At 41.4% G+C, this 228717-nt stretch overlaps 1 protein-coding gene across 10 annotated transcripts; it reads left to right on the top strand.

The window, feature by feature from the left end:
* Positions 1-295: 295 nt before the first annotated feature.
* On the top strand, positions 296-212268 carry anks1b (ankyrin repeat and sterile alpha motif domain containing 1B). Of its 10 annotated transcripts, none has more exons than XM_071502472.1 (29): positions 296-968; positions 56303-56383; positions 58795-58951; positions 71609-71761; positions 74023-74166; positions 80771-80846; positions 83337-83438; positions 87422-87544; positions 88602-88789; positions 93673-93804; positions 110237-110393; positions 120388-120524; positions 132953-133139; positions 150157-150794; positions 151484-151606; positions 153632-153701; positions 156015-156121; positions 165741-165839; positions 167346-167498; positions 190760-190867; positions 192440-192643; positions 195096-195221; positions 199667-199738; positions 201655-201738; positions 203709-203846; positions 203954-204121; positions 207246-207368; positions 209682-209773; positions 210928-212268. In XM_071502472.1, exons 1-29 carry the CDS (start codon positions 838-840, stop codon positions 210974-210976), a joined length of 4122 nt encoding a protein of 1373 aa, XP_071358573.1. In that variant the 5' UTR covers positions 296-837; the 3' UTR covers positions 210977-212268. The 10 variants fall into 10 exon arrangements, with proteins under 10 accessions (XP_071358573.1, XP_071358572.1, XP_071358575.1 ...); XM_071502471.1 differs by having other exon boundaries at positions 201652-201738; XM_071502474.1 differs by lacking the exon at positions 207246-207368.
* The last annotated feature ends 16449 nt before the right edge of the window (positions 212269-228717 follow it).

Genomic DNA, 228717 nt, shown 5'->3' with positions numbered 1-228717 from the left:
AATTATCTATTGTCTCTCATGTTTTAAATATATAGCAACTTTTTTGACTGTGTTTATTTGCTTGTTCGATTTGCAAACATGTTGTGTTTTTACCTGCCTAGCCTTTTCTAACAAGTAGAACAAAGGAAAATAAAGCCTTGCTTCATTGTATTTTCATCCTCAAACATATCTATCTTTTTGAGGTGCTGTATGTAATAGATCCGGAAAAGGACACGTTTATTTTGAAAGTTGTAACCGGAACTGCGCTGTTTAATCCCGGGTAACTCGACAGCTTGGTCTCACAGATGAGGCACCGGGCAGTGCGGTAGCTTCTGGGGAGAGAGGCGGCGAGTAGAGCTGCTTGTGGAGGCAGACAGGGTTTCACCTCCCGCCTGTTACCCGCTGGAGCTTCAGACCAGACTTGAAGCTCTGTTCGGACAAAGAAGGAGTTGTGTTTTTGTGTTTTTTTTTGTTTTTTTTTTTTTACTACTCTTCACTTCACACTTGCGTTCAGGGAGTCGCTTCGGAGCCTCCGGTTCCCCCCAGCTGCGCTTCTGAGGTTACGCCGGGGAGCAGCGCACGTCGGCGGACGAGTCGTAGAGGAGATCACGGAGCCGTGCATGTGAATGGACTGAGGTGATAAGGCACCAGGGGAGCCGTGCACGTCAAACCTGCTCTGCAGCATCAGTAACACCTATATCACCGAGCAGCAGCAGCAGCATGCAGTGAGAGCAATCCTTTCTGATGCTTCCCTACACCAGGCAGTGAAAGAAGGGGTCGGAGGGGAGGAGGACAGGAGGGATTTATGGGAGATTTGCTGGATTTTCATCACCCCGTCGTTGCAAACTTGTGTCCGGGATGGGGAAGGAGCAGGAGCTGCTGGAAGCTGCCCGGACGGGGAATGTCGCCCTGGTGGAGAAATTGTTGAGTGGGAAGAAGGGGATACTGGGGTCAGGCTCCGGCTCCATCCCTCTGCCCAACCTCCTCAGGTAAGACACCTTGAATATGCTTCTCATGACCGCTACAGTGTCCAGGGGAACCTCGGGGGTTGCTGGAGGGGATTCCTGGTGGGAGGAGGAGGAGGAGGAGGAGGAGGAGGAGGAGGGGGGGGGGGGGGGGGGGGGGGGGGGTTTCCCATGCTGCAAAATTAGGCATAATTGAGCTTCATCATAGATCAATGCGCCAGAAATGAACCAAGGAACTACAACTCCAATCATTATTTCATCCTTCCCAGTTGCAGTATAGACTGGGTGCAGCAGGGTGTCAGCAGGAGAGTCTCTCCTCTTGGTGTCCCTGAGATCAAACCTGGGGTGTTGGAAGAGGTTCGTGCACGGTTGCAACATGCTGCATGACAAAGGAGAGGAAGAGAAAGGAGAGGAAGTCTGTTATGCAAAGTCAACAGAGTTGCGTGAGGCAAAGTGTTTTTTTTTTTGTTTTTTTTTAAAGATAGACAGAAAAGCTGCAGTTCCACAGGCCAACACATACACAAAGCACATATCTCAGACGTTCAGACTTTGTCATAATGGGACAATGTAAAAGGTTAGTCATCCCCTGTTCTCTCTGGGTGCCAGGTTTGGTTGGAGCGTAGTGGCAGCCACAAAAGAACAGACAGTACTTTCAGCTTCAGCGCTCTGACAGCTGTCATAATGTTGATTTCTTGTACGTGAGGATGAAGCAGTGTGATGCTCGGATGATGGGAGCACTTGTAACAAGTCCACGCCGTCTTTTTCACTTATTTGTTGTGCAGCAAAGATCTGTTTCACGATAAAACCTCCATGTATTTGTTTTCTTTCGTGGTAACGTGGAGTTTTATCCCCTTTCTGGCATTTGTTGTGCGCTTTCACTAGCTTGCTCCCATAGGGACATAACTGTGTGTTGGTAAAGGTGATCTGGCTTTGGCTCAGACTGACTCCTTCTCGAATGTGAAAGTGACTTGTGTCATTGTTTATGATTTCCTAATGAGAACAGGGATGCAAGCAAGGTCAGGACATGTTTGCTTATGTCATCAGGTGAACAGGTGGAACAGTGTTTGGTGACTTTAGAGTTCACCTTATCACCTCGAAGCCCTGACCCTTGTTCACAAAATCTAACCATACTTTCTCCAGACCAGCAAACATTAGAAATCATCTCAGGAATTTGAAAAAGGTAAAAAAAGGTTAATATTGGAGTTCAGCAACCTACTTGAAGCCTCTTTTTATTCTGAGCTCCAACCACAAAGGCTTTAATCTCGCTGCGAGAACTGCTGGGGATATTATTGTCCCGGCCCCTCCCGCCCCTGCAGCCGCTCCCTCTCTCTCTCTTTTTGCAGAGGCCGTGGCTGAGCCAGGTCATTAGGAGATCAAAGGCGAGGGGGCATCCAGGAGGAGTACCGCCTCGGGCCCTTGAGCAGAGCGTCTCATGACCAGACTGAGGTCACACACTGGCAGGGAGAATGCCAACCGCTCGCACACTAAGCCAGGGGGTTCATGGAGTGGGGAGGCCACGGGGGGTCCCTGGGGGGGACTCCTGCAAGGGGCCTTAAAGGGCGAGAACTGAACTTATTTAAAAAATAAACTCAGTTTGATTTAAACATTGCAAATGAGTGTCTCCCCTTTAGTGTCTTCCCTCTTCCAACAGAGGAAGCGACAGGAGACTGCAGTGTTTTCAGCACACACCTGCAAGAGCCAGAAACAGTACAGCAGCGATGAGAAATACACTCTGTGGTCTGGCTCCGGAGATGCTGATGCTAATTTGTTTTTTGGCTTCTTCCATTAAGAAAGTAACTAACCGATGCTTTTCCCTTGTGCGGCTCTACTTTACTGATGACACCTGTGGTTTGTGCTGTTTGTTGTAATTGTTTTCCTTGTGTGTTTCTGTTTTCTGCACATTAATTTCCCCCGCATAATCTTTGATAAAAGCAGAAGTAGGTTTGTCACATAATCGATGTGTCCCAATTTCAAGCTGTACACTAACTGTATACAGCACGTGCTGTGTAATAATATTCTCAGTGTTGCTGCTGTTTACTGCTGCTGGCGTGGCCCTTGGGATGGCAGTGCATCACTGTAATTCAACATGAAGTTCGTCAAAAACAGTTGCATGGATTGCTGTGAAGGTTTGTACAGAAAGTCATTGCGCTCAGAGGAGGAATCCCACGGATTCTGGTGACCCTGTGACGTTTCCTTTAGTGCCACCATGAGATTCACATTTTTGGTTTTGAGTGAAATGCTTCAGCAGCTATTTGGATAGATTGCTGTGACGGCACCCTAAGGGCCACGGCAGAGCCAGAGGGCCGACGCATTGCCCCAAAGTTTGGCACCGACATTCATTTTCCCCTCAGGATGACTCGTAATCATTTTGGTGATGTTATGACTTTTTCTTTTTTCTTTTTTTTTTAAGCTCTGATGACATTCCCATCAGCCTTGGCTGCACTTTGTGTTTTGTGCTAAATAGCAATGAAACATTCACGAGCTTCCGGCCCCGTCTCGCAGCCTTCATTGGGGGATGGAGTCTGTTCAGTTGTCATGTCTGTAGTTCGGTTGTTGGTGTGCTTCAGAAGTCTGCATACTGATCGCTCTGAGTACCTCATTTTGTCCCTTCCCAGTGTGAACACATGACATAACTTAACACCTGATTAACATGAGTGTGTGCTACAGACTGGGGGTCGCGCTTAAACTCTCCTCTGATAATGTTTGTTTGTCCTTCACGCCGTGAATTTGGACTTAACCAAATATGATAAACCCAGCTCGTTGCTCTATGTATCTCATCTCCCACGTCCGGAAACTGTAAACACTGTTACGTGCTGTGTTTGTGTTAGGAATTAGGACTGGATTGAATTATTATTATTACTGAAGGACAGTGATTATTTACAGAACATTGAATTTAATGTGGAGATGAGAGAAGATGCCGGGGGGAGACCGTTAAAGTGCAGCGGCCGCAGCTTTTTAGGAACAAAAACACCAAAGCCAGATATGGAGGGTAAAGTTGAGGTTAGCCAGATGCATTATGGGTGGAAATGTCTCTGTCGGTTTTTGGCTTTGTGTTATTGTCAGTGAGTTATGTCTACTGTGTTACACACGCACTTAACTTTTACTGGGTCAAGACACTGGCCTGAGGAGACGTCTGTAAAACACTGGGTGGGCCAAACACGCAATCTGTCCATCTGGTTAGAAGCATGTGTGTGTGTGTGTGTGACCAGTTGTGTGACCCACCTTCTAATACAGAGCTGTTTGTCCTTTAGCAGATGAGTGAGTCAACAGAGAGGTCAGAGTGGAGGAGTGTGTGCAGGCTAATGTTATGGGAATGATCTCCGGGAATCAATGCATAGTTTCCCATCTTAAGGCCTCTGAGCCATTCATAGCATTCCTAAGTCATGAGGTTCCTCTTTTCGCTGAAGGAATCACACTAAACCGCCAAGTGGGACATGAGCGTGGACACACACACACACACACACACACACACACACGCGCACACACGCGTAAGCACAGCGTGTGTGGAGAAGAAGCTCCTCCGACTGTAATGCTGCAGTTCTGTGGAGCGGAGCATTGCACAGGAACACACGCGCACAGTGGAAAATCAATACTGGATGATCTCATCGCTGTTTAATGGGTCATATCCTCTCGTAGATGACCTGGACCGTACATGGTGACTGGATGTTTGTAGGTCTCTGTGCTGTAAAGAAATCATCACGCAGTCAGCCAAACATCCAGCTATTAGTCTGATGACACAGCACCGCGCTGGGAAGGATCCAGTAGCTTCCATCACATGGGAACAAGTGGAAAGATTCCTGTATTATACACATGACATCAGTGCAAATGTTTGCATCAATCTCTCTGAGTTCAATAGCAAAGGCTTCTCCCCAGAGTGTGTGCATTGCAGTCGTCATCTTAGAAGAGTAATAGGATACAAATTGCTTCACAAACAGCAGCTTTAATAGACCAGAATGCACTGCAACCAGAAAAACAAGCAGTGCTTTGACTAATTAGTTACAGTGTATTTGTATTTAGAGAGTGTGTAGTGCATTTTTCCATCAACTACAGTTACGCAGACTCTGGTACATCATGACATTTCATCTGTACTTCAGCTTTAAGATGGATTTTTATGCACTTTATCATTTTTGTTTAAGGGCTGCACTAGTTTCTGCACCTTTTTCCCTCCTCGTACCATTTCTGTTATCTTCATGTAATCTGCTGTTACAGAGCACCAATCCAGTGCCAGTGCTCCCTTTCCCCAAATTCAAGACCTTGCTGTGGGTTTCATCTGTATGTAAGGTGACACGAGATCAGCGATTTCTGAGGTGCTTTAACTCTCAGTGACTGAACGGACGTAATTTATAAACAATGGATTTTGTACAGAAGCAGCTGTATTTAATATGAGCTGGTCACATCTGGCTGGTAACCGATCTGCTTAATCAGATTAGTGCTGCCGCCGATACCAACCGGGTGAGTCAGCGTTTATCGCATCCCCTGTTTATGTGTCCACATTTCCACCTGAGGCAGCTTCACTTCTCTGTAATATTCCAGCTTTTGGGTTCCTCTCCTTTTGTTTAAATCTGGGCTTTAAAATCAGGTGGATGGTGAAAGCAGCTGGTCTGTTTTGAAGACGGAGAGACACTTTATTTTCAGTCGTATCCCGTGTGTTGATTGGCGTTCTTCTTCAGAACGACCAGAATGACGAGAGTCTAATCTGTCTGTTTCCTTTTAAGCGGCTTTACGCACAAACTCATATAAACAGTGACGACGAGTTTGTGATGATGGTCTGTCGCTGCACGTGTCACAGTATGTGTGGCGTCTCGTAGAGGAGATGAGGATGTACGCATGTATGACGACACGCTGCTGGAGACAGAGTGGCGGTGAGTGAAAGCTGATGCGCCCAAAGACAGTGACTCATGATTCAGTAGGTGGCGGCTCGTCCCTCCTCTCCCTCTCGCTCGATAATGTTCAGGAGAAAGTCCATCTTGTTTTTGTTTGTGTGTGTGTGTGTGTGTGTGCAGCTAGGTGTGTTCACCTCCCCCATCCTTAACAAACAAACACCCTTTAAGTGGAATGAAGTGACTCCCAGAGGAGACACACACACACACACACACACACAAACACACACACACACACACACACACACACACACACACACACACACACACACACACACACTCCTATTTGGATGCTGTGTTTTAATTGGCGTCCTCACAGGCGCTCTCCCTGGCGTTTATTTTTCTGAAGTCTTCTTGGAGTCTTCAAGCAGCTCTAGATCTTTGTAGCTCACAGTATGGGGCTGTGTGTGTGTGTGTGTGTGTGTGTGTGTGTGTGTGGAGTGACTGGTTTCTGTGGCGTCCAATGAGGATAAACAGTGAGAAGAGGAACCCGCAGAACTCTCTTTATTTATCTCAAGTTGTTTCACGGCCGCAACACTTAAGCTCTCTGTTTAAGGAGACAGCGAATCAGATGACTGAAAACCAAACCTTGCGAGCATCCTCTTTGTGTATTATTTCCAATAAATGACAAATAGGAATAATTTCCTCCATTTTTCAAGCAAAAATGCCAAAACTTTATTGATTCCAGCCTCTCAGATGTGAGGATTTGATGCTTCTCTCTCTCTCTACGACAGTAAACTGAGTCATCATATCAGCTCAGATTTTTTCCACAGTTTTCTTTTATTTTACATATAGAACAAATAATTAATTGATGCTTCAGGAAACACCTTCTAATGTGAACATGAAGCCAAACAAGCGGAAAGATTAGAAAACGCATTAGTGGTGAGATGAACTAAATGCGAGGCTCATTTAGTAACTTTTTTCCAGAGCTGTGTTCTGTATTCCCAAGGTCCAGAATGCATCTCCAGGCTCAGGCTCAGAGACGCTCATCACTTACAGAACATTTAAAGGGTAACTGAACACCGGGCAGAAAGGCAGCGTTTCACTGGTTTAAAGTTTCAGCTCAGCTCCACCTTTGATGCTCGGCGTCCTCCCAGCGTCCCAGCCTCTGTGGTGGGTGTGGTTTCACAGGGCTCAGGAGTGCCCCTGCACATTAACGGCAAGGTGAGAAGTTAAACCAGTGAAAACAAGCTCCATCATTAACATGTATCTTGATATTACAATAACCAAATCCCAGATAATGAATATTTTATGATGTTACTGATATTATCTTAATTAACTGCCCAGCTTCCTAGTGTCCCTTTTTTTGTTTCTACTTAACTTTTTTGGAGGGACCAAATGCATTTTACATCCCAGTGCATTCAAAGGTTGTCATGTTTTCTGCTGCAGTGAGAAACTTTTTGTGGTAGTTGACAGTAAACATTATCCTGAGTGCAGAACTTCCACCGTTAAAACTGTGATTTTTGCACAAAAAAAACCTCCCAACTGTTAATCTACACAGTGTTCATTCTACTAATTGTATTTTTTTTTATTTTCACCTAGATTTGTATATTCTTTGAGTAAGAAATCTGTTTTTTTTATGTAATTATTAAAGCCTGAAAGAATCCAGGAACAGTGTGGCTGTCTGTGTAGGTGTGTGACGTGCAGCACATGATTCATTCCCTGAACTTTAGCCATCGTTTTTCCTTTGGTTTGGGTTTAACAGTGGCGTCAGTGCATTGAGTTTGTCTGGAGCCAGGCTGATCAAGAGGGGATGAAGGTGTGAAAGTGTGTGTGTGTGTGTGCGTGTGTGTGTGTGTGTGATCAAACTCAGGGGCTTCTTACATCTCCATTAGGGTCTGGGCCAAGCTCTGCTGCAGCATCTTGCCAAGAAACCGAGACCTCTGTACTCGCCAAGACACACACACACACACACACACACACACACACACACACACACACAGAGCTCTCTCTCACACTCTAAGCCTCTGTCTCTCTTTGTTCCTCCCTCAATCTAAATCTTTGTTTTTTGTCTGAGTCTCAAATCTCTCTTTCTTTCCCTCTCCGTCTCTGTCCATCTGGTGCCCTGGATTCTCCGTCGATTCCTCTCTGGCTTCGTCTCCATCACTCACTTCACTCCACAGTCTCTCTCCTCCCTCTCCTCCTCTCCAAGAGACGAATGATCCAGACTCCCCACTGTCGCTCTTTATCGTTTTCTCCTCCCTCTGCTCCCCTGCTTCCCTCTATCTCTCTCTCTGTGTCTCTCTATGTCAGTCTCTCTCACTCACATCTCATGGCGCACTACATCTGTTATCACCACGTGGGAGCATCTTTTACCCATCATGCCTCTCGGCGCGACATCGCTGTGAGTTGACAATGGCAAATGGGGAATTCGGGGAATCCACAGCTCTTCTGAGAACTGCTCTCCCCCCTACAACCACAACCTGAGATTTATTAGTGTTGCCCAGGTCGTGTGTTCTGCTGGGAGAGGAATATAACAGTGGTGGTGTCCCAGGAAAGTGTCTGTATATTTGTCAGCAGGATTATGCAAAAGTACTGAGCCGGTTTGCACCATACTTGGTGGAGGGATGGGATGTGGTTCACGGAAGAAGCCTCTAAATTTTGGGACAGATCCGGATCATTTGCTATGAATATGTTTTTTTTCCTCTGAAGTCTGGTGTATGTTGTTTGCCAGTGGCCTCGGTGGAGGTCTGAAATCTCCTGGGTGCATTTTCTTCTTAACTTAGTGTCTGTGTGATCAAATAGCATCAACAAAGACAGATTAATACTTGTCAGTAGCCCACGGTGTTTCACGAGTGCTTATTATGTTGTAATTTATAATCACAATCTTTAGTAACAGTGGCACTGTCAGCTTTACAGCGTGTACAATGTGGCATATAACCACAGACTGCTAAAACAAGTAATGACGTGAAGTTTACATGAATAAAGTGAGGCAGAAAATCGCTTTGTGCTCCGTCTGAGCACACCTGTAGAGTGTGCTGATGTTATCCAGAGATCCTGATGACATCACAAACGCTCCCATGAGTTTTTCTGACACTGTGCAAGTAGCTAAAATAATGCTGTTCAGCCCAAGTTGGGCCGACTTGGTTGCCAGATTTGTGGAGGATTTGTCTGTGTGGACTTGCACTGATACCGACTGAGATTTAGAGCTTGGCCCAGCTTTGGGCCAGTGTCACTGCTTGAAGTTTTGGTTTGTTATTAATCTGGCACGAATGTAGCGACAGGATGTGCTAGATTTAGTCTGGTTTGGCGCAGCAGTACTGGCTGCCTGGGAAAACTTTTTTGGCTGAATTTCGCCACAGAAGACTTCCCGACGCTCATGAAGGAGAATAAAATCTATATGCGTTTAATCTACCATTTAAGTAGCCATATTGTTCATTGTTAACTTTCATTGTACATTGTACTGGTCATTGTACACTGTTACAAACAAAAAATTCTGCATACTCATTCTAAACATTTGAAATAGGTTCATACAGTGGTTTTAGAGCGACTCAGACAGTCATAAGCCTCAGCTGGGGTAAAGTCTGTCGATCACTGCTGTCGCAGCTTGTTGTGTAAATACATAATGAAAGACGTAATTCATGCCGCTAATGTGCTAAACCCATTACCAGGAGAGTGCTGCTGAGAACTTGTTAATTCAGTTCTCTCGTGCCTTTCCCCTTTGTTAGCTTCAGCACAGTGTGAGTGGATTTTACACACTTCCTGTTCTGGTCATGTCGTGTTTAGTGTCGAGGAGGCAAACACGTTGATACTGAGTGGAGGAGACACGGAGACAACGTGCAGCCACAGGACGGAGGAGAGGTGTGACGTCCAGTCTGTCACACTAATCTGCAAGTCTGTGACCCCACATGATGGTGCAAGTGTTGTAGACACACACACACACACACACACACACACATTCCACCAGGCTCCCTGCTCTCTGATAGATGGCTGTAGTTAATGAAGCGCTGCTTTTGAAGTAGATAAGATGTGGAGAGAAGAGGGCTAGAAATGCTAATGTCATTATGTGGTTGGGGCGAGGGCGACGCTGGAAGCCAGTAGAGAGAAGTTATGCGTGTAAGTGTGTGTGTGTTTTGGTGGTTTGGACTCTTTTGAAGTCCGATCCTGATATTTTTTTGGAACGAAACTAACAAGACAGGGTTTAGTGCCTGCAGTCAGTATCTCCCACTTACACTTTTTGGCCAAATTCTTCCTGTTATTTAGGCCATAATCTCACAGCATAATGGCCACTACTGCATCGACCACTGCTGCTTCTGCTGCTAATAACAAAAAGTCTTGATTTCGCATTGAAATCAATCAATGTAATAGATTATTCTTTTAATCTGGGCCTTATTTATTTCCTATAGGTTATGGTCATGACCATCTGAATCACTTTAGTTGTGGACACACATCGGTAATTAAAGGTCAGAGTTCGGTAGTTTGAGCAGCTCAAGCAAATCAGATGGACAGGTGTAGTTGTGTTATCTAAACAGTAAAATCACAGGTGCTATTCTGCTTCTAGGTTTAAGTTTGACCTTGCTGTATTTATGTGTAGCCTTTCATGACTAAATAGACCCAGAATATTCAGAAGTCCAGGAATAAAACACAGTAAGTTTTGGACTTTCCATGCCAGTAAAGTTTGATGCTGGTTGACAAAGTAGTGATGATCTGTGGCAAGTGTTTTATTTTTTTGGTTACTGCCAGGCCAACTGTTAAACTAAGATGGTTGCAACATCGAGAAATTGACATTCCCAAATAAAAAAAAGAAAAAAAAAGAAAAAGAAACCAGTGCTCATTTTCAGTCTTGAGCCTTTTGACCAATTAGTCTCAGAAACCATGTTCCTGTGGTCAGAAAGCAATTCCTTAGTTCTTCTCTTACTTTAATGTGTCTACTCTCGTCTCCCTCTCACTTTATGGCCAAAAGTATATGGACACCCTGTCCTCATAGGGCTGTTTTCATGGTTTTGGGCTTGGTCCCACAGTTGCAGCTAAGGAAAATCTAAATGCAACAGAATATGAAGACATTTTTCGACAACAGTGTTTGGGAAGATCCTCGACTGTTTCAACATGACACTGCCTGTTTGCTTGTAGGTTCTGGAATGAGATGTACAGCAGTCAAGTTATAATGTTTGGGTGTCCACATACTTTTGTCGAGTCAGGTCACCATTGTTCCCTTCTCCACAACTGGTGCAGTATCTCCTCTTAAGCTGCCAGCTGCCGTGACAAATGTGTGTAGAAACATTAAAGAGACACGGACGTGCATGGCGACTACACACCGGCAGTTCGCACAAACACACACTAAAACCCACGCATGAAATATACATGTGAAAATGTCAGGCAGTGAGACACAGCCTGTGAAGAGGGAGCAATTTCAAACGTATTGCACGTTCATTGATGGGAAAACTCTTTCATCTTTGGTCTGTGCAAACAGGGAGTTTTCCCAATTATGCAGCATTCCCTCAGTCTCTTTGTGACACACACACACACACACACACACACGCATAGACACACACAACTAATCACCTCAGATTAGTGTGTGACGAACACCTCCCCAGTTTGTGACGAAGAGACTCCATATGAATATTAAACACAAATTCAGACTGTGTGTGTGTGTGTGTGTGTGTGTGTGTGTGTGTGTGTGTGTGTGTGTGTTCTCCTGACATATGGCTGCATACAGGTGTCTTATGTAATTTGTCACCAGGTGTGTGGATAACAATGGCCTCTACCTGTATGAATGATGGAGCTGAAGGCAGAGTTTGCAGAGTGTGTGTGTGTGTGTGTGTGTGTGTGTGTGTGTGTGTGTGTGTGTGTGTGTGTGTGTGTGTGTGTGTGTGTGTGTGTGTGTGTGTGTGTGTGGCTGGGCTGTGATGGCCTCTGTGATTCCCTTTGTGATTGATTCCCCACTTGTCTTCTCCTCCTCTCCGCTGACAGCGAGGGAGCGCGTGCAGAGCAACCAGGAAGTGAATTACCTTGAGCTGACAGCCTCCTGTGGGATACACATTTCCCAGCAGGCTTTGCTATCGCCAATATATTGCCTCTTGTTGTCTCTTTCTCTCATGATCTCTGTCGAGGCGATGCATTCAGGCCTGTAGATGCAGCTTCGTGATGTATGGATATAATGTATTCAGAGACTCGTATACACTCCATGTCCGCCCACACAGAGCTAACACAACTCATACATATATGATTTAGCGAGCCTGCAGCTACTCAGGCGTCCTTATTTACACTTCAAGTCATGATGTCTCTCCTCTCCAGAGCTTCATTTGTCCACAAATGCATGAAAGAATGGTTATGTAACAGTCCTTCCTAAAATCACCTTTTTACTGCTAAAACCTGCAGGAATCGAGCTTATTGTCATAATCACACTGCTTTTTAAATAATAATAATCTACAACCTTTCCCACCTGCTCTTTTTAAGTAGTGCACTGTATTAATGTTATGTTGGATTTAATTGGATGTAACCAGGGATCAAACTAGGATTTGTTATGTGGAGGGCTCTGTGGTTTCAGGGTTGCATGTGTGTGTGTGTAGGCAGGTAAATAAAAAAAAAATTTAAAGTCATCGTAGGTACTGTTGGCAGAAATACAGCTGATGACAATACAATCTTAATGTAAATGCCCCCCTCTGTGAATCTGTATCAAATATAGGACTTTCCACCAAAGAAGAGAATTAAAATACAAAGTAATATGAATAGAACAGTCTTTTTTAATAGTTACATCAAACTGGAATTCATTTATACCTTAAAACATTACAATGTACACATGATGCCAACACGTTTTCAAATTTCCAGACCGTTCCTTGGCTTTTCCATAAAATTTCAATCACCTTTTCCTCGCTTGGATAAGCAACTTCATGTGTACTCACTGATGACACATCATCTCGACTAGGTAAATAATTATTATTATGATAATTATATTACATAAGATAATAAAATAACATTTTAACCTCCACATCAATGTTGATGCAGTAGGCTAAATCCTAAGTTATACAGACTTGCAATCATGAATGTGGACAGTGGTGGACACCATTTTATTTATACTTGGTTTGGAATCTGCTGCACACGTCCACACCGGAGTCTAATTTATGTTGCTTTGACCCCAGAGGACCCTTGTATCTTCGCAGATGCAGAATGTTTAACACACATTTATAATATATAATTCCACCACAGAGAGCTCAGTCAAATTCCATGTCTTTAAAAGTATGGTCAAAGTATCAGTCAGACCAGTTGGGTCATCAGATTTCAGATGGGCTGATATGGGGAAGCCTATGTGGTGGTGGTCTGTAGACCCTCTAGTAGCTCCATATTCAGCAGCTTCCCAAGAGGTAAGAGGAGGTCCAACCAATTTAATGAACATCAGAGCAGAGACATTTTCAATTTTCAGTTGCGAGCGCATCAGTGTTGCAAATACATGCACTTCTGAGAAACCTGCCTCCCACTCTGAACTGATCACAGCAGTGGTTTCCATCACCACCAACTTCTCTCGACATCAGAGGATGCTCTTTTCGAAAGATTGCACAGCTCTCTTACTTCATATTCTCCATACATTAATGGCAGAGGACTTGACCGCATGTTTTTATGCAACACACTGACTCTGTGAAGGATTCTTCTTCACTTAGGGCTTCATATAATATTCTGTCTGGGTTCCTGCTCTCAGAATTGAAAACATCTAGCTGCCTTTTTATCAGATGGACTGATTGAGGCAGACTCATGTCTCTTAGACTGCAGAGCCTCAGACGGGTGTTAAAGCTCCTCAAGTGTGTTCATCAGGCCAAGGTTTTGAATCAAAGCAATGAACCTCAACTTTGTTGTTGGCCCCTCGTACATACAGTGGGGTCCAGAAGTTTAAGACCATGAATTTCATGGCAAACATCAACAGTATTTCTGCCTAATGTGTATGCTCGACATTTGTATTTTCATCCTTTAAGAGGGATCATTGTCTGTTGCTCTAACTGAGGTTTCTCCCTTTTGTTTTCATCCTGTCTGTTTTTTTTTCTATTCTTCTTCTATTCCTTGTCTGCACTGTGGGTCTAGGGATAGTGGGCTTTGGATGTTGTACAGATTGTGAAAAAAAAAAAATGACTTGAGGTTACTTCACAGTTATTTTGCACAAAACCAAAAATGTCAACATCAAATTATTGTTGGATGAAGACGTGATGAGGGGATCGCCAAGGTCATTACAGTTCATGAAGAGGGGCACATCATTATGGGAATGTAAATTTGATGGCAATTCAGCCAATAGTTGTGGAGACTCCTGAAAAAAACCCCCACTGTGGTAACGCTAAAGGAAAAGTCAGGGGTCACCAAAGTCAGTATGTTTTATCAGCGCGGGAACATGAATGTCTGTGCAAAATTTTATACTTTAGTCTGGACCAAAAGCAAGTTGGGACGGTTTTTGAAGTTGTAAGTTGAGCCAGTTTCAGTTATTTGTATAACCTGGCTTTACCTTCATCCATTACAGGTGAGCGGAGGTTACGTTTTGCAGTTTATTGAAGAGACTGACCTCCAAATTCAAAAACTTCTATTAGTTTCTGGATGGGAAAAACTTTAAAGCTCAATGTCTCCCTCTTAAACTACTCTGAATGCAGAAGGAGCCTCATCCAGCGCCGCAATTCACCCCTCTCCTCCAGTACGCGTCTTACTCCATCACCAGTGTACTCTGTCTTCTTGGTAATGAGCCTCAATAACTGGGCGCCCTCCATAAGTTGGTCTCGCCTTAACCTCATCCTTCGTTTTCCAGTGTTCCCCTGGCCAACGCGAACTACGTGATGAATGAGTCTTTTTTTTAAAAAAAAAGGTATCAAATATTCATCTGCCCCCAAAACTCCTGAATGAAAAATTGAGAATATGTCATTCACAGAGTGCTCATTTCACTCCCCCCCTCCTTCCAAATTCAGAAATCACTTATCTTCAACAAGCAGCGAGGCTCCGAAAGCAGCTGGGTTTGAATTATCCTACAGGTTGTTTTATGCAGGATGGTTAAGTGAGAGATTCCTGTGATTGATGAGAAGGCAAATCAGTATCCATAAAGGCTTTTTTGACATGATTAGACTTGCCTGTGGTGTATTATTTTGGGCGATGAAGAGATGAGGAGAAAACAGAGGGAGTTAAAAAAAAAAAAAAAGTGGGGGGTGGGGTCTTATTTTTTATTTTCTTTTTTTGCCCCAGCCCTTTGAACCCTTTGTTCCAGACTGTGTTTTCCAAAGAGGGAGTGGTAGACTTCCTCTGCCTGGAAAAAAAAGGATTCAATTAAAAAAATGGGGTGGAAGCAGAAAAAGACATTTGGGGAAAGACTTCTGGAGGAATAAAGAGAGAGAGAGTGTGTGTGTGTGTGTGTGTGTGTGTGTGTGTGTGTGTGTGTGTGTGTGTGTGTGTGTGTGTGTGTGTGTGTGTGTGTTGGGGGAGGAGAAGCAGTGATAGAAAAGGTCCGAAGGTGAGTGTGAGGGTGTTGTGTGTCTGTGGCTTCAGGCTGTGTGTGATGCACATTCACACACCTGACAACCCCGAGGGACAGGTCTGCAAATTAGAAATCTAACCTCCACACAACCTTTCTCTCACCCCTGCGCTCTCCGTCTCCTCTTTTTCTTTCCAGCCTTAAAAACTTTTAATTGTTGCCCATATCATCCATGATTACACATCAGTGTCGTCTCCTGGCAGCTCAGGCAGGTTTACATTTTTATGGCTAAGTCAAAGCACATGTTAAAGTGAAGTGTTTAGCAGCCCGAAGAGTTTAGTAGCTTTGCCACATCCAATGGCAGAAGTGTCTATAGCTGTTCTGAAGGTGAGGCCAGAAGCCTGCCGTCACAGCCTCCCTTATCTCTCTCCAAGAAAGCACTCTGTCTTTGCTTGTTGGGATTCAGTGAGAAGTGCAAATGGGGATAACGGCCCACGCTTTTGAATGTCTCTCTGTGAAGATATTCATGGTATTTTGCTCGTTTGTGCGCATGAAAAGTGTGGAAAGTAGTTCTGTGAAGAAGATGAAGGAGAAGAAGAAGTTCATATCCCGCCTGTTTTCTCATCTCTGCAGACTTGGCATCGCCGCGTGAAGTGGGTGTGGTGTTGGTTTTTCCGAAAGCTAAAAAAATTAGTCAGATGCAGCCTGGATATGATGTTGGAAAGGTGTGGGAGGAGGGGGTTTTAAGATGCTGCTGCACAATCCAACAAGCACTTTTCTCTGAAGCATACTGAGGCCCAAAACCTCATAGGATTGGATGTAGGCATCCACTTCCAGCTTCCAGTCGCCTCTAGATAAACTGAACTCAGGGATGTTTTTCTTAATATTCTCAGCAGATATTTGTCTCTTTCATCGACCGTGTCTCTTGGAATCCTCCTCAAAAGTACAAAACTAGTGTTAACACATGTCCAACCCTCCCTCCCTCCCTCCTCACCCCTCGTCCCTCCTTCCCTGCTTCTGACTCACTCTCAATATAATGGGGAGACAGTGGAGCCTCTGCTGAGTAAGCACTCTTGAATCTTGAACTAGTGAATACAGCAGACCCCCTGCAGACTTCGACCTATACACCAACCTTTTGTGTGTATGATTTTATGTGTGTGTGTGTGTGTGTGTGTGTGTGTGGCTTTCTCTCTAAGCCCGCCTGTCTTTTCTCATGTCCTCCAGTGTCATTCCGTCTTTCTTTCTTTCTTTCTTTCTTTCTTTTTTCTTCTTGTGTCTTGTTTTCCCCCCTTTGCCTGTCTGCTTCCTTGTATTCCTTTATTCTTGGTCCGTGCATTCTTCCTCTTTGCCTCTTTGTCTGTATCTGGCAGCCTGTGTGTGTGTGTGTGTGTCTGTCTGCTGCCTGTCTGTCTTTCTGGCATCTCCACACAGCCAAAATGATTTTTATAGCTTCTCCCCTGTGTTTCCACCCCCTCAGCCCCTTTTTTTCTGCCTTCTTTTTTTTTTTTTTTTTTTTTTTTTTGAAGTGGATGAGTAAATGAATCTCTTTGTCTTGCACTGTAGTGTAACCCGATAATCAGGCCATTCACTGATTATGCGCTTCATGCTAATCATGTATGCGTGTGTCTGACTGTGTGCATGTGTGGCGCCTTTGTGACAGTGTACATGTTCGCGTGTGTGTGTCATTGTGTCTGGTTTAACAGCAAGGGGCATTTGTTGACACTAAGCCTTCTCTGCGGTATCGTCAGCTCATTGTTCATTGACACATTCAGGTGCAAAAAAATTCAAATTGTGACACACCGAATCTGGAAAATGATGTAGGCCGTTTACTGCAAGTTCCTGCAGCGCTTTTTGTTACCTGCCCAGCTTTGTCTGGGAACTCGTGTATATGTGTGTGTGGTTTGCGTGCGGGGAGGAAGAGAGATGGCGGGGTGGAGGAGAGAGATGGTAGTAGCAGGCGTGGTTGGAGGGAGGGATGAAGAGGAGGAGGAAGAGGAAAGGATGCGGGGGGGGGGGGGGGGGCATAGTGGGGGGGAAACCAATTATCATCCAGATAACAGGCAGGCTATGGATTTTCTACCAGGCCACTTCTGCAGCTCTTTCATTCTGTTTCTTTCTCTCTGTCTATTTCTGTCTCTCCGTCCCTGTACCAAATATAAATTCCAATTCAGGGGAGCTTTATTGACATGATAGAAGGCCCCATGGTATAGATCCTGTAATATATTGTCTTGTTTTTGGTTCAGTGTCTGTGTGGTTAGATTAACTTCAGAAAATGGCCTGTTGAAACGTGTCAGACAACAGGGACTGACATTTTGTCAATATGCCCCCTGCCTGTTTATGTGTGTGTGTGAGTGTGCGTCACTGTGACCGGCAGGCAGTCACATTATCTAATCTGCATTGTCACGTTGCCCTTCTGCATTAAGGGGTTTTGTGTCCTTGACGGCATGAATTGCAGTTTACACCCTCAGATTTCAGAGCAGTTTTAGAGAAGATGAGATTGTCCTATTTTTCCTTTTTTTTGTCTAATATTGTCAATCAGAAATGTTGCTGCCTGTTTTTATAAGTCATTGATGAACTGTTGGCAGCTGCGGCACTGTGGGCTGTTTACAAATATCGGCTAACGCTAAACGCTAAATAGAAAATGGGTGAATAGTTTATAAATTAAATTTGACATTGGAAAATGGTTTTCCTCTACACAAAGTTGTACCTTAACGATTAGCTGCAGAACTATGCTAACAAGCTAGTCGGCTAACTAGCAAGGAAGAAGCAAAGTTTGATCTCAAGGTTAAAAGTAGACTTTTAAAGTACTATTTGCTGTTTATTTATTCTTTACAATGTAGAAGAATCAATAGCACTAATGTTTTGGCTTTAGATGAACCAGCTTGAACCAGTTTGCTTTGCTAGTTGGACATAACTGTTTCAGTGTGAACAAACTACCATATAGTTCCCTGAATATACTTGCAACCTGTTAAAGACCTCACATAAAGCAGTTAATTGAGCCTATTCATGAAGGCAGTGAAAGTTCAGTTTTTGATTAACATAAATATGCTTGACAACATTTCATCTCATCAACATCGCTGTCACTGATGTGACATTTGCTTTCGAATGAGGCCGGCGATGTGCTGCACTCATTTTATCTGAAAGCATCTCAGCAGTCACACAACATCTGGAGCAAGTGGGAGCGCTCAGTGTTTGACATTTACGCATGCAAAACCCGTCGGACGAGGAGAGAGGAGACAAACTGGAGACCGGCACTGAAACCAGCGCCTACAAGAAATCAAGTTGTTATTGTGAGTTTCCCACGGCAAGACGTGTTCATTTAGCACGAGGCTTAAATCGGTGAAATTAAGTGTTTGTTCACCGAAATTACAAAAAAAATGGTTGATTATCTATGCACGTAGTTTTGGTTTATTTACTCAGGTTTTGAAATATGCTTTTCTGAGGCTTCTGCAGGCAACATAACACAATGGACAAAAAGGATGTAATTTAATCTGTGGTGCACATATAATTGAAAAATTGACATTTGTTACACTTCCACAAATAATGTCCACACTCCTTTCTACCAGAGAAACACGAAAACTGTCGACTAAGACAGATTGATTAGATTTTTTTTTAAATCTCATTTTCAATGCTGTGAGCAACACAAACAAATTTCAATTTAACTAAGCTTGCTGTTGTAATTGTAGATATGTAGCCTACCCTCATTAATAAAAAAGGGTTAGACATATCAAATATTAGACTCTCAGTGCAATACAACAGTTCAAGAGCACCACAAAAATAACTGGAAAGATGAAGGACAGTCACACTTTAAAAAAAAACTTTCAACAAAAACTGAGCATTACAACCTTCATGAAGGTAGACATTTTTGCAAGGCTGTTATATTAGACTGCATATGTGCAGATTGGTGTACCTAATAAACTGACAACTAGTGTAATTTTTTTTTGTAATTTAGGTGAACCAACTTTTTAAGGCAACAACTGATGGTTATTTGCAGGTTAGTGCTGCTACATTGTAGTTTTATTGCTATTTTTCAGCAATAGTTGCACAGTATGAGGACTAGAGTAAAATAATAAGGAGAGGTGTATTTGGCGCCTGTGAGAAATAGCATGTTTTCCTGTTGTGATGTTCATTACACTGTTGGGCTGGAAAGGTGTATGTGCATGTGTGTTTATGGCTGTCATCACAGATTTACAACAGACTGAACCGTGACTCATCGTCCTCACTGTTGCCTCTCTCATTAGCGTTAATCTTTTCTCCTCCATTATTCCCTTTTTCTCCTCTTCTGTCTTTCTTGGCTGTTCTCTCCTCATTACTCTATCAGTCCATCTTTACAGCTGAGTCACTGTCCTCTCTCTCTCTCTCTCTCTCTCTATCGCTCTCCCTACTCTGCATCTCTCTCACTCCATCTGTCCCCTGGGTCGGCTGTTTTTAGACTTTTATAAACTCTTTAAAAACCGAAGTCTTAAACATTCACTTGACCTCACTGTTCTCTGATGGTCTATCCTGTTTTGGACCTTCTACTTTCTACACACACACACACACACACACACACACACACACACACACACACACACACACACATATTTGACTCAGCCATGTTCACACACTTCATTTGAAGCAGCCAATAATGCGACAGGGTTAGTTAAATGTATCTGGGTGAATGTCAGTGATATTTCAGACTGTTGAGCAGAGAGAGAGACAGAGAGAGAGAGAGAGAGAGAGAGAGAGAGAGAGAGAGAGAGATCTGTCGGCCCTCTCATCCGTTTCAAAATGTTATCGCACTGCTCTTCATACCTTCATCTAGCTGTCTGTCTGCCATCCCACTCTGTAATAAACTAATAATAATAAAACAAATAACAAGTAGTATAGCAGCTGAGTTTTGAATCTCACAGTTGAGCACACTTGATATTTTAGGTTGTAGACAGGATAATGTGGGATTCATTAGTCCACAGACATGAAACATGCATTGGTTTTTTTGTTTGTTCATGTACAGACAGACAAGGAATGAAGGAATACAAAAATAAAGTGTCTTTGTAAGGTGTTGGGGAAAAGCTTTGGTGCTCTTCGTTTTCGTGATGGTGGTGGAAAGCAGCGTCGAACACGTTGGTTCAAAATCTTTCACTGGCGCTCAGTGAAGCTGAGACCTGGAAACTGTAAAGACTACTAAAGGCTAACTGTTAATGTTGTGGCTTTTACTGTTGTACGTAGTCTTTGAAATATCTTGGAAATTAAGGTTATTTTTTAAGTAACTTCAGTAATTTTTTAAAATTGAGATATTTCTATGCTTTGTACACAGGTGTATTTCACTTTGATTGAGTGCTAAAGAGGATGTGAGCTGGTTTCCTGCCTGAAATTCCACTTTACAATTACACATTTTACAGATTTTGGTAAATTATGTATTTCATCTGACCACAATGCTATAAATCATTAATTGCAGGTCTAATGATTTAATTATAAGCTAGCAAATAACACCTGTAGGGGTTTGGGTGGCAGAAGTGGTCTGTAAATGTTGTTTTTTAAGCCATTTCACACCAGCGTTTTAAAGTTAATTAACTTTCATACTCACAGAGGGTAATTTCATGTGCCGGAGGAGGTGATTGGTGACTAAACACAAATCAGATGTGATTTACATCATTTTCATACTTGTTAAACCATGCAGTGTCCTCTTGTTCCCTTGTACGGAAGAATCTGCATTTGTTATGTTTCTCCACCCACTTCACCTGCTTTTCCCTTTTATTTGTCCCCATCTGCATCTGTGTTTGTGTGATTCATCAGAACGATTCCCAAACCTTGGTGCCGTGGATTAAAGTAATCCTTCCATATGTGTTGATTGGATTAGAAATTCTTTGTCACGTCCTGCAGGATATTGGAAATATATTGGAAATGTTTCTGATAAATTTTTGACTAAACCCACAAATTCTTTGTTTTTTTTGTTTTTTTTTTCAGTTTTGTCTTCATCTTCCACGCTACATATACCGTCACATGTAGAAATGTACCATACACCACTATGTACTGCTCTTGACAGTGCACTTTTGCTCTGTAATTATAGTTTTGCACTAACAGGAAATGACAGAAGCCACTGACAGACGTCAATCAAACTGCACCTCTGGAGCACAACTGCCAGTTTCAAGTCATCAGTGAAAGTGTTTTCCACATTTAGAAATTCATTTATTTTTAGCGACGCTGGAATGACTTGGCAGCTTTTGAAATTCGCCCCAGTAATGCAACTAGTGCTCATGAAATAACTGTGCATTACTTGAACTGCATTTCAGTTGTATTTCACTGAAGCAAAAAGGTTACTCCCGTTGATGCACCGGTGTGTGGTTTTATTTTATTTTATTTTTAAGGTCTGAGAGAGAGAGAGATGATATTTTTGTATGAATGAGACTGTGTGTTTGTATATTTTTATTGTAGATATTTTTGATTTGTGTGTTGTTTGGATGCCTGAGGAGGAGATGCTTCTCGGAGTGTGTACTACTCCAGACAGTCCCCAGTGTCTGACTGAGCTGTAAATAGCCATGGGAAAGCCAGAGAGGAACACACACACACACACACACACACACACACACACACACACACACACACACACACACACACACTCCTTTTGGATGTTTTTTCTTTTCAGCATCATTTTGAGTTACATTCTCTTTCTCCTCATCCCTTTCTCCTCTCCCATACCAGGTCTTTCCTCCTTTCCTCCCTTCTCTACAGTCCCTCCCTCCTTCTCTCTCTCTCTCTCTCTCTCTCTCTCTGGTAATGAAGTAGCTCTACTTTCACTGTGTCTGACGAGGTTTTGATGCAAATCCAAAAATCACACAGAGATTTAGTTTCTAACAGGGGTGGTGGGGTAATAGATGAAGCTTTTTCATGCAAAACTGCTGCTCTCTCTCTCTCTCTCTCTCTCTCTGTTTTCCTGGATCGCTTTGCTAGTCTTTGCTTGTGTGTGTGTGTCTGTGTGTGTGTTTCTGCTGACTTTGTGATACTACGAATTTTCACTGGTATGACATCTTTTTATTGATCGCGTGTACATGGGTACTGGTGCTTCAGTTTCCAACGTAGCGCTGCAGCAACCTTGTTTATTCCCATTGTTTACTGTGCTTTTCAATAATGTTTGAAATGTTAAAGTTTATGCAAAAACAAAACATTGAATATTAAAGTCACTATTTTAAGGTCGAGATGCAGATATCCTGCTGCTAAAACTGGTAACATGACAGCCATAAAAAATAATTTAGAGATGAAAAACAGCTCTGTCAGCTGCAGAGTTAATGATGCTGGAGTGTTGGCAATAAAGGGAGGAGATTTAAAAGCTCCTTAATAATATCAAACAGTTGTGGGTCAGTTTTTTCCTGTACTTCTTTTACTACCCACCTGCCAATGTCTGCATTAGAGCATTCCCCAAAACTTTCCAGCTTTTCCTTTAAGGAATTGTGTATTAGTGTGTATCACCCTCTAAAAGTGAAGTGCTGATCCAACATGGTGAGCTGGACCTGCTTGTGTCCAATTTAACTTAGTCCTAAAATGTTCAAGAGTCATAGTCAGCGTCTTGAGATTCAGCAGAATAAGCTCTCTGCGTATCAAACTAACACTTCTTACAGGCAAATTCTTTCACTAAGTTGATGTGAAATGGAAACAGTTGAACTTATCTCAGCCCCACTGGGAGTTTAAGACTCAATATGAGATGAAATGACTTGTTAGGGTGAATATTTTTGGTGCTGCAGAAGCAGCTGATATCCGTAGATGAGGGTGAAGAACAGAGGCGGAGAGTGTAGAGAGAGAGATGTGTGGCCGCTGATAGAGGGATGGAGCAATGACAGAATCATTATGGTAATGCTCTCTCAGTTGCTCTTTCTTTCTCTCATTCCTGAACTACAATCTGAGGTGCAGATTGCTGTTTCCCAGGCTGCCCAGACGGCCGGCGCAGACATGCTGATAGTGACTGGCATCCTGGCCATTTTCACAAATGAATGGAGCTTTCACAAATGATCTGTCACTCCCTCTCTCTTTCTCTGTCTGTGCTCCTCTTGGTATGATGGCGTGTCTCTGCGACAGCCTCGTACACAAACGCATTTAGAAACGCACACCAGTAACTACACACGTTCCAACCGTCATCTGCCTCCTCCTCTCAGCGGGAGCAGTCAGCTCAGATCTCCGTGCTCTGCTTCCTGAGGTGTGTTAGCTGGATGAGGGGGGCATGTGACCGTCTGTTGCTGGCACGGAGGGCATCGGCACGGGCAGGACAGGGCACCAGCAGGTCCCAGCGGGCGTCGCCCTGCCTGCCCCTGAGCAGAGACTCACTGCAGGGACGCTCACGTGCCGCACACAGGCCTGTTTGGTACATGGTCACTGTTGACCACATGCCCAAGGCACTGTCTGTCCCTTTCACATACTGTACACTGATATTCTGGTGATGCCAGTGACACAGAGGCTGATGATGAACATCAAAGTTTTAATCCAAAATTCACATCAGTTTCTGCTTACTGTTTAACATATCAATAGCCCTGCTTGTCATGCTTGCTTGTAAACATAGATGATACATAGATGGATACTTTATTGATCCCTTGGAAAATTCAAATAGTAGTCCAGCAACTCAATAATGTATGCAGTTTAGATTTTAGTTATATTCAATACAATATAACAGAATGCACTATAGTCTAGAAAACTTCAATGACATCTGTAGTATACGAGCTGTAGAATAACAAAAAAGAGAAAACCTTTTGAGGTTCATTTTGAATCTAATTTGGCATCATTAATAATTTTTATAGACTTTGGAACGACTTACCTGAATCAGTTGGGGTCACTAATGTAGTGCAAGATCTTAAATGTCTTGCTCCAGCTTGGTTTTATAGACTGTTATCTTTATGAATTGGCTTTGACCTGCCTCTGTTAAAGGCTGTGTTTCACATTGCTTTTATGTTTTGCTGAACCTAATGCACCATGTAAATAAAGATGGTGTTTTTATTGTTGCAATCATTTTGTATTCAGCAAAATCCAGCGTATAAGCCTTACGCATTTATGGCATTTATGGTACCAAATCAATGCAAAGAAAAAATCTGAAAACATGATGGTATCTGTTTTTCTGCAGTACATTAGGTACCAAATGTACCGTGGACGTCGTAGGTGCTGGAGACGCGGTTCTTTAAGGGCTGATGGGGGCAGCATAATAACCCTACGAGTGTTGTAAATCGACATAAAATGCAAAGGGAAGAAGAAGGAAGGCGCACACAGAAACAATAACAAGTGAAACTGCAAGTGCTGCAGCAGTGACTTGACATCATGTTGTCCAAATGTTCATATCCTGAAACGTTAGCATTGTTGCTCGTGAATTGCAAACAGCCGGCGTCTGATGTAGCAATGCTCCACACGCAGCATTCACAAAGGCACAAAGTCATCGCTGTGTTCACAAGACAAGGAGTTATAATAGGCCCTCTGAAAGTGACAGGGGCTAGCTGGTTAGCATGCTAACTTCAGAAATAAAGCAAAACAAGAGGGTTGCTTTCCACCAGCTCTTGGCGAGTAAAGGAGTAAAATTTGATGCTAAACTCAATGTTTCTTCTAGACTGGTAAGTAAATAGCTGTTAATGCCAACTTTGGCTATGTAGCAATAGCAAAACTTACAAATAGCTGCTTTAAATATTCTCTCATTACTGGTTTGTCAGGATGTTAGTCAGTTTAAACTACTGCTTGCACACTGACTGAGGTCTTATATTAGTCAGACCTTTGTTGTGTGCACGCTTGTCAACTTTAAATTCAGCTTGAATGCTAAATCCAGAGAGAGGCTCTGTGGCATTCAAAAGAAAAAGCCAGTAATTGACATAGGGTGACTTTAAATGTCGCATATTTAAGTTGAAGTTGGGGAAGGGGGGATTGTCTTGGCGAGCACAGTCTGAGCCGAAAAAATGTTCTTTCATCCACCCAGATTGTTTTCCTTGAATCCAAGATTTAGGTGTAACTCTGTAGACAAAAGCCTCTGATGGAAAAAAAAAAAACAAAACAAAACACTGTGATAGAGCAAAACTGAATGCCAGCAACCCTTCAGAGTTCTCCCACAATCCAACGGGCTCTAGCTCTTCTCCTCCTCCTGTGGCGATGGCCATGTGGGAGTTAAGTCACTGCTCAGCCCAGGATTTTATCGATCCATTATGGAGGAGTCCTCTCTGGCAGCTTCCCTTGCTGCCTATGAATCATCTGGTTAACTGTGGTGCATTGGCCTGCCTGACACTGTGATTCGGGGGAAAAAAAATGGATGTACAGGAAAGGGTGTTGATGGTACGTGGCATTTCCTTCAAATAACCTCCTGCCCTCTCAAGTTCTTTCCTCTTTTAAGGCCTTACTGTAATGCTGAGCATGAATAATTGCTCTGCTGGCTGGCATGATAGCAACGCAACGCTCTTATTAATTTGAGTGACAAAAGAATTGATTACAACTGTAATTTCCCTATTCACACCAGCAATATTTTACTTTGTGGAAGACTTGAACAGGCAATTCAGGCGCCGCAGATAGAACGAATAGGGTCTTGAATGAATTAGAATTTGACTAATTACACAAAAGAAAGAACAATGACTGCGAAACAAAGAGAGATTTTTTTTAAAGGATAGAAAAGTCAGTAAGATTTTGTCCCTCCCCCATCTCTATTAGTGGTTGATGTTAGCAGAGTTTCACTCCTCACAAAAGATAAGTCCAATTTTATGCTGCGAAGCAGAAAATGTGGCATCATCTGGAAGCCAGTATGAACACACTGTCTACTATTTAATCCAACCAATATTTAGGACTAACACAGTATTAATAAGAATATATCAGCTGATATTTGTTTCATTTTATATTTATACATAAATACATTTTTACAAGGATGCCTCAATATATGTATGTATGTAGAAGTATATTTCAATTTGTAATTTGAACAATTTATTAATATTCATCCAATTTACTGGTAGGGGTCTAATGAAAACAGTTAATTTATATATTTTAATACAAATATTTGGTGATAAAATGGGTATTCTTTTGCAGAATATTTTATTTATAGTGTTCTCTTAACCTCTTATCCTTTAGTACAATGTTTGCTCTTCATTCTTTTCTTTTTATCTTTCCTTGTGAAATATACATATTTTTATCTCTATAACTGTAAAACATCTTCAAAACAACAATCTGAGGGGGTTAAAGTGACTTTGTGCAACAAGTGGCCATGGCTCATGAAAATATAGAATCTTTGTCTTATAATCTTTTTAAGGGTTACAAGCCAAAGAGGTTGTGAACTACTGCTTTAAAGTCTTTAGTGTTTTCCTTCATGTTTCTCCTATAGTTAAGCAAGATAAGCCAAGTTCAGTTGGATAGCAGTGCTGCAGTTTGACAGCATCACATATTCAGTCTGTGTGTACTGAACTATTAGTAGGAACCACTATTAAATATTATCTGGATTATGTTTTGTGTTCAGTCAAATAATTGTAAGAAAATTGTGAAAAATGTCCCTCACAGGCCTGTGAATATTCTCATTTGTCCAGGTCATAGTATCTCAAAGGAGTTTTAAATCGAAAGCAAACCAAGTCCAGTTGCTTTCGATTTAAAACTCCTTTGAGATGTCCCTCACAGGTTCCCCTCAGTCTGAGGCGATGCCTTCCAGTCACTTGTTTTGGCTGAAGAACTGTTTCAAATCCAAAGGAATTTGGTTTAAAATCCAATAAAACTGAGAAAAGCAGCAAATCCTCTCGTGTGAGAAGCTGCAGGAACCAGTGAAATATTTGACATTTTTTTTTGATAAATGATTCAAACGATCCATTAATTATCTAAAGTGGTGTTGATACATTTTTTTTTTCAAATGTACATGTCATGTTTGGACTTAATTACCTGGACTAGAACATAAAATACATTTGTTTGTGTCTGATAAATGCTCAGCCACTAAACCTGCCACTGTAAGAATGACCCACCAGAAGGACAAAGTGCAAATCTACAGGTAAAATAAATGAGCATCAGTGAGTTATTAGATATCCTGGTTCTCCATGAATATCAGCCGTTGGTCCAGGCAAAAGAAATTCAAATCTGTTTCTGTCTCTCTCTCACTCTCTCAGCTCGTTGCTCTGTGCTGCATTACACTCCATCTCTCCCGCCTTCTCGCTGCCTGTCACTTTGTCATCCGTGGCCCTCACACATCTGCCCGGTTGTGATAATAGCTACCCCTGTCAACAAGAAGCAGGGGAGGGCAGCAGAACGCCAAGGGGCCTATACAGCTATACACACGGATGCACGTGCGCACACACACACACTTATATACACACACACTGCACAAGCCACACAGCCTCAATTAAATTACAAAACGTGTTCCCCGGCCTGATGATTGCGGGATCGGTAAATGTTTGCCTGCTCAATGAACGCTTGGTTGCTGCCCGGAGCCGGCAAGTTAGTTAGCATGCAGGGTGTTCATGCAAGGCTGAACAGGCAAGTGGGAAAAGGAAAGGAAGAGGAGGATGAGAGGAGGAAAGACAGAATAGAGAGAGGACAGTGCAGAGTGAGGTACCAGTCTGTAAAATCACAGCCAACCTTCACCAACCATCCTCAGTGTTTTTCTTTCTCCCTTATTCTCAACACAGGGACAGTTTGTCCAAACAAAAACACTCATGTCAGGAACCAGAGCTGCTGGAACTGGAAGACTATTTTCTCTACACACTCACTGCAGACCACTTAAACTAAAATCATAGTAAAAGCTAACTCGTGATTTCTGTGTGGGCTCCAAGGTAAAAATTTGTCATCTGTTTACGCCCGTGTGTACCCAAACATTTCAGCAACCCGTGTCCATCAGAGGGAAAGTGGAAACCAACCATGAACTGGCCTTAACGCTCTGCAAAAAATATCCATTTTAACAATTCACCAACCTGTTCATTCAGTTTCAGTTAGCCACACTAGCAGCAGGGCTCCAAGGTGAGAGGTGTAGGTCTGTTGGTCAGTCCACCGCTTTGGTCTTCACAGAAATATCTCGACATACTGGGAAAATTGTCATGACACACTCATGTCCCCCTCAGGATGAACTGTAATAACTTTGGTCAGCCCTGAACTTCCCATGTTGCACCATAAGTCAGATTTTTAGTTTGTACAATATTTTGGTGTCTTGACCAAAACTAACAATATTCCCATCAGCCCCAGCTGTAGCATACTAATATACTAAAGAAAGATGGTGAACATTATACCTGCATTGTCATTGTTAGCAAATGAGTGCACTATGCATCAGTAATGACCATGAATTTTCAAGATAGAAGCGTCACTGTTTGTGGGTAAAATAATGTCGACATTTGAGTAAAAGCAGACGCACAAAAAAAGCTTATCTTAAATTTAATGACTGATGTTATTTAATCTGTTCTGCAGATGAGTCTTTTTTGATTTTAACTTTATGTTTGAATTCTTTTCACGTGCTTGTATGTATGCTGAAAGCAGGGAAACGGAAACACAAATGGTGATTTAGTACTAGAGAGATCATCCCTTTGGAAGACACCAATGTAGTTCGGCTAACTAAGACTAAGACTTTTTTTTTACAGGACACATGAGGACTGTGGGGTTTGACCTCCACTTCTTACAGTGGAAATACAAATTCATAGCCTGTATGGAAAAGAAGGAGCGTTTAGAGTCACCAGTAACTATTAACGTACAAATGATGCAAATTTTGTGTTAAGATGAACTTGAAAAGAAAAATCCACACTTGTCCTTTTCAAAGATTTTAAGAGCCTATGTCACATTGAGCCATTCAGGACAGATCTTTTTTGCAGTGTGCAAAATTTGTAAGTGATATCATCCATCTTCGCTGCTTACTGTCCCTGTGGGTCTTGCTGAGTCACATATTCCAGGACATCTGAGTGTGTGTGTGTGTGTGTGAGAGAGAGAGAGAGTGCATGTGATTGGTGAGTGAGCAGGCATTCCTACCTTTGCGGTTGCGTGTGTGCGTCTGTTTGTGTGTATCTCATTCTTCTTAGTGGAAAGGTCTTTGGCATCAGCTGCCACTTCCTGGCTCGTTCCAAACCGGGCGAGCTAGACAGGCTGTACCGTCTCCTCTGTGTCTCCCAGACAACCGCTGGGGGTGAAACTGAGGGGTCAGAGGGACACAGTGAGTATGTGTGTGTGTGAGAGAGAGAGAGAGCAGAAGAGGAGTGTGTGTGTGTGTGTGTGTGTGTTGCTGTCCTGAGGATGTTTGGCTGCTGATTCAGAGGCTTGATATAGAACAGAACATGCTTTTTGTATGAGTTGCTGCATGTGTGCTGTGTTTGTGCTCTGTTTTTCGGGGATGGCAAGAGTCAATGGTTTGGTCTGTTGGTAGAAAACTTTTGAGAACAACTATGAAACAAAGATGAAATTCGGTAAAAGATGTTCATGGTCCCTTGAGGAAGAATCCTAATGACTGTGGTGATCCCCTCACTTTGCTATCTAGAGCTACAAAGAGGAATAAGATATATCAGCATGATGATGCACTGATTGCACTGTTACAGGACGATTAGCACTGTAAACATGTTATCAAGCTAATGTTAGGATTCATTACAAAGCTGAGTCTAAGTGCAGCTGAGGCTTACATTTCAAATATGATGGTGTAGAGCAAGTTTAAGATTTCTAATCAAGCGGTAACATTGCCTTTGCTTTGGCACCATACTTTTACAAAGTTTTCCTCATAGATTACAGCAGGGATGACGTATTTTTGTATGCTAACCTGGATGTTAGTGTCACCCTGGTTCCCTCGACAAAAAGCCAATGGGATTTTTACACGGGCTTTTGGATTAGTGCAGAAAATAAGCTCTGTGACAAACAAAAGTTTATACTTACACATTTTGTTCAACAGGATAATCTTGACACATGAATTCCACTTTTATGATTTTTAAAGCCTAGATACAATCGGCAGAAGTAAAAAGCTTATGTTGGGCTATAAACCAACTACAACACCGTCACACATCTTTAACGTCACCACTGCTTAAACTTGCAACTCGTAGTTTGATTGACCTCTGAACCCTTCGACAAAAGCCTTAAGGTAGTAACAGTTTGCAAAAGCCTGAGTATAAACACAGCGAGTCTGTTAAGGTGGACTGGTGAGTAGATCAGTTTTCATATATGACTTGATGACGTTTAACGTCCCTGACAACCTCTGTAGTCTCATTTAGACACTTGTTAGCAACATCCTTTTTTATCAGGAGGAAAAGAATCACGACTTGGGTATTTATGGATGTATTTTATGTCGTAGATAAAATGTGAAAATGTCTTTAGCTTGTGTTACCCACACACCTTATTTCAGCCATCTAACCAAAAACCCATTCAAAAAAACCATAGACTGCGGGGCAAGGGAAGCGTAAGTGCTAAAATCCTAACTAATTTAACAGGATTTAGGACTCATTCCTGCGGCACTCTCTAGTGATAGGGATACAATATTAGCAAAGTTGTGTTTCCATTTTTCAGCCATCCAACAGTTTAGTTTCCTGCTGTGTAATCAACTTTACAGCCGCACAGACCTTCCTGCCTGGCTATAGACTTGCCAAGCAGATTAAGTTAGGAGATCCTCACTTACCGCTGAAAAATGTCTTTAAAATGAATGAGCTGGAGCTGCTGAAAGAGACACATTGTGTTTTAGGAGAATATAATGAACCACGTAAATTTTGTTACTGAGAAATTTGATAAAAGGAGGTAAGACGAGATAACTGATGAGTGTTTTCCTCTTTGTGTTCGAGTTCATGGGTGCACGCTTTTTACTGCTGCCAGCTGTTTAATTATATGAGACTGTTTGCCTGAGATGGTGACACAGCAGTTTTCTGAATGTGTGTGTGTGTGTGTGTGAACTGGTAACATTATGTAGCCTAAAGCTGTAAAGCTGAACCGTGCAAACCTTTTCTCTTTCTCTAACACACAGTGACATTTTCCTCAGACATCCCTGCGCCCGCTCACATTCTCTCAGTGCAGCACATTCCACATTTCTGTCCCCTCTTACTTTATACTGTAGGTCAAGAGGAATCCGACACATGTCTGCAGAAGTCTGCCAGCCGAGCCATGTGCGGCACATGGGAGCATATCGTATGATATCAAGAATGCTTTCCTACCACACAGACCTTCCCTCCACGTGACGCGGTGATGAGGGTTTGTCTAGGTCAGAGCCAAATTGCACTGAGCTGTTAACACACTCAGGTCAGAGCTGCTTTGTACAGCGTCTGCAAGTTTTGACTCAGCATATGTCTCAACTCCCAAAACGGTCATGTTCATCTCGTCAGAGGTGGATGTGCCACTACAGCTGCTGTTCTGCGTGTCCTCGCCATTTCCAAAACAATTACACGCTGGCTCAACGTTTGATCTAGTGGCCCGTGGTGTAAATTGCTTTAAAAATTTGCCTTGCTACTTGAGGTATTTATTATAATTGAGATTTAAGATGCTATAAAATTGTCGCTGGCTGTGTCTGTCAAACACACACGGCCAGGAGGTAAGCAGTTGGAAATCGGTGAGAAAAATAAATTCAGCGGCAGATAAGATTATAAAAACACCACTTACGGCACAAATATACTGAAGTTTCAGTTTGAATTTTTTAAGGAACTTAAAGAAACTCTGGTTAATGTTACAATGAAATGTTACATAACCACAAACCTTTGTTTTCTCAAGCATGCTGTCAGCCGCCTTCTCCATGAGAGGACCCTGTTTATACTGTAAACTGCTGTGATATGTGTCTTCCTGCAGCAGCAGCAGCAGAGCAACATTGCGATCACTGCAGCCCCAGCGCCAGAAAAACGTGTTGATATTGGACGGCCAGTAACAGTGTTTTTAAAATTCCTGCTGTTAGGGACAGAAAAGATTATTGAGACAGTGATTATGGCAAATAAAGCAATACCGGTTGGGGTTAGGGAAATAAAAACACTTGGAGTATGTGTGGGTATGGTTAAAGGAATAGTTAGACATTTTGGTAAATACACGTGTGCTACATGAGAAGATTGATAGTATATGTGCGGTAAATATGAAGGCAGAATGCTGGTTGGTTAGCATAAAGACTGGAAACTGCTAGCCTGACTCTATGCAACGTGTTTTTTACATTACGTTTTTCTATGGATTAAACAAATCAGATATAGCGCATTAGACATCTTGTGGTTATAGCTTCATAGTTAATGGACAGGCATACATGTGGTATCGAAACTTGGGTATTCTTCTTAAAATATCAGACCTTTAAGGTTTGGCAACAAAAGCACGTGGTTAAGGTTAGGAAAGACTGAGGTACAGCAGATAAATTGGCAAACGTTAATTGCAGGTCTGTGAAAAGATGCAAACTTTGGGCTCCCCCATTTAATTCTGATGTGCTACACATCCATCCACCAGGTGACCTTTCCACCCCGCTAAAAAAATAGATCAATTACAAGTGCTGTAGTTTATAAAAGACAAAAACGATGAGACGTGACTTTTAAGTGCCTGTGACTTTCTCTAGACGCCAAAATCCTGTTAGCTTTCCAGAAACGTGTTACACAATTTCAGCACCTCTCAATGTTGCTGCATCACGCTGCAGACACAAAGACGTGGGTTATAGCGGCCATTCAGTCATTCTGTTATCTTAATTTACACCACCGCTGTTCAACTGATAGTGACCCGTGATCCGAGATAGTGAACTGAGGCAGTACACCCAGGCTAGCCAGTCCTAATATTAACAACTGTCACGGTGTCGGAGGGAGGGGGTGAGTGAGGAGAGTGCTGCTCGCAGATGATCTGCAGCCAAGACTGTGATTGATTATGTTTGTTGCTTAGGTGTGTTTGGCTAAACTGTCCCACATCAATCATTAATATGGATCTTATGGACTTAAGCTATGCAAGCAACTGCTCTGAAGTCATCAATCTGTGCTTTTCACCAATATGTTATATATGTTTTCCTTCAAAATAAAGCTCAGTCCACTGCAAAAACTCAGTATTTTCCAGCCTGGTGTGCTCCTGTGCTGCATATGGAGTAGGTCATACTGTATCTGCCCTGTAAAGTACAGTATGGAGCTTTCCATGTGTGTATGCATTTTTCATGAGCCTTGCAGTGCGTGTGTGTGTGTGGGGAGGTTTGTGTGCCTCCATGTGTGTGCTGCCGCTGTCTTTGAGCTAAGCAGGGATGCCTTCCCTGGAAATCTCTCTCGAAGTTTCTGTTCCTCTGTCGTTAATTAGAAAGGCCAGCGAGAGAAGAGAGTGAATGGAGGAGCGCTGGAGAGCCTGCAGGGTGCTACAGTAAACCGAAAGAAGGAGGATGATGGTGGGAGTTAAATGAGAAGGGAAGTGAGAAGAGAGTTGGGGGGGGGGGTAGAAAGAGAGGAAGGATCACAGAGAAAAGAGGGAAATCCCCATACGAAGAAGAAACACACCGAAAGACAACCTGTGTGGCTTCATTCTTTGAGACGTAGCTGTGCATTTTAATCTCCAGCTCAGCACTCGCTGCTGCTGCTGCTGCTGCTGCTGCTGCTGCTGAACACCTTGTCCTTCTGACAAGAACACTGAAAAAAAAAAATCTGAATTTTGACCGATTAGAGAAACAGATTCTTCATGTGAAAAAAATCTCAGTTTGACAAATTAGTATGAGATGAAAATTGAATGATCGTATCTCTATGTCACTCAGAGAATGACACAGAGATATGAGCAGAATTTATAACTATTATTGGGAATGATAAATAATGAAAGCAGATAATGTGAGTATTTCAACAGAGAATAAAATTATGGATAAAATAATACATAAAATATTTTTGAATACAATGGCTGAACAACCTCACCATAAGGGCCATTCAGTGGCTGTTCTGGAGCCTCTGTCCTCACTTTGCATGTAGAGCTGTTAGCTGTTTAGCTAAACCTTCCAATAAAGGCTGAAGACAGCAGTTTGCTTGTTTTTAAGTGTTTTTAATAAATCACAAATGAGAAAAGATCCCATTAACAAGAGTTCAATAAAGGTTTTGCAAAACTGAGTCATTAACAAGGAGCTGGATTCACAAAAGTACAAACGAGCAGCCACATTAGCCACATTATCCCTCATATCAAGGAGAAAGATTAGTGAAAAATCAGTTTTAGTTTTTTTAGTTTCACTTGCACCATTAAAACTTAAGGAACGTCTTAGCTAGTACGCTTCAGTCATGTGTACATCTGTTGCTAAATCACACCTGAAACTCTGTCCACTTTAAAGCTAGCAGCTGTGTAAACAGGAAGTCACAATTTAGCATCACAACCTCCAACATAACTTCCAAAAGTACCAGTTTCAGGTCCATTTTACTTAGTTTCATTCTTGTATGCACACACGTATTTGAAATTTGGGGTATATCGTGTTGTTTACGTTTCACATTATTATTATTATTAAGCAGCATTTTGATCAAGTGTCAGGTCATGTGTTTTTTTTTTTTTTTTTTGCTTTTTACTGTAGCTAAATGTGTCACATATTTGCACGCCATCATGAGCTTGGTCGGGTGGTGAAGTTACACCTGGCAGCGAGCAGATGTAAATATTGAGTGGCAGCGCATCCTCTTCTCAGTAACCACATTTGCTATGAGTAGGCTGAGTTTGAATATGAACAGCTGGTGCAGCTGGCTGCAGAGCACAGCTACTACTGTAAAAGGACCTTGTGGTAAGAATATTTTCTCAACTGCTGTGTCCAAGGTCAAGAATGAACTTTAAAAGTAGGTATTTAGAGACGCAATTTGTACAAAAAAAAAAAAAAAAAGGTTTTGGATTTGCAGACAACATTAATCTGAAATACATTTTCAGTGCTTACAGTTGATAAATGCAGGACACATGAAGGAGAATTCTTCCAGGGTTTGCATAGATTTAAAACTCCTTGTGAATGTACAGTTAGTTATCGGAACAGACTCTGAAACATACAGTGGCCAGCACTAGGATTGCATGTTGCAATCCAGAGGGGAAGCAGGGGGAAGAGCGGGGTCAGAGGAAGGGGAAAGGGGGGTGACTCAAATGGATCTTTGTCTGTGGGCACATTAAGGCTAAAATTAGCTTGTTTACGTGATTTGTGGCGTTCCTACAGGCATAAACACAACCACATGACAGGACTCAGGGTCTCAGTTCAGTGATGTGAGGCGAAACTAATCAGAGCAACTGCAAACAACTTTCTGCAGATTCATGATTTATTGTGCTTCATTCAGTGTCAGGCTTTCCACACATCTTTGCCAACACTGTGTGAAGCAGAATAAAATGAAGAAGAATAGTCATATAATCATCCTGTAAGACTCATAATGTGTCTTCTATTTAATAGTGAGTTTATATCAACCGTATCAAACACTGCATTCATTGTGATCTCCTACTACAATCAAGTGGTGGTGCCTTACTCAAATATTTCTAGTAGTTTTATTTATTACAGACTTATAAATGTAAATAATTTGATAATTAAGAAGAGGATAATAGTACTCACATATTATTAAATCAAAATATTAAGTGAACATTAGAAATTGAACATTGGACGATTTTTTCTATCTTTCTTACAGGTTGGTGTTTGAGGTTGTTTCTGCTTTTCTTAACTACAATCCGTTGCTTGGTCACTTGACTTGTAGACCACCACGGATACAAGTTATACAAAACACTGTTGCCATCAATACTGTTTACAAAAATACAATGTTTACTCTTGGTGGAAACAGAAATTTACAAGACGTTTCACCAAATTTGCCACATGAGATCATTTCCTCTCCCTCACTGCCGTTTCACTTGTGATGACAAACGCTGTACTTTTTTACTGAACACGGACTCATGAGGACCAGTGGTGAAGGACAGCATGACTCTCCTAACAACCTGTGACATATCATTCTTAACCTGTGCTACTATATTCTGCTGTGCCCTGCTATCTCATATTTATTATATAAAATTATGTACATTAAAGAAACATGAAAGAAAGAAACACACTATATCATATACTTTTATGCCTATATTGTTTATTTTATATTTGTATTATTTTTCACATAATTATCAGTTCCATTATACTCTTTTTATTTATTATGCATACATATTAATCTATATATAGTTGCTAATCTGTATACTAATTTCCCTCTCAGATATATGGTCTATACTCTGCCATTTAATGTTGATTTTCACCACGTCAGCAACACATCTCTCACATCAGAAAGAAGTGCACGTACGTCAAACAGATGCAGGGAAGTTGTACAGTGATAAACAAGTGAACTGATCATGAACATGATCAGGAAGCTTGATCATGGGGGGATAGAGTCAGACAAGATGTTTTCAAGAGTGTAAAGATCAGGAGAGGAAGTAACAAGCGCTGCAGTCAGACCAGTTCCTGTACATCAAGAATTGTTCACTGTAGAGATCAGTGTCTTACAGCTTGTGATCGAGTCGGTGTCGTCGCGGTAACAGTGAAAGCGCATCATTTCAGTATGAGTATCAGTATGGGAGTTTCCCACGCTGCCCTCCTTCTTTCTACCCTCCTCTAACCCGAGCCAAGTGGGCAATTCCCACGATGTGGTCGCGTCTGTGTTTGTGCGTGAGAGAGATTAAAAAAAAAACACAGGAGGAGAGAGAGAGCAATGCATGCAAATTGGTGAAAAAATGTGTATTTAATTCCCAAAAGTGAGTCAAAAGTTTCTTTGGGGTTTTCTTTACACACATGGTTGATTTTCACTGTTTGAGCCTGTGTTTGGCTGCTTTGCAGTCTCCTTAAGAGAGTTTAAAAGTCTCTTAACCACAAGAGCACATTAAACACAGCAACAGCCGGCTCTCTTTGATTCAGAGTGCTTCGTAAATACCTTTTAGGCCTGTACACCTCTCCTCTTACCAAGGTTTACTGAAGCATGGGAACTGATAATGGTTTAATTCATCGAGTAATATGACCCTCCTCGCTTTCTCTCCTCGTCTCCACTTCTTTCTTATGTAACCGTCTGCTGCCTGTGCAGACACACACAGTCTCGATGTATAATGTGAGTTTTGTGTGTTACTCCAGGCTTCAAACCAACGGGTGCTTTGGTTTTTATGCACACTGCTGTAAGCACTCAATCTTGTTGTGTCCTTAATAACTGCAGGAATGGCCCAGTCATTGTAGGTAGCAGAGTCTGTCGTTAACGAGCTCTGGGTGATCAGTGTTTTACTGGATACATTTAAATGCCTCTACAGTTGCCTTTATGGTCTTGCCCTGCCACGTATTTATAGTATGTGTAAAAACTGTGCTGCTGTTTGCATATATAATAACACAGCATGCTCACACTCTATGTGTGCTCAGCATGACTGCCTCCACTCTGCCTCGATGTGGCTGAGCGTAGATTTATATATTGCTCTGTAATTGGCCCTTGTTTGTCTGCACCTTTTTTTCAGAGGCGTCTTTTTCCCTGCAAGTGTGGGGATTTGTAATGACGGAGCATGTGTGTGTGCACTAACTGACTCGTGCGTGTTTGCGTGAGACTGGAGAAGTGATCATTATGACTGGGCTGTGTCCTTGTTTTTCTCTTTAAACGACCCTGCACACTCTAAATTACACTGCGCTCTGTTCCACCATTGTGCCGGCGAGAGCGGCTGTGGGATTACAAGTAGCTCTGTGTGAATCAGGGCAGAGCCATTTGTTTCCTCTGTGTGCACTGTGTCCTGCGTCTGCAGGTGTGGTGTACCTAAGGAAAGTGCAACTCTATGTAACAAGACTGCAGAAAACTGCTTATTAGAGTCATTCAGTCACAAAATAAATGTGTCCTACAGCACACCTGTGGCTCCTGATTCACTGTATCTCACCTATTTTCCTCTTGTGTTGTGAGTTTGGTGAAAAACCTCTGCTCTTTGGTTACCTGGCACCATTCACATGATTCGCTTTAGCTGTCATGGTGAAAAGCAGCCTCTTTAAGCAGCGCTAGAGTAATCAACTGTAATCATTCGTGCTGCAGTGCTAATAATAATAAGAGCAGTAATAAAATTTGACTCATGTAGCACCTTTATAAAATGCAAGTGGTAGAACAGAAGTAACGAAGGACATGATGAAGCAATTTAAATCTAATAAATTATCATGAAGCTATACTCTGGTATAAGCATCCTGTTAAGTCCCCAGTTTGAATCCAATTTGACCTTGTTGCATGTCACCCCCTTATCTCTCTCCTCATGTTCCCTGTATGTCTTCATTAAAAAAAACTAACAGGAGTCAGAAGGATCAGAATAAGGCTACAGGCAGACCAATCAGAACATGGCTATAAACCGACCAATCAGAACATGGCTAAAAATCGACGAATCAGAACGTGGCTACAAACCAACCATTTAGAACAAACCAACTAATTAGAAGGCAGCTACAAATGACCAATCACAATGCGGGTATAAATCGACCAATCATAACGCGTCAACAAACTGACCAATCAGAACAAGGCTCTAAATCCATCCCACCTTCTGTTCCATTCTTGTGATATCTCAGGGACCTCTTGAGGGAATTTCTTTAGATGTGGCCCAAACATTCGTTTAGACTGAAGGATGAACTGAGTAGATTTCTTGGTTCTTGTTGACTTTTGCTTGCTGTCCTTATAATACAAAAAATGTTTATAAAAAGTTGATTTAAAAAAAAAAAAAAAAAAGGAATAAAGAGCATGTCAATAATCTGGGTGTGAATGCATGGATAACTGGCTACCAGATCATGAAAACACATGAAATGTCTTCATCTCAGCCTTGAATCGCTGTTACACTGTGCCGGTCATCTTGTTGCATGTGAGGATTATTTGTACTCTCAGCTCTGCTTTTCACCTGGGAAATAGCCTGAGGTGCAGTGGAAATTCAAAGATTAGTCTCCCTTTGTGTTGTGTGGTTGTTTTTTTTTTGTGTGTGTGTGTGTGTGTGTGTGTGTGTGTGTGTGTGTATATGTGTGTGTGTGTGTGTGTCTGTGTGTCTGTGTTTTCAAGGACAAAGTGGAGAGAGCAGCACGTTTGATCAAATAGGTGCAAAAAAAAAAAAAAATCACAATACACCTCCATCATGTTCCTGTATATGTTAAATGATGCAGCAGTAAAGACTTGCTTTTCAGATGATTTGTTTGGGTAGCTAACTACAAACAGCCTCTGAGCTCCAGAGGATGAAAGCTCAGGTCCTGAAAGACGCTGGATGTTTGTTTCTGTTGGCATAATTGGGGTAAATTAATTGCCTCTTATGCAATAACCTTTTAGATTGAATGAGCTTCTTGCCTTCCAGTGCTGTTGGGAGCTCTGATTTCGAAAGCAGTTTTTAACGCAACCAGTGCAGATGATTGAATGAATTGAAGGGTTCTATATTTCTCCTTGTTTTATGGATGTTATTTAAAAAACATCTGACCTAACTGAACAGAAAGCGCCTAAGAATAGTTAATATGTTAAATTTGATATTTTTAATAATTCAAAAAAGTGCATCTAGTTCCCAGAGCTCAGTTTGGGTGTACATTACAGTCAAACACAGTTGAAAAGTGAGTATGCTTCTGCCTTAGTATGTGTGTTTATATGTCCTGAATGATATAAAACAAGTGCAGCCCACACATTTGCAGCTGGAGGTGCGTCTGGGATGCCAAAATCTTAGAAAAATCCGGGACAGACGGAGGCCATGAGAGGAGGGAGATTGATGTCGACGAGAGAGGAAACAAGCTGTTCTTTTCTTTTGAGACAGTTTTCAGCCTTTGGTGCAGCGGGATGCCACTCGCTGCATGTATGTACACACACTCGCAGACACACACTTGGCAGGTTCATAGACATTCATGAATGAGCTATTTTGATAGATCTGATAAATAGCACGGGCCAGAGAGTCTCATGGTTTAAATACCTTCTTGTGGCGGGTAATTGCATGCAGCTGTGTGTGAACACAACTTGGCAGCGCATGTATGTATGTGTGTGCTCTTTTTTTTGGTGTGTGTGTGTGTGTGTGTGTGTGTGTGTGATTGGCAAGGAGGAGAAGAATAGCAACTGAGATGAAAAAAAAAGGAAAGTTGTGAAAGAGAATGTATAATTTTGTTTAAAGTTAGAGAGCAACAGATGGAGGGGGAAGAAAGTGAGCGTGATGGAAGCAGACAGAGAGTGAAAGATGCATTAACAGTATCAGTATCCGCGGGACACGCAGGTATTTATATGGAAATAAGGATCAAGTAATGAGCTGCTGCAATCACTGAAGCCACCGGAGTGATGGATGTCTCCCCAACTATAGCCTGAATATGCACCTACTCCGTGGGACTTCACGTCTTATAACTGACATGGACACAAACAGATGAGTCAACATGTTTTCAGACACTGAATATGAGACAAAAAAAAAAAACAACCAAGTCCATATGTAGCTGTTGTGTGTTTAGTTCTCCAGTCTGAGGGATTGTTGTGGTTTGTCAAAGCATTTCTTGAGCATTAGCCACTGTCTCTTCCTCTTATTCTTCATAGCAAGTAAAAGAAATAGGTCCACAACCTGGGAAATATCCTTTTTTCTTTTTTTGGCTTTCTTGCTGAGAGACTGGAAACAAGGGGAAACGGCTACAAATGCTCTGTCATACTGTAACAAACAACGCAACACATTTTATCTTGTTTGTATGATTAGTGAGTTTTAGTGGCACTGGTATGTGGATTTTCTATCCTTGGACAGAGCCAGGCTAGCTGCCTCCCCTTGCTTCCAGTCTTTATGCTAAGCTAAGCTAACCATCAAAAGTAATTTCCTAAAATGTTAATCTATTCCTTTATAGACAACACTGGCATGTCCTAAACTGATATTTAGGTTTTGTTTCACACATGCTGATGACCCACTGACCTACAGATGTAGCTGTGCAGTGCCACTCAGCTATTGATCCTCCAGTTTCCCCTTGGGGATCATCAAGTTTCATTTCACCTCATTACAGGGCAGCAGCGGCAGAGAATAATGGTAATACTAAAATTCAATAGCCCTGTTTTTGTGCCCTTTTACACTGAGAGAAAAACACTTCTTATAAAACACTCACTGCAACAGTCAATGCATACTGTTATTTGTGCATAAGGTTTTTATTCTCCCATAGCACAAAGAAAACACTGTTTACAGGGTGTAAATGGGGTTGTTGATCAATACCAGTGAACGAGGAATAAGTCAATAGTAGTATCTCCATATAATGATTTATTTCCTTTTAAAGGTCAATTTCTGACCCCAAATCTGTACCACCTCTCTCATTTTTTAGCTATTTGACAGAATAGCATGAAGTTTAGGGACATTTGTTTGGCTTTCTTATATCTGTGACTGAATATGAAGCTGAAGCCAAGAGAAACAGCTAACCCGGCTCTGTCCACTGGTATATAACCCCTTGTGAAACCACAATGTGCTCTTTTGAGTGCGAGCTGTGAGCACAAACTTTTTACTGCTGTTGCAATTTCTCAGTTGTTGATAGACGGTGATAAAAAGCCACAGTTTAGGTTAATGCTCCTTCAAAGCTCTTTGCTCTTGAGCGTTTCTCACAGAGGAGGGATTATTTTTCACGTTTCTTGGGCGAAAGTCAAAACAATATCCATCCTGGCAAACGGGCCCAACACTTCAAACAGTTTTCTACGAACTCACATCACAATAGCGGGATCGGCGCCCGGGATGTTATCTGAGGAGCCGCCCAGTTACTGTACCAGCACAGAGACACACGCTGTCCATACTGTAGAGCCTACAAAAAAACACTTTTTATTTTTAGTTTGTTTTCATGTTTTTAACACCACCATCACCACACCATTAACAGCAACACCAACAGCTACATGGAGGCTTGTAGAACTTATACAGTAAGTACCAGTTTATCCTCAAGTTTACAAATTGGTCAATTGAACATTTATTTCTGTGCTGAAAATGTGCTTCAAAGTAACGAAGACAGAATATTTATCAACTGATATTGCTAATATTCATTTGGAGTACATATATTGTAAGGAGATTTTATGTCATACCTATAAACACATTCTGTGGTTTAAGGTATTTTTAACATGTCATTGCTGTGAAAATTATTTGACTCCAACAATTTCTTTGAGCTAAGGGAGCAGCCCTGTTTTCAGCTTTGTGACAGTGCATTTTTCAGATAGCCCGCTGGATTTTTGAATGGTATCATAAGAAGAAGGGGGGATTTATTTCCCTCAAAGCATCATTTAATTCTGCAGTTTACCCAAAGTTTCCACAAGAACGACACATGGACTGCGATGATGTGCGTCTGCGATTATCCCAGTTTTCCTGAAATAACGTCTCCCACCCTGGTGCTCCATGTGGGTGAGAACAAATGCCCGGGATATTCTGACAAATCCGCTCTGACGCCAGCAATGCTTGGTGTGCGTTTCAGTGTCTGCTTGAATTGTGTTTACCTGCATGGTCCTGCAGCAGCAGATGTGTGATCCTCCGGTCTGAGCAGTTAAATGGGATGCGGCAGTCCTGCTGACAGGCCCATTACACTCTCAGAGGGGGAAAGAAGAGGCATGTACACGCATGCCATGAGGGGACGCAGCTGTCCAGCACACGAACACACCGCATTTGTCGGATGTGAAAAATCGCTTTTCTTGTAAAAATACAAAAAATATGTTAAAAAAAAAAACAAAAAACCAGATCAGCTGTTTAAGTACCGAACATGCATGGCCCTCAGTAGCAGCTGTCATGACTTCATCCCAGGACAGTTGTATGGCAGATTGGTTACCATGGTGAAACACACCATGGACAGATGTGCAGATGTGGTACTTTGCCTGCCTGTTCCATTACCGGCTTTTTGAATGGTCTTTATCCATTTAGGTGACTGTGTATGGATGAGGCTACTATGTTTTTTGTTTCATAGTTTATTTTTTGAATCCCCCTTTTCCTTCCTCTGGAATTTTTACAATTCATAAAGCCGTGGAGATTAAGTTAATGGTACATAGACACTTTACAGTCTGAGCAGTAACTAACTACCGTATACTGTGCCTCAGGAAAACAGATCAAAAACTAGAAAAAAACTGTCAACATTTTAAAAATCTGCTCAATGTTTTGTATTTTGTGACTCAGTTTCTCCACAAATTGCACTTATTTTTTCCAAATAATTAAATCTGGAAGTGCAGTATTTTTCCATTTATTTGTAAATTGCTTCAGTTCTGAAAGATTCTTGATAAATATTTCTCATCTTCAGTAAATGTGACTGGAATTTTCCCCGACACGACACCACTGATTTTTTTTTTGCAGTCGCTGATTGTTTAGAAATATGAAGAACTGAGTGAGAGAGACAGAAACATGGAGAGGTCTCTGGATAAGCCAAAGCCTTCTGTCGGACCATATATGGCCATGGCTCCCTGCTACTGCCCTGATGCTGTACACACACACACACACACACACACACAAACACGGGCAAACACACCACCTTCACAGGATAGATGCTTCGTCACACAGCAGCACTCTAATCAGCGCATGCACAGTTTAGAAATGTTTGCGAGTTTAACACGGACACTGAGCAGTAAATGTAAATGTTTAGTTTGCAACCAAGCTGAGCTGTTTCTTTGTTTCTGTAGTGCGCCTCTGAGAGCCGTGCTGAATTAAACACTTTACTTTCAGCGCCTGCCCTGCTTTTCATCATAACAACTCGCACTCCGATATCGTTTTATCATGATTTCCATTGCGCCTGCATGGCTAATTTCCTCGTGGCAGGGTGGATAATGAAGATGGACTTGGTGTGGCTGTAACTAACCTGATGAGTTGCCAGATGATATTTAGCCTGAACTGACTCACAGGATCACTGCGCTCCATGTTCTGTGGTTTGAAGAAAATCAACCTGGCGTAAAATGCATTTGCCAAATTGATCTGACCTCAGAACTACGACTGAATTATCATGAACAGAGGAAATATTTCACACGGTGAACAAATGCAGGCAGCTGGCCTCGTAGATTTCAGAGTAATTGTTGTTGCCCGTACTTTCAGAGCGAGCTTAGGTCAGGAGGGAATGAAGATGAGGAAGCTGGGGTGCGATGAAGGTTGCTGGTTCAAATCCTCGGACTGCTCAGGGAAATCTGAAAATAAGAAAGAGCAAGAAATGCATCTGTTCCTCCATTACCTGAGACATGGCTGCCCTTTGTAGAAGAGCTGAAGCGATTACTTGATTGTCAGAAGAGAGTTTTAATGATTAATTCATCATTTAATTAATTTCTTAAGCATAAATGTCAAACATTACCTGTTCCCAGCCCCTCAGCTGTAAAGATATGCTGCTTTTCTTTGTTATAAAGTTGAATATATTGGGACTGGGCTTTGGACAAAGCTAGCAATTTTCAGGATGACATGTTGGGTTCCTCATTTTCTGACAGTTCTCTGACCAAACAGTTGATTGAGTGATTGGTTGATGTAGGTAAGTAAGTAAGTAACACTTTAGTTTTATATAATTTGTTATTTGTATGGTTGATAAAATGTGAAAAATGACCACAATTCTTTGAGCTCAAGGTGACAAATTGCTCATTTTGTCCAACCAGCACTCAAACACCAAAGCAATCAGTCAAGACTTATGCAAATCTTCACATTTGAGAGGCTGGAACCTGCAAATATTTGGTTTGGCTTGATACTTGACTTGAGCAGGGTGAACAGTTTTTAACAAAATAGTTTGTTATTTATCGTGTCTTTCATGCAGTATAGCTCTTGAAAGCGCCGGCTCCGTTTGCAACATGTCAGCTTTACTCACTTTGAAAATAGGATACGGTTTATTTTCCAGTACCAAGGGTAAAGAGCGCATGGGTTTGAAGACCTTCTCTGGAGTTCTTCTCACTAGATCTACAGTAGAAATGCATTGACTCTCACCGTCCTCTCTATAGATTAGTTATCCCATTTAGATAGAGACCTGGAGCTGACATTTCCCATCCCTGGTGCTACAGATCTGGACTGAATCGATGCTCGGCCAGATGGATTTGTGGCTGGCTGTTGTTAAGTGGAGATCTAAAGCTTTCTGTCACTTACTTACTGTGAGGAGAATTGCCTTAGGAAGACACACATGCAGCTTATACACACACTTAACGGATTGTTTGGAGCTCTGCAGATTGGGACTGATTGGAAAGGCTGCAGTGTAAATCAATAGCAGCAGCGGTGAAGCAGACCGCGGCCATTTCTCCACCTCTGCTTCTCCCTGTTTGATTAAAGAGAGGAGGAAATGTCGTCTCCCTCCATCACTATCGTCCTGTCTCTCTGTCTGTCTCTTTTGTTGCGTCCACCGGTTCGCATTGTGTTTTAAACGGAGCGTGCTTGGTTTGCTGACCTTCATGCTTCTGTCTCCTCTATCTCTCTCTATGGTCTTTATCTCTTCAATAAAAACGTTGGGTCTAAACAATTTGACTAATCTCCCAGTTGTGATTTAAAGCAGCAATTATTTTCTCTAGATTGAACCTGCAGGCCTGATAAGTTTGTACCAAGCATAATTACAAATTTCTATCTTTCTATCTTTTTGGATGAAAAGAGTCAGATAAAATGATTTAAATGGTCTCTCATGATTCAGTTGTAAAATAGTTAACATCTAAATAACTGTAGCTAGTATTAAATAGAAGAAGAAGAAAATGGCAGATTTAGCTCCTGTATAGAAAGCTATTACATTAGCAATACACTTGACATTACTCGGTAATTAAAAAATTAATGGTGACATTTAAAAATGGCTTTGTCTTCCTTGTTAATAGCTGCATTTGTCCATTTATGCTAATAGTGACAGTACCTGACAGCTCTGCACTTTAGCTGCTAACTTTAGCATCACAGCCTGACTGAACCAGCTGCTGCACAGTCCTGATTCCTGTAAACCCTGGTTCAGAGCTTTTAAAACCTGTTAAGCTTAATGCAGTGATATGATTAGTTTAAAGGTTTAACTGGGAAGCTGTGAAAACAGTGAGATCCTTAAATTGTCGTATGCGGCTGTTTGCTGCCACGCAAGCTGCTAGTTAGCCTTCTGAAAATGACATGATGCTATCAGGAAGATTGTTTATCTAAAGATTGACTCACTAAGCACAGTGACTTCACACATCAAAGGAAAGCATCTTTGACTAAGTGTTAATAGTTCAGACAGTGGAAAGTACAGAGAATATTAACCATGTAAGAGCAAACGGTTTTATTTTGAAGTTGCAGAATCACTGTCAGTTGCACTGATGCAACATTTGTTGGTGATAGTTGTCACTTCAACCAAGCAGAGCTGGTCACCAAACTGAACCTTTGAGCTCTACAGTATTAAAATATGATGTTATAACTTAAATTGAAGCTTAGAATTTGAAAATTATACCGACTTAAATTGTTATTTTGGGTTAAAATAATGACCAGTACTGGATTTTTGAGGCCGATACTAACGTATTGTTAGAGAGTTTAAAAGATCTGATAAAGATAAATTAGCCAGTATTGTTTTTCTCATAACAGAAACATTTTTGTTAAGGATCCCTTAAATGTATATATATATTTTTTTTTTAATTATTGTGACCAAAATATGTCCTGAGCTGGACATTTTGTAATGGCATCACTGTTTCTAAGCTATTGTGGTTATTTCTTGCAGCAGTGTCTTGTTATTTATCAGCTGACATATACACCAATACTGATATATCTGCTAGTATGGGACGATTTATCAGTCGGGCTGTAGCCCTAATACATGCATTTTTTTACTGGAGAAATTTTCCTTTGCAGATTTCCTGCTTGCGTCTAGGGAAATGTATCATTTTGTGATAAAGCGATCAAATAGACACTTAGCAAAGGTAACTAACTTTGGCAATAAAAAAGCAGTTCCCATGCTGTTTTGCTGTGATGGCAGTTTTTATTCAAGTGGAAAAAAAGAGCTTCAACTTTAGCAGCTATTCACATGAGGGTGCTCATACCAGGACTCCTTTTACAGTGTTTCATCAGAAGTTGACTTTGGTAAAAGGTTGGAAATTTAGTGGAACTCTTGGGTTTCAGTTCGTTTTCTAGCTGTGGTCCTGTTAAAAAATAAAATAAAAAAAAAAATTCTAGAGAGGTCACAGGGGTGTTTTTCTTGTAAAATCACTGCAAAACTTTGTGCTGCTTGAGAGAGAAACCTGCCAGTTTGATGTGGAGCCTGTATCCCGATGGGCTGAGTGTGAGGAGTCAGCTCAGGACAGAGGAGGGATGTTTCCATCTCTATTTAAGGAGGTGGCCTGAGAGACAAACTGCCAGATTGTTTAAGACTTGGAAATAGACAAACTGTTCTGATGAAGCTTCGTGTGCTTAAGTAGAAAGTGTACTCGGCCGTCTTCAGATGTTGGTATCATCTGGTTGTCCAACCCTGTAACTTTATCTTTTAATTTTGTTTTTTCCTCCTTCTTGCGTGATAAGAGTTTTGTGGCACGAGATTTATTTTCTCTTGCTGCCTCTCATCTTTCTTCCTTCCTACCCCACACCCTTCATCCTGATCAAGTGACACATTGGCTTATGAGTGAGGTCAAAGGTCAGGGGCATTTGGGTTGCTGTGTACCATGTTTCCCACAGAAAGAGGGGACATTTGAGTTTCTTTATTATATTATTATAGTCTGAGTTGATGCAGTGATAAATGAGTTGAGCTCCACTTGTGCATCCTCTCTCTATCTGAATCAGTTTATTGTGTAACTAGCCCTCAGGACAACCAGATGATCAATGATCAAACTTCATCAATAGACTCCCTAAATCCCAACGGGGGAGTTGTGCACCTATCGATTGCATGTGTCTTGTTTTAATTATTGGTGAGTGTGCCTGAAAAGAGTGGGGTCAGTCTCACTTTCAACCACTATACATGTGTGTGTGTTTAACCCTCTGCCCCCCACAGAAAGACCCCCGTGCTCTGCTGTGCACCAGAGGTCAGTTTGACCTGAAGATTAATTACTTCCTGTGATGAGCGTAGTGGCCCCTTCACCTATTGAACGTGTCAGCTGATGTTTGTTCCTTTAAGGGCGTTTGTCACTGACAGACCGGCCTCCGTGCATATTCATTCATTTGCACTCTGCATATTCATTTTTATACATTTATACGGTGAGCAGCCTCTCTGCATATTTAAGCTGAGTCAGATCTATGACTTTCAACTTGGTCTTGTGAAGCGGTGCTTCCAAAACTTTTTAAAACTCACACACCTTCACACCAGCTAAAAATGACACTATTAATATCTATTAAAATTATTTTAACAATCTAATGTACTGTCATCATTGTGTAGTTTATGTACTATCATCAAAATTAAGTTAAATAATATATTATAGGCCTGTTCTCAGTTATGCAGGAAAAAAATATAGTATTAGATTAGCTGATAATTACTGAACATAAGGAGAAAGCTCTGTGGTGGAGAGATAAAGGGTTAAGAAGGGTTGAGAAGGTTACTCCGACTCTCTTTACAGCCGGTAGCTCATTAGCTTATACATACAAAGACTGGGAACAGTCAGACTATTCCTTTCAATATAGTTCAATATAATCAACAATTGCTGCATCTGCTGCGTCTCTTCTCTGCAGATGAGCTGTTTGGCATATTCAACAGGGTTCTTACAACCGTGACTGTGATGATCTTTTGTTTTGAGATGTTTGAAATGTAATCACTGTAAATGTCGCCTCAATTTTTCATGTAGTAAAACAACGTAGAGAAAAACTGAAATTACCAAATCTTGCAGCACCCTTGGGTTTGTCCTTCAGGGGCTCACTTTGGGAACCACCGTTCTAAAGATACGTGTACGGACTTAAGTTTCACAGAAACACCTGTTTTCGGTTTGTTCAGACATCTGCCACTGACGCGTCCCCGTGAAGGCTTCAACAGTTCCTGCTGAATCCGGTGTAGCATTTCCAGATACAGTTTTCCACTTTCACCTAGAATTGCAACAATATTTTGAGGATCGTTAGCTGGAATGAACACTGACCTAATGGAGACACCCAGAAAAGGAAGCTCTGTTTAGCTGTTTATGTTTTTTCAGCAGCAATAGACCTGATTTGCATGTTGGATGGAGGCTCATGATGGGGGATACCACCGTACAGCGCATTCAAATGAGGAAAATTGCTAACGAGGAGTTTTGTAGAGGGGAGCTGCAAAAAACATACAAAGCAATTTTAGAAGGATGATTTTAGCAAATTAGAGATGAGGAAGCTGATGAGGAGGGTGAGATCACATAATAGCTGGGACTCCATCCTGTCATATTCTGAATTGTTGTGAGTTGCAAAATTGAAAAAAAAAAAAATCTGTAGTTCATTATAATTGCAATCTTCATTTCCTCTGTAAATATTAGTATAAGTGTGGTAATAGTGGCTGTTTTATGGACAGAAGTTGAGTAAGAGACTATTTATTCTGACAAACTGGGAGTTCATGTGATATTTTTTTCCCTGTAACAACCATACTGTGGATTCACTCGTCGCTGTAATTGGTGCAGAAATAGAGCAGTGGAGAGTGACAGATCTGTGAGGAAAGTGAGAGGGGGAGAGAGGGAAACACCTCTCCTTGTGAAAGCAGTGCAAGATTGCTTGTTGAACTGCGTGGGTGTGAATGGGATTTTCTTCATGACGTCATGGGAATAAGAAGTGCAAATGAGATTGCTGTCAACGAGTTCATAATAAAGCCTGACTAATACATTAAAGGTTGATATAATCAGACGATATCGGCTTATTACAGATTAAAAACATAATTATATGCATATTTGACCTTTTTTCCTTAATTCAATTCAATATATTAATATTTTAAGATATTTGAATATTTTTAATTATTTGCATATTTTACTCATTCTTATTTATTTAGAAAAAGGCTACTCAAGGACAAGTCTTAGAGATGTTTCTATGTACACATAGTCTTTAAACAGGCACTCCACTGATTTTACACATAAACATCACAGTTATTTTTGATTGGGCTTGAAATTTTTCACAGTTTACATTACGAACGTGGGATGCGGAGCATCAGGGATGTGGGCACCTAACAGGCAGCGGGGGCTAAAGAAGAGATGCTATGAAGTTGCATTATGCAAGCCAGTGATTTTGAGTTATCCTTGCCAAAAATATTTATTTGCACTGTGTGCTTTTGTAAAAACAAACAAAAAAAAAATCAATCATTCAAATGTGTTTTTTTAAAACAAATACCAGTATCAATATTGGCCAAAATCGACTAATGTTCAGCCTCCTCTCAGACCACATAGTTTGTACATGTAGGGAAAAGTGTGCATGTGTGTGTGTGTGTGTGTGTGTGTGTGTGTGTGTGTGTGTGTGCCAAAGGCACATTCATTGCTCGAACGTCCTTTGAAGTGCCTGGATTGTCATTCATGAGCATACATATCAGTTGTTTCTGCTCCCTCTGCCCCCCCCTTCTGTATTTGCAAATATATTTGATATATTTTGTCCTTTTTGCAGATTATATGGTAGAAGCTGAGAAAGAAAAGAGGGAGAAAGTGAAAGAGAGAAACAGAGAGAAGGCTGATTCTCACTTCTCTCTGCAGAAATTTAATTGGTCTTTTGAGAGTTTCCACACCTTGCACTATAATTTTCTCTGTGGCTGAGCTGATCTCATCTATGACACACACACACATACACACACACACACACACACACACACACACACACATACATATACACTCACTCACAATTACATACATTTATCCATACCTGTACACCTGCTCAAGACATTAGCATGCACAGCAGAATACGCATGCCCTAAAGCATCATGGGGGATGGACTGTCTCCGTGTGAGTCAGGGTTTAAACATCAAAGGCCAGCTCCAAAGAAAAGTATATGCGTGTGTGTGTGCGTGTGTGTGTGTTTGTTTGTTGTTGTCATTCTATAGGTCATATCAGTGTGTGCTCTTGCAACACTGCTCTTAATCAGCAGGTATCTCTTCTGGTTCTTGCTCACAACAGGTTATGAAGCAAGTCCACTTCCTGTCTGATGTTATCTGCTCTTATGGTAAATACACCTCACCTCATATTGGTACCCTTTTTGATTTCCTGTCAAGTTTATTGCTGTTGTTTAGTCCTCCGTTTTGGTCCAAAAAAAAAAAAAAAAAAAAAAAATTCAACAGGGACTCCTGTCCCTCAAAAAAGAAAAACATTTCTCTCTCAAAAAGAATCCCGGACTACAAAGGTTTTCCCAGTTCCATCACTTCTTTTCCTTTGAAGACAATGCTCTGCTTTGATGTGGCCTGAACTTGCTGCAACTTGATGCCAGCTTTAATATCCATGATGAGAACAAGCAAATGAGGGCTTTCATTCTGAAATGCTGAATGAAAAGTTTGCATCCAAAATGAGATTTTTTTTTTTTTACCACTTTAAAGACATTACGACTCTCCTTTTGAAATGATGAAAAAAATGACTCCTTTTAGCTCTTGTTTAATGTGCAGCAACATTTTTAAATTGCTTGAGGTAATGTTTTTGCAAATGGGTTATGTAGAACTTTGGTATCAAGCTCCTATCATCTGAGCATGAATCTTATCTTCAGCCTCTTAATTGTCAGTGACAACCAGTCTTCTGTTTGTAGGTTTAGAGCCATTTTGCTTCCCACTATATTGACATGCAGTGTAAAGAAATGATCTATACCTTCTACATAAACATAAATTCATTATTTTATTGCAAGTATTAGTGATAAAAGGCTGCAGCTTACTGTGAAACACACTTCTATTTTACCTCAGAAAGACCTTTGCTGTTAGGTACGACCACAAAAGGTTGTTTTTTTGGTGTTGCAGCATTAGATCATATCAGTGTAGTCTTCAGTGTGCTGTGCTGTAGTAAAGTGAGGTAAAGGCGAGGAGAAGGTGTCAGACTGTAAGTGAAGAAGGGTTCAAACAGAGGGCAGCGCTGCTGTGCCTGCTGGGAGGCCTTTCATGACGTTTGACCTCTTTACTTTTCAGTGCTTTAATAATAAAGTGTGAGTGTTTTGACCTCAGCAAGGGAGAAGGAGAGTCGGACGCAGAGGGGGAGAGAAACTAGCTGTTAAAAACTGAGTCACACATCTCGCTGCAAAATAACAAAATATGCAAAATGCGCAAAATAACACTTGATTGTTGTTGCTTGATGCCCAAAGAGAGGCAAAGTCAATGAATGGCCCAGAAAACAAACCATTAAACTTTAATATAAATGTGAGGTAGTTCATGCACACGCGTACACAGAGTTGAAGACGGCTTTGCTAACCAGAGCTTTCCTTCACGTTGCTGCAGCTCCCGAGGTTAATTAGGTAGGACATTCTCTGCATATTTGACTAATCCGCCAAGAGTCTGCATTCCTGCAGCAGCACCTCTCCTCCATTATCTAATCTCAAGTCGCCTACTAATTCTATTTAAACTCTGCTGGCTGGCTTTATGCTCTTAGTGAGAGCGCAGGAACACAATGGAGATGCGATATGGCACCGAGCTGAACTTATAGGTGGAACATTGTAGAGCAGAACAGGACAGCTGAGATAAGAGGACGGGTCCTGTTAGGGAGATTCCATAGCTCTCCATAGGCATTTAGTTTTTTGTTTTGTTTTTTTTTCAATGAGGAAAATTGCTAATGAGGAGGTACAGTCTCAAAAATGTAAATTTAGGAGTTTAAAGCTGCAATAGACACAATTTACTTGTCTTGGTGACCGTGCAATGGTTAATAAAAACCCATCATTAAGCACAACAGACCACTGTAATTCTCTGTGGTGATATTCAAGGACAACTGTGGAAATCTCGCTGCTGTATAACACAAGCTCATCTCATTGATATATTTCTAAAGGTGGCGTCTTGAAATGTAGATGATAAAACTTGCATTTCATGTGGAAATGGTTCCTGAAACATTTTGTATTGAAAAGATGGTCTGTACCAACATGGAAATAGTTAGGACTTAAACCTGCATAAATGACTTAGTTGGGAGCAAAAGAAACGGACACACAGCACAGCCTGCTGCCTTGTTAAGATCCTATGGCTAAGTCGTTACTATTCCTTTGCTCTGTTCTGGTCTGGTGTTTACTGGCTAATTGCTAACTTTGGCTATCCATAGTTTGGGTTTATCAAAACTTTTTTTCTAAATAAAGCCTCTCATGCTGCTGCAGATGTGGTGAGACTGACCCATACACGACAGCAAATGTGACCCAAGAGCAAAGTATGAGCTACAAGAGGCGAAGGAGCAGCGTTAGTGATTCTCTGTCGCTGTGGGGAATCATTTAATTCAATGCTAAGGTGAATTACAGTTGTTTTGTTTTAAATTTCTGCTCCTGAAAGTAACGCTTGCGGGACAAAGTGTTAAAGCACCTATGAGTTACACCCACTGTCGGTGTCACTACAGACACGTACGTAAGCGCGTACTCTACGACACGGCAGGGTGTTGTAAACACAACACCTTGTTCAACTCTGGCCTTCACAGTCAAGCTCACACACACTGCGAACAGCGCTTACACAGTCCCCCACAAAGTGGCCTCATGTGTTTGTCAGTGCAGGCTTTCATGAAGGTGATGTGACTCAGGGTTTTGACTGCTGTGGCTGTGCATTCATACGGCGCGTTTGTGGATGTGTGGGAGAGGTGGATTGTGTTTGGGGCTAGTGCAGACCGCTGCTCACATGAAAGACGCTTTGTACAGCAAGTTTTAATGAATTGGTGTGCAGATGTTTGAAGGTAACAGCGCTGGTGCATATACGTGTGGGTGTGTGTGTGTGTGCGTGTGTGTGTGTTCAAGCGTGGGTTTGTTCAGTAAACAACTATTAGATAACAGCTTAGGGGAGCGTATGGAACAAGCTGTGTAGTTTTATGAGATTAATGAGGTATTTAATTTGAAACACAGCAGAATTGCAACATTTTGATAAAACTCACTCACATATTAAAAATGGCAGCTCAATGCTCGTTTCAAGGTGGGAATGTTTATTGTTCATTCAAAGAAATATGTGATAAAAAGCAGAGGAAATGTGTGTGTTGATTAAACAATCTGGGTGATTTAAGTGACTGAGATTACACGGTTTGTAAAAGTTGCACCAGGTATGTACAGAATTAGGTGAAGAATAAAGAAATTGCCGAAAAGAATATTAAATATGATGTATACAGGTGAGACAGCAGTTACAGTAACTACTGCACTAAAAACCAACACTTTTTAGTTCTTCTCAGATTCAGACTTTTCTTTTTCTCAAAGTTGTAATCTATGACATCTTGTTGATGCCTCCGTGGTTGTGCAATGAACATATCTATCAAAAGCTAAATAAGTTCTTTAGTGAAGTTGGGGGGTCCGACCAGGCTAACTGCTAGCTGAAAACAAGTAAGTGTATTTCCCATAATGATGAACTGTTGCTTACTCAAACAAATTCTGCCAATAATGAGATAATTCTCCATATTTAAAGTACAGTTTTCCTTGTATGTCTCGTAAATGAGTGCTAATATCTTGAAACAAGTCAGGAAACGCATGAAATATTCCTTTGTTTTAGCAGACGAAAGTATTTATTAAAAGGAGATTTCTTGCAGTTGTCTTAGTTTTTATCCTTATCTGTCAGCAAAAGACAGCAGACATTTCTTGAGAAACACTTTTCATTTTTATAGTGGATTTTGGTGAATCTTGGGAAATCAAACCCGTCCACATTTGCTCGACCGCCGAGTAGAAACTGGCATGAATTTCTGCCTCCGTCACATTTTCCTGCAGTCTGTTATTTTCTCTCCGCCCTCACCCTCTGTGTCAGTCTGCTCTTCTTAACAACCCGTCCCACTGGTTGTAGGGGTCAGCGCTGGAGGGGGTCAGCAGACCAGTGCGATCGATATGGACACACACATACACACACACACACACACACACACATATACTCACAGTGTGTAGAGATCAGATGACCCAGTAGAAACAAGCTTGTGCTGTGTATTTCTGTCTGTGTTCTCCTGCCCTCTGACCTTTGTCTATTACATTCTGTGTGTGTGTGTGTGTGTACGTACTTTTTTCTCTGTTGTTGCTCATTTGTGGTTGATTTGTTGAGTGAATTGTACAATTTCGCTTGTTGGTTTTTGTTCTCATTATACTTTTTTTTTAATGTAAGAATGCAGCTTTGTGGACATGTTGTGTACCTGAATTGACTGAAGGCTTGTAATTGTGTGGCAGTCATCATTTATTTCAGCATCGATTTCAACAAAATGAAACATTCTTCATCCGTTGCCTCACCAGATGTGTTCTATTGATTAGTGTACACTGCGTCCTCTGTGTGTGTGTATGCATGGCCACCCTTTAGTACCACACTTAATTCAGGTTTAATTGTTTATGTGTGTGTGTAACACCACAGATCTTGACCACTGTGGTCTGCCGCCTCCACAACTCCAGTTTCTCAAAACCTGAAGACACAGAATTAATTCAGTTGAAGGGGAAAGTTGCACTTCTTCGGTTGCAATGCATAAATCAATCGAGTTAAAATAATTCTTTTAAATTTTGTCAGGGAGAACACTTCCTTGATGTTCTTAAGATATTCAGGATTATACCGTTTGTGACTAGACACATATTTTTGGGAATTAAATAGATTCTGGTGCAATTTAGAGACTTCAGCGCCTAAAATAGAAAGAAATGCACAGGAAAAAAATGTAATAACCTCTGTGAAAAACTCTCTTACCTCAGCAACAAAAAAAAAAATTCTATATTCTGCAGCCCTACATAATGTGTTTCAGTAGCAGATACAGCTAGACACAATGTCAAAAGCTACAGTGTTCAGTCATCTTTAAGAAAAAAAAAGGTAATTCAGTTGCTCGTAAAAGTTATGTGATTCAGCTTTTCAGCCCAGAGCTGCTCAGACTGGAATTCAGCTAATTAGTACTTCTCTCTGATGCGCTCAGAGGAGTTCATGTGAAAAAGAGAGGTCATATAATTACAGCCCTGGAAAAACCCTGGGCTGTATATGTGTGTAATATGTATGAGTGTGTTCGAATGTGTCTGTTACGCCCCCAGGCTGCGAGTATCCGGTGATCCATATGAGAATTCTGTTTTGTGTGGCTTTATTTGCATGCTCAGCCTTTTGTGAGTACAAGGCTTGACCTCACTCATTTTCTCTGTTTGCCAATATGATGAAATAAGACTTAAACACTTGTGGCTATGTGAGACATTACACTTCTCGCCTCAGGACCCAATTACAATACAGCGAAATTCTTCTGCGTGAAGACACGGCTTAATTGGCTGAGTGTAGTTTGTCATTTTCCTGGTCTAAAACAGAGCAGGTACAGCAGAATTCAAACAAATTGATAGAATAAAATGTAGAATACCAATATTTGTGTGCGACGCTGTACCAGAAATGCCTCACAAACAACACTTCAGCAGGCCTGGGACAGAGTATCAGTCAAACACGAGGCACTTCGGTGCTGAGAGATGATGTAAAAGTTTCATTGTGCCTGGCTCTGACCTCTGATGTATCTGTTTCTTCACAGCATGTGGAAGGGCCTGAATGTCAACTGCACAGACAGCTCAGGATACACACCTTTACACCATGCATCACTCAACGGACACAGGTAAGACCGCACACAAGCGTTAGTAAGAGATATGAACCAGGTAGATTGGATGCGAGTGTTTATTGTTTTAGGATGGTATCTAATTTATGCTTTCAGTGTTGAGCAGAAGTACTGAGCCCTGCTACGCTCGGAGGCAACAGCTTCTCAGCTCCCCTACAGGACTGGACTGCTAGTGCTATGTTTTCTGTTGCTGCCTTCTTGCTTAATTTCCTCAGTAAAATGTCCAAGTGCCTTGAATTCTTCCAGAGGGTAAATATTAGGCCTGTGTGTGTGAAGGCAGCTGAGCACTTTGGGTTTTGGTTTGCTAGGGCTCCTGTGTTTTCTTTAGCTTTAAAAAAGTCTTAATGGAACCAAAGTGACAAAGTAATCCAACTCAAGATCGTCAAGAAATGGACGTGTGTGTGTGCAATCGAGACTCATGAAGTCTGACCATTAATTAGGATCTAATCCTTTGTGACACAGAATGATTCGCATTGGTTTCATGTTGTCATTTGATATGCTGTTAGGATAAAAAGAAGTGGATTACAGCCTCTTTAAATAAAGATTGAATGAATAAATCGAAAAGGGCTCCAAAATGGCAACTTTTCAGATAGAAATCTAATTTCCTTGCATCTAGACTAGTGACAGTGCATTTCTGAGTTAATCTAATGAGTTTTAACCATGTTTCATCAGATAAAAACTCACAGAATTTAGAAATAATGTGATTTTCAAATTAGGTTAAATCATTTTAAAACTGGCTGGCACTGTCCCTGGTGTTACGACAGTGTTGTGTACTTTGGCAACAAAATCAACTGTCAAGACTGCTCAGAAACAAAAAAAAAAATTCAAACATAGTAATCCTGCTGATTGAATGTCTTTCGAGTGTCTGCATCTGTATGGGACTGCAATGCAGCTGCCTGTCTGCACTCGGGCCTGCTGAGAAATCCGTTACACAGTGTGGATTAGCTGCAAGCCTGACTGCTATCACAGTTTGACGGAACTGAAGGATTAGTGCTGTGTTTTGGGGGCAATTATGTGGATTTCCTCCTTCAGATCAACTGGAGAGGAGAAAAATGCAACCTCAGAGAGAAAATCAGGCCACCGACAAGATTTCGCAGAGGAGCGATTTAACATTTAGGTGGGAAAATAAAAAGAGAACTGGCAATTAAGACAAAGGCAGAAGTCACTTAGCAACAGGTGGTTCTGTATCCAGAGATTTGTGATGCAAGATGAGTTTGAATTGTTTTGTTTTTTTAACAAATTAAAAGCTTTTTGTTGATGCACAGGTGCTGAATCCATTCACCAAGAAGTTGAATATTCTCATGACCCTCAGATCCTCCCAGTGTGATTCTACTGCTGAACTGCCACTTTAGCTTGAGTGAATTCTATGAAAATATAATAGATTATTGAAATTAACAAAGCAGTTCATTAAGGCTCCGCAGTGCTGCTTCCAACCCTGCTCCTGGGAGAGGTTCTGCCCTTCTCTCTCCTCTGTTTCTCCCCCTGACATTTCGAATGCAAATGAAGCACTTCACCTTTTCTCTTCAGACAGAGGTGACAACTTGAGCTGAAGGCTTTGCTAATATGACACAGTATCACTGACATTACTACTGAGCAGCAGCTAAATGGATTTCCAGCACAAACCCCAGCTCTGTGATTTGTCACTTTATTTATTTGTGTAATGGGAATTACTTAATTAGAGGGAAAGTATTCTGCAGTTTCCCTTTGGGATTGATAAAGCACTCTGCCTGCCTGCCTATCTGTCTATGAATAACATGGAGGCAGTTGCATCCTGTCAATTCTTGATTATTTCCAGTTGAACTCCTTATCTCCTCTGCCTCATGGCCTAGAAGGTATTCTGATCACTCACCCACAGGCTACTGTAAATCCCCCAATGACCAAAGCCTGGCTTAAGTAGGGTCTCTGAGGAGGTGCCAGCACGTTTCCGGTCAGGTCACACCGCCAAAAGTCAAAAGAGCAATCATCAATCACAGAAAATCATTCACTCACCTCCGAAGAATGAAAGGTTTCCTAACATTTCAACCATCAGATGACTGCAAAAACAAGTGCAGTTCAGTTCAGTTGTCTAAGTACAAACAAACAGACACTGAATTGATTATGAGACAAAACACAACCAATTTGTTTAACCAGATGAGGCCATGGGAACAAAAGTTCTTGCATCATCGAGTTGTGATTTTGTTATGTTTGAGTTCCTTCTATAAGCAAGTCAGGCAAATATGGTAAAATATGTTGCATAGGGCTTTACACTCTCAGTGTTTTAGAAAGTTTTGATTTGCTGAATCCTCAATGGAAATGTGACAATATTCCATAATATGGAATTTCTCTTTCTCTCTCTCTCTCTCTCCATCCCTCCACACTCAATCTGTTGATCTATTGATCTGTCTATATCTGCCTCCCTCCTTCCCTCTCAGGGACGTGGTGCTGAAGCTGCTTCAGTTTGAGGCGTCCACAAACGTGGCAGACAGCAAAGGTTGCTTCCCGCTGCACCTGGCTGCCTGGAGGGGAGACGTGGACATCGTCCGTATCCTCATCCACCACGGACCCTCGCACTGCCGGGTCAACCAACAGGTAAACGCCATCATCCTCTTAAAAACTCTCATCCTCAACACCACCTTAAACATACATTTTATTAGAAGGACATAGTGTCTCTCCTCAGTCCCACTTAAGGCCATAATTCCCATTCTGAGATGATCTTTACGAAGAAATACTCTAGACGTGCAGGGATATAGGGAGGCTGGGGAAGTGCTGTCAATCAAATATTGGTGAAATCCACCCTGCTCAGGTGACCTTCTGCAGGGCAGTAAGGCTTGGCCAGTGGTACTTCTCTGGTACCAACACACACAGCCAAAAGACGCTTCAATTTTGAGCTCTTGGTCATACAGTTTGCATCATTTGACACCAAAAAGCTATCTGCTCTGTCCTCATGTGTCCACTCTGATCTGAGGAACCAAGACCTGACATTGGAACTCAGTTGAACTGGGTTTCAATTACACTAATACCTGAAACAGATGATATAACAGATAATCCATCAGTTGTGGCTAAAAGAAGACTTTTCCAGAACAAGAAATGTCTCATCCACTAAATTGAAGTTGACGTCCTCCGTTGTACTTCTCAGGGCATTTACACCAGCGTTCCCACAGGTTGACTTTTTCTTGGCTCCTGTCCAAAAGAGCCGATGCTTTACAGTTTCCACTGATCTCTCTCTGATGGGCGTATGAGCGTTTGTAGCTCTGGGAGCGTTGAGCCTGCCACTGCTGTCATTCCTCATCAGCGAAAATGACCTCCCTGTCCTCCCTCACTCTTTCTCCGTCCATCTCTGCTTGCAGCATATTGATGATGTCACGGCTCGACGATGGTGCTGCTTTGTAAAATGAGCACGAGGTGTTTAATCCAAAGCGCTGGCTAAAATGTTAATGACTAAGATGTCTTTTTTAATATTCCTGCTCCTGATGGCGGTGGAGTAATGGACCCCCCAGGTTATTGGAGCGTTATTTACTCTGCCTAATAAGCGCATTTTGCTCTGTCACCATTAGCCAAATCATTTCCCTCTGAGAGTTGTTAGAGCCTAATTGTTTGCCGTGATAAACGGTGTCCCTTGCCCTTGAAATGAAGGTTTGTTAGCAAGTGAACATGAGTAATTTTCGTTTTTTGTTTTTTTTTTTAACCCTGTCAATGATTTGTAGCGCTGAGCAGGCTGCTGTGCAGGCAGAGTGAACACACACAGTGGAAGCTGCTGATTGAGAAGATGTACATAGATGCTGACTTCAGTGAAGTCGCTGTGTGTGTGTGTGTGTGTGTGTGTGTGTGTGTGTGTGTGTGTGTATATTTTGTCAGTGAAGCCCATATGAAGATCAGCTGTCACAGACAGACTGTGCAAAACATTCAATCCATGTTTTCCGGATCTATTTTATTGAATGATTTGTTACATGTCCTAGATTAACTTCAGCAAACCCTGGAGGAGCAGCTCCTCTCTCTGCTGTTTGTGTGTAGGAGGTGAGACGTGTTAGCTATAAGGCATCATTTCCCAGTCAAAGAAAGTTAACAGTAGTCTAATGCTGCTCTGTCAGTATTTGGTGGGGTGTACAAAGAAGAACCCAGCAGAGAGGATGTGTTTTATAGTCTGCCAGCATCTGCATAGATAGAAGCTGTGGCTCCATCACAGTTTGGTCTAATGAGTAACAGTCTTTCTTGATTTTTAATAGTGTGGAAACTAAGCCAAAGTAGTTTTACAAAGATGTTGTTGCTGTTCTCCAGTGTTTTAGGAAAGATTGTGTTATAATGCCAAGTTTGAGAAAATGTGTTTAAGGAATGAATATGATGTATAAATGGTTGTGCCAGGTTTGGAACTGTATCATTTCTATCCTGCTCATTTATTTTTCTTTCTTTCTTTTTTTTCATTCTCTTTGTCATGGTTCATTTGTTCATTTGTTCATTTTTTCCCATCCCTCTTTTTCCCCCAAGATACAAGAATTCTATTTATACAGCATGAACAGTTCATTTCTGGAATACAGTGAACAAGTCAGGAAACTGATTCACTTTATTTTTTATTCATTTGATCTGCATGATATACTATAAATGTGCTATATTGTCTTACTTTGCCCTTTTCTGTCTTTTCCAACAAAATAGTTTCTGTCAAAAAACATCTGTGCGTATGTATGTAAATGTATATTTACCCAGTTATTGAGAAAGTCTGCAATCATTATATTACACTGAAAATTAAGCCTTTGCAAACAGTAAATACCTTTGGGAGATTAAAAAAAATGTTGTTTGTAAAATATAAATTGGTAGAACATAATAAATGAATATAAATATAAGGATTCAGGCTTTAAAGTTAGTTCATATTCATGTGCATCTGTGAAGTGAAAGTGGAAAAAGACCTTTTGAAGGTAAAGCACATTATTTTGAATAATGTAATTACACTGATCACCTTTCTTGCATGTCTCTTTCTTATATGTCATTTTGAGCCTTGTTTATCAACAAGTTGGCAATGACTGGTTTTATCTGACATGTCATCAACAGTTTCCGTCTCCCCGTAAGTAAAAACAAACACTGGTGAAAATGCTAAGCTAACAGAGCTCACATTTGCAAGCCTTGGTTGTCTGTCACAGACCAGGCTCCAGTGAGCCTGCTCTTAAACATTCTCAAAGGTGCAGTGTTTATTTTCCCTGAAGCATTGAATTCTGCAAAACACTGGTTTAGCACAAACTGGAGATTATGGCACTTGTGCATTTTTATGATGCTGTATGTTGCATATTTGCACATTAGAGTTTGCTTTGTTGTCAGTGTGAGGGTTCGGTTGTTCTCGGGTTGCAGGCATAAATCTGAGAGGGAGATTTATGGAGGGTTTGTGTGTTTATGAGGCCTAAGCTCTATGTTTTCCCACTGTCTTGTCTGCAGCTGAAAGCAGCGCCTGCATACATTAGTCAGCGTGATATACTGAGTCCCGCACATGCTCACACCCATCATCGAGACCTACAGCAGCAGGCCAGTGGCTGCACATTACCCCATTCTCAATGATATTACTCTGCCCACGCACGCCATTACCCGTGTCGGAGGTTGAGTGCGTGTGTGTGTGTGTACATTTGTGAATGTGTGTGCGCAGCTTAGTTTCATTGGGTGACCCCGGAGGAGTCTTTGTCTTTAACGTGTTGTATTTTCTTGCTTATTTGGTGACAAATGGCGACATGAGAGTGTGGAAAAGGACGTACAGTAGGAGTGAGCAGCAGCGAGTGCGAAAGGTCGCGAGAGTGTAAAGGAAAGGGGACGAGATGGACGGAAAAGAGAGGGAGTGGAAGTGTGTAGGTGGGCCACTTCCACGCTGCAGCCAGCAGAGTGTTACTTGAGATGAGTGGATGTTATTAGCTGGCGGTAAACCAGCTCCAGCCCACTGTTTGCTGCCTAATTGGTCCCAGCAGTTTGCATTCACAGCTGTTTTTGTTTATTGCGGGAGCATGCGAGTGTTGGAGAGGAGCGGAGACGATGATTATAGAAACTGTGTGTGTGCGTGTTTGTGTGTGCGAGACAGTGAGACAGTGATTGATATTGAAAGATTGCTTGTTTACGCGAGGCTTGCTCTCTGCTCGCAGGGCCAAACGCATGTTTTGACGTCTGAGGCGCTGAGTGTTGTGATCTCTCTTTCTCCCACTCAGGCTGACTGATAAACTGATGCTTCACTTTTGGTCTGTACCTAAAGATAGCAGATTATTTTAAAAATCACCTTGAAACGATCTTTTAAAATAAGTGAAATCAATTTGAAGTTCATATCATCTTCAACCATAAGAAGTTGTAAGGGCAGTTTTTGTTAATTCTAGCCTTTACAACAGAGGAGATACAAGTAGACTTAAGCCATCTCTCAGATACAAAGGAGAAGTTTTCCCCTTGACCTGTTTTCGCAGACAGCTGGGATCATCATGTTGCGAGTCCCATGGTGTTTGTCACCTGTACTGAACTGAAATGAACTGGAAATGATGAGAGAGATTTGAGTGGCTTAAGCCTTCCTCCAGGTTGTGGAGCAGCCTAATCATTTTCCATCCTTAAAACATTAAGTCGAGGGTTTGTCTGGATCTTAGAAAAAAAAAAATTGAGTAAGCTGCCCCTGGGGCAGCAGAGGCAACAGGTGCAGTCATTATTTATACCATATACTTACTAAACAGAATAGTAAGATAACTTTTTTTTTTTTAAATCCATTCCTCCTTTTGGCCTTCATGCAGGTAAACTGAGTGGAAATCATTTCCGAAAAACTCTTCCTGGTGGTACTTTCAAGGATGTGTTGACCTCTCTTTGGTTGAGGCAGACATACAAAACCACCTCCATGGTCTTGTGAAATATTTTTTTGATTCTACAGTATTGCAATGTTGCATTTAGATGTCTGACTGTGGCTTTGCAAGGGACAGTTGCATGATGAAGCTTGTTGTTCCCACTGACGTAGAGCAGATGTGGTGTGTGTGTGTGTGTATGTGTGGGAACCAGCACATAACCTCTGGGCTTCTTCTGCATGGGGCCTCTGGTCTAGTCAATTTAAGGGTTTTTTTTTTGTGTGTGTGTGTGTGTGTGTGGGTGGGTGGCTGAATAGGTCACGTATGTCCCCCTGTGCTGCAGATACATCCCAGGAATGTTTTCCTCCAACAGAAGGATGGAGGGTTACACTATTCCTTTCTCTTGCTCCCCTCTTGGCCTCCTCCCTTTTTAACTCCCCTTCGTTCTCCCAGAGGAGATGGAAGGAGATCAGCAGCACAAAATCAAGAGAGATAAGGGAAACTGGAGGATTGATTGACATCGGGACTGTACTATCTCTGCTTTAAATGTGTTACAGTATATTTTTGTTTGCGCACATATGTGGACACAGGCATGTGTTGGAATATTCCTGCTGGCCCCGGTCCAGGTGCAGCAAGGCTGTGGGAACTTGTAAACTGTGTGAACTAAGGCGAAGGTAAAAGGTCAGGAGGCCGCCCGCCTGCTCTGTGCGTTTCCACAAATGTCTTTCTGTGTTTCTGCAAGTGTGTATTCATCTGACATCGGTAGTTCCATGTATACATGTTGCTACCACGCTTAGAAACGAAACCATATGTTTCCTGATGATCAGCGTGTGAACACGGCCTCTCTGAGAACACGCGCTACTACGAGAAACTGCTCCGAGAAAGTCTGCTGAAGCATCGCCCGCCGCGATGCCTGCTGCTGCCAAAACACACACTGAGCCATAGGATGTTTCCTTATGAGTAATCTGAAAAAAAAAAAAAAAAAAAAAAAAGTTATGTTACATGTTTTCCACAGCCTGACGCTCTGTCAGCAGTGGGCTTCTTAATTAAAGCTCAGTAAAAGAAAACTGATTAATCTCTCTATGAATCAACAAACTACAGCACTGGGTGATTATTGCAAGCTGAGAGCAGATTGTGTGTTAATTGAGCTGTCGGAGACACAGAAAAACCTCTTTTTAAATTTACCCCACAAAAATTGTGTAAATGTCCACCGTCCATTGGTAGCGTTGGAGCTGCGGGGGATTTTGTGTCTTGCTCAAGGGTACTGCAGCAGTAGGAGTACTTTTCAGGATTGGACCCAGGTCATCATCAGGTTTAATTCAACACTTCGTCCACAACATCAGATTCTTCAGTGTGTGTAGGGCTAAAAGCAGTCCTCTTTCATAAAAGTTCAAATTGTTTGTTTTTTTTTTCTCAAATTTCATGAACTTCATAATATTCTGGATTTTCAAAACACTGGTCAAGGTTAAATGATGTTTTAGAATAAAAACCAGTTCATTTGTAATGCACTGAGTGGAGTTAGTGCCTGTGCAAAAAGGTAAAATGCTTTGAGTTTGAAATGAAATTTGATCAGTGAATACATTATTGACTTGTCCATAAAAATGTAGATCCAATAAAAGGTAAGGGATTGTAATTATGCTTGAAGGATATCATTTTAATATTTTTATATAATCAATAAAATGACTCTGGAAACATTAACAAACAACACTGTGGTGGACAGTCAGAATTACTGTGTTAAAATCAAGAGCTACACTGTTTAAAAACATTGTGATGATAGTAGATCTGAAATATCAATTTCAATCAATTCAAATTCAGCCAAAATTATCAAGCAAAAAAACCAAACAGTCTGTGGCCTCAGCTTTTAAAGTGTGAGGAATTGCTGCTGCCGCCGTAGCCCCAGTTTTTCTTTTTCTTTATTTCCTCTCATCTCTTCGATCTCTTCTCATCTCTCTTTTGCATTCACTCCTCTGGGCCTTGGGTTCTTCATTCGCTTTCCATGTTCACACTCTTATTAACTGCTCTTTTTTTTCCCTTTTCCATCTCTTCCTTGTGGCTTTCCATCCCCCTCTACTTCTCTACTTTTTTCCTTTTTCCCAGCTTGTGCCTTTTAACCCTGAAAAGTGCTAAACGTTCAGTCATCAGCATGATACAAACAGATAAAATGTGATGTTATCATTGTGGTATTTAAGGGAATAGTTGGACACTTTGGGAAATACACCGAAGATTGATACTCATGTCTCTGTTGTAGATATTAAGCTACAGCAAGTAACCGGTTATCTTAGCTTAGCATAAAGACTGCAAACGGGGGAGTTAAGATAAGATAAGATAAGATAAGATAAGATATATATATTTTTTTATCTCTAAAGGGAAATTCAAAATTGTAATTAAAATTAGTTTGCCTGCATCTGTTCAAAGGTAACAATATTTTCCAACCAACACCTCTGTATCTGAGCAAATAACACGTTGCGTCTTGTTTGTTTAATCTGTACAAAAGCTAACATGTAAAAATGACACACAACAATTTCCTGTTGAGACATGAGTGGTATTGATGTGACTCTGGGCGGGAAAACAGACAAGCATATTTCTGAAAATGTGAAAGTATTCCTTCGCTGTACTGTATATCACACTGTACACTTTATATATATATATATATATATAGAGAGAGAGAGAGAGATGGGCCTAAATTCACATGCACAATAGAAGAGAAGAGCGAGAAGGAAAAAAAAAGGGTTTCACCTTGTGTGTCTTCTCTTTCTCATTCTCTCTTTATTTACCCAGCTCTCCCCAGGCAGCCGGCTGAGCTGCGGGGATTATGAAATGCTGTAACATAGACGGAGTTCATCCTGCATATCAGCCCATCAGCATTAACACGGTGTATGTTCAAATAAATACCTGGGTGCTTCACCCGCTCTGGTTTCATTTCAGGCCCGGCCTGTCTGATAAGGCTCGCTTATTTGCATGGGTGTAGCCGTTTGTTTGGTCCCATACGGACAGACTGAGACAGCACTGATAGAGTTTACCATGGGAAATGTGTGTGTGTGTGTGCAGGTAAATGCATTGTAGTGCTGTGATCTTGAATAGATGCTGTGTCTGTCCTTCACTTTAGAGAGATAATGAAGGAGATGCTGCACTTATAACAAAGATATATGATAAAGAGTGATAGTGAATTCCTCCTTAGCAGTAATAAACCCCGGTGGCTGTCTTGATGAAAGGAGCAAGGACAAGCTGATGCTTTTCATTACCAGCCTCTTTGTATTTGTGACCATTAACTGTGCATCGCCGTCATACGCTGCTGAAAGAAAAGCCCTGACATCCATTTGTATGGGCATGTCAATAATGTGCTGCCATGCTTGTTGATGTGGCATTAGTAGATGGCTGTTGCTCAGAGCCCAATCAGCAACAATACACTGAGCGCTAGATGATATCGGAAAGCTGTCAGAGCGAGCGTAATGGAAATATATAGCCGGCTCCGAGCACACGGACGGAGGGTTTTCTCTCCTTTTTCCGCTCTCTCTCGTTCCCTCGTCCTGTCAGTCTGTGTCTCCGTTCACCTCTTTGTCACTCTCCTCTCTGTCAGGGAATTGCGTTTCCCTGTCTTGAGCGGCGTGTGTGAGGCGCAGAGGATTGGACTGACAAAGCTTTATTCATCATTTAAGGCTGCAGAGACAGAATGGATCAACAGCTGCGCCAACAATGGCAGCAATCCTTGTCCCACTGCTTATCATATCCATGATTTATGTCTGTGCGATTTGTTTGCTTGGCTACTTTTGCATAGCTGTTTTGTGTTGAATCTGAAAATGTAGTAATTATATGCATGCACAGTTTCATAGACTTGTAGTTCTCCAATCCTCCGTCACCTAAACGGCCTCTTGTTGAGTTTTAAAATTTTTACCTTGACCTTGGAAACGGCACTTGACAAAATAATGTCACTGGTAGCTGTTCTGGAGCCTTTGATCGGATCACATGTTCTTCCACACACTTATATACAACAACCGAAATTTTACAAGACGGGAATGAAAACTGCCAGCACTCCTGCACTGATAGACAGGCTCTTAAATGCAGTGGTTCCCAGCCTCAGGGTTGGGATGCTAACAAGGGGTCAGCAGACAAATCTCAGGGATTGTGAGATTGTGAACATGATAGAAAATTACAGGATAATTTCACCTTCTCAGGTTACAATGAATTGTTCAAATACCTTAATTTTTGACTGTGGTTTCACACTAAACATGCAGGAGTGCATAGTCTGAGAATGGTGGCAGCAAAGTATGATTTTCTAACCTGGTGTCCCCGTCCTCTGATTCGCTCTGCCGTGTTTGAGATTTTTTTTTTTTTACCCACTGCTCAGTGAAACCGGAGAGTAGACTTACAGAGACACACAAGATTAACCTTTCCTCAGTTTTTCTCTACAGTAAAATGTAAAAGTGAACCTGTCAGTGACAGCAGGTTGGTATAATTGGGTTCAAAATCCAGTTCAGTTGAATATTGGCTGCAAAACCTTTGCAAAACCAGGGTAGTGTGTGCCACTATAGTTCACGCAGCTGTCTGGGAGAATGCACCATCTGCATAATGTGGAGCTCATGTACTTGGCGTGAAAGTCCAGAGGGAGGGAAAACATTTGCAACTTGTAATATGGGGCTGCAAATGGACACTGTTTGATTTTAAGAAGTCACAAGGTATTGAAGCTTTGCTTTAATACAGCGACTCTAGATCAGACTGTAGCTCTTAATGTTTTGAACGGTGTTAAAAGTTCATTTAGTTCAGATTTTAGTCTGTAAAAAACAAATTAAAATAGGCTTGTATTTTTTACTGTATTTCTGTATAAATATTTTTTTTTTGTCTTCATCTATAGTCAAACTCTTCAATAACCATGACCATACAAAATACTCATATTTTGTATAGTCATAGTTATACTACTAGTTTGTGTCAAAGGTTTTTTTAGATTAGTGGGCTTACGTATAATATCGACTAGTAACCATGGCAACCACAATTCCCCGGTCTTCATATTATATGATCGGCTTTCACCCTCCCTTTCTTTTTCCTCAGCAAGTGTAACGGGTCGGCTACAAGTGTGATAATACGCTCTGAATTGTCCAGAAATAATGGGCCCTGTGGTGGAAAATGCCACCGGTTCTTCTTACTTCCAGCTTGTTTGAAATCATCAGGAGACTTTTTTAACGTTCACAGGAGTGCGAGTAATTGATTTGGCTGAACTATATTACAGACTGGGTCTTAAACGTATCTTTTTTCAGGCGCTGTTGCATGTAACCTTGATAACCTTGATGATAGATAAATGAATGACCTATTCTCCAGACGCTGTGGTGCTATTCTACACTGAATCCTGTCGGTAGCAAATGATGACTGATTGCTCTGCAGTTCTAGTGGCTTGGGTCTAGGCAGGAGTATGTGACTCTGATGAAGACAGTGTATACATTAGATTAGAGAAGATGAAACTTAAGTGATCCCTCGGGAAATTGAATCACTCCAGTGGAAAATAGTAATATAGTCGAGTTATTAAACATAATGCAACCAACAATTACACCAGTAAACTGTGCTGAATGTGAATTGTAGTGTGTGTGAGTGTGTGATTACAGTACAGTGGACCTGCAATCAGACCTGCTCTGGAAGGTTCCACTCCACTGTGAATGGAGGGGTGTGCAGTCCGGGGGGGGGGGGGGGGGGCAGAGGGATCTGATTGGCTGAGAAGGGGAAAGCTCTCAAGCACGCTGTGGTGTTTTTGCAGCTTGGTCACGTGTGTGTGTGTGTGTGTGTGTGTGTGTGTGTCTTCATATAGGGGATCCTTCTGTTACTCGCACATAAAGTATCTCTTCATCTCGCTCGCTCGCCGCTTAGAGGGGTAAATGGAAAGTAGGGAGAGAAGTGGGATGGGGAGGGTTGTGGCTCTGGGGAGGAGGAGAGTAAGAAAAGGCACGAGATGAGATATGAGCAGTGGAGTGTGGTCGCGGTGTATTAGAATTTTATCATGGACGTTTGAGAGGTGCATTCAAGGCCCGGAAATGTGAGGGAATTTGACAAGGGGATGGAAATATCAAGGAATTTTACCAACGGGTCACTCTGTGATAACATGTCTGTAGTTTGAAGCGTGAAACATTATTTTGAAATGTTATTACATAAAAATACAAGCCACAAGTTTCGAAAGCAACCTCACACTAATAATTGTTTTGTTCCGTAATGTTAAATTCTGTTCAGTCAGGCTGATATTGTGTTCACGCCACCCAATTTCTTGTTGGGACTGGGGGATTATTTTGTTTTATACTAACCACCAACACCAGTTAATGAGCTCGCTGTCCCACTGACGTCACTTCCAGTCAATACTGAAGCTGTGCAGCCGGTGGAAACCGATTGCTTGCTACTAAGAACTGAGACTACAGCTGTGTTAACGCCACTCAGGCAATTCATCCGGTGACTATGATGGAGGATAATGTCAGAAATTTTCATCCTGCTTAATAAAATCCTGCACAGAAATGGACCCTTACTGTAAACAACAAGGACACTATTACATCTTGATAAATCTCAGGACAAGAGGGACATGAAGACAGACAAACCAAGAAATGTTTTTTTTTGCTTTTTTTGATGTTTGTTTATGGCACAAAAATATATTTAAATTGTCACAAAATTGACAAAAACCCCTTAAAAATGGGATTGGAATTCATGGATAATATAATTAAGTCTTTGACTATAGTCTGGGCAGGTAAAACTGGGAGAGACGGTCTCTGATTTGTCAAAGTTGGATTTTGTGGGACCGTTTCCTACTCACTCAGTTTCTAAATAATGTCTTTAGTTTCCCTCTCCTCTCCTACTGTCTACTCCTGCTTCTGCTCATCCTCTCTCAGTGTCACATAACATACTGTTAAACTTCATCCACTTAGTTATAAATGTAGGTTTTGCCCCTGGACAAACACCAGCACCAACACACACACACACACACCTTTGATTATATTCACATAAGCCTACAATATATGGTTGTGAGATTATCCATCTATCAAGTACATAGCAACATTCACACATTTAATCCCTGTAGTGCTCTTTCTTTCTCATCTCTCTTCTTCTCTGTGTGGCTATTTATCATGTCTTTCTCTCCCTTCATGTGTGCCCACTTTTTTTTTTCACCTTTACTGGCCTGTTTTCACCCTGAGCTGCAGGACTTCAGGGACCATCAATAGTGTTCTTGTCCTGACGGGGGCCCCTGGAGAGCCAGAGAATGGCCACAGCTCCTCTGTACATGAGAGCCTCCTAGGTTCAGAATAACCTTTACAGCACACAGGCGTCTCTCACAGACATTTCAGGCCAAAGTGTGGCCAGGACATTATGTAGCGTGAATTAAACTGCGCCTCATATCATTGCAGAGGTCTGGCTGACTTTGATAAAAATGTGTTGTGGTTGTTAAAGTTGTGCGAAAGCACTGCTCGTTTTTTGTGACACAGGGCATGACAGGTAAAATGTTCCTTGTAATTTTAAATGTCTCAAATCTGGATTTAATTCAGATGCGATTTAATGCACTTTCAGTTGCATTTACCCAAATACACGTATCTCCATTGGCCAGATCACAAATCTGATTGCACACGCTAATCAGGGTAAGCCCCACTCCAGCCGCACTTCTGAGAAGCATTCGCTCTCGACCTTTTTGATAAGCCCCTGAACAGCTATCCAATCTGCTCAAGATGCATGGAGTGGCAATGTCTTAATGGGAAATATGTACAAAGAAAGAGAACAAATCAATCAGCAGTTTTAGTAAAATAAAGGGGAGGGAGACACAATGCATGTGGTATACACCTTTGGAATATAAATTGATATTTAGCATGTACCAAGCAACATTACTTACAGTGAGATGTTGTAAAAAGAAGGTATTACATAAGTGCTTCTGAAAATGCAAATTGTCCTGTTGAATTGAAACTTGGACCAAAAAGGCCCAGAGAGTTAGAGAAAAAACACATTGTGGTTTCAGCCAGTGCGTCTGTTCCACAGACGGGAGCCTATAGCTTTCACCTGACAGCTCCCACACACCTGACACGCTTTTGGAATTTATAATAGCAATGATATACTGACCGAGATGTGTGTTTCATATGTGTAGCACACATCGCAACACAATTCTTCTTCTTCTTCTTCATCTTCTTCTTCTTCCCACATATTTGCCCTGCTTTTAAATCACCACATTCTTACATCTTATACAATTATCCTTCTTCTCAAACCCTCTTCCATCACCTTTTTTTCAATCCTTTGCCCCTCCCATCCCATCGCCTGCCTTTCTTCCTTACTTTTGACCTCCTCTGCTGCCTCCATCCATCCTTCTCGTCATGTTTTTTCATCTCTTGCTCTCTTCACTTCATGTCTCCCCGCCCACTCTTCATCATTCCCATGATTCGTACACCCACTCCTACCACATCTGTCATCCCTCTTTCTCTTCCTTGCACCCTGTCCGCCGTCAATCATTTTTCCTTTCATTGTTCCACAGAACCACGAGAGGGAAACGGCGCTCCACTGTGCGGCTCAGTACGGACACTCTGAGGTGGTTTCGGTGCTGCTTCAGGAGCTGACCGACCCCACGATGAGAAACAGCCGACAGGAGACGCCCCTGGACCTGGCGGCGCTCTATGGACGGCTACTGGTCAGTGACACTGACATATCATATTAGTTTTGTGAAAAGACTTGTGAGCTGAAGGTGGAAATTCACCCCTTTTGTGATACAAACGCAACTTCGCCTTTGCAGCTTTAACTTTATTGTGACTGAAGGGAAAATATCTTGAAGTGAGGAGAGACATAAAGTGCAAACGGTCTTAAAAATAAGTTAAATGCATAAATATATGATATAAATATGTGAAATGTTTGCTATAACCTCATAATCTCACCTGAAACACTGTGTACATAAACATCAACGCCTGAAACATGTGTCCTCGAGTGGCTCATGAGCATGTAACAGTTTGATTTGACCCTGTTAAACTTGACCTTTTACTATGTTCAGAGGGGAGAAGCTCAAAGCTCCATGTAGAGGATGGAAAGGACACTCCTGAATGATTCAAGCCTTTAAAATTCATGAGAACACCATGGTCAGCACAAGGGCAGCGCACCCCTAATAACATTTGATTTGCAATGAAAATTTAATTGTAACTCTAGCAAAATTAATGAAAAAGTCAAAGCCAGGAATAAAAAGACTTAGCAGTGGTTATCAGTTGACTCCCTCAAAGTAAAGTGGCTGTGTTGACAGGGTGGGAAGTGGGCGAGGGATCGTGTTTTTGTAGCTGCAACAGCTACTTATATTATACTGGTTGGGAAGGTGGGATCTTGGGGTGGGGGGTATAAGGGAACCTCTGCATGCTTTTTATATCCTGGTGAGGATCCTTGCTGGCAGGCGAAAAGAAGCAGCTTACTTCATCTGCATTTTCCCCAGGACAGCAGTGGGTGTACGCAGTGACAAGGCCCACAGTGCGTGGCAATCAGTTGTTTCAAAGTGGGAGATGCAGTTGATTATTTGTGAACGTGGTGGAAATATGATGAAAAGAAACCCTCCTCAATTTCTTCCTGTGCTAGGCAGGTACACATTTTTCAGAGGTGCAACTTTACTCTTTTGTCAAAAACGTGACGAGGGCGACACACTCACAGACACACACTCACACAGAGCGGCGCATGCTGAAAAAAGCCCAAGCCGATGTTCGAAAGCAATCACACATTTTCTCGGCTAAGGTAGTGAGTAATTGCAGCCAAGCCATACAGGTTTGTCTGAGTGTAAATGAATAATTTATAAAGGCAGCACATTATTTCTGCCTCTCACTCTGCATAATAATGAAGGGAAATCCCTATGGTGAAAACTGCTGCTGCATGGAGATGTAACTAAAACAGGGCAAAAGTTTAGTATATACACACGTACAGCACACACACACACACACACACTAAGGAGCTTTGGAGTAAACTTCCTGTTGTTGAGCTGAGTTATTAAAAGCATCATACATGATCAGACAGAAAGGGTTCCTCCTTGACTGACAGGTCTTTCGATACAAAGCAAGTAATTTTATAGTATATTTTCGTTATGGCTGAGCGTGAAAAAACTAAATGCTGATTTTTCATCTTCAGCTGACCTTTCTCTGAGCGCCAGCCGCCTTAGTAACTGTTGCTAAGCTTTTCAAGCTTTTTCTTTTAGGAATTTAGGCGTCTAATTAACCACAAATTTTGTTGGCTGAAAAGGCAACTGTCGTTTTTATCAGCTGTTGACTTTTTAATGGTTGTAGTGGACTTGTTTTTATAGCAAGAACTGTGTAAGTCCGGCCTAAATGCGCACATGATTGATACACACATGATATAATGCTAAAAAGGCTAAAGCTACATGTCCCAGGAAAAGTTCTCCCGAGATGCTGATCCATATAAAAGACACGGAAAGGAGAAGGATGACTCTTGTATTGCAGGGTAGAGCGAGTTAGCCCTTGTTTTACTGTACAGTATGGTCAATAAAAATACAGTTAGTGTGTTATTTGTCTTTCTGTATCCAAAAATCAAAAAGTCAAAGAATTACAGGACTGCCCCGCTCACATATGGTTGCTAAGCTGTGATTTGACAAGATTACAGTGCATATGGTCAAAACGTACCTATTTGTCCTTGACAGTGATGTGAACATTACACAGCGGTGCAGCACTTCTACAGGATGTCTTCCATAAACGAGTGTGATTATATAACGCTGCTGCAAAATTGAAGAGGCCTTCCCTCTTTGATTCCGATGACCTGCCAACAAAACCTTCACTGTCTCTCTTTTCTGCTAAAAAACATCAAACCCGATGTTTACAGTGACTTTTCTTCTTTCAGGGGTACAAAAGGTGACCGAGTTTCCTCTGAAGTTTGCTGCTTTGTCGGTGACATGTCGCTTTTATTCTTTGTGCGCAGGTGGTGCGCATGCTGGTGAGTGCTCACCCCAACCTCATGACCAGCCACGCTCGCCGACACACTCCGCTTCACCTGGCTGCGCGCAACGGACACCACAGCACCGTCCAGACCCTGCTCGAGGCCGGCATGGATGTCAACTGTGTGGTAAGAAAAAAAGTCATTAACTATTTTCAGCTGTTGGTGTCCTCTACCAGCATCCAAAGGACTCTACACATTATGGGCACATATTAAATTATAGTGGCCTGTTATGGACAATAATAATAATATAATAACAAAATATAACTTTAAACTACCTTCCTTTTACAATATTGTATTTGAAAAAGTCTTAGTAATATCTTTGTACAACCAGAATGACATGGTTACTCAAGCTAGCTGCCTTTTTTCATGGAGATAAACAGCAGGTGATTTGTGGATTATGGTGAATAGCCTTGTCATTACATGTAGAAAGACATTAATGAAACAAATATTATTTTGTGTTGTGGTATGGTAAGTTAGCATTTCCTTTTTTTTCTTTTTTTCATAAAGAAATTGTGAAAAAAATTGTTCCTCACAACTTTGCAGAGCAGAAGGCGACTTTTTCAAATGTTTTGTTTTGTCGAACAAATAGTTCAAACCCCAAAGATGTTTCAGTTTATTGATACATTATTATAAAAGCAGGAATTCATCTCATTTCAGAAGCTTGAATGAACATTTTTTGGCTTTTTTTTTTGCCAGCTTTGCCTAAACAATGACTGAAACTATGAATCGATTGTGAAGCGTTTCAGTTCTTCTTATATTAACTTAAATAAGGTATCTGATACACCCAGACACCTTATTTGTCATGAGCTACTTCATTCGAATACTAAAACATCGTGGTTCAAAATTATTACTTATATTTAAGCTTAAAATATTGATATAATATGAAGGAAAAATTTAACTTGGGTAATGCAACTCCAGAAATTGTCATGAAACATTCAGCTAGAGAGAAGCTGTATCACTCTGTTGAGCTGTATGATTTTACTGCAGTTAAAAGAGAAAAATGTTCAGTGCTGTGTTTAGGGGAACTTGTGTCTTTTTAAAAGAGACACATTTGTACATATTTCCACACACATAAACAAGTTAAACAAACACTGTATGTATGGCTGGTTGGTGCCAGCTCTGAAACAGAATTGAGTTATAAAGTAGGACTTGACTTTGACATTTTCTTCGGATTATCTGATCTAGCTGCGAGTGGAGAAGGTGACTAAAAAGAAATGTCTTTGTTCTTTTTGTCTGAGTAAATCTTTCAACATCTCCGTGTCTCTGAATCTCCTTCCTCCTCTCATCTCTGCTGCATGTGAACATTTTCAAGGCTGCTGCCTTGTGTTTTTAATGAAACACAGTGCAGCTCTGTGTTTTGTGTATATAATCCACCACAGGCATAAATGCTTGGCAGATTCCCTTTTTGAAAATGTGTATCAGAGAGCATGTATATATGGTGTATGCCTCCCGTGGTGTGGTGGTGGTGGTGGTGGTGGTGGAGATGGATGAATAATTGATTTGGAGAAAAGACTGAGAGTGCACCAGGAGGGGGAAGAAGAGGAGGAGGAAGAGGAGGACAGGGTGTTCCTGAGAGGTCCTGAGAGTTCACCGCCTCTTTTCCCCCTTTACATGTGCTACATCGTCAGTCAAGAAAAAAAGAAATGCAGAGTCACTTACAGTATGTGGTGCTTTCGTTGCTGTTTGGACTCCGCTTCTCTTCGTTCATTTACATTTTGTCTTGTTGTGTATTCTGGGTTGCGTGAACCGTTCAAACGCAGCTTTGTCCCGAACCTTTCTGGGCCATTTGTTTTTTTGTGAAGCCCTGTCAGACTGCAGCCACGCTTTGCTGCTTCACTCAGCGCCGCCTTCCTTCTCCTGAGACGATTTCCTCCGACGAACTAAAATATTTGACTCGCTCGTCTTAACCCCCGGAGACAAAACAACCATTCGCTGCGCTAATCAGTCTCTGGAGATCGTTTCTGATTATGTGATCAGAACAACTGCACTGTTCACACTACAAGACTTTTCTTATGTCAAAGACAAACAACACAACATGATCTTGATCAAGGTGCACTGATTTAGAGACTGATCTGCAACATATCGCTATATTTGCCCATCGTTAATTAGCAGCATCGTGTCATTCATTTGCACTTTGAACACATCATATTAATTATCATATTATATTAATTCTGATGCACTGAAATTGTTGAGGCTTTATTGGGAAGCTTTGCCATTATTGATAGTGACAGTGGAGAGATTGTCAGGAAAGGCAGGGGAGAGAGAGAGAGAGAGAGAGGGGATGACATGCAGCAAAGGGCCTGGGCAGGATTCAAACCCGCACTGCTGCGGCAAGGACACAGCCTGGACACTCTCTCAGATTCTTTAATTGAGTCTGTGCTGATCGGAGATGATGAAGGATTGAAGGTAAACCAGCTTAAAGGGGTTTCGGGGCTCAGTCGGTCTCAAAGCCTCCAGAAGCTGCTGAATCTGAATTAAGAATGGAGACAGCCGAGATGCTGAGGAGGCACCGAGGCCGGGAGGAATCGATATCAGGGTTTGCTCGACAAACATGAGAATAAACAAATCCTGCAATATCTTTATAAAGAAAACTGAAAGAAAGAAAGAATTCGTTAAGAAGAAAACTGAAAGGTTGACACTGACACTTTCATTATTATGCAGTCTGAGATACATTTGATAAATCTGAGACTATAGATTCTCTTCAGCTGTTGCCAAAATATGAGCTGGCTCGATATTAATTTGCTACAGTAACATATGGTGTAACAGATGCTACAGCCGACCATGTAAGCACAGTTTACAAGCAGTATGTAAAACAAGTGAAATATCTTTCTTAGTCCAGTCAAAGGCTGAGGAGGGTCTGAGACTGCAAGACAACAGGTCTGTCCGTCACGCTCTGCCCCTTCCCTCCAGAACACAGCATGTTCAAGTCTGTCATAAACATATTGCAGCTGCAGTTTTGCGGATGAGGACCTGAGTGTGGATTTCATCCGTGGAAAGACAGAAGCAACTTGACCTGTTAGATATGGGAGCTGATCCGGTGCTCTCGCACTGAGGGGATGCATGACTCAGCGGCATTGTGCCATCCTCTCCGCCTTCTGTCCTTGTGTGTGTGTGTGTGTGTGTGTGTGTGTGTGTGTGTGTGTGTGCACTCGTGTGCATATGTGCTCTGATCTGAAGAGGAGGACTGTGTTTCTCTGCAGGGATTTGGCCTCAGGCTCCATGTGTCTAGTGAAGATGAACACTACACGCTTTGATTTGCCTCATCTTCTGCACCATACACGCTACTGCAAATCTCTCTCTCTCTCTCTCTGTCTCTGTCTCTCTCCCTCCCTCTACCAAGTGATGATGGGCATTGCAAGCCTTTGATACCTTAAATTGTCTCTGCAATTTCCCCCTCGCTCTTATTTTCACCCTCCTTTTGGCTGAAGATAATGTGTAGAAACCAGACCATCGTTCTCTTCTTCTCTGAGACTGACACAGAAAGGACCAACGCACATTACATGATGATTGATTTGTAATAGTTTCTGCTATTACACCTGCTGAGTGGATTTGCCCTCTGGGTGGGATAAACTGCCCGGTCAATTGAAGTGAAGTGAACAGAGGTTTCTGATAGACTGGTATTGTCGTTTAATCAGATTTAGTGCGCTCCAGTAACTCAGTTATGATCGAGTGTCAAAGTCAGGTGTAATACATGTACTCATCATACCCTGGTTTCAGGTACCTAGAGAAAGCCTTTCCTCTGGTTTTAAGAATCACACAGTTCACATACAGCTACATTACATTAGCTCCAGTGTAGGAACAGGCAGGGTTAATGATTTTCTTAAAGAGAAAAGGCTTCGTCTGTGATTGGATATAGGTGAGAGTTTAGGCTTTATTGTTTCATATGCTGATTCTGGGATTCAGTTTTTAGAAAAATGTCGAGATATGTTTTAGGAGGGACACATTTTTGTATCATGTATCATGTGAGAAGTCGGACAAATTCACAACTGCAACTATATTTTTACTGTCTTATAACTCCGTGTATCCTGGGCACTTATGTGTGATACAGTAAATTATACACCCAATGAACTGCCTACTGGCAGGATTGCTCTGAGAGAAAATCTTCACCTCCGGTTATGTAGTAGGTAATCAATAAAACCGAATATATGATGCAGGGCCATGTGTCATGGTCTACAGGCTAAAATAACAGTCTGCTGGCAGATAAGAGGAGAAGTTGTTCTGCGTCTCTTGTCCTTGGTTACTGTCGATGAGATGCTGCCGTCTTGCACATCCACCAGGTAACACCACTAACCTGTGACAGCAGCGTCATGTGACTAGAGCAAAATCCATCCTGGGCTTCAGTCGATCAGTACACCCAGGTCTTCTGCTCTCTCTGGGATAAACACTTCTGGTCTTTGGATTTGTCCTCTTTTCCGCCACTTCCCTCCTGTCTTTCTTTCCCTCTCCTCTTCCTGCCTTTTCCCCTTTCTCTTCCTCTCCGTGGCGTTTTCTGCAAGGCCGCAGCGTCAGGGCTGTGCAGTTGAAAGTACAGAGTGGATGGTGTGGGCGACTCACAGATGGCCACCTTGTAAATTGTCATGAGTTGAAAATAGTTTGTGTGTGTGTGTGTGTGTGAGAGAGTGAGAATGATAGTACAGGTCAGTAATTGGAGTCAAGCCATATAGGTCTGTCTGAGTGTGAATGAATAATTTATAGAAACGGCACAGTCACTCTCTCTCTTTTCACTCTGTGTCTTTCTATGTGTCTCTCTCTTTCTCCTTTGCTGACTGAGAGGAAATCCCTATGGAAGACCCTGCTGGTGGGTGGGCAGGTAGCCAGAAGTATAAACACACACTCACACAATACGCACATAAACACACTAAACGGCCTTTTCGAAGTGGACTTGAGAAATTACATTCATCCCGTCATCCCGATGGCAGCGAGCGACCGCTACGTTTCTGCCAGCGGCTCTGAAACAGAAAGTCGTCTGCCTTTCAATACCCGGAAACTCTTAGAGAGCGAGAATCGCCTTCCTCGCTTCCCTGTGACATCACTGCATAATCGCCATGGGAAACAGGACGGGAAGTGGTATAGAGAGGGAAGGTTAGGAGGGCAAGTAGTGTGCGTGTGTATGTGTGTGTGTGTGTGTGTGTGTGTGTGTGTGAGGAAAAGGGGGTGGCTCATTTCCTGCGCTCCCACCTCCTCCTCTCACTTGTGGGTAGAGGATCAGCTCCACAGACGAGACATCCACAGTTTGATTCACTGATTGACGCTGCAAATGTGACCACTCACCTCTCTTTTTTAACTTGGGATTTACCCCTGAAATATTCTCTTAAACTGACCGGACCGTTGACCTTTGACCTCTCAAGGGCGTTGCTGCATCTGGCATATTACCTCCTTTCTCCGTCAACCCCTCCTCTGTGGTGATGACACTTTTGTTGTAGAGGAAACAGGACGGCTAAAGTAAGTTTAGAGCTCCCTGCAGTGGGTGTTGATGTGGTGCGTCGCTGCGTTGAGCTTGAATTTCCCGGCTGTGTGTGTAACAGCAGACCTGGCTGCCGTCCAAATAATTTGTCTTGATTAAGCCCAGGAGTTTGTTTCAGTCCACATTTTCATCTGTGTTATCAGAAAGCCAACTGTGAAGGATGCAGTGGATTCAACATATTATGTATGTTGCTGCTTGTGTGTGTGTTTTTTTTTCATCTATCATCTATGCATGAGTGTGGGTTCAAGTTCAAGTCTTCAGTGTCCCTGACGGCTGTTTTTGCCTCCAGCGAGGTGTGCGGGGCAGTATTTCAATATATCCAAGGTGTAATTGAGACACGGAAATATAATGTCCCCAAAGCTTTAGAGCGATAACTACAAGACCATAATCATTTTGTATGTTAAATATTGTTAATGTCATTTTGAAATAAATTATCTATTCATAACCTTTGAGATAGAAAGCACAGAAACTCTGTTTGTCTGAATGTCTAGTGAGAACTATTATCTCTTATGTAGTTGACCCACAGTAAACAGCCCAGAGCAAACTACCACCACATTGTGCAAAAAGGGAAGAAAAGAGTGAGTCTTATACACACCCCTGCAATTCATTCATACGGTTAGAAGGTTCATTTTTTAATGAAACTGTTCGGAGTGGTGTTGATTTCAGGCTGCTTGTGGTTTCTAATATTTTGTCCAGCAAAGTTTAGGGGTTTAGGTCGTTTCTGGTCTCATCCCCTCCATGCAGGCGGATTTAACAGCTGTTTTGTATTGTGGCTCCTGAGTGTTGCTCTGTTCAAAGTGGCCATGTCAGAGTAATCGTGTCTCTCATCGCTGCTGATCCAAGATGAGGCACTTAGCGGTGCCCTCCCCTCCGTAGTTTCCATGTGTTGCATCATATCTGTAATATCCCCATCAGTAGCGCTGCAGGCTGATAACGGGCCGGCGTACGGCGAGGGGAAATTGGGAGGTTCACGCGCAGGCTCCCTCTGTTTGTGTAATGGTTTGAATCATTGGGGCCTGGCGCTGTTTGCAGGCGAGGAAATGTGACTTTTTAAAATCTCACTGAATCTCTTTTGTTTAAGCGCCGGAGTGAAAGAGCGATTGTATCAAATCAAAGTATTGTCTTCTTCCTCCCTTTAATTCCTACGCCTTTTATGCTCTTAGTCCATCTCTGTTTTGATGTGTATTCTTGTCCATGTTTTGAATTGTTAAAATGATGGAATATTATCTCTCTCTCTCTTTCTCTCTCTCTCTCTCTCTCTCTCAGACGGAGCATGGCAGTGCCCTCCATGAGGCGGCTCTCTTTGGGAAGATGGATGTAGTTCGCCTTCTGCTTGACTCAGGTGGGTCTAAAAATGTATCCCGGCAAAACAAAAACTCTGAGTGTGTTTGCTTGTTCTGTGTGTGTGTGTGTGTGTGTATGCCTTGTTTTACTCTTCCTATTTTAACCTGCAGCTAGATGCTGCACATGTTGTTTTTCGTCCAGGTTGTGGGATGAAATTGCCGCCAGGTGATCTGCAGGCATCTGTCTGCTGCGTTCTTTCACGCTGTTAGAAAATCCTGGACTTTCAATTTTATTATTGTTTCGGGCATTTGGCCCCATCAGTCCAATCAGCAGGATATGTTATCTGGTGTCAGCACATAAAATCGTGCAGGCGCAGGTCACGAGCTGCAGTTGATGTTGACATCTAACATCAGATTGCCTCCTGCGATTTTCACAGTCTTTCAGGTTTACTCAGAATGGAGCCAAAAGCTAAAAACGTCCAGTGAGCAGCAGTTCTTTGGACAGAAACACCTTGTTGATGAGAGAGGTCAGAGGAGAACGGCCAGACTGGTTGGAGCTGACGGCTACAGTAACTCAGATAACGACTCTTTACAACTGGGATGAGGAGAAAAGCTTCTCAGAAAGCACCTCGCAGCTTGAGGTGGATGGACCACACAGACTTCCACTCCTGTCAGCCAAGAGCAGAAATCTGAGGCTGCAGAGGGCACAGACTCAGGCAGGTAACGACTGGGAAAAACGTAACCTGGTCTGATGAATCTGGATTCCTGCTGAGGCATACAGATGGTGGGGCTGGAATTAGACGTTAACAGGACGACTTCATGGACCAAACCTGCCTTGCTCAACAGTCCAGGCTGGTGCTGGCGGTGTAATGGTGTGGGGAATGTTTCCCTGGCACATTTTGGGCCCCTTAATACCAGTTTGAATGCCACAGCCTGTCTGACTGTTGCTGATCATGTGCGTCCCTTTTATGGGCACTGCAGACCCACCTTCTAATGCAGGTTGAGGTCCAAAAAAATGCTTTATTTGCATTTCACATCTGACCATTTTTTTTTTTATAATAAACAGTCTCAACACATCTTTAACACCTCATTTTCTGTTTCATTCCCTCTAATATTCTTATACATCACCTTTTTAGCATTAGCATCACATGACCAGTGCTAATAGTCCATGATTATACAAAAAAAAAAAAAAAATTTAAAACTTAACATAACATTTTATACATTTGCACTCCTTACACTAAAAGCGGATAGAGTCTGGACACTGTTGTTCTTTGATACCACCGCCACCCCCTACCCACTTTCCTTCAGCACTTCCTGTTTCCTGCAGGACTTCCTTTGGGTGGCCATGTTCGTTTGGCCTTGATTTTATTAACCTCAACACAGGGCTGTGTTGGCCTGAACTTTAACTCATGAAGCTGTGTATATCTGTGCAGAATGGGGGGGGAGGGGGGGGGGGGGGGGGGGGGGGGGTGCTTCTCATTGTCAGTCATGGACTGTGCAGGGAAACAGCTGAGGATGCTGAAATAAACATTCAGTACGCCAAAAATATCTTCATGTGATGTTTTGGATTTAGTGGTGAGAACTGATACTCCACTAAACCAATTCTCTAAGTTAGCATCAAAGTTCATCATCTCGACTGTGGAATTAAGAACCTTTCAAACATTTTTTTTTAATCAGCAGTTGGAATTTGCTTAATTATCGTGGAGATTGATCATTTGATGTGCAAGCTCAGCAGCTGTTGTGATTTATTCTGAAGCACTTTTACAAATTCTGTCTTGGCTTAAAGGAATAGTTTGACTTTTAGGGAAAATGCATTTATTTGCTTTCTGGCTGCGAGTTAGATGAAAAGGTCGATGCCACGATCACATCTGTAGGCTAAATATGACGCTGGAGTCGGCAGACAGTTAGCGTAGCTTAGCTTAAAGGGCAGGTATCTAACGCACTTATAAAAGGGCAAACGTCATAAGGCTGCAACATGAAAAAATGTGAAAAAAATTGAAGGGATGTGACCACTTTCCAAATGCACTGTGTAGTGGGAGGAAACCTTAGAAAGTCTTATTTTATGAGCTTGTTTGTGTGATCCTGTGTATTTTGAGTTTGTAGCTGTGTCTGAGTTTGTTTTGTGAGTGTGAGTTTGCACATCAGCCTTGTCTTTGTCTCTGTGTTTTGTGCTTTCTTGAATGTGTCACCGTCTGCGTTGCAATTCAGCAGGTGTGAGAGTGAGTGTGTTTTCCTCTGTCCACAAAAAAACGCCCAGAAAAACCCCACGTTAGCTGTTAATTCTTTGTGGATGAATAAATCCACCGCTGCAAGTCACTCATCTTTTGCTGTCAGCAGATCTTGTGTCTAAGTCTGTGTGTGCACATGGGTGTGTTGTATTATGTGTGTAGTTCAGTGTGTCTTTGTTGTAGTTGAATTTGGCTTTTAGCACGTAGCAACATGAATGTTGTGGTTTTACCTTTATGCTGCTGTTTATCAGTATCGATGCTCTTACTGTACTTTGTGTGTGTGTGTCTGTGTGTGTGTGTGTGTGTGTGTGTGTGTTTCAGGGATCGACACCAATCTGACAGATAGTCAGGGTAGAACAGCTCTGGAGATCCTGAGGGAACACCCTGCACCGAAATCCCAGCAGATCACTGCTCTTATCCAAGGTAAGACGCACACACAAACACACCCATAGTTACTTTTAGCTTTAGACGAATTTCACTTGATAAATTGGGTCATTGCAGAAGTAAAAACGATAGAATACTCACATAGAGTAAATGTAGTTCAACCTAATATACAGACTCGCTGTTTTTTCATATATAGTACAGTGTGGAAACTTCAGAGCACCAGAGCATTTCGATTGGCATTTTACAGTGAACTTCATTTTTCATTTTCAGATGTTTTTACCGTGCACATGTAGAATATAACATTGTGACTGTTGCTGCAAGCGGATGTGATTCAATTGAGAGATTTTGTTTTTCAGGAAGTTTATTTTCCAATAGGAAACAATGGAAGCTCTTGCATGTGTTTAGCTGCGACAGAGGGAGAGCGCACAGTTGCACATCTCAAGCCCTGTAAATGTTGTTCTTGAGACAGGCAATGCAGGGTTGTTTCAAATCCTCTGCCTTTGTCTCACAGGCCGAGCTGAATATATTTATTAACCCTCTCCTGGAATGTGTGACAGAATGACTGGCTGCTGAGCATTTTATCAAATCATTTAATTTAATAGACAATTATACTGATTTGAGATGAGGCGTTTTTTGCACGTACTGCTTGCCTACCTAAATACACCCACATTGTACAGTATATACTGTTTCTTACATTGAATTTCACCCCCTTGTTATTTAATGTTTCAACTTTAAGTTTAAAACCACAACCTATGATTGGTTTACAGCACTATTTACATCCAATCAAAACACAGCACATTCAAATGGATTCAGTAGGTTCCATTACGTCTGCTGCAGTTTGAACGTGGACATGTTTAGCGAACATGGAACATGAGCTTATTGCCAGTAGCAGTTTAGGGCTTTAAAGTCACAAAGGTTTCTAAGGTTTTTCCTGTAACGACAGGAGGCTGGGACGAGGAAGGAGAGTTCAAAGGTGTTTAAATGTTCATGAATGCTTTGTAAATTAACGTGTTCGGAAGAGCTGATAAAATCATCTCTGTTGGAAAAATGCCTTTGTGTCTTATGAAGGTAAAACAAGTGGTTGTGCTTTTAAACAAGGCTACAACTAACACTTTTTTTTTTTGTTTTAATCACTGATTAATTTGCTAGTTAATTTTTTCTATCAATTGATTGGTCTGTTTAGTGGAGTCTACTTAAACCCAGAGGTCATGAATTTACTATATATGACAGAAAAGGGTTTCAGAAGCTGAAATGTTTGGTGGTTTTGAAAAATAACTGCAATGATTAATCAATAATCAAAATAGTTTGCTCTTACAGTCACAATTTCATAACAGCACCTTTCTACCACAGATACCCCTGATCAGTCTTTTTCAGCAAATTAGAAATCAGTATAATCTAAACTTCTTCCCTCAGTGCTCCTCATCTTGGTTTTTCAGCTGCCATTAAAGGGTCTGTCTTCACCCTCATGTTTACTGCAGAGTGTTTTGTGGGTGACCAGTGATTGTTAGTGTGAGTTTGTTGTGCAGTCCCTGGGGACCCAAAGATTCTCCACATTGTACCTTTTTAAAGACGTGATGATGAGGCTCAGCATGAACGCTGTAATCTGTGGCTTGGAGGCCTTCACTATCTGTCCTTGTGTAATCTGTGGGTTTATGTAAGGCACATGGTTACAGATGATTTAAAGAGCATGAGATAAAGGCAGATGGGAAAGTGGGGCTAGAGGGATGAGGAGAATATGTCAGAGCTAAAAAAAAAACTGTGAATCTGTCTTAAAAAGGAGGCAAAGATGGAAAGGGGAACATCGACTCGATCTCAGGAATGTTACTGTTACGACGCAGCTCGTTAGGGGAAAGGGAAGCGACATAAAACCAGGTGTGTTTGGTAAAGTCATGTATTCATGAGGAGCTTCAATAACTGACACAAAAAAATATGTTTTTCTGGATACTATTCAAATCAAACAAATGAAGATGAGAGCTGCAGAAACCAAAAACCTCACGATCTGACCTTCCTTAGAAAAATCAAAAGAACAATTAAAACTAGTGTCTCTTATGAAGGGATGAATTCTGCATGTTCACAATCAGTAACTGAAGCTGTACCTGGTCCAGTGCCTCACTACTAGTTTCACAGTTCAGTCAGCATCAACAAGAGGCACGTTGGTGAGCTGAGAGTCCCAGCTGCACGACTGTCAAGCTGGCCAAGCTTTTGTAAAGTCTCCGTCCCCAATTGCATCCTCTGGATTAGAGAGTCGGACCGGGCGCCGCTCCAATCAGGATCCTCGGCTCATCAGACAGGAAGCGGGAAGTGGGGATGGGCAACGCCTCGGCAGCTGGAACCAATCTCCTACAGGGAACCACATATTCCTACATATCAAAACACTACGAGGAGAGGTTAGACGCATAGGGAGGGCGGTGACTGCGGCTTTAACAGTCGCAAGTTGGCCACAGCTAGAAAATAACAGACATGAAGCCGACGTGAAACCAGGGAAAACACAGTGATGCAACAGGCAACGGAAATTTGTTGTAATTGGTGATTCCAGTTTCCCGTTTGATGTTTAGTGGTGACAGAATCTGGTATATTGTCATCCCAAAAAAAACTGAGGGAAAACCATCTGAATGCGCCTTATGTTTTAATGCCACTGCCACTTAAAGCTTCAGTGTGATTCTGCTGCTCAAATCCTGAGCAGGGTCATAAAATAAAATCTTATCTATCACTCATAATATACAAAAATATGCACTTAACACTGCACTGTAAGATATCCAGAATCAATGAAAATACCTTTATGGACTCAAATAGCCTTTTAAATGTCAAAAACCACGTGATGGTAGATGTCGGTCAGGAATCGCAGCCATCAAAGTCTCAGAGCTGGAAACAGAGATTTGGACTTGAAAAGGTGAGAGAGAGAGAGAGAGAGAGAGAGAGAGGGAGAGAGAGGGAGAGATGGAGAAAAAGGACACAGCTGTGACTTGGTGAAAAGATCAGCTGCATGCCATTTCCTGTTGGAGAGGAGATGGAAAACACACACATACACACACACACACACACACACACACAAAGAGCAAAAGACCTGTCATTTACTCAATTGTACCAGCTGAGGGGCTTTGTGCTTGCCACAGGCACCTCGTTATGAATAGATCCTCATTTGATTTACAGCGCATGATTCATCCCACTGTTCGGATTCGTTAACAGTTCACTTTTTACTGCCCAGCAGCAACTGGTTATGTAGCGCGGAGCTGAGCAGTTGTTTAGCTGTAATGTAACCGGGCTGAATGTCCTCTGTTTATGAGGGATCTGCTGATCCTTCCTATCTGATTCTCACATTCTCATACTCAGTATAATTGTATGCAAATGTGGTTGTGTATCATAATTACTGAGCTGAATATCAGGATTCAGAGAAGTAGAAACACACACACACACACACTCACACACACACACTTTCCTGACATTAACAGGGTTTCTCATTAGGACTGCAGGAAAGCTGTCACATGATTTCATTATGTAAGCAGCGTGTTTGTGTGTTTTCAGCTCCTAATGCCTCACTTAAGCAAGTTTATTATCCACTCTTCGACTTAGTTTCTGCCCCCAAACCTGAACCTGCTTTCTCTCTTCCTCTCCGTCCTTTCCTCCTCCTCCTCCTCCTACTCCTCTTCTCCTTTTCCCACGTAATTCTTGTCTTTTGCTTTTATGAAGAGCAGAGTGCTCTATTAGCAGAAGCTGTGGAGTGAATTTGTGGTGCGGTGAAAAGTGCGAATTGAATGCAGCGCAATCTGTTCACCATGCTGATGGCCGTGCTATTTTATCGATCCAGTAAAATGCCTCTGAAATGCTTTTCCTCCCCCTCCCCCTCCCCCTGCCTCCCACTGCCATCATTTCCTCTGGACTTTTCTTCTGGCCTGTGTCTCTTTCTCCACTTTCTTCCTGTTTTCTCGACACATTTCCCACTCTTCCTTGTCTTCTGTCACATCTCATCTCCCATCTCCCCTCCCAACAACCCCCCCAATCCCCTTGTCTTTATGTCTCTGTAGAGTATATGATGGATGAGATGGAGAAGAGGAGTATCGTGGAGGAGCCTGTTCGCAAGTGTCCCATCCCAGCACCTCGAACCTCTGTCCCCTCGCCCTCTGCCTCCCCCTCCCTCAGACACAAAAGTGAGTACACACACATACACAATGATGTAACAATCACAACGTGACCAAATGGTTTCATGCTGCAATTCATGGTTATTAAACAGACATTTTATTGTGTTCTGACCAGAGGAAAAAAAAAGAGGTCAAAATCAGACTTTGGGACAGAAGGGACAGAAACCAGCAGCACAGATGTGAAATAACAACCTCTACAGGAGAAAATACATTTTGCATGAGGTTCAGAATATGCTTTGAAATATTCCTCAACATCTCTGAAAGAATCAGCATAAAAAATTCATTCACATCAGTCAAGGAAAACCCAGCAGGCCGCAGGGAGAATTTGTCTTACAACCAAAATATATTTCAGGCTGATTTTTGTGTCCAAACCTGATTGTGTCCAAATCTGATTTTCACTATTATTTACTTTTTTTTGCAATGTGGGCAAACAGAGCAAAAATTAATGCAGCCACGGAGAGCAGCTCCTTCAGTGGAGAAAACCATTACTGCCTTTCCCAGCAGCCGTGCGTTTAGCCTGTCCAGCGCTGCCCCCTGTGTTATAAACATGACATTGCAACAAGCTGAGTCCCAGCTGATCCGATATCCTCTCTCACTGACTGTCAGCAGATACCATAATTACCTTGATTACCTTGGAGACTCTCGGAGGGGGAGACGAGAGAAAGTGATTAGCACGGTTTGCTCCTCAGACTTTGCCTGAATGCGACTTTGAATGCATTAGCAATGCAGAAGGGAGATGGATGAAGTGTTTGGCAGCCATTAGTTCTGTCTCTGCTTTTAACCAAAGGTTGATTCTAGTGTTAAATCAGGAAAAACAGGAAAGAGGAATCTTATATATTTTAATCTCCGTAATATCCTCCTTTATAGTCTGTTTTTTTTTTGGTTTAGAACTCAAATAAATACACTTCACAATATATGAGGAACAACATGTGCTTTTGTCAGTTATATAAGTTTAATTTATCACTTTTGTAACAGCAATAATAGGAATTGGCTTCATAGTGATGCTGCAAGGGACCATAGCAAGTAAACTGTACATTTCCCTTCTTCCTCCTGCTCCTTCCCCCAGATGATGCTGTGACAAGCGAGCTGTCCAAACTGCTCCACGAGATCAAAAAGTGCCGGGACAGGGACTACTCATTCGAGGAGCTCTGCCACACCATCTCCTCCCACTCCATGGACAGCTTTGGGAGCGGGCGGCTCTCCGACGAGGACCGTCCAGATCGGCCCAACGGCAGCCTGACTCGAGTCAGCAAGGTACAGCAAACAGTCATGACGGAGGACCGGTGCGTTAGAAAGTGTTTGAAGTTTGAAGTCTGCTGGAGAAATGTCTTCGCCAAGAAAACACTTAAACGTAGTCTAAAAGTCATTATTGGACGCATTTTCAAATGTACGTTTTTTTTTTTATGTTAAATAACAAAATGAACGGACAACAATAGAAAGGTTTTAATCATATTGTAGAAGTCAGGTGGCACAGAGGGACTTCATACTGAAGCAGCTCTAAATATTCCAACTCAGCACTGCATCACTTCAAACTGTAGTTACAAATTACATACATACATATAAATACATATAAATCATATAAATAAATATAAATTATATAAAAAATAATAATTATAATAAAATAATCAAAATTAATGTTAATGTCAGTTGAACCCCGAGGTTCAACTGACATTAACATTAATTAAGTAAAAAACATTAATTGAGTGACATTAATTAAGTAAAAAAGCCAAACATTCACTGGTTCTAGCTTCTCAAATGTAAAGATTTGCTGCCTTTCTCAGTTTTACATCATTATACATTCAACACCTTTGGGTTCCGAACTATTGATTGGAGAAAACAAGCAAACTGATTGATCTTTTACAGTTTAGTGACATTTTATACAGTCTCTTCACTCATCCAAAAATAATCTATAAAAATAATTATCTCAAATTAAAACTTGGTTGAATCGTTCATGTGTTCAAGAAAGTGCCAGTACACTGCTTCAGTATAGGTTACCTAGAAAAGGAGGTGCAAGTGTTTAGATATATTGCACTTGCACATATTTACTTGGACTGAAGTTTAAATGTGGGATTTCATCTAAATACTGCATAAACTTGTCTCGCCCTAACGGCCCCGGGGCCAAGGTGCTGACCATGAATAGCAATGTCCTTGAATCTCGCCCAGCGGGAGAGCTTTGTTTCATGCTATTCCTTCTCTTTGTCCCTTAATTTCCTGTCAACTCTTTGTTGTTGGCTGTGAAATAAATGCAAAAAAAAACCCAGGAAATAATCACTGTTTAAAAAGCACATAGATCAATCCACACTACATTTTTTTGATGTTTGGTTTGTAGACAAACGCACAAATGATGTGTTTCTATTATGTGAGGTTTAAACCTCAGTGTCTCCTTTACACGTGTATTTTTTAGAAGTGTTATCACATTGCGAAGGGTCCCAGTGTTTTACAGTAGTGTTGACGTGAGAGGGAATGTTCTTTACTTTGGTAAATGCTGTACTTTGTCCATCTTGACAACAGAGGGCAGTGTCAGACAGCCAGTGAGCTGGCTGGTCCAATTCAGTATTCACTTGTTCATGAAACACAATGGTTGTGTTTGCTGATTGTTGTTTGCATGGATATGTTTAAAATTGTGATTATTATTTGTGCTCAAACAGCCTTTCACTGCCTGCAGACCTTTTTTTTTTTTTTTTTACCTTGCTTCTGCCAATTTGCTTCTTCCAATTTGAAATATTGTTGGTGGCTCATACTTCACTCATTCACACACTCACTTCATCTTTCTCCATTCCCTCACAGAGAGAGAGAGAGAGAGAGAGAGAGAGAGAGAGGAGGAAACTGATCAGATCTTATTCTTTGAGGTCCATTCTGGTGGAAATAGCTGACTTTTATCAGTGTTAGCTGACCAGAGAATCACAGCTGCGGTTCATTTCTGACAGGCAGTGCAGCATGGCGCCGAGGCTCTGGGCTTTTTTCAGATCCACTGTGCAGGGAGTCTGATGCAGGTCATCTATCACGCTGACCTCCCACCTGAGCGTTTAGACAGAGAAGCATCCAAAGAAAGGCGATTGTCTCCGTCTGTTTCGCCCTCTTTTATCACGGCATGTCTGTTTCTGTTCACATACACCTTACACCCCTCACACCTCACCGAAGAATATTGTGACCCTGATCAATAGTGCATTATCTTTTCCATTTCTGTAATAAGCTCAATATGAATGCAAGCTGAAGTATGTTGTGCATGTACACTGAGCACACACAGCTTTGTTCGGTTAAGGTGTAATTATCTCAATCCATCTTGTGCCTGCCCCCCCTCTCTAAACACCAATTTGTATTCTATTACTGACATTCACAGTGTCTGTGAATGTGGCCGGAGCCATTAGTCTGTGATTCAATGTGTCTATTACACATGAATAAAACATGTAAAAAGCCAGGACAGCACACACACACACACGTACACACACGTACACACACAGAGACACACACATGAAGAATGCAGGCTTCTCACTTTGCCTCCGTAGCCACTGTGTGTAAACCATGAAATAATGGAAATGCACGTTTGTGTGTGTGTGCGTGTCAGATATTCAAATGACTACATACAGTATGTGTACTCATGAGGGTTAGACCAAACGTGTTTCTGAATGCCAGTGCAGCTGGTTTACTGACACTGGTAATACTTTCTGCTGTATACGGCAAGCATGGCTGCAACTAAAGATTATTTTCATTTTCAATTTTTCTGTCAACTGTTTCTTCTGATTTAATTTATCATTTGCATCAAATGTTTAGTAAAATGTCAGGAAATAGTGACAAATACAAATTACAGTTTCCCGGCGCTTAATTCACAGCAGCACATAAAAGAGGAAGGTGAAAATCCTTATATTTGAAAATCTGTAACCAATGAATATTTGCCATTTTTGCTTATCAATCAATATTGTTAGTGTCTCCGAGGCAGCATTTACACTGAAATACATATGCATACATTCAGTTAAAATATGTCAAACTCATTATTTTCAGTGAAATTGAATTGAATTTATTCAAATTATTATGATTTTTTTGTTTTTTAAATATTAAAAAATGTAGTTAAGTTGTGATGTTATTAGGCAAAGCTTTAACTGCTCTACATGTTACCACTGGCATGCTAACTTGCTCACAGGGACTATATAAAAAGATTATTAACACAAAAATCTTATCAGCACAAACACTCTTGTATAACCATGTGTAACCATTTATTGCTCTTTCAAAAATGAATTCTGACAGACTCTGGTGCTTCCTCAGCTGCTCATTGACATTTTCTCTCCATTCACCTTTTCCCTTTTCTACAACTGGAAATTGAGCTGGGTTGTCATGTTTACAGTAATCTGTGGTCAGCGGTGTCTTCCGGCAGCAGGGGACATAAATCTGGGTGAAGATTAGTTTAAATCGATCTACTTTAAAGAATGAAGGTATTTTTCTCACTAAAATGTAAGATAAGGAGCCTTAAATTGCAATAGAGTCAGTTCAGGTTCACCGAACTGATGAGAGTTTCAGTTTCCTCCATCATCATGTTAACAAGCCTTCAAAATGCACACACAACAATAAAAAAATAGATATATCTTAATGTAGTTAAGCCGAGGAAATTCCCAAAGTAGTAATCTCACCCTTTAAGGGTTTCCCATAGACAGCTAATGTAATATTGATCAGTTATGCAGTCTTCAGGAATGAATAATTAATGTTGTGTTCGTTCTATTGAACTGATATCTGGTTTTTACTGTAATGAAAGGACGTATCTGTCTATTGTTCATGCATACAGAGCAGGATGTGTGTGTGTGTGTGTGTGTGTGTGTGTGTGTGTGTGTGTGTGTGTGAGAAGACTGCAGTCTGTCTCACATCAATCATTATTCCAGTGTTGTAGAGGCCGCTTTGCAATCTGGAACGATTGGTGACCTTTTGGTTTCAGCCTCATTTTGTGCCTCAGTTTCCAGTCTCGCTGCTGTTCTTCCGCTCCTCCCATCTGCCCCCCCCTCCTCCCTCTGGAACATCTCTCAGCTTTATTTCCTAGTTTTCTTCCTGTTTAAGCCTTTTCTTTAAGCATGTCCTCCTGTCTTTAACATGTCCTCCAAATTCCTTCCTTTCTTAATCCTCTCCCTCTTTACATCCGACCTCCCTCAGCTCCCTGGCAGCTCCCTTGCCATGGTGTCTCTGCTCCTCCCATTGCTACATATCAGACACCCTGGTGGTATTGCTCTGTCTATGTAATCTGCTGTGACCTGTGTCCTCTCCTGCATTATATGGTTCACCAAGATATCAGGTGGGCTGAATCTGCCCTCTGACATTAATGGCACAAAGCTCATCCACACACCTGCCTCCTGGGAGCCAAAGTGCCCCAGGAAAGGACACAGTGTGCGTGTGTGTGTGCGTAACAAGTTGTTTTGCTGTTTCTGCAACTTCTGTCTTTCGGGTTAACCCTTTTCTGTTTGGCCCTCCGAGATATTTTTACTTGTATTAAATGTTAAAAAGAAATCTGAAAAAAAGGGAGATTCATACTAAAAGTTAAATGTTTTTGTCTTTGCATTTGGAACAAGTTCAAGATCAAATGAATCAATGGCAGTATTCACTAACATATTTTGTTCTGCACCAACTCCTAAAACACTCTTTAGCTGCCACATCCTCGGCCGTATCCACCTGCTCCTATGGCTAACTTAGTCTGTTTATAGGTTTGATGCTCAGCAGGTTGTGTACAGTAGGTTTTTAGAGCTTTTCCACAGAAAGCAAAGAAAACTCTGTTGAGACTCAAGCAAAAAAATGTTGTCGTAAAGACCAAAACAGTCGATTTACCGATGCTAAAAGGCTCTGTAGAGTGCCTGGATCATAATTCTTCACGAGCGGCCACTTTCACATTACATATAGTAATCTAATCCATTGTTAATGTAACAATATTGATTATAGCAACCTGAGAAAGAATTTCACTTTGCCTCCTGTCCTCTTAAATCTCTCCTCTCCTCAATCTGCATACATAAACTTAGGATCTCTCCTTTTAAGCTCTTTTTAATAATGCAAATGCAGATTAAGCTTGGAAGGCACATATATCCTCTGACCCTTGACCTCCTCACTGTTACTCGATTGCTCTGTTGGAGTTCTGGGAATCGACTTGTTTTCTGCATTTGAACTGACAGCGGCCGACCCCGCCTCTTGCTCCTGCGCTGGAGGAAGATGAGGCAGAAAAAAGTTGTGGCCCCACTGGATTCTGGGAGGCCCTGACACCCTGCAATGGCTGCCGCAACCTGGGCTTCTCCAGCCTCTCACAGGTAAGCGCAGACTCACACACATGCATGAATGAACCTATTGTAATTGGGCACAGAATATTTCCACTGCTTATTTGCATTGTAATGCATTTTCAGTGTGCACATAATGAAATGTATATAACATAATAATCACATCACTTCATAGTCAATATATACAGTGTCTTTGGAAAGTATTCAGATCCCTTCACATTTTTTCACATTTTGATGTTTAAATTCATTTTTTCCTCGTCAAGCTACACTCAATTCCCCGTGACGACGCTTGAAATTTAGCTCAGCTGCCTCTGATTTCTCTTGATTGTTGTCGAGCTGTTTCTACACCTTGATTCCACCTGTGATGAACTGAATTGATTGGGCGTGATTGATTGATATGCACGGCTCAGAGACAGGGTTGTGTAGAGGTACAGGTCTCGGGGAAGGCTGCAAAAAGAATTCTGCTGTATTGAAGCACAGTGGCCTCTATAATTCTTCAATGGAAGAAGTTTTGACGAACCAGCCGGCCACCTGGGCAGACTGTACAATCGGGGGGAGACAGGCTTTCAGAAGGACAAGCATCAGTGCAGCACTCCACCAGCAGAGTGGACAGACAGAGGCCTCTCCTCGGTGAAAGACACATGAAAGCTGCTTTGAGTTTGCAAAACAGCACCATAGGGACTCCGACTGTGAGAAACAAGATCTCTGGTCTGATGAAACCAAGATTGAAATGTTTGGCCTCAATTTAAGTGTCATGTCTGCAGGAAACCAGCCACTATTCATCAGCTGCCCAATAACATCCTAACAGTGATGCATGGTGAAGCAGGGTGGTGGCAGCATCATGCTGTGGGGGTGTTTTTCAGCAGCAGTGACAGGGTGACTGGACAGAGACATTCTTAATGAGAACCTGGTCCAGAGCGCTCAGGACCTCACACTGGGCCCAGGGTTCACCTTCCAACAAGAAAATGACCCTAAGCGCACAGCCAAGTCAGCACCAACCAGAGCCCTGACTTGAACCCAATCCAGCATCTCTGGAGTGACTTGAAAATGGCACAGACGGTCCTCATCCAACCTGACAGAGCTTGAGAGGATCTGCAGAGAGAAATGGCAGAAAATCCCCAAATCCAGGTGTGCAAAGCTTATTGGGTCGTACCCAAGAAGACTTGAGGCTGCAATCGCTGCCAAAAGTGCTTCAACTAATTACTGAGTGAAGGGTCGTAAGTCAGTTTTTCCTTTTTCATAAATTTCCAAAAATATAAAATTGTGTTTGTTTCATTATGGGATATTAAGTGTAGACTGAAGGACAAAATGTGGATAAGGTCTGAATGCACTCTGATTACACAATAAATTTGTCACATGGTGTAGAGAGTAGTGCAGCACACATACATGCACGCACGGTTATTCACTACAGTGAAATTACAGGCTAGTGATACCGCCATTGTTCTGAGTGAATACTTTCACTGGTTACCGTGGGAACGCAGTGAATGAGCCGTCACCAGAGAGACTGGCTCTCCTGGCCGCTCTACATACTGTGAATCTGTTCAGTATCCGTCTCTTTCTATCTTTCCGTCCATCTCTTAAAAGGACCAACATTGATTGCTCAGCCAGAAAACTCCTGTGATGCAGTTGCACGCTCAAACGACACAGAGAGAGTCGATATCTGGTGTCTGAGCTCTGGTGTCAACAGTTCATGTGAGCACGCTGTTTTCCTTACAGCGCCGCACGTCTGCAGCACAGACGGAGCATTTGACAGCTGAAACAGACAAGTTAATTACAATGGGTGTAAGAGTGCAGGCGTTCTTCATGTTGATATGACCATAGTTCTGTTACTGCGTCTACTGTTTGCACATTATTCAATAATTACAAAGTATCATGTGCATCTACCAATGTAAAACCAGAGAAATAAATACAAATATACACATGAAACAAGTGTATGAGAAGGCTTGGATTACTTTACAGAATTACAAGGGTGTACAAAAAAAAAAAGATATATAGAAAATTGCATTATCTTCAACAAATTATAATACATGAGCTTTCGGCCCACAGCTGTAAACTGCACTTAAAACAATCAAATCTACCCATTTTACGAACCTAAATTAAATTGAGGCTGCAGCGTGAGTGTCCCATGCTCATTCTTTGTAGCTCTGTTTATTTGCCGTCTTTGCCCAAATGAAAAAATTGTGTTAGCTATGCTCATTTCTCCACCCACAGAGAGAGAAACTGAAGTCCTGTTACACACCGCTTGTGTAGCAGCAATGTGTATGTACACATTTTGTGCATCTGTTGTTTTTGCTTTTACCATATGAATCATAACTATTTCTGCAGTCTTTGTCAGTCATTATTGTGTTTTTATTTTATATATTTAAATGTTGTTCTTATTTCAGTTCTCATAGGCTTCTATGGGGCCAATCTGATGTTACAAACTAAGCCACACAGGAGAATGAGAAGCAATGCAATACTGCGTTTAAACATGACCAGCGTGTAATATTATGTGTATTTTCTTCATCAGCACACATTCAAAGATGGCTTCCAGCTGGCTAAATAGTCATGATAAAGGAGGAGGGCACATAGATTTAAAATCAGTAAAAACAAATTATTTATTAACCAAAAAAAAAAAGAAAAAACAAATCTTGCCATGGTCAGATCTGTCTCCTTGGTACACTAGACTTTCCCGATTGGTACATATGACCATGTAGCTTCCTGAGGTCGTGTTATATTGATATTGATGTGGACTATATGACTAGAAATCCTCACCTGTTCCCAGATGTGTGCAGTTTCCTGTTGCATTTTTCACCAAAACCCAAGAAAAGCAAACTTCATCCAAACTCTGCTCTACTTCCTGTTAACCCTTCTCCGTCTTTCCCTCTTCCTTCCTGCCCCCTGTGCCCTTCCTGCTGTGAATATAAGTGTGGTTAATGTGCAGATGAGTGTTTAGTGGTGAGATGCGTGTTGGCTCAAACACCGGGACATCTGACATTTACAACACAACAGACCCTCTGTCTTGTATGCTGGCAGCCTGCCTGCCTGCCTGACTGGCACATTGCCTGGAGAGGTTTGCACCTGGATGAGTGCGAGTGTGTGTGTTTGTTTGTGTGAATTAAGTTGTCGGTGCATAGAAAAAAAAAAGAAGACCCTTTGTGTATTTTAAGTATGCCAGTAAGCTTGTTGGTATACACGGCATATTTGGTGGCGTGTTTCTATACAAACGTGTGTCTGAATTTGGCGTTTCATCGTGAGTTCGTGTGGGTGGGTTAGTGTGTGTGTTTGTTTTGTGGAAGAGGATACGAGAAGGAAGGAACAGGATGGGGGAGGAAAGAGAAATGGAGTTGTTATTGCATAATTAAGTTAGCTCCATGCTAATTTGTCCTCTGTAATTGTGAATAAACAGAGTTAACATAAAGACAGACGCCTGTGCTTCCTCTCTGAGGATGAATGGACCAAGTGAAACATTTGTGTGCTGCAGTCGTTCGCATCACGTCCATCTCCTCCTTTCTTCTTATCGTCCCGCAGGAGCTCTGTCAACCCCGTTCTTCTGCAGCTTGTTTTATATCGCCCGCCTCTGCCCCATGTTCATCTGGCTCTCTGCCTCATTTTTCTTTCACATTATATTTCTGCAGAATAGTGTTAACCTTTGTATCGTTTGTCTGAATGCTGAGTTTGTCCAGCTGTCACTCAAGACTGTCAGTCACAAAACTGGGCTGACTGACAAGTCACAGAGAAAAGATTGTGATACCAAAACCTGCAGATTTTCCTTAAGCAGCAGCTCAGATTGAGTTTAATTTTTTTAACTTCAGGTGAGAGGGTCTAATATTAGAATAAAACATTGATAATAGCATCTTTAATATTTGAAACCAGATTCTCAGGTGTTTTAAAATACCATAGGGTTTGTTGTTGAAATGAAGCAGGTTGAGGCTGAGGAAGCTTCTGTATTTGTTTTTTGTGTGTGTCTGTGTGAGTGGGCACATGCCTGAGCAGGTGCATGCACAAATTACATGAATGTGATTATTAGTGACGTTATTGTGTGTGTGTGTGTGTGTGTGTGTGTGTGTGTGTGTGTGTGTGTGTGTGTGTGTGTGACAGCACATGTGATTGAGGCTGTAGTTTGTGTTACATAATCCAGAAAAACAGAAGTGGTGCACTCTGTTTCAAGCTAATGAAATTAGCACATCACATGTTTATGTTTATGTGTGTGTGTGTGTGTGTGTGTGCGCATATGCATACGGGCATACATTATGAAGCGTCCCCTGTTTTGAATTTTCGTCACCAGCCACGGGTTTCCTCCCACCATTGCCATGTGAACACCGACTGACGCTAAAGTGTGTGTGGAGGAGGTTTCCTCCGCCACGTTAAACTTTAAAAAAGAAGTTTCCAGAGTCAAGGTTTCACCGGAGGAAACCTTGAAAGCATAAAAAGAGAGAATGAAAGGGGAGAAAGATAATGAACGAATGCAAGAGAAAAGATACAGATGAAGAGAGGTCGGTAGGGTTGCCAGGCAACACAGGAATTCATGAGATGTCAGGCGTGGGATGTCCACCATTGACAAATCTCAGTTACCATCAGCTCAGGTGCGTCACAGCGCCGCGCACACACACACACACACACACAATCGCACACATCAGCATCACCTGACTGTGTCTCCGAGCTTCTCCTCATTTCACCGCCTTTACTTCTTCCTTCCTGTTGTTCCTTCATCTTTCTCTTCCCTCACTCTCTCTCAGACTCACTTATAAGTTTCCTTTCTTTCTCCAGCTCTGTTTCCCGCTCTCGAGCAGGTGGCTGCTGACCTTTAATGTTCTCAGCCCCGGCAGTTCTAAGGTGTTCGGTGGGGAGCAGGTCTGTGTCGTGCTGGCACAGGGTAAGAGCAGAAAGCCATGAGGGCTCTTGCAGATGTTAAGGAACATCAAAGGCAGGTGTGTCTGAGAGGGCAGGGACTCCGTGGAGAGCTTTATAAGCCTGTAAATGAAGGACTGAATGTGCTCTGTGGGAGAATGGGTGAGGACCAGAAGTCTGAGCCCCCACTGTATATTAAACGGTTTGGGATTGATCACAAGTTTCTGTAAAAAAAAATTTTGTGTAATGTTTCATTTGCATAGTTGTCGAGAGTTGGGCTGTAACAATGCCATGATATATTTAAAGGAATAGTTTAAACAGCTGTTTGTAGTCATTAAGATAAGTGAAAATAAATGGCTGCTGGCTGTAGCTTCTTATTTACCCAGCAGACATTGACCTAGTGTCTGACTGTTCGCCACAAAACCCATATCTGTGCCTCAGGACAAGGAGATGGCAGGAAAACTAGCAACTTTTTCAAATACCAGGTGAGACTAGGGTCAATTATTGATTATTTGTCGATCAATGAAAAATTGAATAGCAAGTATTTGGATAACTGATTATTTATTTTCAGTCATTTTTCAAGCAACGATGCCAAACATTGACTGGTGCCCACTTCTCGTACTGTATGTGAGGATTTGATGCTTTTTCTTTGTCATGTTTTGTAGCAAATTGAATATATTTGGACTGATGATTGGATAAAACAAGCGATTTAGGCTCTGGGAAATTACAGTGGCCCTTTATTCACGATATTTCATCAACCAAACAAGAAAATAATCAGCAGATATTCAAAAGAACACTTACTCGCAGGCTTGGTTGAGTAGAATTGAACAAATGTGTTTTTTATTTGAATTTATTGAAAGTCAAGTATGTTTCTGTCTTTTTGCTCTTTGAGTTTTAATTACATCTTTCAGTTAATTATTCATTTCATTAGCTTAAAATACAAATTAATGTAAAAGAAAAACCCAACAATTTTTTATCCTACTCTGACTTTCTACTTAGACACACACACACACACACACACACACACACACACACACACACACACACACCTATATCTACTGTCAGATACTTTCTACTGAAATGGATTGGCACACACACATATGCTGCCCTTGAGTACATGCAGATATTCTGTTGGTGTAGTTTGACTTCCCGCTGGAGGTCAGATATCTCCTCATCCCTGAGGTAAACAGGAAAAGGGAGAAAAGATTAAAGAATGAGGAATAGGAGCTACAATACAGAGAGAGCACAAACAAGAAAACGCACATCCTATTTCACTCGTACTGTATCATAATAGACCGTCCCTGCCGCTGGTGTTGGGCTGCAATTTAGCAAGACATTCAATCCGAAAATGTTTCAGAAAAGCCATTAGAGTGGTGGAATATGTGCAATTATTTGGTGCTGCTGTGAGTCCAAACCAAGCTAACATCCCAGGGATTAACACACAAAACACACAAGTTCACACACGCAGGTGACAGAGAGAGATAAGGGGAACATTTGCTTTGTCTCTGTTCATCTGTTAATCGACTTAAGATATGGTAACTGGGCTTTTCATATTTAAACAGGACAAACAGTTTGTCTGCTCACATACAGATATATCCTTGTCTTGCGTGAGTCTTGATTTAAATATAGAGTTTTTATATGAAACACTGTATTATGGTCCTGAAAGGACTCATAGATATTCAGAGCTGAAGTTGTTTGCACAAAGCTTCTGTTTGTCCTCCTCATTTTCCTCCTGGCAACACATTCATGGAAAGATTGATTTGAAAAAGAAGCTTAGTGTTACAGGTTTTTGTCATCTTTAATGATTTTTTATATTTCTATCATAGGTAATGGACTTTTTTGAAAGAGACTGAGCAGAAGCAGTTTGATTTAGTGTTATTGTACAGGGATCAATACATTTAATTTGATCTGTAGTTTCGACTCTGAATAACAGAAACAAAGCGGATCTCTGTTAAAGCAGCTGAAATGTTTTGTATATCTTGGGACATATGCTTATTTGCTTTCCCGCTGAGGGTTAGATGAGATGATTGGTACCACTCTCATGTTTGTAAGGTTAATATAAAGCTATACCCAGTAGCTAGTTAGCTTAGCATAAAGACTAGAAGCAGCTTGTTTATGTCTGCACTGAAATGCTTTATTCTTAGTGTTTAGCAGGTATAGTGTTTCCTATATTCACCATCTCACTTTAGCATGTTAGCATGTTAATGTTCACTAAGTAGAGCTTAATAGCAAAGTGATGGACTGACTGATTGTATTGTGTTTGATCTGCTTTGCTTAATAATTAACATGTTATATATCAGTTGTTTAATTCAAATGAGATGTAACATCTGTATCAGTCTCAATGCTAAGATAACTCTTTCCTGGCTGTAGCTTCATAGAGAGTGGTATCGATCTTCTCATCTTCCTCTCAGCTAGAAAGCGAATACGTGTACTTAAAGACTGAATGTGGAGGCCACAGCGGGTATAAATAAAGACACTGTGAAAGTCGCAGGCAGTCCTTTAAATCACTAGACATGTTTCTGAGCTGCGGTTTAATGCCTTTGACCTTTTTATTCCCCAGAATTGTCATGTGACAGTTTGTGGATTTCTCAGGGAGAATGACTTTGTGACAGATAATTTGGGGTCTAATGTTCTGCTTCGTTCTCCTCTTTGTGGCCTTTTTTGTTCACCTTCTCCTTTTTTATTTCTTTCATCACTGTCGAACAATATTTCTGTACCTGGCTATAGTGAAGATTTCCAGGTGAGTTATATTGTCCTGACAGTATAAAGACACTGTGCTGTAAGGACATTACGGAGTTTAACTACATTAAACTCAATGTACGAGTTTGAATGTAGTTTAACTATGTAAGAGCAGTTTGAGCTCCATGATTACGGTGATGAAAATATGGTTTGGGTTATTGCACAGATGTCCTGTGTGTTTTTTTTCTAACTTTATGGACATTTTAAAAATGAAGTATGAGAGAGATGTATTGTATTTTAGTGGTTAAAATTACAGTGACACAACCTATAATACTCAGGAGCCCATCATAACATGTCCTGTCCACAAAACAAAGCCCATCAAAAACAAGGGCAGATCAGCTGTCATGCTGTGGTGTGTGTGTGTGTGTGTGTGTGTGTGTGTGTGTGTGTGTGTGTGTGTGTGTGTGCGCGTGTGTGTGTGCGCGTGTGTGTGTGTGTGTTTGTGCGTTCAAGAATGATTTGAAGCCGACGGGAGTTGTAAGCATCCTCTAAAGCAATTCCCTATGTCATGATTGAGATATAAAAAGCAGAGTACCCATAAAAGTAACAAATGGGAAGTCGTTTTTAGCACTGTGAGCCACCAGTAAATGTACTGCTGGATACACAAAGAACCAGGAAACTCATTCAACACAAGAGAGTCACTGAGTCCCATTTTATTTCCTTACATTATCATTTTTATTCTGTTTAATGGAAACAAGTGAAAAAAAATCAGAATATAAAAATACACTTTGTAGTGTAACTATTCTCCAGCTGCTTTGAATTCAAGCATCCAGCCTACACAGTGGTAAACTGTCCTCGTGCAGCATGAACAGAAATATTTTGATAAATGAAAATATGAAAAAAAGTAGTTCAAACTGCTCTGCTTTTGAAGAAATTGTAGGTATTTTTTTTATGTGAAAATGCTACAAATCAAAACTAAGTATACTATGAAATTACATGATAAGATTTATAAATTCTAATAATTTATAAATCATGGTAAGAATGTATACCTAAGCATTTTGATCTGGAAGCAGTAACATTTCTCATGACAGATGTGGCAAGAGTGAAATGCTTCCTTATTGTCTTGGAGTGCTCATGTCACCTTAGCCTGTTTGTATACTATTTATTGCTTTTATTGTTTATATAGAATTGACTTCCACCAAAGTTGTTATGCAGTTAAACACAGTAAAAGTTCGGTCGCACTGCAGTGGCTCCCTGTCAGCAGCCGCTCGCTCTGGCTGGTTGCCGTGTCTGTGGGATTAAGCGTGGAGCCAGGGAAAGCCACAGTTAGAGCTTTGCTCAATACAGCAGCCATCATGGGGAATGTGAAGGGTGTTATTTTCTGAGGAGCGACTGTCGGTGTCCCATGGGTGGCTCAGCTAGCTGATTTCTGTGGGATTATCCAGCCACGGATTCTGCAAGGCAGTCCCTGCTCACTGCTCCGGCCAGCCTGCACCTCTCTGTCTTCGCCTTTTTCTTTCTCTCTTTTTCTGTTTCCCAGTTTCACACTTAGCTCCTTCCATCTCTCTCTTCTTATGTCCAGATCAACTAATTACTGTTTTCATCTCTCCTCTTCTTTAACAGTTAAAGGAATAGTTCAAACTGTTTTTGCTTTCTTGCAAGTGAAAATAAACACCTACTAACATCACTGAGGACTAAATAAGATGTTTCACATTTTTTTAAAATCTGTTTAATACACAGGCAAAAATATAAAGAAGACAAAGTGTGATTTTAGGGGGGATTAAATGAACAGTTTCCTGGCAAACAACAGCCAGGCGCAGCAGCTGTGCACAGCATCCCGAGGACTTGTTGTAACAGTGAGATCAGCCAGATTAGACAAATCTGTACCTGTGCAAAGACAGAAACCTGCGCTCACTAACAGCATCTGGCAACCTGCAATAAAACAGGTGACGCTGCATTGAAGCACTGTTGATATAAGATGCTGAAAAAGGTACTAACATTGTTAACGTTGTAATTGTGAGCATGTTAGCATCCTGACATTAGCATTCAGTTCAAAACACCACTGTGCTGACATGAAGCCTCACAGAGCAGCTAGCATGACTGTAGACTCTCATTTCTCCTTTAGAAGAGCCAGGCGAGCTGTTTGATCCTCCTTTAATCTAAATGCTAAAATAGGTTAATTAACACATATTAATCTCTTTATCTCACTCTCAGGAAGACTGTGTGTTTTCTTGAATATAGAAAACACTGTACTGTGATTTTTGTTTTGGTTTTTTTTTTTATTACAGCCGTATTCCTTGACTTTCCTTCCCCTGTTTTTTGGTCAGTATGTCTCTCCCCTACTGTCCCCTCATGACTGCACCTCCCTCCGTCTCTCGCCTCAATGAGGCCCTCAGAGGGTCCATTGTCCTCTCTGGTGACCAGCCCTCCCTTTTTCTCTCTAATCAAATAGCCACCATGAGGAAATACCAGCAAATTATAGCCTCTATTCATATCTGATGGCCTATGAACTCAGCGTACAGTGTGTGGAGCGGCGGGTTGGGTTGTGACTTTTACAGTATGGAGTTAACAGGCACAGAGGAAGAGAGAGTCACAGGATTAAGATAGAAGTTCCTCGGACGTGACCGCCGCAATACCATATTTCCTATTTGTGTTATCAGCCCTACACACACACACACACACAGATTCACACACACACACACACACACACACACACAGATTCACACACACACTGGTTCAGTTATGTGCACACAGACAAGAACACATAAGCTCTCACATGAGCTCACATGTTCACTGTATCAGACAGACACATTCAAACACCAGGCTGCATTACAACACAGATCAGATCACACACCGCTACGTACAATGCTTCGGTCACGTGTGCAGGCACCGGTGCATGCTCACACACACACACACACACACACACACACACACACACACACACACACACACACTAAAACTTTTAATCTTGCCTCTGCAGTAGGACGGGAGCTGCATACGACCTGCTAATTAGTGGCCAGAGGAGGCCTCTGTTTGTCTGCTCTCTTCCTGTTCAGCTCAGACACAAGTTTCTCTGTGTCCTATCTCTGCCCCGAAAAGATAGAGAGGGAAGGAGGGTGGAGGGAAGAGGGAGGGAAATGAATGAAGACTGAGTGTGTTTGTTTGTTGGAGGGACTGCTCGTATCGCCGCCGCGTGAAGCCTTTCCCTCGCACTTTTGAAAGCCTTCTGACCTCTTCGGGGCCGAGGAGGACGAGTAGCGAGGATACCATCAAAAGATCAGGTAGCCAAACCTGTTGTCACACTGCTGGATTATTTTCATCTCCACACTGCGGACTTGAGTGGAAGGGATTTCCTTGAAGTGACTGTCCTGTTTGAGAGCAAGGGGATTGCTCAAATTTACAGCTCGTTGCTCTCTCTGGAATTGGCTGTTTTTCTGTCTCTTTCCTTCTCTCTGTAAGAAATCAAGTGTGTTGCCTGTAGTTGAGTCTTATTTCTGTGTTGTCTTTCCTATTTTGTGTGTGTGAGGAAATCTCAGCTCTAAACTGCCCTGCACTCCCACTTCCTCTGCTTCCCTTCCTCAGCACGAACTCATTTTCCTCTTCCAGCTCTGTCTGTCTGTCTCGTGCTCGTCTCCTCAGGATTCGCTGACACAAACTCCAAAGTAAGTGTTGAGCTGGATCCTGGCATCCTTTAGTCTACCTGTGTTTTCTTCTCCCTTTCTTTTTCTCTCTCTCTGCCTCTGTCTCTATGCCAGCCGATGGTTTTTGCTACGCCTATCAGCTTTGGCCCCCACTCTTTCCCCTTCTGTTTCTTCCCTAAGCTGTTTGGGTGGAAGCTGCAGATTTAGAGTAACAGGAATAATGCAAGATGATGTAGAGGTGGAGGAGAGAGATAAGAGGTCGAAGTAGTGATAAAGGGGAAAAAAATGGCGAGAGCACACAGCAGGAGAATGAGAAATTAGTATACACTGCATGCTATGGATGATTCCTTGTCTCTCTGTGGTTCTTGAAAGATAATTTCAGGCACATTTCTGAATCATTTCCTGCTTTCTTTCCCTTTTCCGTCACTCCTTTAAATTATATTTAATTTTTTCTCCCAGTAGACGTTGCTGATGAATCTCTTTCCTGAGCTCATTTTGTCTCTGGGCTTTCCTCATGTGTTTTCTTCAGTGCATCTCCTAATGAGGCTACTCTACCTGTGGCACTTTAAAGCTTCGGAAGTTCATTGTTAATTTATGACGACATCTTAGTAATTACTGTAAACAAATGAGACCATGGTTGAGATAAGTGATAGCCTCAATCTCACATTATTCCTTAATCCAACATGATAGTGCTGATGTCTTATTGCCAGTCTGGACTGCATTTCCCATTAACCTTGTCGCTTCCTCGGCGTTCCAGGCGTTCAACTTGTCTCAGTTTCCATTTGAATATACTTTCACTTCCAGTTACTTGGAAAGCTTTATCTCCACTTGTTTTGAAGAACTGCACCCTCTTCCAGCTTCGTGCCATGAAGCCATTTCCTGGTAACACACACTGTGAGTAAGCTCGCACAGGAAACCAAGAGAAATCAGGTCCTGTTGTAACCTGGTTACTGGAAATCCATGTATATTTGAAGCGGGCCCACAGAAGAAAAACAGCCTTTTGGCCATCTCTGGAACATTTAAAGCAAGTTTTATTAATGTGCATTGCCCCTGTTAAATAAAAAATGTGAAAAATACATAATATATTTCTCCCCTACTGTGGCCTTATTTAGAAAGCAAGGTTTAGAAAGCAGCGTCAGTCTAACTGCGTTAGATCAGAACTGTTTGACTGTTTGATGCAGTCCCTACAGAGTATGGTTGAATTTTACAAATAGTCACAGGTGGAAACTGACTTCTACTTTGTGTTAGTTTCAGTTTCAGATGGAATTATTTTGTATACAAGAATTCATTGTTACACTAATAAACTTTCCTCTCATTGAGCCTCTCTGTTACAGCGATGCTGTCTGCAAAAATGACATTTACGGACTACTAATTTGCAACCTGAAATACGTGTAATACCCCAGAGATTTTCTATCAACATTATGAGAAATATTGATTCTGATGGTATCCATAAAATCATCCCACAATATCCACTCTTGCATGAAAGTTTCCACTTGTAGCAATGAATTAAGTGAAGGATCATGGTCCATTTATGACAATAATATAAAGCCACATGTGACTTGACAGGAAGTGTTTAGTGTATTAACATTTAACCAAAACCACAATCTTTGCTGAACCCTAACCAAAGTGTTCTTGTTATGTAAATCTAACCAGTCTAACCCGACTCAACATTTCATGGCAATCCAGTCGTTGAGATATTTCAGTCTGTACTGACAAACCATCTCACCAACCTCAACTATCATTAAAAGGCTAATTAGAAACCTGTTTACACATATAAATGGCTTTCTTGCTCTCGTGAATCCACTATAACCCAGGTTTCTGGTTTACATGACATCTTGTAGAAACCAGATTGTTATTTAATGCATGTAAACACTGTGTGAAATAGTGACTTGTTGAGACTACCAGCGTTCCTACTTAGGGTCTTGCTTTTTTACCACAATTATTGCTTAAGTCTCAGAATTAATGTGAAGATGATTCATTGCACTTTTAATCTGAGCTGTCAGACGAAGTAATAATTTGGAGCAGAGTTTTCATGACCATGAAAGCAGCAGCAGCAGCCTCTTTATGACTCTGTCAGAGAGTTCTCAACCTTTACTTCAGCTCTGTGAGTGAAACCTGCAGCTAACCAGGCTGTCACGTCAAATCAGCGTCAGTCGAGGCCTGGCCACCTGCAGAGTGAAGGCATAAAAGACTGACTGGATCTCCATTAGCTTGTAATGGCTGTCTAATTGAGTGCTGATGGAGGTAGGAAAAGGAGGAGGGGTGGGGAGGGCAGTGGTTTGTAGGCCTTCAATAAAGTGTGGTGCGAGTAAGAGGAATCATCAAGAGACTGATTGCTCTATCAGCCAGAATGATTAATCTATTTTGAGTGTGTTCAGAGTGTGATTGATGGCCTGGTGTAGTCTGGGTAATGTAGTAGCAGACGTTGACAGCAAGAGTAATGGCTGTTGAATGAGGGAAGTGGGTTGGGAGAGGGTGAAGGGAGGGGGGAAGATACAGTGAGAGGTTTGAGAAATATATTTGGAGTGGGGTTGAGAGCAGGCATATGCATAGCCACAACTCATCGCCATGGTGACAAGTTTACTACTGATCCCATTAGGAAGGGTACAACCAGGGGCAGGTTGCCAAGTGACACTTCAGAAATGATGATAGAGTGTCGCGTTGTGGGAAGAAGGCAGACGTCCAAGGGCTGTGTTGCTGGAAAGAAATGTTTTGTCTCTTTGGCTGAAATGACGCTCAGCCCTGTAACCTTTTCCCTTGCTCCACATCACTCACTCTTGTTTTTCATTCTTTCTGGGTACACATCTGCCCCGGAGATAAGGGACCTTTTGGTCCTCAGCTCTCCCTTTGAGCCCTTTGGGGCTTAACCTTTTCACCAATGCTGCAACAAAGTGCAATCTGAAATTCTCCTCAAATGCACAGAGAGAACTCTGTTCTATAAAAGACCCAAAGCAACATTTCATTACATGTTACTCTGAATTAATTGTCTTCAAATGGAGACGCTGCAAGTCCCTTTTGGTGAAAACCATCGATGCATTTCATTTGGTATGCAAATTACAATTTAGGCATTTGGCAGACTCTCTATTCAGAGTGACTTACAATAAGCTACACAAACAAAAAGTGCAGCAGCATTAATTAAGAAAAGTGAATGAAGAGCACCCTTCCCATTAACAGTCTAATAACATATTATCAAGAATAACAACAAGCGCCTTTTCCCTCATGCGTGTTGGGATTTGTAACCTTTATTTTGGTGATAAATAGAGCATAATGGGGGAGTGGTGAGGCCCACCTGTGTCATAAAACGATAGAGACTCTTTTCTTTTTTAATGATGATTTATTATTTACTCTTCTAAAGATTATATATATATTTATTTTGCCCTGACAAGACAGTTAAGAGATACAGAAAGCCAGGAGGAAGAGAGAGATGTTCAGTGGATCGAGGATGCAGAATAGGCAAAGACAACAAACCTTACATGAGCTTCCACCTGCAGCTGTTTAGACGTCTTGGTGAGGCTGCTGCGTCTGATCCCTCAGAGTTTATCGGGAGCAGATCTGCACTATGAAGCTGTGACTGCTGTATGAACCAGATGGGGCAGTAGGTTGTTGAGGATCATGCCGAGGTTAATGGCAGACCGAGAGTCAGGGGGGATGCTAGGACACATATCCGTAGGAGAAGTGCATCTGTTTCCTCTTCTGAGCCAACATCTAGTTAATAAGTTGACATTTCGCCCGCGCTCAGCAAACTAAGCCCTGTTTGAGATTAATACGAATGAGCGATGACATGTGCCACCACTTTGGCAATATCACGGCAACGTGAAAAGGTCAGCCATTAAAACATATAAGTAAACTCAAGAAGGAGACCTCGACTTTCAGCTGTCAGTTTTAGTTGCTTTTCCATACATTTTACATATTCATATTTTAGTTCATGTTCTGGTTGGCTGGTGTGTATATAACATGCAGTACTAGTACGTCTGGGCTCACTTTCCCATTCAAGTAAATGTCCTTTATTTTGTGGTTTTCTTAAGGCAGCGCTCTAATGTGATTTAAAAAGTAGATTGATTTGTCTTAGTTTGGTATAACCTCAGTTGGGAATAGAACTCCTCTTAAGGTATATTTCAAACAAACAAAACAAAACAAATTGAGCTGCAAGCTGGAGACAAAATAGACATTGTTTTTGATGAAGTTTATAAGATATTTCAATTCTGCTGCTGTTGTGTTTGAGGGAATTTTGTGTCCGGTTACTCAGCAGCTGTTTTTGCTCTTTGTTCTAAAATTAATTTACATCATGTGATTAGACCCTGAAGCGATTGCACCGTCAAATGATAGATTTTAACGGCAGCCTCCTCTTTCACCAGTTAGGGAGTTAATAAACTGAAATAAAGCCTTAAGTAAAGCCTGTATCTCATATTTTAAGGTTCAAGATTATAAAACATATCTGAAAAATATCACGTTTGTGCAGCGTAGATATTTTCTCACACATTTTTCACATAAAACCCTTAAGCCTAACTGATGGACTTATTTTCCACAAATTGCAGTAATTTTGGTACAATCTACTGTTCATTAAAAACACTTGACTAACAAATCAACATAAGATTGCCTGTGAATTCCCCAAATTTTTACTAGTCTCAACATTTTTAAAGCATGAATGCTCTTTTTTTCTTTTCTTTTAAGAAAAGCTCCAGCAAAACCTCGGTGATCACTGTGATCACAGAGAACAAAACCCAGAAGTCCTGAAGGGACCGTTAGGAAACACTACAACAAATTCTCCAGGACTGAAAAAGAAGAAAGAAAAGTTTCTCCAACCATTTATTTTCAGTGTTTGCTTTGAACATTGGCCTAAATCTTTAATGATAACTGAACTGTGTGAACGTGGTTGGACTTCAATGATGGCCTTGAGCTGAACTGCGATATTACTGAGCTGATGTGTTTGGTTGTTTTCTCTTTGTTTCCCATCATGCACTTCAGGCGAACAGGTGAACAAAAAGATGGACACCATTGACCCTGGATAGACTGCTTTTTTTTTTTTTCTTCTTTTGCTGTGCTTCTCTGTTGAAGCTCATGAAATCAAAATAACACTCTGGTCTAACATTGCTCATCTGGACTCAGTGAGAGGCCTCTTCACTTTGCTATTAGTTATCATAATACATCATTGTATGGGTCTTTTGGAAAGGATAATAGGCCAGTATGGCTGCAGCACATATTTAACAATATCGTTAGTCGTGTGTTTGTGTTTAGCTCAGTGAAGACCACAAATCAAATCGTGCACACTCTCACACTCACTCTTTCTCTTTGTTTTCCCTCTATCTCTCTCCCAGGACTCAAAGCGTTCAGCAGAGATTGTCACTTCACCATCTCTGGATGTTTTCCTCCCAGAGGACGAAGACAACCCGTACGAGTCTGTGACCACCGCCGTCACACGCAAACCCTGCTCACTCGATATCAACCACCGCCTCAATGCCTGTCCCCGCAATGGTAAGGCAAAAATATCAAGACCAGCTTTCAGTCAGTGTGTCACCTGTCATCCTCACCCATCTTTGCAACCACAGCAGGCAGCACGCTGAGATGCAAAACCACTGGGGGTCAGCAAAAAGCCCCAAGGGGAAGTTGCCCTTCAAAAGGTTTACTCGTTCTTGTGATGGCAACTTGGGCAACAGTGCAAAGTGAGGTGTCCTTTCATCCAGCAACTGAAAACCTTACACCTGCATTTATTCAGTTCAAAGAAGTCCTCAACTTTTGAACAAAATGATGGCAGATCGTGACTTCAGTGTGAGACCACCTGGGTGACAAGCCAAACTTGTGTTTATGTATTCAACACAAACACAAGTTCCATGGCAATAAACAGGTGTGGAAAATGTGGGTGAGAGTGAGAGCAACATTGTTTGGAATACATGCAGTGTTGAAGTTCTGTATGTAGCACTGTTTGGACTGTAATTATTTCTGAAGGGAAAGTTAGGAAAGGGCAACTGTAACCTAGTGGTTAAGGTGCACACCATGTAACTGCCGCCTCCCCTCTACCTGTGTTGGGTCGATTAATTGGTTACGTGCCCGTGGTTCATTGGTTCAGACTTTTCTTAGGTCTGTTCTCAGACATTCATCCTGAAACTATGTTCACCAGTCAATAACATTATCCTTCTTTTGTTGGACAGCTAGTTTGGGTTTATTAGAGCTTTTTTTTTTAAATTTTTTTATAACAACCGCTGCCTGACAACGAGAGGTGTGAGGCTGAACTTAAAAAATAGAACCAAAACAATGAGCTAAAAGACGCTAAAACGCTCCATGCAGCTGAGGGAAAACACAGCATCGTTCATCTCTGTCAGCGACACTCTTGACATACACATTGATCATTTGCTGCATTGTTCGCATAAAGATATTGATTAGTGCAGCTTCAAGACAATTCTTATTGCGAAGCACCTTGTGTAATTTGACAATATGACTAAATGTCAAACAGACAGACTCTGTTTACAGACACTTCCCTGTTAACCTCCCATATTGGGGGGGGTGTTCTTGGGACCCACTTAACTTAGCAGCGCTCCTGTTGGAGCCTGACGAGTGGCGTCTGACGACTCCATCCTTTATGTTCGGTGTTGGAAACCAACCATAATACAATCACGAAAAGAGGGTTGGTTGCGCTGTAGTTCTTTTGTTTTGTTATTTTTTTAAACGTTCTACAAAACACGACTTTCTCTCTGTCTGTCCGACCACTGCAGCTCCTCTTTTCACTGACCAAAGTAAGACAAAGAAACACGTAACTTTTGTTTTTTTATATACCAGGAAGAAGACCACTTCTTCCTGGTATATAAATCCTCTACAAATAAGAATTCATAACTAAAGTAACTATTCAGCACTTTATTCCTGATTCAGTTACTTTTTCACTGCCATCCACGGCGTCTTCACATCTGTCTTCAGCACTGGAGTCAGTGTGAGCTAATCCTCCAGCCTCAGACCTTTGAGTCTTTTCTGTTTGCTCATCACTTGTTTGGTCTGCGGCGTTATACTTCGACTCCCACGACAACAAACACCCACAATGTTTTCTTCCCTTTCACTCAGCTCCCTTAGCGATGCTACACATTGCAGCAGGTTGTCACGGCAACTGCATCACCAGCTGGTGAGTCACCTGTAGGTTGCCATGGGAACTGCCTTGCTAGTGACACCCCCCACCACCACCACCCCCCCACCCACCCCTAAACAGGAGTGGTTTGAGACTACTGTAGAGGCTTGTTTTGTGTGCGTGTTCAAGTGTGTCTTGTCCCACAATTGGCTGTTACATCTCTTCCGTGATTGGCTGTAAGATAAAGAAGAGATGAACTGTCAATATACAGTAGAGTGTGTGTGCATGTGTGTGTGTGTGTGTGTGTGTGTGTCTGTATACGAACTGGGAGGTTAGCTGCTCTATGTCAAAGTGTCTTTTGGTAGAAAATTGCTCCACTGACGTAAGTGGAACAGTGTGGGTGTTGTGTTTGTTCTCAGCTCTCTGAGCGCTGTTACCTGGCCAAATGAGAGAGAGAGACATAGAGAGAGAATGGAAATGAGAGTGAGCGAGAAATAAGAGATAATTAGTGAGCAAAAGAGGCAAGAAAAAACAAAATGCCAAAATCAGAGAAGAGAGAAGAAGTGAGGCGGGACTGCATACATTTCCATGTCATAGGTAAAAAAAGACTTCCACGCTCCAGATACGTCCCTGTTGCACAGAGACAGATGTTAACGAAAGGTGAGAGACAGTCTGTACATTTGGAGGGTCGTCTCAGGCTAAGCCATCTACATGAGCGCGAATCTGCAATGCAGAAGGAAGGAAAATCCTGGATTCCTGCTTTGAGTCCAGTCACATGTCAGCATAATTGGACATGGGTGTGAGTCAGTCTCTCTTTATATGGCTCCGAGAGGAAGGCAGTGATGATGAAGAAAGAGGAACTGAGATGAGTGGAAAGAGAGAAGAGGAAAAGGGAAGAGCAGAGAGGGACTTGGTGCATTACACTGCAAAAAATGACACTTCTCGATAAGTCATCTGGTGTGCTACTGGATAGAGTCTTCAATCATCTGAAATGAAGATGTGAACATGAATTAGGTAAATAACACAAAAAAAAAAAAATTATATATAATATGTATTTTTCTTTGGTTTCTTTTGAGATTTTGAGATTCATTCATTATATAATTCATACACCTGTAGTCCTGTATGAATTATGAATAATGCTGACATCATCATTTGACACAACAGGTAATTAAACCATGCAGCTGTCTTGTGCAAGGATTTGAGACAATAAATGAATAATATATACTAATATATACGATACTTGGCCTTGCTGGAGGCTTGTGCTCTTTTATTCTTTTCCTATCTTCCTACAGATAAGATAAGATAATAAACATTTTATTTATGTAGGGAAATTCACATCCTGCAGCTGTTGTCCTGAGATTTGCTACAACCTGTTAGAGGCCTCATCCCACTTCTGACCCTGCTGTTTTGATGAAAGATCACATGGGAATGTGATGCGTGATATCCCATTGCACCACATGTCCTTGTGTGCACAATCCTACGACTCAACGAGTCCTGAGGCAGTCGTTTTGTGCATTAGCTCAGGATTAATTTAATCTGTTTCAAATGAGGGAATCCATTTCTTCCAACACTTCGCTGCAGATATATTTAGTCTTCAACTGTCAAATTCATTTCAAACTTATCTTTTTCTCTTCATTGCTCAGTATTGCAAGCAATACTTACCGCTGTTGTAACCTGGAGATATTTCATATTTTGATGCCAGAGCCAGAGGCATATTGTTTTTGGGTTGTACGTCCATCCGTACGATGTCCCCCTCTCGTGGACATGATATCTCAGTAAAGGCTTGACTAAACTTCTTCAAATTTGGCACAAACATTCACTTGGACTCCAGGATTAAGTGATTATATTTTGGTCTTGTTAAAGGTCAAAGGTCAAGGTCACGGTTACCTTACAATACGCGGTTTTGGCCTTCTGAACGTAATATCTCGGTAACATCTTGAAAGGACTTCTTCAAATTTGGAACAGATGTCCACTTGGGCTCAAGAACAAACTGATTAAACCTTGGTGGTCAAAGGTCAAAGGTCAAGGTCATGGTGACCTCACAAAACATGGTCTTGGCCTTGTGAACACAATATCACCAAAAAGCCTTGAGGGAATTTCTTCAAACGTTGACTTGGACTCAAAGACAAACTGATTAGACTTTAGTGGTCAAAGGTCAAAGGTCAAGGTCAAGGTCAGGTCACCTCTCTCGCACTTTTTAGCCATTACTCAAGACTTCACATAGCAATTATGACTAAATTTCACACAAATGATTAATATTTGATGTGACTCTGGATAAACAGGGATGTAATCTGGAACTAGTCCGAGTGGCGGAGGCATACAACCGTGAGCCGGTGATTCTACTTTGCTTTTAAAAGCAATGTCCGTAATAAATAGCTCTTGAGGTTTGTGCTGGAAAATGATCAGCTGTTACAATCAGTTCTACCACAGTAGGTTTGAACCACAGGATTGCGGTGCTGACAGCCAGATTGCAGCGACGGGGGGTGGGGGGGTGGGAAGCGGGTGATGAGGAGGGACATGCAGGCAAAGCCTCACAGCCTCTAGTCACGTATGGAGCAGACAGAGAGCGAAGAACGTTGCCAAGCGGTTAGAGCTGAAGTGCTTCTTTTCTGCTATCAGACGGACTCCTCCCGGGATAAACACACACTTGTCTGCAGCTGGTAAACAAGCCACTGCTGACGTGTGCAGTATGAAAGTGCACATCTGTGTGTCTATGTGTGCGTCCTCTGAAACTCTTCAAACGTCCTCCATGTTGTCCCACATATCTCAGTGAACTTTCTCTTGACAGAATACGTCAACACACAACACGAGATCATCAATTTCAGCAACTGGTCTTTTTCTTACTTTTTTAAAGTTACTCACCGGACAACATTTTGTTTCCTTTTTTTCTGTTGACTGCACATTTGCAATGTGAAGAAATTTGTAATTCTTAATACTACCACAATCCATCCTCAGCTCTCTCTAGTGGGTAAAGCAGTGATGTTGCCATGTCTCGCCCCATTTATCCCACTTATGGTTGGTGCCGGAGGCTGAGAGTGGCTAATGGCAGCAAGTAGTAACTCCGGGGCTCCGCCATTAGAAGGGTCGTGGCCCACTGACTTGTTGTAAGAGAGGCAATGGAGTGTCTTCCTCTTTGACAGCCAGAGGAAATCCGTGTTGAGAACAGTTTTCACACACTCACACAATCGTTATTCTTTTTTCTTTTCATTTTTAGGTCTTTGATTTGTTGATCCTCGTACACTTTTAGTTTGTTTCAGATTTGTTGTTTTATTGTCATTGTCTGTATCCTGGTGTTATTCTATATTTTTCTTTTTATCAATAAACCCCGTGGCCATCTTGGAAATGCCCCGTGCGGTTATTTTGGGTTAACCAGGTCCTTGTCTAGATGAATGGGGAGAGTTATACCTGCACTTTCAATGGTCACTGGGAAATAAAAATTACTTTTACATACAGATGCTTTTATCCAAAGCAACTCACAAGTGCGAGACAACACTGATGCTTCAGTGCAAAAAACAATTTTTTTCTACAAATTCCACTTTTACTACACATGCACAAAGGTTTGCTTGCATCAGTGCTACAACACAGTGTTTCCTGTTCTGGTGTTTTAAAGCAGACACTTGGCTTATTGGGAGGAGGGAAGGGACAACCAGTATGTCATACAGTCTGCATCTCTGTCTTATAACGTCTCAGGTCTGTCTCAGTTCTGTCTGACGTCTCTACACTGTCTCTGGATCTCAGCTTTTTTTTAAAGGCTGTGTAATCAGCTTGATGTTTTTTCAGACACGCATCGATACATATGTTGGTTGCTCTATCTACAGCAGCAGGGTTGTGTGTGTGTGTGTGTGTGTGTGTGTGTGTGTGTGTGTGCAATCATGGTAATGAAAATCTTCACCCAGTGCAACATTGAGGCTCAATGATGTTTTCAATAGTTTATGAGCTTTGATGTGTTTTTAATCATTTTTGGACAACACTGCAGTTCCATGAGCTTTGGATATTATTGCTAAGATCAATTCATTGATGGTTTTGGTCTTTTCGCTGGATTTGTTGGCAGTAATAAAAAAATACGTATAAAATAAAAACATTACCAATCTGAGCCTTTGAAAAAACAAAGTCAAAAGATGTTCACATTTAATAAATTGGATCATTAAAGCGTATCTGCTAACCATCAACCCTACCTGCTACCAAAACTTTTTTTTAAACTTTTAAACCCCACTTTAAAAAATTTTGTTCAGTATTCGATCAAATTTGAGCGATCCTGTTAAAAGTTTAGTCGTCATTTCCCTGACATGGAAGAGAACACATGAGAGGAGCTACACAAACACACACACACACACACACACACACAGTTACAGTACACATATGAATTGCTCCTTGTCAGAGTGGCATGGAGGCAGAACTGACAGCCCGAAGAACACGCCCGAAATTGACAGTTTTTGTCTTGTTAGGCAGGGCAGGAAGAGGACCGCTGATCTGAACACTCGCTCCCACCAAGCATTCACTTAAACACACTCCTCCTGCACACACTGCTGCATGCCTGCAGTAACAAGCTGTGAAGCTGGACCTGGATGTACACAGGCAGGTTTGTCAGAATCCAGGCTCTGTCATGCATCGCATCGGCACGCTCATGCTGTACTATGTGAGCTTGGCATGTGAGGCCGATCTGAATCATGTGAAACCCCACAGTTATCACGTCCATATGATCCTGCATGTGTTATATATATGCGCCTGAGTATGCGCACTCACACACGAGCACGTATTCCCTTTGGCAAGGAGAACTAGAAGTGTTTCTCGGGAGTGAGTCTAAGGCAGATCTGAAGAAGGCACTGTCACAAGCTCACACATACACACACACACACACACACACCTCCCATCCATCATCAAAGCCTCAGCGTTGACAGGCTTATTTACTCAATAGGACAAAACCTCAATCTCTATCTATATATATCCCTCTGTTGCATCCTTCCTTTCTTCTCTCTTTCTCTCAATTTTCCAGTTTTTATTTTGTCTATTTACGCCCACATTAAATCACTGATTCAGCTCAAGGCAGCTCCTTTATGGCGTGTGTCTATTTGTGTGCGTTTGTCTGCAGCTGTGTGCACTGGCACAACCTGAAGTGAAATCTAGTGGCGACCTCTCTGTATTTGCACATGCGTGCACACACTCGAGGACACACACACGTGCGTTGACAGATGTGAGAGCACGCCGTGAAGCCGTGTCACTTTCCCTGAAGGAATAACGTGTGTGTGTGTGTGTCTCCACATCTGCAGCCCGACTGTTGAAATTCAAAATGAATATATGATGGAAGAAGCAGAAGCAGGTGTTTGCAGTTTCACAGCGGCTTCATGACGGAGGTGTAACAACGGCAAAAAGAAATACACGGTTGATTTGTTCAGATTTTAAAGAGGTGTTTTTGGGGCTGAGTTTTAGTGATTGAATTATGTTTGTAGACTGTTGTGTCTTTAAATGTGACCCACACCTGAGCGAACCTCTCTCTCTGTCCCTTTCTCATGCTAGTATATTTTTAAAGCTAGTGTTTTCTCAAGGTTACAATTGCATCCTCAGTAACTCCCACTGCTTCCTATTACAAAGAGGAAGTACCCTTGCTGCTGTTGTTTTTCTGAATTAATTTGTTTTTTGTTTCCAGAATGATATTTGACAAAGTCCTTGTCTAACAAAATTAACTGTAACTAAAATGCTACTTGACAGATCTTTTGTTATCAGCTGCATATGCACACTTTAGAGCATGTTGTCTAAATACTTCTGACCGGAGAGCAAAGCAACTTGAAGCTTGTTCTGTTTGTTCAGTTTTTTTTTTTTTTTTTTAGAAAGAGACAAGGTTATGAAGTCATTGACACAAGCAAAGATTGACTCAGGGTTGCAAAGCATTTCTTGAGCAGTTCTTTTAATGTTCCACTCATCTCTTTAGCCGTTCAGATGTACCGATCCGCCAGCAACAAATGAGCAGATGATCAAAAAAGTCATTAAAAGTGTTGGAAGAGGTGTCGCGTCAGCTAAGCATGGACAGAGTGAGCTGTGCATTTACTTGAAATTGGATGCCAACAAATTTAATCACGTCAGATCTATTGACCAGGGTCCTATCCACCACTGAGGGTGAGGAACTGTGTAAAAATCAGGAATCAAAAATTCGGGAGCGTGAGATTTATCAAACAAAGGGGTTCGACAATCTGACCTTGTCCAGTAATGTTGACGATAAATGTGACACCTCTCTTCTGCTCTCCGTCACCTAATGAGGCCAAATACACGATTACAAGTACTCCTCAGCGTCCCAAACATGGCAAATATAATGCAGCCCATTGAATAGCAGGAAACTGTGTCATTATCCAAAACATCATCAGCGGCCGCTCATTTTTTTAACTCTGTGGCTTTGCTCTCTCTGAATATGTGAAGAGGATTTGTGGGAGTTGTGAAAAGTCCCACCTTCCTTGAAATAACGAGGAACACTGTTTGATCTGAGATGTGATGATTGATCAGTGGTGCTGTGTCTTTAAGCGACAATCCCGCCAAGCAATTACATGATGCCGCTATTACTGATGTCATTGTGTGTGTGTGTGTGTGTGTGTGTGTGTGTGTGTGTGTGTGTGTGTGTGTGTGTGTGTGTGTGTGTGTCCATCCTGGCTGGGTCTCACACTATAATTGGATGATATTCTGATGTCTGATAGAATCCATGTTGACAGGTGGCAGCTGACAGAAAGTGACTTGTGTGTGGGTGTGTGTGTGTGTGTGTGTGTGTGTCAGCACCTCTGACAGCAGTATTTTGGGAAAGGTGTTTTCTTCAGTGTTTGTGTCTCCCTCAGTTGATTAAGACAGATTCTCCCTCTGAAATTGTATTTGGGCTACTTCAGCACTTCCTCCTCCTTTCTTCCCTCCTTCTTCTGTGGTTTTTTTTTTTCTTCCCTGTGTTAAATGATCATACGCTGGGGAAATTAGCTCCGACACTCGGATTTGCTATTCAGCTACACACACGCTTGTGTGTGTCTGTACCAGAAAAACTGAGGCAGACGTCAAACTGCACTGGGCAGCCGTCATATTTTCCTGCTGCAGTTGTTGGCGAAGTTTCTCAATTTATAAAATGCACTCTCCTCACCTCTCTCCCGTGCTAACACATCTCTATGGTTGTGTATGAGCTGTTAGGTGGAAATAATTTGTGCGACACATGTGATGTTCAGTCGAACCTTGTTTTTCATCTCCCAATTTATTCAAATTGCACTAAGGAGTCATTTTTATGCCAGTATAGAACAAAAGTGAATTGGCCTGTGCAGCTCTAAATCTTCTGAGCTAATGTGAGTGAGAAAATTTTCAATAAAGTTTCAAAAAGATAATTAGGGTGACTACAAAGAGCAGTGGCTTCAAAACCGGGATTATGCTGCACAAGCTCTTTGGAGTAATATTGCATCCACTTGGGTTTTTTTTTTTTTTTTTTTTGGAACTATAAATAACTCTAAATAAACAGCTCTCAAGCTACTTCAGTTGTTTTGGACAAGATGAAATGTTGCTCCAGGTAAATCAGTGGAGGTGATATTGATCTATAGACACGTACAAGCAATATACGTACAAGCGTAATAGCTATAAGATTTAATTAATTAATTAAATAATTGAAATTGAATAATTCTTTCAACTTTGTTGAAAAAAAGTACATTTTAGCAAGCTGTTAAGTCTGATTATTCATTGTCATTGTAGTTATCAAAGGGTTGAGTGGTCAGTCTGCTAATTTAGTACAACACTGAAATATCACAACAATTACGGGATGGATTTTAGTTCAGAGTCATGCTTCCTTTAGGATGTGATCCTCTGACTCTTCATCTTGCGTCATCATCAGGTCTTTGGTGTGTGACCGAATACCTGCAAGGCTAATGACGTTCCCATGAGCCTCAGCTGTACTCTGTGTTAAGTGCTGATTAACAAATGTTACCATGCTAAAAGGCTAAAGTAAGAGGATGAACATGGGAAACAGCTGATCACAGTAAATGTTGGGATATGTTAGTGCTTAGAGAAGCTTTTGTTATCAGTGGATATAAACCATCTTTGAACAGTGTTTTAAAAGCCTCCAAACAACTGAGGTTTTTTGCATAATCTTGTGAGTGTTGTATAATTTGTGTTGTTGCTGTTGGCCTGTGACATCACCAACCTCACTGCTGTACCTGGGCAGTCACCTGGACAGTCACCTGGCAACCCTGGTATTGATCTGCTGTTGTCACCTCCTCTCTGGCTCCAGGATAAAGTAAAACCAAAAGCTTGAGAAAACAGCCACCGTGTGTCTGCTCTTCTTCTTCTGGAGTTCGTCTTCGCTCATAAGTGTCAAAACACAGCACTGTAAGAGAGAAACCAACCTCCCCTTTCTCTCTCTACCTGTCTCTCTCTACCTGTCTCTCTCTCTCTCTCTCTCTCTCTCCCTACAAGGTCACTTGTCCCATGTAACGGTGAGTGAGGGGGAGCACAGTAACCATGGCAACTGCTCAACGGGCCCCACTCCAGACTGCTCGCCCCCCTCCCCGGACACGGCCCTGAAGAACATCGAGAGAGTCATCCGCCCACAGGTGAGTGCACACAGATTCACACACTAATGAAAGTGTTGCAGAGGCACCTGATGCATTATTGAGCATCACAGTATCCACCCACAAGTAGCTTAAACACCTGCACCCACCCACTCACACACACACGCACACACGCACACACACACACACACACTGGTAAACATCTCTGCCTGTTTCTGTCTTTCAGTTTCATCTCACCTACACTCCTCTCTCTGTGCCTGTTGCTCTGTCAGTCACTCTTACAGTCTCTCACAGTTTGAAGTATCTGAGTTTCCCTCTCGTGTTTGTGCATCTAAACATTGTACGATGGTTACAGAAACACAGAGGAGCCCAGATCCTGGGTTTCAGAGCCTGTTTCTGTAAAACTGTGGAGACACAGACAGACAGCCACCTGAACAAAGTTCAACTAGATTCTTAATTGACTGAACAAGTTTTCCTCAGCTTCTTTCTCTCCAAAGTGCAAAGTATATTTTTGTGTAATGAAATGTTAAGCTTCGTATGAAGGCTGTATCGTGCACACCACACACGCAAACCTCTGCAATTGTATAATTACAGCTTAGAAATGTTGTGGTCTGCAGTCGCCCCAACTGCATGCCTGTTACAGATTGGGTTGTTGGTCTTTGTTACCTCCAAGCCCATCACTTCCTCTTCCATCTCTTCCAAAAAACACCCCAGCAGCCAGGTAGCCAACGTGGTTTCAAGAAGAATGAGAAAACACGCAGAAGAAAACAACACGTGCTGAGCAGCAGCGACGTGCAGCCACTGTGAAAGGTCTAACAAAGAGACATTACATGCAGCCTTTCTCACTTTTGACAACTTTCAGCTCTGTGCTTGGAGCAAGTGCAACTCTTGAAAGGATGAGAGCACAGTACGAGTGTGTTCACATTAATTCCCGCAGACACTGCGCAGACAGAGATGGTGCAGGGACCATGCTGAGCCCTGACACGATGAGTCCTTGCAGTGAAGCTTAAAACATAAACAAAAACATGACTAACCCCCTCCCCCTGTATTACTGCACATCACACTGCAAGTGAGAGCCTTGGAAGTAAGTGTTGTGTATTTGGCAAGGACAGACTGTGCTGTAATTAGCCCGCAGGAATTAAAATTTTGATTTTATGAATTGATTCAGAATCTGAGAAGCTCAGAATCTTAATTCTTACATGAATCAAATCCTCCCACCCTAACCGCCGTCTGAAGAGGTGCATTTTTAACACAAGTCACATAGGAACTGGGCATCATCTAAAGCTCTCAATCAGTCGTTTGATTGTTAAAGCGAAGGTCAGACAAGTGGAGGATATAGTGTCTAAGGGGATCCAGAGGGAGAAGCCAAAGCCAGCAGACTGTTAAAATTCAGTGTCCAGGCAGCCCAAAGCCGAGCTGGGTTCATCATCTACTGCTGATACAGAAATGACTCATGCATATTTGTGTGGAAGTTAATAAAAATACTGCAATAGGATTATTTCAGGGACAGAATCTCCTGGGCAACCAGTGTAGTGTTAAAGAAATATGCAATAAAGATGCATCGGTATAATCATATCAGAAGTGGACAACCTTCCTTTCATTCTAAACCCCACTGCACACAAGTGCAACGGCCGGAAAGCTGCACCGTCTCCTCTTACTTCTCTAACAAACTTGTATAACAACAACTGAATAGATTAATAACGTGTCACTGATCACGAATAACCTCACATCAACATTTTGAAATTTAAAATGCAGCAGCAAATCGACCTCATTAGTGACTTGACGATAAATTAGTCGTCTCACTTGTGTCACGGAGGAAATAGTATCAGGCGCACCGGCACAGTGCGAACGCTTCGCACCTTGATAATTAAAGGCAGTTGTTTTCTCAGTCAGCAGATGATGTGTGAGATAACACTGAAAAGAATATCCATATCAGCTGCTTGTTTAGTGCAGTGATGAATTAGAAAATGCTAGTTTCTGAAGCTCTGAAGGAGTCAGATAATTACCTTGGAAATTATTATTTTTACTTTTGAATTTTTGAATTTGTCTTATTTTTCTCTTTAACTTTTTTTTAAATGAAACTTTTTCTTGAAAATTTTCTGGTACTGGATGTAAATCCTCTACATCAGACTCTATAACAAACAAACAATACAACAAAACAACCATAATATACAAAAAAATAATAATAACTTCATAATTACACAAAATACCAAAATATGTCGAATGTGAATCAGCCACACAACTTCTCTTTCAACCGTCCTTTAACCGAATGAACCGTCCTCTCTCCCTCCTCGTTTCCTTACTTCCTCTCCCATCATCCCCCTCTTCATGGGCCTCATCTCTGGCATGTTAACTAATTTGTGCGGGGGGATCACATGTGGTGCCCAGCAGGCCTCTGCTCAGCTTGAAGCGCAAATAATCAAGGAGCATCAGAGTTCAATTTTATAGTGCCTAATTAATTATCGAGATCTCATTTCATTTCATTTTATTGGCCCCGCTGGCTGTTCCATCAGTGCACACTGTACGCCGAACACGCAGACTAACGTGCCCACAAACACACATAACGGTTGCAGCTTAGCATGTGTGTAAGAGTCTGGTGCGGCTCCTCCTGTTAAAATATGAATGTGGTGCCTTCAGGCTTCCGGAGTTTTCAGCAAAATTAAAGATGAAATTTGACTGTTGTTTGTAAACATGATGATACTGTGTGAAGATGCTCTGATCGGATGATTCACTGCCATCTTGCAAACAGTTACACAATTCAATGCTTGCAATTAGATTTAGTCAGATAGGTCTCTTTGGACAAAACTAAATATAATAAGAATCCATCTTCATATTAAAATTTCAAGGAACTAGTGTAATGCCTACACTGCAAACACAAACTGTTGAATTAATTACTCTCTCTGTTGTGAATATTCTGTTCAGTGCTACTACTTACAAAGTTTCGCTGAACAGGGGAAAAACATTATACTTGCTAGAGCGCTTGCTTGTTTCTGCTAAGCATCAGCATTTTAGCATCGTCAGTTTGAGCTGGCTAGCGTGTTGCTGACATTAGCACGTTGCTACCTCACGTTTAGCTGAAAGCACCGCTCTGCAGCCGCACTGAGCTGCTAGCATGGCTGAATCCTTTGCCACATGTGATGAATATCCAGGTTGATAAGATTTAAGTTATTCTATGATGTCATTTGATGGGACTTCGTTTAACTTTTTCCATTGAAATCAAGAAGATCCTTTGAATTGAGGTACCCAGTAAATCTGAACTGGAAAGAAGTAGTTTATCTCAGCCCGCTGGTGTATTTCTCACTGAATAGGCCAAGTGACAAATGGAGACTGGTGTGAGACTCAGTCACTTGCTGCCATGGATATTTTTTGCAGAGTGTAACCCTCCCTCCCCCTGTGACAAGTCTCCCCAGGGCTGCTGCTGTAAATAATAATGTGTTCTGAGTAATTTCTCTCCTTAGAGCCGAGTTTAAAAGAAATTATTCCGCTTATGTACCACTAATGCTGCTGCAGTATTTACCATGAGCTAGTTTCTGATTAAAAAAAACCAAAAAAAAAAACCAAAACACATGCAATCACTTTGTAAAAGCATTAAGAGATCACACAGTCTGTGTTGACTGAAATCCATGGGCTTCATGTTCGGGTCGTTTTTATTTCTTTATCCTTTTTGCTTCTTGTCCGAACTGTCAGTTGAACATGTTCAGATCTCCACAAGCTCTTGATCACTCGCGTGAGCAGATGGGATGTGAAGGAGGAATCAGATGGATGTAAAGATGGAGAGAGAGGGAAAGCAAGAACAGAGATGCACACAACATCACGGGGTTATCGGTTTCATATCCGCTGGCTCAGTGTCCTACTTTGCTGTGTGTGTGTGTGTGTATCTTAACAGTAAAGTTTTAGAGCCACCACTTGCATACGAGAGATTCCCGGTCACAGCAAACACATGATAGAACTCGTGTTTGTTCCCACAAAGGCTGAAGCTGGTATCTCAGACAATCACATGCTCTCATAAGACGAAATAAAACACGCACATACCATCATTCATACCATCGTGCTCCTTTCCTATCTTTGTGAGGACCAATTTGTGTTTTCACATCTGAAAGGATGAGGACCTTTTATCGTCTCCTCACTTCTTCTAAGGGGTTAAAGCAGCGTTAGGATCAACATTAGCACCGTGTCAAAAAAGCAGCCTCTTCATTCACTCTCATAGCCTCTCATATATTATCATTACATTGAGTCACAGAGCTAAGCATCTGTTTTTCTGAAAGATGAGTCCCTGTTGAGGAGCTCATTGAGCGACACTTGAAGATCTTCCCAGAATACCCAAACACTCTTCTAACCATCCGGATAAAACGAAATATTTTGTTTGCTGTACATTAAAAAAAAAAAGATTTTTCGCCTGTTTTCCAGGCAGCTCCATTTCCGGTGGTGCTGGAAATGAGATATGTCCTCGTTCATTTTCTGCAACACGAGCCAAAATGGAAGTTTCCTTATCAGTTATGTTTGTATGTATTTATTTTCTTTTTTTAAATTTCAATACATAATAACATGGTTTTGTTTTGCTTGTGTTGTACCAAATGAATAAGTCTGTAATTTATTGATACCCCTTTTTAAAGAGTTTCAAGTATTAATCTTTCAAAAAAAGGATGATTAGCTTTATGACTTGAGACAAGAGAGGCACAAACTGAGTCTACCACTGGCAGGAATGTAGGGGGCCTGCAGAGGGTTGTCAGCTGAAAAAAAACCACATTGTGCTTTTATCAAGCAGTGAATTGTGTTCGGCAATCAAATACATGCAAGTATGAGGTAATTCAGCTTTCTCCTTTGCAATCATCAAGATGTAGCAGAAAATGCGTCTGTAATAAATTTCCCTTGATGTAAATCCCTAACTGCTGTGCTGCATCAGATAAGCCCTCAAAGCCATGGGTGTGTTATTCAAAACTGACTTTCTGCTTCATATTTTATTATCTCTTGTGTTAGCTTGTGTTGTGTTGTTTTGTTGATTCTGAACACAGCCTTTGTAGAATTTTTTACGCTTAGTTCAAAGTTAGGGTAAAGACTATAATCATCTAGTTAAGTAAATTTTATTTATATTGTCCAAAATTATACATTTGCCAAGAGAAAACATATCACACCCTCTCAGATGAGGAAAAACTTCCAAAAAAATCTCCTTTAATGAGGAAACAAAAAGAAAGAAGCTTCAGCGAAAGCAACAGAGGAAGGATATAATGGATATTGTGTGTACAGAATAGGCAGAGGAGTAGAAGTAGAAGAAGTGGATAGATTACATGCAGGTTATGGGTTCACAGCCAGGGAACGTGTTACAGTGAAAGTCCACAAGTATAGAAGTACAGTAAGTCTCTGACGGAGGCACAGAAACAGAGAACAGCTTCCATTTGTTGTTGCTTCCCAAGTGTGACTGAGCGTTATATTGGGACACACACACACATATGCATACACATACATTCACATGAGCACAGTGTTACATATGTATGAACACAATGAGAGTCTGATAGAGCATGTATCTCTCCTGGAGAGCAGATAAGTCAGGCTCACCGGTTTTCTGAAGCTTCACGGAGGCGTGAGGATAATAGATATTTTTCCCATGCAGAGGTTGAGAGGGTGCAGAGACACACACGCAGCACGTGATGGTAAATGTACTGAGTATGACACAGCTGTCACAGGCGGCAGGGGGAAGCAACAGCCTGTAAGAGCTGTAAGAAAGAAAGGCAAGTCGCCAGTTGGCTTGATCACAATCCATCGGGACGATCCAGTCGAGGAAACTGAGTGACCTACGCTCTAAACTCCCCAATTTAGTGCAGTCAAAGTGCTCTTGAGCAGGGCACTTAAAGAGCATTATCCTCAATCACTGTGGCCTCAATGGGGATGGGGGGTGGGGGGGTTATCGATTTTAGTGCGTTTCCTGAAGTAGAGACGGTTTGTTTTGACCAACACAGATCAAGTAACCTTAAAAATGATACGTGTAATTTTAACATCACTGGAGAGTAATTTGGAGATGACAACATAATTGTAGTAAACAAAAAAGACAATCACAAAAAAAAAAACCACTGCCGGGCTCCACCAGCACAAAGATACAGTGAGGTCCAAAAGACTGAGGCCAATTTCTCAGGCTTTATATGCTTTTTTCTCTGTACGGCTGGGCCAGAAATTCAACAGTAAAAATGAAAAAAAATATTCAACAGATTAATTAATAAATAAAATAAGTGTTAGTTGCAGGCATGATATTGATTCATATTTCAGTATATTTTCATTGGTTAAATCTGCTTTTAAACATCTACATTTCCATTTGCGGAACTTGCGGAGAGGCGAGACATTTTTTTTTTTTTCTCACCAGAAAATCTCCAGATTCTTTAATAAGACACATCACTAATCACTTTGGCATTTAGAGCTCATTAATCTGTTCACACACATCAATCGCCCCTTGCCGCCGCCGCCGCCGTGTTTGTGCTGCAGAAAGACACACACAGAGCCACTTGATGATCCCTCTCTGAGACTGTTGCTCCAGTCAGTTAATCTCCCGGCAAATTTCCTCGGAGCCGTGCATAGCTGCAGCACGTGTGTTGTGCGCTGTACAGACACACACATGCACACACACACAATCAATAAAACAATCAACAAGGGCAGTTGTCAGGCTTCAGAGAGGGGTGGCACAGCTGATGATAGCCGGTGGCTCACTGCGCTCCACCTGTATGTTTTGAAGTTGCTGGGGCAATTAGGAGACCTCTGTGTGGTTCTTAAGGAGGTTTGCTCCCCCAGCCAGCAGGATGCCCGTGGCTCGGGAGGAGAGACGTAGCAGCCGAGCTGACTCCAGCTGATGCTAAAAGCTCTGCAGCGGAAGCTCTTTCCTGGCATTTTCCACCTGTATTAATAGAATTTGTATATGCCTTTTTGATGATTTCAATAAGTCACGCTGTTCATTCACCTCATTAGTTATGAGTTAAGTGGACTGCTGGCCTCCGCTGGCCTCTGCACCGCATGTTAGATTGTGTGCCGGGATGAATATGGCAGGTAAACTGCTGCAGCACTGTGTATCAGACAGAAGGTGAATTACTTCAAGCTCAGAGCTCAGAGCTTCCAGTGTTTCTCACAATTTCAGATGGTGGAAAAAGTGAAAGACGTGAAGGTTTCATCTGACTGAGGGAATGAGCACAAGTGGAGTGATAGCACATATAACGAGAGGGAGGGATATTCTTTTTGTTTGTGCAAGCTATAGCTGAAAAGAAGCTTCTTGCTCTGATGATTTCAGATGTATGATTTTTAGATCTGACCTGCCACCATCTGAAACTTCATGATCAGCTATCAAACATATCTGTCTTATGTGTTAAATAATAGATGATTTCTGCAGCTTCGCAGGGTTAGAAAGGTTAGAAATTATGGATTTAAAATGACCAAAAGTGTTTTGTAGTGAGTTCCAAATGGTTGGTGCAAAAAAAGCTAAAGCAGATCTTCTAAGTTCAGAAGTAAGAGAAGTAAGAGTAAGCCAGTCATTGGTCCCAGTGTAATGTGGTCCAGTGGACCAAGCTTGCATGGATGTAATATATGAAGGCAGCTTTCCAATAGGTAAATGAACAAATGCATACGAAAGTCACGTCTCTGACAGAGAGAGGACCACCCAACCTTTTTATACAGGACCCAATGGTGAGTGTTAATATGACTAGTGACACATGTTCTGGCCTGTTTGAAAACCAGCAGCAAAGATCACTAACAATCAGGAGAGTGGCACATGAAGCTGATGAAGCATTCAATGGCCTCATGTAACTTGTCAGTCAGTCAGTCAGTCAGTCAGTCAGTCAGTCAGTCTACTGTGCAGCCTGACACCTCCTTGAAGAACATGCATATTGAGCCTTACTGGAGCACAGCAAGCAAAGCCAGAGGTCTCTACTTTTCAAGTTTAAGAAGATTATTGGAAACAAGGTGTTCATTTAGAAAAATAAAGTTAGACCCAAATGTACATGAATTTCAACAGCAACCAGGTGGAAATGTAAAGAACTGAACTGAAAGAGACTAAAACCTTGCAGTTTCCTTGGAATAAATTTAGTGCTTGTTTTACTTAACAATCAAATTAAATTATAAAATAAATGATCTTGACTTATAGAGAAGCAGTTTGGATTGTCTTTTCTCACTTTCTTTTATATTTCTAACACTTAACACTAAGGAGAAAAACCAGCATATCAGCATTTCTTATGGAGAACAACAGATTTTATGATTACAGTGGAGGGATGAGAGCACACCAAGTAACTGTACTTCACTGCTTGTGGATGGAGCATCAGTGTCCGCAGAGATGAGGGCGTACACCTCAGGCACATAAGGCATGTCTGAGCCTTCAGAGGGGACGCTATATATGTTAATGTGAGCTGAAACTGTGTCAGAGCATCATCAGCCGAGAGGCTCGTCTGAGCTGAAACTTTCTGTAAATGTTTCTGGAGGAAAATCTGGAGGAAAAAAAAAATGTAGCTTGATCATCAGAAGGAAAAGATGGAGGAGACGAGAGGCAGAATGTATAAGAATAAAGTGGGAACGCAGAGTCGAGAGCTGAACAGTAGAATAATAGTTTGAGTTGCAGAATTTGTTGTGGATGTGGGAGGAAAAAGGTTTGGATGTTTACTCCTTTTATTTTCTATTCTCTTGTCCCCCCCCCCCCCCCCCCCCCTCCCCCTGCATGCTGATGTGCTGTCTGCTCCGCTCCTCTGAGCTTTTTCGCCTTCTGAGTTTGTGTGTTTACATCTTTCTGTGGACATTTGAGGCAACTGGAATAAAGAGCAAGAAGAAAAAAAGGATGAGAGTGGTGAGACAAAAAAAGGATAAAAACTCATGATATGAAAAAGATATTGCTCCATATTCAGCGTCATTAACCTTAAGCAACTGTTAACAGAAGAGGAGCTGCTCTAACAACTGGAAATCTCAATTATGATCGTGATAATTACCTTTCCATCCCCAGCTCATGTTCAATTATTATTTAATAATTAAATTGCTGAATTAGTTAACCAGTAAAGAGACTTAATGGAAATGGCACAATTTTGGAAGAATTAAAATACATCATGTGTTTGTTTGTTTTTTTGTTTTTTTTAGCATTACTAACAGTTTGCGCAGTAAATTCCTCTCCTGTTCAAGTTTCATTTATCATCAAATTTGTTCCCCAGTTTTACACTTTCTGATTTGGTAATTATGATAATTTTATAACTGATTATCACATTATTCATAAATTAGCACAAAATTCCTCAGTTTCACACAGAAAAAAAAAACAACAACAACAAAAAAAAAAACCCCTACCTCAAACCGCAAGAACATATTTCACCTCGTCGTAGGTGAGGAATTCGATTTCGTCAGCTAATGGGGCTGTCTTTTATTAGCACCTAAACACATTAGTGAAGTGTTAAACAGAATGTTTTCCCCCGGGGATGCTGTTGCAGGCAGGGAAAATGGTTTTTGCAGGAGTTTAGTCAGGCATGGAGGACCTTCCTTCCTGTGTATGTGTGAGTGTATGTGTGTGTGTGTGTGTGAGTGTGTGTGTCTGTGTTCATTAATCCCCTTCCAATCGGCCATGACATGTTCATTAGCCTGCCGCCTGTCTGCATTGTTAACGCTAAGCCTCAGCCAGAGCTACAGTTTTGTGTATATGTTTAGTTAATGTGTCATTGTGTGTGTGTGTGTGTGTGTGTGCGTGTGTGTGTGTGTGTGTGTGTGTGTGTGTTTGCGAGCTCTTAATAAGCACGGGTCCAGAGAGAAGACGCCTTTAGTTGTTAGAAAGAGGCAGGAGCAAAATACACAGAGACAAGGCAGGGATGAGCAGGAGAATAAAGAGATGCTTAACCGATGAATAGCAGAAGTTGAAGTTGGCGTTAAACTCATTAAACATTAGATGGCTCGCAAAAGACACACACACACACACACACACACACACACACACACACACACACACACACTCACACACTCAACCTCCCACTTTGAAATGCCTCAGTGTCACATAACAGCAGCTGCATCGTTCTGGGTTGATTGCTATTTCTCATTTATTTTCTACCCTTTTTTGTTGGTTGTTAAGCTTGTGGCAAAGTAAACACATACTGAGAAGTGTTTTTTTATTTCAGTATATTTGATTGTTTTTTCTCCTCTTACTTTGTTTCTCTTATCATCTGATTCAAATGTTTTCAAAATTAAAAAAAAAAAAGAAATTGGACAGCTACGTTGTGTAATGTCTCTCTCCTTGCCCAGTCAGGGTGAATCCCTGTTGGGCTCATACATCATTTCCTTCCCTGTTGGCTTTCTGTGCCGCTGTGATCTTGTCTGGTTGATGCATTGGTCCTGTAAGTCTCTGTGGTCTCTGTGGGATGTTGCTGCTGTGGTGTTATTCCCCACTGACCAACTCTCCACTGGATAAAAAAAAAGTCAATCTCGCTGCTGCTGCATTCAGGGCCGGTCCGGACATGTGCAGGATCTTTGCCTCTTCTATGTTCGATTTATGCATGTGAAAACGTGTGAGCTTTGCTCTTCTGCTTATTCACAGGGAAGAAAGTTGTGTACAACAGCTACAGTTTTAGTATTTTTGAGTTGATTGATTCTTTAATGTTGAAGTATGTGATGTTTTTATCACATCTACTTTCTTGCCCAGAGTTAGATGAGAAGATCAATACCACGCCTGTATTTGCATGAGAAATATGAAGCTAGAGCCAGGAGACTGTTAGCTTAGCGTAAAGGCAGGAAACAGGGAATGCAAAGCTAAGCTAAGCTAAGCTCACCAGCTGCAGGTGGTAGCTTTATATTCATTTGTAGCTTCCTGCTATCGACCTTTTCTTTCCTGTAATGCTACCCTCCTTCTTCTTCTTCCTTTCCTTTGTTTATTTCTCCTCCCCTTCCTCCTTCCATCTCTCCTCCTCATAAATTGTGCTCCTTTATTATCACCGTGTCTTTATTATACATTATTGCACCTGCATCCTTCCTTCCTTCACTCCTTTCTTCCTTCCTTTCGCCATAGCCTCCCTCCTTCTCGCTCGAATCCCTTCTGTCCTGCTTAAAATTCTCACCACTTCTTCATTTCCTCGTCTTCCTTCTTTTTTGTCTTTCTTCAATGCTGCCATTTTCACTCGCTGCGTCCTTTCATCTTCAGTTTCTCATTTCTCCCTCTCCTGTCCTCTTTTCATTTTTTATGCTTGTGCCTTGTTCAGCCTAATTCTTTGCTCCTGTGTTGCTTTTGTTTTCATCTCACATTAGTGAAGATGCTTGAAAACCCAATTTGAGTGCACCCTACATAGATAAAGAGTCCTTTCCTCTGCTTTCATTTCCTTCCATACCCCCCTCCCCCTGTTTCTGTCTCAAGGTTCAGGTTTTGTATCTTGTGTCACACAAAACACAGCGAAGGTCTCATGAAGGTTGTCCCTGTCGTCCGTCCGTCTCTCAGTATTTCTGTATGTTAGTTCGCCCTGATGGTGTATTGTATTGATTCACTTTACCTACATCCTCACACACACACACACACACACACACACACACACACACACACACACACACACCAGCAGGGTTTTGACTGCCTGAGCTGTTTGCGAAGCGTAGCAGCAGGTTGTTGAGAGCTGTAAATGCCTCATTATGTAAGATGTGTTTACCAGATGCCAGTCTACAGTTTGAGTTGTTCTCTGCCTCACTTTCTCACTCTCTCACTTGGCAGTAAGCAACCATAATGTTTCTCTCTCTCTCTCTCTCTCTGTTTGTCTGTTTCTTTATCTCTCTATTAGCTCTCCCTATTTACCTCCATCCCTCTCTGTTTTCATCCTTGCACCATTTTTTTTCATGTTACATAAACCCTTTTGGCATCTGTATGTTGTATTACATCACATGTTCAGGTGTCAGAACTGATTGGTCTATAATTCTGAGTCATGTACAGAGGTGCAGACAGACGCAAATGTTTTGGTCATTTATGAAGATACTGCACTGACTTACAAACATCCCCTGTAGACTTGCACTAGAATCAGGTCATAGAGTCATAAATCCTTGCTGTTGACCTTGACTAGTCATAGCTTGCTGTCTTTCATGACTTTCATGAACGCCGTACAACGACATAAAATACTTTGCTTCACATGACAGAAAAAGGAAAACCTATGCAAACTACAAGTCAAAGTGCTGTTTCATTTGAAAACTCGATTCAATAAACAAAGGAGATTGATCTCTGTTCAATAAGAATGACAAGAAGAAGAATTAAATAAGAATAATGGGCATTTTTCATAATGGAACATAATTGGCAATTTAAAATTGAAACGCCATCAAGGATGTAGAAGGTAGAAAGATAGCACCATAATTTGTAATTGTTTAATTGGCAGGCACAGACTTAAAATCACATAAAAGGAAAAGCAAAGAACAAAAATACCGTTTTTACATAAGAGAAAATATCCTGTAGTAGTGTAGTTTATATAAAAGTTTTGATCTCTCTAACCATTGTCCTTTTCTTCTTCCTGTCCCGCATCCAGCCCAAGCAGCGTACCTCTCTGTCCTCGTCCCTGGATGTCCAGAGGCCGGTCAACCACAGCTGTGAGCCCAGTGAGGTGAGCTCGTCCCTGGGCTACGCCAGCTTCAGCACGAGCCCCCCTGCCAGCCCTCCCCTCAGCCCCAACCAGGAAGACTCTGCAGGCTCCAACGACGACTGTCAGCTCACAGGTTCGTCTCATGGAAAGGACAATTAGTGTTAAAGGCCGTCTCTTAGTGAGCGTTGGCCCTTGGGGGATTTCACTTTAAACACAGATACCTCCACATGGGGAGTGTCACAGTATGAAAACGTGACTGCATCTGCTCATAAATCCTCTGTGTTTATGCACTGTTGTCATTCAAGACAGAGATATTTGCTTTTAAAGTGAAACTGTATTAAAGCTACACATATACATTCTTACATATAGCACCTTTAAAGGGGTCATTTTCTCCATGGAGCGTCTGTGGACAGGGTCAGGTTGGAATGAATGGAAATGATTTAATCCAATGTGGAAAATCAGTTTCAAATACTTAAAACATCCTAGTTATCATGGATATTAGCCAGCTGGTGACCCTGTGAGTGGTTGGGTTATTTCAGCCCTTTTCAGTGATGGCATCAGTAATGCATGCAGCACGCATTCACTCAGTGTGTTCGGTGCCTTGGCCTTGTGCATTCAGCCCGACGCAGCCCGTCTTCTGCGTGTGTGCTGATGCTTCCTCCTTCGTTCCATCTTTCTTACTTCAGTGCAGGAGTTGTTTAGACTCTTCAAGCCTTGGGAGCAGATGAAACTTCAATCCTTTTGCCCTGGCTCCCAGGAAAATGAAATCATCTCTCTGCTCCTGTCACACTGTTGACCAGAGCCAAGAGGCAAATACCTTTGAGGTTGAGACGGATGAGTGGAGAGCACATCATAACTGACAGCCGGAAAATTTCTGTCTAAGGGAGAATTAGAGATATGATTAACAACATGAGGAAATTAACACAAAAATATACTTTGTAAAAAAAATGTATTGTGTACATTTACACACATATCTGAACATATAAACTGTAACATTTTGTGAGAGGGAATTTTTCTATAAAGAGTGGTAAGAGTAACTTTAATCTACCTTTAGATTTCCACCTTATTTTACCATGATTGGAAAAACCTTGAGAAAGAGAGACTTTGAAAGAAGCACTAACAAATATCGGTGAGTCTGGCAAGGTTGAAGAGCATCAGCTCATGAGGAGAATTTATTTTGCTGTTGAGTAAAAACATGTCAAACCATACGTGCCTCTTGTTTGGAGCAGTTCATGCTCCAGCAGAGGAGGCTAAATAAAAGTTAACGGTGCAGCAAAGCTAGTGAGTTACAACAGCATCATGGACTCTCCAGTGTCAGGACGGTCTGCTGTTTCTCAACAGCTTGAACTAGCTTGTCAAAGTTCACCAAACTTGAACTTGCAGAGTGCCTGGATTTATATCACCTGCATAAGAGAATCCACTAGTATCAGTGATTGCACTGAAATAGGTTGATTTCTCCGTGAAATAGCCTTATCATTGATTTACAGATGATCTTTTTCTTCTAAATACCAAATGTAGTTACCTTTAAGATTTTTCTATGACAAAGGACATTTGAAAACCTTTTTTTTTTTAGGTGAATTCTCAACTTGTGTATCAGTGTCAAGTCTCTTTGACAAGAAATGAGGATGCAAACGAGCTCTTTCAGGGGAAGGACTTTAGCAGATAGCTTAAAAACTAGGCTCCAAGTCATCAGCAATAGATGCTGTGTTATTCCTATGGGGAGTCCCTTTTAGGGTCAGACCAGATCAAACAGAGTTAGTTTTCGTCTAATGGCGCCCCCCCTGCTGAGTTTAAAAAGTTGCTCCTCCAAAAGGAATATTCCATGAAATCAGAGGTGTTTTCTCAGAAGGATGTCATAATGAGGCCAGTTAAGTCTTAAATCTGCACATACACACATTTCAGTACTTTTATTTTGTTAACATGATAAAAAAAAAGGAACATAAATACTAAATAATGCAAAAAGTGTTTACTATTCACATACATTTAATGTGATTGACAAATCGTTCTATATCATGAGACCTAAGATAACTAACTAACCTGCCCTTTTGCTAAGATTTTATGTTTGATTTAAGAAATATCTTTCTGCACTGTCTACATGGTAAATGACCAGATAATATTGATTAATAGTATTTATCATCTAAAGCAGGGGTCCCAAGCAGGTGGCCCTTGAACTACCAGTAGCTCGCCCCCTGTTTTAGAGTAGCTCACATAAAGTTTCTGTGAATATAATCCGTACAAACTTTGGATGATCAGTACAAACTTTAAGCAACACAACTTCATTCAGTAGATCTGCTCCAAATCATTATTTGATTCCTGAGCAGTTTTATGGACGTTTATTCACAGTGGTGTTCAAGTTTGACTGAATCTGAGTCAGAGAAATTGACACTGGTGTGAGTTTCAGATTTTTACATTTTGGATATTAATATTTGAAGACTTGTTAAATTATCTTTCTCATCTGATTTGGAGAGTTTTGATATGATATGTGAATAAATGTAGCCAGTAATATAAGACACGAGTAGCGCTCAGCTCCTTTCATTTTGTCAAAGTAGCTCTGAGAGTAAAAAAGGTTGGAGAACCCTGCAGAAGGGAAGTGGGATTTTGGAAACACTGGCTTACTGCCTGGTTTACTCCTGACCCTTATTTCCTAGTTGCTTCTCGCGTTACCATAGTGATAAGATTCCTTGTTGTCATAGCGAAGTGGTGGCCTTGGCGATAGTTAGCTGGTGACGTGGTTGTGAATACTTCCTCCTCTCACCTGGGTTTCAGTCCAACTGTCCCTCTCACCCGCTGCTATCAGGCACCGACAGAAGTGTGTGTGTGTCTCTCTGTGTGTGTGTGTCTGTGTGTGTCTGTTTTATCCAGGAGCAGTTCAGAGGCCCATCTAGACTTTGATCTGTGCAGCGCCTCAAACGAAAAACACATTCGTTATCAGTCCACAGGTGCAGGCACATACAGACACACAGACGATCTTCATCCGCCAGTCCTGCTGAAGCATCGCTTCGGTATTTATGTAACAAGAGGGTATTAATCCCTTCTTCAACCTACATAATGAGCCTTGATGCTTGATGTCGTCTGAGGACAAAGACTGGGGAGCAATTATTGATCACAGTGTTGGAAAGCTCTGGTTTTTACTTAGAACACATCAGACACACTGGGAACAGATCGTTTGTAGAGCTGCAGAACCTGACTCTGATGATGTGCAGGAACTTTATTGTTAATGATGTTGGATTTTTGGCTCATTCTGACTGCTGGTGATCCGCTGTTCACAGGGCTGGCGGATTGATGCTATCTTCTGCAGCCAGTTGTTGCTTAATGACATTGAATTTGGAAGATCACCCAGATTCTTTAAGCTCGGGGTCTCACAACAAACCTCTTATGAAATAATACGTTTTTGCTGAGAGTCAGATGAGACTGTTGCCACTCTCATGTTTCATTGGTTAATATGAAGCTACAGCCAGCAGGTAGGCCGGTTAGCTTTGCCAGCTTAACACTGGAGACATGGCTCTTTCTTAAAGTAACATATCCACTTACCTGCACTTCTCAAGCTCGCTGACATGTTACAGCTCATGTGTGGGTGCAGTAACCTCCTGCAGTCCTCACAGCTTCTTATTTACTGTAACGACACGAGTGGCGTCGCTCATCTCGTCTAACTCTTGAGAAGAAAACAAATAACCTAAATACTGTTCTACGCCTGGTGACCACACAGTCCTTTTAAAATTTCTTTTGTTGTTGTTCTTTTGTTGTTTAAGTCTTCCCAACCGCAGTCCTCGGGTTTTGAAAGGAAATAAACATTATTTCACCCTGGGTTTATGAAAGCATGAAATATGACCACCGTATACCACCACGGCCCGACACTCAAAATGACTTGTTGATACAATTTTCTTTATTTTTTTTTTGCTGCTTGAGTATTTTATGTGCAACATTTGAAAAATCCCCCACCAGTAATATGGCTGCAGATGCAAAGACAGTGAAACTTGCAGCAGTTTCCTCTCTCACGAATTGAAATCTCTGCTGTAGAATGATCTACTGTAACAGTATTACTCAAACAGGTACAGTACATTTACATTACTTTTCTTTAAATACATGCATAATTCCTTGTCTACCACCCTTATAGAAACACATTCTGTAAGCACTCACAGCATATTATAGATACAACTTCTAAATTTGGGTACTTATATTTGTTTCACTCTCTCTCTTTCTTTCCCTATGTGTCCCTCCCTCGTTCTCCCTGCCTGAAACTCCAGCACCAGGAATAGATTGGCACCCATTTATTTTTCCATTTAATTTTTTTCTCTATTCCCCCCCCCCACCTCCTTCTTTCTCTGCTACTCTGCTCATCTCTCCTGCTCTCTCTACTTATTAGCTTTATAAGGCCCATTGTGGGGTTGCCATGGTAACAAGTGGCTTACAGAGAGAGGGAGAGAGAGAGGGAGAGACAGAATGAGAGAAAGAGGGAGTATATATATGTATGTGGGTACAGAAGGCAAAGAGTCACGGAATTCAAAGGATGCCAGTGAAAAAGAGAGTGGGAGAGAGAATGAGAGTCTGATGTTGTTGGGAGGGAGGGGTCGGGGGGTGGGGGGTGGGGGGTGCAGAAAAATGGAGAGAATGAAATGTGCGATTTCACTGGCTTGGATTGAGAAATGAGGACAAGAAAGTGATGGGAACACTATATTTTTTCTCCCTCCTGCGCACCATAAAAGGTCTTTCCTTCCTTCCTCTCCACATCTGTCTCTCCTCTTCTTATTCCTCTCATTCTCTCCCTGAAAATCCTGAACCGTTCTTCAACACAAACCTAACATTTATACGATAAATCTCCGGCCCTGCAGCAGAGTATGCAAGTGTCAGCAACCTGCGTGGGCAGCTGGACAAAAAAAAAAGGGAGGCCTATTTATAACCCGGTCCATCACTGGTGCTACTGTTGATGCTACAGAACTACGGTTTACATAATTTTGGACATCACTTGAGGAAAATATTCCCTCAGTGTCCTCGGTGCAGAGTGCTGTTATGCAAAAGCAGCGCAACTGTTGACGCAGTTGTCCTCCATGAATTATGCAGTGCCCCCCTGCGTCAAGGCAGGAACAAAACCAATCTGCAGGTCTGTGTTTATTCATCTGGAAGCTGTTCAGCTGCCGAAACACTTCACACATCCTATGCATCCCATAATGCAAATGCAAGCAGTTTTTGTTCATAATGTACCAGTGATATTACATAACACACTCACTATTTTGTTGTTTTAATGTAATTTGAAATGGAAATTTAAATGGAAATCCTAATGTAATAATGTCTTCGTTCATCATAACATTTGAAGCTGCACTAATGATTTTTTTATTTGATCTTACTCTGCTGGTAGGTACTCTGCGCTACCTTCCCAGCACTAAACCGCAGACGGGCGAAGTTAACGACTCGCTGGTGAACTCCATTCTTCAGGTGGCCAGAAACACGAATCCAAATGGATGCTAATGTAGCTTCCAGCCTGATGGATGCGTGAATGTGTAAATTGAAACGAAAGCCAGAAAGTAGCCCCCGTAGCTGCTGTGGGGAGCTACATGCAGCGTAGAGCAGTTAAACACAACTGGAGATTTAATCAGCAGCGTTTCTGTATGTGTGTTACCTACACATATAAAATATATAAGGCCAGTTTTTAGACTCTTGCTTTTAAATCACCACAAAAAAAAAAATTCTGTCGAGTTATCTTGGTCAGTTGTGGAAAAACATCAACACAACTTTATACTTTCTTCACAGTGCAGAGGGGCTGAGTGATCGATGAGCTCTAACAGTTAATGAGGCATAGATGGCAAAGTGATCAACTGCTCTGTGTGTGTGTGTGTGTGTGTGTGTGTGTGTGTGTGTGTGTGCGCGGCACCGGCTGTGTGTTTACTTGAAAGAGTTAAACTCATTAGACCTCTGTTGCTTAATTCAGCCATTTGTTCTCAAATATCACACAGTTCACTTGTACCTTGACATCAACTCACATCTACAAGCACGCTCTTCCGCACAAATGCACAATGGGTCTGTCAGCCTGCTGCGCTTGATCATTAAGTCATCCTGAGAGTCAGCAGTGCAAGCACACTAAACCACACACACACACACAGACAAACACACAGACAAACACACACGCTCATGGTTTTTCTTGATTTTCCATCCGGCTGACACCTCAGCTCTGTCCTTTGCTGTCTTTATTACACACTGTTACCGAGCCAGCGCAGCATGGAGCTTAATGAAATAAACCCCCAATTAGTGGCCCCTGATATTGTCCATGAGGATATTAAATTATTATCGTAGCTTAACAGAAAAGAGCAGTCATATAAGATACAGCTTTTCCTTTTTTCTCCCTCAAATTTCACACCGAAGCAGAAAAGTAGTGCTGTCTGCAGACTTGCGCTCCACTTACATAAAATGACAGGAATTTTCCCTGTTGTTCTCCCCAGGTTGAATGTGCTGAATGTGTGCCCCCTGTCGGGTGGCAGATGGCAGATGTGATGAAATTATAGCTCTCCTCTCGCTACTTTTTCACTCGGGGGGGGGGAATCAATCGATGATAAAAGCATGAGTCCAATTTGAAAGGTGAGGGGAAGAGAAAGGTTGAAAACATTTGGCCGTTCTGTTGTGTATGCAGTTTTTGTGTCTGTCTTACGCACACTTACACTGAGTACGAGTTTATTAGGGACACCTGCATGCAATCCAGTGCTGTCCTGCAACACATCTAACAATATTCAGTTATTGTTGATGGAGAAGTGCGGATTCTGATTAAATTCTAGATTCATTTTTAAAGCCGTTGTCTGTGGTTGTATTTACTCAGATGTCCTTGTGTAAGTGCAAACTTCTTCAGAGCTGAATCAACAACTCTCTGATACAGAGAGGGTTCACACTCTTGCACATTTCGGACATTGTCAGTCTTTGTGGTAACGTGTCCTCTCCAAATTGTCCCGCCCCAAGAGATGTACTGTCGCTCTAATGAACAGCACAGTTTCATTAATGAGTGGGATGGTTTTGATCACACACACTGTGTGCTTGTTTCATTTAGATTTGACCTCAGGCAGCTGCGCTAACAAGACAGGTTGGAGTCATTTGTGAGTGCTGTGTATTTGATGGTATTTAGGTGGTGGAATGGCTCTAGAGATGGAAATGTCTGTCAAGGCTAAAATATCTCAACATCTACTTGACTGATAAAATCGGAGGATGAGGATTGATGAATAATTTTGGGGATCATTTTTGGTTTGAAGTTGCTGTTACTCTTACAGGACCTTGATGCTCAGTGGAGGATCTCAACACTGGTAAAGTGTCCCCGAGCGAATCACTGAATTCCCATATGGTCAGTCAGGCTGCTCGCTGTTTGGTTTATGTTCAGTGTTTCTCAACATTGTGTTTGTCCTTGAGGAAACCCGGGATGACACATGCAGGATTGCAGTCTTCCTCTTCCTTGCATTGCGGCTTCTCCTGGTGCGTCACCGCCACCTGTCAAGACGTGAAACACTGCGTATGTCATCTGGTTTGTCATGCGGGTGCATCCTCGTGCATATGAGATACAAACAAAACTGGGACCGTAATGAAAACATTGTTCCATAGTTGTATGAGCAGTCATAAAGTCCACAGGATGTCTTAAATGGATTTTATGATGTGATATTTTGTTTTCTCGCTTGTTTGCTCACTGATGAATGATTTAGTTCAACAGTTTTAATCCTTAGTTCCTAATATTTTTTGTCCAGACCTGGAATGTCTACCTCAGTGAGCTGTAAAACCACCAGAGACAATCATGGAAATAAGTTCAGGGCTTTATTGTTGTATCCTTGAAATACCTGATGTGGTGTATTTCATAAATAAATTATATGTTGTCAATAAACTAGACTGAACCGAAATGACATTACATGAGTTGATCCAGGGCTGAGGTACTACTCCTGCTGCAAACAATATGTACATATATACACACACACATACACATACATACAGACACACATACAGACAGACAGACACACACACTAATGGAATTTCAAGGATGCTAGTGAGAGACTGCTGTCACTGTCAGCTTCAGGAGACTTGAATAATGGGTTACCACGAAAGACGAGCCCGTTCCCGTGGCAATATACTCTGTGCACTCGAATCAGGAATGAAAGTGTGAATTCAATATCTGCAGACTGGCCCGTCTCTGCTGCCCCAAGGCTGAGTTTAGATACGAACAGGCTATCAGATGTGAAGAAATGCTCTCAGCAGGGAGTTCTATCTCTCCCTCTCTCTCTGCCTTCCACAGAGGGAGTGAGGTGGGGCTGGTGGGGTGGGGGGTGGGGTGGGGTGGGGGGGGGGGTGTAAGAGTGACCTGTTTGCACCTGGTGGTGCAACACTACCTCTGGTTTCACAGACCTGAGGATAAGTTTCAGCATGCACAGTCAGTAACACATTGAAGGAAAAAAAAAAAAACAAGAAGATAGGAAAAAATCCTTATCAGTTTAATCTTGGGACATAATGAACTGGAGAAATTCTGAAACTCAGCATTAAACTAGATTAGGAACGAGTAAAGGACACACAGCAGATTCAGGGATTACAGTGCCTTCAGAAAGTGTTCAATTTATTTATTTATTTTTCACATTTTGTTTTGTAATGTGACAAAATGACAAAGTGTAATGAGAATTTTAGAAATTCTTGCAAATTTATTCAAAAGGAAAATCTGAAATATAAACATATAGTGGGTATATTTTGTTCAGAATAATATAGTGCCATTAACAAATTAAGGAACATTAGATGTTGCAGTCAACATCTATGATGGTTTATACAGTGTACACATAGGAGGTATGAAATTCAATATGTATATATTTATATATGAACAGGTTTTATGTATATAACATATGCAGATACCACTGTTGTCATTGAGATACAACTAAGCTTTTTCCACAACAACTGAGTAAACTGCATTCTCTGAGGAGCGCTGTGAGATGTGCTTAAAAACTCTAGAAAAGTTAGTAAGTGGAGTTTTTTATTTTTGTTTGTCTGTTTTGTTTTGTTTTGTTTTCAAATTCTGAGCGTGTTAAATATGATGAATATTTTTTCAGAAGTGACCCCACTACTCAGTAAAATCTGAGAGGTTTTTGGTCTAACTGGAGAAATCCATGCATTTACAGCAGCCTCATTACCAACTAATAACAAGGGGAAAATAAAAGTGTGATTAAGAAGATTAAAGTGTGAAGAAAAATCTGAACTTTCTGACTTTATCACAGAGTCAACACCTAGAATGTCATAAAAAAAAACTATATCACCAATAAATAACAGGCAAATATTTACAGTAGAAATAATGAACCTTTACAGCCTGTTTTCCTGATGTGAGGAAACGTGACAACCAAGTTAGATGGTTCATTTTATTTGAAGAAAAAACAGAGGTCGCATACTGCGTGTCAATGAGCTGTGAGCAGTCTTATGAAGAAGTATATTTTCCCATTTTGTGTTCTTGCATCTGAATATTTGTGAAAGGGCTAAAGATGTAAAATTGTCCAGGATTTCTATCCAGGATTTCAGAAAGCAAAGATTTGAGACGACACATTAACCAATTATATTTAAAAAATATGAATCCTCTCACAACAATTAAGTTAACTTGTGATCCGTTGTGGGGTCTCGAGCCCCGAGGCTGGAATACAGTTCAACCTAAAGTCTTACTTACACAGTGGCTGGAAAGCTGGCATTTGCTGGGACTGACCACATCTCGGGATAACTGAAACTCTCCTTACTCAGTGCTGCTTAGGATTACTTCTGTGTGCTCGGCTAATGATTCAGACATTTCCAACAGCGCTTGAAGGGGGAATTTACACAGCTCTCATGTGTAATTCATTGAATTTCCTGTTGCTTTAACACTTTCTCAAATCAACAATTCAGACTTGAAATCATTTCCTGTCATCATCATCAGCCCAGCAGAGTCCGACACTACCATCCTGATGTGGGTGTGTTAGCATAGCCTAGCACTAGCCAAGCGTTAGTGCCTGAGGCTCAGGGAGCTGATAATGATTTATCCAGACCTGTGGCGCTTAGGAAATAGGGCTTATTCTTTAATCTCAGGGTTGACTGACAGCTCCGATATTACTCTGTAGTTTTTAATAACAGTCGGTGCCGCACCACAAGAGACAGAGCAATGAACACAGTGCTATCAGATGTTTGGATCATCTCCCAGTTTCTCACTCTATGGCTAGCGTGCACGCGCGCACACACACACACACACACACACACGAAAACATCCCAGTGTATGAGAGTTAGCTTGTATTGTATTTATAGTGTTTGTGTGTCTTTCTACATACACATGCCCACAGTTCGTTTTACCACAAAAATACTGGACACGATAAAGATGCAGGGACACAAGTTTGTTTCATACACGATCATAATAGTTTGTGGCTCTGAAATTTTATGTTAATGACATTTAAATGATTTCCTGACCTTCAGTCTGTGTGAACATCAATAATGAATGAGGTGTTATTAGGTTTTTGATACAGTGCTTCAGAGTTTTTAGTAGACACCCAGACTGCTGTGATGTGGACTGACTGGCTTTACTATGACAGATCAAGCCTTATTCCCATCTCCCCAGTTTCTCCTCCCTCCCATTTTGAACCATAAACTCCCTCTCTGTATCCCCACTCCGTCATTTCTCTACCTCCAGCCCTGGTCTGTCATTCAATCCTTCATTCTGTCACTCCTTTATTTCTCTTGCCACTTTCACAAGCGCTCATGCGCTCCTCCGTCTCTCTCTCTTCCTGCCTGTCATTCACTGATCTATGCTCCCCACACACCCCCTCACTTTACCTCACCCTTGCCGCTGTTCCTCAACCGTTCTGTGGCTTTTCGGTTTTGCTGCGTTGCTACCGGTTTGCCTCTCCATAACTCATCTGCCCTTCCGATCAAACGCCATAATTTTCCATTCAGTCAATTAGTCATTTTTTTCTCCCTCGCTCTGTTTTCTCTCTCTGTTTGTCAGTGTTCACCTTTTCAACCTCCCTTCTCCCTGAGGTCCTTTTTTTCCCCATCTTTCCCCATCCCTCTCTCTCTCTCTCTCTCGTCTCTTTACATTTGCTTTCTCCCTGGTGTTGACCACTGGTGCAGCAACTACTTATTAACAAGCACTTAAATGCGCCTTTAAATCTTGCAGCATGTGTGAAAGGAAATGAAAATGGATGCAAGCTTCTTGTACGAGGATGTATATACTCTATAGTTTCCTCTTTGCAGATGCTGCTCCCTCAGTGCTCTCTGTTTGCTTTTTGCTTTTTTTTTTGCCTTCCACCTATTTAATGTTTTTCTGGAGGAAGATACTGTATGGTGGGCTTCATTTAGACTAGAGATTGAATCACCACTAAGAAATTAAATCTTACTGCTGTAATGTGATTGCTGGCAAGTGGGAAAAAACTCATTTTTGGAAGAACATTTACTTTACATGCCAATATGAGCTGGTATAAGACCAAAGCATATGACATACTAGCTCTAAGCAGGATTTGAATAAGCTCCATAATTAAGCATACTCAAAATAGTCAGTGCTGTATGCCCACTTTAATTTTTGAGTGTGCTGTTGATTGAAAGTATTGTCTCAGAATCTAGTGCACAAAGGAAATGGAGGAGGCACTCACAGGTACACAACATTTAAACAAAGTGCCGATGGCAGTGAGACAGCTCAGGGAAGATCGTATAAAGTTTATTTGCATAGTGCATTTCAACAACGAGGCAATTCAAAGTGCTTTGCATAAACCATAAAAGGCATCGAGACTAAATTTGGTAAGGGGGGGGGGGGGGTGTAATAATCCTTCAGCAAGTTCACCTATGGAAACCTTGTTAGAACATTCAGTTTTCTCTTTGTAAAGTTTAATAAGCCGTGGTATTCCGCAGTGTTAGCTGGTGTGACAGCTGTGCACGTGCTGTACAGACCTTTTTCACGCCAGTCTGACACGTCACAGCAGGGTAAGCACAGGTGTAACTAATGATGTTAATGATGCCTGTACTTCATCTGTGTGTGCGGTTTCCTGGCCTTTGATATTGTGCATGCAAGATGTCATTAGTTACACCTGAGCTCCTCCTCCAGTAACAAGCAAGAATGTCTGTTAGCACATAGCAGCAAATAACATTGTTTCCCTGGATACTGGCTGCAAAATATACAGTCAGTATGTACCACGGCACATGTTGTGTACGGCACAGTACATATAATAGTAGGGAAGTGGGATACAGAACAACTGTGTAACATAGTTCAGTGTAACGTTTTAGATGGGAGAGTACAGAGGGTTACATGAGCTGTGTCACAGCAGTCGACCTGATCGAAATGAGAAACGAACGCTGGTCTCCTGTGTTAAAGTGCACTGTTCTGTTGTACCATCCATCCAGCCTGACCTCCGCCCTGCGATGACTCTGTGGCTCTGTGACGTCCCCTCACTTCCTCCTCTGCTCCCTTCAGAATTACTACATCCACTAGAGGGCTTTGTCACGTAAATGTCATCGGGCCGTTTGTTTTAATGACTGATGCTGCTCTTCTTTGAGGGAGGGCTCAAACTTTCATAGTAAAGTGTTTGTCAGTACCGGACATTTCTTATATAACAGAAATTTCTGCTGACAGACACCAGTTAATCTCTGACTGTGTGATGCCCGAGCTGCACCAAGAGATGGGAAAATGTACTTTCACAGATTTAACTCTTTATTTTCACAATACTTCTCTTCAGTGCTTGATGTTTATTTAAAAACAGTTTCCATTCATTGTACATTGTGAGTGTTATTGAGTCACTTTTTCACTACAATACACACTCGGTACCTGCTTAAAATTACAATGTAGTGTGGAATTGTGACACAGCTGCTGTGTCTTACATCGCTGCACCGCCATAAGAAGTGATGAATTTCATGTATTTTTTCCATAAATAGATGCAGTGTTTAGGTACATTTCAGATCTGTTTCTCTCCCACCCACTCTCTTCTTCTCTGCCTATTTTCCACCGATAGGTGGGAGGGGGATGGATGTACACAACTGAAGGTTTTGCCTCTCACAGTGTATCAACTTCAGGAAGTAATGACCTCACACATCACTGCATCAGTCAGTCACTCAATAATATAAACTGATGATTCGGTCTTTATGGAGAGGCAGTTAGCGTTAATGATGATGAGCAAATGGATCCTTAAGTACGAAAGAGTTCATTCTACACCAGTGAGTGATATTGTTAAATGCACAATCACATATTACTGCGCTTGTTTGTCTTCAATACACAACTTATCCAAATACCAATCAGTTTCTAGGGTGAACCTCTACATGCTACAGCTTGTGTGTTTGCGCAGTAGCTTTGTAATAAAGATGCAGGTATGCAGAATGCTGCAGAAGCTGTCTCACCATCTGATTCTTAGACATCTACTGCGTTTCAGCAGAGGCAGAGTTGTGAGTTACTATAAATGCGTGCAGCACACACAGAGTAATTTTGCTTTAGGTTGAGATACTGCTTTGGATTGCCAGGTAAGAAACACACACACACACACACACACACACACACACACACACACACACACACACACACACTCAGGGGAAATTCAGTGAGGTGAAGCTGCAGAGTGATTTTTAAGGTCAGGAATGGATAAGTAATGAAGGTTAAAACAACACACAATGGAAAACTATTGATTGTTTACAGGGGAAGAAGAAAAGAAACGAGAGACTGTCCTGCCTCAATTGAGCCAAAGTAGGTTTCTGCTGCGTTACTACAAGTTGTCAGTGTGTCAATATTCTCATCAACTCCACCGTTTATTTCTGTGTTTTCACCTGAAATACATTGCTTACTGATTTTGTTTCTTCCAAAAGTCTTGCTTCTTGCATGCAACTTTTCTCGAAACCTTTACTGCAGATTTCTCAGCTCGACCTCTGTCATGCTGCTTTTTTTCTGTCTAGACAAACACAACTGCTGCTGATTTGATTGCTGTGTTTATCAGCTGCACACTTTCCCCTCGCTCTCTCGAAGGCCAAAGACACTCAGTCGCCTGAAAACAGGGAGAGATGCTGGTGCTGGGGCTCTCTGTTGCTATAGCAACCAACAGGCTCACCTGTTGCCAACAGCTCTCATCTTTAAGACGCATGGAGAGAACGAAAAGAAATACGCAGCGGGGCAGAGAGAAGCACATACAGACAGAACAATGTGTAAAACAGAAATATAATGGAACTAAATGATGCCTTAAAGTCAGTCAAAATGTAGGACATTTATGTAAATCCAACCAGTCACTGTTATATTGCTTTAATTATCTCCAAAATATTCCCTGTGTGATTTATCTGACTTAAAAAGATTTATAGTGTAAAGTCTAGTGTGATTTACAATAGTAGGTTTTTTTGTAATGATAACTACTGTAATAATTCACAAAAATCTATTCTCTGACATATTGTCAATGATCAGTGCTTTGGATATTGATTATGATCAAAATGTAACAATCGCCTGGAAGACAAATGAGGCAGTAAGCAGAAATTAAGGGCTGAGAACAAAGGCTGACACACTATGTATTTATTCTGATCTTTTAGCCACTTAGTTGTGTTTATCCTGTAAAATGTTGAGGATTAGTCAGAACTAAAGAGCTTTCAGCTTGTGTAGAAAATAATAACAATTCGAGTCCATGTAACACTTGTGGATGAATCATGTTTTCAACCCTCATTACCTTCAGACTGTTAATGGGTGTGTGTTAAACTCTGAAACACAGAGACAACTCAGTCGAGGCGCAGTAAAATTATGGAAATATGAAATGGCACTCCATATGAGGACTGACGTTAATATTGTTCCACTTTCTCCCCACTGTTATTCTTCCACGGTATGAAGACGCCTCCTGTTTTAATCACTGTGAAGGATTCCGGTTAGTCACTCTTGTGGGGTTTTCTGAGAAAAAGCAGCCAAGTGTCTTCCTCAGGCCTGAATTTTTCCTGCTCTGTGCCGTGCTACCTGGCTTTGCTCTGCGTCGTTGGCTTGCATTATGTAATTGTTGTATGTGGAAATGTGATTGGATGTGCCGAGGACAGTCAGGAGGTGCTAGTTAAAACTGGCTGACACCAGAGTGTGTTTGTGTGTGTGGGGTGAGGAGGTTGCAGGCAGCGGGAGCACGTGGTCAAATGACAATATTGCAGATTCGTGTGTCTGTGTGGGGCAGCGGGGGCACGTGCAATTATACAACTGACAGTTTTGATTACAGCACTGCGCAGTCTGCATTTATGCGAGTGTGTACGAGGAACTGCTTGTATTTGTTCTGCTTGTTGACAGTGTTGTGAGACTGTTGAGAGAGTGTGTGTCTGTGTGATACTTATCAGTGGCGAGATTGTTTACATGGCCTGGTACACCACCTTAACACACAGTGACAAGAAACAAAGAGAGACCTCGGCTTGCCACACACGCGCACACACACACACACACACACACACACAGTTTTTTTTCTCTCTCTCTCTCTCTCTCTCTCTCTCTCTCTCTATCGTGTGTATGTATATTTTACCTACTGATGAATTATCAGCCACAACATTAAAGGATCACACCAGGGGTTCTGCATGTTCCAGCACAAATGACCCAGTTCCACCCAGTAGCATGTTTCCATTCATCCCTGTACAGAATGAAAATCTATTAGCAGATTCTTACAAGTTTGCTTAAGTTGTCTCATCCATCACAGTGAACATTAAGGCTGCATTCATTTTTGTTCAGGTTATAGGAAGCAGTCTGGTGCTGACCTTTCTCACAATATTCCTATGAACTGCATCAACATGCACTGATAATGTACCTTTGGCAGCCATGGAAACCAGTGGTTAGCCTGGAACTGTAGGAAAACTACACCCACAAATCTAAAACTCTTTTCATGAAAAATAGTAAGATTTGTAATCCAAGCTTCAACGATGGATTTTCTGGCCTCTTGTGAACAACATAACGAGACATAAATACAACACTGACACATTATAAAGTTGATATGGCATCATGTCTTAGCAGACATTAGCAGATATTGGCGTTCTTTTTTGCATGTTGCTGAGAGCAGAGAGTGTGATTGAACACAAACAGTAAAGTTAGTGGACCTTAAAACCAAAAATAATAAGCTGAAAGACACTAAAAAGCTGGTCAGGTGATGATTGTCTGTGGATTTGTCTTATTACTAATCCTCCATTTAAATTTACAGTCCTCGGCGTTTAACTGACATCTGTCTGTGCTTCATCCTGTGTCCCTGTCTGTCTAACATCTAGGTTTAGTCACACTGTGTAAGTGACTTTGTGAAACTACACATAAATAACAGCCGAACTTTTCCCTGTGGAGCGACGCTACAACCTGAATCCCACTGAACCCCAATGTCACTTCTTTGTTCCAGTCTTGTGTTGAACTGAAGGTTCCTCATTATAAGTTTGAGAGGGGCACAGCTCTGGTGAAGTGTAATAAATAATCAGAGTAGAAGAAGAAGAAATAATGCACCTGTTATCAGTCTGCGTCTCGCATCATGAGGAGCGCAGCTTCTTAACATGCCAGACAATTGTTGCGACCTCAGGTGTAACTTGTTTTCAGATGTGAACATAAGCATACATAATCTGACGAGCGAGTAGTCAAGCAAACACACACACACACAGAAACACACACAGACATGCATCTATAATTACACAAATACAGACAATCAAAAGAAAAGCTTTCAGCAGCTTCTTTCACCCCACTGCACACAGACAGTGAGCGGGCCTCTGAAAGCATCCCTTCAAAAAGGGGAAAAAAAATAAAGAAAGAAATGAAAAATAGGCAATGGTGTAAGAACGTCTGGCCCAATGAGATCATGCAAACATGAATAAGTTCAGACACACACATGCACACTTTTGGACCCAGACAGTGGAGGAGCAGAGGTTTAGGATCCAAGGAGTTTCTTTTGTTACTCCTCTGAGACACAAACAGCTTTTCTACAGGGGAGCAGTAGATGCATTACCTCGTTCTTATCTTCCTATTTGCAGCTCTGGTTGTTGTGCAGTCTTTGTCTTTTTTTAAGCTTCATTGTGTTTCTTTTGCTTTGTTTTGTGCTGAGCATTTTGCTCAACACTAAATATTATTTGTGCAGTGAGTGTAAACCTCTGATCTCTGTCTTGTTTTCTTGTAAATTCATTGTGTGTATTGTTGTCTTGACGGGACCGTTTTATGCAAATCTATATGATTTAATCCTACTCATTTTGCGTTTATGTGTGTGTCCTACTTGCAGACGACGGGCCGTACCAGCGAGAGCCGCCTGCCCCTCCTCCTCTCTGTTCTTCCTCCACATCAAACACTCTGTTGGAGGATCGGAGGAAGAGCCACATCCCAGAGGAGTTTGCAGGCCTACTTCATGGATCTTCACCAGCCTGTGAGACCCCTGATACACCTTACCACCTTTACAGCCCCAAACCTCGCAAATATTCCTCCACGGAGGTCCAGAGCAGTTTGCTGCAAACCCCAGAGTTCAGCATTGTGATCGGAGGAGGACCCACTCACGTCTTCTCCAGGACAGGGAGCGAGTCGTCGCCACAGAGGACTGCCGACGACCCCCAGAAGCCGCAGGTGGTTTACCGAACTATCTTCCACACCAGAGTCAACCAGGACCAGACTCGACCCAAGAACTGTGAGCAGGCGGATCCACCTCGTGGGTGGTCTACACTGGGCCGCCCACCCTCCTACTCCTCTGGTCAAAACAGGGAAGTTCCAGGAGGTGTGTCCAAGGACAGTTCATCTGGGCCTGGCTACGAAGAGAGGGCTTGCACCCTGGGGAGGATGAGGTCTATGCCTCGCAGTGTGTTGGACTTGCAGTTGTCCAAGTCTCTGTCCAAGTCCGATTCCAACCTGGTAGCTGTGTCTCCCATACAGGTAGGTTGTTGTAAGTAATCTCACCCTTAATATTTTCTGTCTAAAATGACTGGTTTCTGTGAAACAATCCCAGCATTAAGTATCACATGATTTATAAAGTAGAGCCCAGCGTTTGTGTTGCATTATGAAGGCGAGTTAAAACTTTAACACCATCTCTTTACTGCTTCGCTCTTCTGAGACATTTATGTAAGAGGCCAAGGATAACATAACAGCCTCTCTTGAAGTCATAAAAAGTTTCTCTTTTTTATAAAAGTTTAGGTCAGCAGCCGAGTTAGCAACGAAAGCAAATGCATTTACTGTAAATATTCAGATGTATGAATTATGCAGTCATGGAGGTTGTTTGCATCTTGCTGTATCATGCAGTGTGACTTCAGAAACAGCACAGAAACCAATGAGGCAGCTCACTAAATCTGGGCCACAGTGCTCCCCGCTGTGCAGCACATTTTATCAGACTTCTTTAATTCATAGTAAATAAATCATAAGTTAAATACATAGTCTGTTTGATGAAAATAGCTTCATTATAACCGAAACTTTGATAAGCTTTGAAAGGACTTGGTCACACTCGAAACTCGTTTTTACTGCTTAGTTGTTTGTATTTTTGAGGTTAAAATGTTTGGCACCCTTTGCAGCTTATCGCCTGTAGTTTAATAACGCTTGAAAACAAAATGGTTGGTTTTTGTCTGGTCCAGGAGGAGCATAGCTGGGGGTCTGGATCTCGGGGCCAGGGGCCTGGAAGTCCAAACCCAGGAGAAGGAGCCAGCCCAGGGGGAAGACTGGAGAGAACGCCCTCCTTCACCGCTGAGTGGGAAGAGGTAAGAGGACATTTTGTGTGACATTTAAAGCTTTTGACTTGATGTTGATGATCAATCAAGGTATTGTAGAGAGAGAGGAGGGATCACTCAGTCCCTGTTTAGTGACACTATGTATTTCTGTTGTAAAATTGATTGTTTTTCAAAGTGAACTGTCTCCGCAGGGGACAGTTGAAATCTCTGCACCCACAGCTGTGAGCCACAGCAGTTTTTTCTTCTCTTTGAAATCCACTCAGTTACGATGGTGCACCAGGAGCCACAGTGCTAATTTAACATGCTCCTACATTGATTTTCTTCTGCAAACAGCACCGGAGCTGCAGGGAATAGCAGATATCAGAGAGAAAACAGTTTCTGTTTTAGAGGCTAAGGAGCGTAGGTCGAGGGTGCTGCGTTTTCTTGGTGTGTTTGTGCCTGGAGCTTCTTAGATCAGTTGGATTTTGACCCTTTATAAACACTATAAACACTGGGTCACAGACACATTAGCCTCTGCTCACTGACCATCCTTCACACCACAGAAAACACTTTGAAAACTGATTCTTATGTGTGTTTACATCTTGAAAATGAAGAATCTCATATTATTTTTCAAACCACTTCTTTGGAGAAAATTATACCTAATAATGAGGGAGACTTGATGAGTCTCTCTACTTTTAAAATAATAATAATTCTAATAGGAGGGAAAATACATGTCTGTCCACATTTGCATGTACATGTTCATTAGTTCATCAACACAGCTCATAACTTGCTGATGGTGATGAATTAACATATGGAGTTCCCCGTAATTCTGAGCAATTAAGGTGACCTTTCCTGTTTAATTGCATGCTACGTGAGGACGAGATAAGATGGCTTCAGGGAAATTGTGGAGTGATTTATGGGGATTTAAGTGGAAAGTTGCTCTATTTGCAGCACATGCCCGAGAAAGCATTATTTTGCAAGAGACAAATCACGAGGGATATCCCACAACAGGCAATGATCTGAAGATATCCATACTCATTAGTGCTTCAAGCTAGAAGAGGCATCCAATGCATGCTACAAATTTGTGCTTTAATCTGGCATTACCTTGAAAATCAGTGAAGTGCTGACAGTATTTGTGCTTGTCTGGAAGGTAATTAATGGCTTGTAGTTAAAATCCTGTTTTTTCAGTCGTTCAGAAACACCTTCTCCATCAAACAGGTGTTAGATCCCTTAAAGGATAATTCCAGCTTGTTAACACTTGGTGCTTATTATTTGTAGTTTTGCCCACTATCAGTAACTACACTGAAATGTTCCATAGAGCTGAGGGAAACTGCAGAGTCAGGTGATAATTCTGTGTGTTGGTTTCTATGAGCAACTCCTTCCACATTACTCATAGTAATCTGATCAATGGCCAGTACCATATACATATTGATTAATGTAGCTTTAAATCACGTATGTTGCCTTTTCTTTTTCAATGTAAAGCGACTGTTTAGCCTCTAGGTTCCACAGACTAAGTTCATGTGAACGGGTGCTTTGTGTGATGCTTGTTCGTCCTGCTCCAAAATAAAACGCCAACTTCATGGTCCATGTGCTTGTAAAAACTTGTCAGACCTGGCCCTGGCCAGACCTGGACCAGTGGCAGCAAGGCCAGGCCTCTCTGACCCGTGGTGAGCCAGCGGTCCTGACAGGTGGACAGATGCGCAGGTCGCACAGATCAGTGGTTAGCAGCAGGTCCAGGGTCAGGGATGAGCGGTCGACAGCCAGCAGCCAACACTAATGAAGCCACACTAGTTCTCTCCAATCCAGCCCCCCCTCCCCTCCTTCATCTCTGCTCTCCTCTGTCTAAGTTTCCTGCTAACACATCTTTTCCCTCTCTGCTCCTCCAGGCTTCTTCATTTCACTGGGGGAATGATTGACATTCAGTGTGCTGGCTGGCGTAATGATCATGTTATGTGACACTTGAATCCAGAAATAGGGGTTAGCCTTATTACTGGGAAATGACTTTCCCTTGCACAAGCTGTATATCGCTCTAATTTTGGTTCTCTCCCTCTCTCTCTCTCTCTTCCATTTGTTCAGATCGACAAGATTATGAGCTCTATTGGGGCAGGAATAGGAAGTGGATTGGACATCAAGGAGGACACCTCAGGTGAAACACACACAAGTCTGTGTATGTGTGAGTGTGAGTAACTTTGACTGAAAGGATAATTCTGTTTTATTGCAAACTGGGTCTTATTCTACTAGTCTGAGCCATCATCACTGTTGGGTATAATAACACTGCCCCTCACCAGAGCAATTTTTAATATCAGAGAACACTGACATCGCAACAACAGAGTCTGGCAGGGCAATAAACACAGACAGCTGTAAACAGGTCAACAGTGCAGCCAGATTATTTAAACCTCTGTGTTTAGAGGTAAAATGAGAAGTGACTGCGTCTGAAATGTCAAGCATGGTAAGTAGTGGACATTGGTTTGTCACCTGTGATGGATGTTTTACAATAGATCATTTGGTTAATAATTTCAAACACAAATTTTTATTTTTTCTGAGTTTTTCTAATCTCTTTTTTCTTGTGAATTACTAGACAATATTACCTCTTTAAGGCTCTAAAAATTAATGGTGACTTTTACTTTTTGGATGACTTCTTCCTCAACCATAGACGTAAGCAACTGTTGATGATGGGTCAGCATTGCTGAGACATTAATAAACACTGATTCATTTTAAGGGGTCCCAAATGAAAAAGGTTGGTTGACACTGGTGGCTGTAGGGTAGTGCAGGGCTGCAGTGGCATCCACTGTGAACACAGTAGAGAAATCAAAGCGGTAAGGTAGTTCAAATATTTGCTTTCTGAGATGAAGAACAGATCCAGGTAGACTCAGTGGATAAGAACTGAGAGGTAGAGTCCTGAAAATGAAATGATGATGTTAGAATGATAATTATCTTCCTGTTTGAACTTGAGCTAAAAGCGTCTTTGATATCACTGATGAGAAAGATGATCAATGCTATAAAAATAAAACGTGAGTTGCAATAATCAGGAATTATCTTATTGGTGTGTGTGTGTGTGTGTGTGTGTGTGAGATCTTTCGTGACTCTTGAGTGATGTACATTTTGACTTTCTTGTGCGCATCAAATCCCCGTTCTTGCCCATTTCTTCACCTGCGTACCTCGAATCCTCCGCTACTCATCTCTATTTACTGCGTTCATCCCCCTCTCCCTGCGTTAACTCCCCCATCCTCCTCCTCCTGATCCCCTCCCCTCTTCCTCACTCCCTCTCTCTTTTCATCTGTGAATGCAAAGCCTCTGCTAACCATGGTTACCACAGGGAGAAATCCTGTTTGTGCCAAACCAGCGCTACCCCCTCCCAACCCACCACCACCAACACACACATAACCACAGCACGCCACACACGCAGACTAACACATGCACCACAAACACTTACATATAGATGCAACTGCATATATACTCTGCGTGGTGTGTGTGTGTGTGTGTGTGTGTGAGTGGGAGGGAGCTTGGCTTCTTGCAGACAAAGAAGCTGGAGCTGCTGTGATGGCTGTTATCAGCAGAGCGAGCCAGATATATGTAGAGCGGCAGGGCGAGAGAGAGCAGGGCAACGATCGACACCTCAAGAGAAGATAGAGACAGAAGGTAGACAGAGGAAAGTGAGAGAGAGAGAGAGAGCGAGAGAGAGAGTGAGAGAGAGAGCGAGGGAACGAGGGAGGAAAGCAGCCTCAGAGAGGAGAGAGAGGGAGAGAGAGAGAGAGAGAGGAGGCTGCAGAAGCATACAGATGAGAGTGGGAGTACTTGATAAAGAGAAATCTACAGTGCAGGCAGCTCTCGCTCTTTCTCTCTCTCTCTCTCTCTCTCATACACACACACACACACACACACTCTCCCTCTCTCACATACACACACGCTCAGGGGAGCAGCCAAGCGAGCGCAACAGCTGAAAAAGAAAGGGGCTGCTGTGCGCGACAAACACACAGTCAGTCTCTTTTGCTTGCGGATCTGTAAACTCCAGTCTTATCCAACACCCACCTCTGGCAGGATTTTACCCCCAGGACGGAAGCTTTTGTCTGGATACAACTTCAGCCTTCATCCCCTTCACATCCTTCCTCTGGCTGGATTCAGAGAGAGCAGCATCTGGACGACTTAACCCTTTACCCGCTTGCACCCTTGCATGCTGACCCCCCTCCATCCTCACCATGCCTCTAGCCTAGCTTCCCCCTCCCCCTTTCCTTCCTCCTTCTCTCTTCACCTTTCCCCCCCCTTCTACCTGCCTCTCCACTATTCTCCCCCTCCTGCTGCCTTGCCAAAAGACTCCTCAAAAGCATGGCGGGCTCCTTCGACAGCCACTTTGCCCGCCATAACATGATGTGGCAGTGCCAGCTGTCTCAGCCGGACTGCCGCTGCTACCGCGTGGATGGCTACTCCCTACTGAAGCGTTTGCCCCTCCACCCCCTCATAGGTCCCCGCTGCCCGCTGCAGTCCGTGGGCCAGTGGCTCGACTCCATCGGCCTGGTCCAGTACGAGAACCACCTGCTGGCCAATGGATTTGACAACGTCCAGTTCATGGTGAGTGTTTTCTCAAGTGTTTTTGGGGGAGAGAGAAGGAGGCAGTAGAGATTTTGATGCTGTGAGTTTAGGACGGGGTTGGATTATACATTTCTCTTCCCTTCTTGTTCTGTTATTTTTTTCTTTCTTTGGCTTTAAATGTAATCTCCTTTTTTTGTTTGTAACACCTCCCTCTAAGCTCTCTCTGCTCCACTAGGTGGAACTCATCTTTTGCTTTGCAGTGATTAGTGAGACCATTTTTCTCTCTTTCACTCTGCTTTCTTTCATTTCTGGATTTTCTCCTCTTTGGATCATCCTCTGTCTTTCTCCCTATCTCTCTCATTCTTGCTTTCCCATCATCACTGCCTCTCCCTGCTGATGCCATGTGAGGTCCTCCCACGCACAGAAATCCTACGCCACATCTCCACCACAGCAGAAATCCAGCTCCAGCATCAAGCTGCACACATACATGCTGCTACATACTGCACTAAAAATGCATCTCCAAACCACGGATGGTCTCATGGTTTTTGCATACACATCTACATGCACACATAGAGGAATATTGCAGGTATGACCACCTGTAGCCTTTGGATCGAGATTCAACCTGATCCTGTAATATCCAATGGTCCGTTCATCTCCCGTGACGTAGGAAGAGAAACTCGCTTGGTCATTTTCACGTTCAGAAACAGTTTTGATCTTGGTGTGGAGGTGTGTGTGTGTGCATGTGTGTCTTCCACAGGGAGGGAGGGTACGTGAATGATGAAGGAGGAGAACGTGGGAAAGCAGGAGAGAAGCCAAATTTAGAGAAACTGCATCAAAGGCAGAAAGATGGGGGACAAAGCTGAGGGGGGCTGACTGGATGAGTTTATCTGGAGTTTAAGATTGTCACTGTTGTGGAAAAACCTCATATCTCAAATATGGCAACTTTTCAGCACCAATAAGAGGCATTGTAGAGGAATTTTGAACCAATAGTGTTGGAGTCATTTCTCATGTTTTGGGTTCAGTGGGTTGAAATTATCTCACACGATGTTTAACTTACAAGGTTTCCACATGACTACAACTGACAGTGTATGTAGGCATTTGTAAATGTATGCATGTAGGTGCGTATGTATGTTGTCCTCCACCCAGTGTGACCTGCATCTGTTGCTTTGGTTACCCTGGCAACAGGAGGAAATCACAGAATCTCTCTGTATCTGTCTTTGTGTGTCTCTCCCACACGTGGCCAGTGTGTATCTGTGTTTCTGTTCTTGGTCACCAGCATCTTTCAGCATTTAATATGAATTAGTCAATTGGTTCTGGGGCTGATGGGAAATCGTGTGTACAGCCCATGTGTGCGTGAGAGGACACCCTCTCTCCTCTTTCTGTGTTCGTCTTCATTTAAAAGTCTCAGATCTCTGCAATGGATAATTATCATTTTTCCATATTAATCAGTCCGAGACTGCGACTAACACATGAGCATGCACACGTCGTCATACTCTCTCTATCGCTCCCTCCTTCTTTCCTTCTTTATTTCTTGTCTTGCCCTTCCTCCCCATTCCCTCCTTTTCTTTCTTTTTCACAGGTAGAAAAGAATATTATTTGCCTATAAGCTGTGTAAGGGCAAGATTTTTATATTACGTTTTTAACCCTAAATCAGGAAGTATGAGGTTGCAATAAAGAAGCTGCCTCATCTATCTAACCCTTGTGACCAACTGCATCAGAGTGCAACTTAATTCTCTTGTTCAGTTGCCATAATTGATGTATATTATTGGCCACTTGGGGCAGCGCAACAAGCTATAAACACAATGTTGACATATTATCACATTACTATGTAAAGATGTTATGACAAACAGTGGCCTCGTTACACATCCAGCAGTTATGGAGCAATGTTATTATTCATTTGGAGTTGATTTATTTTGTCCACTACGTCCAGAACTTTAGCTCTGCTTTGATTTCTACAAATTCCTGAGATAAATATCTGTTTTTTCAGCTGTTAAATGATCCTAAATGAAGACTATGTTCTTCAGCCTGTCACTAACATTGTTTGATGTTTGGTGCTGGGCAGACGGTGTACCAGAGGTTTGTTAGAGAGGGTTTGCTGGAAACAGCTGCCTGCTACAGGTGGAAACCAAGCTGATGAGGGCGGTGAGGCTGAAACAACCTTAATGCTGTAAACCAAAATAATGAGCGGAAAGAGCTAAAACTCTCCACAGAGACGGGAGAAACTACAATAATGCTTAATACACATGGTCATTACAGCTTTAAATTCAACAGTCGCTGTAGTCAGACGCCAGTTTGGCAGGTAGAGGTACAGCAGGAGTCACTGCAGCTGCCGTGAGAGTCGACGTCACACATAACCTGTTCACATAAGCTGTATTTTATTTCCGCTCAGAACGTCCCCAGGTGAACCCTCCATTCATTTACACTCCTTCCTCTTGCTCTGGCACACACTTCCACACATACATGCCATCATATCAACGTGCCAACGTGTTTTGCTCTCATTTGCACCTAGTTTGTAGTCGCTAACAGTTTCTGGCAGTACTTAGCAGAGACTTGGGGATTTTCTGCTCTCCTGGCCTGGCCCCTCTCGTCTGTAAATGTTCCTCAATAGCTCGGTCGCCTCCTCTGAAATGCCTTTTAGATATAATTAATATTGAAAGGAGCTGAGATGAAACAGCCTTGCAAACATCACAGTGACTTCAAAGTCCTTTTTGTGAGTGGGCCCCTCTTCGTGTCTCCCGCTGTTTAAAGTTTTTCTGGTGTGCCACTTGCTGAATGGAGTTTTATCCTCTTTGTTGTTCATGACTAAACAGAAGACAGTGATGTTTTCCAACCACAGATTGATTTTAATGCAGCTGAGGCGCAGGCACAGGCTACAGGGATTACACTGATATTTGGAGCGCTGCTTTGTTTTATTAGTGGCCGTGGATCCTTCAAGGAGATGCTTGGGTCAGATTCATTTCAGCACCATTATGTATGGGAATTAAAGTAAAATACTGGCAGATTCAAACTCAAACCGCATTAGAAAATAATAAATTTTTCATCTCAAGACCAGTTCAAGTTCATCTGTGGAATTGATTGGTTTGCAAATGAATTTGACCTTGAATCACATCTGTATCAGTGCATGACGGCGAAAGATGTAGTGTGGAGAAATGTATGCAGACATGCACACATCTACATAAACACGGACAATTCCCATCCACTATCACCCTTTAGCACTAATGGGGGTGATTAGAGTGGGTGTGTCTCATCACCTTAACCAGCCAGCAGAGGACAAGTACGGCTAGATTGATGGACAGATAGCAGAGGGGTGGAGCGGTCGTCATGGAGACAGCATTTAATATGACAGACACTGGATGGAGACTGATCACACCCATTTGAAATGATTGTACATACATGTAAGAAGTAAGGGAAAGCAGAGCTGAACAAAGGAAACAGACTGAAACAGAGACTGTATTGTGTGTTTGTGGTGTAAACTTAAAGACCAACCGAAACGACACTGACTAAAAGCAGAAGCTGCGACGCAGCACAAAAAGAGCTAATGTCTGTTTAGATGCAAACAAAGCCACATGCCTTATCTTTCACTTTGGGTTTGCTGAAGAAGCTACTGAACAAACATCTACCAGGGAGAATGTGCTTGCTAATGTCAGTTTGCTGGCTCGAAAGCTAATGAAGCTAAAGGTTGCTGCAGTGAACTTGTAAGCCAGAAGTTGTTTATTTACACATCAAGCAGACAAGGAGTGACATGGCTTTTATTTGGAGTTGAATTTCTGGCTAATGTGGCAAATGGAAGCCCAACGTCCACTCTCCTGTTGGCTCAATTTTTCTTTCCACTAACTCCTGCAGGAAATATGTGACTCCACTACCTTCACCGGCTAATCATTACCTTTGTCTGCTGTTTGGTGCTGGACAGGTAGCGTTTTTCTTGACCTCTGCAAACAGTGCTGATGAAAACAGCCAGTGACAAACTGGTCAGAGCTGTAAAACCAAAAGAAAGAGCTGAAAGATGCTAAAATGCTCCATAGAGGTGAAGGGAACTGCAGAGTCGGGGATGCTGTAATTGTCACAATGAGCCACTGGCACTGGAACATTCACATCAAACATTTAATCATTCTGTCATTTATGCCATTGTTCATATGCTCCGTATTAATTGATGACAGGGATGTCTAATTAGGATTTCAGTTGGACTTCAACTATGAATCAGTTTTCACTGCGAGGTTCAATGTTATTTAATCAGAGAGGAATGGCCCGCAGCAGTGTCTCAGGTTCATGCATGTTCAGAATCACTTACCGGTGCCATCGTTATGGGACTAGTCTGCAGCAAAGAGCCCATTCACCTTGACTAGTCCTCTGACTGCAGTAACATTGTCCCTGTTAATACTCATGATTGCCATAAAACACACACACTAAGCATGGCACACCGCTCAGGTATGTGACCAGAGTATGGGAGTGACAGGAGGCTGAGAGCGGAAACACCTGATTTGTCATGGATCACTTTAAAGACAAGACGAACTCTCCTGAGGGGAGACAGTTGTGAACGTTCTGTCACCATGTTGCTTTTTCATTTGATTTCATGCAGCACAATGAACTGATAGAAAGAGAAAACACAGTTGATGAATACAAAAGTAGATTAGTGTTAGGATTGTATGTGGAATTACAAACATGAATGGAGATAGATAACAGACATGAAGAGATAATAAATGATATCATGCAGTGTGTATTGATAAGAGCAGCTGCAAGGCTGGTGAAATTAATCTGGCCTAACTGTTCTGCAGAGGGAAGTAATGAAACAACAATATTAGAAATGAATTATTGTCAATATTCATATTCTGTTCAGAGGTAGCGCCAATAATCCTCCTTATAAAGGAATTTATTATTCAGGAAGAGAGAGTCTTATGAATAAAACTCTCACTGAGGAGGGATCTAACACCTACAAGTTTCCAAAGAAACCAAAATGAACAGAGACGGTCTGAACAGTTAGTGAGAGAGACGCAACAAAATAATGAGAAAAAAAGCACAGCTGCTTTGATGGCAGAGTGGTGGAGACTGGCAATGAAAGGAGAGAAAGCGAGGGATGCGCACAGGCATGGAAGGAACAGAAGAGAGAAAGAGGTACAGTGGACCGCGAACGATTTGCAGCACTCACTTAAGCTCGTTGGTGCTGATAATGGCGTTCACTAACATCGCTGAATATCAATTTCTTGCTCCATCTTGCCTCAACCCCCTGCAGTTGAACATGAATTTTAATTTCTGTCTTCAGAGTGTCTGTGACCCACTGCGGCGTTGTCATTAAGCAGCGTGGTCAAAGAACCGCAAGCAAACCGCAGGCCATGGCAGTCGTATCAACAGTGAGGGACCACCACCACCAGCAGCAGAACGGATCGTTAGTGCAGACCAGTGCTGCACACCAGCAGTTTATCAGACACAATAACTGTTTGCTCCCAGGATGAAGAGTAAACAATGTTGGCTTTGGAAGATAAAGCTGAGCCTGGCTTCTGTTGTTCCTCCCTCATACATGCTAATTCTACTTGTACTGATGTGTTCGTGTGATTTTTATCCCATGATCCATCATGTGCACTTGGAAATGGCAGATATGGGGCAAACATGATGTTAAGATGGAAAGTGACACAGGACTAAACAGGTTTGGGGAAAGAGAGAACAAACATTAAGGAACTCCATCTTGCTCTATAAGGAGCCCAACAGGGAGTAATTAGTCATGCCTTTGAATCCCCTCACAATCTACCCTCAGCTGAATCTGTGAGTCATTACTCTGCTGTGAAGTTGTAGCACGGTCCAGCGTCCGCTCTGCTCTGCACTCTATTAATCAGCCTGGGAGCTGATCTATGAACTGCACTCTTCTCACAGAGGCCCCGGCGTACAGGTTGGTGAGGAGACTGTGGAAAGAATAAGTTTAGCCACAGGATGAGTCCGGTGAGCTGCAGGGACGGACTAATGGGGCCCTGGAGAGAAGTCTTACTAATAAGCCTGCTGCTACATCACCCAGTTTAAAAGGGCGATTTTTGTCCAAAATGTGTTGACATTTTAAACTTCGATTCATCAAGATAAAGTGTAGAGAACATAGTGGGGGATCATATGGTGCAGAACTACTGCTGACATGGAAATTAGCCAAGCACATGGATTAATAGACCATGTGTTTGGTTTAGCAATTTGTACACAGGGATTAACAAACTGAGAGGAAAGCATAATGTGGAATATCAGAGTTAAGATACTCATGGGAATGGAAAGACTTCCAATAACCTCCAAATCAAGAGGGTGGGTGTGTTAGATAGTTTTCAGGTACTACAGTTAGTTATTGAAACTTTCTATCCACTGAATGAAAGCTCAGATTAATAATCAGTCTCACTGAGATGCCTTATGTCATATACCATGTGGCCAGCATGCTGCACTTAGAGCAGTGTGAAAAACACTGAGCAAGTTCTGCTTGATTGATAATATAAAATATATGTGACATTAAAGTGCAGGCAAGATGAAGAATTATAGATATAATGTTACTTTATTAGTCAAAGAGGAATTGTACAATGGCTAACAAGCTGTGATATGTTAGTTTTCAGTCTGTGAAGCCATTATTACAGGATATCATATTATTTTTTCACTATTTTTCTGACAAGTCTGTGGTTGTCTGTGATTCCATTGAGCTTGTCTTACACTTAAAGATTGACCTGCTTTTATTCTGAGTGCCAGGTGCGTAATTCAGAAGTCATGATTTAAACCGTGCACAGTTCAGCTGTTTAATCTGTTGGTATGGTTTATTAATCCAAACATACATTTTTGCAAGTGCATGGTTTAGCGTCCATGCACTTGGATTTTTATACCAGTGTTTTTCCTGCTGCGTCACCCCTGGCATTTCTGTCGCCGTCTGTCTCGGTTACTCATTGTCCTCCTGTGATGTTTTCCAGCTTTGCTTTTATTCAAATTTAAACAAACACCGTTCCACACATTCACACCGTGTCAAATAAAACAGCGAGAGTCGCTTGGAGTAGCGCAGATGCTTTGCTCAAGGGCTCTTCAACAGTAAAAGCAGTGTGCTATTTATTGAATTTCCCCACTCACATTTTCTCAGAGGATTCAAGACAAAAAAAAAAAACAAAAAAAAAACCCTGGTTACAAACATTCATCTCTGTAATTCTAATTCCTACTACCTTTTAGGTAAACTTCGGTAACTGTCTAGAAATGAAATATATGGTGATCAATAGTAGAATCAAAATATATTTATAATAGATTTATTTCACTGTAGTATGCACAGACCTCCAACGAAGCCCTGCTGTAACACTTTCTGCAGGGCGTACATACAGAACATTTCTATCTGTCTAATAATGGGAAGTGCAAGCAGATGTAATTGGCAGATGCAGCACACAGACTCAAAACTACAGGAATTTCTCAGTGCATATGTGCACTGAAGAAGTACCCTAACAGATACAATATTCAGTCTTTTAGATGCTGCTGTGAGTGAAATAATTACAGATATTTTACAACACTCAATCTCACAGAAGATTTAGGAAACGCAACGAAACCATCATATTCAGTTTGTGACAATTGCAGCAGATCTGTTGTAAGAAATGTCTCAATCGTGAAGCCAACTAGGCAAGTTCCTCGCTGGGGTGAGAACTAAGCGACAGCTAGTGTGTCTCCCTATCTAGAATTAAAATGTCACAGCCTCGTAACAAAATGTCCTTTCCGAGGGCACAGCGGTCCCCAGAGTCGACCTCCGGACAGACGTGAAATAGATGGAGGAGAAAGCAGATCTCTGGTATCTACCTCCTCTCTTTTTGCTCGGCTCTCGGATGTTTATCACTGTTATTAGTTTAAAAGGAAGGCGATGTAGAGGGGCCGACAAGTGTAACCCTTCAGTCCTACACCAATGTGTGTATGTACTGTGTGTGGGTGTGTGTGGGTGTGTGTGGGTGTGTGGATGGTCCTGACACTGCCCCCAGGCTGGTCACACTGTCCCTTTCCTCCTACGATATTTTTTACCATCATTCTGGTGATTACCTTGCTTCACTTTTCACTTCTGTCCCAATCTATATTCCTGAAGGTATTTTTGGCTGAGCTGGCCTTTCTCTGTGCTGCAGTGCTCCACCTGCACACTGCATCTCTTCCCACCCCTCCCTGTGCTCCTCGTTTCCTCTAATTATCTGTCTGAATGAAGACTTCCTCTCCGTCTCTCTGGAGGGGGGATGACTGATAGGTCTCTTAAGGTTTCCCGTTGGATTAATTAAAGGTGAAACTGTGTGATACCTATACAGGCTGTGTGTGTCTGAAATAACACTTTCATTAGTTTCCTATCTTTTCTTAGTCACGTTCTCTTTGATATTCTGACTGGCACACTGCTATTTTTATCGCCTTATCATTTGATAAAATGAACCAGAGATGTTTTGCTGAGGCCTGTTTGGCACAGTAGGTTCTGTAGCAGTATTCTCTAAGTTTCAGCAGTTGTAGTTGTGAGTATGTTGTTGTGCTAAATTATGAACAAGGAATTATAAAATCCTAGAGACTTTTACTTCCAAGTAAATATACAATTGCCGTCGGTGAGAGTTTACTGAGGATGTGTTGGTAATATTCCAAGTAAACGTCAGGAGGTAACAATCCGCACTGAAAGACAGAAAAACGCCCACACATTGTTATGACATTCCCAAATCTTCTTTAATTCTAGTTGACAACGTTTCAACCACCCGAGGACGATGTTGTCATGTTGAATTAAAGAGGAACTGGAAACAAGATAGTCATTAAAAATGAATATTTCACTGACAATTTTCCGATTTGACTAATGCATTTCCCCACATGGCCGCCAGATTCAACTGGTAAACAAACACCTGACTCGGAGAACGTCTGGATAGGACGCGCAGTCTGAATCAGCAAAATAAAATTCAATAAAATACAAACAAAACATTAAATTTATGTTAAATAAAGCAGTAAATTTAAATGGTGTGCTCACTTAAAATGACACCATATCAGTGGCTTTGCATGTTCCAACCTGTTTACTATCAATCACATATACTTTGCACTAAACCTAACCAGCTGAAGAAAATCAAAAACCACAGTGATGTGGTTTAGGAACTTAAATGCAGCAATCTGTTTGTGTTCACTCCTGTACATGATCAAATCTGTCACCACACTCTTGGAAACCTGCTTGTGTTACGTAATCCATCACTCACTGTTTAAGAAATGTACGTTGTCGTTATGAGGTAATGCAGTGCATGTTTTCAAATCAATCTGCACTTCAACTGCATTACCACACAACAATGATTCGACTTTGAAAAACGTACGCTTGATGATGGAATACAAATATCAACCGAGCCTTCTGAGTCTGTGAATAGATTTTCATACCGCACATAAATGAATGGAAAACAGTTCCCACCTGGAACAGCAGGAATAACTGCATGAATTCAAAAACAGTCAGCAACGATGTGTAGTTGCAGACACAGTCTCTTCAGAATTTTTTTTTTCCATGCACCGAACATATAAGCTGCTGATATCACAATTCACATCAGGAAAAAAGCCAAATCCCAGCTGCTACTGTTGGTTTTCTTTTGTTCTTGAGTTGGCTGTTGAATTGTTATTTTGCCAGAGAACTGCCACAAAAGTCATGTTATGCCCTGGGTGCAGACATGCTAACCTTGGCTGTTGTTTTGTTGCTCTGCAGGGCAGTAATGTGGTGGAGGACCAGGACCTGCTGGAGATTGGGATACTCAACTCGGCCCACAGACAGCGTCTCCTGCAAGCCATACGGCTGCTGCCCAGGGTGAGTGCTGCAGCTCATCAAACACTCCAGCAACAACTATTTAGACAGCTCAAAGAAGACATCAAGTGCATCTGAGCTGTCTCAGCTGGGTCTATTCTAGTTCCAGCGTCATGCCAGTTCCATAAATCCACGGTCGATATCAGGAGAGAAATATATAAATATTCAAGTTGAAAATCCATTTTGAGAAAAACAGCTTCACTTTTAGCTCCAGTCAGTGAGTTTTATTTAGTACAAAATTCAGCAATCTGCTCCATCTGTATTTCTCTGTAATATAACTCTCTCTGTCGGTGGTCGGGTTTCATTGTGCATCTTATGCTGAATACTTGGAACCGCCCCAGCAGAGACTAGGGGGTTCAGGAAAAGATGCACAAAGCTGCATTACTATAGATCACAGCCTCTGAAGGACATGAAGTGAAATGACACAAGAAACTGCCACATTCACACCAAATATAATTCATACATACATATACCTGTCCATCAGTAAAAATAACTTGAAAAGGGCCACAATAATCAACATGGGAATAATATAAAGAACAGAGTCATATGGAAGTTTGTGCAGGCTACAGCCGTATGTTAGGAAGGTCAAATGCCTTTATATGTGTGTGTGTGTGTGTGTGTGTGTGTGTGAGAAAGAGACTAGAAGTAAGATCAAAGGTGTGTGACTGTAAGGAGCGAGAGCAGAAAAAAAAGAGTCTGCAAAAGAGAGGACAGACAGAGAAGAGAGACTCTGAGCTCAGAGATAAGCAGGTTTCATACAGACACTGTAGAAAACTTTGATCTCCAGTCTGCACTTTCCTCCTCTCATACCCGCTAAACTTTTCAAAACACTCTAAAAAATTAAACTTTTCACTTCTGTGTCTGCCCTCACACACACATGCACAGACACATGTAGGCAAACACGCTCAGCTTAAGGTGAAGGATGTGGGATGCTGGTTTAAAGCACAAACTGTCTGAAGCTGTTTTGACTGTCAAAATAAAAGTGCATGAATTATGAACTGCTTCACACATGCTTTGCTTCACGCATTAGGTGAAGCTGCTGCTCGTGTTTACTTGTTTGCACTGTGAAAATATTAACCCAGGTTGTAGTCATTTTAATGATCCCATGTGATCCAATGAGGCTGTTGCAGCAGAATCTAGAACGAAAATGAAAAAGGTGTCGTGCAGCAATCGGATCTAATGTAAATATAATTCAAACAGCTGTCATGTTATATAAGAAATAGGTATTTAGGCTGTGTTGTATTTTGCATGTGTGCCTTTTGATAGCAGCTGTTCAGTGCTACAAAGTTACTGCACCATATGTGCAGAAAAATAGCAAAACACATCCAGTGTTTGCTCACAGTATCACTGTAGCAACAAATAAATATCACTGAAGAAGTGAAAGTGGACAGGTTGAATTATACTTGGCACTCGAGGCCAGGATGTCTTTCAGAAGCAAAAAGAAGTTATAAAATGATAAAAAATACAGATCTTGAAAGAGCACTTTTCTCCGTCCTCTGTGTACCGAAGGTGCGGCCCATCGGTTATGATGGCAACAACCCCACATCAGTGGCAGAGTGGCTGGAGTCGCTGGAGCTCGGTGACTACACCAAGTCTTTCCTCATTAACGGTTACACCTCCATGGAGCTTGTCAAGAAGATCTGGGAGATCGAGCTCATCAATGTGAGTCTCACACCTTTTTTTTTTTCCTTCCCACGTGCACTGCTGAAAAATGTCCATCTTTCAGGATAAGCCTGGTAATCTTCTATATTTTTCTTGATGCCCTCAAATGTAAAGAAAAGAGCTTAAACAGCTTGTCTGTGACATTTTGTACAAAAAAGATTAAAAGCTCGCAGTTCCACTGAGTGACATGTTCCTTCATAACAATGAACATAAGCATCATAGTTTATTTTTGAGTCGATCCCACACACACTGTCCCGCTGCCAGAAATTCTTCCTACAGCACAGTACGTTTATTAATCCATTGCCGAGAACAGTTTTCAACTAATGCACTATTCACCTCACTAAAGTGCTAAAAATACTGTGCCCAGCTGTTTGAGCAGTTTACTTTTTATGAAATAAAACTATATTTTTATTTATATATTAAAGATTTACGCTTCAACACTTGAGACAAATGAGCAGAGTAAGGTAGAAGGAAAGTATGGTGAGAATAGAGAATTTGTTGACAATAAGAAAAATATATAGAATGAATCCAGCATCTCCAACCCAGAGACAGACACTTCTTCCACCTTTAGGCAGAGGGAATCAAATTTATATGTTAAACGATGGCTTATAGCAGATCATTTTCCTTTGTCATAAATAACAGTGGTGTCACTGCAGGGGGCTTAGTGGAGCTTGTTGGTTTGTGTCCTCATCTTTCACCTCTGTGACGGAGTGAATTTGTATCTCCTACGCAGTGTGTTGCACTTCAGACCCATGCATCAGTACACGCACAAGCTTTGTCCTTTGGCTTTTTATTCGAAACAAGGCTGAAGTCGATGTGAAAGTTCCCTCTGTGGGAAGGATGTCGAGGCCACAGTGTGCAGAATGCCCATCAGGCATTTCTTCTCATTACTGTGCAATGCGTGCTAAGAATACAAACAGGAAGGAGGTGCATTTTTTGCTGTTATATCATAACCTTACTGCATCATTTTTCTTGCTCTTTCTAACAGTCCTAACAGCTGTCCTAACAGCTCCTTGTCTTGCTGCACGTGCGGTTTGAAATTTGCAGGAATAAAGAGCAAGCAGTTTGCAGCTGCTTCCCCTTGATTGAATCGCTCCTTCTCTAAATATCAGCGATAGTGGATGATGATAAGGTTTGGCATTTGAGCTCCTGTGTTGTCACAAGTGCTGCAGGTTTATGATTCAATTTTTGAACATGAAATCTTCAGCAGAGATGGGATTAACTGCAGCCTGATCTCATCTGAGTGATGTGCTCCTTTGATGCTCAGAGTGAGACAAAATCATGCTCGATTGCAGAGGGCGCCAGTCTGGCTGATTTCAATGAGAGAGAGAGAGAGAGAGAGAGAGAGAGGGGGGAGAAAAGGGGTGTTTTTCCTTCCCAGTGGAGGATGAAGTGATAAAGTGATGAGTGATCAGCTGGAGGAGGTGGAGAGGGAGTTATATAAGCATGTGGGATGCAAGATGTTTCACAGCGCTGGGGATACCACCCACATGCTGTGCTTATGTGTGCATGTGTGTGCGTATGAGTATGTGTTTCTGGGTCCATATGTGTGGTGGAGAAAGTGTGACTACATGCCTGTGTGTTTATGTATGTGTTTCAGTGTTTGACTTTTTAAGCACAATCCACCGTGTATATCTCCTCCGCTTTTTTTGAGCCTTATAGTCTAAATGTTCTCATATACATATAAACATATATGTTTGATTTATTGTGTTCCCATTAATGCATGTAAATAAATATATTGTAAAACATATACTGTAGGCTTACGCTAGATAATGAAGTCACCGTCTGTGTGGTAAAGAACCAGCTGTAGTGCAGATTGAAGCCACAAGAGGCTGCACAAGTACACAGCATGTACATTCAGTGTGTGCACATATTTTCAGTTTTGAATGGTTTGGGTTCATATGCAGCAACAGTTTGGGGAAAGCTTGTTCCTGTTTAAACATGGTAATGCTCCTGTGCACAAAGCCAGGTCAATACAGAAATATTTTTGCCAGTTTGGTTTATTTCACAGCTCCCACATATTAGTATTATTTCCTAAAATGAACTGGTATTTAACTGTAGGTTCATAGCAAGTTTCAAATTACAATAGGCCATTTTTTATGAAGACAATTTACCACGTCACTTTAGAGACAAACCAGGTGTAAATAATAAAATGAACGATGGCTGAAATCCATTTAGCTGCTTCAGTTTCAGGGTCCTGGTGTTGTTCTTACTGGTTGTTTCAGTGCAAAAAGTCAAGCATACAGTTCTACATAAACGCAGAATAAAGTTTCCAGTGTTAAATGACGAATGCAGGAATATTTACTTAATTGGGTTTAAGTAGAGCATCGAGATCCAGCAGCTGATTTCCTAAGGAAATATCACTGGAAAATGTTCCTCTCAGTGCACTTACTGACTTAAACTTACAGCTATTACACACAGGCAAGATCTGGACAACCAACTGTATGTGAAACTCATCATAATTAACGATTCATGAATAACTGCCTCGGCCATTTGCTCCATAATTAGTACCAAATTACAGTTTTTTCTTCCAGGTGACTTTTTGGGGAATTATTAGGAAATGACAGACGCTGTAAAATAAAGTGTTAGTGTCGACTGCCCTCATCAGGCTCATTAAACACCTCTGGGATGAACTGGAAGGCAGAGTGTGAACCAGGCCTTACCTCATGCATGAATGATCAGGCGTCCACATACCTTTGGCCACAGTGTATCAATTTAAAGCAGATCTTATTGATCGTATGCGAGTACATGTGACGCAGTGTGTGTGTGTGTGTGTGTGTGTGTGTGTCTGGTGTACAAGTCTTTCTTTAATGCCTGCGCACCACTGCAGCAGTACACTGAAGTGGTCTCCGGGGTGACAGAGAGGTCACTACCTGAGAGAGAGGTGTGTGTGTGTGTGTGTGTGTGTGTGGAGATGGTGGAGTGATGCAGAGAAGGGCACATAGATGTAAAAGAAAAGATGGGATGGAGAGAGAGGGAGAGAAAGAGGAGAACAAGTCTTTAAAAATAGACTTAGCCACTGCTTTCATGTAATGACCAGATAATCGCTATGGGCAATAGATGCTGTGGTGTCCAGGGAGACAGGGGAAGAGTGTCGAGCATTGTTGGAGCACTTTAAAATGGAAGGATACAAGTGTGTGTGGGGATATAGGTGTATGTGTGTCCTTTTGATGGGGCACATATGTGCAGTCCTGCTGTTGTGGGATTAGTGGAGCTTTCTCAAAACACCTTTTAATCCTACCTGTCCACACTCACACACAATATACTGCAGACAGAGCAGAGAGCAGGTGCACCTCTCTCTGCAGTATAGTGTGTGTGTGTGCGTGTGTGTGTATAACTGTGGCTCTCAGGGTTTATGTCAGCACAATAGTTTGACTCATCTGACTCACACCTGGTCCAGGTTAACTGTTATATTTAGTGCTCTGCAAGAAAATTAATGATCTGGTTATTTGAACTTTTTTTGTAGTTTTGGCTTCATTTTTGTTGGTTAGGATCATTTTTAGTCTCCACCCTCACAGACATCATACCAGCAGAGGCCAGTTTTCAATAATAAACAGGGGTCCTAACTTCCAGAACTCAGACTTGTCTTTAGAGCAGCAGTATTTTTAGATCTCAGCAAGTGAGTATATCGGGTATATTGTTGTTATATTGTTATATACAGCCAAAACTAGTTAACTAAAGTTGTGTGTTTATACAGTTAATATAGTCACTGCATGTATGTACATTTATTTATAAGACAGTTCATTGAGAAAAAAAAAACCTTTGTATAGTAAAGTGGGAATTGAAATTCTCAAGACCTGAAATGAAAACTCATTAAATCTGACTTTAATTTAAATTATTAAATTAATATTAATAATTTCAGAAAATTAATCATTAAAAATGGTCAAGTGTGCACATGCTGCTCATCATTGGAGTGTTTTTTACACAGTGGATTTTACACTGTGTTAAGCTTTAACTAATCACAGTCCACTGAGTGCACTGAGGTAATGTGCCTTCAGCTCTAGTGCTGGTTTTTACATACAGTGCAAGGTGTAATGGATTAATAGATTGACAGCAAATGATCACCAATGAATTTTTATAGAATTTACCAAGTAAAAATATGAGACATTTGGTGGTTAAAGCATCTTAAATGAGAACGTTCATGCATTCTTCATGTCAGACAGTTGTAAACAGACAACTGTGTGTGAGAGGGCAGCACTTTTCGAAGGTCTTTGTCTTTGGGGAGCCACCATTTAAGCTGCTTTGTTCACTTAATTTTCCCCCTAGCCCAAACTAATTTAAAGGGCTGTGTCAGGTACTTGAGAATGTAATAATAGGAAGACATGATGACTCTATCAGCCTGCTTTTAATATCACAGGTCTCCTGGTAAAATCTGTCAGCTGTCTCAAGACTAATTTACTGTCATAATCCTCACTGTGCAGAGATTTAAGCCTCAACCCAGGTAATGAAAAAAGGTTTGTTTGGGAACATTTGGGCTTTGAAAAGCTTCACTGTGCAACATTTCTTCTAAACACCACTAATACTTTTGGGATTATGGTCAATCCGATCAGTTTTTGGCTGGAAGAAAAGTCTGGATTTCAAATTATTGTATCAACATTTGTATAAAGGTTTTGTTCTAAATAGCTTCGTCAGTTGGTATTTTTATGTGTACAGGTGTAGAAGCCCACCTGTAAAACCTTGTGAAAGTAGCTTTAGCCAGAAAATAGCCTTTGATTGATCCAGGAGGGACAGATCCTGCATATAAACACATGAACAAACATGAATAGGTTTGCAGCGTGCCGATGTAGTGTTCTTTGTGTGAGGCATCAGTTATCTTGTGTCTCTTTTACGTGTTGGTAATTATGACAGGACCCCTGATTTACATATTCATTTCCCTGCAGTGCAGTGAGCCACAGACACATCCTGTAGAAATCCACATGGTGGTGCTGCTGCCTTTCAGTTCAGTCAGACCTCCTTGTCTTCAGGCGAGGAAAGTAGGAAGGTACAAAACAACTGCGTCAAGGCTGCAAATTGCTCTCATTTCAAGTGAGTCCTCAGAGAGCCCAAAGCGAGGCAATTAGAAATGGATTTCATTTTGGAAAGTCACGTTCATGACAGTGGAGTGCAGATAGTTTCTGCTCCTCAAGGAGTAATTCCCTTAATGTTTTCTAGATGAGTGGACCCTGATATCAGAGGAGGCTGGGTGTTTGTGTGTGAGTGCATGTGCTGTGTGTCCTTGGTTACCTGTGTATTGTGCTGAATAGTGTGTGTTTGAAGGTCAGAAAGGATAGAAAGTTGAGTTCCTCTGGTTTTGCAGATACATTTTCCTCTGAATGTGAGCGTGTACATGCAGCTACCTTCATCTATGCAAGGACTATGAACTCTTTGTAGCAGGGTTATGTAATATAATTTATGAATTATTATTGGTTTCCATAGCAATACACATCATAAAATAGTTGAGAAAGTGTTTTGGGGGCCAATCCATTCTCAGTTCTAGTAAATATTTGACAGATAAAAGCTACATTATCTCAGTATCATCACATAAAGCACAATTTCTAGTTCTTGAATTTACCTGAGTGCTTAAGTATACTACTTGACAAAATGTACTTAAGCTACTTTACACTAGTTTATTTATTCCTGTCTTGTGAATGATCTCACAACCTCTCTGTAGGGTTCCTGACCCCCCACCACTGACCTAAAGCAACCTAAAGATATTAAAGGAGAGTCAGTTGTGTAGAGAGAGTTTTGCAAAGTCTCTTCTGGTTGACAGATATTGATTACTTCATGGTATATCATCAGTTAGTATGTAGGAGAACCTTTAGTGCCTTCATGCTGGTCTCCTGCATGTGAAGACCTGCTAGAGTGTGTTCACATTGTGTAGGGGTGTGTGAGTGTGGGAGTATATGTGTGTTTGTGTGTGTGTGTGTGTGTGTGTGTGTGTATGTAATTCACCTACAGGGCCTGACTTGTCTCTGCATTCCCCTCTGTCATTACAACATTTCAGGAGGTACACCACTCTCAGAAATGGGAAGTCTGTGTGTGTGTGTGCGTGTGCGCGCACATGCAAAAATATGTGTGTGTAACTGTATGAGGGGTCCAAAATAAATTGAGGACAGTCATGAGAGTTCAGCCTTTCTTCTACCGCTTGTACTCGGTTGCCATGGCGGCTACTAGTTACCATAGAGACAAGAGATATGCGCACTTGGTATAAATGAATTGAAATGTGTTTATGTGTATGTGTGTGTACTGGATTGCCTTTTTCTGACACTATTCCAAATAGTCTGAGTGTGTGTGTGTTGTGTGTGTTTGTTTGTGTGTGTGTGTGTGTGTGTGTGTGTGTTTGTGCGATGTTCCTGTGCTTATCACCTTCTTTGTCACCTCTCCAAATGGACAGATTGTCTCACATCCCAACACCAAATGGTTCCTGCCTTCGTTAGACTCTGCAGGATTTAACCCTATACATCATTCAGTTGTACCTACACACTCATGCAGCCACACTCCCAGTAGTTAGTTTCCCTTTTCACATATGCATGAGCTTCACACCGAAAAGCGGTCCATGTGCGCGGCTGTCACACACTCGCTCTGTACAGTAGGCTTTCATACATGTCCGATGTGTTGAAATATGAGAATACGGTATGTTCGCTTACAGCGTGTGTGGAAAGGGAGTAGTGAGTAGTGGCTGGTGTTAATTTTTGTGTGGGTGGATTTGCCTCAGGACTGCAGTGTACTTCACCGTCCCTGCCTGCCGATATCGCTCTCCTGCAGCCTTATTTGGCGTTTGCGCTTCCTGTTGTAGCACTCGCTGTGCTGGAGATAGTGTGGGAGGTGTCAGGAGAGAATGTGTGTGACCCCCCCGTGCACACCCTGAACCTGTGGCCTGTGAGTACTGCTGCAGAGCTGTAGCTGCTGGTCTGCTGCTGCACAAACAACACCCATACTCGTTAAGAGGCAAGGATTAATCCCTCCTTAGGCGTTTGCTCGGGATCTACACTGCATTCAGAAGCTTTTCACTTTTTTTTTTATACAACTATCAGAGGTTTAAGGCTCAAGAGGTTAATCTCCTGTATCTCCAAAGATGTTGCGAAGCCATTCCAATAATACATAATATTAACTTTAAATTTGAAAATCACCTTGTCATGATTCTCAACTGCAAAAAAAGATGAGTTTTGTAAATGCTGCCTGACTTTGAATCATTAGAATCAGTAAAAGCACCATCGCTGTGCTTTTAAGTTCTGCTGGTTTTAAGTGGCAGGCGTCTCTGAAGTCCATTTAGTTTTTGTTCTAGAGCGTTCGATCATATCGAATCAACGTCATCTGTTGTTCCCAATTTTAAAGGATAAACTTTGAAGCTCAACTCTTGAGCCAACGTGGATGGAAAGTTCTTAAGTGCTCAGAAAAAAATGGAAGTTTGAACATTCATAATTTTTATGACAACTGGGTATATCCATGTGATATGGTCAAAAGCTTTAGAGCAGCTCACTGAATGGACCTCCAGATGAAATTGTTTTGTCAAGGTCAAAAATGAACTTTGAAACCCATCTCTCAATGTCATTGTAATAAATCTCTGGGCCCTGAAATGGTAAAAAATTGATAAATATAGAAGTAATAAGGATGTGGATTCAATGGTTTCCATTACATTTTTCCTCTTTTTCCCCCATTTCTTTTGAAATGGTTTTCAAAGACATTTCTCCTTAAATTTATGGTCAGTAACAGACCATAAATTGATAGTTTTCCTCACATCTTTCCTACAGATCATACAGATTTAAGTACATGTGTAAGCTCTCACATCAGCCATTAAAGTTAGATTTACCTCGTTTGAATCTGTAGTTGTTCAAAAGTGTTTTCCCAAAGACGAGACAATAAGGAGGGGTCATGCACTATCTTTGGTTTATCCTGGCGGATCACATAAGTAGACTCATAAAGACAGAAATAGTCACAATGATGTCAAGCTTTGTGGGTTGGATGTCACTTATTTGACACTTGAACTCACACGCATGCAGATATAAACTCTCGTATATAAACACACACACACGCTTGATATAAAGAACCTATAACTTATATGCACACACACAAGCACTGGTGTTGTCCTAGTTGTGTCCTACAGTCAGCTGATAGATGAGCTAAAAGTGAGTGAGTCAGGTTTCAAACATGTTCAATATTTTCTTACCCAGATAAGGATTTATACTCATATCATACTCATGTTACACAAACCTGCTCAGTGGTGATGCTGCTCTGAGGTACATGAGGCCTAAAGGAATGTTGCTAAAGAGTCACTGCAGTCAGACAAATGGGAATTTCTCTGTGCCGAGCCATTTCCTGCCAAATGTCTAAACTTGTCTGTGTCTGTAGCTAAACAGAAAAATGCGATGCATTAAAGTCTAATAACATAGAGCTGCAAAGTGGAAGGGTGTATATTGGGCATTTGTAAGGGTTCCAGGAGTAATAGTCTCATTCATTTTCCACAAAGACGTTGTAAGGTGACTTACAGTTGGAGCATTTCCAAGACTTGGATTGGCATCAAGCACTCCTGGTCGAGGGGAGCCGTGGTGACCTGGGGGTTAGGGCACCAACCAAGAACTGCAATGGCCTTGGGTCGCATTCAGCTCAGGGTGTTTCTTTCATGTCATTCACCATCTTTCTCTTTGCTTATTTTAATCTTTCCACTGCTGGCTATCTAACAAAGGAATAAAACATGCTCCTGGTTAAATACAAAAGATAAGCGACCCTATTAGACTGTATCTGGTTCTTTGATGTAACATCAAAGGCTTGTGTATATAAACCTACATAAACCTAATGACCACAGTTTAAATCAGTTCATTTGGGATTCTGGGTCAATTTTGGTTGAATTCAGTAACTATGCTGAGGTATTTGGTGCCAATAACAATAGGTTCTGGATTTTCTACAGCTCTGATTCACACCTCTGACTGGATTCTCTATAGCAACAACAAGTGAGGCTCATGGGTGTTGTTTTAGAGCCTTTTATCAAACCAAACTGACTCATACTTCTCAGAAACAAGCTCAAAATAGTTTATACTGATAGCCATAACATAGACCTGTAGACTCCACACTGCTGTGGTTCTGTGTTTCAGTTTGATGAGAGTGTCAATCTTACCGTGCCTGTATGGTAAATGTGAAGCTACAGCCAGCTGCCTATTCGATTAGCTTAGCTTAGCATAAATAAAGGAAACAGGGGGAAACGGCTCACCTGGCTGTCTCCAAAAGTAACAAAATTCACCTACCAACATCTTTAACGTTCACAAAGCCTCATGTTGTATTTTGTTTGTTTTATCTGAGCAAAAATTTGTGGGTTTATGGGGATTTGTGTGCTGGGCTAATTTTTGGCTCGGACCAGTAACTTGTCAGTGGTCTTACAGACCATGTGGTTGCCAGGTAACCAGAAGGGACTATTAGCCTGGCTTGACCTTGGCTAGCTGTTTCTCCTTGTTTCCAGTTTTTGTGCTAAGCCATCTAATTTACAGCAATGAAGTGAAGAAACACATTTGTCAAAATGTTGAACTAGCTCTTTAAAACAAAACTTAGAGTGGGGGGAAAATACTTCAGGCACCAGCCTGTGGTTGACTTTTTTTTTTTTATATATATTTACATTGATGTCATATAATGATGACAATACTGCTGCTGTTGAACTGTCTCAACTCATGCAGCACACAAACACACATTCACACTCCTTGTGAGCCAGCACGAGCTTGTCTCTGTGCGAGCCCAGCGTCTCCATAGTGACGAGATGGAGAGGACGAGGAGGGGGAAATGTAAACTGGGTAGAAAGAGAGCGAGAGAGAGAGCACAGAGAGAGGGAGTGTGTGTAGAGAGAGAGTAAGAGAGAGAGAGAGAGAGAGAGAGAGAGAGAGAGCGAGAGAGAGCGCTCAGGCAGAGACATGTAGGAGATGTAGTCTGGCTGCCGCAAGCTGAGGAAAGAGGAGGAGTTGGTGAGCGCTGGAAATCTGCAGACAGAGTGAGTGTGAGCGAAAGGGAGACAAAAGCTGGTGGTGAGGAGTTGAGGAGGAGTAAAGCTAGAAAAGTGTGGATAGAGAGGAGAAGAGAGACAGAAGGAAAGAGAAACACTTGTCTTGGACGGCAACAAAGCAACAGTAAAGAGCAGGAGAAGAGAGAGTGAGAAAAGAAGACACCGCAGGCGAGGAGACCAAACTGAAGACGACTCAACCTTTCATTTGGGATAAGTCCCGTCTCGGGGAGAGGTAAGCCCACTGGGAGACAGGATGGGGATGTAAAACATAAGAGAGATAAAGAGGAAGAGATACGATGATGAGCACTGATCCTTTTGTTCTTCACTTGCAGTTTTAATAATGCATCTTTCATCTAGATGCTCTGCAAGGCTGAGGTGGTTACAATATATGAAGCGCTCAATCAACACTGCTGACAAGGCAAATTTACTGGCGGTGTGACTGTGTGTGTGTGTGTGTGTGTGTGTGTGTGTGTGTGTGTGTGTGTGTGTGTGTGTGTGTGTGTGTGTGTGTGTGTGTGTATGCGTGTGTGCGTAGCTTTTGGAGATAAATGTTTTTTGTGCATTTATTGTGTAAGAGTCTGTTTTTGAGCCTTCTGAGAGAACGTGCTCAGTGTCGGAGCATCGATCGTGCATGAGTTTGCTGCAAAGTCTCTTTATTCCACAAGTAGAGGAACAGAGAGGGGATGACATCTCAAATTCAATTCAGTTACTTTTCTCAGTTGCATAATAGGCAGCGCTGATGGTGAGGAATTCACTGTGCATGTGTGTATCATGTGTTGCCAGGTTTTCTTGAACATGTACCTCAATCTATGTCATTAACCAGAGACTGGACCGAGTTGTCATGTTTGTACTTGTCAAAAGACTTTCTGGAAGGCATCAAGTCCAGATCCAGAAAAAAAAAGAAAAAACACAAGCCAACTATTGTCTCTAGTTCCAGGCTGAGTCAAGTGAAGCAGAGAAAAAAGCTACTGTCTTACTACTACAGTTAAATCCACTCAAATCCAATTGCTGCCCTAATTTATGTCCTATCCTCATTTGCATGCACTAACATACTCTGAGAAGATGGCAAGAGAAGTGAAATCTAGGACAAGACAGAAAAATATAGTCCCTTAAGAAAGGGATGTTGTAAGGCTTTAAGTTTGTTTGTTTGGAAGTCTATAAAGACAAGACTGTCAGGTTAGTGCTATACTGTATGTTTAAGTGGTAATCACTGTGTATGAGAGAAAATGTAAACATTTATTAGCACAAGGGAGGCTGCTCTGTTGTCATATGATTACTGTTTTCAGGTTTTTTTTATCTCAGCTTTCAAAGTCTCGATTTTCCAGACTCACTTTGTCATGTTACATTTTAAAATCATTCAAAGAAATAGCAGTGGTTACCATATAATTTTACTTGTCAGATTTATGTTGTTGTCCTTAGTTGCCCAAAATCCACTGGCACTGACTAAGATAAGTTAATAATGTCCAGCGTGTATGAATTTGTTAAATGAAAATAATGAAGGGAAACAAAACAACAGTGATAGAGCAAGACTGAAAAGGAAAGTAAGTGAGGACCTTGTGGTAAGGTAGGTAGGTTGAGTTAAAAAAAAAAAAAAAAAAAAAAACCAAAAAACAAGTGAACCCTTTGGAATTTTCTCCATTTATGTATGAATTTGTCCTGAAATATGATCAGATCTTAATCCAAGTTACAATTATGAACAAACACAATCAATTTTAACTAATAACATAAAAATCATTGTATCTTTCTTGTCCATATTAAAAACATCAATCAAACATTCAGAGTGTAGACAAGAAGCTTCTGCTGACGTGAATCATGCCTCCCCCAAAACAGATCTCAGGAGACTTGTGATCTAGAATTGTTGATTTGCATGAAGCCAAAAGGGTTACAAGAGCTGAAAGAGTTTGCGTGTTCATCAGTCCAAAGTCACACAAACTGTCTACAAATGGAGATGAGTTAGTTTTGTGGCTACATTCTGCCTAAAAGTAGACGCCCAGCTAAGATGACTCGAAAAGCACAATGCAGAATGATCAGTAACATAACAAAGAGCCTCAGAGCAGCAGCTAAAGGCTGAAAGGAATCACTGGAGTTGGTTAACGTCTCTGCTGATGAGTCTGCCTCTGGGCCTGGACAGCTCAACATCATTGATGGGAAAATGAATTCCCAGGTTTCTCAAGGTCTCTTACAGGATAACGTCAGGGTGGCGGTCCACCTGCTGAAGCTCATGCAGCAGAGCAGGACGATGACCCTAAACATCAAAGTAAATCTACAACAGAATGACTTTCAAAGTATCCACCTGTTGGAGTGGCCCAGTCAGAGTCCAGACCTTAATCCAGTAGAGACCTGAAGAGGAAAAAAACAATCCTCCTGAACATTGTGCAGGTCTGATCGAAGAGTTTGTTTGGGGTTATTGGTTCCAAAGCAGGTTCAACCAGTTATTAAATCCAAAGGTTCACTTACTTTTTCCACCAGCTCCATGAATGTTTAATGGCTCTCATTAGCTCAGGCACATTGCGTTCATCTACTCCTGTGGCTCGTTGACGAAGATCAGATCACATTTTTTGACCAATCAGGGTTTCCAAAGGGTTCACATACTTTTTCTTGCCACTGTAAATAGAGGGAAAGAACGAGGCAGGTCCCAGCAGGAAGAAGGAGAGTATTTTTCTTCTCCCAGCTGCTAAGGAACAAACCGGACAGACCGAAAGATTGAGTGGGAAATCCTGCCAGATGCTGTTTACCTCAGACGCCAGTCCATCAATCATAATCCAGCCTCCTGTTCATGGAATCATCACCGCGGCGAGTCATTGCAATAGATTCCTCTTCAGTGACCGGCATTAGTCAGAAGGCGGCCCACAGAAACCACAGCATGGTGGATGATCCCGTGAAAGATATTTTGGTTTACAAAAGCTTTTAACATACAGTAACTAGAGTATTGGTGCAAAGGGTTTAAATTCTAATCACATCATTTTCTTTAAGCTCCCAACAGTTTCAGAAACACAAATGGTTTTATTATGTTTGGGTAATTCTGCTGTATCATCGTTTTTTTGTTTTAAGGAAGGCTTGTAATGATTCAGAACATTAACACATCTATTACACCATTAAGTCATTACACGAGGAGGGGAGAGTGTATTTTCAAAGTGCTGACATCTTATTTTGGGACTCAACTGGGTCACAAAACAGGAACCGTTGGCAGAAACCTATTTTACTACACAGACTGTAAATCAGATTATTATTATTATTATTTTTTAATCCGAGATGTTTGTCTGCATTGGCAAGGTTAATTAAGGTGGCCGAGGTGCAGAGGTCTTGATATTTTCTGTGTAAATGTGTACTGAGTATGGGTGTATAAACTTCTGAGTGACATTTGAATAACCTTGACGCAGGAAGGACATGGTATCTTGCCTTAGGTTTTGGTTGGTTTATCTTTAGCAGCACAGCTTTGTCCCCACTGGCCACTTGTAATACTCTGCCATATCTACATTGCTTCTCTGATGTGGCTTGATTCAGATTTTTTTTTTTTTTTTTGCCAGGTCTGATACAGGTGAGGAGCAGTTTACACCAGCTCTTTATAATTATAAACACAAATTAGTTCTTATGTGGAGATTAGTTGTTACCAAACATTTATAACTAATAACTGCTCTGTACCGTTAGCTAATGGAACTAGCTAACCAGACGTTAGCTTGCTAATGTCTGACCCATTGAGATTGAAGGATAAAAGACCTCATTTAATTGTATTATAATAATGTAAAATTGGGTTTTAAGCTACATTTCACAGAAGTTACATTATATACCTCAAATTACAAAATGTTATGCTGATAATAATAATGTAAGTGTAAATGGATCGGCTGCTGGAAACTGTTTCTCTCTCACTTTCAAGTTTTCCCACTACTAGGAGTACACAGCAGGGTCCCATCTAAAGCTGTCCCTCAGCAGAGAGTTCAAAGATGCACATATGGCTGCTACAAGCATCCTATTGACCCGATCTTGTATCTGTAGCCTTTACTGTACAGTATACAGTACAGCATGCTGTACGCTTCACTGACTCTGGCCAGGAGCAGCTGCTGTTTGTGAGCCCTGCTGAACCTCTGAAGTGCAAGATACCAAACAAAAACATAAACGTCATTCAACTGGCCTCTCTCTGTTGCTATGTCAACCTTAACTGAGTTATGTCATGTGGTCATGCACATCATACAAGCTGCACAGGTCACATACAGGTTTTATTATATACACATGATTGACAAATGAGCTTGGTTTTACTAAAATCCTCATTTCAGCATCGAGGCATGAAGTGAAAAAATGTGATCAAAGAATTGCAGCTTTAATTCATAATCTCTAATGTGTGGTGCTGTAAAAGCCAAACATTCCAAATTTAAAGCAAATACATTTGTAATGTAATGTTTATTATTGTTTTTGTTATTTATTTAAAAATGTAAATCTCCCTCTGAATTTTTTGCATTCTGACACTCAAACACTCGATGTGGATAAACTCTCTGAAGCGCCCACACCCAGATAGTATTATACACTCATAAAAACACACACATACATGTGCACACACAGCCCGGTGCCTTAGGAGAGCTTATGCTACTGTGCAGTGTGAAAATGAGTAGCATCTTGAGACTTTGAAGTATTTATTAATCCTGAAAAATATCATCAACCATTTCCTCTCTCATCTTACTGGGGATTCAACTCATGTGCTTCTGTGTAAGTAGTGTGTGTGTGTGTGTGTGTGTGTGTGTGTATGTGTGTGTATGTGTGTGTGCGCGCGTACAAGTGTGTCTGTGGAAGCTTTGAGAGATCTTGTTTCAAGCTTGATCCTGCAGCATTTCAGTGTTTGCACACACACACACACACACACACACAGCTTGTGCTTCCAGTCATAGTTACAGTTCTCATGCTATTAATGGAGATATATCTGTCTCCATGTGGGCGGGCTTATTAACGGCCTGCTCTCATTGGCTGCCTATTTTCTCAGCAATGAAACAAGTCGTCCTATTGGTCCCTGTTGGACATCATTTTTAACATATCACCCTTAGCTGCAACTCCCCTCTGCTCTGTGGTTGCTAGGCAACCAGTGGTCTCTGGTTTCCCTCCAGTTTCCCCAACCTCCCCCCACCCAGCGCCTATAATGGGGTATGTGTGTATGCATGTGTGTATACATATATTTATATATATATGCATGTGTAAGAGAAACTGTAGTTGCGAACAGGGCAGAGGGTGATGAAGCTGAAGCCTGGACATTGAATCCAGCTGAGCTTCCAGTGTGCTTTCTGAAAGTTACATATTGTGTGTGGTAAAATCTATTGAGAGCCCAGGAAAATCAATACTTATCATTCCACACACATCGAGTGAGGGATGGAGCGATGAGAGAACAAGGAGAGGAAGGTGGCCGGCTGTGGTTAAGTATTCAGGGTTAGAAAAACATCAATAATCAGGGTGAAAAATGAGCCAAGCATTGTTGCTGTAAATGTCGACGCCTTCACATGCACTGGGCACTGTGCACGTTATTCACATTACATCAATGCTGTTTTATAACAAGCCCTATTGATTGCAAGATGGGAGACATTTTTGACTTTTGTCTACTTTTATATTCTATATTAAGTGACAGATTTAGAGCCCCAGGCTGGGCCTGATCATTGACTGACGTCAACTCTCAAATTTAAATTTCTTGCACAAACCATTTAATATGATTATAGTCATTATACCACTCAAGCAGGCTGTTTCCAGGATTTTAAAAATACTCAGGGCATGAGTCCAAATTTCCTCAGCACTCCCCCACCCGCATAAAACACTTCACTTGCCACCAACCAAATTCTGTACAATTTTCAGGAATATTTAAAGGAATATTTTAGGAGAATTTATTTCCTGGAGTCTCCACTGGCTGCCTATCAACTGCCCCCAGTCTGGCACATAGCCCCATGTAAAACTGAAGTAGTTGTCTTTACATTTAGTTTTTTGTTTGGATTAAACAAACAAGAGATAAAGTATTAATAAGTGAGTTTTAGAGATGCTGGGAGGCACATTTTGTTACCCTTGGACAGAGCAGGCTAGCTGTTTTCCTGTTTATAGTCTTTGTACTAAGCTAAGCTAACTTTCTGCTTGCTCCAGTTACATGTTTCCTTTTACAAACTAATGATTTTAAAAATTGAATTTTTTCCATTTTTGAGATTATTTTATCAACCTGCCAATGCAGACAAACATCTTGGATTAAAAAAAAAAAAAATCATCTGATTTCCAGTAAAATTATAGTAAAATACGGTTCCAAAATAAGATGTCAGCACTCCCCCCTCCTCGTGTAATGACTTAATGGTGTGAAATACACGTATTAATGTTGTGGATCATTACAGTTATCAGAATCAGCCTTTAAATATATGTGGAATATGTCCATAAACATAGAATACATATTCTTCCAAGTCATTAAAATATTCTGGAGGACATGACTTTGATGATCTCAGTGGTAACTACAGCCTTGTACTCAACCTCTAAGACGGCACGACGGCAGACACGGGATACGTGCTGATCAATATTACCACTCATTTGGCCTGTGATGTATTCTGACCCAGGCAATTTAAGTAACCTTACACCAGTGATTCTTTGATCGTTCCTTCGATTCAGGATTCTTCAAAGTGATATTTTTAAAGTGGGGGGGGGGGTTGAACTCCAATCGCTCCATTAGCGGACGACGCCTGAAGAGCTGCAGAGGTCTGTTGATATCACAGAGGTCACGCCCTCACAGTCTACAGGGGAGAGGTGATCGGTCATATTGACTTGAGCCTGGAGAAGGTAGATACACACAGCCAAAGCTAACAAAGATGAGCCAATCACATGCAGTTGCCAAGGCTGAGCAGAAGAAGCTCTTATAACTGCAGAGCCTCGTCTTTTATTAGGGCGAATCACTAACGCACTCAGACTATTTATTCTCCCTGACTGCTGTTTTTCCTTGTAGCCTCTCCTTGTATCATCTGGATGTAGCAAGAGGGGAGCAGAGTGGAAATAAGGACAGGAGAGACGTGTGAGAGGTAATTTGAGTTCAAGGGAATATGGACAGAGCGAAGAGGGGGGTAAGGAAAAGGGATATGAGGTTAATGAAAGGGATATTTAGGCGAGTCAATTTAGATTAAACAGGAGCACAGACACTAATGAAAGAGTTTTCACTCCACTCCCTCTCCATCATTAAAACTGTGTGCTAGCTTGAGCACAGACAGTGACTGGACTGTTGGTCCCTCACTGGGTTTTATGCTCCAGTGAGCCAACCAGCTTCCAACCTCCCCTCTAGTAGGAAACAGAGAAAAGGCTTTTTGTCTCCAGTGTCCTGAATGAGAGAGGTCGTTGTTAATGTCTCCAATCACTGACGCTTTCCATTTGACCCTTATTGTCACATTTATGTCGTTTTGTCACGGCTGTCATCTTTAGTCTGCGTTCTCTCTTCATGTTCTTGGAAGTTGTGATTGTGATTCAATAATAAATAGGATTTGATTTACGGTGGCAAATTAAATCATCTCAATGACACTTGAAGATGTTTCGCTTTTGTATGTTTTATGACTCCAAACACGACATTAAAAGACTTGGTGGAACAGACGACACACATAAACAAACAGAAGGATTTAAATGGGAAAGAATCGTTTATGGTTTAATGTTTGTGAAGTGAGAGCTACAGAGAGGAGATGGCTGGAGGAAAGCACAGCTCCGTTAACCGTATGTGTGGTGGCTAATCCGTTAATCAAGCCTGTTCAGTCTGGGCTAACGGGACTGTTAACAGGATTAGTGCATTGATCGGCACACACAGACACACACAGAAGACACAAACATAACGGCCCGGCTAGATACTGGAGGCAAACAGCGCCCCAAATCACTTCATACTACGGTAATAAAATCAAGACCAGAGGGTAAGTAACCCTCACTGGACGCTTTAGCTGCTCAGTGATACAACCCAGACAGAGAGAGGTAGAAAGACATGGACATCCACTGACATACAGTGAGCTTAATATTTGATTCCATAATATTCACACCAATGAAAACATCTGTATATTTTGTAATGTGCTTCACAAGGAAAGAAAGAATTTACACTAAGTCAGTGATGTCCATTCACTCTGAACATATCAGGTTAATGTTAAATAGATGTTTCACTGCTTTGCTGAAACTATACATTTTTAGTTGTGAATGAAATTTTCAGACCACATCCTGTAGTCGTCCAGTTTCTGAAATCAGCAACAGAAATCAGGTCCCGCTGTGAATATCGTACAGTTGTTTTCAATGTTTGAATGTGCTTTAATATGTTTTTTAAATGCTATTATGAAAAGTTATATTAACATGAACATAAAAAATAACACTCTCACTTTTTCAGCCGCTGCGGTCACTAAAAAAATAATAATCCAGGTACATTGCACTGCTAAGTATGCAAGTTAAACCTTATAAATTTATCTCCCTGCCTTAAAAACAGTCTGGCAGTCAAGTGTAACAAATCCTTGAAAACTTTGTTACGTCCTAATTCATTGCAACAATCTAACAATGAAAATTGTCCATTTTTGATGGACTTAATAAGGCTGGTTATGTTCTCATTTTTTCTTAATCTCAATTCATGAACGGACAAAAACTAACAATGACTGAATAATAGTAGCCAAAGCCTGACATACATTATTCCTCCGCACTACAGAGCTCCAAAAAGTATTAAAAACACTGTTACATTAGTTTATTTGGACTCAGTCTCACAAATGCCATCTTGCTTCTGTAAATACTCTGTAGAGCACCAAATGTGAACCAATCTGTGGCTGAAAACTGTTAACACCAAATACATGTCTGCTAACAACGACAGAGCTCAGCTGTTGTAGAGATTAAACCTTTAAAAAAAAAATTAAAACTACATATTTTGATCCATTTTTAAACATTTACATTTTCACTAAGGACCAGTTGGCCGGGGGCCGAATGCCAGAGAGGGGGCAGGGGAGTCGTAAAATATTGAGGCGTTGTTAGTTTTGGTCTTTTCTCAGTATTTGTTGACAGTGGACAAAATATAGAATAACGCCAACTTATCCTGCAAATCAAATGCTTACAGATATAGAAACGCTGTCTATGTTTATTTATTTATTTTTTTTTTTTCAGTTGTCGGTGTGTAAGTGCTGTTGACACAAAACATACAAGCGTTGTCTTATCAAGGACGTATTACCAGAGCTGACCAGAGTGGAGCTTCAATCAGTGTAGTGTGGTACCTCAGCGCTTCTCTCGTCAGTATATACTGCTGCTATGAATATCATTTAAATGCAAATGGGACAATGCTGCAGTCGAGCATCACAGAGACAGTGAAAATGTGAGTGTGTTTTAACAATAATGGTCAGGTTGCATTCAAATTCTCATCCAATCCATTCAGGGTAACAATATAATCTTCATCCTCAGGCTCCGAAAACAGCTGTTTGAGCTGTTTGTGTGTGTCTGAATACACATCCACGTGCATGTGGAAATATGTATGTGTGTGTGTTTTTTTTTTTGTGTGTTTTGTTTTGTTTTTTTTTGGATGAGTGTGTGTGGGTGACTGCTCCTGCTGCGGCTCTGTGTTGCCATGGTGACAGCTGAACTTCAGGCTGAGGTTGAGGCTTCTACTGTAGTTGAAGTAGATGCTGTTGCATAAGGCGAAGTGTAACACACACAGACACGCACTGTGCAGGACAATTACTGTGCTCTTCCTGGAGTGCATGCGTGTATTCGTATGTGATGAAACAGTGGAGTCGTCGGGGCTGGTGTCTTGCTCTCACCCCTCAGGAGGCTGAATATGTCATGACCTTTTCTACTGACTGCAAAGAATCCAGGTCACATTCAAACAAGTAGCATTAAAGTCATCAAATCTTTTTTTTTTTTTTTTTTTTTTCTTTCAGTGGTTCAAATAAACTGATCTGGAGTCTGGTAAAGTCACCTGTTTGCTATCTAGTCTTTATATTTTAAAGATTTTATTCTTTAAATCAGGTGTCATTTTCTTTTTACTTGCAAAGCCATAACATCATAACTTTATTGAGACTGTAACTAACAATTGTTTTGAATATTAATCTATCTTGTGATTTTCTCAATCAAACAATTGCTTTTTGTGACACTGGATACAATGCCCAATTTCCTGAATCATCTTTTTTTTTTTTATCAAAGATAATCACTGTAATATCATATCAGACAATGAAAAGCACAGTGGAGAAGCTGGAACTAGGAAAGTCTTGACTAATGATAATCAGTAATCAAAACAGTTGCGGATGAATTTTCTGTCGTTGAGTTTTCTGACTAGTCCACTAATGTACTTACTGTTTAAGCTTTAACTTTCTCACTTGTTTTTCGTAGAGAGGGACTCTTTAAACAAATGAAACCATATCTAAAAGTTAAAAGCTTGACGATGTTCTACATGAGTAAGGTCATGTTGCCTGTTTGCAATCAATTTCATTATTTTCGAGAATGTCCTTAAACCAAGTGTAATTTTCTTTTTACTGGATGAGCAGTACATCATATTCTCATTTTAAGACACTTGCTACTAGAGAACTAGTAGTAGTAAAAGCCTTAGAGTAAGATATTATGCGCCCAAATCAGCAAGCGAGGCAGAGGCTGTAGTATCACTGAGATTGTGTGACCATAAAAGACAGTGTGTAAGAGAGACAGAGATAGAGGCTGTGAAAGGCGGAGAAGGAGAATAGGAGAGGAAAGATGAGTGAGTAAAAATTGGTGGAAGGAGCACGGGGTGGCCATAATACGCCAATTAGTTCCACTACCCGCTAGTCCCAGCTCTGCTCTCCATTTCCCTTTGATCTGTCTAATTTTAACAATTAAAAACACTGTTTCCATGCAGAGAGGAACAGCGTAGGATGTCATTTAACTCAATGGTAGCCACTATTAAAACTATCCTTTTTCCTTATTTATTGTACGACATGAATTGAAATTTATGAAGCCTACAAACAAGAGGAAGCGTTCGGCATTTTTTAGGCTTGCTCATACATTATAGCACAGTTTACATGCAGTTTGCATACATTCATTATCCATGGGATTGGTTTATTTATGTTCTGTGTGTTTAGGTCTGTGCACATACATAGAACGTGTACGTGCATCCGATATCACCGGTCTTGTCGCTGGTTTGTATTTTTATGTTACTCTAGCAGATGTAGGCCACTAATTGGTGCGGTAGATGATGAAGTCTGCGTGTATTTGTGTGCGTGTCTGCGAGTTGCACTGACTCAAAGCACGACTGTTGGGAGAATCATTAGACTCGCAGCAAGGCCTCACATTGAGGCTAATTACCACCTTTTGCCCTGAAGACACACAGAAACACACGCGCTCTCTCATGCTCGCACATACCTTTACCGGAGGAGCTCCAGAGGCAGCCCCATGAAACCAGGCAGCAGTTTGTTGTATACCGACGTATGGGTGACAGAAGGTGCAAACAACATCCCCGCAGACAGCTGCCATGTTCCAGCTAGTCTCTTTAGAAAACCCAGTAACTGGCACAGTCAGTGGACGCCTGGTGACCACAGAAAGAATGAATGCTTTCACTGGAGTCCAAGTGTGTGTGTGTGTGTATGTGTGTGTTTTTGTCTCTGTTTGTGCCTGTGTAATGAGCTCCTGGGGAAAATCAATAGACTGTTACAAATTTGCCACAATCTCATTTTGTTGAATTTGCATTTCATGGCTGTCAGTGAAAAAAAACTCTCAGTAAACTCTCAGCTCTCAGTAACAATGTTTTATCAAATAATTACCTTGGCAGAAAACCTGGAAGTCTGACAGTGCAGTGCTTGGTTTGTTATTGGGATTTAGGATTTTTTATTTTTTTTTATCACTCCCAGAGTTGTTTTATAGAAATAATTTGACATCTTGAAAATGTGCATATTCACTGTTACTCTTATGTCTGTACACTAGTGGAGCTGGAGCCCCTATGAAATTAGCTTAGCTTTGCTTGCATAAAGACTGGCGGCAGTGGGAAACTGCTAGCCTCTCTGTCCAAAGCTGACCTGCATTTATGTACATTAAAGAAATGAAATATGTATTGATAGAGAGTTAGTGGTCTTAGCTTTATTTTTGAACTTTGGAGCCAGTCAAGTGAGCAGCGTTTTCCTCCTTCCAGCTGGCTGCAGGAATAGTTAGCATGAAGACATGACAGCGGTATCACTCCTTTATCTAACCCTCAACAAGAAAAAGCAAGAATTGTACTTTACTCTAATGCTTTAATAATGACACCAAGCCCTTTCCGTGCTGAGCACTAACATTAAATATTCAAGGTGTGTGGGCTATGCAGTGTCTGCTTGTTGGCGTCTTATTTACTTTTTATGTTCCAGGATTTTGAGGATGTGTTTTTGGTTTCAAGTCTCACAGCAATCCTCAGATTCTCAAGTCCTTATTTTTGTGACTTAAGTTGAGTCAAAGTCTGCAGTTCTGATTAGTGAAAAGTATTAATTCCTTTTTAATTTGACCAAAATAATAAAAGAAAAGCGAAGCAAATGAAAACAGGAGCGCTAATTAATTTATCAGTCTTTCCTGCCCCTGTGTGTCTGTGCACGTCATACAGGATATCTTACACTGTTGTACATTAGAGGCATGTTATACACTTTATGATCTTGTTCATGTAATCAACTAATCAACTAACCAACTCACAGCTTGAACACAGCTGTCAGTTATGCAATAATAATAATGCCATAATGTATGCGAGAGCTCAGGGGCGTTTTATATCACTATGCACTCATTAGAACTTCCCTGAGTGCTCTGCAGTGCTCTCTGGTGTTTTTCCCTGTGAAGCTGCTTTCTGGATAGCAGATTATCCTCCACTGAAGGCAATAGATGATGATGATGATAATCTGTTACCTTTTTGCAGATATAATCTTGTTATTATCCCGTCTGAAAGCCTTTGAACTCTTACTCTCTGTAGAGGCTGTTTTAAATTATGCAAATGAAAGTGAGTCGTCATTTTTTACCAGCACAGTAGCTTTTGACTAAGCAGTTCTTGTGCTCTTGGAGAGAGCACAGAAAGAAACCATTTTAACTCATTCATTTTCTTATTTTAAATAAACTATAATGTTATGAATAGCAACAAATGGTAATCACAGTTTCCCAGCGCCCTAGGTGATCTCTTCAAATTGCTTATTTTGTCCAAGCAACTGTCCAAAACCCAAAGATATTATATTTACCATTATATAAAACAAAGAAAATCAGCAAATCCTCACATTTCAGACACATAACCAAATGAATATTTCTAATGTGGATCAACCAATCTCTGCATGCATATTTTCATGCACACTACATGCAGACTGCCCTGCAAGTCATTTAAAATTCATGTCCTATCTTTTTGTTCCTTCAGGTCTTGAAGATCAGTCTTATCGGACACAGAAAACGGATCTTGGCCTCGTTGGGAGACCGGCTACACGAAGACACCCCACAAAAACCTCCGCGGGCCATCTCCCTAAGGGTGAGTCTCAGTGAGCAGGCGGTGTGATGTATGAACCCTCTGCTATATCGAAACCAACGTGGATTCAAATTATCATGGATTCGTCAGACAGAGAAAAGCACTAGTCCCTCCCCAGATGGCTATGTATTTCTCTGAGGGAAATACAGCCTCCCCACTGCTGCTGTTACCACCCAACTGATTACCCAAATCTCTCAGACAGGCACAAAATGGCCGACCCACTGCAGTTTCCTCCCCGCCGGCTTGTCCTGGATACTAATCACAAGGAACTGGCTTTCCCTCTCCCAGTGGGGCTACGCTCTAATGTCCCTATAATAGTCTCCTGCTCTTTGTGCTGTTGAGCCAAGGGAGGATGTGTGTGTCTGCCTGGTTGATTCTGCTCATTTCTCTGGGTCCAAACAGCCAAAACTGTCCACTGTGTCTCAGCGTGTCCACCTGAGAATTTGAGTTATGTGCCGAGCCTCAAAATAAGCAAGGAAAGTGGCTCCCGGAGCAACTGATATGACACTAAAATAGAAAGCAGGTGGCTCTCTGAGCAGCATTACCCTACAATTTCACTTTTCATGTTGTTTTTCTTTCGATTCATCAGTCAGTCACTTCTGTTGTGATTAATTGCTGAGTCACTAAAATGTTGCGCCTCGTAATTTCCCAGGACCACGGGAAAAAAACCCAAATTATGCTAATTATAACATAAGAAATGGAGAAAAGCAGCTAATTTTCATTTAAGGAAATTAGACAAAGCAAATCTACTTCTACTTGATATTAATATTAATACTCTCTTGATCAACTGCAATAATTGAATCAATCGTAGTTTCACTTTCTTTCTGCAAAAAGCTCAGATCATACTGTACGGCTCAAAGCAGGGTAAAGCGATGTGAAGCAGCCTTTTCTTCCACTGTGTGAGCAGAGGGCCGTGTTTACCCAGTAATACAGTACAAACATCAGACAGCTGAGTGCATTACAACAAATGGTTGAATGAACAGAATGTGGCTCAGGATGAGAACTGAGATTCAAAAGTTTTAATGCTTCAGCTTCCACAGCCCAGAAAAAAAAAAAGAAGGAAATGAGGAGAGAAAGCCTCTTCTATCCAGTACTCTCATATGCAATCAGCTGACACTGAGAAATAACCGACCTTCTATATGTAAGACCATCACACCATTAAAACACATACAAGTCCTGATTCTTTTGGGGATTTTAGTCTCCGCTCAGTTTGGAAAACCTGTTAAATGAACAACCTTCCCCACTTTCAGGATCTATCTGATGCTTTGTCTTAAAGTGACTTAACACTGAGCAGGCAAGGCGTCAGTGCTGTGCATAAAGACACTCGACCTGCTGAGACCTTCTGCTTTCGGGACCGTGTCTTTCCTCCTGATTTAACAAAGCAATCTCAGACACTACTGCACAGCAGCATAGCAGCACTGTGCTGAAAAATAAAATGTGACAGTGCACAGTGAATGCAATTGCCCTACTTATTGTACTTGCAGCGGTGACACAGCACATTATGAAATGATGAATGAACCCCCTCTTGCTTCCTTCCACCCCTCCGAACTCGCTACCCACCCATTTTTTGCCCAGGAGCCCGGCGGGAACCACACTCCTCCCCAGCTCAGCCCGTCGGTGGGCCAGGCAGCGTACACAGCGGGGGTCCCGGGCGGATCTCTGGACGTGCAGCACCTCATCATGCAGGCGGACGCCCGGCGCAGGCAGCGCAGCAATGACAACTACTTCGAGGACGTGCCGCGATCCAAGCTGGAACGACAGATGGCCCAAGTCAGCATGGTGAGGAAGGAAGGAGAGGATGGAGGGATGAATGGAGGCAGGGAGGGGGAGAGAGGGATGGACTCAAGCGGAGTATTATGAATGGTTATAGAGATATACACTTGGCTGGATGAATACTCAAGTCTGGTGGTATTGTTTATTTTTCTTACTGTTAAGACATCCAATAAAAAGACCAGAACAGTAGTTTATTTTGAGTAACCCCACATACATCACCCTGCTGCCATAAATATTCACCGGAGTCCCAAAGATGTATTAATCCACACCTGAACAGTCCATACCTGATACTCTTGTTTGACTATTGCTAGAAACTGCTTTAGGGAATTAGAGACCTTTAAAAAATGAAACTATGTATTTCTGAGCCATTTTAAAGATTTACATTATCCATAAGAACCAGTGTGTTTGGAGACTGGGTGCTTGAGACAGGGTAGGAAAGACAAAGTATTGAGAGATAAGACTAATACTTTGTTAGTTTTGGTCTTCTAATGGGATCTGTTGATAACACTATAGTACCAAAATACCAAACTTTCCTCGTTGCTGTAATGTAATTATAATAACAATTATAAATAGAAATCAGATTTTAATAATATTATGATAAATACAGTAGTCATTGTTGTACATGATACAAATCGAGCAACACTCATTACATGATCTGCAGATTTTAGTAATATTTCAAAGCTGAAGCCTGTAATCTGACAAATTCAAAGAAATAATAAATGAACAAGCTTGCAGGCAGTACCATGTGTCTTATCAGGACAGTGCAATATAATTTAATCATAGATGAAAAATCTCAGTAATTAAATGCTGGTGTCTAATAGATACACAATGCCAGCCAAAATGTTTTATCTGCCTGTTTGGTTGTTGAAAATCCAGCATTAATAACCTGCAGCAGGCAGACCATCTGACACCAGTGTCTTTGCAGCTCATATAAATTCAGTAAATAAGGTAATAGGACATTTATGTCTGAAACTTTGTGCTATAAAATGATAAAATATGCAAACCACAGTTAAGTGGGCAAAGTGCAACAGTTTTTGTTTTTTTTGCCATCTTTACAAATGGCATAAGGCATAATCTACTACCTTAGGAAGTAAATGTTTATCTCCAGCAGTCTGTCTCTAATGCACACAAGGTGCTCGTCATCGTCGAAAAACAGCATTTTAAACGTCTTTATCAAGAGATGTAAAATACAGATGTAAAACAAGACTCATTTCCAAATAAGCATCCCAACTTTCCAGCCAATTTTATTCTCATCAAAATGTAAAATAAAAACTTTGACTTCTAATCAACAACAGCACAGTGATTCAGACACACACACACACACACACGTGCACACATCTGAGGCAGCAGCTGTGTTTTGATTTGGTATGATTACGGTCTTTTTGTGTCCCTGTGTGAATCACAGAGCTTATCCAGCATAGATTATCACACACTTATGGTTATCATGCTGAATCTCTGAAGTGTGTGCGTCACAGTGCATCCCCCGGTTTCCAGATATGACACTCTGAAGTGCCACTGATGACTCAGCGTTGCCAGAATAAAAGGATATGTATTAGAGGAAAGAGCTTTACTCTCTGGTTCATTACCTGAGTGTCACCACAGATCTATGATTGGTTACCTCCCTCCAGCTCTTCCCTCACCTTCACTGTTTTTCTTTGTTACTTTAGAAAACAGAGCCCAAGAGAGCAAGACTCATTTTCTGGCCATTAAGCAAACAAAAAAAAGGAAAACCCAAAAACTTACAGCGACTGCAGATTTCCAGCTGAAATCGTCAGTGGGGTCAAAGTGTGTGGGGAAATCGGGTGTAATATTGTTAAGCTGGTGGAGTTTAGCAAAGATTTGGCCGATGCCTGTTTCTAAAGGCTTACCCTCAAGCTTTTTATCCAACATCTTTGCATATGACTGTAAAATCTCACCTCCAATCCCTCACCAACTTTCTGATGGGGGGATTACACACACACAAGCAATCAGATATGGACAGACTCATAAACATGCAGTATTTGGCACGGGATGTCTGCATACCTCCTCTTGAACAAATCATCTGGTTCCATTTACCAAAGAATGAAAGTCCATAAAACAAACTTAAGTGTTATCCACAGATATATGAGAAGTATGCAGATAAGATTAAGGTATTTCCTTTGTTTAAAAGGTGAAAGCTCACTTGGTGAAAAAGCGGCGAGCAGCAGCAAAGCGTCTTAAACGGAGCTGAAGTATGCGAACGTTTAGAAGCCAAGCATAATTCATTCAATTTTAATTTCCTCTTGGATGCTCTCCGAGGCGTGTCCCTTTGAAGGCATGTTCATGTTCAGTCAGGAGAGCTGTTACATTATGAACTTAAACTCAAGCCAACGAGTTATGTCAACATGGGATATGTAGCACAAGCCTTGATGTCGTGTCCCGTCTTGTAATCTTGTGTGATCCAGTTTGTATCCTAACGTGCGATTGGTTGTTGTTTCAGGCAGGCGAGTGGTGCGAGCCAATCACGTTGCGCCCACCAAACGAGGCCACATCGTCCACTCCGGTGCAGTACTGGCAGCATCATCCCGAGAAGCTCATCTTTCAGTCCTGTGACTATGAAGCCTATGTGAGTCCTAGCCCTCCACTTCACTCCACTTCCACTCTTGTATCTGTGTGCATTTACTGTTTAAATGTGTGTGTGTGTGTGTGTGTGTGTGTGTGTGTGTGTGTGTGTGCACGCACGCAGGGCTGCAAATAAGAATTCTGTTCATTACATGCTTGTGCCCACCTCATTACGCTTCAACAGTGAATTGATTATCACAATAGTTACCATTATTGTCTGTTAATTGACTTGTCAAATAATCAATAATCATTTTTCAGCTCTGCTTGCACGTGTTTAATGCACACAGAATGTAATAGCATGAAAGATCAATGACCCTCAGCTTCACCTTTCAGTCAATACTGCACTCACTTATTCTCTGTACTTTGGTAAATTTAGACCTTTTCCAGTTACATAAAGGATGTTATATATTCACGTTACCACGGATACAGCCTTGCAGCTTTGATTGGTTACATGCTCAGCAACCAAACTGCAATGATTACTTACTTGGAGCAGGTAAAACACTGCAGACAGACACATTGAGATGCCACTGGCTCTCAGAAACAATGAGAGGGAACGTACTTGGGTATCTCAGAGATGCACATTCTGAATGGTTTTGATGACGACATGGAGAAGGTATGAGCCAGATCATTAAGTAAGAGAGAGAGGAAGGAAGGAGAGGAAAAAGAGAGATGGAGAGAGATCGAAAATTCAAGTTTGAACAAATACAACAGACAGAGATGAGAAATTCAATGTGATGCTGAAATCAAATATGAATGAAAACAAGAAAAGATGAGATAGAGGCAGTGAATAAGAGATAAGTGTCCCAAGAGCGCATCCTCCCTCAGTAAAAAATCTCTCCTCGTTTTCTCACCTCAGAAGATTGATAGCAACAGCGTGGACCATTAGGCTCCTGACAGATGTACAACTACACAGGCAATGTGTCTCAGGTAGCTGGGTGGGAACACTCGACAGGTGGGCCACCAAGGGGAAATGTAGGAGCTTTCACGGAGCCATTTATGACAACATCTGTAAGACTCGCTGTCCCAGGATGACGGGCTCCAGAAAGCTCAGAAAGTGAGATAAATGAGCGGGAGCCACAACGGGGGGGGGGGTCCAGAGCCCAGAGCGCTCAATGTGAATATTGGCAAGCTGAAGGAAGATGGTGAGTGAATAAGAATAAATTAGATGGATAAGATGCTGATGAGAGGGAGAGAGTCAAGAGAGGAGTGTATTGTGTTTGTGTTAATAGAGAGAGGGGGATGGTAATAAGCCAAAAGGACAGACTAAAGGGTGCATCAACACTGTTCTCATCTTCACCTCAGGCTCCACACAAACAAAACCCTCTCCTCCTCTCTCAGCTCCACCTCAGATGACATCGTAACTTTATTATGTCAGCTTTACAATTACAGCTTGAAAATATTAGCTGAAGTTATTACAAATCCATTGCCAGTAAAACCCTGCAGTCATTCCAACATCATTACCACACTCTACATCATTAACAGCCAATGTTATCTCAACACGGTGCTCTGTCATAGTAATCTAGAAGCTTCTGCAGATGCAGTACATTCAATACACAAATATTCAAGCCTCTCCCTCTGCGACTAGTGCACATTATGTTTTCAAAACTATGAAGAAAAATGGCTTTTACCCCAGTAGCCACTTTATAAAAAAAAAAAAGGAATAATCTCCTCTATTTTGTACAAATTTCAGCGCCATTGTAAAATATTCAACATGGCTCCATTCAAGCTTTGATCCATGGAAAATGGGATTATTAATTTTTTACCCTCTCCTAATTCATGTTTCTCTCTGTTTCAAACCTGGTCATGATGTTTCTTTTAGCCTTGCTGTCAGCATCGCTCTATGCTGGTCTCTCTGTTTGTCCACAACTTTGAGACTGAAATATCTCAACAAGGATTGAATGGATTCATGGTCCCCAGAAGATCTCAAATGGCTTTGGTGATACCCTGACTTCCCCTGTAGGGCCACCATCAGAGTGACACTATTGCATGGTTTCTTATTACATTTTCTAGATATTCATGCCCCCCTTTGGATGCAATGTCATTACTTCAGTGAGTTTTAGTTTAAATTTCAGGTATTTTAGGTAACACACTAGACTAATGATGATGATGATGAGCAGCATGTTAGCATTTAGCTCAAAGCATCACTGCACCTTGGTACAGCTTCACAGAGCTGCTAGCATGGCTAGACACTTACTCCTGCTACGTTACCTACATCTTTGACTGTTATTTGGAACAAATCAGAGACAAAAGACAACAACTGCCACAAAGACAGATAGAGAGACAGATGCTGGTGTTGTGTGCAATTTTTTTTAACTGTAATGCAGTTTCTAGGGTAACTGGCAGCGACCCTGCCATTACGGTGATTTAACATTGTTAGCTTGAGTCAAGACTAAAGTATTAACATGCCCAGACGACCTCCTTCTGACCCACCAAGGACCAGACGCCGCAATTAATAATATGACTGAATCACAGTCTGTGCTACATAAAAATGTAAATCATCAAGCAAAGCAATTTGCCCAAAAGGTTGTTTTGCCTCTGTAATCAAATGTATCATTAATCGAACGTCAGATAAATTCTGTAAGGTCGATATTCAATTCTTTGATTCTTAATTTTGGAGGCATTTACTCCAGAGTAACACGAATGCTGTAAACATTTCTCTTCTAATTCACTAAAAGCCTTGTTAGGGTCCCACTTAAGGGAATAAGGCCTCTTCCATAAGCTGGAAGGGCACTGCGAGGTGGTGAATGTCACACCCATTATTGCTCTAATGTCGACATAAACATTGCCCCTGTAAAACACTGTCACCATTAGTAGCTTCGTTATTAAATCAGATACTACGTGTGCAGAATGTCTGACCACAAAGTCTTGTCCAGATGGACTAATCTGCCCCAGGAGCCTCTCAAGGTTGATGTAATCACTGCTGTGTGTTTGTGTGCATTCAATAAAGGGCCATGTAAGTTCAGCTGAATGTAAAGACGGTTTTCATAAATTACTTGCAATAATGGAGTTGATATTTGTCACAGAGAAGTATACTCCATGATTAATATTGGAAACTAAATACACACACTTAACATTTTACTTCTTTCAGTGTATTTCATTAAGACGACAAAAACAAAAACAGCAAGTATATAAAGATAATTCAGCTGTATTAATAAACAGTTTATATTCAAACAATTTTAAAACACACAGTTGTCTTCTTCTGAGGTAAGAGTGTGTTGTGGTGTTTTATACAGATACGAAGTAGCTGGCAGTATCTGACCTCTCATCAGTCTGTAGTTCTGGGGGTATGTTGTGTTGAGCATGTAATTTACTCCAATCTGCCAAAACCAGATACACCAACGATGTTGGCAATTTCCACACATTCCTCTTTTTTTTTTTTTTGTATCTCCTGGGAACTTGTTAAACACACATCATAGTGAATTAGGAAGCCAGAGAGCGTGACGATCAATTTTCCCTCGATTTTGTTTGAAATTAAAAAAGTTTTGAATCCCTCGCTGTAGTTTAGTGGAGTTGTAAACAACTCTGTGTTTCTGTTTCTACTGGAATCAGGATGATCGGGACTGGCTCTTGCCTGGCAGTTGTTCACATTGCATCATAGGATATTTGCATAAAGTTGTGTCTTTCTCAACTTTCCCCCGTCCTGTAGTTGAGAGCTCTTTGAGTCTGTGGAGCTCAGCAGAGGGTGCAGCACTGCAAAGCCAGGTCTCATTCTCAATGAATAGCAGCTGTCGCTGTCGCTGTCCCAGCTTTTTGAATCCATGTGTGACAATGTTGAAAGGCTCCAACTTCATGTCCTCCACATCCCTGTTGGTGAGCTCTACATTGCTATCAGCTGCGACAGCAGGGCTGGTGTTGTTTTCAACTTGTCAGTCTGTGTGTGTCATCATGGTAAATGTGGTCCTGAGGACATCAGCTGTGGCCAGAACTTCCACAGAGACAGTTTTGATCATTATGACAGGTGTCTGTCTGAGTGTGGACAGATTTTGCCAACGTGACAGCATCAAAGCCGTGCAACATGCAAGAAACTTCACAGGTGTAGTTGAGACCAAAATGAAGGCTAAGTTCAGATGGGTGCTGGAAGTAGGGGGGTGGGAAGTAGGGAAGGACTCATTGGAATCCATGGCTGCTGCAGAACTGAATATTAGTGGGGCATGTCTCTAAAAGCACAGGCTGAAACAGCTGCCGCACCATTTGAACCACTTGAATAAACCACTGTTCGCATTCATCATGGAAAAAGGCCAAACACTCCTGGTTCACGTTTCTCAAGCTTGCTGCTCTTACCAAACCTTGGGATCTCCACCAGAATTTAAAATAAAGTTTGAGGTTGAACAATTCTGAGATTCCCAGACAGACCCGCTGGAGCGTGTGGCGAAGATCAGGAGGTGATGTGGACGTACATCTACATACTGAGTGTACTAACTTAACATGTTTGTTTGTGTCTTTCCACAGTACCTGGGCTCCATGCTGGTGAAGGAGCTGAGAGGGACGGAGTCCACACAAGACGCTTGTGCCAAAATGAGGGTAAAGCACTGTTTACCAAACTTTATATCTGCTATGAAAGACTTAAACATAATTCCATTTTATTACAACTCGGGTCTTATTTTGTGGTTTTGGCTACCTGTTAGTATTGGTACTGTTAATATTTCACTCAGCAGGTTTACTGGCAATAAGAGGTTGTGGTAAATTATTATGATCATTCAGTTTTACATTGTCAAGATGGGACCAGTTGATTATGATTATTCTAACATGTTCCACGAATTCCATTTTAATATGAGACAAACTTTAGTGTTTAACGACTCTTGTATCTTGTGGCTTTATTATATTGGTTTTTTTTTAAAGACATTTAAACCTGGGACACAGTCTGACAGTCTGAGTGGCCTCACACTCACTAGAACCTAAACAAATGTAAGATATCATGACTGCGGATTAAGTTGTATTGAAGGATTTATTTTTAATATCCGTGCCTGAGTGGCTTGATAACCCACGATCCCCCTTTTACCTTAAATAACCAAATCTCTTCCTCTCACTCTTTCTCTTACTCTCCTTCTCTCTGGCATTGTCTGTCTCTTGGTGTCCATGTCTTTTCTTCCTGCTTCCTTCTTCATTCCTTCCATATTTTACTTTAACGCCGACTCCGTCTCTCCTCCGGCCCTCAGTTCATATCTCTCATTTTAATCCTGAGCCGCCGCAGTGTGAAGACAAATTGTAATATTCATGAGCAGAGCTTTCTGTTCCTCTCCCCTCCTCCCTCTCTTCTTCTGTCTTCATATTTATGTTTCCACATCAGTGGGCATCTCTCTTTCTTTCACATCTCTCCCTCCTCAGTCTGACACAGCTTTGCTGCGCATTAAGGTTGCAATTAAGTGCAATGAGATGCGCATCATATCATTCTGGCTTTTATTAACGTGTACCGTGTCTCCGCCTTTACCTGCTTACCCCTGTTCCCAGCATCCCTCCTTTCATTTCTCACTCCGTCCCTCTGCTGTGCAGGTAGATGTGGATGTTTAAATCCCAACTTCACAGCCTCTAGCTGCCAGCGAAGCCAGGCAACACTGCCTTTGTCAGCTTTTCAGAACTACCTGATCCTGAGAGGGCCGAACTGCAGCAGCAGGGAGGAAAGAAAAGAACAAAGAAATGACACAGATATGGAAAGGATAGCAGCGAGTGGATTCGACAGGAGAAAGAAAGGACAGTGTGATAGAAATATAGATAGTGAGAGAAAGAGATGACAAGTGAGAAAGCAGGAACGAGACTCATCTCACATCTATTTCTTTGAATATATTAAAGCTCTTGACAGGTAGAATGACAGATACAAGGGTGATGCTTACGTTGCTGTAAATCACACGTTTCTCCACAGCACCTCACTGCATAATGAGTTCAGATATAGGTAATTGAGACACGTTGAAATGCCAGTACGTAATTAAAAAGAATGTATGGAGATATACTGTAGGAGCCGGATATGGTTTAAAAGCTAACAGACTTATTGGATTTGTAGCGTTGCATTCGATTGGATTTAGAAATTTAATCCAGAAGCAGTTGTTTCTTTATGAGGCAGCAAACAACCCTTGACCTTTGGAGATGATTTGAATTGACTTTGGTTATTAAGTTATGTTCAATTAGCTAATTTACCTCATGCTTCTATTATTCATTCATCTTCTGTTTATATTTTCATTTTTTTCCCTCACATGCTTGTAGACCTGAGGCAGCTTCAGAGACATGGATTAAATCTTGTATAAAACTAAAAGGTTATTAAATTCAGCAGATATCTGGGCTGACAGAATCTCATTAATCTGGGAATAATTTTAATTTTCAACCTTCCGGTATTGAAAGTTCAATAATGCAACTGAGTTTGTAATTTATGTGTGAAGTGCCTCAAAAGTCACTGCTGCCTCTCCCCTCTTTGTCTCCAACTTTCGTTTTTTGCGCACTCCAAGAAGTCGACAGAACAGATGAAGAAAGTGCCGACTATCGTACTCTCTGTGTCCTACAAAGGAGTGAAGTTCATCGATGCCACAAATAAGGTAACACTCATGGCTCGCTTCGTGTGACGCCTACTAAATAACACATTAAAGGTCAGGCTTTTGAACATGAGCATCAGTGACATTCAGAGGTGTCAGGTCTGCCTGGCACTGCAGCACTGATGTCTGCTTCCACTGCAGTCTGGCAGATTTAAAACTATATGGTGTAAAAAATTAATATGGTGTGAACAAAGGATAACACAAACAGGCAATACTCAGTATGGAGTAGACAAGCCGTATGTGAGGGGAAATGAACCAGTCCACTAAATCCTTACTGTAATGTTTAAAAAGTGCATAAATAACTTTCAAGGTTTTAATGTTTTAAAAAAAGCGATTTCACAGTTTATCATGACCTCATTCTTTCTCCATCTAGACTGACATTTGTGTGATGGGTGCCCAGTGGGTGTCAGTATGTTCATCTTAGATTTTTTTTTTTGTGTTGAATCATTTCACACGTAGGAATCAATTATTGGACACCTACCACATAGAGGTGGGTTTTTCCGTGGATATATTCGTATCAGGTACTAGAGTCCTGGGTAAGACAACAGGATCTTATCCACGTCAGCTCAGTAAAAAGGGGGCAGCGTGAGAACCTATTTTAAGATGATTACAAGCCGCCTGCCTGCAAAAAGGCTACGCACTTATTTAAGCCTCTGATATGCACAAACCACACACATGCATAATTTACAGACAGTCAGTACATTTTATACAGTTCAGTGCTCTTCCTCAGGCAGCACTGCACAGAGCACAGACTCAATTAAGTTTGCCCCAATGCAGTTATGATTGGGGGGGGGGTGGGCAGCTGGTGACTCTTACCTGTTAAATCATTCTATGTGTTTTCTCTTGGCTCTGCGTGTTACACAACACAGATACTGTGGGATTAAATGTAGCAGTGCTGCCTCTAACTTGATCATCAGGCAAGCATAACTCATTTTGCCTCTCAGAGACCTGCCCCAGTGTGGTCCTGATTTTTAGCAGCAGAACAATTTGCATAATCCACATCTCGGTTATTTCCAAATCCTCAGATCCTGCTGTAACTAATGTGGCAAAGACTGATGGTAGAAGGGAAGAAATAATAATAATAATGGGGGTAATAAATCAATTAAGCGATAAGGCACACTAAAAAGGAAAATCACCTGCATTCACCACTCCGGGACATTTATTGGAATTAATCCCCATTCTCTCTCCTTAGCCTTTTTGCTGTCCTAGTGGGAAGTGGATTTCTCAGTGGGCTACTTACCTTTCATAAACAATCAATAGGCCGGTATATATTTTACAGAATTGAAGAACAAAGATGATCCAGTGTTACAAAAGGTGCACTTGATCCATTGAATGTTATGTAGCTCATTTGTTCTTTCCTTTGGTGAAATCATCCACTTCACTGATTTCTGCCCAAACTTTTGTTGAAAAGTTTGGATTTGCCTCTGTTTATGTTTTAAAAGCAAAATATATGTATTTTGTCACTAGTTTGTGCTGTTTCACAAAGTACACTTTTAATTTTTCATTTGTATATAAAATATAGTATTATGTACAGATGTGTAGATAAGAATAAAGACGAGAAAGAAAAGCAGGACAGTTGTTGTTGTTACTATGTATCGGGAAAATGTTTCTAATATTTTCTTCATTTTGTACAAAGCAAATTCCATTTTTTTGTTAGAGCTCACTAAAACTTTTTTCGGGGGGGCTTTAATGTTCTAAAATTCACAGCACTGAGATGTACTTTAATTAACACAACACACAGTCTGAGCATTCCTCAGTGATGTTACCAGAGGACAGATTCCAACTCAGTGACTCCACAAACCAAAATTGTGCTACAGTGATTATGGCTTTGCGATGTGTGAAATGAGATGAAGAATAAATCAGATTTGTTTTTCCACAAAGTGGATCAATGGAGATAATCAACAATCTCTTTCTCCACAGCTTTATCTGTCTTGCTGTATTTCCCTGTCTTCATTTTCTCCTTCTCTCTGCAGAATATCATAGCAGAGCATGAGATTCGGAACATCTCATGTGCGGCTCAGGATCCAGAAGATCTGTCTACATTTGCGTACATCACCAAAGACCTCAAGTCCAGTCACCACTACTGCCATGTTTTCACTGCTTTTGATGTGGTCAGTACTGACACTGTGTCTGTGTTTGCATGCACATATCATATTCATTAAACTTTTAAGTTTATATTGCCTTTTTACTCCTGTTTATCTTTACCTCCTTTTGTCAGAACCTGGCGTATGAGATCATCCTTACGCTGGGCCAGGCCTTCGAGGTGGCCTACCAGCTGGCTCTGCAGGCCAGAAAGAGTGGCCACGGGTCGTCCACGCTGCCTGAGAGCTTCGACAGCAAGCCCAGCAAACCTGTCCCCAAACCCCGCGTCAACATCCGCAAATCTGTAAGCACCGCTGCCCCACAGCTGAACTACTGTTTGAAGGGAAAATCCATCTTAAACTGAAATTCACATCAGCAACTCCAGGTGTTTTTCACAGTCTGCATTTGAAGAATTGTGACAGCTTTTAAAAGCTCACCTTGCAGAATAGACAATAACAGTTTTTATACACTTTTATGCTCTTTCCAAGACTGGTACACATTACAAGATTATTTTAGTAAAGATGAGTAAAAGAACTGTGATGGATTTTCACCTTAAACTCTGACGTCACTGCTCAACTCTAAACTGTTGAACTCACATTTAGCTTTTCTGTGTCTGCTTCTAACCAATCCTAACCAGCATCCCATCTGCATCGGAATCTGTCCATAGTTTTCATCCCTCTGCTCTGAATTGTCACAGTCTCTCATTCCTGCTCATTTACATCATTTTCAACTTTGTTTTACTGGGATTATCCTGGATGCTTATGTTTTATTTTTTTGTGTGTTTTTTTTTATGTGCGAGTGTCTTGGCCCATCGGAGGCCACAGCAGAGAATTGTAATCTGGAATCTGTAATCTGTTAAGCGTCCTTTCGGTCTTGCTGTCCCTGCAGTCTCTTACACTCCAGGCTGATTGATGAGGCCTGTTTGCACAGGGCTCTGGGGAGGCCTGCTTGGCTGCCTCACTCTGTGTTTGTGTCTAAGAAGATAAAGAATCCTCATGTGGAAGACTCCTCCATACTGCAGTCTTGTTTGGAAAATCAATTTATTGACATTGCAGTCCATCAGTTCCTCATCAAAAATGCTGTAGTATATAGGGGTGTCTGATGAGTTTGGTTAAGTGCCTGAGCAAACACCCAAACTGTAACTGGTGCACAGAATCTACAGGCCATCCTGCTTTTGTTTATGGTGATTTTAGTGTATTTGATGTTAGTTCATTAACAGAGTCGTACAACACCGCAATATACAGTTCACTGTAATATACAGTTCACTGTAAAAAATCCAAGCTGATTATGATGTGAAGCAATTTTATTGTATTTTAGTGCTAATAGTGGTGTTTCAATAAAATTGTATTGTTATCATAATAATACCATTTACCATTTGATATTTTTGGCTGCAAAAATTGTGGAATATATATTTGATATTGGTAAATCTCTATCCTTATCTGTGACCTCGGCACTTCATAAATCAGTAATTTGAGATTTGTTGTGTCACCAGAGGAAAACATTTTTTTTTTTAACTATTATTGAGCAGCAGGTTGCACCATGATCTCACTGAATGCCCCAATGTTAAAATGTTTTCCCAGGATGAAACCAAGTGTTTCCCACACAGACATTTTTGGGGGACGCCAAGGTACAGCAGGCACCCACGTATATTTGGTGAAGCATCAAGTGCGAGTTGCAAGTGCTCTCAGGTCTAGCTTCCCTGCCCTCAGCAGCAGAGTTACTAGCCTCCTCTGCACCACACAAATTACGAGTGGTCAAAAATGCCACAGGGTACCTTTAACAGTTGTTTCATTTCAGTTGGTACCAATAAAGTATTGCACATGGATAGCCAGTCCTTGCTTTGTGATATTAGATACTTGTGTCCCCCATTCTATCATGAATTTGTTTGTATATGCGCAGACGTGTATGGCTTTTTCTCATGCCTCCTCCACAGCGTCACAAAGTCTATCTGTAAACCTGTCAACCTCCCATTAACCCCAGACAGAGCTTTAAAATAGTCACACTAACCCACTCTGCACGCACTTCCCTCCTCCACTGACACACACTGGCTGGCACAGCAGCGCATGTGTCTGAAAGGGCCTGGTATAGAGTTACGGTGGCTGCTATATCAGTGTGGTTGCACCAGATTTAAGTCCATTTACATACTGTGAGTCATGGAAGAAAGACATGGTGATGGAGGAGAATTGGTGGCTTTGGAGGAATGGGCTCACTTTCCAAAGTTAGAGCAAGATGTGAAACAGTGAGGAAAGATAGAGTGAGAGGCAGAGGACAAAAAAAGAGAAAAAAAGGACATGCATTATGTCTGCTCTCCTCCTGTGTGTGTGTGTCTGTTTGTGTGTGTGTGGTCCTTTGTCTACAAAGATGATGAACGATGGCATGTGTACACACAATCTGCTGACTCGGCTACCGTTACATTAACCATTAATAGCCTTTTTACTCTCTGTGCTCACATGAGTGTGTGTGGTGCGTAGTTGATGGCTTGTAGTGTGCAGCAGGGCAAAGATACTGCAGGATTCACTTAATATTCCTGCCACCTGCCAGCCATAATCTCCATCCTGCAGCACCTCTAAAGCCCCTGTGCTATAAAATACTGTTGTTTTGTTTCTCTGCCCAGAAGTATCAGTTTCTCCACACCCTCTCATTATCATTTTTATGTCGTGTGTGTGTTATCTGAGCACATCTGCTTGTAAATTTCCCTCAACATCCACTTAACTTACCCTTATGAGTGTGAGTGTGTCTGATATGACTCTGTTGTTTTTGATCAGCATCGGCATGTTAGTGTAATCTAAACAAAGCTTCAAGATGGCTTTGAAATACATGACTCTAACCGTATAAGATTGACTCTCACAATTCTGTTTATCAATGTGAGTGAAAAAAAACTTGCCAGTGGTGTGAAAATAGCTTGTTTCCAAGCAGCTGATCTTTCTTATTTATGTAGGAGCCAACCTAGCGCTCATATTTACATGAAAAAAACGAGTGAAATGAAAGTGAAAGTGAAATGCAGCCACAAGCTTTCTCACCTCATTGGCAGAATTTTTTTCTGACTTCAGGAAAACCTTTGAAATTTGAACCCGAGTCTGGTTTGTGAAGATGCTTTTGCAGAGTGATGTTTTGTAAAGTTGCTGTGCCATATTCAGCTTACTGGGCGTTTTGTTGCCATGCAGGAGTTGCTATATAAATGTGGCATAACGTGGCCTAGCTTGAGTTTTGCTGTATTGCAGTAATGCTGCTGTTCCACGCTGTTGCCGGGGCGATGACTTTGCTGCCATGTTGTTGCCATGGTTTTTGCTTGGTTTTGGAGTGTTGTTTCCTTTCCTTGTTGCCATGTAGCTACTCTGTCATCGTTGTGGTTTTGCCTTGCTGCTTTGTTGTTTTTGGTGTTGCCAAGCATGCCCACTTTGACCTCTATGTGACCTCTGCCCCTGTAGGTCATCATGTCCCCCTCCAGCCGCTGGTCACTGGGCCACATTTACACCCCTCACCGGCCTCCTCTCCACCCTTCTCTTCCTCCCCCTCGACTCTTCCATCTTCCTCACAAAGCTCAGTCACAGGTCCTCCACGCTTTTCCTTCTCTTATCCTTTATTTCCATATGACTTTTCTTTTAGTCAAGGAGAAAGTGCCGTCTGTAAGTGCTTCCATTTTATTCTGTCGCTTTTTTCAACTGACTCTGCATCCCTTGTGTGTCCTGTTTGCAGTGAGTATTTGTGTCTCATTCTTCAATTAATCTCTATCTCTATATCAAAGACAAACGTGACACTACAGCCGGTGTTGCAAAACCATCCTACTTCATTTCTTTATGACTAATGACTAATACAGCATCATATGCAGACCCTGATTTTAGTACCGCAGTCAGTTTTCATGTGTCCCACTGCACTGATTCAACCCCACTGTGGATATACTACCTTCTTAAAGATGTACATTTAGGCGGTAAATGTATAGTGTTTGGAGCAGTAACCAGTTCTACAAAACTGGATAAATGTTTGTATAAACACTTATAACCACCTCATTCTTACTGAATGCTTTGACTGAGCTTTTACACTTGAAGTTTTTACTTCTGACCCACTCTTCCTCCTTCATCCATATCTTCATCTCACAAACAAGGCAGCTGAATTTTTTAAAAGGGTCATCAAATGAGGACTGCACTACCAGAGCATACCCAGTGTGCAAAGAAAGGATTCAAATGTCATTGACTTACATACGGCATTTGGTCACTGCGGTTGCTGTGAGCCACATCACAAGCATTACTTCAACGAATGCTTATGTTCAAACCCCTCTGCAGAAAATCAAAAAGGGTGTTGATACAAAGTTATTTTGAAGGCAGACATAATTCTGTCAGTGGCTTCATGTGTGGGTGATGAATTTGATCCTGCTGGTGCTCTGGCAGAGTTCTTCACTAAGCATGATGATGTTGTGGCGCTGTGGCATCGAAAAGTGTGTCTGTGCGTCTGTCCTTAATCTTGCAACCCCATAACAAGATTATAAGGTTGTTGTCCGAGAGTGTGTGTGTGTTTGTGTGTATGTGACAGAAAGAGAGGATACTGATCTGGATTAATACTGTAGGTAGTTTCTGTATTGTTGCCGTAGCAGTGTGTTGAGAGAAGATAAGAGAAAACACTGTACTGCAGAACTCTGTTTACTCCAATAACACTCAGACACCTACCTCTTTAATGCATCTTTTGCTTTGTGAGGAAACTTTCTACTGTATTTTGATGCATTTGATGTACCCATGTAAATGAAGGGGTGTTACAATATACTGGTATTCATAATAACTGTGATATTTAAAACATTTAATCTTGATATTGTGTTAATAACGCACATGTGATAATATCATGATGGCAGAAGTTAGACCTTGTGGATCTCCTGTTTATCAGTTCATCTGGTCGCCTTGTCACTATCCTTTAAGTTTAATTGTTCTTTTTGTACAGTTATGATTACAGACTCTCTCTCCACCTCCTGTGAGTGAAATTCATTTGCCAAAACACACAAAAAAACAACATTAAAGTTCAATTTGTTGAATTTAAGATTTGAATTTAAACATGAAGTGCAAGGACCAACTTAGTCTTCTACTGTCAAACAGGAGCTCTCACAGTCGAGTCTCCCCTTCCCCCCATCCGTCCGAAAATAAACCATTAGATTGGAGGAATAGCACCCTCAGCAACAAAACCCAGCTGCTCGATTGGTTGCCGTGGGCTTCTTTTTGAAAGCAATGTAGAGTGTTTGGTTTGTTTCTCAGCTTTGAAGCCACAATAGCTTCACAGTGGCAGCAACAGACAGTGCCCTGTTCTTTTAACTCCAAACTGCTCGGATGTTCACAAAGTGATTGCTGTATATTACTGTACATTATAATAGCAATTGTACAGGACCAGCAGGATCTTGTATTTAGAATGGTACAGATGTGTAAAATTAAAAGGAAGTTCTCTGTAATGTCAGACTGGGTCTTGGTTCATGTTCTGTTCTGCTTCCTCACATGTATCTCATCTCCCTCTCACATCCGAGTTATTTTCCAGTACATTACTCTGTAAGCATCACATCCTCCGCTCGCCATCACTCTGTTTTCACTGACTTTATTAGCATGAAATTGTATCAGAAAATTGCCACCAAAGTGTGCAAAATTTCAATTTTCAAAACCAGAAAACAGCCGTTGGCATTCAAAATATGTCACGATGAATTGTTTGGTTTGAAAACATGCATCCTAAGGAAGTACAAAATCAATACTCAAATCAATAAGAAGTAGAATTTTTTAAATATGAATATGCAGGTCATGGAAAATAATTTGTCTCCTCGTCCCACTTCTCTCTTTGCTTCTTGTTTTCCTTTCTTTCTTTTTACACTTTTCCTCCTTCTCCGTCTCCTTCTGTGTCAGATGGAGCAACCGTCCATGGACCAAAAGGGCCACGCCAACGTGCCGTGGATTGTGGAGCCAGGTCAGGAGGCCAAGAGAGGAGTCAACACCAAGTACGAGACCACTATTTTCTAACATACACCCGCCTTGTCCACTCCTGTGTGTGTGTGCCTTTCAGAGGTTTCCCTGTACCGGGGCCCCGCCCCGGAGTTGGGCTCGAGCGACGCACGCCGCCGCGTCACCTCACCGGCTGAAAAATAAAAAACAAAAACATCCCGCCCCGCCCCCGTTAGCCGAGCCTGTCCACTGCATGATGACATTTGGCACTGCGCTGTCTCTCTCTTCTTTCTCCTTGTCTCTTCTTCTCTCTTTCGTTTCTGCTCTCCCCCTCTTTGGCCCGGGCCCCCTCCTGCCTGCAGGGTTGGCGCATGGCCTTTGAACCCAGGTCTGTGGTGCACTTCTGTCTCCACCTGTAGGGGGAATGGTCAGCTCCGTTTTTTCCACTTCCTGTTTGTCGGTTAATCAGCGGTCAACCAATTGGTTGTTCTGCTTTTTGTTTTTGCTTCCTGTCAATGGGTGTAACCATTTGGCTTCGTCTCTCTCCTTTTTTTAATCCTCCAACTGCCTCCATCCTTCGCTTTTCTCTGCATTTCAGCCCCTCTGTCCAGCTGCCCCCTGACAACTTGAATGAGATTTGAAACAAGGATACTGCTAAGAGCTGTAACAGTGTTTTAGCTGTCTGTTGAGCCAAGTGCGGGAGCTGACAATATTGAGGGATGTTGTCTGAACATGACAACTGGAGGAAAAGTTCAGACTTTCAAAACATTTTTTAATCAAAGAGGAGAGGTGATGTAGCACAGTCTAACTTTGACTCAAACTGGTTCATCCAGCAGGCTACTAGAATGTATTTCAACTTTTTGATTCTTTATATCAGATTATTTTTTTGAAAATACTAACAAACCTGTGAATTTCTTTGACAAAAAACTTTAAACTTGACCTGTGACACAGGAAGACGTAGGTGATTTTTTTTGCTTTTATAGCACCTTTTTCAGCACGTGTGTGTATATGTTCAGAATTATTTTAACCACATGGATTTTTCCCTGGCCATAAACCTAATTTTATTTGGGGGAAGAAAATCTTGTATGTAAAAGGTTTAGCATGTGGCTTGTGAGACGCATGGTGGCCATTTTGGATTTGCTGAGCAGGGGGGCCGGTGGAGAGGCGGGGTGTGAGGGCTCTCTCGATAAGTGATGTCATCTCATTGCAGGGCAATGCCGGACGCTCATGTCCATTACTGTGGAATGCAAAGAATGTAGCCAGCCCTAAACACGGACCTTGTCACACATACAATGCAAAAAGGACTACAAAGGACTACAAACATGGACGCCACTCCACAGTGTTTAAGGTTGACTACAAAAATTTTAACATCATTCATCCACATGATGCTTGACACAGTAAACATTGGACCAACAGACACTTACAAACACACACACATACAAACAGGACTGCATCTTGACAGACGACGGTCTGCTCTGAATGTACACTTATTTGAAAGCAGCCTCAACTTTCTGCAACTACAGCAGGATCTGTTTTATGCAGCCAGATGGGAGGCATGACCTTTGAACTTTTGGGAGGTTACAGGGCATCTGTTGGTAACAGACAATGGGCTTGCTAAAGGCACCACTGGGCATGTATCAATGTTGGAATGGGCATGGGTTTGAGGACGTCTGGCTGGCTCTTTTGGTCTTTTTATTTTCTTTAAAGTCAGAAAATAATACAGAGATATATGCACAAGCGTGTACATGTGATTGGACTAGCTGCAACACGCTTAAGCTGCAACAGGTGTGTCCTGATGACGCGTGTGTCATAATGGATGATGAACCTATGTGAACAAAACTGCATCTGATGTTAAAAAAAAAAAAAAAAAGTATTCTATTCGTATTGCCCGACATTTTAATGTTTAATATGAGAGTATTATATTACCATGATGATTATGATTATTCTTGTGCAATTCTTGTCTACTGTTGTCTTAATGTTACATTATTTTTCTATGACATGCTGAAATGAAAACCTTGGGCTTGAGAATGATGGCCATCCTTTCAAAAAAAATCTCAAACTAGATGACCGTACTTATACACAGAGAGTGAATGTTGCAGGTGGCTAGCTAACTCTTGTCAGGTCAACCCTCCATCATTTCTCATGGGGCTCTACTCTTATCTAGCAGATGTACTATTTTAAACGCAGTATTACTGTATTATTTGGATGAGACATTATCCAATTATAAAATGTACATAGATATTTTGCCAACTCATTGTTCATACATGTAATGTAAAAGAGAAAAGAATAAAGGATTTGCAGTACATGGCACTGGAAACAAGGTACCAAAATAAAGGTTGGAAATAAAAAAAAAACAAGAAAAAAAAAAACAAGTGGTAGACTGTAGAGATTGTATTTTGAGTGAAAACTGAAATGGGTTATTTGGAGACATCACTGCTGACCAACTAATGTACATAGGCTTGGGCTTCCAGCACACTGATTTTTGTAATTCTGGCCATTATTTATATCCTTGTAAAGCACATGGAATAAAATATGACTTGTACAACCATTATTTATCCTTGAGATAAAGTGTCATAAGCCATTTTCTTTTCTCAGGCACTACATAAAAGGTCTTCTACAAGGCTGTTTGACCACAGTAAGTTTGAATGGATAATTACAGTTTATTACAAATTGTCTTGTTTTTGTACTTTTGGTCATCATGTTTATTAGTTACGATAAAATAGTAATCGAAGGAATTTAGGAACATGTCAACTTTAGTACATGAAAAGAAGACAATCAGGCTGCAACTAACAATTAATCTTCTAATTATGTTGTCGATTACTCTTGTCTATACAATGTGGAAAAATATGCATCCCACTTTCTTGCAGTCCAGGGTGACCACTTCAAATGTCTTGTTTTGTCCAATCAACAGTTTGAATTTGACATTCAGAATTGCTGACTTAAATGATTTATCAAACCATTACCATTTATCAAAATAGCTTCCAATAATTTTTCTCATGCTGAACTAATCAACTCATTTTTACAGCTGTACTGTAAACCACTTTGTTTGGAGATAAAACCAACTGATAACTTATTGAACATGAACTCTTTGCACACATAATCACAGCAAATACTGTGATGTATGTTTACAATGTATGACAGTTTGGTTAATAATTTTACCTCTCACTATCAACCTGAGAGTTTTTCAAACCATATGGTTGCTGGTGTGTCTTGCAATATTTCTGCTTTCCCACATCTCAGCAATTAACTTGAATACAGAACAGCCAAAACTATTATTAATATTTTTTGGTTACTTGACTATCTTTTAAATAGAGACTCACAGTTTTGTTAATTAGCATGTGCAGATCTTTGGGTTGAACTTAACAGAAACACGCATTTTCAGTGTGCTTTTCTTAAACAGCTGCATTCATCCAACAGATAGATAATTCTACAAAATCTATTGATATCTGACAAAGGAAGGTTGTTTCAGCCTACTTTTACTTTCTTAAAAAAAAGAATATAATCTCAGTCTGAAATGTACACACTGCTTTTCTCAGAGAAATGTTCTTGTACTTGTTTAATCTGTAGGTGTATGCAGACAGCTAATTTGAACTCAAGGCAATTAGTCCAACTTTACTGGGCGATAACTTGGTCTTCAGAGTTGACATGTTTCAGCTTTAGCACCTGATCAGACCCAAACATGGCACAGAGAAATAGGTGGTGAAAATGGCTACCATTGGTTGCAGCATATTGGATATGAATAGAAAAGCTTCAAATCATCAAAGCTGAGTAATATAAAATTGCATGGTGCGATACAGTAAATATGATAGCTAGAAGCCACAAAAAATATTCTGTTTCTCATTTCTCAGAGGAGTTTTAAAGAAAAATGTCAGTAATAATGTTGATGATAATAATAATAATAATAATAAAAACAAATCTTCTAGGTCTAAACAATATATATAATAAACAAAACGGGTGATGATCAAATGAGTGTGAAACCTCTTCAAGAATACACAGCAAGTACTATTTGTGACTTAATACTGCTGGAGTTCACAGTTTAGACCTCAGGAGTACATCGACCGACAGAGAGGTCTCCATCGGATCAGCAGTTCACTACCCTCTCATTTGATCAATCAACTTCCTCCACTGGCCTCCAGACCACTCCACTGACACATTGATACTTGTGGTAATGACAAACCAGGCTGCAGTGTTGCCAGTTTCCATGGTGATCAAATCCCTGCACAGTTTGACCCATAAGCCTCTATATAATGTTGATAAAGCACAAACATACATTGACACTACCATGATAAACAGACAGCAAACCATCACACTAGCCATTTATTGACCAAAGGGACTTTAATGTCACAGGTCACAAACCTCTGCCAATATAACGCATAAAGTGTCTAAAACAAACAAAACACAATCTGTGAGACTCACTTCTCAGCTGGTTGAGCATGTTTCAGTTTTTTAAATACTGATGGGAGACTAGACCAGAGACAGTATTAAGCTTTTTGCACATCATTTCAAACAGACTTTGCACTTAAATAGACTCATATTACTTATCCCAGGAAGCTCATTTAACATGTAATCTTAGATGCAACTTCCATCATGTCCCTTTATGCTTTAGTAAATCAGACACTAAAACACAGGTGCAAAGTGACTGAAAGGTGCAGCATGAGTTTACATAGTATATAGTATACACAAATGTATGAATGAAATATTAAAGGAGTGTAAACTTCAGATGAAAGCTCACATATGAACATTTAATCAGTCATTAACAAACATGAGCCAACTGAATAGAACTGTTTGTGCAATAAAAAAACTATCAAACAAAGCTTAGCGATGCAGGATTTAATTAAACAAACATGAGTAGGCTGGCAGGGTTTGAGTGCTGGAGCCCCTCTGGCTGTTCTCACCACATGGCCCGCCTGGATTTGACTGACAGGATTTCCAGCCAGGAAATAAACACAACCATGTTTACTGTTACAATTTTAAGAGGATCTACAGCAGCAAAGTTAAGTGCATCTCAGGTCAACAGGGGCTGTTACTCAATATCTTTTTGACCTACATTAGTTTATTATGATGTAAACTTAGAGGCAGGGTTGGGTTCTGAACCATAAATGTAACCGACTAATGGATTAATCAACTAATCGTTGCAGCTCAAAACTTGACTGTTGTCTAGTTAATATATTCTCTGCAGCCAGTGTCTGTACTCAGCCACTGATCATTAATGAGGGAAAAGAAACAATTTCTCTGCAATGCCATACTACAACCGTGAAAAACTACAAAAAATAAAATAAAATTTAAAAAAAACAGATTGACACCTTTTCTCTAGATAAATGACATAGCTGATCATGTCATTAAGTCAAGAGGATCTCCCAGTTAAACTTGAATTCTTATCATATAAATATTTTAAGCTTATCAATTGAACCGTTTTTCATAAGGAACTCCACTATTTGGAGATTGTGTCAGATACATATTTAATCAACATTTCTTATCTTCTGCTGCTCATCTCACTTACATGTTGTGAACATCTATTAGGCTGCCACTCAAGACTGTGATATTTCTGCCTTCTCAGTCAACAAAAGGTGACTAATTATCTCAATCTTATAGTGTTTAGTTATTTACAACTTAGGTTACTGGAAATGTTAAAAGCTAAACCTAATTAGAACTGATGAGGGATTTGACAGGATTCAGTACTATTTGATAAAATGCTAGCAAACCGCAGCCCCACATAAAAGTTTGTGCTGGCTTAGAAATACAGCATATCTAGGTTTTAACAGGTTTCTCTCCACAACAACTCTGATGTTATTGCAGGATTTACACCCCTGGTAGTTCTTTTACACACCATCAACATCTTTCACCGAGTCTTATAAAACTGAATTTAAAAAATCTAATATGTGTGGTAGCGAGGATGAGCGCCTGTGGCTGAGTGTCTATTAAACTACAGTGGACTGACATTTACAGTGAGCATCTGAAAGGCTGAACAAGCATTTGTCATGAGCCATAAACCACCGAATGAAAAGGCTCACAATCTGTTTGCAGGTTGGACAGTTTCAATCTGCAGCCAATAGAAGCGACCACTGGGCTATGTTTTGAGATTGGAGGAGAAAGGACCAAACATTTTATTGTTTGTAAAGAGCAGAGCAGGATGAGAGTGGGAGGTAATTCAAGACATTATTTCTGGCTGATTAGACCACAACTGAGGAGTGGTCCAGTGGCTGCTGTATTTAGCCTTCCCAAAGCTCCAACTGCTCGATTTTATTTCTAGCACTGGCAGAGGTGGAGGCGCAGGACTTAACGAAGCACAAAGAGGGACAGTGAGGGGAGAATAATGTTGGAAGATAGGAATACATGGAGGAGTGCTGCAGATTTTTAGCAACATTAAAAGAAAATCAACTGATAATGGCAAAATGATAGTTAACAGACACTAATTAGAGTTATACTGATTGCAGTCAAGTGTAAGACAGGAAGAGTACATGCTTTGTTTGCTGTGTCTGTGACTGCAGGAGAGGGCCAAAGTTCCAGATGGTGTGTACTGCCCACGGCTACCGGCTAAATGAGATGACTATGTAAAAAACTGCTCGTATAATAATAATGATGATAATAATATTTGGCATTTGTTCAATAGGGGCAGCTTCAAACAGAGAGCTAGTAGCTCATGAACTCATTTGAGGAAAAAAATGGTCTGTGATCACATTTAGATTCAGATACACACTGTTTATCCTGTGTACACAGCTAAATCCACAGATAAATGCCTCTAATATGCATACAGGGCCAAGAAATGGGAGGAGGATCTGCGCTGGAAAACTGATTTACATAAAGACAATTTGCTGTATTTGGTAAATGACTGGCTGAACAACAACAAACTTTTTTTGCACCTGGCAGATGTTGTGCAACAACACTTGCATTATCATAATGTACTAAAAGAGTTCTACGTGGAAACTGACCGGGAAGTGGGTGATAAAGGAATAAACTGGCTCTGCAAAAGACCTGAACAAAAGGTAAGCACACCCACCCACCCACACACACACCCTGCTGGTCTTGGCTCTCGATGTACAACCTGATAAAGCTGGACACAGTGAGGTGAGTTGGCCAAAATATAAAGGCTCTCTCTCTCTGTTATAGACACAAACACTTGAGCAAACATATTCACAGTAAACTGACAGATTTTATCTCTGTTGGGTAAAAAGAAACAGCTTGGACAAAGCAATCCTGTACTGTCCTCTAAAAGAAACACACTCAAGCACACAGACTGTTACCGCCTGTTTCAAGGGTTGTGAAAAACACAACAAAGACAGGAGATACCTCAAAATAGCTCAATCACCTGTAGCACTTACAATTCACCAGTAACTACTCCCATCCCTTGGAACAAATCGTTCCATTACAAGAATAAATTAGACCCCACTGAAAATGGGGCCTTTAATTAATGATCGTACCTGACACAAGATACAAACTCTACTGAGGGATCAATGAGGATTCAGACAGACAGGATTGAAGATTTTTGTTTATTCTTCTATAATTTGTTTATTTAAATAGATACTGACACAATTCTTGGTCACTTTTAAATGTTCTTAATGTACTAATAGGGAATGTTAAGCTTAAGGGAATGTTTAAATCACTATTTGTCGAGCTTCGTTTATATAGATATACATTGAGAGACTGACATGAAAAAACATGTTGCCCAACTTAACTGTCTCCCCTGACTTCAACCCAATGACCTCCAGGAGATGCCCCAGTCAACCTCTGCTTTGAGTACAACTGTGGCTACAGCTACATGACTGAAGGTTTACATAACTACCAGCGCTGCTGGCCTGCGTTCAAACCAAGGAGAATTGGTCAAAATAGAGTCTGAGGTTGGTGACGGTGGAGACAGAAAATCACCTCATATGTGCGTCACTGAATTTTGACATTTGTATAGAAAGCCTGCATCAAATTTAATTTAAACCCATGTTTGTTTGCTTGGGTCTGCTTAGAGTGCCAAATAGGCAGAGGATAAGCATGTAGGTTAAGTGCTACAGCAGAATGGGATCTGACAGTGCTGCAAAAGGCTCAGAGGAAGTATTTTACATAACGACAATTTGCTACATTTTGTGCAGCTGAATGCAGAGCTGAAATGTTTCATGTAAGGTAGGTAGTGTTAAAGCATGTGGGAGAGCTGCGTGTTGATCTACCCTGGAGAACACAAAAACTACAACTGGCATGACGACGATAAGAACAGACTGGTTCTTGCTAGCTGTCCTGGCCGGCATATCAGAGCTGAGTTTGACGTCTGCTCCCAGAACACCTAAAGCTGAGGCAACGCTGCGGGCTCATAGCAAGTCATCTTCCAGCAGTCAACCAAAATGACAGCGGTGAAGCCAAGCCGTCACATAAAGCTGCTTATGTCACCTTCTCAGTACACAAGAAGCAGCAAGGCAGAGATCACAAACCTATCTTTTACACACTGAAGAATTAAGAAAAATAGGAGATCAGGTCTTAATACCAAGGGAAGAAGTGTAAAAGCTTAAGCTGCACTAGGACAGATGTTTATGAAAAAAAAAAACACTCATATTTTTGGCCTCAATTACAAAGGGACACTGCAACAGAGAAGAGCATTCTACTAGTAATACTATCCATTTGTTTGTTTACTTATCTATTTGTTTGTTTAGTTGTTTCACTATGAATTAAAATGCCTAAAACAGATCCAAGGGCTGCGAAATAGCCTCAGCTCAACACATTTCTTTTTCCAATGCAACATTTAACTGTGCAGTCCCCGTTATATAAGCAAACAAACAAACAAGAGTCCAATGAAATGCTCATGTCACATAATAAAATGTCAAACTGAAAAACTAAAATACAGTCTATTTTACAAAGCCAGCAGGCACACCATGCAGACAAAGGTGACCCCTGCATCATCTATGACCTATGTCATCCCCTTGCCATAAAGCATTATAAAACCATCCAATGTGCTTGACATTAGCATGGTTTGCTGTCAGACCACTAAGGGACATTGACAGAGTTTCAGTGAATCCACAACAATGGTGAATTGTTAAATTCTGTAATTCAGTAACAATTCACTCAGTTAGATGCTTCAACAGAAAAACATTTACCAACAAATATTTCAATTTAACCACTGTAACTTTTCAAATACCTTTCTGTATTTTACGGGGAGTTACATGCTCCCACCTCATTTATTGGTGGCGGGTGCAGTGGCCTTGCAGAGTCTTGTTTTCATTGTGAGAAGCTGCACAGAAGTGCTGGGTGGAGATGAAACTACATTGCTCCATTTAAAACCACAGATTGTACAGTACAGATGAAAACAAAGAAGATACAACATGTTTGTTAATGAAGAGTGTTATTGATCTTCTCATCTAACTCTACACTAGAAAGCAAATAATCTTTTTTTTTTTTTTTTTTCTAAACCAAAACTTCAAACTACTCCTTTATACCAAAATCAAATCAAACAGGGTTTTTGGTTCTTGACATAAAACCATTAAAAACACCCTCTGCTCTATTTTCTGGTAAAATCCATGAGTGTTTGCCTTAAGCTTTCATTGATTTGCTTGATTGTAGGTTTAGCAGAGGTGACAGTCACTGATTACACCATTAACCAATACAGTCTCTATCTAGAGCTCAGACAGGCCACACTGTCAGCTGACCACAGCAGTGCTGACTATTCAAACTCGCAGGCACATTATGGTGCTCTATTTAAAGAGCCTCCTTCTTGTTCAAGCTTCAGTGAATAGACATAGGAGCTTCTTAGAACAGAGCCATTAGGTCAAATTAAGACATCTGTTGTCATAAATAGTTAAATCTCATGACATGACATCACCGACTTTCAACTCATCTCAATCCTCCAAATCAAGAATCTGTGTTGTGTTTTGTTTTGTTTGTTTTGTGGAGCTGAACGAACAAATGTTTTTTGTTTTTTGTTTTTTTACATGAAAGATAAGCAGATAAACTGCATGAACACACAGGCACAGAAGCTTCCTGAGGCTACACAGACTACAAGCCCACACAGCTCTTCAGCCTGCTCCAGTCACTCTGTTCCAGATCTGTCTGCCCTCATTTGAGCTCAGAAGCAGCAGGACTAATTGTTTGGGACAACCGAAGTTTAATGCTAAATGGTGCAAGAGCACTGGCACAAGTTAATACAATAATGACGTCTTTAAAAAACCATGTTAAAAATGACTCAGTTGCTTGGTTGGTTGGTTCATTGGTATTGAAAAGAGTCAAGATCTGACTCTGACATGATTTACATCAGGACTTTTATTAGTTTTAACTATAATATTTAGACAAAGACTTAGAGTAGAGTTAGCTGTGTACAACCAACATTTTATATTTAAAAACTTTGGTGTGTTATGTTAAATAAAAGATGGATTTGTAGAAATGTTTACAATCCTCAAAACAAGGTCTTGAAACTCAGCTACTGCATCGGTATTTATGTTAAAAAAGCCTAGATGTGAGTAATCACACACAAAATACCTTCCACTTACTGACATTGGTGTAGCATAAGTACTGTAAAGGTTCCCTAAATAAATATTGTTGACTAAATAGGGAAACAAAAGCAACACCAAAACTCAGCACCACTAAAACAAGCTTGTATGCAGCGTGAGGTGAGGTGCAGAGACTCTATAGACCCACAATATGACATAAAATTCAAGACAAGAGTGTAAATCTGCCACATAACAAAACAGCCTCAGACAGCAGCTTCCCCAAAGCTCAATAAACAAGTTGGTCTGCAATACACCAACAGACACTAGCAGCTCCACTGAGAATGTGGAAAGTTTGCTTGGATGGATTCAGTGTTTCACCTTCAAGAAGTCAAGTAAAAAGCTTTCAGTTGGGTCTAAACTACAATGTGCTGCTGCATTCATAAGAAATCATCTTGAAAGCTGCCAGTGTGCCCACATTAAGTGGAGTCACTCCAATACGAGTCTCTTATGGCACCATGAACAGAAGCTTGGCTCGATTGATTCTGGCCTTCTGAATAATTAGAATTAAATGTCCCACGACAAAAAGCGGACCATATGAGATTTATTTCGGACTGAAAAACCCACCATTTGTACAGGCTAAGTCCTGTTATCATTAGGGATTGCACAGAAAATGATTTTAACCCTTAAATGCATATCAAGAGTCTTTAAGATTCGGGACCATTGTACAACCTACTTAATTCATACATTTTATTATACTAAACCCACAAACTGTTTGTTTTAACTATACTCTGAGCGTCAAGAGTTTCAACAACGACAGAGGCTGACTTGTGTTCTAGCAAAGCGCCACATATAGGCTCCCAAACGCAAATGATAATTGGTTTCTGAATGAATGGATATTTTTTGGCCTGGTGTGGGTTCTCACTGGCCTCAACAGTTGTAGGGGCCGGTGAGAACACTGAAACATTGAATGCGGAAATTAGGATGAAGAAATGGGGTGGGATTGCAATAGCTTGTTCCATGTGAATCCAGTTAATGAGAAAATACCTGGACTCGTTCTGACACTGATGAATCTCTAACCTAATCTTTTCTCTCTCCTTGTTAATTTTTAGACAGATGTTGAAAACATGCAGGTAACATTAGCAGCTTCTCACTTAGAGGAGCTGAATAATGACCAGTACCACCAGGGGTAGATATATCAGCTGTAGCTAATTCATGTTAATTCTTTAAGTTACACCAAAACTTCTGTTTGTTAGTTAATGTGCTCTCTCAAAGTCTGTCACTCTGTAACATCACTATACGACTGTGAGTAAAATGTGTTTTTGTAGTTCAGCAGAGTGATCGTGGCACGTTAAATAAAGCAGTCCCACTTAAACTTTTTATACTTATCAAATCAATATTTTGAGTTTATTAAGCTCATAGCTCTGAATCAGGAGCACTAACATTACGTGTGTGAAGTAGTTTGTGAAAATTAAGTGTAAAAGTCGATGTGTTACAACTGTTATTTCAGTGTCAGAACAACACTTCATATATTCTGCTGCTCATAAAGAATCAAGATCATTTAGAATCAGAACTGGAGCACGAGTGTGACAATACAAGCTCAGAGGACACAAGCTTGACTTCAGCAGAGCAGTGAATGCAGTGAGCACATGTTGAAGTGACCACAAGACAGCGATTGTTACTTGTGGTGACTGTGCTGACTCATTTGGTAAGTGCCAGTTAGTTACTGCATCCTATATGTACCACAGTGTAAGATGTATATCACCATGAAACATAAGACATAAAAGGGTATACTGAAAGATATCAATAATAATGTTTGTTTTTTTTTAATTACACTAGTATGTTCTGAATATGCAGCTCAATCTGTGTTACATGAGTAACAGATGTTAAAAAAACCTAAAGGATGTCATAAAGTACAGCAAAACACATGCATTTCAAGATTAAGCTTCATTTGGATTTTTCATTTGGATTTTTTTAGACTTTGTTTTTTTTCCTAAAGCATGAAAAGCATTTTGGAGCAAGACTGTTCATATTTGCTATGGTTTGAGTGATTCATAATTTAACCTGTCACTAGCTCATCCTTTAGTTTCCCCCAATAATGACTTTAGAGACTTAAATATCAAATAAGATGTTTTTATCCATCCCCTCAGAGCTCTTTATGTAACCATGATGAAGAGCTTAAAAACTGGGATTTTATATTAAAGTTCAGCTCTCCTTAAGACGACACACATGCTGTAAAACATTAGGAAAAGCATCATGGGACCTTATAATCTGGTCAGTACACAATATGCATATCCCAGCCATAATGCTGGTAAGATAAAATGACTGTCACTCCACTGAGCCTTAAGAAGCTTTTAAAACTGCTGCTGAACTTTCAGTGGCCTGCACTTTCCCTGTTGCCATTAATCTTGTTCACAGGTACAAAACCAGCTTCATCCTAAAAACTGCAGATGTGAAAGTTTGGATGGTTCAAGCCTCAAGATTCTTCAACACATCAGAACTGAAATACATTTGGTGCCATGATGTGGCTGGATGAGTGACAGTGACTGTGTGATTGAAGAGGCAGCAGGGATACAATGGGGACAAATGAGTTGTCAAGCAAGACAGTTTGATTGTCTGCTTCAAAAGCATGTTGTATAATATGTGATTACAGGGTGGTCAAGTGGCTGGAGAAACTGTTTTGTAAGCAGACGTTTTCCTGCAAAACAGCCAGTGTATGTAAACGCATCATCAACCTGGTGGTTAAAGTGCTCTTGAACAAAACCTTTAGCTCTCAGTAAGTGGGACCTTTGTGTCTACTTACTGCTACTTTCATAACACCTCATCCAACTCTCACAGCAAACAACAGGCTTAGGTTGGAATGAAAACACCAAACATAAGGAAAATTATCACTTGTATGTCTTCCCCAGGCTTCAATAAAATTCTGTTAAATCATATTATCTTTTTGTATACATTTTGTTTACAGTATTTCCACTTGTTTCTAGATAATCAAAGTCTTTGTGCATTCCCTGGACATGTAAAATTGCATTAGAAGTTTAGAATTACTCCAGCCTCAAAACATATTACAGGCTGATACATGAGCCTGAATGTTACAATATATATATTTTGGATAATGTGATGGATATTTCATTCATTGATGGCATCCAGCTGGAGGGATGAAGAAAAGGTATGCCACCCCCACCCCTCCCCACACACACCTCTTCCTCTCCCCCCCCGTCTTCCTGTGGAGTGTCTGTATGGGTGCTGCTGGCCTGACTGGGTGAGCTACAGGACAAGGTGAGACATGGGTGACCACAGCATCTGCTCTTACTGGGCCTTCTTCCATTTTAGTTTCCACTACGCTTCTCAATCTCACATCCTAACTAGTTCACCTAGCGGTAATTAAAGATGTTTGGCATTTCTCAGTCCTACTCTGTGTGACGTAGCGTGTTTCCTACATCAGTCCAAACCATCTGGGCAGATGGGTGAGGGAAGGTGAAACAACGAAGGAGAAATGGGAAATGGACCAACATGGAACGAGTTCTGGCTCTCAGCCCTCTGGCTCAATGAGGGAAAGCAATAAAGGTGGCGCGCAGCTGAGCCAACAGCTGACAGGAACAGGAACCAATGTTTGGCCAAGGTCAGGAGAAACAGCACACACACAGACACACACACAGACACATCCACATGGGGTGAGGCTGTAACAGTAAAACATGGCCAAAAGACACAGGGGAATGACGATATTGTGACCCACTACCCAAGGGGTGTCAGAGATCTAATGGTCAAAGAGCAGAGGGACAACACTTTGGTGTGTGTTGAGTTGGGTATGAGGGCTGGCAACCAAGAGAGCCCTGTAATCAGTGTACCTGCTTTTGTTGGCAGTTGTCACCAGGCCTGATAGCAGGTAGAGATCACACTCACACACTCACACATGGTAGATAAAGGCCTTTTTCAGTTTGCCTGGTTCATTCAGTTTCCTCTCTTGCAAAACTAATCAACTGCTCCTTTAAAGTACACTTTATTTTTATGTAGGCTAACAAATAGAATTAAACATTCTGAAAAAAGAACCCAGCTTAAATAAACATACCAGACAGATATATTGGCTGATATTAGCTTATTGCAGATTTATCTGCATAAGCCAATAAGTAAAATAAACGGCAAAGATATATAAGCAGTAATAGTTAAAAGTTTTATCTGTCAAACAGTACTGACAAGTTTCTAATTTTTCAACTTGTGTTGAACTAATTGTACATATCCTGGTCACAATTCTTCAATAACCAAAATAAAGTAATTTAAGAAAAATGTTTTGAGTTGAAATGAGTACAGTAATACCCAATATGGTTATCAGAGCTGCAATAGTTAATAAAAAGTTTAGTGAACTGATAAAAGTAATCTACACCACTAAATCAAACAATTGTTTTTCAAGTAAAAATACCACATATTCACTTGTTCTACTTTCTAAAATCTGAGGAGTTAAGGCTTTTTGTCCTATATGATAATGAATTGAAGATCGGTTAGTTGAATAAAACAGGCAAATGTAAAATGTGCCTCACACCTCTCTCTGAGTACATACACTGTATTGTATTTAGACTCACTGTCCCTCTCTTTTACAAAGTGTGCATGTGTCGATGTGTTTGGGTGACTACCTAAAAAACTGCATGCACAATTGTGCACTGCATAGCCACCAGCATGAAAAATACCAAAATGAAAAATGAATGAGAGGAAAGAGGAAGACCAGAGAAAAGGAGCAGAGAGAGAATGAAAACAAAATGAAAGTCTTAGACAGCAGACAGAAAGCCAGGGGGGAGCTTAGTTGTTTTGAAGCAGAACCTTTTTAAATCTCTTGGGAGTCCACGTGCAACTGCAGACCTCTGACTGTGAAACTATAAAGGTTTAAATGTCAGCCTCACTTTCTAAAAACACACGGTTGCTAAATCACACTAATTAGACTTACAGGCCTCTGAACTTTACATTTAAAATTACTTTTTAAAGCAGATGCTGTTATCCAGGGTGCATTTTGCAATCTGGATATCCAAAATAAATTCATGATCTTATCTCTGCCTATGACTTTGTTTTTGCTTTGTTCATCACAACAATTTAGCATTATTAAAACTGACACCCTCAAGGACAAAATTCATTAAATTTTAATCAAAATAAATCTGACAACAAATGACACAACATAAACAGTTTTGGTCAGTTGCACAAAGATGCCAATGAAAATGTTTTACTGGAGAGACAATGAGATCCAATAACTTCTGTTGGTAAGGGCCGACACTAAAAGCATCAGACATATTAAGATCAGTAAGAGACTTGGTTGCCTCCAAAAAACAGAGTATTTCTAGTAGGTGAGATACAGACAATCTTTTGTTGTGTGCTTCATGTGTAAGGGCATCTCCGGACAATGCCCAGACCTGATTCATCAGAAATTGTGGGCAGTTAATGTGAGAAAACAGCTTATGACACAAATCAGGGACCGCAGGAAGGAAATCCTGCAGCCAAGAGGGGAAGGTGGTGTCAGTAGTGTGTAGACACTCAGAAAGCCAGATAGCAGTAATTACTTCAGTGGCAGACAAAGATTAATTAAGCAGCAGAGAGTAGAATTAATGAGGTTAGTGCACACCTCAACCAGACTTTAAAAACTTCACACCATTCCCATGGAGACGGCAGGGTGTGTAAATGCACGTGGTGATGGAGATGCACACAAAAAGAAAAGGGAACAACTCATGGAATTCAATATTTCCTTTTTTTTGTCAACTGGAAAAAGCCACATGAGAGATGTTACACAAAGGAGAAAGATTTTTTCTAAAGCATAGCGCGCCAGATGAATCGGCTGTTCCAGACCAAACCAACTAATCCGACCTTCGAAGGCTGAAAGGATCAGATGTGTTTAACTGTCACTTGAAGGCAAAATAATCATAGCTAATTGTCAGAACTTGGCAAAGCCGTCTGCACAGGTGGGAATGTGGAAAAGATGAGATCAGCAACAATTTAAGATGCTCATTTTTCCTCACATAGGCCCATGGTTAACTGCGAACTAAAATGAGACAGCTAAGCTTTCTTTGCGTTTATGCAAATGCATGTAATCGTAGCAGAAACATGACTAAAACCTGCAACACACATCCAATCCACCACCTATGAAAGACAACACCCTAAATTTGACACAATTGTGTCTTTGTTCTGTTTCAAATCCTGGAAACATCCAGTTCAGACTCGACTGAGAATATACAACCTGACAAATAAGCTCATGCAGCAGAAAAACAGGCTGCCTTTACATCACCCACTAAACTAGTATATAAATAGAAAGTATTGAAGTCTGACAGACAGCTGGCAACACTGCATTAGTATGTCAAATGGCTGCTCAAGTCTTGCACCATGATTGGACCAGTTCCCAAATCTGACTGGCAGCCATGATGCTCTGCAGCGCCCAGAATGTCTAAAGACCCCGAGACAAATGGTTTCAAGTTTGCTGTCAGAGGATAAGTAGTTAATGTCGCCCTGTTTTGGCCTGATAACAAGGCCTCTTGTTGTGCTGGAGCTCACCATTATTCTAAATTTATACAAAGGGCAGATTTACCACAAGTATTCAAAGCTGGTCCTCAAGATGAAAGACATGTGGTGAGGTCATGACAGCTATATTTTAACCAGGGAAGATCTTGGTAAAGGTTAGATGGGGTTTTTGGAGTGGCTTGACATTCAGACTGACCTGCTGTTCTTCTGTTGCTGTTTTGGATATGTGTTATTTTGCACCAACAGAGAACAGAGTAACAGAGACAAATTTGATTGGTCGGCTGTCAATTTCAAACTAGCTAACTTACAGTGGCAAGAAAAAGTAAGTGAATGTAACTGTTGGTGGATTATTATCTTAAGCACATTGTGTTTGTCTGTAATTGTGACTTAGATGAAGATCAGATCACATTTTATGACCAATTAATGCAGAAAAGTACATAATTCTAAAGGGTTCACATACTTTTTCTTGCCACTGCATCAGACATCACCTTCACCCTGGCTATTTTCTCATATTTTCTTTTTATGAGGAACAGTGTTTTCTTCCAAGGCACAGGCATTTACCAGAGGGATTCAATAATAGCTAGGAGCAGGATGAGACACCAGACCATTAAACTGCTCAACAGAATTTAAGATGTGAGCTACACTCGAGACGTCTGAAACTGCAGTTGAGGTCATTTCCCATGACAGCAAATCATTATATCAAAAAGATTGTTGAAAAAATTGCAAGAGCTGCAATTTTAATTAAAACTTACAAATCAAACAGTGTCTTAGGCCAACATCTGTTGATTCTACCTGCTAATATGAGCAGCGTCACTACAATATCAGCTGTAGTTGATTCTGTGAGTTGGCTTAACAACAACCTCCTCTTGGTTGTTGCCGGGCAAAGTTACAGTGTAAAGCTGTAAACAGGTGTTGTCAGCCTGATGCAATTGACCAGCAATTTGGCTTAATATTATAATCTGAATATTATTGAGTAATCCCAATTATACTAGTGATGTAATATCTTAAGAAATGTGAGTTAAATTGATCAATTTTATTAGTACACTAGGCAAGTTGACAATCCATTATTTTATCTGATTCTATTCATGCAAAAAAAAAAGACTTGTGATTATGTTTGGAAAAATCTTATCCATTTTAGATCTACCGTGGGGACCACAAATGCCTGAATTTGTTGATTCATTTATAAAAAACAAATACCAATTTAAATAACAATTGCAATATAGGTCACTAATTGCAGTCAGTCCAAGCTCATAAACATTCCTGCAACAAGCTCTGATACTACACTTGCTTCAGTAGGATGTGGTAAATACTGACAGTCATGGTCACGTCACTTGTTGCCCTCCACACCTGCCTGTCATCACGTAGAAATCTAATTAATTACGCACTAATGGATCACACAACAGCTTTATCAATCACTGTTATAACACATAATTAGGCTGAGAAGTGGACCCCAGCCTTCACTCAGCATACAAGTTTACTCAAAGTCAACAGATGGATGTGACATGTGTTGAAAATACATTAGCTCCATTTCCTCAGTAAATGTGAACACCTCATGTCATCATGGACTGCAGTGCAGCCTGTCCTCCAGCCTGGGTGTAAATAAGTTAAGTGATGTCATTATTCAGTATGTAGGCTATATATATTTCACACACACACACACACACACACACACACACACAGAATATGATCTGCACCTGTTGTATCTAATTTCAAAAGGGAAGTCTTATATTCTGCTACCATCTGTATGTCAGCACCTGTGACATCTCCAGGATCTTTTGACTGCTGTTTTATTTTTTTGAAGTCAAATATAGTTAAATGTATAGCAATAACATCTATTCACCACTTGCAGTTCTGGTAAATAAACACATGTAATTAATGACACATAAAACTGAGCAGCTTCACTGAAATTCCAATATTTCCTTAAAAAGTGGTCAAGGGGATGATTGACATGGATTAACTGACTAAATCAAATTTGTAAATGAACACAAATGTTCACAAAGCTACTTTCAACCGCTTTCAGTGAGAACAATCTTAGTCCAGAGCTGAAATAATCAGTCCATTAATCAATCACTTGATCAACAGGAAATTAATCTGCAACTATTTTGATAATCCAGCCAGAC

This window comes from Trachinotus anak, unplaced genomic scaffold (assembly GCF_046630095.1).
Source record: "Trachinotus anak isolate AG129_WGS33_773 ecotype Australia unplaced genomic scaffold, CSIRO_AGI_Tana_v1 ptg000018l, whole genome shotgun sequence".
Lineage (NCBI taxonomy): Eukaryota > Metazoa > Chordata > Actinopteri > Carangiformes > Carangidae > Trachinotus > Trachinotus anak.
The sequence above is the reverse complement of the archived record's forward strand: the minus strand, read 5'-3'. Positions and strand labels throughout refer to the sequence as shown.

What these genes read in the sequence shown, in the direction of transcription:
- anks1b (XM_071502471.1), top strand. Translation starts at nt 838, where the DNA reads ATGGGGAAGGAGCAGGAGCTGCTGGAAGCTGCCCGGACGGGGAATGTC. An exon ending in CAATGCCTGTCCCCGCAATG is followed by an intron (nt 110,394 to 120,387) that starts GTAAGGCAAAAA and finishes TCTCCCTACAAG; the next exon opens with GTCACTTGTCCCATGTAACG. An exon ending in AGATGGCCCAAGTCAGCATG is followed by an intron (nt 192,644 to 195,095) that starts GTGAGGAAGGAA and finishes TTGTTGTTTCAG; the next exon opens with GCAGGCGAGTGGTGCGAGCC.